The sequence below is a fragment of the Anomaloglossus baeobatrachus genome (assembly GCF_048569485.1).
Source record: "Anomaloglossus baeobatrachus isolate aAnoBae1 chromosome 2 unlocalized genomic scaffold, aAnoBae1.hap1 SUPER_2_unloc_1, whole genome shotgun sequence".
Classification (NCBI taxonomy): domain Eukaryota; kingdom Metazoa; phylum Chordata; class Amphibia; order Anura; family Aromobatidae; genus Anomaloglossus; species Anomaloglossus baeobatrachus.
The window spans coordinates 2,208,008-2,496,365 of NW_027441779.1; the positions used below are offsets into that span (position 1 = coordinate 2,208,008).

General features: G+C 45.7%; 2 protein-coding genes across 2 annotated transcripts in view; one reads left to right on the forward strand and one right to left on the reverse strand.

Moving 5' to 3' along the window:
* The first annotated feature begins 48,129 nt into the window (after window positions 1-48,129).
* CPAP (centrosome assembly and centriole elongation protein) lies at window positions 48,130-175,756 on the forward strand. The gene is made up of 17 exons (XM_075331314.1): window positions 48,130-48,214; window positions 61,830-62,299; window positions 69,836-69,959; window positions 80,730-80,975; window positions 87,167-87,257; window positions 92,622-92,727; window positions 94,569-96,030; window positions 97,311-97,440; window positions 108,804-108,969; window positions 110,425-110,670; window positions 111,274-111,364; window positions 111,463-111,566; window positions 132,128-132,226; window positions 158,593-158,733; window positions 158,812-158,896; window positions 163,295-163,415; window positions 175,406-175,756. Exons 2-17 carry the CDS (start codon window positions 61,895-61,897, stop codon window positions 175,596-175,598), a joined length of 3,810 nt encoding a protein of 1,269 aa, XP_075187429.1. The 5' UTR covers window positions 48,130-48,214; window positions 61,830-61,894; the 3' UTR covers window positions 175,599-175,756.
* A 59,775-nt stretch (window positions 175,757-235,531) lies between these two features.
* RNF17 (ring finger protein 17) overlaps window positions 235,532-288,358 on the reverse strand; it is a 733,334-nt gene continuing 680,507 nt past the window's right edge. Inside the window, exons 34-38 of the mRNA XM_075331310.1 lie at window positions 274,741-274,852; window positions 274,519-274,654; window positions 262,073-262,262; window positions 244,053-244,161; window positions 235,532-237,512 (exon numbers count right to left, since the gene is read on the reverse strand). Coding sequence (XP_075187425.1) covers window positions 244,063-244,161; window positions 262,073-262,262; window positions 274,519-274,654; window positions 274,741-274,852 — 537 coding nt within the window. The 3' untranslated portion in view covers window positions 235,532-237,512; window positions 244,053-244,062. The remainder of the gene's footprint in view (window positions 237,513-244,052; window positions 244,162-262,072; window positions 262,263-274,518; window positions 274,655-274,740; window positions 274,853-288,358) is intronic.

Below are 288,358 nucleotides of genomic sequence, written 5' to 3' on the forward strand. Positions count from 1 at the left end.
TTTTTAACAGGACAATGACCCCAAATACACCTCCAGGCTGTGTAAGGGCTATTTGACTAAGAAGGAGAGTGATGGGATGCTACGCCAGATGACCTGATCTCCACAGTCACCAGACCTGAACCCAATCGAGATGGTTTGGGGTGAGCTAGTCCGCAGAGTGAAGGCAAAAGGGCCAACAAGTGCTAAGCATCTCTGGGAACTCCTTCAAGACTGTTGGAAAACCATTTCCGGTGACTACCTCTTGAAGCTCATCAAGAGAATGCCAAGAGTGTGCAAAGCAGTAATCAAATCAAAAGGTGGCTACTTTGAAGAACTTAGAATATAAGACATTTTCAGTTGTTTCACACTTTTTTAGGTATTTCATTCCACATGTATTAATTCATAGTTTTGATGCCTTTAATGTGAATCTACAATTTTCAGAGTCCTGAAAATAAAGAAAACTCTTTGAATGAGGTGAGTCCAAACGTTTGGTCTGTACTGTGTGTGTGCGTGTGTGTGCGTGTGTGTGTATATATATATATTTTTGTTCTGTTTTAAGACACTTACACATTGTGAGGTAAATAATAAAAGACAGAAGCAGCACCAGTAAAAAGAAGGTGCCCAGCCTCTCAGGCAAGAACCAAACTCCCCAAATACAAAACCAATAATGGAGGCACACATCAATTGAAAAAAAATATCAGAAATGCAGACTGTTATGTGATAGCTAACTGTGCCAAACTTCATACTGTTAAACTTTCTCAACCAGTATATGTGCACTTCCCTTTATAAAAAATACAGTATTGCAATTTTTTTGTAAATTTCAATAAAAGTTATTTTATCCATATTGCTATGTTTTTGGTAACCATTTTACTTTAAACATGTTAAAACACCATGAACACATGTAAGAAACAAAACTTTTATTTTAACAAATAATTTTTCTAAAAACTGACTTTTTAAAAACAAAATTTTGTATAAATCTTTGATTTTTTCAACATAAACAATTTGCCGAAAAATACCTGTTAAATTAAGCCACTCTCACATTTCATTATAACCTACGTTCCCTGGTCCAGTTGGAGCTTCTCCCAAACCCAACCGCAAAACTGGTTTCAGACGCATGCCCAATGGAGCCATAGACTATAATAGATCAGACGGAGTCAGCGTGTGCTCTGTCTTGCATCATTTTTTGGCATATACTCTCTACAATGGTGAAACAGAGAGCACACGCTGATTCCGTCAGCTCCATTATCGGCGCTTGTATTCAAAACCGTTTTATGGGTGAGGGGGGTTGCGGACGGAAGCTCTGACGGGACCAGTTAGCGTCGGTAATAGGCCTTAAACATTATAACATTTTCTATAACAAAAACCAGTCCAGCTCACCTCTGCCTGACATTCAAGTGTTGAGCACAGAAACTGGTCCTGCCACGGCAGTTGTAAACATCCAAAAAAGGAAATATATTCTGTCTCCAAACAATGGATACATTTTATTTTTCTTTTGAAGTGTAATACAGAGTGTAATACAGACACAAAGGCAGTAATACTAGTGATGTCATAACATCTTGTATGGACTGACTATTTTTATAAAATGGATGAAATGGCAGGTAATTCGGACGTCACTGTCTCCTTCCGGAGTTCTTGTGGGTAGTGAAGATGCGGGCACATTCTTCTCTGAATGTAACAAGAGATTATATGGAAATTATGGGTACAAAATCACTGGAATTTAAATTGACTTTGCCAACAGAGAAAGAGATCCGCCTGTTTTGGACTATAAAATGCATGGCCTCCTATTATGATTGTAAATGTACCAAGGGGTCTAAAGGCCCAGTCACACTAAACAACTTACCAGCGATCCCAACAACGATCCAACCTGATAGGGATCGCTGGTAAGTTGCTAGGAGGTTGCTGGTGAGATGTCACACTGCGACGCTCCAGCGATCCCACCAGCAACCTGACCTGGCAGGGATCGCTGGAGCGTGGCTACACGAGTTGCTGGTGAGCTCACCTGCAACCAGTGACCAGCCCCCAGCCAGCAGCGCCGCGTGGAAGCGATGCTGCGCTTGGTAACTAAGGTAAATATCGGGTAACCAACCCGATATTTACCTTGGTTACCAGCGCACACCACTTAGCGCTGGGTCCCTGCTCTCCTAGCTACAGTACACATGGGGTTAATTACCCAATGTGTACTGCAGCTACATGTGCAGAGAGCAGGGAGCCGCGCACACTGCTTAGCGCTGGCTCCCTGCTCTCCTAGCTACAGTACACATGGGGTTAATTACCCGATGTGTACTGCAGCTACATGTGCACAGAGCAGGAGCCAGCACTGACAGCGAGAGCGGCGGAGGCTGGTAACGAAGGTAAATATCGGGTAACCAAGGTAAGGGCTTCTTGGTTACCCGATGTTTACTGTGGTTACCAGAGTCCGCAGAAGCCGGCTCCTGCTGCCTGTACATTTAGTTGTTGCTCTGTCGCTGTCACACACAGCGATGTGTGCTTCACAGTGGGAGAGCAACAGCTAAAAAATGGCCCAGGACATTCAGCAACAACCAACGACCTCACAGCAGGGGCCGGGTTGTTGCTGGATGTCACACACAGCAACATCACTAGCAACATCGCTGTTACGTCACAAAAGTTGTTTGTTAGCAGCGATGTTGCTAGCGATGTTGTTTAGTGTGACTGGGCCTTAAGTGTAATGAAGGACATTTCTTATCAGCATGATGGTGATTTTGTTTGTGAATGGGAACAGGTGCACCACGAATGTTCTTTACAGGTGTTACAACTAATAGTGAAACATAATAATACCGATTATGAGGCTGTTTATGTACAACTAGAAAAGGCACCAGCTGAATTGAAATCACAGCTATCAGAGACTCATAGGTTGCATTTCCAAAAGAAACTGGATAAAAATATTGATCCCGGTTCAGAATGAAATAAAACAGATTAAAAATTTATTAGAAACAGAAAATCTTCTGAATTGTTTAATTGAAATAAAGTGCAGAGCTTGAATAGTAAAAAAAGATCTTGTCTAAAACGTTAAAAAAAAAGCAATATTAAAAAAGACTATTGGACGACTGACTGACTCTAGCCTCTCAGATGACCTGGCTGGAAAGGACTCTGCTAATCCTGATGCGAGGATTGTGAATTCCCTATCTCAGCTGGCCTCTTTAGAAGACGCATCAGGAGAGGGGCTAGGCGTAAGAGACGTGCACAAGGGAGTAAAGAGGAAACAAGTGTCTTGGAGGAAGTAAATTGTCTTTAGTCTAACAATAACAAGAGTTATTAATTTAACAGGACATATCACTGACGCAATGTATTCCTTGCTATCTAAAGTCTTGAATTTTTGTGTCCCTAAAGGTTTTGATTTTGCATACTTTAGGGTCAACCTTTTCATGGCGATCTGTAATATTCACCTGTTTAAATCTTTATGCACAGGCAATGCAGGAGAAAAAGAGAAATTCTGCTTGTCCCTTGCTGGGGATTTTGGATGCGGACCATGTGAGATACCTCTGACTTAGAAAGTGGTGAGCTGGACTTCTTTTGTTTTGGAATAACTCTATTTAGTTAGCACCGTGCTCAACACAATGTTACGGATTATTATTTCCACAGATTATTATGTCAGAGTATTTCTTATTATAAGATGGAAAATCATGCTAGCTGGAGGGGATTGTTTGATGCAATATTCAATCACAATGCGGTTGCAGTCAGTAATAATGGCACAGAACAAAGGACTGACAATATTAACTCCTTGTGAAAACAATTGGAGATTTTACCTACTAAAGAGTTAAAATTATGGTGGAATCATAAATTATGGTGGAATCATACGTCCTTATAGTCATATAGACAAAAATATGATACCCAGAGTATTGTGGATTGATAAAGTGGCAACCATACATTATCCCGAAATATTCTCTTCTGAATGGAGTGAAATTTTGTCTATGTGCTCGGTTAAGCTTATGCAGCTCCTGGTTAAATATGATAAATTGGAAATTGATAAAATCAATAAGGATATACAGGATATAAAAAATAAAATAGATCATCTGGACAAGCCGACTGATTTTTCTAAAATTACATAAAAAATGGATATTAATTTGAAAAAATTAGAAGTAAAAATTGCTTATATTAACAGGAGAAAATTCGATCAGGACATTAAAGATTATGCAATGGATAGAGTATACTCTTGGAAACCTTTTTGTATTAAAAAGTCTATTTTGAGATTTCCTTGTAATAATAATTATGGAGACAAAAGAGTTAGTTTCTCTGAACAATCCTCTATTACATCAGGGCAGTTTACAGATAACATCATGGATAATCGAGATGAATCTTATGAGAGACATTATCCACCACTTTCCTCCGGACGGAGATCAAAAAACGCTGAGGGAGGAAACATAGACAGAAGAAGAATGTCACCGAGGACCAAGAAAAAGAATTAAGTTGCCCGGTTATTAATTTGTCTAGCCAGATTTTGAGAACTGATCGGCTCACAGTGATGTCTAGGGGTTTGGGTTTCTCGCCAACAAATAAATTTGATATATTTCATACGTTATTAGATGTTAATAAATTGGCGATAAACTTCACCTTTAGATGTCACTTTGACTCAGATATTGAGGAGAGTGAAAGTCTAAATGATAATTCTAATTGTTCTCAGGATTTTGTTTTTGGAGATAATGTTAATACCTATAACTAGAATTATTACGTTTATCAGTTTTGAGACAATTAAAGTCGGAGACTCTGCAATCAGATGTAGTATTGAACAAATGTTTTCTAAAATCTAACCCATATTATTATCCCCTAAAATCTAGACCGAGTGTGTTAGACCAATTTGAGGAATTGGTGGAGAAGGAATTAATTGCGTTAGATCAAACACCCACAGAATCATATAAGAACACAAGTAAACAAGAAATCACTGCATTGAATATTTTAAAAAAATGAGGATATTATGGTGAGACCAGCGGACAAAGGGGGTGGGATTGTAGTGTTAGATACAGGATTGTACTATCAGTGCAATCATGATATGCTTAATAACAGTGAAATCTTTAGTGAAACAAAAAACGATCCCACCCTTGTTTAAGATAGTACTTAGAAGGTTATTAGATGAAGGTGTCCATATTGGTGCTATTGATGAGTTGAAAAAAGTTTTTGTGGGTTGAACATCCTATTATACTTATATACCATACTATGCCCAAAATACATAAAGAGATGTTCAATCCCCCTTTAGGCCAATAATTGCAGGGATTGGCTCTCTAGTGAAAATTTGGGATCATGGGTGGACTTTTAATTACAACCTTTAGTATTTTTCTTGCCAGGTTACATACGAGATACAAAGTCCATCATTAGAGCCATATATGGGTTAAATTGGAAAAAGGAATATCAATGGGTTAGTTGTGATATAGAAACTTTATATCTCTCCATTCCACACAATATCATCATTGATAGTCTTATTTATGTTTTCGATATATACAATCACATACTCTAATTCCATAAAGACATTTTTTATTTTGGCAGTACAGTTTTTGTTGACACACAATTTTACTTTTGACAAAAACATTTTTTTGCAGATAAAAACAGACAGTATGGGGGAAATTCTCCCTTTCATTAGCTAACATTACAGTAGCAGTTTGGGAGGAACAATATATTTTGAACGAATCTAATCCTTTTTGTGAAAATATTTTATTTTACGGACATTATCTCAATATGATATTTGTGTGGAAGGGAGATGATTTTTCATATTATTCCTTTGTCCAGTGTTTAAATAACTCATTTAAAATTCAATAATAATTTGAAGAAATGTAACATTCATTTTTTGGATGTCACACTCATGGGGGATGTTAATGGAGGAAGGGTGGAGGTTAAATCTTAAAGAAAACCCACAGATAATAGTTCAGTGCTACATACATGATCATATCCTAGACATGTTATAAAAAAAATGCCTACAGGGGAACTAGTAAGGACCAAAAGAAATTGTAGCACCGATGAAAATTATGCTAAAGAAAGGGAGCAAGTATGCGAGAGGCTGTTAGTCAGAGATTACCCTAGATGGTCTCATGAAAAAGCTAAAAGTCATGTTAATAAACTAGATAGGGAAATTTTTATGGAAAATAAAAAATCTAAAAAATATTATAGGAACAATGAGAGTAGCACATGTATTACCTTTTCAACTAGCTTTAGTCAGCAGTTTAACACTATCGTTTTAATTATTAATAAATATTTACCCATAATCAGAACGCAACTTTAGCTAGAGCTTTAAAAAACAACCCTATTTGTTTTGTTTCTTAACTTGTTACTATACTAGGCAATATCTTGTTACCTAGTTTCCATGGACAAAAACAAAAGAAAACATCTAACATGGTTAACATATAAAGGTTTTCTTAGATGTGATCATTTTCCATGTAAAGCATGTTCACACGTTGTTAAAGGAGACACTTTTTTCTCCTTTTCTACAAGTTTAAAAGATCAAATTAACCGACATCTTAATTGTAGTAGTGAAGGAGTTATTTATCTAATTGACTGTACTATTTGTTCCATTCAGTATGTTGGATGTACGACGGGACTGCTAAAGAACCGCATTAGGAGGCATATCTTGGATTCTACTAAAACTAACCTATGCAGTAATTCAGCGGTTTCTAGACATTTTCCTCTAATACAGGGGTGGGGAACCTTTTTTCTGCCGGGGGCCATTTGGAAATTTCTACCAACCTTCGGGGGCCGCACAAAATTATCAACTTGAAAATTACCCTAATATATTTGGTCAAACAATTAACTCACTGACGGCTGGAGCTTCTACTCTTTTGTGCAGCTGTAATATTAGGTGATGTTGATCTTGTTGCTTTTCCAGGTTTGAGTTGTCTGGGACTGCTGTATATACATCACAGGGGAGGGTTGGGAGGAATATAGAACACTGGGGAGGCTGGGGGCATAGACATCATTGGGGGGTACATACATCATTGATGGGGAGCACAGACATAGCTGGGGGGGCATAAACATTGCTGGGGAGGGCTGGGAGGAATATACATCACAAGGGAAGCAGCAGGGCATAGACGTCACTGGGGGTACATACATCACTGGGGGTATATACACATCACTGGGTTTCACAGACAAGACTGGGGGGCATAAACATTGCTGGGGTTATATACATAGCCGGGGGCAGACAGCCCTGGGGGATGCCGGGGGGACACAGACAGCCCTAGGGGCACAGAGAATGATGGGAGAGGCTGAAGGCACAGACAGACCTGGGAGAGGCTCGGGGCACAAAGATCACTGGGGAGACTGGGGGGGCACAGAGATCACTGGGGAGACTGGGGGTGGCACAGAGATCACTGGGGAGACTGGGGGTGACACAGAGATCAATGGGGAGACTGGGTGTGGCACAGAGATCACTGGGGAGACTGGGGGGGGGGGCACAGATCACTGGGGAGGGGACACAGAGATCACTGGGGAGACTAAGGGGGGCACAAAGATCACTGGGGAGACTGGGGGGGCACAGAGATCACTGGGGAGACTGGGGGGGCACAGAGATCACTGGGGAGACTGGGGGTGACACAGAGATCAATGGGGAGACTGGGGGTGGCATAGAGATCACTGGGGAGACTGGGGGGGGCACAGATCACTGGGGAGGGGGGACAGAGATCACTGGGGAGACTAAGGGGGGCACAAAGATCACTGGGGAGACTGGGGGGGGCACAGAGATCACTGGGGAGACTGGGGGGGCACAGAGATCACTGGGGAGACTGGGGGGGCACAGAGATCACTGGGGAGACTGGGGGGGCACGGAGATCACTGGGGGGGGCACAGAGATCACTGGAGAGACTGGGGGGCACAGAGATCACTGGGGAGACTAAGGGGGGCACAACGATCACTGGGGGGGGCACAGAGATCACTGGGTAGACTGGTGGGGGCACAGAGATCACTGGGGAGACTGGGGGGGCACAGAGATCACTGGGGAGACTGGGGGGGCACAGAGATCACTGGGGAGGGCACAGCGATCACTGGGGAGACTGGGGGGGCACAGATCACTGGGGGGGCACAGAGATCACTGGGGAGATTGGGGGGGGGCACAGAGATCACTGGGGAGATTGGGGGGGGGCACAGAGATCACTGGGGAGACTGGGGGGGCACAGAGATCACTGGGGAGACTGGGGGGCACAGAGATCACTGGGGAGACTGGGGGGGGGCACAGAGATCACTTCGGAGACTGGGGGGGCACAGAGATCACTGGGGAGACAGCACAGATCACTGGGGATGGGGAGATAAGGTATGCACACCAGTGACTATGGAAGGGGAATACATGGAATAGCAGAAACTGCTGTGTGAATACTGACATGAAAAATTCAATAGCTATTTGTAAGAATGAAATGTGAAAAATGGAACCTGCATTACTGCCATGAATATATGAATAAAGAGAAATTTAGCTACTGAATTGATCAATGCAGAAGAGCCCCAACACTACGCCAAAGTATTTTTAACTGCATGAGAGGACACACACAAGCTAGGGACCCCAACGTAGAGAAATACTTTGGCGTAGTGTTGGGGCTCTTCTGCATTGATCAATTCAGTAGCTAAATTTCTCTTTATTCATATATTCATGTCAGTATTCACACAGCAGTTTCTGCTATTCCATGTATTCCCCTTCCATAGTCACTGGTGTGCATACCTTATCTCCCCATAGTGATGTTTTTTAGGTTCTTTGCACCCAGTTCAGACATAGAATGGAGTTCCAAACGTTATTCCTTAATGTTAGTAGTTTTTCGTTTGTGAACCCTCCCCATACACACCTATTGCCAATCCACATTATACGCATATATAGCCTGGGTCTCAGCGTCCCATACACGGTAAGTTTTTTAACTGCATGAGAGGACACACACAAGCTAGGGACCCCAACGTAGAGAAATACTTTGGCGTAGTGTTGGGGCTCTTCTGCATTGATCAATTCAGTAGCTAAATTTCTCTTTATTCATATATTCATGGCAGTAATGCAGGTTCCATTTTTCACATTTCATTCTTACAAATAGCTATTGAATTTTTCATGTCAGTATTCACACAGCAGTTTCTGCTATTCCATGTATTCCCCTTCCATAGTCACTGGTGTGCATACCTTATCTCCCCATAGTGATGTTTTTTAGGTTTTTTGCACCCAGTTCAGACATAGAATGGAGTTCCAAACGTTATTCCTTAATGTTAGTAGTTTTTCGTTTGTGAACCCTCCCCATACACACCTATTGCCAATCCACATTATACGCATATATAGCCTGGGTCTCAGCGTCCCATACACGGTAAGTTTTTTAACTGCATGAGAGGACACACACAAGCTAGGGACCCCAACGTAGAGAAATACTTTGGCGTAGTGTTGGGGCTCTTCTGCATTGATCAATTCAGTAGCTAAATTTCTCTTTATTCATATATTCATGGCAGTAATGCAGGTTCCATTTTTCACATTTCATTCTTACAAATAGCTATTGAATTTTTCATGTCAGTATTCACACAGCAGTTTCTGCTATTCCATGTATTCCCCTTCCATAGTCACTGGTGTGCATACCTTATCTCCCCATAGTGATGTTTTTTAGGTTTTTTGCACCCAGTTCAGACATAGAATGGAGTTCCAAACGTTATTCCTTAATGTTAGTAGTTTTTCGTTTGTGAACCCTCCCCATACACACCTATTGCCAATCCACATTATACGCATATATAGCCTGGGTCTCAGCGTCCCATACACGGTAAGTTTTTTAACTGCATGAGAGGACACACACAAGCTAGGGACCCCAACGTAGAGAAATACTTTGGCGTAGTGTTGGGGCTCTTCTGCATTGATCAATTCAGTAGCTAAATTTCTCTTTATTCATATATTCATGGCAGTAATGCAGGTTCCATTTTTCACATTTCATTCTTACAAATAGCTATTGAATTTTTCATGTCAGTATTCACACAGCAGTTTCTGCTATTCCATGTATTCCCCTTCCATAGTCACTGGTGTGCATACCTTATCTCCCCATAGTGATGTTTTTTAGGTTTTTTGCACCCAGTTCAGACATAGAATGGAGTTCCAAACGTTATTCCTTAATGTTAGTAGTTTTTCGTTTGTGAACCCTCCCCATACACACCTATTGCCAATCCACATTATACGCATATATAGCCTGGGTCTCAGCGTCCCATACACGGTAAGTTTTTTAACTGCATGAGAGGACACACACAAGCTAGGGACCCCAACGTAGAGAAATACTTTGGCGTAGTGTTGGGGCTCTTCTGCATTGATCAATTCAGTAGCTAAATTTCTCTTTATTCATATATTCATGGCAGTAATGCAGGTTCCATTTTTCACATTTCATTCTTACAAATAGCTATTGAATTTTTCATGTCAGTATTCACACAGCAGTTTCTGCTATTCCATGTATTCCCCTTCCATAGTCACTGGTGTGCATACCTTATCTCCCCATAGTGATGTTTTTTAGGTTTTTTGCACCCAGTTCAGACATAGAATGGAGTTCCAAACGTTATTCCTTAATGTTAGTAGTTTTTCGTTTGTGAACCCTCCCCATACACACCTATTGCCAATCCACATTATACGCATATATAGCCTGGGTCTCAGCGTCCCATACACGGTAAGTTTTTTAACTGCATGAGAGGACACACACAAGCTAGGGACCCCAACGTAGAGAAATACTTTGGCGTAGTGTTGGGGCTCTTCTGCATTGATCAATTCAGTAGCTAAATTTCTCTTTATTCATATATTCATGGCAGTAATGCAGGTTCCATTTTTCACATTTCATTCTTACAAATAGCTATTGAATTTTTCATGTCAGTATTCACACAGCAGTTTCTGCTATTCCATGTATTCCCCTTCCATAGTCACTGGTGTGCATACCTTATCTCCCCATAGTGATGTTTTTTAGGTTTTTTGCACCCAGTTCAGACATAGAATGGAGTTCCAAACGTTATTCCTTAATGTTAGTAGTTTTTCGTTTGTGAACCCTCCCCATACACACCTATTGCCAATCCACATTATACGCATATATAGCCTGGGTCTCAGCGTCCCATACACGGTAAGTTTTTTAACTGCATGAGAGGACACACACAAGCTAGGGACCCCAACGTAGAGAAATACTTTGGCGTAGTGTTGGGGCTCTTCTGCATTGATCAATTCAGTAGCTAAATTTCTCTTTATTCATATATATTCATGGCAGTAATGCAGGTTCCATTTTTCACATTTCATTCTTACAAATAGCTATTGAATTTTTCATGTCAGTATTCACACAGCAGTTTCTGCTATTCCATGTATTCCCCTTCCATAGTCACTGGTGTGCATACCTTATCTCCCCATAGTGATGTTTTTTAGGTTTTTTGCACCCAGTTCAGACATAGAATGGAGTTCCAAACGTTATTCCTTAATGTCAGATCACTGGGGAGACTGGGGAGACGGCACAGATCACTGGGGAGACTGGGGAGACGGCACAGATCACTGGGGAGACTGGGGGGGCACAGATCACTGGGGAGAAAGGAGGGGAGCAGAACGCTGGGGAGAAAGGAGGGGAGCAGAGTGCTTGGAGGCAGTTAGAGAACTGGGGGAGGCCTGGATCACTGAGTGCTGGAGGTGGCTGCGGGCATGGAGAGTGCTGCCGGCGCACAAAGAGGAGCAGCTGCCGCCGGGCACAGGTAGCCGCCGCTGGGTACAGGGAGCCGCCGCCAGGCACAGGTAGCCACCACCGCCGCCGGGAACAGGGAGCCGCCGCCGCCGGGAACAGGGAGCCGCCACCGCCGCTGCCGGGAACAGGGAGCCGCCACCGCCGCCGCAGGGAACAGGGAGCCACCGCCGGGAACAGGGAGCTGCCACCGCCGCGAACAGGGAGCCGCCACCGCCGGGAACAGACCTGGGGGATGATTGGCAGTTAATCCTCTCCTATTTGATTTAGCGCTTCTCACGCCGACCCCACCTACAAAGTACGTCCTCACGTAGGCAGTGCCAGCGTGGGGACGTAGTCTTTCAGGTATAGGAAATGCAGCGTTCAGCATTGAACGCGCTGTGTGGGGTTTTAAAGGGCCAGCAGCCAGCAAGATGCGGCTGCCGCTCCAGCACTGCACTCCCCGGGAATCAGCTCGGGGGCCGCAGGAAAAGTCGTCGCAAGCCGCATACGGCCCGCGGGCCGGAGGTTCCCCACCCCTGCTCTAATACATGGAGGAGATGTATCCACTTTGAAATTTAGAGCAATAGAAAAAGTGGTAAGATCAGATAGGGGAGGTGATTTTCAAAGAAAGATCTTCAATCGGGAATCTTATTGGATTTAAATATCCACCAAGATCTCATTACACAATATAATTAAAGAGGTTTGTAATGATATTTCTCTTATGAATATTACTCTTATCTTTATTGAATTCTTTACATATGTATTGATTTTATATATATTTCTGTATTATCTATGAAGTTAGTCTGAGTGTGTTCAGTGTCATGCACAGGTGCAATTAACAGGTGTTTTTCACTTTAATAATTTGCAGTCATGTTGCATGATGGGACATCTCTGGACTCTTTTAAGGAGTTCTATGTCGGGTTTATAGTATCCATGAATAAGATGCAGCGACTTTTATTGTCGAAATGCATTGGTTTGCGATATTTCCTTTTGTCTGTCCAAGCCTGTACTGTGGACTTTTTAACTTTTTTCAATCAATGGAATTTTTTTAAATATCCCAGACTGCAGTCCGCTTGATTATATTTATATTGGATGGTGAAACAGTGATTGGTTCACTGAGTTTCGACTGCACTATTTATATGCTATCTAAAATGGAGGACGATGAGGATTTTTTGAGCCTTTGTAACGGGTCCCCGGTATTAAATGTCACTGATACTGCTGATATGGTAACACCTTTTTGGGGGGATTTAAGTCAAGTTTTTGTCCTGCTCTCACACCAGGGAATGCTATAGATCTATTCCATGACCAAGTGATTAGGGACATACAAGCAATAATATGCCCCAAACCATTAACTAATTTGGCTGTAAAAGAAAAAAGTGGTTTGTCTGGGATAAAAATCTGGGATGACATTGCTGTCCAAGAAGCAGCCAAGAGATGAAATATTGTGTTGCTCTCTAGAGCATATACATACAAGAGTCTATGAGACAGCTTACAGATACAGCCACATATTCCCCCTTAGTCTACATCCCACTTTAAAGAATAAAGAAAAATAGAGGGTTTTCTTGAGAAAATATGCTGATTTAGGTATAATGTCAAATAAAATTCAGAAAAAAGTTTTCCTCAGCACCCTTTTAAGGTACATTTGTATTTGTTGCCGAAGGTGCATAAGCCTATGATTACGTCGCCTGGCTATCCTAGAGTGTCTGGAGTGGGCTCACTGAGCCCTTCTCCAGATGTTTGGACTGGCTTATTTGCACCTTGCTGTAGAGCATTCCAAGGTTTGTCAAAGATACAGAAGACTTCTTAAAGTATCTTGATATGATTGAATGGCAAGACAACTATACTTTAACCTTCATTGACATCGAAAGTCTAACCTCATAAATGCTAAAAAAAAAAAAAGTGAAGTTTTTGTCAATTTTATCTTTGAGGGTTTAGATTTTGTGCTTTCACATAATGCGTTTAAAATTCTTGACAAATAGTTCCTGCAATTCATTGTGCGTTAGCGAATATCTTTATAGGTGTTTTGGAAAGCAATATGATTTTTTCAGTTTCAAACCCTTTTTTGAAGCACATTAAGCACTTTAATAGATATGTAAATGACATCTTTATGGTTTGGGAAGGTACCGAAGAAGAATTTTTTCACTTTGTTGCGTACCTCAACACTCAAAATACCATGAACATGGCATTTACCGCAGTATTGAAAATTGAACATAGTGGGGGGCATTATTGAGACCCAGATGTTTAGAAAGTCAACGTCTACTAATTTGTTGCTACATTTCAAAAGTGCTCATCCAGTCCAGACTAAAAAGTCTCTTCTATTCAGCCATATCATACGCTTAAACAAAATTAATAGCTATGACGCAACTTTTTTTTTAGAATAGGCTGAGGAGCTAAAAAAGAGTAAGTGTTAGGGGGTACCCAAAAACTTTGATTGACAATGCTTTCATTAAAACGTAATCCTAAACACGTGCTTCTCTTTTAAAGGGTTCTTCTAAGAAGAAAAAAGGTTATAAGAATATTGAAGATAAATAAGAAAATAGGTTGATCTTTAATTTTAAATTTTCCCCATTAGACAATGTTATGAATTCTAATATTGAAAAATTGGCATCTCCTGGAAAATGAAAAAGATTTGGCACAGGTTGTTTCGCCTAAACTACTGGTTACTTATAGAAAATGTCATAACCGTAAAGATTTATTAGTGCAAAATTGTTAAAAACCATTAAAAAACTGGATAGAAAATAAAGGCCCAGTAGGAAATTTTAGATGTGGGAATTGTGGGTTTTGTCGTTTTCATAAAATAGATAATCGTATAAAGATAGGCCCTTAAATTCAATACAAAGCAGTTTGTGTCTTGTAAAGCACGATTTGTTGTTTATATTATTTCTGTCCCTGTGGCCGATTATAAACTATCAGACCAATGTATGTACGCTTCAGAAAACGTGAAATCTATAATTTCAGGAAAGGGCTCCCCATTAAGCATATTCAGGAAAACATGTAACCGATGCAGAGGTTTTGACTTTTGTAGGCTTAGAGAGAGTGACCCTCCCTTCACAGGGAGGTGATTTTCATAAAATGCTCCTGAAAAAAGAAAGCTGAATGGATTATATTTTTTTGAAGCTCAAGGATGTTTGAGTCTGAACGAAAAAAATGATTTGTTTGTATTTCTATAGGACACTATCTTTTTATAGTCTTGCTATGTGTACCCTTATTTTTAATTTCTGCACAAGTTTTGTTTATCTCACCTGCTGTTTGGTGTATGAGCATGTCTTCTTGAAAGAAAGCGATGCTACGTCAATCAGAACAGGACCTGTTGAAGAGCCGTGCGCGCGTGAAACAACCGTCGTCCGTCTGTATGCTGCACCTACGCTCACGCTTGTCTATGTGAAGATAATGAAAATAAAAGTGCTGCATTTTACAGGTGAGTGCCATTCCTTCATTTTTGCTTTTTTGGACTGTAACTGTGGAGGGAGCGCTGGAGCTGAACCTGCTCCATATACATCAGATGTTAGTTGTTTTATACAGCCAGAATTTATTTTTAACAGCAGTTACTTCTGATCACCAATGTTTATTTACATGCTGCTGACAGTCACTGATAGCAGTATTTAAATGGAGTGATCGGTTATCCAGGGCATCACTGCATTGTTGTTATTCATGTGAAGCCCAGCCCCAGCCATACTGGGCTTCATTTGATATCACTAGATAATATAATGCTGTGCTCAGCTGCCCTGATACTTCTAAAGGTGCTACTGACATGAGTTTCTCACCAGATGTCGATAACAACCCATCCAATCCACAAAGGCAAAGGAATCAAACTGTAGATGTCCATAAATTACTGCAAGTGATGTGTAATAAAGGGAAATGAAAGTGAAAGTGTTGAACACAAAGAAAGAGAGGTGCAAAAAGTCATGGAAAGTCATGACACCAGCTGAAATCTATCAGTAGTTAGAAAGCAATGCTACCACTTACTGAAAAATATTATCAGCCGATTCAACTGATGGCCTATAAAAAGGTGTCTTATTACCAAGGTGCCACAGAAGAAACGTCTCAAGGTATGTAAAACCAGTGCACATTTCTCAAGACCTTTGCAACCTTATTATTGCAAAACATACTGATGGCATTGGTTACAGAAGAATTTCTAAACTACTAAAAGTTCCAATGAGTACTGTTAGGGCCATAATCCATAAGTGGATAAAAACATAATTTCACCATAAAGCAGTCACGACCAGTTGCTCCCAGGAAGATTTTTGACAGAGGAGTGAAATTAATCAGAAAAGTTGTATAAGTGCCAAAACCACCTGTGGACAGCTCCAGAAAGATTTGAAATCTGCAAGTACAAGTGTTTCAAAGAAAACAATAACTAATGCACTCACCCTCCATGAACTGTATGCATGCTCACTATGCAAGACTCCATTGCTGAACAAAAAGCAGGTTCATCTGCTTTTATGCTCAACAAAATTTATACAAGCCTGTTAACTACTGGGAGTCCAAACTTTAACTCTTTGCATATCATAATGCACACTATGTTTGAAGGTCAAAGTTCACTTCATATCACCCCAAAACCAGCATACCAACAGTGAAGTTTGGAGGTGGGAACATCATGGTGTGAGGCTGTGTTTCAGCATACGACACTGGCAAACTTCATATAATTGATAGAAGGATGAATGGACAAATAAACAGAGACATTTGATAAAAATCTGCTGTCATCTACCAGGATGATGAAGATAAAGGGTGGATATTTTAGCAAGACAATTACCCCAAAAACACAGCTAAGGAAACACTTAAGTGGTTTCAGAAAAGAAAATAAAGCTGCTAGAATGAAAAAGCCGATCATCTGACCTGAATCCAATGGAAAATTTATGGAAAGAACTAAAGCACAGAGTTCATAGAAGGAGCCAATTGAACCTTCAGAGAGTTTGTGTCGAAGAATGCCCCAAAATCTCACCTGAGCAATGCAGGCAACTAGTTTCTCTATATAAAACATGTATTGAAGATGTGATCACCAACAAAAGCTTTTGTACGAAGTATTAAATAAATTTTAGTAAGCGTGTTCAATAATTTTTACTTGTGTCATTTCTCATTACACAAATCATGGACATCTATGATTCAATTTCTTAACCTGTGTAGAATTGATAGATTGATACTGACATCTGGAGAGAAATTCATGTCAATAGCACCTTTAAAAGTGTATTTACTACAAAATCACACAAGCTGCCAAAGTAAACTTTAACACTCAAAACCCTCTAAAATATTTGCAAAAAGACTTAAAAGAATTAAAACTAGAATCCTACAAACATGCAAACACCCTAAAGGACGTATCTATTATGTATTCTATATGTATTATGTATTCTATTATTAAGAACTTTACAACCTAAAAAGAGATCCAAACACCCTCCAACCTACAACTGAGCTATTAACAAATTCCTTAGTTCTATCCAACTCCACTATCTGGACCATAACGACTTAGCTAGATTAAATTCCCCCTACGCAGAAGAGGAAATAACATCAACCATACACTCCTTAAAAAACTAGAAATCCCTAGGACCTGACAGCGTCCACAATGAATATTACCATACCTTTGCTCAAATTTGAACTCCATATCTAACAAAACTATCCCAACAAGTACCATTAGACGGCTTTATCTCAAATGATATGCTAGACGTCACTATAACTGTACTGTCAAAGGGGAAACAATATGGGTGAAAAGAGAGATCCGGGTTTGATGCTGCACTAGAAACCACAACAATCCAAGGGTGTATAATGAAATCCTTTTTCTTTATTTCTGCAGGTCAACGCGTTTCAAAGACATATCCATCTTCTTCATCAGAACAAAAATCAAAAAGAACAATATAGCAACGACCACAAAATAGGAGTTTTATATACAAGCCTAGGATGTGCCACGTTTACAAATGTGAGTAAGCAAACCCATGACTCAGAGCCACGTGGGATGTGGAAACAGAAAAAGAGAGAAAAAAGGAGAGGAAACGAAGAAAAAATGGGAGAAAAGAGAGAAAAATTCTATAATTGCGATTTGTTTGTGTTAACAGCCGAGATATAAAGGCAAAATAAATGTTTTGACACCTTATTTGTGAAATCCCATACAGGGTAAGACCCTATGTGCGCTTTTCTCTTCCACAGATAAATAATTTTCTCAAAGAGGAAGGGAGACTCTCAAAATATTTCTAAACTCACTGCTAAACACACAGTAAAATCAGAGCAAAAATCATAGCCACAAACATGCTTCCCCAGGTTGATCCAGAATAACTAGGTGGGATTCATAACAGGAAATATACAGTTGATGCGACTAGGAAAGTCCTAAACCTTATCTCACACATGGAGAAAAATAGAACGCCATCCATATTACTAGCACTAGATGCCGAGAAGGCATTCAAGAGGGTTCACTGGGATTTTTTTTTCCACCTTACAGAAATTTGGTCTCCAAGGCCAAATATACAACTCCATATCTGCTTTATACTCCTCCCCAACAGCAAATATGTTTGTAAACAATTTCATGTCCAACAGATATGTCCTGTCTAATGGCACTAGATAGGGACACTCCCTTTCACCAATTATCTTTGCCTTATTTTCTGAGACTCTAGCAGAAAGTAGAAGAATGAATGGGGACTTAAAGGGAATATTTCTCAATCTTTTTGCTGTCTACATCTTCCTCACTCTCTCCAATCCATTAAACCTAGAACGCATACCTGGGGCCTCGTAGGCCTGCTAGGTTACTTGTTTTCTATGGTAGATTTCTATGGTTGCGCATTCTATGGTTAAACTCCATTAGACATCAATTCAAAATTCTAAATAACTTTTCTTTGATAATAACTATAGAGACCTAGAGTTTTAAGACACTATTAAAAATGAATACTCATTTAAATGGAAAAATGAAAAAAATCTCATATTTGGCAATTTAAAGAGACTCTTGTCAAATATCCTACAAATAAGTTAGATTCTATATACAAATCTATCCAACAAAACCTTTTAAATTTTGCAAACGTTTACCTTTTCTGGGTGGGTAGGATTATGTAAAAAAAAAAAAAAAGATGTCAATACTTCCAAAACAAATATACATATTCTGCTCAATACCTTTGACCATTCCCAAATCATGGCTACAAAAACTCCAACACCAGCTAGATAAATATATGTGGAATAACAATAAACCACCTAGTGTCGGACTATTAAACCTCCTTAACATATCCATCCAACTATTACTCAGGTAGTAGCACTAAGCATAGCTAAAAGTGGTTGCAAGATGAAGACATCTCTTTGCATGGGTCATGAGTGAATGTTTTCAGTTCCATACAAGCTTTATTCTGTTCTTGTTTGTTTTGGTATAAGGTGTATGTGGTAAGTTTGTATAAAAAAAAATGTTTATGAAAATAATCTGATATAAAAAATAATAAACCCCTACTCGCCCTAAAACTTGCACATCTAATGGACCAATCAAGACCCTCATCTTAGAGTCCACTTTATAAGTCACCTTATTAATGCTTGGAAAAGCCTGCACAACACTGCCCACAAGAATAAAACAAACTTTATTCCACAATTTATACAACCTAGAAACTCTAGAATTTATTATCCCAAAAATAAACCTAACAATTTGGAAAAAACCTAGATATTGAAAATGTGTGTTACGGTTGCTGCGAGCACTGGAGACTAAGTCCAGATTTCTTGCTACTGCACATGTGCGAGCGCTGGAGACTAAGTCCAGATTTCTTGCTACTGCACATGTGCGAGCGCCGGAGACTAAGTCCTATCTTGGAGCCATTGCACATGTGCGGGTGACATCATCGCTGACACGAGGTCACATGTCTCTGACACCTTCTATGCCGATTGGTCGCTTGTCATGTGCTTGTGATGCCTTGCTCGGTGATAGGCCAGCATGATGTCACTCCTGTCGTTCTGGCAGCGGATTTGGTCTGGTGTCCTCCATCTTGGATGAGGCACAGAGTCTATATAAGACCCTGACACACGCCGCATGGCGCTCAGTCCTCTTGGTTCATGCATAAGAGTAGACGCTCTGTGCGCGTTCCTCTAGGCATTCCTCTGTCTATGCTAGGTGAGCGCTACCGACAGGGTAGCATTCTTATACCTTACAGCTTCGGCTGCTGTCCGTATCCTTACCTCTTAGGGGAGCGGACATAGGCAGGTGCCTGAGGCACATGGTATGGCTGGGCCTTGTGGTTCGACTCGTAGGTGGACGTTGCCGCTAGGGTAACGTTCCTTATACTGCGACTAGCAGTTGTTCGTATCCTCGCACACTAGGGGAGCGAAAAGAGGTAGGAGCTTTGTGCGGCTTACGCTGCTGTTCGTCTCTTTTGCACCACTAGAAGAGCGGACCTAGGCAGGTGCCATATCTAGTGGTTCGTGTCCTCGCACACTAGTGGAGCGAACGCAGGTAGGAGCTTTGTGCGGCTTACGCTGCTGTTCGTCTCTTTTGCACCACTAGAAGAGCGGACCTAGGTAGGTGACATTTCGCACACATTGCCTTTGTCTCTGTGATTATTAACAGAGATCATTCCACACACCCTCCAAGTAAGGGAGGAATTGCTTTACTTTCTTATTATATCCTTCTGTGAGTTAACAGAGGTATTGCACTCTACCATAGTCTGCAGCAGAGTCTTTGCACGGTGGACCCTGACTGTCTGATACTCCTTTAGGTTATTATCAGACAGCCCCCCGTAACATTAGGACTGAGCCAAGGGTCTGGCAGTTATGGCAGAATATCAGCAGTTACACCGTTACATACAAGTACTTGAGTCACGGCTCAAGAGTATAGAGGATAAACCTCAGACCATGGTGACATCTGCACATGATCCTCGACTTGCTCTGCCAAACAGATATTCTGGCGATGCCAGATCATGTCGTGGCTTCATTAGTCAGTGTCAGATACACCTAGAGGTCAACTCTTCTCGCTTCTCTACGGAGAGGTCCAGAGTAGGCTTTATCATCTCCTTACTTCAGGACAAAGCCTTAGAATGGGCGACTCCCCTATGGGAGCGCTCTGATGTGGTTTCTCTGAGACATCAAGACTTTCTTGATGCTCTTAAGGCGGTATTCATGGGTCCGCAGGTTACCCATGATGCGGCTCTGAGACTGTTAGATCTATCTCAGGGTTCGTTATCCACTAGTTCTTATGCCATTGCTTTTAGAACTCTGGTGGCAGAACTAGATTGGCCAGAGAAGGTGTTGATTCCTATCTTCTGGAGAGGTTTGGCAGGCTATGTCAAGGATGCTCTTGCTACTCGTGAGGTCCCTGCTTCTCTGGAGGACTTGATCACTGTAGCAACGAGGATCGATGTACGCCATAAGGAATGTAGACTCGAGGTCTCTTCCTCATGCCCTAAGCATCGGGCTATTCCAGTTGTTGAGGGTCCACTACCATCTTCCTCAGCATCTGAAACATCTCCCACTCCTATGGAGTTAGGTCATACGTCTTCCAGACTACGCAAGTCTGGTCCTCCTATATGTTACGTATGTCGTCAGGCTGGGCACTATGCCAACAAGTGTCCTAGTCGTCAGGGAAACTCCCTGGCCTAGTAACCATTAGAGGGGGGTTACTAGAGACGTCTTCTGCACCCTCTAAGTGTTGTATCCCAGGTCAGCTCTCGTTATCTGAGAATACATGGCCTATTATGGCTTTTGTGGATTCCGGAGCTGACGGGACTTTTGTGTCCTCAGGATTTGTAAAGGGACACAATATTCCCTCTATCATGTTAGAGGCGCCTATTCCTGTCCGTGTTGTTAATGGAACTATGTTGTCTGACTCCATTACATTGAGGACAGTTCCCTTGCGCCTTTCCCTGTCTCAGGGTCACATAGAGGAGATTTCTTTTCTTGTTTTGCCTGATGGTATAGACGACGTTCTTCTGGGTCTCCCATGGCTTCGGACTCATGCTCCTCACATTGACTGGGAGTCTGACAGCATTATTAGTTGGGGTTCGAAATGTCAGTCCCGATGTCTTCCCTTACCACCTAAGGTCATTGCGGTTGCATCTACTGATCTCTCTCCCATACCTACACCCTATCTGGATTTCGCTGACGTGTTCTCCAAACAGGGTGCTGAGGTTCTTCCACCCCATAGGCCGTATGACTGTGCCATAGACCTTATCCCAGGTTCGGTTCCACCTAAAGGCAGGGTTTACCCCCTGTCGATACCTGAGTCGGAGGCCATGTCGACCTATATAAGAGAGAGTTTAGAGAAGGGGTTCATTCGTAAGTCTGTCTCTCCCGCGGGAGCTGGGTTTTTCTTTGTTCGGAAGAAAGAGGGTGATTTGCGTCCCTGCATAGATTACAGGGGTCTCAACGCAATCACAATAAAGAACAAATACCCATTACCTTTAATTTCGGAGCTCTTTGACAGACTGAGAGGAGCTCAAGTTTTTACGAAGTTGGATCTGCGGGGTGCGTATAACTTGGTACGAATTCGAAAGGGTGACGAATGGAAGACCGCTTTTAACACCCGAGACGGTCACTATGAATACCTCGTCATGCCTTTTGGGTTATGTAATGCACCCGCAGTATTTCAGGACTTCGTAAACGATGTGTTCAGGGATTTACTGTTATCCTCAGTAGTGGTGTATCTGGACGACATCCTGATTTTTTCTCCTGATCTGGAGACTCATCGTCAGGATGTCGTTCTTGTCCTTTCCCGTTTAAGGGAGCACTCATTGTTTGCTAAACTCGAGAAATGTGTATTCGAGCAGTCCTCATTGCCTTTTTTGGGTTACATTATCTCACAAGAGGGCCTGGCTATGGATCCTGCGAAGCTCTCTGCTGTCCTGCAATGGTCCGAACCTCATTCCTTGAAGGCGGTGCAACGCTTCTTAGGATTCATAAATTATTACAGGCAGTTCATACCCCATTTTTCTACTTTGGTGGCCCCTTTGGTGGCCTTGACTAAGAAAGGTGCTAATCCCAAAGCCTGGTCTACTGAGACATCTCAGGCTTTTGAGGCAGTAAAAAGACACTTTTCAACTGCTCCCGTTCTTCAAAGACCCGATGAGAATAAGCCCTTCCTCTTAGAGGTTGATGCCTCTTCAGTGGGTGCTGGTGCGGTCTTGTATCAAAAGAACGGTGCAGGTAGAAAAAGGCCGTGTTTCTTCTTTGCGAAAACCTTTTCACCGGCAGAGAGAAACTATACCATTGGGGATAGGGAACTGCTCGCCTTGAGATTAGCCTTGGAGGAGTGGCGTCACTTGCTGGAAGGAGCGAAACATCCTTTCCAGGTCTATACAGACCATAAGAATCTGACGTACTTACAAACCGCTCAGCGTCTGAATCCTCGCCAAGCCCGCTGGTCCTTGTTTTTCTTCTGCTTTCACTTCTCCATCAACTATCTGTCTGGGAGTAAGAATAACAAGGCAGACGCCCTGTCTCGCTCTATGCTTTCTACCCAGGAAGAGATTGATGAACCTCGTCTTATCCTTCCCTCCAGGGTTTTTCATACGCTCTCCCCTGTGACGTTAGACCAAATCCCACCGGGCAAGACCTTTGTTCCGCCTGATCGACAGAATGATATACTGTCATGGGCCCACACCTCAAAGGTGGGTGGGCATTTTGGTATTAGGCGGACACGAGAGTTACTGGAGAGGTGGTATTGGTGGCCACACTTAGCCAGCCACGTCAAGAGATATGTCGGTTCCTGCTACTCGTGTGCTCGCAACCGTCCATCACGGCAGAGACCGGCTGGGCTCTTGCATCCTTTACCTGTGCCAGATAGACCATGGGAGGTGGTAGGCATGGACTTTGTGGGTGATCTTCCATGTTCACAGGGACATAGATTTGTGTGGGTCATTACGGACCATTTCTCCCGGATGGTTCATCTCGTACCGTTATCGAGAATCCCATCTTCCAGGGTACTAGCCAAACTATTCCTCAAGCATGTCTTTAGGCTTCACGGGATGCCAGATCGTATCATTTGTGATAGAGGCCCGCAATTTACTTCCCGTTTCTGGCGAGATCTTTGTAGCCTTCTGCAAATTGAGTTGAATCTCTCTTCGGCATACCATCCGGAGACCAATGGTTTGGTTGAGCGTACCAATCAATCTATGATTATATACCTTCGACACTTTGTTGCTGAGAACCACGATAACTGGTCCTCCCTCCTACCCTGGGCAGAATTTGCCCTTAACAATTCGCTGGCTGAGGCCACTGGGCAGACACCGTTCGTACTCAATAATGGGCAACACCCTAGGGTACCGGTACCGTTTCCCGCTGCTGCACCTCCTCCTCTTGTGGCCGACTGGGCAACTAATGCCAGAGAGGTTTGGGATCGGACTCAAGAGTCGATCCAAGCAGCTAAAGACCGTATGAAGACGGTGTCCGATCGGTTTCGTCGCCTGGCTCCTGTCTTTTCTCCAGGGGACTTTGTGTGGCTCTCTGCAAAACACGTGAGACTTAGAGTGAGCTCTGTCAAATTTGCTCCTCGCTTCCTGGGTCCTTATGAGGTTCTTCGACAGGTAAATCCTGTAGTCTACCAATTGAAGTTACCCGTCCATCTTAGGATTCATGACAAATTCCAAGTCTCACTGCTAAAGCCGGCTATTTTACCTCACGCTCGTGAAGTGCACTCTCCTGCCTCTGATTCCTCTCGCTCTAGCTATGAGGTACGAGCCATAGTTGGTTCTAAGATGGTTAGAGGGCGCAGGTTCTTCTTGATAGATTGGGAGGGTTACGGCCCGGAACATCGCTCTTGGGAGCCTGAGGAGGCTGTCCATGCTCCCGACTTAGTTGCCAATTACCTGCGTCGCCGGGAGGGGGGCCCTTGAGGGGGAGGTACTGTTACGGTTGCTGCGAGCACTGGAGACTAAGTCCAGATTTCCTGCTACTGCACATGTGCGAGCGCTGGAGACTAAGTCCAGATTTCTTGCTACTGCACATGTGCGAGCGCTGGAGACTAAGTCCAGATTTCTTGCTACTGCACATGTGCGAGCGCCGGAGACTAAGTCCTATCTTGGAGCCATTGCACATGTGCGGGTGACATCATCGCTGACACAAGGTCACATGTCTCTGACACCTTCTATGCCGATTGGTCGCTGGTCATGTGCTTGTGATGCCTTGCTCGGTGATAGGCCAGCATGATGTCACTCCTGTCATTCTGGCAGCGGATTGGCTCTGGTGTCCTCCATCTTGGATGAGGCACAGAGTCTATATAAGACCCTGACACACGCCGCATGGCGCTCAGTCCTCTTGGTTCATGCATAAGAGTAGACGCTCTGTGCGCGTTCCTCTAGGCATTCCTCTGTCTATGCTAGGTGAGCGCTACCGGCAGGGTAGCGTTCTTATACCTTACAGCTTCGGCTGCTGTCCGTATCCTTACCTCTTAGGGGAGCGGACATAGGCAGGTGCCTGAGGCACATGGTCTGGCTGGGCCTTGTGGTTCGACTCGTAGGTGGACGTTGCCGCTAGGGTAACGTTCCTTATACTGCGACTAGCAGTTGTTTGTATCCTCGCACACTAGGGGAGCGAACAGAGGTAGGAGCTTTGTGCGGCTTACGCTGCTGTTCGTCTCTTTTGCACCACTAGAAGAGCGGACCTAGGCAGGTGCCATATCTAGTGGTTCGTGTCCTCGCACACTAGTGGAGCGAACGCAGGTAGGAGCTTTGTGCGGCTTGCGCTGCTGTTCGTCTCTTTTGCACCACTAGAAGAGCGGACCTAGGTAGGTGCCATTTCGCACACATTGCCTTTGTCTCTGTGATTATTAACAGAGATCATTCTACACACCCTCCAAATAAGGGAGGAATTGCTTTACTTTCTTATTATATCCTTCTGTGAGTTAACAGAGGTATTGCACTCTACCATAGTCTGCAGCAGAGTCTTTGCACGGTGGACCCTGACTGTCTGATACTCCTTTAGGTTATTATCAGACAGCCCCCCGTAACAATGTGTTAGATTGAGGAGCAGCACTTCTGAGAGAATTTGTCTGAGGAGATTCAGAAGGAGAGATATAACCAATTAAAAACGGCTGTTTGAGGAGATAAAGAGATGTTGTGGGACAAATAAATGTAAGTACTAAACATAGAAAATCACCTAAACATTGGTCATTCTCTAAAAAAAAAACAACACATTTTAGTCAAATATCTCTCAGGGAAATTTGACACCTGAGTGAAGAGGTCTATGTGCCGTTTCCATGACAACTCCTCAGTGAATTTCTGTCAGCTCAGCATAAGGCTCATTTACAAGTATTTACTAAAACAGGAGTTGAAGTTAATAAAGACATAGACAAGAGTAGCGGACTTAAGCTCTCACAAAAGCCACATTTATTGACTTAATCTATAAAATATAACCTAATACTGAGCGTCTAGTTCCAAGTTCAGTGGAGTCGTGCAGACTGTGTTGAAACTATTTTTGCTAAGCAAGTATTGACAGTTTAATACGTGGCCAGTGACAAAAGTGAAATACATCTGGTGTGTATTGGTGGTTTTTGAGTAAATTGGGAGCAAGAATTAAAAGCTGTCAAAGTTTCATTGGACCCAGTTGCAAGTGTTTCAATAGTAAATCTAATCTGCCCACATTTGCTGGAATAGATATACAGATATACGTAGAAGATAGACAGTAGCCGAGTGAAATCACAAAACAAAATGAGCGACAAATCCTTAAAACAAAGTAATGTCGGTAAACCTCAAAAAATTCATACTAAGTGTTTAGGTTCCTCAACTTCACAAGTTGTAGAAACAAAAGGAACACATGTTAAAAAGGATGCAACAACTAATTCTTCCAATAATTTTGGAAAAACAAGTTATACAAAACCTACTGAACATACTCTTCTGATATCCAAAAATTCACAGGATTGTAAAGTCTCCACTATGGATACTACTCCAGCTGGTACCAATGCAAAAAGGAAAGGGCCAGCTAGCGATTCTGACTCACAAGAGTCTTCTATTCATAGTCCAGATAAGACTCGACCTAGAATTGATAATTCTGGAAACATGGATGAAACAAAACATTCTAATTCACCAAATACAGAAATTACAAGGATCAATTGCTCAGACCCTTACTTCAATGAAATGTAATCATGTACATGTAATCGATGAAGTAGTTAAAAGGTCTGGGGATGATTACAGGTGTGTGGTTTTGCATTTGGAAGCTGTTGCTGTGACCAGACAACATGCGGTCTAAGGAACTCTCAATTGAGGTGAAGCAGAACATCCTGAGGCTGAAAAAAAAGAAAAAATCCATCAGAGAGATAGCAGACATGCTTGGAGTCGCAAAATCAACAGTCGGGTACATTCTGAGAAAAAAGGAATTGACTGGTGAGCTTGGGAACTCAAAAAGGCCTGGGCGTCCACGGATGACAACAGTGGTGGATGATCGCCGCATACTTTCTTTGGTGAAGAAGAACCCGTTCACAACATCAACTGAAGTCCAGAACACTCTCAGTGAAGTAGGTGTATCTGTCTCTAAGTCAACAGTAAAGAGAAGACTCCATGAAAGTAAATACAAAGGGTTCACATCTAGATGCAAACCATTCATCAATTCCAAAAATAGACAGGCCAGAGTTAAATTTGCTGAAAAACACCTCCTGAAGCCAGCTCAGTTCTGGAAAAGTATTCTATGGACAGATGAGACAAAGATCAACCTGTACCAGAATGATGGGAAGAAAAAAGTTTGGAGAAGAAAGGGAACGGCACATGATCCAAGGCACACCACATCCTCTGTAAAACATGGTGGAGGCAACGTGATGGCATGGGCATGCATGGCTTTCAATGGCACTGGGTCACTTGTGTTTATTGATGACATAACAGCAGACAAGAGTAGCCGGATGAATTCTGAAGTGTACCGGGATATACTTTCAGCCCAGATTCAGCCAAATGCCGCAAAGTTGATCGGACGGCGCTTCATAGTACAGATGGACAATGACCCCAAGCATACAGCCAAAGCTACCCAGGAGTTCATGAGTGCAAAAAAGTGGAACATTCTGCAATGGCCAAGTCAATCACCAGATCTTAACCCAATTGAGCATGCATTTCACTTGCTCAAATCCAGACTTAAGACGGAAAGACCCACAAACAAGCAAGACCTGAAGGCTGCGGCTGTAAAGGCCTGGCAAAGCATTAAGAAGGAGGAAACCCAGCGTTTGGTGATGTCCATGGGTTTCAGACTTAAGGCAATGATTGCCTCCAAAGGATTCGCAACAAAATATTGAAAATAAACATATTTTGTTTGGGTTTGGTTTATTTGTCCAATTACTTTTGACCTCCTAAAATGTGGAGTGTTTGTAAAGAAATGTGTACAATTCCTTCAATTTCTATCAGATATTTTTGTTCAAACCTTCAAATTAAACGTTACAATCTGCACTTGAATTCTGTTGTAGAGGTTTCATTTCAAATCCAATGTGGTGGCATGCAGAGCCCAACTCGCGAAAATTGTGTCACTGTCCAAATATTTCTGGACCTAACTGTACATATTTCGCTTGATACCTTTGATCATTGCACAATCATGGCTACATAAATTCCAACACCAGCTAGTTAAATACTGTATATTTGGAATAACAATAAACCTAGTGTCGGAGTATTAACCCTCCCAAACATATCATGCTATTACTCAGCTAGCATTACTAAGCTTAACTAAAAGTGGTTGTAAAAAGGAGACATCTCTACATGGGTCATGATTAAAAAAAAATGTAAATAATAATAAAACTCTACCATACAACCTAGTATTAAGTACGTGAATGTTTTTAGTTCCATACAAGCTTTGTTCTGTTCTTGTTTATTTTAGTATAAGGTGTATGTGTTAAGTTTCTATGCAAAAAAATATTTTATGGAAATAATCTAATATAAAAAATAATAAACCCCTACTCGCCCTAATACTTGCACATCTAATGGACTAATCAAGACCCTCATCCAAGAGTCCACTTTATAAGTCACCTATTAATGCTTGGAAAAGCCTGCACAACACTGCCCACAAAAATAAAACAAACATTACGCCACAATTTATACCTCTAGAAACTCTAGAATTTATTATCTCCCAAATAAACCTAACAATTTTGAAAATCCTTAGGTATTCAAAATCTGATACATATAATCATAGACAACATCCCGATCACCTTTGGTGAAATCAAATCTAAATTTAACTTTGGTAACTGGCATCAACCAACATTTCCTAACAAAAGAAGTCAAACTTAAATTTCCACATGTCACTGTCAACCTATTGAACAATCCTTCAACCTCACTAATATGGAAAACTAATAACAAAAGGTATTCAATGACGACTCAGGACTTTGTAAAGGGCCCAATATAACAGCCTGGGAAAAACAACTGGAATTAAAAATTGAGGAGGAACAATTCCTGAAAACAATAGATACCATATACACAAACTCGCCCTGCGCAACCCTCCAAGAATCATTGTAAAAGGTATTATTCAGATGGTACTTTACACTGCAAAAATGAAGAATGATATATCCGGAATAATCACATCTCTGCTGGATAGATTGCGGAAAAATAGGTAGGTTATTTCGGACCAAATAATATTGTCATATCATTGCCTTTATAGTGAATTAGTTAGGTCCATATACATTTGGGTACTGACAAAAATTTAGTATTTTTATTTACCTGTTTACTGAAACATATTTAAGTTAATAGAATCCTAAATACTCTGTAATGTTTTTATTCAACAGGTCCAGCCAAAGCCATATCCGCCAAGCCGTGAAGGGAATAAGTAAGTCTTATTTAACTCTCTTAAAGATGTTGTCTACTACTAAGAAAACCCCTTTGTAATACTGTATTCTCCATTCTGAAATAGAAACACCGTGTATTCACTTTCCACCAAGTGAGCGCTGCAGCCGATCAGCTGCTGCTATTGGTTGCACCACTTCAGATGTCCACACTTCGTTTGTAGGAAGTAAAAGCACAGCAGATTGATTGCGGCCACTGATTGACAATCTCCTGCGAGCCTCTGGAGATATGGTGTCGGGACAGGGGATAAGTATACAGAGCTCTCACCTGGGCAAAGCCAATATTTTCTGCTGTATGTTCCTGGATTTTATTGAACTTATTGGAATAAAGAAGAAAACTTTTCATCTAATATGGGACTGCGCTGGATTTCTGCTTTTTTATATACTTGGTAATTCTAAACCTCCCATGCGCTTGACCCTCAACTACGGGACTGCAGCATGTCGGTGAGCTGATATACTTTATACCTCTCCTCTAGGTTAGTGCACGTGCTGAGGAGAAAACAAAATAAGCTATTTGTTCTCACTCTAACTCCCGGGCTTCAGGGGTGAGGACTGTGTCGGCAGCAAGGAGATAAGGAAAAAGCAGATGCATCCAGCATGTGTTTCTGGATACATCTGCATTTGCTCAGGCTGTGTGTCACTCATGTGTTGTATACATCAGGCTTCATCATCAGGCTCCATGTGCTCCCACCAATGCTGTATATATGCCTACCAATGATATATATATACCCTCCTATGCTGTCTCAGTCCCCCAGTGCTATATATGGCCCAGGCTTCCTCCTGTAGTATATATGCTTCTGTCCCTCCTGTGATTATGTGCCCTAGCGTCTTTTGATAACACCGTATGTCCCCCAGTGCTGTATATGCCACCATGTCTCCAGTGATGTTTAATCAGCAGTCCCAGTGTATCCTATGTGATGTATATACAGCAGTCTCAAGCATCTGCTGTGTGATGTATATGATTTACAAAAATTATCAGAGTTGACTGCGCTTCAGATCGACTCAAACCTGGAAAAGCAGCTGTGAGAAGCAATATTACATTAAAATAGGTTCAGCCGTTTTGTGAAAACCTCTATATGAGTCTTAGCGGTTTATTGCTTTTAATAATTTAGTTTTGCCACCAGCATTTTTTTTTTCATTGCAATAATTAATTAATCCTATTCTGTTAAAATATCCACATTCTGTTAAAAATCGCGTTATGATTACTAAAACAAACATTTTTTTCTTTACAGGTAGGTAACTGATCTGAAACATAGCTGCATCTAAAAAGAAATGTCGACAGTATAGTGTTGATTATTTGAAAATAGAAGAAAGAAGGAACATCCAGCTCTTCAGGCGAGGAAAGCCATGGTCTTTATTTTAGCATGCAGACAACGGATAACATGAACAGCACCGCACTACGCGTTTCAGGTGAAACAATCACCCTTAATCATGAACAACCCTTCTTTTTTCTATTTGCAATATCGGGCTGTGGCAGTGCCTGTCCGTGCTCCAGGGAGAGGCAAGGACTGAGCTTGTACACGGTGAGCTGATATACATAAATTTGATTATTTGAACTTTGGTTTTCTTCCAAAGGCAGACAAACGATTGCCCATATGCCTTTTATGCAACAAAGTTTTGAGCAATGACTCTATGAAACCATCGAAGCTCGAAGATCATCAATGAAGGTGTCATCCTTATAAAATAGGTAAAGATTTGAAATATTTTTAAACATTGAAGGAAAAATATGAAAAGAGACCCATTGTGCACAGTATGTTCGCTTCAACGTCTCAAAGTAACGATGATGGCTTGTGGGCATCTTACAATATCTCATTGCTTATAGCGAAACCTGGAAAACCGCACACCATCGGAGAAAAGTTAATTTTACCCGCTGTTAATGATTTTAAAAACTGTTCTGGAGCGGGGCGTGGCCTGGCGATGGTGCCGGAGAGCTGTGAATTCTAAAGCTCCTGAGACTCCCGACTTTCCTCGGCCTGGGAGACAGCTCCAGTACAAAACTGCAGCACCTACTACATCCCCTCACCTCTCTGCACATCGAGGAGCTTTTATTACTGTTATCAGGGACCGGCCAGTACTCAGAACAGCAAAGTTGCAGTAAGTGAAAAGAAGCATTGAATTCTCAATATGGCTGACGCTGAGTGAAAGAGACTGAGCAGCAGATGCAAGCACTGGGAGAGGTGGGTGAGAGCCATCCTGGCGGGGACCTCTTGTTTCTTAACTCGGGGAAAGATTGAGGGATTTACTATGTGGAAATTAATTAGTTAATATCAACACTGGAGCTACTGATAAGACTGAGCTGCAGGTAAAGGGGAGGGGTGCGGGGTCCTGTGTGACAGGGACTCAGCAGGACAGTGATAATCACTAAAGTAAACAGTTCATCACCTCTCCTGCTGCCAGTGCACCTCTGGTGAAAGCCTGCAAATTAAAAGACACTAAAATCCAGTTGATGTCAACCAGACAAACTAGTGCCTGTTTGTAATAACACAATAAACTGTGCCAATACACCTTAATGCTCAATTCACAAACACTGATCTAGATTGCAGCACTTGCTGAGCACAAGAATAAAGAACTTAACCCAAACAATTACCTTTTATATCTCTGCCCGGTGAATAAGCTGTGTGTGGCAGCTGCAGGATCTCGGGCCTCACATGCTGACTGGGTTCTGACACCCCTGTGTGCACCTGGCTGCAAAGGGACTAAGTTACTGATAAGGCATTACTGGGCATTTTAGAGCTCCCTCCCTGCCGGAGACCCTGCGTCCTGACCAGTGTCTCTGTCATAGAAATCTCTTGTTTTCCTGGACTCTTGGAGCCCTCCTCTTTCTAGTGTGCCCTGTTATGCTCGCATAGAAGCAATATGGCTCCTAAAAAAGCCCCAGCCCCCCCAATTGCTGGGATTAGTGCACCCAAATCACTTAACTTACATTCTTATAACTTACATTCAAGAAATAACTGCGATAACCAATGTCATTCGCTTACCGACAGTTATGGAATATTTTGAACTATTTCCTCCCAAACATCTGTAGTAATAGGGCTCACTTCACTCTGACATTTTTCTCTAAGGCAAGAAGTCACCAGCCTGCTTTTGGCTGCTTGGAAGTACATATAGAACCAAGAGATTATCCTCGTTGTATCTCCACCCGCCACCGAGATAAAAGTAACGTTTGTGAGATGCAGTCTTGATCTATGAGCTTGTTGCCAGTGGGGTGCGATCCACTGGCAACAAGCTCATAGATCAAGACTGCATCTCACAAACGTGTTTAAGTTGCAAGTACTGGAAGAACCTGCTGTTTGGAAAATAGATGGCTAAATTCTCACTTAAGCACTTTAAACGTCTTGATTCCCCTCAGCAAATAATTTTATCTTAAGTCCCTTCCGCTACCACAGGTCAAACCCTTGCACTTTATTAGGCTCAGGGAGATTCATGCCTGACTTTAATGCTATCCATGGTATAAATGTGGAGGTGGAAGATTTTTGAACAGTTATTTTTTTAAATTTGTGACAGATAGGTTGCTAGAGCATTGTCCTGTAAACAAACTTATATGCTTCCGAATTTATCACTCAGAATCCGCAATCATATTATGCTAATTCAAATTTATGGAAGTCAACTAATCTTCCAGAAATGAGAAAATTCTTAGTGCTTACAAATGCCTTGGGACTTGTTAAAAAGCCAAGGATTTGGTCCTACTGGTCCAACCGCTCTGGTCATGCCTCCCCTATGTTTTCCGCCGTTCTTCCTAGGACTCACTATGAAATGGTCATGAGATTTTGGCACTTAAATGACAATAATCCATGCCTGCCCAGAAATGCCCCAGAACATGACCGCCTATATAAAATCAGACCCATCATCAAAGAATTGACATAAATCTTCTTAAGGCTCTACACTCCAACACAAATCATTTCAAAAGATGAGCTCATCTAAGAATTCAAGTCTTAGAATAAAACATCAGCTTTTCTCATTTATGAGGTGAAAGACAGCCAAATAAACCCACAAGGATGCCCTACTTATCTGGGGACATCTGGAAAAATCGTCTGGGAGCTGATAACTATTTTTTTTTACAAAAAGACTTTAATCTGTATTTGGACAATTACTACACAACAGCATAGCCCTATTTAAAAACCTGGTTGAACTCAACATAGGGGCTTGTGGGACCATTCGTAATAACCATCAGGGGTTTTCCCAATCATTGGTCAACAAAGTTCCAAAAGGGGCAGTCAGGAGCTGTTTGCACTGGAAAGCTACTTGCCAAAAGTATAAGGATAAAAAAGATATTTTTATCCTCACCTCAATCCACACAGATACCACAACGGCTATTGAAGAACTAGGGTCCACTACTCTAACACTAAAGCCCGTGTCAATCATTGATTACAACAAATACATGGGGAGTGTGGACCTTGCAAACCAGGTTCTACAGCTATACCAGATATCAAGAAAATCATAGACCTGCTACAAAAAGTTAATTATTTACTTGTTTCAAGTGGCCACATACAATTATTCTGTTTTACAAAAAAGCAGGAAATTAATATACTTTCATTGATTATCAAGAAAAGGTAATAAAAAAATTATTTTTGAAAATTTTGGCCCAGCTTATCCGTTATAATTTGAAAATGTCAAAAGACTCACTGAATAATACTGTATTGCACTTATTTCAGCAACAGAACCAAGAAAGAACTGCCAAAGATGATGCCCATTATTACCAGCCTCATGCCTTACTGACTGCTTTAAAATCTTCCACACGAAATCATGTTTTTAAACTATATAAATGTATACCATTTTATCATTCAAGCATACGGTTTAAATAGTAAATGACTTGAAGTGAGTTTGCTTAACAATTTTTGGTGGTGGAAGTCTCCAGAGATGTAAACTGGGCACTATATATTGGGCACTACTATAGCATATTTGCAATTTTTGCCCTAAAATATACACTGTGCTTGTTTTTGGAAATGATCGATGGAGCAAAAAACGTCATTAAACCTATATATTAATTTCCAGAGGGGTGTCATTTCCAAAAAGGGGTCACATCAAGAGGGTTTCTGCTGATCTTGCAATTAGCAGCTCTGCAAATGGAGCCCCCATACTATTCTAGGAAAATGTGTGCACCAATAGTCAAATAGTGTTCCTTCCCTCCTGAGCCCTGCGCCCCAAGTCATTTTCCACTATTCCACCAAATATCGTGAATCGTTGTAATCAGAAGAAATTGCACAACAAATTATATGGTCCATTTTCTCCTGTTACCCTTTTAAAACTTACAAATTTGTGGCTAAAGCGTCATTTTTGTGGAAAAATTTCATTTTCATGGTTCAGCGTTATAAAATTCTGTGAAGCACCTGTAGGTTCAAGGTGCTCATCACACAACTAAATAAATTCCTCTAGGGGTCTAGTTTCCAAAATGCGGTGACTTGTGGGGGAGCATCGGGGTCTTTCCAAACACAACATTGTGTCCGCTAACTATTCCAGACAATTTTGCACTCCAAAAGTTAAATGGCACTCCTTGCCTTCTAAGCCCTGCAATGCGTCCAGAGTAGTTTTCCACCACATATAGGGTATCGGTGTACTCATGGGAAATTACACAACAAACTATATGGTGCATTTTCTCCTGTTACCCATGTAAAAAAATTAAGAAATTGTGGTTAAAGCAACATTTTTGTTGGAAAAAGTAAAATTTTCATTTTTTTCTTCGACATTGTTTTAGTTTATGTGAAGCACGTGAAGCATTAATAAACTTATTGAATGTGGTTTTGAGAGCTTTGAGGGGTACAGTTTTTAGAATAGTGTCACTTTTTGGTTATTTTGTGTCACCTAGGCCTTTTAGTCACTTCAAATGTGATGTGACTGCTAAAAAAATAGTTTTGTAAATTTTCTTGGAAAAATTTGAAATTGCTGATAATCTTTCTACCTTGGTAACATCCTAACAAAAAAAATTGTTTCAAAAATTGCACTGATGTAAAGTAGACATGTGGGATGTTATTTAACTATTTTGTGCAACATAACTCTAGTTTAAGGGTATAAAAATTCAAAGGTAGAAAATTGTGAAATTTTCAACATTTTTTCAAATTTCCATTTTTTCCCCACAAATAAATGCAAAAAAATATCCTAAATTTATCACTTACATTAAGTACAATATGTACAATATGTCACAAAAAAAATCTCAGAATCACTGGGATCCGTGGAAGCGTTTCAGAGTTAAAACCTCAAAGTCACACTGGCCATAAATGAAGGCAAAAATAGGCTCTGGCCCAAAAAGGTTAAAATGTGTTTTATCTTTTAACATCTTTTTTTAAAAGGATTCCTTTAATCCCTGTCACTAATAACTGTGCTGTGATGTCCTTCTTATGTTGTGTTGAACTTAGTAAAGGGCCTCCTGCATGCATTCTTTTGCGCTTTACAACACTCACCTTTGGCTATCATCTCTCATAACCATGGCTTACGTGTATTGTTAACACACACACAAGAAAAAAATGCATCCATGTCCAAGCCATTTTACTTTACTATTTAAATTTCAGCTATCCAACTTTGGAATTGTGTTTCATATTCTTGCTTGCCTTTGGTTGGTTGTCCTTCCAAACCGACAGCAAGTTGTTTGTTACATCCCCTGCAAATATTAATTTGGTGACCCCAGTACAGTTTCAACACCAAAATTGCATTAAGTCAAACCCTTTGTAGTCTTCCACATCTTTTCTTTCAATCTGTAGTAAAAAAAATGTTATGTGTTCTCTTTTTATATTCCTCACAACAGGGTTGTGCTGCATTGCACGTATAATTTCTCCTGGTCAAATTGACAATATCCCAAATTGTACAACACACCTGGACCAAAATATGAGAGCGTCTCCAGGAGACGCTGATGCCGGACCCCACAACAACTGACAGGCTGAAAATTTCTAAAAGAATTTATCATCTGTGCCAGTTTCCCAAGTATTTGGGAGCCATCAACAAGAAGCATATCCGGGTCAAGAAGCTATTGAACTCAGGGTCACAATTCTATAGTTATAAACAGTTTTGTTCTGTGGGTCTGTTAGGACTGGTAGACAGTAACTATCTGTTTAGAATTGTACACATTGGGGCTTATGGAAGAACAGGAGGTTCACGTATTTTCAATAGAACATGCTTGTAGTGTCTGATCCAGCCATCATTATGATCAATAAACATTTTCAAATTAAGCTGCATGATCTGGCCATCAGACAGTAACTGTTTAAATGCACATCCATAGTATTTTTTTGTACGGAGGATGTGAGGCCAGATGAATAGGAGATAAAAGGTTATGATTAACATTTAGAAGGCAAGAACAGGGGATAGTTAGTCTAGTGAGTTGAGATGATAAGCTTTTCTAAAGAGATGTATTTTTAATGCAATCTTAAAAACATGGGAGCTAGATATTAGTCGCATCGATTGGAGTAGCGCATTCTAGAAAACTGGTGCAGAACAAGAAAAGTCCTGGAGACGGAGGTGTAAGATTCAGATTATGAAGGATGTTAGTCTAAGATCAGAACAAATGGCAATGGCAATAGAGATGAGGGATGAGACATAGGGTGGTGCAACACTGTGGAGAGTTTTGTGAGTGAGAGATATAAGTTTGTATTGTATTCTGTAGCTGATGGGCTGCCAGTGTAATGACTGGCACAAGATAAAGGCGGTGAAGTGGCTGGACAGAAATACAACCCTGGCTACAGAATTCAGAACAGATTGGAGAGAAGAAGGTTTGGTTAGAGGGAGACTGATCAGTAAAGATTTACAGTAGTCCAGACAAAAATGAATAAAAGGTGAGAAATGGTCATAATTCTGGAGAGCTTTTTAAACTGCAGGTGACATGCGCGAGTGATTGTAAATAGGGAATAAAGGAAAGTTCTGTGTGAAATACCATCAAAGGTTACTGAGATTTTGGGTATGGGTAGGTTAGCAGAGGGAGGAAACACAAGAAATTCAGTTTGGGAGAGACTCTTGTTTCAGATAGAGAGAGGACATGGTGTAAGAGACAGCGGACAGACAAACCCTGGTATTTTGTATTAAGGCACGCTTGATGGCAGAAGAGATGTATAATTGGGTGTCATCAGCTGTTAATACTGGAAACCAAATCTGCTGATAGTTTGTCCAATAGGGACAGAGAAGAGGAGGGGACCTAAAAATGAGCCTTGAGGAACCTTGAAGGTGAGGGGAAGAGTAGAGGAGTAAGAGCCCGCAAAGCATAATGTGAAGGAGGGGTCAGAGAGATAGGAGGAAAACCAAGAGAGAGCAGTGTCCTTGAGGTCAATAGAGTGGAGCATGGTGAAAAGTAGTTGGTGATTCACAGTGTGAAAAGCAGCAGAGAGATCCAGGAGAAACAGCAGGGAGTACCGGTCTTTGGATTTTGTAGTTAATTAAAAGGTCATTATAGACATTAGTAACCAGATTGTAAAGAAGAGAATTATCAGAGATAGTGTATTAGCCAAGAGTAGACTCAAAAATTAAATTTCAGAGATAAAGGGATATAGGGAAGATTAGAGACAGGTCTGTAGTTAGCCGCACATTTCTGGTTGAGGGATGTATTTTTTAAATGGAGGGGTTATGACGGCATGTTGGAATGATGAGGGAAAGATACCAGATGAAAAAAAAAAGGTTAAATATTTTAGTTAGTTAGGTCGTAACAGTAAGGAGAGAGACTGAAGGAGATGTGAGGGAATAGGTCACTGGTGCAGGTTGCAGAGCGAGAAGAAGCAAGGAGCCTGGTCACTTCTGTGACAGACTTGAAGATGGAAAAGTGAGCTTAAAGTATGTGAGGGAAGGGAATCCAGGCTCTGAGGGCATTGTGCAAAAATGTCCTGATGGACTTGGTTGTTTTTTTGTAAGGAAGAAATTGGCCAGATCATCAGCGCTGAGGTTGATGACAAAGGCCTGTATTTTAGAGCTCAGAAGGAAGTGGAAGGTTTTGAACAGTCGTTTTGGATTGGATTATTGGCAAGTCATGTGATGAGAGTGGTATAGTAGACTTGCATGGCCAGATGGAGAGCAGAGTTATAGGTTTTGAGCATGAACTTATAATGAATTTAACCTTCTGCTGAAAGTGATTTTCTCCACAGAAGATCGGCACACTTTGAACAGCACAGGAGGACACATGCTTGCAGAGTGTGCCAGGGTTGCTATTGTCTGTATTGGGTCTTTCTGCGTGTAGCTGGTACAGCTTCATGAAGGGCTCTATGCAATATATTATGATACTGTGAAAATGCTGAATCTGGACAGGAGAGGGAAGATGACCCATAGCTTTCTATATGTGGGATAGGTGAAGGTTTCCTGGGTATGGAGACAGTACTTGACAGAAAAGGAAAGAAGGTAGTGGTCAGAGAGCGGGAGAGAATTATTAAAGTCTTGCACTCAGCAGAGCCTGGAGAATATTAGACCCAGTGTATTCCCGTCTTCATGTATAGGAGAGTTAAGCTGTAGAAGGCCAAAAGCTGAGGTTAGAGAAAGAAAATGGGTGGCAGACAGGGAGAGGGGGTTATCAATGGGAATGTTAAAGTACCTCATGATGAGAGTGGGAATATGTCACAGGAATGAAAGTGTGGAAGCCAGGTGTCAAAGTGATCCAGAAACTGACGGGAGGAGCCGGGAGGGCGATACATAACCGCCACTCACATGGAGAACTGTTTGAAGAATCTAATGACGTGGACTTCAAAGCTTCAAAGTAAGGAAACATAAGTGAGGGGACTGATGGGATAACTTGGAAAGCACCTTGTGATGAAAGGAGCAGGCCAATACCTCAACCTTGTCTGTTCTCAGGCCTGGGGGTATGTGAAAATTGTAGCCCACTATATGGAAAAGCAGATTGCAGGATCCAGGTTTCTTTAAGAACTACAAGGTTAAGGGGAATGAGAGAAAGAAATCTTGAACTTAAAGGAGTTTCTTGGATGCTGACCATGAGTTACAGAGTGCACATTTAAGAGTAAGAAACAGAAGAAGGTGATCACTGAATGTTTATAAGATTGGCAGGGTTTCTACATGCTGCAGGATGAATGTTATAAACAGTATATTAGTAAGAGGAGGGCCAAAGTTGGTAGAGATATTGCCAACGACTAGGAGAAGGGAAAAAAACAGAACAAGTAGGTGGTTCAATGATTTGTTAGTGTTTTGTGCGCTTTGTGGTACTAGAGGATGTGGTGTTTGGGAAATGTCTTATTTCTAATTACTAACTAACAATACCTCGCCACATATCTTGTGGTAATAGTGGAGCAAGTGTTTTTTTTAGCAACACCCATTATAGTGTATTTCATTATACATCACCACTTCCAAGTTAATAACTATGCCGCTCCACAATTACAGTTGGTAACAGTATTATCACTCTTTATATATTGGGCGGCACGGTGGCTCAGTGGTTAGCACTGCAGTCTTGCAGCGTTGAGGTCCTGGGTTCAATTCCCACCAAGGACACCATCTGCAAGGAGTTTGTATGTTCTCCCCATTTTTGCGTGGGTGGAATTTAGATTGTGAGCGCCAATGGGGACAGTGTTCCCAATGTATGTAAAGCGCTATGGAATTAATAGCGCTATATAATTGAATAAATTATTATTATTTACACTACTCCTTAATTCTATTGAAACACTGCTTTCTTTGCAGAAATATTTTAGTCTACAGGCCCTCCTGAGCTGTCACATATAATCCAGTTCTATACCTGTGGGTTATTTGCGTCATCACTCACTTCTATTTAACTTGCATTTTAAATAGTCATTTTATTTTTACAGGTGTTAAAATTATCATTTAATTATTTACGGTTTTATGGCACATCTATTTCTTCTGGTCCCTTTCCTCTGGAAAATGTGTAGTATGTGATATACTGTATATTGATGCCATTAAATTAATTTTAAGGGTCTTGTTTTTGCAGATGAGATGTGTAACTCTCGATGGACTGCATGAATGGGCTTGTGGATAATTTTGTAACGAGAACAGACCTCCACTTCGACTCAAACACAAGCAAGGTGGAGGTGGAACACTGCTATTGGCTAGTATTATTAACACGAACTACTGAGGTAGTCATTTTGACTACTTTGCAATATGTATTTCTATATAGGTGTCACGAGTCCAGTAGTTCTAGTGTTAAAGATGAGCTAGTTGAAGGACTTAAAATTAGCTCCCAAACCTACTGCCACTTTCTTCATGCAGTGGTACAGGAAAAAGTTTCCATCTTTCAAGAAAATCATGATTTTTATCCAGGAAAATGCATAGCATATTTTGAAGTCTCCACTGCTTGGCTGCTGGTAATGGCGTTTTAAAGAGTATAGAATAATGACATTACCCCATCCTCACCTAATCTAAAATGTACTGAGTACATGTGGGCCCATCTTACACAGAAGATTTACAATGAAGGAAAACACTCTTTTCTTTGAATAGTGTCTCGGAGACTGTGCTTGGTGCTGCCCAAAACGTTGATCAACAGGACAACCGCTTTTGTCACAAAGCCAAAACTGAAACGTATCCCTTATTGTGGATTATTTCAACATGGAGAATTTCAACATATCCCTAATATTTTGAGACTGTTTGTTTATGAGAAATTAGGTTATATTTTGGATTTCTTTAGAAAATATCAGATTTTTTTCAATAAATTGAGCAATTTTAAACTTTGATTGTTTATAACTTAAATCCAGATAGTCATAAAACACAAAAAGACCATGGAAGCCTGGGCCAGACAGTTGGGGGATGTGGAAGCAGGGAACAAGATAGTTCAAGGTTGGATGCACATGAGAAAGGTGGTAATTAATGAAGGGTGGAGGGATACACAATTCCAGCTGATACATAGGCCCATATATGGATTCAATGTACCTGCTAGACAATGCATAAAAACACTGCAGCACTGCTCAAGCGCAAAATGACAAAAACAGATGTTTCATGGGATATGGTTATATGCGAAAGTCAAAAATTGTGGAGGAAGATACAGGGACTGGTAGCGAATACCTGGGGGCTGAACTGGAGCTGGACCCGATGCTGTGGCTTTTTCATTACAAGGAAGCAGGAGAAGAGGGGAAAGGGGGTCAAGTGGGGTTACCGTGCCAAAATTATTTAACAGTATAGCCATAGTAAGCAAGAGGAGCTTACTGCGCAAATGCTTAGAAGGGTATTTTCTATCTTTGGAGAAGATAAAGGGACAAATTAAGTTTCTGCTCAAGATAGAAAAACTGGAGGCAGAGAAAAAAAATAAACTGAGAAGTTCTTTAAGAAGTGGGGTTTATACAGAAACAATATACAGAATCGGGTATAAAGGCCATAGTTTTGTCCACATACACAGATGGGTACCATCTTGAGGATATTCAGGGTACCCTGGGGAAATTAAAAGTTCTTACATAGGAGGTGAACGCAAAGGTACTGCTATGCATGGGAGCCTCGCGAGAGCGGCAAATGAAGTAGAATGAGTGTTATAGTGGTAAACTTTACAGTTTATACAATAAAGGTTGATGTAAAGTATAGTAATGCAGTTTAAAGAGGTTGAAAACCCTCATAAGCAGGGAATGTATGATGTATGTGTTGTTCATACTTTCCATATTGGGCACTGCCTGTGTGTGTATTTTCAAAATTGAAATAAAGTTTGTGTTTAAAAAATAAAAAAAACACAAAATAGTTCATAAATAACATTTTCCATATGTCTACCTTACATCAACACCATTTGTCAAATGTCCTTTTATTTTGTTAGGACTTTAGAAAGCATAAAAAGTTAACAAATTTGCAGCAACTATTAATTTTTGCACCGTCACCGTACTTAATTCCTGCAGTACTCAGGGTATATGCCATCCAGGACTGGGGATTTGTCTGTTTTAGTGATTTTGAGGTGCTGCTGTGCGTCTTGCTGGGTTAAGAAAGTGACATTATATTCCTGATCATGTCATCTGTAAAGAAATTTTCTTGTGTAAATACTGTAGTGGGGAAAAAGGTGTTTAATAAATTTGACTTTCCCTCATTCTCTTCCATCATTTCACCTGGATTATGATTGAGGGTGCCAACACTACAATTTTTTAATTTCTTACAATTTACATAGCTGAAGAATATTTTGGGATTATTTTCACTTTCTTCGGAAATGAGTGTCTCAGTCTTTGCGGTCTTGCTTTTTATTTTATACACAATTTATTTTTCTGAATATAATTATGTAATGCCTCCTCACTACCCTCTTGCTTTCATTCTCTAAACGCTTTCTTATTGTCATATACTGCGCCCCTTACAGCTCTATTTAGCCATAGTAGTTTTCTCCTATTTCTAGCTTGTTTATTCCCATAGTGTATACCGTATATTGGATACAGGTCATTTTCAAAGTGCTTAAAAAAATTTCCCATTTTCTTTTTTTTTTTCCAAGGACAGTTTAGTTTATGGTACTCGGATCATGTTTTAGCTACTGAAAATTTGCCTTTCTGATGTTTAATGTCATTGTAGCAATTCTACTATGCATCCTATTAAAGGATATGTGAAAACTTATTTTTATGTTATCATTATTACCCAAGTGACACCCCCAACCGGTAGATATGTTAAAATTAAGTCTAGAATTGCTCCCTCCCTCCCAGATGAGTCATGCAAGTGTTGTGAAAGATCATTTTTTTTTTATATTGTCTTTTTTCCTATGCTGGACCTAAATGTTTCTGCCTCCAAATTTATATCAGGGTGGTTGAATTACCCCATAATAATTACTTCTCGAAAGTTCGCTGCCTCATTTATTTGCTTTATGAGGATATTTTCTGCTGCTTCCATTATACTTGGAGTATTATAGCAAACCCTGTATTTTATTTCTCCACCACTCCTTTAACTCCACTGATAAGTACATTTTTATTTGCCTCACATACATTATCATACAGGATGGGTTTTATCGCCAACAAGACAATATATTGTTTGACGATTCCATTTTTTTCTTTTGTGGCAGACAGCCCTGTCTGTTACCAAAATAATTGAACTCTCTAATACCAGCTCCCATACCGGAGCCGACGCTCCCCAGTTATTCAGACATCGTGTCTTGCTGTGGCAGTGCTTCCCCTGTACTGTACTGCCACCCCCTTATCTGTAAACTTATAGGGGTGTGCCAGGTCAGGACTCTCGTCCTTGACACTAGTGCCTCTACCGCACTTTTGCCACTCAGCTTGATGCTTCATTGCCCTGAACTTCCATGCTGCCATCCTCTCCCACAGCCACCCTTTCACCATGTATAAGAGCTCTATGTGACACTGTATATAAGGCTCTGTGTATGAGATATCGGACTTTGTATATAGGGGTCTGTATTGTGTATAGCTTTGCAACACTGTATATACGGGTCTCTATTGTGTATAGGAGCTACGTGATGCTGTATACAGGGGGTCTGTATTCTGTATAGATGTATATAGGGGTCTCTATCATGTATAGGAGCTCTGCAACACTATATAGAGCTCTCTCCATGTCGTACAGAATACATGAGGTCAGACTCTGTATATAATGTCCTCTGTCCACAGTGAAGAGCTCTGTCACTGTACTGCTCTGTGTAGAAGAGCGCTATGTGACTGCGCGAAGAGGCCTCACTTTTGGTGTAAGTGCACTAGGATATAGGGGGTCTACAAGTGCACTTGATGACTATACAGGGGGCTCTCGGTGCACTTGCTGACTGTATACAGGGCTCTCGGTGCACTTGGTGACTGTATACAGGGCTCTCAGTGCACTTGGTGACTGTATACAGGGGGCTCTCAGTGCACTTGGTGACTCTACTGGGGGCTCTCAGTGCGATTGGTGACTGTATAAAGGGGGCTCAGTGCACTTGGTGACTATATACAGGGGGCTCAGTGCACTTGGTGAATGTCTCCTGTGGGCTCTCGATGCACTTGGTGACTGTATACAGGAGGCTCTCGGTGCACTTGGTGACTGTATACAGGAGGCTCTCAGTGCACTTGGTGACTGTATACAGGGGGCTCTCAGTGCACTTGGTGACTGTATACAGGAGGCTCTCAGTGCACTTGGTGACTGTACAGGAGGCTCTCAGTGCACTTGGTGACTGTATACAGGAGGTTCTCGGTGCACTTGGTGACTGTATACAGGAGGCTCTTGGTGCACTTGGTGACTGTATACAGGAGGCTCTCAGTGCACTTGGTGACTGTATACAGGGGGCTCTCAGTGCACTTGGTGACTGTATACAGGGGGCTCTCAGTGCACTTGGTGACTGTACAGGAGGCTCTCAGTGCACTTGGTGACTGTATACAGGAGGCTCTCAGTGCACTTGGTGACTGTATACAGGAGGCTCTCAGTGCACTTGGTGACTGTATACAGGGGGCTCTCAGTGCACTTGCTGACTGTATACAGGGGGCTCTCGGTGCACTTGCTGACTGTATACAGGGCTCTCAGTGCACTTGGTGACTGTATACAGGGGGCTCTCAGTGCACTTGGTGACTCTACTGGGGGCTCTCAGTGCGATTGGTGACTGTATAAAGGGGGCTCAGTGCACTTGGTGACTATATACAGGGGGCTCAGTGCACTTGGTGAATGTCTCCTGTGGGCTCTCGATGCACTTGGTGACTGTATACAGGAGGCTCTCGGTGCACTTGGTGACTGTATACAGGAGGCTCTCAGTGCACTTGGTGACTGTATACAGGGGGCTCTCAGTGCACTTGGTGACTGTATACAGGGGGCTCTCAGTGCACTTGGTGACTGTATACAGGGGGCTCTCAGTGCACTTGGTGACTGTATACAGGGGGCTCTCAGTGCACTTGGTGACTATACAGGGGGCTCTCAGTGCACTTGGTGACTGTATACAGGAGGCTCTCAGTGCACTTGGTGACTGTATACAGGGGGCTCTCAGTGCACTTGGTGACTATACAGGGGGCTCTCAGTGCACTTGGTGACTGTATACAGGGGGCTCGCAGTGCACTTGGTGACTATACAGGAGGCTCGCAGTGCACTTGGTGACTGTATACAGGAGGCTCTCAGTGCACTTGGTGATTGTAAACAGGAGGCTCTCAGTGCACTTGGTGACTGTATACAGGAGGCTCTTAGTGCACTTGGTGACTGTATACAGGAGGCTCTTAGTGCACTTGGTGGTTGTATACAGGGGGCTCTCAGTGCACTTAATGACTGTATACAGGAGGCTCTTAGTTCACTTGGTGACTGTATACAGGGGGCTCTCAGTGCACTTGGTGACTGTATACAGGAGGCTCTTAGTTCACTTGGTGACTGTATACAGGAGGCGTGACTGTATACAGGGGGCTCTCAGTGCACTTGGTGACTGTATACAGGGGGCTCTCAGTGCACTTGGTGACTATACAGGGGGCTCTCGGTGCACTTGGTGACTGTATACAGGGGGCTCTCAGTGCACTTGGTGACTGTATACAGGGGGCTCTCAGTGCACTTGGTGACTATACAGGGGGCTCTCAGTGCACTTGGTGACTGTATACAGGGGGCTCGCAGTGCACTTGGTGACTATACAGGAGGCTCGCAGTGCACTTGGTGACTGTAAACAGGAGGCTCTCAGTGCACTTGGTGATTGTAAACAGGAGGCTCTCAGTGCACTTGGTGACTGTATACAGGAGGCTCTTAGTGCACTTGGTGACTGTATACAGGAGGCTCTTAGTGCACTTGGTGGTTGTATACAGGGGGCTCTCAGTGCACTTAATGACTGTATACAGGAGGCTCTTAGTTCACTTGGTGACTGTATACAGGGGGCTCTCAGTGCACTTGGTGACTGTATACAGGAGGCTCTTAGTTCACTTGGTGACTGTATACAGGAGGCTCTCAGTGCACTTGGTGACTGTATACAGGGGGCTCTCAGTGCACTTGGTGACTGTATACAGGGGGCTCTCAGTGCACTTGGTGACTGTATACAGGGGGCTCTCAGTGCACTTGGTGACTGTATACAGGGGGCTCTCAGTGCACTTGGTGACTGTATACAGGGGGCTCGCAGTGCACTTGGTGACTATACAGGAGGCTCGCAGTGCACTTGGTGACTGTATACAGGAGGCTCTTGGTGCACTTGGTGACTGTATACAGGAGGCTCTCGGTGCACTTGGTGACTGTATACAGGGGGCTCTCAGTGCACTTGGTGACTGTATACAGGAGGCTCTTAGTGCACTTGGTGACTGTATACAGGGGGCTCTCAGTGCACTTGGTGACTGTATACAGGGGGCTCTCAGTTCACTTGGTGACTGTATACAGGGGGCTCTCAGTTCACTTGGTGACTGTATACAGGGGGCTCTCAGTGCACTTGGTGACTGTATACAGGGGGCTCTCAGTGCACTTGGTGACTGTATACAGGAGGCTCTCAGTGCACTTGGTGGCTGAATACAGGGGGCTCTCAGTGCACTTGGTGACTGTATACAGCGGGCTCTCAGTGCACTTGGTGACAGTATACAGGAGGCTCTCAGTGCACTTGGTGGCTGAATACAGGGGGCTCTCAGTGCACTTGGTGACTGTATACAGGGGGCTCTCAGTGCACTTGGTGACTGTACACAGGGGGCTTTCAGTGCACTTGGTGACTATACAGGGGGCTCTCAGTGCACTTGGTGGCTGTATACAGGAGGCTCTCAGTGCACTTGGTGACTGTATACAGGGGGCTCTCAGTTCACTTGGTGACTGTATACAGGGGGCTCTCAGTGCACTTGGTGACTGTATACAGGGGGGCTCTCAGTGCACTTGGTGACTGTATACAGGGGGGCTCTCAGTGCACTTGGTGACTGTATACAGGAGGCTCTCAGTGCACTTGGTGACTGTATACAGGAGGCTCGCAGTGCACTTGGTGACTGTATACAGGAGGTTCTCGGTGCACTTGGTGACTGTATACAGGGAGCTCTCGGTGCACTTGGTGACTGTATACAGGAGGTTCTCGGTGCACTTGCTGACTGTATACAGGAGGCTCTCGGTGCACTTGGTGACTGTATACAGGAGGCTCTCGGTGCACTTGGTGACTGTATACAGGAGGCTCTCGGTGCACTTGGTGACTGTATACAGGAGGCTCTCAGTGCACTTGGTGACTGTATACAGGAGGCTCTCAGTGCACTTGGTGACTGTATACAGGGGGCTCGCAGTGCACTTGGTGACTATACAGGAGGCTCGCAGTGCACTTGGTGACTGTATACAGGAGGCTCTCAGTGCACTTGGTGACTGTATACAGGGGGCTCTCAGTTCACTTGGTGACTGTATACAGGGGGCTCTCAGTGCACTTGGTGACTGTATACAGGGGGCTCTCAGTGCACTTGGTGACTGTATACAGGAGGCTCGCAGTGCACTTGGTGACTGTATACAGGAGGCTCGCAGTGCACTTGGTGACTGTATACAGGGGGCTCTCAGGGCACTTGGTGACTGTATACAGGAAACTCTTAGTGCACTTGGTGACTGTATACAGGGGCCTCTCAGTGCACTTGGTGACTGTATACAGGGGGCTCTCAGGCTGGCACGCTAGATACGACTCCCTCTGTATAAGCGTTCCATGTGACTCCCTATATAAGGTTTTCTCCTTGTATAAGGCGCAGTACGCTTTCTGTGGCGCATCTCTGACAGGAATGCTTTAAAACTGCCCCCCTGACTTTATATCTCCGCTCTGAATGTGCCGCCATCTGTAACAGACGACGTCCTGTACACGGCTAGGCCGGCTGCACCCACACAACCGTTCTGAGGTAAAACCCGCCCTGCTCCGGTCTCCTAGCACCAGCCCGCGCCTGTTTACTCGTCCCCATCCGGTCTACAACGCCCGGGGTGACAGTGTTTGCCCTCACACAGCCCTGACATCAGGAGCCCTGTGCGCCACAGCTTCCCCTGCTCCCGCCGCTAACTACTCCCGAAAGCCTTTGCGGCGGTCAACGTACTATGCGAGAGGGTTGATGGGAGGTGTAGTCTCTTCCCGTTTTTGTCAATGAGCAAACTAGAAAGGCAGAACTACGTTTCCCGTCGTCCTCTGCGCTCTGGTGGCCGGGTTAGCTTTGTTTGCGGAGGACTTGGCAGGAGGACAGGGCAGCCGGGGATTTAACATTTGTTTGAGTCGTTTGGCTCCTGGGTGACTGCAGCGCTGGATGTGCAGGTAATGGCGCATTGCAAAACTGTGCGACTTTTTATGTCTTTGGCTATCTGTTGTCAACTTTGTTACTGAAAGTTTTAACTTTTTGCTTCACTGTAAAGTTGTGATGTTGTCGCTTTGTGGGGCTGATCCTGGCATTACACTGCGAGTCCTGCCATGTGTCCCAGATTATATTAGGAGAAATTGTCGCATCAGTGAGACATTTCCATAAATGTGTGATAACCCTGTGGAGAGTGTGGGCACAAAGCTGTCACCTGTCACTGCAGCTCCAGGGGCACAGATGAGGGCTCTTCAACAGATCCTCTGCAATCTCAGGAGGGACCCCCATATATGCTCCACAGGGGGGGGAGCAGAAATGTCTGTGAACATGTCCCCCAATCTGGGTACTGTCCCCTTAAAGACAACTGTCGCTTATCCCAAATATGTCACTAATGTGACCACCGCTGTTCTCCTGAATCCGCTGTTCTCCTGAATCCGCTGTTCTTCTGAATCCGCTGTTCTTCTTTTGTTCCTGCATCTCCCCGATCTTAAGATATGACCATCTTATCCCTGTGTATAATTCTTGTCTTTTATGCCAACTGGGCGTGGTCTTCATGAAGACATCTATAAAGAAGACTTGAGACTCCACCCACATGGTAACAAGACTAGATTTACATACAGCAACGTGGAGGACGTATCTCTGGATCGGAGAGGAGTAGGAACAAAGGAAGAGCGACGACGGGTTCTGGAGAACAGCGGCGGGTCCAGGAGCGCGACGGTGGGTCCATAAGAGCGACAGCGGGCTCTGGAGTAAAGCGGCGGGTCAGGAGAGCGACGGCGGGCTCTGGAGAACAGCGGCAGGTTCAGGAGAGAGACGGTGGGCTCTGGAGAACAGCGGCAGGTTCAGGAGAGCGACGGCGGGCTCTGAAGAACAGCGGCAGGTTCAGGAGAGCGACGGCGGGCTCTGGAGAACAAAGGCAGGTTCAGGAGAGCGACGGCGGGCTCTAGAGAACAACGGCGGGTCCAGGAGAGCGACGGTGGGCTCTGGAGAACAGCGGTGAGTCCAGGAGAGCGACTTCGGGCTCTGGAGAACAACGGCGGGTCCAGGAGAGCGACGGCGGGCTCTGGAAAACAGCAGCAGGTTCAGGAGAGCGACAGTGGGCTCTGGAGAACAACGGTGGGTCCAGGAGAGCGACGGGGGGCTCTGGAGAACAACGGCGGGTCCAGGAGAGCGACACTGGGCTCTGGAGAACAACGGCGGGTCCAGGAGAGCGACGTCAGTCTCTGGAGAACAGCGGCGGGTCCAGGACAGCGACGGCGGGCTCTGGAGAACAACGGCAGGTCCAGGAGAGCGGCTCATTTACACCAGATATGCGGTACATATATTTATAACAAGTGACATATTCTCTTTCAACTTAATTATTTGTTTTTTTCTATAGTACCAAAATGATTGGTTCTGCCCCGCACCTCTGTACATGAGTATTAGGATGGTTTATAGCTCCTAGTAATGACCTTTTGAGGGCACTCAGCTGACATGCTGAGTTTTTGATGTAAAGATGCCGGCAGTGCGTCTTTTTTGTCCTCCGTGGTGTTTTTTGCGTTGGCTTTGCTTCTGTTTCCAATTCTACCTGTGAGTGGCGCTATCGCTGTCCGCTCATCCCTATCACGCGACCCGTGCTGCAGTGATCTCTGATGTTCGGTGATGTCAAGTTCCAGAATTGGGAGTTGACCCAAAATCACTGAGGCAGGACCCAGTCTTCCTGAGTGACTTGGCTGTGGTTGGAGTGTCGCATGAGCCCAGCATCGTGCGTGCTTGTGGTGCTCTGTTATAGGAAAATCCTGCTGGTTGGTTCCCTTTATCAGGTAAAGGCAGTGCCACACTGGCAGTAAGATGCTGATTGCAGGCGTAGCTGTTATAGGAAGATGTGATGCTTGATTGCTGAAATATCTTGAACAAAATTTGCAGAAATGCACTGCCCTTTGATTGACGTGTGCAGCGGTGCAGGCCTTTGTGGGTCGGGTCCTCGGCATATATTCCTCTTCCTGCGTCCTTCTTTGGCATGCCCCTTTTCTTTATTTAAATATTGTGTCGCCATTGTTCCTGTTGGCAGCGCATGCGCATTGCCACAGTGATGTCTTCATTAAAATGGTGCCAGAGTCCGCGCATGCCTATACCATGATCTCTCACGCCATTTTATTGAAGATATTGGGGAGAAGACAACTGCATCTTCGTGGGTGCAGGTTTTTATTTCTTTTTACATGTGCGCATGCGTCCTGCCGCTCATAGTCTTTTGCACTGGCTTTACTTTATATAGCAAAACCCTGGTAGTTGGTTCCTTTTAATAAAAGCGGGTGGGTGCGCGCGATGCTGGGCTGTGATGTGCAGGGAAACTTCGCCCACAGCCGATCACTCAAGGAGACTGGAGCCGGCCTCAGTGATTCCAGGTCAACTTCTAAGGGCTGCTTCTCACTTGCGAGTTTCTTGCAGTAGAGCAATGCGAGAAAAACTCGCATAGGAATCGGACACATGTTAGTGAATGATTCTGCTCGCATTTGCGTTTTTTTTTTTTTTTTTTCTCAGTCCAAATCGGACTGAGAAAAAAATCGCAGCATGCTGCTTTTTTGCGAGTTTCTACTGCGAGTCTCTCCAATGCAAGTCTATGGGAGCGTGTAAAAAATCGGAAGTCACGGGACGGCACTCACACCATCCTAGTGACATCCGATTTTCTAAATACATTTCTCGCATCTTTCCTAAAACACTGGAAACGAGTGATGTCTCACAATGTCTGTCAATCACTATTATCTGTCAGTCAGTCTCTCCCTCTCGGTCTCTATTCTCTCTCTGTCGGTCGGTCACTATCTCTGTCCCTCTCACAGTCTGTCGGTCATTATCCCCTCCTCTCTCATACTCACCATTCCCCGATCCCCGGCGCGGCGCTGCACGGCATTCACACTGCTGCGGCGGCTTTTACTATTTTGAAAAAGCCGGCCGCTCATTAAACAATGTCTATTCCCTGCTTTACCCGCCCACAGGCGCCTATGATTGGTTGCAGTGAGACACGCCCCCACGCTGAGTGACAGGTGTCTCACTGCACCCAATCACAGCAGCCGGTGGGCGGGTCTATACTGTGCAGTGAAATAAATAATTAAATAATTTTAAAAAACGGCGTGCGGTCCCCCCAATTTTAATACCAGCCAGATAAAGCCATACGGCTGAAGGCTGGTATTCTCAGGATGGGGAGCTCCACGTTATGGGGAGCCCCCCAGCCTAACAATATCAGTCAGCAGCCGCCCAGAATTGCCGCATACATTAGATGCGACAGTTCTGGGACTGTACCCGGCTCTTCCCGATTTGCCCTGGTGCGTTGGCAAATCGGGGTAATAAGGAGTTATTGGCAGCCCATAGCTGCCAATAACTCCTAGATTAATCATGTCAGGCGTCTATGAGATACCTTCCATGATTAATCTCTAAATTACAGTAAATAAACACACACACACAAACACACGAAAAAATCCTTTATTAGAAATAAAAAACACTAACAAATTCCCTGGTTCAACAATTTTATAAACCCCAAAAAGCCCTCCATATCTGGCGTAATCCAGGATGGTCCAGCGTCGCTTCCAGTTCTGCTGCATGAAGGTGGCAGGAGCTGCAGCAGACACCGCCGCTCCTGTCAGCTCCATGCAGCAACTGAGGTAAGTATCGCGATCAGCTGAGCTGTCACTGAGGTTACCAGCGGCCACCGCTGGATCCTCCAACAGTGACAGCGGGTAACCTCAGTGACAGCTCAGCTGATCGCGATACTCACCTTAGTTGCTGCGTGGAGCTGACAGGAGCGGCTGTGTTTTCTGTAGCTCCGGTCACCTCCATGCAGCAGAGCTGGAAGCGACGCTGGACCATCCTGGATTAGCTTGGATATGGAGGGCTTTTTGGGGTTTATAAAATTGTTGAACCAGGGAATTTGTTAGTGTTTTTTATTTCTAATAAAGGATTTTTCAGGTGTGTGTGTGTGTTTATTTACTGTAACTTACAGATTAATCATGGAAGGTATCTCGTGGAGACGCCTGACATGATTAATCTAGGATTTAGTGGCAGCTATGGGCTGCCATTAACTCCTTATTACCCCGATTTCCCAACGCACCAGGGCAAATCGGGAAGAGCCGGGTACAGTCCCAGAACTGTCGCATCTAATGTATGTGGCAATTCTGGGCGGCTGCTGGCTGATATTGTTAGTGTGGGGGGCTCACCATAACGTGGAGCTCCCCATCCTGAGAATACCAGCCTTCAGCCGTATGGCTTTATCTGGCTAATATTAAAATTGGGGGGACCGCACGTCAAGCAGTCAAAAAATTAAAATTTTTAGTGTAGGACTGCTTCAAATGAGATTTGCCGTGACGTGGCGAAGCAGCTCAAGAAATTGCAATTTTTTGCCAAAAATCTCAAAAAATTTTTTATAATAAGTACAGTTTGGAATGTTTAGTGCTGTAGTGCACATTTGGTGCTGGCTTTTTGTTTTTTCTTCATTGAATTGGTCGGTGGTTGACCTCCACCTTGCTATGCACCCCAATTTGGGATGTATTCCATCTGTCTGGATTTTGGCGGTTGGTGACTGTTCACATTAAGTCATCAGGCTTTGTCCACAGGCTATTTACTTCATGCAGCATTTGCTTGGACCTGTCCCGCCCACAGCCATGACTCAGTCATGGGTACGGGATTGAAATAGACCAGGTGAGTGCTGCTAAGAGCAGTTCTACTATTCATATGTGAGGCCGTATGGCACATTTTATAAAAATATTTTAGTGTAGGACTGCTTCAAATGAGATTTGCCGTGACGTGGCGAAGCAGCTCAAGAAATTGCAATTTTTTGCCAAAAATCTCAAAATTTTTTTTATAATAAGTACAGTTTGGAATGTTTAGTGCTGTAGTGCACATTTGGTGCTGGCTTTTTGTTTTTTCTACATGGCTGTCTGTGTCTGCAGTCAGCGGCCATGTAGCAGAGCTGAATGGCAGATGAAACAGTAAAAAATACGCATTACACACGCTAGTAAAATCATTAATTTATTCAGAAAAAGCATCGCACTTGCGTTGCACTCGGACATAACGTGAACTAAAATCAGCCAAGTTTTTTTCAGCCAACTCGGACCGATTATACTCGCATAGATGTGTTTCCAGCCTTATTCTGGAAATTGATGTGACATCACCGGAAATCGGAGGTCACTGCAGCCCGGAGTCAGGTGATAGGGCCGCTTACAGGCATAATTGGAAACAGAAGATATTTGGAAAAAGTGTGTTTTTTTGTTTTCCTGCTTTTAAATTGATGTGGCCATTTTGCTTTGTAGTACGCCACCTCTGTAAAGTGATTTCTACCTTAAATAAGTAACAGATCACTTTTTCCCCCCCTTGGTCCGGTTTTCAAAACTTCATACTTTTTTTTTTCTTTTTTTTTACATTTTTTTTTAATGAGAGTATGAGAAATGTAGAAAAAAACCCTCTCAAGTTTGAGCAGATGAGCATCCACAATGGAGAGGATTTTCCATTATAAATTAGTAAGAGTATTTAAAGCTTATTTGAAGTGGGGTTTTTTATGTAGATCCCCTCCAAATGCTTCACAAAAAACTGAACTTACCCTTAGATCTTGTTCACTTGACCGTATTTTCGGTCCGAGTGCTGTCTGTGAAAAAAACGGACAGCGCAGATCAATGTCATGCAGATGAGCGATTTTATTTCTTTATTTTTTAAAGGGAACCGGTCACCACTTTGGTTTAAAAAAAAAAAAAAAATCAGTTTTTATTAAAGATTTCCATAAAAGAAACAGATTAAACATAACAAGCATACAGAGAAAAAAATAAGAGAATATTAGCCACTTCAAGTTCCGTAGGTGGGCCGCTACCCTTGGTGTTTATATAATCTACATAATACATTACTGACAAAAATATACTTCCACCCGTGTTTTTATAGGTTCGGTCACCACTTTTTTGGCGTATAAGCTGCAGCCACCACCACCGGGCTGTTATATACAGCATTCTAACATGCTCCTCCTTCTTCTCTAGCCATGGTGCATGACTGGTCCGACGTCATCCACACTTGCCGGCATTCACATCCTGTGCAGGGCAGATCAAAGTATTGTAGTGCGCCTGCGCAGCACCGGTGAGTGTGTATGACGTAGACGCGTCACGCACCCAGGCTTCAGAAAGAGGACGAAGATGGCCGAAAGAGGAGGCACTGGCACCGGACAACGGAGACACCCATATGGCCAACCGCGCGACTGTTAGGTAAGTATTATAAAGTGTTTTTTATGTTCTCACAGCGGCCTTAGCTCTTATATGCAGCATGTTAGAAAACTGTATACAAGAGCCCGGTGGTGGTGGATGCATCTTATACACTAAAAAAGTGGTGACAGGTTCCCTTTAACCAAATTTATATGGAAAAAATTGCACAGTGCACTGGTTTCTTCTGTAATCGGATGAGGTTGTTTCTTCCCCCAAAAAATTGGCTTCCACATTATAGGTTCCATTTTTTTATGGATACATGGCAATTTTGTAAGATAGGAACCTGTAAACATTTTTACTGCTGCGAATTGGAAACTGATGACAAGTAAGAAAAAAAAAAATGATCTTTCGAGTTTTCTGGATGAAACTTTGAATAATTTTTTTATACTCTCATGAGAACCTGAATCTAAAGAACTCTGTGTGTCACATCGTGTGCTCCTCTAAGGCTGTAAACTCCATTGATCACGAGTGCCGCCTTTTTTGTATTGCTACCATTTATTGGTCATCAGTTTCCAGAACTCCCTTAGGGTATGTGCGCACGTTGCTTTTTACCTGCTTTTTACCTGCTTTTCTTTGTCGCTCCTAATTGGGAGACCCAGACAATTGGGTGTATAGCTACTGCCTCCGGAGGCCACACAAAGCATTAAAAGTGTAAGGCCCCTCCCCTTCTGCCTATACACCCCCTGTGGGATCACGGGTTCCTCAGTTTTCAAGCTTTGTGCGAAGGAGGCTGACATCCACGCATAGCTCCACTGTTTAGTCAGCAGCAGCTGCTGACTATGTCGGATGGAAGAAAAGAGGGCCCATACTAGGGCCCCCAGCATGCTCCCTTCTCACCCCACTCTTTGTCGGTGGTGTTTGTTAAGGTTGAGGTACCCATTGCGGGTACGGAGGCTGGAGCCCACATGCTGCATCCTTCCCCATCCCCCTTAGGGCTCTGGGTGAAGTGGGATTTTACCGGTCTCCATGCACTGAGACCGTGCTCCATCCACAGCCCCTGGGATCTGCTGGACATGGAGCTGAGTATCGTCAGGGACATGGCCCTGCTACATTAAGGTACTCTGTGTCCCCGTGCAAATCGCGCACACACACACCAGCATTGCTGGGTGTGTTAGTGCGCCCGGGACAATAGCGCTGTGCGCGTGTGCCACACTATCTTCAGCTAGCTGAAGGAGTTAATGGTTTGGAAACGGTCGCGCCGGCCGCTGTTGTCAGTTTTAACTGCGGCGCGGCTGGGACTTGTGGTTCGCCGGGGACTTCCGCGCTCACCGTGCATATTTGACGGCCGCGCTTACTACTACAGTCCCCGGCTTTTTCCGGCCTAGTTCGTTTCGTTCCCGCCCCCAGGCCTGCCAGTCAGAGTGGGGGCGGGACGCTGTGCAGAACGTCAGCGCCGAGGGCTGGAGTTTACTTTACATACTCCAGCCCTCACACTGAACACAGTGAGACGCTGGTTTCCCGCTCTTCGTCTGAGGCACGCCCACGGTCCGCCCCTCTTCACTGAACGCCGGCAGCCATTCCTGACGTGCTGTTTGAGCTGGAGAAGGGGAGACAAGTTATGGGAGACCCAGGCACGGGATTCTAGCGACCACACACCCGCTTTCAGCGGGCGGTAAGCGACACCTCTGGTGCCTACCCCACTTGTGCTGCAGTGTTCATTTGTATTTTTATGCTATACATTGCACTGTACTGGCGCTGGTAATTCTTCACTATATACCCTCTTGGATTGCTCTGAGACAACAGCATGTCGTCCGCAAAACCAAGGGTGCCAAGGCACAGGCTTTCTATGCTGCCTGTACCGCATGTGGGGCTACTCTACCGGCAGGTTCCACTGACCCCCATTGTGTGCAGTGCTCAGCCCCTGTGGCACTTGTTCGGCCGGGGCCTCTGCTAGAGGTGACCCAGGGAGAACCACCTGTGAATACTGTCCAGGTGACGGGGACAGAGTTTGCAGCTTTGCTGATGGATTATCCGTGACTATGACTAAAATCCTAGAAACTTTGCAGTCTAGACCAGTAACGCAGACCATGGGCACGGTTGAATCACTGTCCCCTGGTCCCCCTCCTTTGGAACAGCTCCGGGCTCCGGAGGTGTCCCATGCATTCCAGGGTGACGGCTCTGACACGGACGACAGTCCCAGACAGCCTAAGAGAGCTCGCTATGAGCGGCCCCCTACATCATATCACTGGTCAGGCTCTCAGCAGGAGGATTCTCTGTGTGATGAGCCGGAAATAGCTGATCAGGATTCTGATCCCGAGATACTCCTGATGGTGACGCCATAGTGAACAATCTTATCGCGTCCATCAATAAAATGTTGGATATTTCTCCCCCAGCTCCTCAAGTGGAGGAGTCAGCTTCACAGGAGAAATTCCATTTCAGATTTCCCAAGCGGAAATTAAGTATTTTTCTGGACCATTCTGTCTTTAGAGAGTCAGTCCAGAAACACCACGCTTATCCAGATAAGCGTTTCTCCAAACGGCTTAAGGATACACGTTATCCCTTTCCTCCTGATGTGGTCAAGAGCTGGACCCAGTGTCCCAAGGTGGATCCCCCTATCTCCAGGCTTGCGGCTAGATCCATAGTTGCAGTGGAGGATGGGGCTGCACTTAAAGATGCCACTGACAGACAGATGGAGCTCTGGTTGAAATCCATCTATGAGGCTATCGGCGCGTCGTTTGCTCCTGCATTCGCAGCCGTATGGGCACTCCAAGCTATTTCAGCTGGTCTTGCACAGATTGACACGGTCACACGTACATCTGTTCCGCAGGTGGCATCCTTAACCTCTCAAATGTCTGCATTGGCGTCTTACGCGATTAATGCTGTCCTGGACTCTACGAGCCGTACGGCAGTGGCATCTGCTAACTCCGTGGTTTTACGCAAAGGGAATGGAAAGCAGATTCTGCTTCCAAAAAATGTTTAACCAGTTTGCCATTTTCTGGTGACCGGCTGTTTGGTGAGCGCTTGGATGAAATCATAAAACAGTCCAAGGGTAAGGATTCATCCTTACCTCAGCCCAGACAAGACAAACCCCAACAGAGGATGGGACAGTCGGGGTTTCGGTCCTTTCGAGGTTCGGGCAGGTCCCAATTATCCTCGTCCAAAAGGACTCAAAAGGATCAGAGGAGTTCAGATTCTTGGCGGGCTCAGTCACGCCCAAAAAAGACAGCCGGAAGAACCGTTACCAAGACGGCTTCCTCATGACTTTCAGCCTCCTCTCTCCGCATCCTCGGTCGGTGGCAGGCTCTCCCGCTTTGGCGACATTTGGCTGCCACAGGTCCAAGACCGTTGGGTGCGAGACATTCTGTCTCACGGGTACAGGATAGAGTTCAGTTCTCGTCCTCCACCTCGATTCTTCAGAACGTCTCCGCCTCCCGACCGAGCCGATGCTCTCCTGCAGGCGGTGTGCACTCTAAAGGCGGAAGGAGTGGTGATCCCTGTTCCTCTTCAAAAGCAAGGTCACGGTTTTTACTCCAATTTGTTTGTGGTACCAAAAAAGGACGGGTCTTTCCGTCCCGTTCGGGACCTAATGCTTCTCAACAACCACGTGGGAACCAGACGGTTCCGGATGGAATCCCTCCGATCCGTCATCGCCGCAATGTCTCAAGGAGATTTTCTAGCATCGATAGACAGCAAGGATGCTTATCTCCACGTACCGATTGCTCCAGAGCATCAGCGTTTTCTACGCTTCGTTATAGGAGACGAACACCTTCAGTTCGTAGCCCTGCCTTTTGGTCTGGCGACAGCCCCACGGGTCTTCACCAAAGTCATGGCAGCTGTAGTTGCAGTCCTACACTCTCAGGGACACTCCATGATCCCTTACTTAGACGATCTGCTGGTCGAGGCGCCTTCTCAAGAGGCATGCCAACACAGCCTGAACGTGGCGCTGGAGGCCCTCCAGGGTTTCGGGGGGATCATCAACTTTTCCAAGTCGAATCTAACCCTGACCCAGTCGATAACATATCTTGGCATGGAGTTTCATACTCTCTCAGCGGTAGTGAAGCTTCCGCTTGTCAAATAGCGTTCATTGCAGACAGGGGTGCAATCTCTCCTTTACGGTCAGTCACACCCCTTGAGACGCCTCATGCACTTCCTAGGGAAGATGGTGGCAGCAATAGGGGCACTCCCTTTCGCGCAGTTTCATCTGCGTCCACTACAATGGGACATTCTCCGCCAATGGGACGGGAGGTCGAGGTCCCTCGACAGCAACGTCTCTCTCTCTCAGGCGGCCAAGGATTCTCTTCGATGGTGGCTGCTTCCCACCTCATTGTCGAAAGGGAAATCCTTCCTACCCCCCTCCTGGGCGGTAGTGACGACAGATGCGAATCTGTCAGGGTGGGGAGCAGTCTTTCTCCACCACAGGGCTCAAGGTATGTGGACTCAGCAAGAGTCCACTCTTCAGATCAACGTTCTGGAGATCAGAGCACTGTATCTTGCTCTACAAGCCTTCCAGCAGTGGCTGGAAGGCAAGCAGATCCGTATTCAGTCGAACAACTCCACAGCGGTGGCATACATCAACCACCAAGGAGGAATTCGCAGTCGGCAAGCCTTCCAGGAAGTCCGGCGGATTCTGACGTGGTGGAAGACACGGCTTCCACCATATCCGCAGTTCACATCCCAGGCGTGGATAACTGGGAAGCAGACTTCCTCAGTCGCCAGGGTATGGACGCAGGGGAATGGTCTCTTCACCCGGACGTGTTTCAAGAGATCTGTCGCCGCTGGGGGATGCCGGACGTCCACCTAATGGCGTCTCGGCACAACAACAAGGTCCCAGTTTTCATGGCATGGTCTCACGATCACCGAGCTCTGGCGGCAGACGCCTTAGTTCAAGATTGGTCGCAGTTCCGGCTTCCTTATATGTTTCCACCTCTGGCTCTGTTGCCCAGAGTGCTGCGCAAGATCAGGTCCGACTGCCGCCGCGCCATCCTCGTCGCACCAGACTGGCCAAGGAGGTCGTGGTACCCGGATCTGTGGCACCTCGCGGTAGGCCAACCGTGGGCACTACCAGACCGACCAGACTTGCTGTCTCAAGGGCCATTTTTCCATCAGAATTCTGCGGCCCTGAACCTGACTGTGTGGCCATTGAGTCCTGGATCCTACCGGGTTCAGGATTGTCTCAAGAGGTCATTGCCACCATGAGACAGGCCAGACAACCTACCTCCACCAAGATATACCACAGGACGTGGAAAATATTCTTGTCTTGGTGCTCTGCTCAGGGAGTCTCTCCCTGGCCATTTAGTTTGCCTACTTTTCTTTCCTTCCTGCAATCCGGGTTGGAAAAAGGTTTGTCGCTCAGCTCCCTCAAGGGGCAAGTCTCAGCGCTATCTGTATTTTTTCAGAAGCGCCTAGCACGACTTCCTCAGGGACGCACGTTCCTGCAAGGGGTCTGTCATATCGTCCCTCCTTACAAGCGGCCGTTAGAGCCCTGGGATCGGAACAGGGTTCTAATTGTTCTTCAGAAGCCGCCTTTCGAGCCTATGAGGGATGTTTCCCTTTCTCGCCTTTCACAGAAAGTGGCCTTTCTAGTAGCGGTCACGTCTCTCCGGAGAGTGTCCGAGCTAGCAGCGCTGTCATGCAAATCTCCCTTCCTGGTGATTCACCAGGACAAGGTGGTCTTGCGACCTATTCCGGAGTTTCTCCCTAAGGTGGTATCCCCGTTTCATCTTAATCAGGATATCTCCTTGCCTTCCTTGTGCCCTCATCCAGTTCATCAATGTGAAAAGGATTTGCATTGTTGGATCTCGTGAGAGCGCTCAGGATCTACATTTCCCGCACGGCGCCCCTGCACCGCTCGGATGCACTCTTTGTCCTTGTCCTGGTCAGCGCAAAGGGTCGCAAGCTTCCAAATCCACCCTAGCTCGGTGGATCAAGGAACCAATTCTTGAAGCCTACCGTTCTGCTCGGCTTCCGGTTCCCTCAGGGCTGAAGGCCCATTCTACCAGAGCCGTGGGTGCGTCCTAGGCATTACGACACCAGGCTACGGCTCAGCAGGTGTGCCAGGCGACTACCTGGTCGAGTCTGCACACTTTTACCAAACACTATCAAGTGCATACCTACGCTTCGGCGGACGCCAGCCTAGGTAGACAAGTCCTTCAGGCGGCGACGGCCCACCTGTAGGGTAGGGCTGTTTTTACGGTCCTATCACGAGGGGTTATTATACCCACCCAGGGACTGCTTTTGGACGTCCCAATTGTCTGGGTCTCCCAATTAGGAGCGACAAAGAAGAAGGGAATTTTGTTTACTTACCGTAAATTCCTTTTCTTCTAGCTCCAATTGGGAGACCCAGCACCCGCCCTGTTTGCTTAGGGATTTTTGTTGGTTCGGGTACACATGTTGTTCATGTTGACTGGTTTCGGTTCTCCGATGTTCCTTCGGATTGAATTTGTTCTTAAACCGGTTATTGGCTTTCCTCCTTCTTGCTTTGGCACTAAAACTGAGGAACCCGTGATCCCACGGGGGGTGTATAGGCAGAAGGGGAGGGGCCTTACACTTTTAAGTGTAATGCTTTGTGTGGCCTCCGGAGGCAGTAGCTATACACCCAATTGTCTGGGTCTCCCAATTGGAGCTAGAAGAAAAGGAATTTACGGTAAGTAAACAAAATTCCCTTCTTTTTGCTGCTTTTTCTTCTGCGCTGTTTAATGCCAAAATGGATGTGTTCTTCTATTCAAGCAAAGTCTATGGGAATTTGGGTTTCTTGTTCACACTATGTTGTTCAAAATGCTGCCTTTTTGTGGCAGAACTTTGGTCAAAAACTCAGCTTTGCAGTGCAAAACCCAAATGGCAAAAACAATTGACATGTTGCTTCTTTGAAAAGCTGAGTTTTTGACCAAAGTTCTGCCACAAAAAGGCAGCATTTTGAACAACATAGTGTGAACAAGAAACCCAAATTCCCATAGACTTTGCTTGAATAGAAGAACGCATCCATTTTGGCATTAAACAGCGCAGAAGAAAAAGCAGCAAAAAAGCAGGTAAAAACCAGGTAAAAAGCAACGTGCGCACATACCCTTAGAGTAGAGAAAGTTTCCTCTTGGATTTGCCCCTTCAATGCAATACAGCTGGATCGGCAAGGAACCTGACAGCGACAGATTTCTGTGTGAGAGCCCATCCGCCAGCATCATTTGCAAACTGTAGTTGTTGAGTGCGTTTTGGGTTGGTTTTTTTTTTGGACATTTCCTTTATAGAACTGCAACTAGGGCTTATTTTTGGAGTAGGACCAACAAAAACCCAAAAATCTTACTAGGTCGTATTTTAGAGAAAATGTTTTAGGGGAAACAGGGTATTTCAAGTTGCACAGAACTTTTTTTTTTATTTATTGATATGTTATACTCCACAGCTCTTCTCCAAATTTAACTTGTTCTCATTTTTATTTTAGTGATCCACCATATCGGTATGGAATTAACCCCGCAGTTCCTATAGAGCTCCAAAAACCAGAAGAATATGCCAGAAATGATTTCCTCTCCAGATTTCAGCAGTGAACCGAATTTTATGTCACAGTACATGCCAAACATTGCACGTGCTGGAGTCATAGTAAACTCTGCTTTCCCCAACCTGGAGCCGGGTGGAGATGTGCAGACCCTGAGGCCTCCCAGTGCCCTCTCGGGAGCGCGCGTTCACACGCCTTTCTCCGGCAGCAGTAGCCTGTTGAGTGAAGACTCTTTTGAACACCAAAATCCGGTCCATAAACCCCTGCACCATAAGCTGGACTATACAGGACACTTGTCAGGACATAAAGACCCTGATTGGGAAGGTAGCAGAAGTCGACCACACAGCAGGGTGATGTTCAGAGAGGAAGACGTTTTAAGAGAAGAACTCAATGATCCACTATTAAAAAAACTTGAACAGGTAAAGCTGATTCCAATTTATCATCGGTTTGTTGACTTCTACTTTACACATTACTGTTTTATTGGATTGTCTCGGATTAAAACAAAAAGATCTGCTTTTCTCCCAAAAACAATACCACACTTGTCCATGGGCAGTACATGCTATAGCTGCTATATGGCTTTAAGCTGCAGCACTATATAGTTGACTTTTTTTTTTTTTTTTATATTTTGGACATCTTTATCTTCCATGTCTTCACTGCTCATTGTGCAATCATGTAAACTAGAAGGTGGTGTGTTCAAGAGGTCGTGCGTGGCAGAACTTATTGCTTATTGACCCATTGCATCATATTGATTGTTTTATTCTTCTGGCACTTGTATAATGACGTGTTATTTCTACCTTGAAGTGTCTCTCAGCTAAACTTACCATTATGTTGATGCGACAGCTGCCCTGGGTGATAGTCTTTGTTTTTGTTTTTGAGGAGCGCTAAACCTCAAATGCTAGTTTGTGAAGCTAAACCTCATAAATAAGCTCATATTAACAAATGTGCACAGACAGTCTGGGGGTTTGAAGAGGACTAAAATTAAGACATATGGTAAAAAAAACCCTTTAATTTGTTAAGTCCTTATTATTTCTGTAGTTTCTATTGGTTCAGTAGCAATGATATTCACTTGACCTCTACAGCCAATCACTGGTCTTGGCGGGGATACTTATATGGTTTGAAACCTTTGAGGCCTGTGATTGGCTGCAGTGTTTACAAGAATGATAGATGTGACACCAACACTGCAGTAATGGCAGGGACCATTGAAGCAGTGGAACATTTATGAAGTGAGTAATCCTTAATTTTCTTTAAAAACAATAATCTTCTTAGCTATGTGTTTTGTTTTTAATCCCAAACACCTTTTAAAATGTTATTTCTGCAATTACATTATTTTTCACAATGCCCTGTATCAACAGACTTCCTTTTTTAAACTCCTTCTGCCTCTGTACATCCAGCTTGAGAGAGCTGAATGGGCAGTCTTCTTGTTATCCGCTAAAACTACATTTCCCATCAGCGCTCTGCTCCTCCTCAGTGCTGCAGGCCCCACCCTCTGTTCTCCTGTTTTCTCTGTATTTCCTGTACTCTATAAACAAAGAGAATCCCAGAACACAGACATAACGTTAATCCCAACCTGTTTGCAGTTGGCCTTTGTGTCCTAGAATAACATGGCGTACCTTGTGGAAAGATTATCCGCAACAAGTAATTCTCAGCTTTTCAACCATGCCTTTGTTTAGTATGTACAGTGGGTACTGAAAGTATTCAGACTCCTTTACATTTTTCACTGTGTTTCATTGCAGTCATTTGGTAAATTCAAAAAAGTCAATTTTTTTCCTCATTAATGTACACTCTGCACCCCATCTTGACAGAAAAAAAAACAGAAATGTAGAAATTTTTGCCATTTTATTAAACTAGAAAAATTGAAATATCATATTGTCATAAGTATTCACACCCTTTGCTCAATATTGAGTAGAAGCGCCCTTTTGAGCTAGTACAGCCATGAGTCTTCTTGGGAATGATGCAAGTTTTTCACCCCTGTATTTGGGGATCCTCGGCCATTCTTCCTTGCAGATCCTCTCCAGTTCCGTTAGGTTCGATGGTGAACGTTGGTGGACAGTCATTCCAGGTCTCCAGAGATGCTCAATTGGGTTTAGGGCAGTGCTCTGGCTGGACCAGTCAAGAATGGTCACAGAGTTGTTCTGAAGCCATTCCTATGTTATTTTAGCTGTGTTCTTAGGGTCATTGTCTTGTTGAAAGGTGAACCGTCGGCCAAGTCTGAGGTCCAGAGCACTCTGGAAGAGGTTTTCTTCCAGGATATCTCTGTACTTGGCCACATTCATCCTTCCTTCAATTGTAACCAGTCGTCCTGTCCCTGCAGCTGAAAATCATCCCCATAGCATGATGCTGCCACCACCATGTGTCACTGTTGGGATTGTATTGGGCAGGTGATGAGCAGTGCCTGGTTTTCTCCACACATACCGCTTAGAATTATCATCAAAAAATTCTATCTTTGTCTCAGCAGACCAGAGAATCTTATTTCTTATAGTCTGGGAGTCCTTCATGTGTTTTTTTGCAAACTCTGTGTGGGCCTTCATATGTCTTATCATGTGTCAGAGTCCAAAGAGATATTCTCTATGGCCAATATATTCACTAAATCGGGGTCCTGGGCAAACACCTCAAATGTTCATTTAGAAAAAAAAATGTATTGAAAATTTTAAACACTAAACACTTTAACATTCCCATCAAAATATAATCTTATTCTTTCATCCAGTACGCAGACTGGAATAACATAGCTTGTAAATACAATAGATTTATGATAACCATTGTTGGAAACTCTTTCATCAGCAATTGGGAAGATGAAAAGTGCAGTGAGGTTAAGGGGTACTTTGCACGCTGCAACATCGCTAGCCGATGCTAGCGATGCCGAGCGCAATACTACCTGCCCCTGTCGCACATGCGATATCTTGTGATAGCTGCCGTAGCGAACATTATCGCTACGGCAGCTTCACATGCACTCACCTGCCCTGCGACGCCGCTCTGGCCGGCGTCCCTCCTCCTTCCTAAGGGGGTGGGTCGTGCAGGCAGCCAATAGAAGCGGAGGGGCGGAGATGAGCGGGACGTAAACATCCTGCCCACCTCCTTCTTTCCGCATTGCAGGCGGGACGCAGGTAAGGAGATGTTCCTCGCTCCTGCGGCTTCATACACAGCGATGTGTGCTGCCGCAGGAACGAGGAACAACATCGTACCTGTCGCTGCAGCGAAATTATGGAAATGACCGACACTACACAGATCACCGATTTTCGACGCTTTTGCGATCGTTTATCAGTGCTTCTAGGCTTTTACACGTTGCAACGTCGTTACCGGCGCCGGATGTGCGTCACTTTCGATTTGACCCCGACGAGATCGCAGTAGCGATGTCGCAACGTGCAAAGTACACCCTAAGAACGTACAAACAATATATTAAGTCAAACAAACATAACCGTCATCTCAGTTAAAAGAGGACAAAATAAAAAGGGGAGGGGTTGATTTTTCATTTCATCACTTAGTCACTCTTTCACAGTTTAGCTACCTATTAGGAGTTGACCTAGGTTATTTTTTAGGTCTTACATAATGTAACATGCAGTCGAGGTTAAAGGTTGCACCTTTTTTTTTTTCTTTTTTTTTTCCTTTCATTCCATTGCACAGAAATGTAGATGTTCGAAAATTATAATTTTGGTAATTGTTTAAAGTGCCACTACAACATGTTTTATTTTTGTTTTGTTTTTTAGCGTTGTATTGGTGCTTTAAATTTATGTCCCCTCCCCGGATATCTATTCTCACCCTCCAGCGTTTGCACCCTTTTTTGTTGTTCTGGTCTCTTGTCGCCATTTTCTGCCCTTGTCTTCTGACTGGCCGGATGTCAGAAGCTATGTCACAAGATCCCAATGCAAGTCTGAGTCAGAAGAACGAGGCTCTCATAGATAGGTATTAAGTTGTGTCCTTAAAAAACTGCACCCAAAACTGCATGGCCTTATAAATATCACATGTATAATATATTATATATGTGACTTTTTTTTTTTTTATTATAAACTGATTGTTTTACATATACATAGTTTATAATAAAAAAAAAAATCACATTTAACCCCTTCAGCCCCCGGGCACTTTCCATTTTTGCGTTTTTGTTTTTTGCTCCTTTTCTTCCGAGAGCCGTAACTTTTTTATTCTTCTGTCAATCTTGCCATATGAGGGCTTGTTTTTGCGGGACGAGTTGTACTTTTAAATGAAACCATAGGTTTTACCATATATTGTACTGGAAAACAGCAAAAAAATTCCAAGTGTGGAAAAACTGCAAAAAAAGTGTGATCACACCAATAGTTTTTGGGATGTTTTATTCACAGTGTTCACTATATGATCAAACTGATGTATCTATGTGATGCCTCAGGTCGGTGCGAGTTTGTAGACACAAAACATGTATAGGTTTACTTGTATCTAAGGGGTTAAAAAAAATTCACAAGTTTGTCCAATAAAAGTGGCGCACGTTTTGCGCCATTTTCCGAAACACGTAGCGTTCTTATTTTTTGTGATCTGAGGCTCAGTGATGGCTTATTTTTTGCGTCTCGAGCTGACGTTTATAATGGTACCATTTTTGCGCAGATGCTACGTTTTGATCGCCTGTTATTGCATTTTGCGTAAAACTTGCGGCGACCAAAAAACGCAATTTTTGAGTTTGGAATTTTTTTGCCACTACGCCGTTTACCAATCAGATTAATTGATTTTATATTTTGATAGATCGGGCATTTCTGAACGCGGCGATACCAAATATGTGTATATTTATTTATTTTTTAACCCTTTAATTTTCAATGGGGGGAAAGGGGGGTGATTTGAACTTTTAGGTTTTTTTTTTTTTTTTTATTTTTTAAAACTTTTTTTTTTTTACTTTTTTTTTTTTTTTTTATTTTACTAGTCCCCCTAGGGGGCTATAGCAATCCGATCGCTGATCGCTATCTGCTGATCACAGCAATACAGCTGTAATCAGCAGATTCAGTCACTTTGGTTTTCCCTCTGCTCTCGGCCGAGGGAAAATGAAAGTGAAACATCATAGCAGCAGGCGTCATCACATGACCCTGTGCTACGATGGCAACCACCGATAGTCACGTGATAACACACGTGACTTCCGGTGGGGGCGGCGGTAAGTAACAAACATGGCCGCGCGCATTTAAATCTTGCTGCCAGACTTTGGCAGCAAGATTTAAGGGGTTAATGGCCGCGGGTGGAAGCGATTCCACCCGCGGCTAGCAGGCACACATGTCAGCTGTTGAAAACAGCTGATATGTGTGCCGATCCACGCCGCCTGGGGCGGGGCTTAACGGGACACGATCCTGGACGGATAGATCCGTCCAAGGTCGTGAAGGGGTTAATATATAAGTAAAGCAAGCGGTTTAGGCCCTGTGCGCACTGTGGTATTGTTCGCGGTATTGCCGCGGTTTTGCCGCGTGCGGGTTGGTACATGTGCTTTAATGCATTCAATGCAATAAAGCACATTGAAAAAAAAAAAAGAAAAGTAATTTCCTTCTGAGATAGATAGTAGATAGAGGAATAGATAGAGGGATAGATAGAGTCCCTGTGAGCACACGCTGCATTTCTCCCGAGCGGTAATGTGTTGTTCACATTACCGGCCGTGGGAAATGACCAGTAATTACTTCTCTGCTGTCTCGTTGCGAGTCTGCATTCAGCAGTGTGGGGCTCCCTCCACATACTGACAAATCACCATGCCGCTTTAAGTATTAAGTACTGCTCTCACCTTTATCCCAGTACTTATAGTACCACTGATGTCACCTTGGCAACTTATTTACCATACCACGTATGATCAGTAATTTTATTACACATATGACAGTGTCTCATTGCAATCATTTTCTACCCCATACCTTCTGTGTGAGTCCCTTCACACTGTATGCTAGCCTTTTACTGGCGCTCCCTTGTTTACTTCACATGTAGCAACGATAACTTCTTACCGAAGTATTCTTTATGCTGACTCCTAAATCTCCCTTCCTGTTTTCAGGCCCTGATGCACCTATGAGATTTCTTATTATAACCATTTACCTCGGTACTCTGGGCCCCTGGTGAAGGCTTCTGTGCGAGCCGAAACGTAGGGCGGGCAGTACCGTTTTTTTGTGAAAAATAAAAAAACCTTGTTCAATCATACCATACCTGGAATTGTCCTATTTTTCTTGCACTGTTTGCCGGGTCTACCTTTTCGAATTACTATAAGTTTTCTCCCGAGCCCCAGGACTATAGCAGCTGAGCATAACTTATCCCTCTCTGTATTCAGCAGTGTGTCAGTTGCAGCTGGATGCAAGCATCGGAGGACGTGGATTATGCCAGAGCTGTGTGTTTCGGGGGGGGGGTTAATAAAGAGGTGAACCAGGGGCTTTTTTGTGTATTATTTAAAATAAAGGATTTTTCGGTGTGTGTTTTTTCACTTTACTTCCGGGTTGATCATGTTAGCTGTCTAATAGACGCTGCCATGATCAAGCCTGGACTTAGTGACGGCGATCCGCCGCCATTAACTCCTTATATTACCCTGCTTGCCACCGCATGACGGCAACAGGAGGAGCCGGGGACACTCCGAGACTGACGCATAATGGATGCGACAATTTCGGGGCAGCTGCGGGCTGATATTATCGGCTGCAGGAGGGGGGGGCATTAACCCTGCCCCTTGCCCTCCCCAGCCTGAGAATACCGGGCCGCCGCTATGTGCTCACCTCGGCTGGACGGTAAAAATACGGCGGAGCACACGTGTTTTTTTTTTTTTTTTTTTCTATATGTCCGTTTACTTTCTATGTGTATTCTATATGTCTGTGTGTGAGCGTGTTGTGTGTGTATTGTGTGTCTGTGTCTGTGGTGTGTGTGTGTGTTTATGCTCTGCTCCGCTTCCTCTTCCTGTCATAATGACATCACTTCCCTGCAAAACGCAGGGCAGCGATGAACATTACGGCAGGTAAACCACAAAATACCGGAGGGAATAACGCAGGAAAACGCAATGAACCGCACAAAATTTGCTGCCTGCGTTATTCCCTGCGGGATTTCACGATTACATGGCAGTCAATGGAATGAAATGCCGCAGCGACGTGCGGAAAAGAAGTGACATGCAATTATTTTTGCTGCGGGAATCCCGCAGAAAAACGTGCAGCTGTCAAAATCCGCATACTGCGCACAGCATTTTTTTTCCCTTAGGTTCTGCTGGTGAATCACTGCAGAGATTTTATGAACATAACATGCAGCAAAACTGCAGGAAATCCGCGGCAGAAACCAGCAAGTGCGCACAGGGCCTTATAATAGAAGTCAAATTTAGTATATAAGTAAAACAACCGGTTTATAATAAAAATCACATTTAACCCTTGCTTTAAACTTTAATAATTATAGGTTCAGTTTAAATGGAATGTATCAGTTGATTCTAGTTGTCTGAAGGACGTGCAGCATGAATAAAAGACTGATTACCACATTTCAGGCTTAGTTGAAAGCAGACTCGGAGATGAAGTGACAGGTCCAAAACGGATATCACCGGCTTTTAACCGCCCACTCAATGAAACTGAAAATCAATCAGGCAGCACTCAGTCCGGCATTTTATTAATCAACCCATAGACTTTAATTTCCAAATTTTATCTGACCCTCGGATCAACGTCAGAAATGTCTCCGCAATATTGCATGGACCTTTTGTCAGGAAAAAAATTCACTCATGTGAACAGCACCATAGAATTTCATGATGAGAAACACTGCACTCGTATGTTAAAAACTGAAGTGTGAATGAGCCCTGAAACATAAATGTTTGTAATGCAGGAGCCGATCTCTGATTCCTGGTCCTCTTGGTTCGGGCAGCATGAATCATCTGATGGGTTTCTTTAAGAGAACACACACACTTGTTTGTATGTAAGCTGTGCCACTTTTTTTTTTTTTTTTATTTGCCGCCATCTTTTCAGCAGTCTAGATTACCCAGCACATTAATGAACCTGACATTAATATTACATTGTATGTTTCACTTATAGCTTAAAGAAATACAACAGCAGAAACAAGAGCAGTTAAAGCAGCAGCAAATGGAGCAGCTACATAAACTGATGGAGGAGCAGAAAATGCTGCTGAATTTAGTGTCTCGGCAACCACCGTACTCCGGTATGTACCACCCCTTGATTATCCATGTGAAAAGGCTTCAGTTATTGCTACTGTTTGTAGATAGTTGTCCGGCCAGTCATGTCTGAAAATTGTTGATGTAAATGGCTCCAAAATGCTGCTCTTGTTTGAGTAGTGGACGGGTCACTGCAGCAGCTGCCTGCTATGATATTTACACGTACCCGAGCTGCCACAGAAATACGTGACAGGAGACGAAATAAATCCTCTCCTCGGCTGACTGAGGCTGGGGAAAAAATCCTTTGTGCTCAGTCAGCAAGGAGATTTATTTCTTACCTTGTACAGCTCACTGTTACGTGTGCTCATTATAAAGCTCTACACAGGTCTTTGGAGATGTATTTCTTCAAGCAGTGGCCGTTTTATAACAATCTTGGAGGACCCCCTTTAGGGACCCAGCACATCTTGCATTACAGGGACCATCAGTTGACTTTAATAGCCACAGTGCAAAGTGAGGCAATTGTATACTCAGCCATACTGTTATGAGACCAGTCTTTTTCTTTGATAGCAAGAATAGGGATCATGTGACAAAATTATATATAATGTAGGGAGTTGTCCAGGCTCAGAACAAGTCTGGAGTCTGTCGAATTGTGACAGCGCAAGGTGCACACACTGTCAAGATTGTCCAGTATTCTATGTGCTGGTAGTAGGTTACGTGTTTACACTAGTGATGAGTGAGCACAAAAGTGCTTGATACTCGAATCGAGCATGTCGGACACTCAGAAATGCTTGACTCGTTTACCAAGCACAATGGAAGTCAACAGGTAACTCGAGCATATTTTTACCCAGTCCCCATTCTCTTACCTTCCCTGACACAGCCCCTAGCCACCACAGTCCCCATCATCCGCAGTCAGCAGACATCACCCAGCAACCTCCATTCCGTCTTCCTAGCCACCACGGTCCTTATACTTCATGTGCAGCTGACATTACCTGGCAACTTCTGTTCAGTGTGCACCTTCCAAGTGTTCTCCCCCTGTCAAAGTACAGTGCCTTGCGAAAGTATTCAGCCCCCTTGAATTTTTCAACCTTTTCCCACATTTCAGGCTTCAAACATAAAGATAAACATTTTAATGTTATGGTGAAGAATCAACAAGTGGGACACAATTGTGAAGTTGAACGAAATTTATTGCTTATTTTAAACCTTTGTACAAAAGAATAAACTGAAAATTGGGGCGTGCAATATTATTCAGCCCCTTTTCAGCGCAGCAAACTCACTCCATAAGTTCATTGAGGATCTCTGAATGATCCAATGTTGTCCTAAATGACTGTTGATGATAAATATAAGCCACCTGTGTGTAATCTAGACTCCGTATAAATGCACCTGGTCTGTGATAGTCTCAGTGTTCTGTTTACGGCACAGAGAGCATCATGAAGACCAAGGAACACAACAGGCAGGCCCGTGATACTGTTGTGGAGAAGTTTAAAGCCGGATTTGGTTACAAAAAAATTTCTTTAAACTTTAAACATCCCAAGAAGCAGTGTGCAAGCGATCATATTGAAATGGAAGGAGTATCATACCACTGCAAATCTACCAAGACCCGGCCGTCCCTCAAAAATTTCATCTCAAACAAGAAGTCTGATCAGAGATGCAGCCAAGAGGCTCATGATCACTCTGGATGAACTGCAGAGATCTACAGCTAAGGTGGGAGAGTCTGTCCATAGGACAACAATCAGTCATACACTGCACAAATCAGGCCTTTATGGAAGAGTGGCAAGAAGAAAGCCATTTCTCAAAGATGTCCATAAAAAGTGTTGTTTAAAGTTTGCCACAAGCCACCTGGTAGACACCAAACATGTGGAAGAAGTGGTCTGGTCAGATGAAACCAAAATCAAATTTTTTGGTCACAATGCCAAACGATATGTTTGGCGTAAAAGCCACACAGCCATCACCCTGAACACACCATCCCCACTGTCAAACATGGTGGTGGTGGCAGCATCATGGTTTGGGCCTGCTTTTCTTCAGGGCTAGAGAAGATGTTTAAAATTGATGGTAAGAGGGATGGAGCCAAATACAGGACTATTCTTGAAGAAAACCTGTTGGAGTCTGCCAAAGACCTGAGACTGGGACGGAGATTTGTCTTTCAACAAGACAATGATCCCAGACATAAAGCAAAATCTACAATGGAATGGTTCACAAATAAACGTATCCAGGTGTTAGAATGGCCAAGTCAAATTCCAGACCTGAATCCAATCGAGAATCTGTGGAAAGAGCTGAAAACTGCTGTTCACAAACACTCTCCATCCAACCTCACTCAGCTCAAGCTGTTTGCAAAGGAAGAATGGGCAAGAATTTCAGTCTCTCGATGTGCAAAACTGATAGACACATACCCCAAGAGACTGCAGCTGTAATCGCAGCAAAAGGTGGCGCTACAAAGTATTACCTTTAAAGGGGACGAATAATATTGCACGCCCCAATTTTTTTTTATAAAAGTTTAAAATGAGCAATAAATTTCGTTCAACTTCACAATTGTGTCCCACTTGTTGTTGATTCTTCACCATAACATTAAAATTTTTATCTTTGAAATGTGGGAATAGGTTGAAAAATTCAAAGGGGCCGAATACTTTCGCAAGGCACTGTATCTGTATCTGCACGGTGGCTCAGTGGTTAGCACTGCAGTCTTGCAGTGCTGGGGTCCTGTGTTCAAATCCCACCAAGGACACTATCTGCAAAGGAGTTTGTATGTTCTCCCCGTGTTTGCGTGGGTTTCCTCCGGGTACTCCGGTTTCCTCCCACACTCCAAAGACATACAGATAGGGAAGGGACTCTAGATTGTGAGCCCCAATGGGGACAATGTTGCCAATGTATGTAAAGCGCTGTGGAATTAATAGCGCTATATAAATGAATAAAATTATTATTATTCTCTGTTCAGTAAGTTCTGCTCGAGTCCCCGTTCCAGAAAAGAGAGAGATTTATTTTCCTGAATTGGGACTCGATCAGATCTAACCGCACAGTTACTTTGGCAGAGGGGGGAGGCATTTGGACAGTGCACACATAACGGAAGTTGCTGGGCAATGGCAGCTGCATCTGGATGGTAGGGACTGTGGCCAGGAAGACAGAATGGAGGTTGCCGGACGATGTGCGCTGCCTGTAAATAATGAGGACTGTGGTAACCGGGGGCTGTGTCAGGGCAAGTAAGAGAATGGGAAGTCGAGCATATAGCTCCAGCACCCGCAGTACTTGATCAAGCATGGTCTTTCATCACTAGTCTACACGTCTGCAATTACATACTTGACCATTAGACTCAGCCGGCTCATCTCATTACTCTTCTATTCAGAGAAATTGAATATGTCTAGTCGTCAGGGAATACGAGTGAATAGCGATAATGTGCGTACCACAAGCTGCCATGATTTGACATTCTACAGTGTAGACTGTCGGCAGACTCTTGTAATGAGATTCCACACCTGTTAGATAAAATGTGGCACTCACCACTGATGTCTCAATCCCAGTGAATCGGAAGGGGCCATATAACCTCTCTTCTAACAGATTGAACGTCAGTGTGAGTGCCACATTTTCTATATCTAATGGGACAGGAATCTTGTATGTATTGCAGAGCAACAACAATCCTCAGATCACCTGCTGGGGCTAATCTCTTCATGTAGGCATAGCGGCAGTGCCAGCGTGCGATTTATGTGATGGATTGGACCTTTGTTCTGACAACCACTTTAATAAGACATTGTTTTATTTTGCAAACGTTGGGCAAGAAATTGAACCACATTTTAATTTCGAGCCGGTATGATGTTGGTGCATTCTTCATGGCCTGGAAATGACAAGGGGCCTACAATAGACATAATCTAACTCCCAGCTTCTTGTGTAGACATTTTAATTCCTCTTGTACTGCTTGATGATTTACACAACTCTGGCAATAAGCGAACAGCGGCCTGGGGCCTGCAATGAATGGCTGGTGGTTTTTACTGGAGATTGACAGACTAAGCTCCTGTGGCGTGTACGGCTTGTGTGTAGTATAGCCGGATAGACCAGAGTGACCACAACTCTATATGGGGGTTGTTATAGCAATGTGTATATAGCAGAAAACATCCAGATAATAGGAAGCAGAGATGTCACTGGATATTGTATAATGGTAATATGTAATATTGTAAAAATTCATTACATTACTTGCGATCTCATTTTAGTACGGTATGTTGTTTTCTTTATCGTTCCTATGGGAGACCCAGACATTGGGTGTATAGCTTCTGCCTCCGGAGGACACACAAAGTACTACACTCAAAAGTGTAGCTCCTCCCTCTGAGCTTATACACCCCCTGGAGAACCAGATCTAGCCAGTTTATCGCTTTGTGTTCAGGAGGCATACATCCACACATGCATTCTCATCTGATTTTTCATTTTTGGAAAGAGTGTGAAGAAAAGCAGGTCCAAGCCTGGACCCCCGGCATGTCCCTTCTCACCCCACTGTGTCGGCGGTGCTGTTAAGGTTGATTCCAAGGCTGGAGCCTTACATGCCGTGCTCCTTCACCATCCCTCCTGGGCTCTGGCTTGAAGTGGGAGCCAGCACAGTTCTCCATGCTTGGCAAGAGATCGGTCTCCATCCGCAGCCCTTCAGGATCCTGCTGGACCGGAGCACTCGCCCCCAGGGACTTGGAACCCTGCGTCTCAGCAAGCTAAGTACCTGAGACGTTTATATATGGGGGTCACTTGTACTTTATTGTTGTGGGAGAGTGTGCTGAGTCATTTTTGTGACATTTCCGGCGGGTTCTCTGGCTGTCGCCTGAGAACCGCGCCGATGGTGCCTGCGCGCCGGCCGCACCGCTCAAATTTAGGCCCCGGCTTCGCCGGAGGCCTACTTTCGGTTTCACTGCCCTCGCATGTCATTCATGCAGAGGGACAGTGCGGCTCCGCCCAGCGGCCGTTCTACACAGGGGAGAGACACTCCTCACCGAGTTCATGTCTCCTCCCCTGTAGGTCTCTATGGCCCTCCAGATCCCGCTCTCAGAGTGAGTCCCGCCCCCTCTCTTCGCTCCGGCGCCATTTTCTCAGCGCTCTTCCCTGCGATCAGCACTGGCTGCAGCATCCCTGCTGAGGTGCTTGGGGGTCCGGGCTTTGGGAGCTGGAGGGCACACAAACCGCTCCTGCGGTCTGGTAAGCCACAACCTCCGGTTGTGGACCTTCTGTATATACTCTCTGGGGGTCATTCTGGCAGAGCCCCCACTTCAGCAGCATGTCTCACACGAGGAGCAAGGCTCCAAAGCTGTATTCAGTATGCACTGCATGTAAGCTCCTACTGCCTGAACCGAGCACCTATCCACATTGTGATGCCTGCTCTAACCTGACGATGCCTCAGCCTGGAATCGCCCCCCCAGTGGTCTCTCCGGCTGCTCCGGCTCCTGTGGCTGAACCCCCGGCTTGGGTAGAATCGTTTTCTAGGTCTATCTCCCGGTCTTTTGCCGACTCCATGGGACAGCTGTCCAGGACTTTGCTGAACATGCATCAGCCCCCTTCACAGGGTGCCTCTGCTGCTAGGGCTCTCTCAGCGGAGCTCACAGAGGATTCATCATCTGGTCCCAGACCCCGTCCTCCTAAAAGAAGACGCAGGGCTCCCTCTCCTTCCTCGTCCCGCGGCTCTGTTTCAGACGCTGACTCGCGAGACGAGGAGGATGCCTTTACAGGGGGCTCGGAGGCTAACTCCATGTGCCCCATTGATCTGTCCGAAAGTGACTCAGATGTTAGTGATTTGATTGTGTCCATTAATTCTGTACTGGATCTCAATCCGCCAGTATCAGAGGAGCAACCCTCTCTGGCAGAAAAGCACCAGTTTACCTCGCCTAAGAGGGCAAAGAGTGTGTTCTTTAACCACTCCAGTTTTCAGGCCGCTGTGTCCAAGCCTAGGGCCTGTCCTGACAAACGCTTCCCAAAGCGTGGTTCTGATGACCGGTTTCCATTTCCAAATGAGGTGGTCAAGGAGTGGGCTCATTCACCAAAGGTAGACCCTCCGGTGTCTAGACTCTCAGCCCGGACCGTTGTATCAGTGGCTGATGGCACCTCTCTTAAGGATTCCACTGACCGCCAGGTCGACCTTCTGGCCAAATCTGTATATGAGGCGGCAGGGGCCTCGTTCTCCCCGACTTTTGCAGCAGTGTGGGCTCTCAAAGCCATCTCTGCTTCTCTGGAGGAGATGCATTCCCTCGCCAGGGAATCTATGCCCGAAATGGTTGCTTTAACTTCCCAAGCTTCAGCTTTTTCATCCTATGCCATGTCTGCCATGCTGGAGGCTTCTCACCGCACTGCGGTGGCTTCGGCTAATTCCCTCGCTATCCGCAGGATCCTGTGGCTTCGAGAGTGGAAGGCAGATGCTTCCTCGAAGAAGTTCCTTGCTGGACTCCCTTTTGCTGGGTCCAGGCTGTTCGGTGAACAGCTGGATGAAATTATTAAGGAGGCTACTGGCGGGAAGAGTACTTCCATGCCACAAACCAAAACCAGGAAACCTGTCCAGGGTAGGAATCAGTCGAGGTTTCGTTCCTTTCGTTCCTCTTAACTGGTCGTCCTCTAAGCCCTCGGCCTCGTCCACTAACTCAGCCAAGGACCAAAAATCCAGCTGGCGCACAAAAGCGCGTCCACAGAAGACCGCAGGAGCTGCTGCCACTAAGGCAGTTTCCTCTTGACTATCTGTCCGCGCCAGCAACGTCCTTAGTCGGTGGCAGGCTCTCCCACTTTGGTGACGTGTGGTTTCAACACGTCTCCGATCAGTGGGTGCGGGATATCATCTCCCACGGCTACAGGATAGAATTCTCTTCCAGCCCGCCAAACAGATTTTTTCTGTCAACTCCCCCCTGCTCCAAAGCCGCCGCCTTCTCTCAGGCCGTGGCATCCTTGCAGGCCAACGGAGTAATTGTACCGGTTCCCGCCCGGGAACGGTTCAGAGGTTTCTACTCAAATCTCTTCCTAGTCCCCAAAAAGGACGGTTCCTTCCGGCCCATCCTGGATCTCAAACTTCTCAACAAGCATGTTCAGGTGCGGCATTTTCGCATGGAGTCTCTGCGGTCAGTCATTGCCTCAATGACCCAAGGGGATTTCCTGGCATCCATCGACATCAGAGATGCCTATCTGCATGTGCCAATTGCAGTTTCACACCAGCGTTGGCTACGTTTTGCAATCAGAGAGGAACATTTCCAATTCGTGGCTCTCCCCTTTGGGTTAGCCACGGCCCCTCGGGTATTCACCAAGGTCATGGCAGCAGTGGTTGCGGTTCTGCACCTCCAGGGGTTGGCAGTGATTCCTTACCTGGACGACCTTCTAGTCAAGGCTTCATCCAGCGCAGACTGTCTGCGGAGTGTCTCGCTCACTCTCGCCACTCTAGCCCAATTCGGGTGGCTTGTCAATCTGCCCAAATCCACTCTGACTCCGACCCAGAGGCTCACGTACCTAGGGATGCAGTCCGAGACTCTTCCGGCACTTGTGAAGCTGCCCTTGGTCAAACAGCAGTCCCTCCAACTGGCGGTGCGCTCTCTGCTGAGGCCCCGCCGTTATTCCATCAGGCACCTGATGCAGGTGCTGGGTCAGATGGTGGCGTCAATGGAGGCTGTTCCCTTTGCCCAGTTCCATCTGCGTCCTCTGCAGCTGGACATTCTCCGCTGTTGGGACAAGCGGCCTTCCTCCTTGCACAGGTTAGTGGCTCTGTCGCCACAGACCAGGAGCTCTCTTCAGTGGTGGCTTCGGCCCCTCTCTCTGTCTCAGGGGCGCTCCTTCCTGGCCCCGTCCTGGGTGATCCTCACCACGGATGCCAGTCTGTCCAGCTGGGGAGCGGTATGTCTCCACCACCGAGCGCAGGGCACTTGGACTCCGTCCGAGTCAGCCCTCTCGATCAATGTGCTGGAGACCAGAGCCGTGCTTCTAGCTCTCCTAGCCTTTCACCACCCTTGGCGGGCAAGCACATCCGAGTCCAGTCAGACAACGCGACAGCGGTTGCCTACATCAATCACCAAGGCGGGACACACAGCCGCCTGGCAATGTTGGAGGTTCAACGCATCCTTCAATGGACGGAGGACTCCAAGTCCACCATATCCGCAGTCCACATCCCAGGCGTGGAAAACTGGGAAGCCGATTATCTCAGCCGTCAAACCGTGGACAGTGGCGAGTGGTCCCTGCATCATGCAGTGTTTCAGTCAATCTGACGCAAGTGGGGCACTCCGGAAGTGGACCTAATGCATCCCGTCACAACAACAAGGTTCCGGTTTACGTGGCTCGCTCCCACGATCCTCAGGCCTTTGCAGCGGACGCTCTGGTTCAAGACTGGTCCCAGGTTCGTCTGTCCTACGTGTTTCCCCCTCTAGCTCTCTTGCCCAGAGTTCTGCGCAAGATCAGAATGGAGGGCCGTCGAGTCATCCTCATTGCTCCGGACTGGCCCAGGCGAGCTTGGTACCCAGACCTGCTCTATCTGTCCGTAGAGGTGCCGTGGCATCTTCCGGACCGTCCAGACCTTCTCTCACAAGGTCCGTTTTTCCGCCAGAATTCTGCGGCTCTCAGATTGACAGCGTGGCTCTTGAGTCCTGGATCTTGACGGCTTCTGGTATCCCCCCTGAAGTCATCTCCACTATGACTCGGTCCCGTAAGTCTTCCTCTGCCAAGATCTATCACAGGACTTGGAAGATTTTCCTGTCCTGGTGTCGCTCTTCCGGCCATTCTCCTTGGCCATTCTCCTTGCCGACCCTTCTGTCTTTTCTACAGTCCGGTCTGCAGCTAGGACTGTCCCTCAACTCTCTCAAGGGACAAGTCTCAGCTTTGTCAGTTCTGTTCCAGCGGCGTATCGCCCGGCTGGCTCAGGTCCGCACCTTCATGCAAGGTGCGTCTCACATCATCCCGCCTTACCGGCGGCCCTTGGATCCCTGGGACCTCAATTTGGTTCTCACGGTTTTGCAGAAACCCCCCTTTGAGCCTCTTAGGGAGGTTTCTTTGTTTCGTCTTTCACAGAAGGTGGTCTTTCTAGTGGCCATAACTTCCCTCAGGAGAGTCTCTGATTTAGCTGCGCTCTCTTCGGAGTCACCTTTTTTGGTTTTTCATCAAGACAAGGTGGTTCTCCGTCCGACTCCGGACTTTCTCCCTAAGGTGGTTTCTCCTTTCCACCTTAACCAGGACATTACCCTACCTTCCTTTTGTCCGGCTCCTGTTCATCGCTTTGAAAAAGCGTTGCATACTCTGGATCTGGTGCGGGCGCTCCGGATCTATGTGTCTCGCACCGCTGCGCTTAGGCGCTGCACCTTTCTTTTTGTGCTAACCACAGGTCGGCGTAAGGGCCTCTCTGCTTCTAAGCCGACCTTAGCCAGTTGGATTAGGTCAACCATTTTGGATGCCTTACAGTGTTCTCAGGTGCCTCTCCCGCCGGGGATCAAGGCACACTCGACCAGAGCTGTCGGTGCCTCTTGGGCTTTCAGGCACCAGGCTACGGCTCAGCAAGTCTGTCAGGCTGCCACTTGGACTAGCCTGCATACTTTTTCAAAGCACTACCAAGTGCATGCTCATGCTTCGGCAGATGCGAGCTTGGGCAGACGCATCCTTCAGGCGGCTGTCGCCCACTTGTGAAGTTAGGCTCCGCCTACTTCTCAGTTTTTCTGTTTATTTCCCACCCATGGACTGCTTTGAGACGTCCCAATGTCTGGGTCTCCCATAGGAACGATAAAGAAAAAGAGAATTTTGTTTACTTACCGTAAATTCTTTTTCTTATAGTTCCGTATTGGGAGACCCAGCACCCTCCCTGTTGCCTGTTGGCAGTTTCTTGTCCCGCGTGTTATCACCGGCTGTTGTCGTAGACAGAGGCTCCGGTTGTTCCGGTTCTTGCTCTGTTTTTACTTGTGGGTGGCTATTCTCCTTCAGCTTTTGCACTAAACTGGCTAGATCTGGTTCTCCAGGGGGTGTATAAGCTCAGAGGGAGGAGCTACACTTTTGAGTGTAGTACTTTGTGTGTCCTCCGGAGGCAGAAGCTATACACCCAATGTCTGGGTCTCCCAATACGGAACTATAAGAAAAAGAATTTACGGTAAGTAAACAAAATTCTCTTTTTTTCATTCATTGATATTTTTTTCATTCTCAGCAGCATAAAAAAGGTATTCAATAATATTCTGATGTAAGTAGTCATTATTATAACTCCAGCGCCTCTTATAAATATAAAATCCATCACTTAAGCCTTGTATGTTATCTGGCCAATTGGCGGGAATCCGCTTTTCTAGGATCGTTTGTTTCCTGATAACCTTGCAACAAAATTCAAAAAAATTGCATTTCCAAATAGAACATAGCAAGTGTGAACAGGTGCCATCTGCTATAACTACACTAAATACCAACAAAAGAATACAGCAGCTCCGTAAGTGCTAATGTACAGCTCTGGCAAAAATTAAGAGACCACGTCCAAATTTTCAGTTTTTCTGATATTTATCTTTTATAGGTATATCTTTTAGTAAATTATTCTTTCATTCTATAAACTACTGACAACATGTCTCCGAATTTCCAAGCAAAAAATGTTTGTACTTATTTTCTGAAAATGAGAAATGGTCAAAATAACAAAAAAAATGCAGTGCTTTTCAGACCGATCAGTGGCCTTTTTACAGCTGCCATCGGCCAGGGTAAATGCACCCTAAGAAATGTTACAATACATTATGACGGTGCCCTTGCATGTCCAGCACTCTCTTCTAATGGGGGATAATGGACACTTTCTCATGGGTGTCGAGACCCTCAACTGATCAGACACTTATTACCTATCCTTTACGCCCCCTACTTATAGAAGAGAGTACCATAACTCAGACCTTTTTCTGTTACAGAACACGAGCAGCAGAACCTCCCATCGGGACGACTTGGCGGCTCAATGTCACAAAAACATCTTTCATGCCTGATGTCCCCAGTCAGTGGAAACATCCCCAGAGATTCTGCTCAGGTGTGGCAGGAACTGCTCACGAAGGACAGAAGTCCAACTCGTCCGCCTTCTGTATCTGTTCGAGAACTTAGTCCTAAAAAATCGAAAACACTGGAAGAGTTGTTAAATGAGGAGAACACTGAAGATTACTCTGGTAAGTAAAATTAAGCCTTGTTGTGTCTTGGCATTCACTAAATATCTGTGAAGGGTATATGTGTCTAGATACTCTATATTCTGCTAGAACAATACGGCATGTTTTGAGGATCAGAGATTTTGCGGAAGCCTTGGAGTGGGGTAATGTCCTCAATTTTAATCCTTCGTGTGGAACCATTGGCGTTGGAGGAATTCATAAAATATGCTTCAAGGCCAAAGCAACAATGAGAATAATGGTATACTCAAGCTAGTCACCCATATGGAATCATTCTATCTTACACAGGATTTGATAAACTATAAAAGGCTTTAGGGACTGGCAAAATATAGGACTGGATTTCACATCTGATTCTTGATGGACAGTTTAGAGCTTGGGAAATAGCACAGTGAATAATAGAAGACCTAAAATATAACTTTTAATATAATTATTAGTAAAAATCCATATAGGACCTAAAAAGTCAAAATAAAACTGCCAATGTACTCAACACCTGCAGAGGCAGAAATTGGCCAGTTAGATAATGTGGAATTTATCATTCATGTAACCAGTTACTGTACATAACCGGAAAAATCCGCAGCATTATTGATAGAGTGAGTGCTGCATATTATACCGCCACATAGTCACCTGCCATAACTGGATGGTAGTGAAACAATTGGTAGAGAGTAAAAAGGGAACGGTCTTACCAAATCTGCCGTATACACCTTTCCCTACTTATAAAGGCACTGGATACTGGATAGTCTTGGTAACCACCATAACAGAGAGAACACCTGGTCCTTTATCTGGATGACTCAGGATCCCCACTGGTTCCAAACATGCGTCCAGCCGTTGTGCATAATTCTCCCAACGCGTTTCTTATATCATCAGGGGAGCATAAACATCCTAAATTCCGGTCACAAATGACCTACACAATATGGCATAAGTTACTGTTGAAAAATATACATAAACCACGTCAATCAAAGATCCGAGCATAATAACAAAAGCAGACGGTCCGTGTAACAAAGCGGGTATAACTTACATCCATCACATCCAGGAGTTTCCTGGGCAGATCGCGTCTATCGTACATTGCCGCCTGGTTTAAATAAACCGCTCATTAGGAGTAGCGTGTGACGTCACATCCGCGTGTAGCGGTGAGCTCACTTCCGGGTCACCTGATCGCGACCGCGGTCTGAACGTCATAGAAGGGGCGTATAATTTAGTCATGTGCTCCTATGCCTCAAGGTAGTATGACTACAACAAAATGGCCACGATTAGTCTCGCAAATCAGCGGTAATGATACGGCCAATATATTGACAATGGCCCATCCAAAATGACAGATGGGCCATACGAGCAGCTGTAACGCCTGTTACAGGCACCCAGATAGGTAGATGGCTCTACAAAAATTGCAAACGGGCAGAAAAAAGATTTAAAAACCAGGACGAATCCATAGGAAGAATTATCAAAGAAGGCAGAAACACTAAGAAAATTTTTTTTTTTTTTTTTTTTTTTTTTGATCCCCAGGATAGCATTTTGCTATGGTGTCGCTTCATAGACGACGTATTCGTTCTATGGAGGGGTACTGAAGATGAGATAATCGGAACGGTTCCTGCATTGAATAATAACTCCTTGGGCCTGTTTTTCACTTGTGAGTTTGACAGATGGAGGTTGCCCTTTTTAGATGTGCTGGTTGAAAGAGACTCTATGGGTAACATCCATACTAGTACATATAGAAAACCGACGGCTACCAATTCGCTCCTACGATGGGAGAGTAGCCACCCGAATGGTCTGAAAAGAGGTATTCCGAAGGGCCAATTTTACAGATTAAAACGAAACTGCTCGGATGAGCAGAGATTCCGCCAACAGGCCCTTGATTTAAGTTCCAGATTTCATCACAGAGGATATCCGGACCATGTGATTAAGAAGGCTTTTTTTGAGACACAGCAGAAAACCAGGAACGACCTTCTACATGGATCAGGGAGACCAACATCAGATGAGGAATTCATCCGCTTCATCACCACCTTTAATAATGGATCAGGGGAGGTTAGAAGGATTCTTGAGAGACATTGGTCCATTCTCAAAATGGATGATGATATCGGTAAATTCATTCCCAACGCCCCTGCAGTGACCTACAGGAAGGCCCGCTCTATAAAAGAGAGACTGGTGCACAGCCATTTCTCATGTCATAATGGGACATGGCTGACTAATCCAGTTAAAGGTTGCTACAGGTGCAGTGGGTGCATTGCATGTAGTCACCTCAACCCAGGAAAATTTTTCTTTTCCCACGTTTTGGAAAAACGCTATGACATCCGCTCTTTCATTAACTGCAGAACTAAGGGCGTTATTTATAAAGCCACCTGTAGTTGTCACAAAGAATATGTGGGCAAGACCAAAAGGGAATTTAGGAGGAGAATAGGGGAGCATATCCGGGATATTCGCCTGGGTAATGATACTCCCGTGGCCCGTCACATCATGGAACATCATGCAGGGGATGTCAAAGCAATCAGTTTCCAGGGCATTGATGTAGTGCCCCCCCCTCTTAGAGGCGGTAATTGGGACAACAAAATTCTCAAACAAGAAACCAAGTGGATTTTTTGGCTTAAAACTAGCAAACCATTGGGCCTTAATGAAGCTCTCTCCTTCGCACCCTTTGTGGTAGACTAGATTAGATAGAATTTAGGAGGGATAGTCGCCGCCCGAGTGGGGGCACCAATCACCGTGCCTTTTTAGGGTGCCGACCTCCACAAATAGGTAGGGTCAGTCTTTACCTTAGGGCCCCTAGGATGATGTAGATTGGTGGTGGTTTTTCCTTTTTCCTCTTGCCCATTTAAGGAGGTCTGCTGTCCTAATAACATTTTTTGTGATCTAATACTCCTGGTCCACCCTGGCCTTTCCTGATCCATTGTTATGTGGTCTATTTTTAACAACTACTAATATACACATAAAAAAAATTTTCTTAGTGTTTCTGCCTTCTTTGATAATTCTTCCTATGGATTCGTCCTGGTTTTTAAATCTTTTTTCTGCCCGTTTGCAATTTTTGTAGAGCCATCTACCTATCTGGGTGCCTGTAACAGGCGTTACAGCTGCTCGTATGGCCCATCTGTCATTTTGGATGGGCCATTGTCAATATATTGGCCATATCATTACCGCTGATTTGCGAGACTAATCGTGGCCATTTTGTTGTAGTCATACTACCTTGAGGCATAGGAGCACATGACTAAATTATACGCCCCTTCTATGACGTTCAGACCGCGGTCGCGATCAGGTGACCCGGAAGTGAGCTCACCGCTACACGCGGATGTGACGTCACACGCTACTCCTAATGAGCGGTTTATTTAAACCAGGCGGCAATGTACGATAGACGCGATCTGCCCAGGAAACTCCTGGATGTGATGGATGTAAGTTATACCCGCTTTGTTACACGGACCGTCTGCTTTTGTTATTATGCTCGGATCTTTGATTGACGTGGTTTATGTATATTTTTCAACAGTAACTTATGCCATATTGTGTAGGTCATTTGTGACCGGAATTTAGGATGTTTATGCTCCCCTGATGATATAAGAAACGCGTTGGGAGAATTATGCACAACGGCTGGACGCATGTTTGGAACCAGTGGGGATCCTGAGTCATCCAGATAAAGGACCAGGTGTTCTCTCTGTTATGGTGGTTACCAAGACTATCCAGTATCCAGTGCCTTTATAAGTAGGGAAAGGTGTATACGGCAGATTTGGTAAGACCGTTCCCTTTTTACTCTCTACCAATTGTTTCACTACCATCCAGTTATGGCAGGTGACTATGTGGCGGTATAATATGCAGCACTCACTCTATCAATAATGCTGCGGATTTTTCCGGTTATGTACAGTAACTGGTTACATGAATGATAAATTCCACATTATCTAACTGGCCAATTTCTGCCTCTGCAGGTGTTGAGTACATTGGCAGTTTTATTTTGACTTTTTAGGTCCTATATGGATTTTTACTAATAATTATATTAAAAGTTATAGTTTAGGTCTTCTATTATTCACTGTGCTATTTCCTGACCATTATTGTGAATTGATACCCAGTAGCTAATTCATTACACAGTTTAGAGCTTTCAAATAATTTGTGGAAGAGCTGAGCATCTCTTTGAGTAAGAGATTTTACCAGTATCTACAATTGAGACATGCTTTCACACTGCAGAACAGTCAGAATAATTTATTACAGGTAGAGGGACTGCGTTGTTAGTTAATAAAGTCAGAGAGGGTTTGAAGAGATGTATCATTTTGCTTCATTGTGTGTCTGAGGACGCACGTCCTCTAGAAATAGGGGCTCTATGTGCTACCCCCACGCCAGCAGCCGTCGCTGCTCGGGTCCAGATTTCACGGTGCGGCTCGAGGGGCTCTCCAGACCCGGGGGTCACGCAGTCACTCCGAATAAAATGGGGACGTTTTTGTACGGGGTTGGTTGTAGGTTGTCTGTGACGCCAACCACGGTGTGTGGTGAGGTATGGCACCACCACTGCAGTTATGGGAGACCCGGGGAGATCTGATGGCAGCTGGATGTTAACCCCTCCGTGGGTAGGGATGGATGCCCCGGGTCTCAGTGTCTCTGTGCTGAGGATTGGGGATGCAGGGACTGGCACGCCCGGCCAGGCCGGGGATGTACTCACGATAGAAGAAAGCACACAAGTCCTGTGGTAAACCAAGGTGATGGTGGCCGGCTGCCGCAGACGGGTGTATCTGGTCCCACACCCGGGTGTGGTAGTCAAAGTCTCTCTCCTCTGCACTGTTTCTGTAGATGGGACTGCCTGGTGTGTAACACAGGAGTCCGCTCCCGGTCCTTTTGTTGGGAGACGTGCCCGTCTGACGCTGACCCGTGAGATCTATGGGCCCTGGCGGTTGCCCTAGCCCTCTCGGTAGGTGGTTGTCTACTTTTCGGGACTTAGGTTGGGACCTATAATCATGCCCTCAATTGGTTAATTAGCTAGGCCGTAGGTGCCGGTCCTGGCTTCAGGGTCCAAGTACCCCCTCTGTGCGTACAGTTTCCGGTCGGTTCTCCGCTGGCTGCACTGGCGGGCTCCAACCCTGTCCCGGTCCACGCTGGATCACCTGGCTGTCTTCCCGCCTCCTGCAGACTCTGGCTACCGTCTGCCACCTAGCCAAAGTGTCAGGGCTCCGATCCTGGCACCTGTCAGATGCACCTCCACTCCGCACTTGAACTCCAAACTAATCTGCCTGTTTTCCCGCCCCGGGCTGTCTAGACCCCTAGGTGGGCGTTTCCTAACTGCCTGGTCCTGCCCAGTGGTGTGTCTGTCTTACCCTGAGGGGGGTGACTAGGGTTTCAGGTTGGCTGCTGTAACACTTTCGGGACAGGTGTTATATGGGGGCTTAAATGTACCTGTACCTGGTTCTCCAGGGCGCTACATGTACCCTTAAAATCAAGTGGGAAGAGGATGTAGGTCCAATTAGTGATGATATATAGGATGCTGTCCTTCAAATGGTCCTCAAGGTATCAATGAGTGAAGCAAAGCTGCTTTTACAATATTACTTGATTCACAGAGTGTATAATACCCGGTGCTACATAATAGGAGCAATAAGGCAGAGTCGTTGTGTTTATAGGTGTAAGGCTCCTAATTCCAACTTATGTCATGTAATGTGGAATTGCCCTAAACTTAACCAATTGTCGATGACCATGTTGCATCTTATTTCTAATATGTTTGGATCTACAGTCCCATTGGACTCCATTGTTTGCTTGTTGGGGTACGTTGGTGACTTACCAGTTGAGACACGTCAACTATCCATTCTAAGTTTCAGGCCAGAAAGTTAATTGCTTTTCATTAGGAGGATGCAGATCCCCCTACTGTAGAAGAATACATTCTCAAAATTGTCTATTGCTCCTTGACAGATTGTGTTTCTAAAGTGATGAACCCCACTTCAATTTAAAAAACTATGGGCTCTGTGGTTAGACTCCCTGAATTTGACCCTTCTAACATTAAGGTGGCCAAGAATATTAGTGGTCACGTCTAGTAATTAATTGGCTTGCAATACTAATTGTTTGTATTGTTTTTCTTTTCGGAAAATGTTTAATAAAAATGATCTGATTTAAAACAAAAAAAAATGTGTAGACACCATGTGGTGCAAATTTTCTACTGAAACCCAATTGTAAAAATGATATTTATTACATACATTTAAAAAATATATTTATATAATATGCAAAGCCCCTTTAATGATATATTATTATTATAGGTGATGAGTTTGAATCTGAAGATTCTTCACGGGCAGAGGATTCCGCCAGGGTGCTGCGAGAATTGCACAATAAGAACAATGCAGAGGACAGGTGAGTGATTTATCCCCTAAGGAGGGGGATAAGCCAAGATAATTAGCATGGTGTATCTGCCATTTTCTTTAGTGTTCATGGTGGTTAGGGTCCCACCTGTCTTGCAATCTGCACAGATGGTGCTTGGCACAAGGTGGGGGTCAAAGCTCAATCATTACACATTTCTGTACAAGGTTTTTCTTCGAGAGGATGGCGGCTATGATTAATATGATGGTATATATAAACACCTGTTAGGCTGGTTTCACACTACGTCTTTTTAACATCCGTCCTTAACGTTATTTTAGCGGACAAGCGGATCCAGTGCAAATGCGTTTTCATTTCAATGCATTTGCAATGGACTCGCGTTAACATCCGTTCACCTGCGTTTGCCTGCGTTATAGTGAGGATCCAGTGACTTGCAGTTTTTTAACATGTTTCAAAAACGCTACTTGTAGCGTTTTTGAGCTCCGTCCAAATACTGCAAATTGCTGGATCCTGACTATAACGCACGCAAACGCAGGTGAACGCTGGCGTGCTGATAGACAGGATCCTGCTTTTGTACTGAGCATGCCCAGAAAGTACTGAGCATGCCCAGAACCAGTCTCGAGTGATCTGTCTATCTCTCTACTCCCTCCCTCACCCCCTCTCTCTCTATCTATGTCTTTCCCCCTTCCTCTCTCTCCCACCTGAGAGCTGCGGACACTCGTAACCAAGGTAAATATCGCGTAACCACTTCTCTTAGTTACCCGATGTTTACGTTGGTTACGCGTGCAGGCAGCCCTGCTCCTAGCAGCTGCAGACGCTCGTAACCAAGATAAATATCGGGTATCCAAGGCCGATGTTTACCTTGGTTACCAGCGTCTGCAGCTGTCAGAAGCCTCCTCCCAGTCTAGTTCCCCTCACTCCCGATCACATGACTCCAATGCCCGCCCCTAAACATCCAGTCCAGGATCCTGCAAAATAACATATGCGTTTGCATACGTTATTTGCTGTAAAAGCAGGATCCGTACTTCCGCTAAAAAAACGTTTTCAGCGGATGTTAAAAAGACGTAGTGTGAAACTAGCCTAACTTGAGACTGGCGTGCTCTTGAACCTTCCATCTACGAGATTGAGGATTAGTACAATTAGTTATCACTATAGGAGCCATTTTTTCACACTGAGTATTTTAGAGAATCATGGAGGAAACTAGACTGTTTGTTGTTTTCAGTTTGACAAGAGACTATTCAGGAGTTTAGAAAATAAGGGTTGGGTTTTTTTTTGTAAAACGAAAAGTACTACAGTAATCTAATATATGTTGTCTGTATTTCTCATTGTCTTCAAGATCTCCACTTACAGGAACTTAAATTGCAGCTGCTTATCTCCCCAGAAAACAAAAAAAAAAGATCGGCCGGTGGTTTTCGACCTGCTCAATCCTTCTCTTCCCTGACTCTGACTGTCGGATGTCAGTCTGTAGGCCCCATACACACCACATAGTCAGCTGGTCAGGTTCAGCCCACTTTTATCAGATGTATGGTGGCCTTTAGACTTAGAATAAAGTTAGCTGTAGTATTGGATTATTAGTGTATTTACTTGTTTAAAACAAATTTAAAAAGTTAAAGGGAACCTGTCAGGTCTATGCACCTAGGACCACGAGCAGTTCTGGGTGTATATTGCTAATCCCTGCCTAACTGTCCCTGTATACACTAGCATAGATAAAGAGATCTTTAGAAAAAGTAATGCTAAAGATCTTATATCGTATGCTAACAAGCGAGGGGACTAGTCCCCTGGTCATTAGTTCCCTTGCTAATCTCCTCATTAGCATGTTATTACGCCCCTGTGGGTATGCTAACATGCTAATGATTACGCAGTGTTACAGGATGATATCACTCACCTCTCCGCTGCCATTGCGTCCGACTGAGGATTTTGGCTCAGTGCGCATGACCCCGGAGTTTGGGTCATGTGCACTACTTCAGTTTGAAGCCAGGACGTGTACACCCGGCTTCATAGTGCGCAAACTGGATCTGACAGGTACCCTTTATTTGTATTTTATTAATTTTATTTATAGTCAGTTATTTGCAGCATTCCTGTGTATCCATCAAAGAGAGAAATTTTATTGAATGACTGCAAGCAGAGATAGTGAAAATGTAGATCAAAAAAATCTCCACTGGGTATATTGGAGAATTGTATAACTTTCATTGCATAATAGATAACTTTCCTGGTCATTCTGCCCCTTCAAGGCAATTACATGAAGGGCACTAGTGTGCAATGAGCTGACCTAACATGGTTTAGTGTCTGATAATAAATTGTGTGACAGTAGTGATCCCTGTGTCATTCAAATGGGTGAAAGAATGTGTTTGTTTTTTTCCTCTGCACTCTGGTTATATGACAATGGATTATATCTGTGGACACGATGAACAATTGTTATGAGTTTTAGATTTCAAAAGTTCTTGCAAGTTACTTTACTGACTTCACTTCGCCGCTTAGTAATAAGTGTAGGGCTTGTTGATGTTTGATTTCTAATTAAACGGTGTATTTAAATTACTGATATTGATAGCATAGCCCCACATATCTCCTATAGACCTGATGAAGAATGAGAGAGCTGTGCACCGGGCCACCTTGCCTGGCGGCAGGGCACCGGGCCACCTTGCCTGGCGGCAGGGCACCAGGCCACCTTGCCTGGCGGCAGGGCACCAGGCCACCTTGCCTGGCGGCAGGTCTCCGGGCCACCTTGCCTGGCGGCAGGTCTCCGGGCCACCTTGCCTGGCGGCAGGTCTCCGGGCCACCTTTCCTGGCGGCAGGGCTCTTGGCCACCTTGCCCTGGCGGCAGGGCTCCTGGCCATCTTGCCCTGGCGGCAGGCCACCGGCCAACCTTGCCTGGCGGCGGGCCACCTTGCTCTGGCGGCAGGCCACCGGGCCACCTTGCCTGGCGGTGGGCCACCTTGCCCTAGCGGCAGGCCACTGGGCCACCTTGCCTGGCGGCACGGTACCAGGCCACCTTGCCTGGCGGCACGGCACTGAGCCACCTTGCCTGGTGGCACGCATCGGGGACACCTCTTGAATCCACACTAATGAAGTTACACAGACTTATTATTATTGTGAATGAGGTCCTTGGAACACTCGTTTTACAATAACCGTGCAGTCCACACAAGCTGACAATCACCTGACAAATAAGCAAATCTCTCGTTCGTCTGGTGAAATTATTTTTTGGTTTGCCCAAAAGATTATTCATATCAACATCGTATCATCCTGTGTTATCAAGACATACACTACCGAGAACAGTGGCAGCCTATGTGCACTGAGAAATCAGGCACAATCCGGCAAAACATGAAAAAAAATTCTGTTTTTTCAAACAGTCTGTTGCCGCCAGATCCATTTTTTTCCCCCATAGACTTTCATTAGCGCCGGATTGTGCCGGATGGCCTTGCGTTTCATCCGTTTTTTTGCCGGCAAAATTTACTTGTCCGGCGGCCGGATGAAACGTTGAAGTGAATGTTTTTGTGTCCGGCAAAAAAAATCGGATCCAGCGCCGTACGTCTTGTTTTATAATGGAAGCCTATGAATGCCGGATCCGGCGTAATGCGGCAAAAAATGGATCCGGCCGCCGGATCCATTTTTTTGAACTGAGCATGCTCAGAATCACACCGGATCTGTCAAACTGAAGGAACTGATGGAAAAAACTGATTCAAATGATCCATTATTTTTTCGACGGATCCGTCGCATCAGTTTTTTCGCCGGATCGTGCCTGATGCCAAAAAACTGATGTGTGAAAGTAGCCTTAGGCTATGTGCCCACGTTGCGTTGTGTCCCTGCAGAAATTTCTGCTGCGATTTGAACAGCACACGTGCGCTTCAAATCGCTGCAGAAACAGTCCGTAATGAAAAGCCGTTTTTATGCGCTCTGGATGCAGCCCCTCCCATAGACAGAGCGGGGGCTGCATGCAGAGCGCACGAAAGAAGGGACATGTCACTTCTTAGAATGCAGCGCTTCGGCAGTAGCCGAATCGCTGCGTTCTAATATGTGGGCATGGATTAGGCACAATTTTCATAGATTGTGCAGGGGATGCAGGACGCATGCAGTTACGCTGTAGTGCAGAACGCAGCGTAACTGCATGAAAATACGCTACGTGGGCACATAGCCTTACTGATTATTCTGTGAGTATCTGCTATTCAATCACCAAGTTGCTAGTTGTGATCATTTTAATGTTGTGCATTGTCCTATATAAATGGACCTTAAGATATGTGACATATTTGATAGATATCCCATTAATTTCTAAGATGGTTGAACACAATTCTACAATACTCGATTTACTCGACACAGTCAATATTAAATGTATGATTATTGTGAGCTGAGGCCACAGCAATCACAGGAGTCACTTCAAGCAGCTGATTGCGTGGTTTCAGAGGGTCAGACCCAAACTGATCTTTAAAACTGATATCCTTAACAATTAGAGATAGACCCTTAATACCAGAAGTTTAAGGGTACCTTCACACTTTAGCGATGCAGCAGCGATCCGACCAGCGATCTGACCTGGTCAGGATCGCTGCTGCATCGCTACATGGTCGCTGGTGAGCTGTCAAACAGGCAGATCTCACCAGCGACCAGTGACCAGCCCCCAGCCAGCAGCGACGTGCAAGCGACGCTGCGCTTGCATGGAGCCGGCGTCTGGAAGCTGCGGACACTGGTAACTAAGGTAAACATCGGGTATGGTTACCCGATGTTTACATTAGTTACCAGCGCACACCGCTTAGCTGTGTGTGCAGGGAGCAGGGGGCCGCGCACACTGAGCGCTGGCTCCTTGCTCTCCTAGCTACAGTACACATCGGGTTAATTAACCCGATGTGTAATGCAGCTACATGTGCAGAGAGCAGGGAGCCGCGCACACTGCTTAGCGCTGGTTCCTTGCTCTCCTAGCTACAGTACACATCGGGTTAATTAACCCGATGTGTACAGCAGCTACATGTGCAGAGAGCCGGAGCCGGCAGCACAGGCAGCGTGAGAGCGGCGGAGGCTGGTAACTAAGGTAAATATCGGGTAACCACCTTGGTTACCCGATGTTTATCTTGGTTACAGCTTACCGCAGCTGCCAGACGCCGGCTCCTGCTCCCTGCTCGCTTCATTTGTCGCTCTCTCGCTGTCACACACAGCGATCTGTGTGTCACAGTGGGAGAGCGCCTTTGAAGAAAACGAACCAGGGCTGTGTGTAACGAGCAGCGATCTCGCAGCAGGGGCCAGATCGCTGCTCAGTGTCACACACAGCGAGATCGCTAATGAGGTCACTGCTGCGTCACAAAAAGCGTGACTCAGCAGCGATCTCGGCAGCGAGCTCGCTGTGTGTGAAGCACCCCTAAAACCAAAGATATATTCAATGTTCCATTATTTGGTTGCAACTATCTGTGTTTTCTATAGGCCAATTGAGTCCGGTATCAAAGAAAGAAAGAAATCCTTTGAAGAGTTCTTGGAGGAGCAGATGAGGATTGAGGAACAAAGACTGAAACATACTGACCTGCAGCAGGTAACTTTCATTTGGCTATTTTATCCTAAACTAGTGTCCACTTTGTCTCCTTGGGAGTTGACGTGCCTGATCTTTTGTTCTCCTCTGAGATAAGGTGCTATTAGAGGTGTTTGGCAGAAGCAGCTTATTTCTATCTTCCCTTTGAAAAAGCTTGGACAATTGTTCAAGGAAGAGATGGGAAAATTAGCTGTCAACCAATAACTGCTGAATGTGTATGGATTCCCAACGTTTAGACATATGGAGCGAGGTCATTCCCAGTAAATCATGGGCTACACAGATGAGGCTTGATTTTTGCCTAGATCCTGAAATATAGTTTTTGATTTGTGGAGGGATTCTTTGGTTTGTTTGTTTATGAGCGTGTTACCCAAGCAGTCTTTGTTGCAACGTGCCTCCTAAAAATAAATTGTAAAAATATATACCGTATATAAACTGTATATTTCTGGCTTATGTCTATATACACTTATCTTCAAATATTCTCTAGAACTGATGACATATATAGTTCTGCAGCAGCTTGCTGAATTGTGCTTGTGGGCAATTAAAGGGAATATGTCAGCAGGTTTTTGCTCCGTCCTCAGAGCGGCATGATGTAGGCAACGAGATCCTGAGTCCAACAATCTATCACTTAGATCAATTTTGATTGTCCCCATTATAGTTATTTGCACAGTTAGTTTGTCATGTACTGAACAGAAACACACAAATTCTTTCTGACTAGAAAGAGGTCTGATTATGTGAAAAAAAACGTTCCTGTATCTTCCCTGGAGTTACTGATGGTTACACAAGAGAAGATAGTTTGATGTCTATTTATTGCCGGTTACATAAGCAAGGATGGTTGACCTTAGGGAGATCAACATCCAACACCGTGGAGACACCATCAAGTGTTTCTCAACGCAGTGATTCTAGAGCAATGCCCCCTGGGAAATATTCAAAACAAGAAAGCCTGCGGAGACACCATCACATGTTTCTCAATGCTGGCAGGAAACTAGCCAGGTCTTTCACCGGGAAGGAACAACCACGGGAAGGGCAGTCGCCAGTCAAGGAGACCACCTATGCCAAACATGGTATCCATCCAGAGTACCCCGAAACAGCTGTCTGCGGATGGATACCATGTTTGGCATAGGTGGTCTCCTTGACTGGAGACTGCCCTTCCCGTGGGTGTTCCTTCCCGGTGAAAGACCTGGCTAGTTTCCTGCCAGCGTTGAGAAACATGTGATGGTGTCTCCACAGGCTTTCTTGTTTTGTTTATTTATTGCCGGTTGACACATTGCATGCATCATGACATTAAAGGGAATCTGTCAGCAGGTTTTTGCTACCTCATTTCAGAGCAGCATGATGTAAACAAAGAGATCCTGAATCCAATGATGTATCACTTACATTACTTTGTTCAGCCGGTCTGACAGAATCAGAATTTTTAGATTACACCATGTAGCAGAGCTGTGAAAGCTGTCCCCGCCCACACCAGGTTCTCTATAGAGACTAACACCTCACTGTTAATGTAGAATCAGAGGAGGGGGTATGCCGTACTGCCTTTTGCGTGACATTGTAGTGCGAGTAATAAGTCCATCTTGTGTCCTGCTGCTTAAACAAACATTCCAGGAAAACAACAGATTAGACCTTTACAAAATAGGCATCCCTAAATTCTCTGTTTCAACCCTTGCAGCATGATGTCTTTAACTTACATAGCAAAAACCTGCTGTCAGATTTCCTTTTAAGTACATCCTTGACAGTGAGCAGTTTAAGTTTTTATTTTTTGTTTTACTGTCTGTGTCATGTTCATCCATTAGTTTATTATTATTAAGTTTTATCTGAGAACCTATATTATTTTGCTTTCTCTTCTGCTTAAGGCCATTGATGAACAATCAAAGAGTAAGCCTGCTATTAAAAGACCCTTCCTTCGAAGAGGCGAGGGGATTGCTAGATTTAAAAATGCACCTAAAAAACAAATCAAACCTAAAGAAAAAGCAAATCTTCAGAAGGTCTCAGAAGTCACCGTTCCTCAGAAAGTGGAGAAAGTTCATGCTCAAAGGAAAATTGCTTCATTGAGCAAAGATCAGACAACTTTAACTTCAGGAGAGAAGAATAATGCAATACAGAAAAAAGCCATCCTTAAAAACCATAACATAAAGCATAGTGTGCCCTCGGTTATAGCACAAGGTCAGTCGGGAGAGAAAACTACTTTAAGTGGGAGGCGTTCTGTTACTTTAGAAAGAAAGGGTATGCTAGAACTTGATAAAGAAAATGTGGATAGCACAAAGTCAACTGAAGCAAGCAAACCGGGCAATAAGTTACATGATAGTGACACAAAAAAGGTCGACACTGCAGAGATGTCCTTCGAAACATCCTTCCAGAAACGTGGGGTAAATTGGGAGAAAGAGAAGCAGAAGGAACATTATGAATTAGGTGAGTTTTTGCTTCTCGAGCAAGCTGCAGAGGATCTCTCCTTTTCCAGCAACTCTTCCTTTGTCCAAAAACTACTTGATCAGAATTTTCAAACTGACAGCCGCAGGTTATCATCTACTCCAGTTAAATCTGCAGAAAAGGCAGGAAATTCTGTAAGGACTACAAGTGGTGAAAAGATGTATCAAAAAATGGAGGTGCAAGGGTCATTGTCAAAAAATGCTCCTAATGTACTTCCCGATCGGACTGGAAAAAACTCTTCCGCGTTACAAAGGACTGGTAATGAAATGAAAAAATCTCACACTTCTGACCCGGTTTCAAGTGAAGGAGACTACGCATCTTCAGGGGATGAACATAATAACTCTCTTTCCAGTGAAAATGAAGATGTAGACAGTGAAGGCAGCATGAAGGATGAGGGCCCTAATATTGACCAACTTGAGGGTCCTTCTAAAAAGCTTCATAGAGACAGTAAGGGCAGGGATTTCGATCTAGACTTGTCAGATGGAGAAGGTAATGGCAGTAAGGAGAAAACCCTACTGGCAGAAGACAGTAAAGGTGATGATGATTCTTCATCCTCTGACTCAAGTCAAATAGTGTTTGATGATGAACGGACTTGGGATGACCTTGGAAATGTGCAAAGTTTGGAGGGTGTGTATGAAAGTAATTTTACTACTAAGCAGTTTATCCCATCTGAATACACTAGTAACGTTCATACAGATGTCCTGGACAAAGCCATCACAAGGAAAGTGGCATCAAAAAATGGGGACCAACTTAAAGCTGGAACTATTAGTACACCAGACACTCCGCCGGCTTCAGAATTCATGATGAAGCTGTTTCCTGCTCTAAAGCCCAAAGGAAAACCTGATGGACCAAGTGTAGTCAAACCTGAATCAACTCAAGAAGGTCAAGGTAAGAACGTGTGATCTAATTTTAGTATTACTATATATTGAAGGTGACAGGTTTCTTATGAAGTTTGTAAATTTAAAGGGGATTTCCAGGACTAAAATATTAAGACATACTGATGATAGGTCATCAGTATCCGAGTGCTGAGGATCTGATACCTGCTACCCCCACTAATCGGTCACTATCTGCTTCGGCTGTGAATGGATGTAAAAAATATATAATTTCGGAACTGCAGTTTGCTGCTCCTGAAGCAGAGAATGGCTGATTGTTCGGGTGATGGGTGCCAAACTGCCATCTTCCTGATATTGATGACCTGGCCTCTGGATCATTAGTTAGTATATCAGTCTTCAACAGGTCCTATAAGAGAAAATAATATCCTAATATCCGTTTATGGAAAATTTTGCACCATTCCCGAGCTATTCATATCCAAGGCGGTTTCTACACTGAACAAAAATATAAATGCAACACTTCTTAACTCAAAACGCACGCCAGTACAGTATGATACAGTACAGTGGCAGCACTGCAACTTCCGGGTCACATGCTGCGGTCACATGACAGCATGTGACCGGCGCTTGTTGCGCTGCCAGTGTACTGTATACAGTGTACTAATGTGCGCCGCATCGGCCAAATCGGCGAAAAGCCGGCTGTGTGAAATCGGCCTTAGTGAGCACGTCTCCTTTGCTGAGATAAGCCATCCACCTCACAGGTGCAGCATGTCAAGATACTGATTAGACAGCACAGGTGCGCCTTAGACTGGCCAGAATAAAAGGCCACTCTAAAACGTGCAGTTTTATCACACAGCACAGTGCCACAGATGTTGCATGTGTAGATAGAAGTGCATTATTGAATGAAGGAAAGCAGGACAAAATATTTGAATATTGGGGAGGCCAAGTAAAGTTTTAACATTGAGGAGTATTTTCTCAACTAATTGTCATTAAAATGATTGTTTTCATTATTTAACATCTAAGAAATGACTAGACTGGCTGTTATGGGAAATATTCTTGATGCTTTTCATTAAATTCCTTATTTTCAATTCTGATCTCCATCATTGTATTGTCAGCTTAGGTTTCATTCCTTACAATTAATAGAATTCTGCTTTGTCTTACAACTTTTATATATGATTTGTCCTAAGAAAGAAGCTATAAGGCTTGAAACGCTTAGAAAAATAAAATCATTCCTTTTACATGGATCCTCCTTTCTACGGCAGCACGGTCTATTAACCCTTTTCTCTCCATATTTGCGCTACATGTCTGAAAACGTATAATATACTTATTATTTTCCATTAGACGCTGTACGATCTCAACTTTTAAAGGAAAAGCTTGTTGAATTAGAAACGGAAATTGAAAGGTTTAAGATGGAAAATGCTTCCCTAGCAAGACTTCGTGAAGACAAAGAAAAAACTCTAGAAACTCTTAGGTTTGTTACTGCATCATGATTCATTGCACTGTCCAAACAAATTTTATTTACAGGGGCTGTCCACTTCTCATTACCAATCTGAAAAACTTGGCCCTTAACCATGACTAAGCATGATTTAACCCCTTCACCCCCGGCCACTAAAACACCCTAATGACCGGGCCATTTTTTGCAATTCTGACCAGTGTCACTTTGACAGGTTATAACTCTGGAACGCTTCAACGGATCCTGGCGATTCTGAGATTGTTTTTTCGTGACATATTGTGCTTCATGTCAGTGGTAAATTTAGGCCGATATTTTTTGCGTTTATTTGTGAAAATTTAGGAAATTTGGCGAAAATTTTGAAAATTTCGCAAATTTCAAACTTTGAAAATTTATGCCCATAAATCTGAGAGATATGTCACACAAAATAGTTACTAAATAACATTTCCCACTTGTCTACTTTACATCAGCGCAATTTTCGAAACAAATTTTTTTTCCGTTAGGAAGTTAGAAGGGGTCAAAGGTCATCAGCAAATTCTCATTTTTCCAACAAAATTTACAAAATAATTTTTTTAGGGACCACATCACATTTGAAGTGACTTTGAGAGGCCGAGGTGACAGAAAATACCCAAAAGTGACCCCATTCTAAAAACTACACCCCTCACACTGCTCAAAACCACATCCAATAAGATTATTAACCCTTTAGGTGCTTCACAGGAACCAAAGCAATGTGGAAGGAAAAAATGAAAATTTTACTTTTTAACACAAAAATGTTACTTTAGCCATAAAATTTTCATTTTTACAAGGGAGAAAAGAGAAAGTGCACCCTACAATTTATTGTGCATGTTCTCCTGAGTACGCTGATACCCCATATGTGGTAAAAATCAATTGTTTGGGCGCACGGCAGAGCTCGGAAGGGAAGGAGCGCCATTTGAATTTTTGAACGCAAAATTAGCTGCACTCATTAGCGGACGCCATGTCGGGTTTGAAGACCCCCTGAGGTGCCTAAACAATGGAGCTCCCCCACAAGTGACCCCATTTTGGAAACTAGAGGCCTCAAATAATTTTTCTAGATGTTTGGTGAGCACTTTGAACCTCCAGGTGCTTCACAAAAGTTTATAGCGTTGAGCCGTGAAAAGAAAAAAATTTTTTTTTACCACAAAACGGTTGCTTCAACTAGGTAGCTTTTTTTTTTCACAAGGGTAACAGGAAAAAATGCACCATAAAATGTATTGTGCATTTTCTCCTGAGTACGCAGATACCTCATATGTGGTGGAAATCAAATGTTTGGACACACAGCAGTGCTCGGAAGGCAAGGAGCGCCATTTGAATTTTTGAGTGCAAAATTAGCTGCACCTGTTAGCGGACGCCATGTCGGGTTTGAAGACCCCCTGAGGTGCCTAAACAATGGAGCTCCCCCACAAGTGACCCCATTTTGGAAACTAGAGGCCTCAAATAATTTTTCTAGATGTTTGGTGAGCACTTTGAACCTCCAGGTGCTTCACAAAAGTTTATAGCGTTGAGCCGTGAAAAGAAAAAAATTTTTTTTTACCACAAAACGGTTGCTTCAACTAGGTAGCTTTTTTTTTTCACAAGGGTAACAGGAAAAAATGCACCATAAAATGTATTGTGCATTTTCTCCTGAGTACGCAGATACCTCATATGTGGTGGAAAGTAATTGTTTGGGCGCATGGCGGGGCTCAGAAGAGAAGGAGCGCCATTTGACAGCAAAATTGGTTGGAATCATTAGCGGACACCATGTCACGTTTGGAGACCCCCTATGGTGCCTAAACAGTGGAGCTCCCCCACAAGTGACACCATTTTGGAAACTAGAGCCCTCAAATAATTTTTCTAGATGTTTGGTGAGCACTTTGAACACCTGGGGGCTTCACAGAAGTTTATAGCGTTGAGCCGTGAAAAGAAAAAAAATTTTTTTTACCACAAAACGGTTGCTTCAACTAGGTAGCTTTTTTTTTCACAAGGCTATCAGGAAAAAATGCACCATAAAATGTATTGTGCATTTTCTCCTGAGTACGCAGATACCTCATATGTGGTGGAAAGTAATTGTTTGGGCGCATGGCGGGGCTCAGAAGAGAAGGAGCGCCATTTGACAGCAAAATTGGTTGGAATCATTAGCGGACACCATGTCACGTTTGGAGACCCCCTATGGTGCCTAAACAGTGGAGCTCCCCCACAAGTGACACCATTTTGGAAACTAGAGCCCTCAAATAATTTTTCTAGATGTTTGGTGAGCACTTTGAACACCTGGGGGCTTCACAGAAGTTTATAGCGTTGAGCCGTGAAAAGAAAAAAAATTTTTTTTACCACAAAACGGTTGCTTCAACTAGGTAGCTTTTTTTTTCACAAGGCTATCAGGAAAAAATGCACCATAAAATGTATTGTGCATTTTCTCCTGAGTACGCAGATACCTCATATGTGGTGGAAAGTAATTGTTTGGGCGCATGGCGGGGCTAAGAAGAGAAGGAGCGCCATTTGACAGCAAAATTGGTTGGAATCATTAGCGGACGCCATGTCACGTTTGGAGACCCCCTATGGTGCCTAAACAGTGGAGCTCCCCCACAAGTGACACCATTTTGGAAACTAGAGCCCTCAAATATTTTTTCTAGATGTTTGGTGAGCACTTTGAACACCTGGGGGCTTCACAGAAGTTTATAGCGTTGAGCCGTGAAAAGAATTTTTTTTTTTTATACCACAAAACGGTTGCTTCAACTAGGTAGCTTTTTTTTCTTTATCGTTCCTTTATGGGAGACCCAGACCATGGGGTGTATAGCTAGCGACCTCCGGAGGACACACAAAGCACTACACTCAAACGTGTAGCTCCTCCCTCCGGGCTATATACACCCCCTGGATGACAATCTACCCAGTTCAACGCTTTGTGTTTCAGGAGGATACACACACTTTTATTTCCTCATATTTTTTTCAATTTTATTTTAATTTTTTTAAAGATTTGGAAGAAAAGCGGGTCCAGTCTGGACTCCCGGCATGTCCCTTCACGCTCCACTCTGCGGGGTGCTGTTAAGGTTGATCTTCATAAGGCTGGAGCCTTCACATGCCGTGCTCCTTCGCATCCTCTGTCGAGGCTCTGTTTGAAGTGGGAGCCTCCACGGTCCTCTCTGCTTGCAGGAGGCCGGCTCCATCCGCAGCCCTGTCTGGTCCCTGCTGGAAGGAGCGTTAACCCCACTCAGGGACATGGCCCTGCGTCTCAAAGCTAAGTATTGAGACGTTTTTTCAGGGGTCCCGGGTGCTTTTATTATGGGGGCAGTATGTGCTTTAGCGTTACTGTTAATTTCGGCCGGTTCTGGGAATTTCCCATGAGAACCGCGCCGACGGTGCCTGCTCGTCGGCCGCACTTTAAAATCTAGGCCCCGGCTTCAGTTTGGGCCTAGTTTCGTTTTTGGCTTCTGCTGTATGTTTTGCATACAGCGCCGCCCACCGCCCGGCCAGCAGAGGGGAGGGCACTCCTCTCTAAGGAGATGTCCCCTCCCCTGTCTACCCCCCTGTATCTCTGTGCTTCTGTTTTCCCGCTCCTGGGCTTATACACGCCCCCCCTCCTTCTCCCAGCGCCATTTTATCAGCGTTTTTATCACTGAGAAGCGCTGGATGCTGCAGCTGCATACTTTTTGGAAGGCTGTCACTTTACAGGGGAGCGGTGAAATCCGGAGGACACAGAGAGCAGGGCTGGTAAGCCACAACCTATGGTTGTGGATTTTTATACACTCAGGCTTTCTACAGGAGTGTGTTTTGGCTGCAGAGCTTCCTCCACAGCAGCATGTCTGTCACTAGGAGCAAGGCTGCAAACATGTATGCTATATGCACTGCTTGCAAGCTAATTCTGCCAGAGCCTAGCACGTACCCACATTGTGATAACTGTGCTAATATGGTTGTGTCTCAGCCTGGAGCCTCCTCAGGGGTCCCTCAGGCTGCTTCGGTCCCGGTGGCTGAACCCCCGGCTTGGGTAGCATCCTTTTCACAGGCTCTTTCCAAGTCGTTTGCCGATTCCATGGGGCAGCTGTCCCAGACGCTGCTGTCTATGCATCAGCCTCCCTCTCAGGGTGTCTCTGCGGCTCCGAGCTCTGCAGAGCCCTCAGAGCATGTCCTAGGACCCCGTCCCCCTAAACGGAGACGCACGGACCCTTCTCCTTCCTCGTCCCACGGCTCTGATTCACAAGCCGAGGTGCAGGGCGAGGAGGATTCCTTTACTGTGGGCTCAGACGCTGCCTCTATGTACCCCATTGATTTGTCTGAGGGTGATGCGGACGTTAGTGACTTGATTGCGTCCATTAACTCCGTACTGAACCTCAACCCACAGGAGTCAGAGGATCAACCCTCTCTGGTAGAGGTACACCAGTTTACCTCTCCTAAGAAACCTAGGAGTATGTTTTTTAACCACTCCAGCTTTCAGACCACTGTTAACAAGCCTAGGGCCTGTCCTGACAAACGTTTTCCGAAACGTAGTTCAGATGACCGTTTCCCGTTTCCACCGGAGGTGGTTAAGGACTGGGCCCAGTCCCCAAAGGTGGACCCTCCAGTGTCCAGAATCTCAGCCCGCACAGTAGTTGCGGTGGCCGACGGCACTTCTCTTAAGGATCCCACTGACCGCCAGGTTGACCTTCTGGCCAAGTCTGTATTTGAGGCGGCAGGAGCCTCCTTCTCTCCGTCTTTTGCGGCGGTGTGGGCTCTTAAGGCTATCTCTGCCTCTCTGGCGGAGATTCATTCCCTTTCCAGGGACTCTATTCCTGAGATGGATGCCTTAACTTCCCGAGCTTCGGCTTTTGCATCCTACGCCATGTCTGCCGTCCTGGAGGCTTCTCACCGCACGGCAGTGGCTTCCGCTAACTCCCTCGCGATCCGCAGGATCTTGTGGCTTCGAGAGTGGAAAGCGGACGCTTCCTCTAAGAAGTACCTTGCGAGTCTCCCTTTTACCGGGTCACGGCTGTTTGGGGAACAGCTGGATGACATAATTAAGGAAGCTACTGGCGGGAAGAGTACTTCCTTGCCACAAGCTAAAGCCAAGAAACCTACCCAGGGCAGGAACCAATCGAGGTTTCGTTCCTTTCGTTCCTCTAACTGGTCATCCTCTAAGCCCACAGTCTCGTCCACTACCGCCAAGGATCGCAAATCCAACTGGCGCGCAAAGCCGCGTCCTCAAAAGACCGGAGGAGCCGCTGCCACCAAGGCAGCCTCCTCGTGACTATCTGGCCGCGCCAGCAACGTCCTTGGTCGGGGGCAGGCTCTCCCACTTTGGCGACGTGTGGTTGCAACACGTCTCCGATCAGTGGGTGCGGGATATCATCACCCACGGCTACAGGATACCTTTTTCCTCCAGCCCGCCAAACAGATTTTTTCTGTCCACCCCCCCCTGCTCCAAAGCCGCCGCCTTCTCTCAGGCCGTGGCATCCCTGCAGACCAACGGTGTAATTGTTCCGGTCCCAGCCCGGGAACGGTTCAGAGGTTTCTACTCAAACCTCTTTCTAGTTCCCAAAAAGGACGGTTCCTCCCGGCCCATCCTGGACCTCAAGCTTCTCAACAAGCATGTTCAGGTGCGGCACTTTCGCATGGAATCTCTAAGATCGGTCATTGCCTCAATGACCCAGGGAGATTTTCTGGCATCCATCGACATCAGAGATGCCTTTCTGCATGTGCCTATTGCGGTTTCACACCAGCGCTGGCTACGCTTTGCGATCGGAGAGGAACATTTCCAGTTCGTGGCTCTTCCCTTTGGCTTAGCCACGGCCCCCCGAGTGTTCACCAAGGTCATGGCAGCAGTGGTTGCGGTCCTGCACCTCCAGGGGTTGGCAGTGATTCCTTACCTGGACGACCTTCTAGTCAAGGCCTCATCCAGTGTAGACTGTCAGCGGAGTGTCTCGCTCACTCTCGCCACTCTAGTCCAATTCGGGTGGCTTGTCAACCTCCCCAAGTCGACTCTGACCCCGACCCAGGTACTTTTGTACCTAGGGATGCAATTCGAGACTCTGCCGGCACTTGTCAAGTTGCCCTTAGTCAAACAGCAGTCCCTTCGTGTGGCAGTGCGCTCTCTGCTGAGGCACCGCCGTCATTCCATCAGACACCTCATGCAGGTGCTGGGTCAGATGGTGGCGTCCATGGAAGCGGTTCCCTTTGCCCAGTTCCATCTGCGTCCCTTGCAGCTGGACATTCTCCGCTGTTGGGACAAGCGGATCTCTTCTTTGGACAGGCTGGTGGCTCTGTCATCACAGGCCAGGAACTCCCTTCAGTGGTGGCTTCAGCCCCTCTCCCTTTCACAGGGACGGTCCTTCCTGACTCCGTCCTGGGTGATCCTCACCACGGATGCCAGTCTCTCCGGCTGGGGAGCGGTGTTTCTCCATCACCGAGCACAGGGCACTTGGACTCCGTCCGAATCAGCCCTCCCGATCAATGTGCTGGAGATCAGAGCCGTGTTTCTAGCTCTCCTAGACTTTCACCACCTATTGGCGGGCAAGCACATTCGGGTTCAGTCGGACAACGCGACAGCGGTTGCCTACATCAATCACCAGGGCGGAACTCACAGCCGTCTGGCGATGTTGGAGGTCCAGCGAATCCTCCAGTGGACGGAGGACTCAAAGTCCACCATATCCGCAGTCCACATCCCAGGCGTGGAAAACTGGGAGGCCGATTATCTCAGCCGTCAAACCGTGGACGGCGGCGAGTGGGCACTGCATCCGTCAGTGTTCAGGTCAATTTGCCGCTAGTGGGGCACTCCGGAAGTAGATCTAATGGCTTCCCGGCACAACAAGAAGGTTCCGGTTTACGTGGCTCGCTCCCACGATCCTCAAGCCTTCGCAGCAGACGCACTGGTTCAGGATTGGTCTCAGTTCAGTCTGGCCTATGTGTTTCCCCCTCTAGCGCTATTGCCCAGGGTTCTGCGCAAGATCCGAATGGAGGGCCGTCGAGTAATACTCATTGCTCCGGACTGGCCCAGGCGAGCCTGGTACCCAGACCTGCTCCGCCTGTCCGTAGGGGTGCCGTGGCATCTTCCGGACCGCCCAGACCTTCTCTCTCAAGGTCCGTTCTTCCGCCAGAATTCTGCGGCTCTCAGATTGACGGCGTGGCTCTTGAGTCCTGGATCCTGACGGCTTCAGGCATTCCCTCTGAGGTCATCTCCACCATGACTCAGGCTCGGAAGTCTTCCTCGGCTAAGATTTACCACAGGACTTGGAAAATTTTCCTGTCCTGGTGTCGCTCTTCCGGCCATGCTCCTTGGCCGTTCACCTTGCCGACCATCCTGTCTTTTCTACAGTCGGGTCTACAGTTGGGTCTGTCCCTCAATTCCCTTAAGGGACAGGTGTCGGCTTTGTCGGTATTGTTCCAGCGGCGTATCGCCCGACTGGCTCAGGTGCGCACCTTCATGCAGGGCGCATCTCACATCATTCCTCCTTACCGACGACCCTTGGATCCCTGGGACCTTAATTTGGTCCTCACGGCCTTACAGAAACCCCCTTTTGAGCCTCTCAGGGAGGTTCCTTTGTCTAGACTTTCACAGAAAGTTGTCTTTCTAGTAGCCATAACTTCTCTCAGGAGAGTTTCTGATTTGGCTGCGCTTTCTTCGGAATCCCCCTTTTTGGTGTTTCACCAAGACAAGGTGGTTCTTCGTCCGACTCCGGACTTTCTCCCTAAGGTGGTGTCTTCCTTCCACCTTAACCAGGACATTTCATTGCCCTCTTTTTGTCCGGCCCCTGTGCATCGCTTTGAGAAGGCGTTGCACACCTTAGATTTGGTGCGGGCGCTCCGAATCTATGTGTCTCGCACCGCCGTTTTTCGGCGGTGCACCTCACTTTTTGTGCTAACCACGGGTCAGCGCAAGGGCCTTTCGGCGTCTAAACCGACCTTGGCTCGTTGGGTTAGGTCGGCTATCGCCGATGCCTACCAATCTTCTCAGGTGCCTCCCCCGTCGGGGATTAAGGCGCACTCGACCAGAGCTGTCGGTGCCTCCTGGGCTTTCAGGCACCAGGCTACGGCTCAGCAAGTGTGTCAGGCTGCCACTTGGTCCAGTCTGCACACTTTTTCTAAGCACTACCAAGTGCATGCTCATGCTTCGGCAGATGCGAGCTTGGGCAGACGCATTCTTCAGGCGGCTGTCGCCCATTTGTGAAGTTAGGTTTTGCCTACTTCTCCGTTTCGTTTATTTCCCACCCATGGACTGCTTTGGAACGTCCCATGGTCTGGGTCTCCCATAAAGGAACGATAAAGAAAAAGAGAATTTTGTTTACTTACCGTAAATTCTTTTTCTTATAGTTCCGACATGGGAGACCCAGCTCCCTCCCTGTTGCCTGTTGGCAGTTTTTTTGTTCCGTGTGCTTCACGGCTGTTGTTAGTAGACAGAGTGCTGGTTTTGCCGAGTTTTACTCTATCTCTACTTATGGGTGGATGTCCTCCTTCAGCTTTTGCACTGAACTGGGTAGATTGTCATCCAGGGGGTGTATATAGCCCGGAGGGAGGAGCTACACGTTTGAGTGTAGTGCTTTGTGTGTCCTCCGGAGGTTGCTAGCTATACACCCCATGGTCTGGGTCTCCCATGTCGGAACTATAAGAAAAAGAATTTACGGTAAGTAAACAAAATTCTCTTTTTTCACAAGGGTAACAGGAAAAAATGCACCATAAAACGTATTGTGCATTTTCTCCTGAGTACGCAGATACCTCACATGTGGTGGAAAGTAATTGTTTGAGCGCATGGCGGGGCTCAGAAGAGAAGGAGCGCCATTTGACTTTTCAAACGCACAGACGCAGTGCACTGATCGGCCGCTGCAGGACGCACGGTCGGATGCGATAAAAAAAAGCGTCGGGGATACGTAAAAAAAAAAGTCACGCCAAAAATTGACCATGGATGCAGATACGTTATGTGCATCCCTGATCAGCGCTTGGCGGGACGCACGGACGGATGCGATACAAAAAGCGTCGCAAATACGGAAAAGTCACGCCAAAAATTGAGCAGGGATGCCGATCCGTTATCTGCATCCCTAATCAGCGCTCGGCGGGACGCACGGACGGATGCGATACAAAAAGCGTCGTGAATACGGAAAAAAGTCACGCCAAAAATTGAGCAGGGATGCCGATCCGTTATCTGCATCCCTAATCAGCGCTTGGCGGGACGCACGGACGGATGCGATACAAAAAGCGTCGGGGATACGGAAAAAAAAGTCACGCCAAAAATTGAGCAGGGATGCCGATCCGTTATCTGCATCCCTGATCAGCGCTTGGCGGGACGCACGGACGGATGCGATACAAAAAGCGTCGGGGATACGGAAAAAAAAGTCACGCCAAAAATTGAGCAGGGATGCAGATCCGTTATCTGCATCCCTGATCAGCGCTTGGCGGGACGCACGGACGGATGAGGTGTAAAAATGGACAGGGGATACGGAAAAAAAAAAAAAAAGTTATACTCACAGTACCCACAGGACTAGCAGGAGGATCACTGACCAGAAGAGCTGCAGAGGAACAGATGGCAGAGAGATGGACAGCTTTACAGGAGCAGCAGGCAGATCAGCAGAATGCCCAGGAAGGACCCAGCGATGGACGCAGATGTGATCAGGCCGGTGAAGACAGGTAAGAGGACGTCGGGGGAGAGCAGAGGGGGGCAGGGGGGCTGAGAGCAGAGGGGGGGCTGAGAGCAGAGGGGGGCTGAGAGCAGAGGGGGGGCTGAGAGCAGAGGGGGGGCTGAGAGCAGAGGGGGGGCTGAGAGCAGAGGGGGGAGGGGGTAGAGCAGAGGGGGAGACCGGAGAGGGAGCTGCAGAAGCAGAACAGAGATAATGGGGGAGGCAGTCAGAAAGCGGGGGGAGCAGATCGGGATGGGGGGGGGGTGGGGGGAGCAGATCGCGGGGGGGGCACGGCAGGGGCTATCACGGCAGCGCGCAGGGGCACCACGGGAGCGCGCACGGGCTGCAAAGTGAGCACAGTACTCACTTTGCAGCAGCAGCGGTGGTAGCAGATCGGGATGCCGGGGGGGGGCAGATCGGGGCGTAGGGGGGCAGATCGGGGGGGGCACGGGCAGGGGCCTTCACGGGAGCGCGCAGGGGCCTTCACGGGAGCGCGCAGGGGCCTTCACGGGAGCGCGCAGGGAGCGGAATACTTACCATTAGAGCTGCAGCGGCGGAGACATCAGAGGCGGCGGCGGCAGCAGCAGCGGTGGCGTGGTACCAAAAGTACCAGCCACTCCACGCTGCAGACATGTTGGGGGAGGGCTCACAGGCCAGCACAGGCCTGGGGAGGGCGGCCACCGGCAGATCAGACCGCCCCACTGCACACTGATTGGAGCGATTGCGCGTCATAGCACGATCGCTCCAATCAGTGCTGCAGGGGCTGGGGGCGGCATGTTTGAGGTCCACCTATGATATGCTGCTGCAGCTGCGGCATCTCATAGCTGGATCTCACAGGATCGCACTAATTCGGGCATTATTTTTGCCGAAATTAGTGCGATCGATGTGGTTGGCGGTTCAGATTTGAACAGCCAATCACATCGATCGTCGATAGGGGGTGGCGATGCCGCCCCCCCTGGGGTCAAGCAAAGGTCCCCTGCTGTAAGAAACAGCAGGGGACATCATTTGAAAGCCGTTGCTATGGCCACGGCAATCAAATGAAGTTTAGGCCGTAAAATTACGTCCCTGGTCGTTAAGTCACGTTAAAATAGGACGGAATTTTACGGCCCGCGGTCGTGAAGGGGTTAAGGGACAGGTTTTTAGGGCCTGAAACGCGTAGACGTAGTCTACATTTTAAAATTGCACTATGTTTTTATATACTCAGTTTTTGCAATAAAGAAGGTTTTTTGGATCTCCTGAGTAGCTGCTGTTTTTTTCCACTCCTCCCTTTAAGACAGTTTGACAAATTTTTTTAACTTGTTTTTGCAAAAACCCATCCACAAATATAGAAATTTGTCGGAAAACAAAATTCACACCAGAAACAATAGGTCTGCCGGGCAGGGGAATCAATAATTCTCATATGTACCTTAAGTATTAAATATTATAACGGATCTCTAGGGTTATCATTTGTCAGCAGGTTCCTTATATTAATATTGGTCACACCTACATCAGCTCCTTCCTGTAAGATTTCTAATCCCCACCCACACCACCGCTTTCTCTGTGTACAATGTATATTGACAGAAAGACTGCTAATCAATGGTGGGGATGTGGTTGGACTATGCGGCACGTGGCAGCTTGTCCCATACTGAAAATTGCCTGCTGATAAAACACTAATTTTATTGAAACAGTAAAACAGCCCAATAAGTGATATCTTGCAAGAATCGGGGTTTGAGCCACTACATTATGATGGTCTGAGATCGCATAGCAAAAACCTGAATCGTTAGAGATATATATATTTTTTTAATTTGTATCAACTTTTGTGATTTATTTTAACAGGAAAGAAGTTGCAGATTTTGAACAGCAAAAGGCAAAAGAACTGTCCAGGATTGAAGAATACAAAAAAGAAGAAATAAAAAAACTACAAAAAGAGCGCAAAGTGTTTGAGAAGCACGCAAGTGCCGCACGAGCGATACCAGACAAGAAAGAACGTGAAGAAATCCAGGTTAGGGCAGAACAGTTCTCATTTTATTCATATGACTTTTAAGTCTTTTTATTACAATTCATAATGATAACTATAAGGGTCTGTGCGCACTGGGTATATTAGTTTCTTAAGCAAAATCTGCTCCCTCTGGCAGAATTCCGCACCTGCAGCAAAAAGAGAGCACCCAAAATCCACATGTGGTTTTGCGGCGGATTTTCCCCGGTTTTGTCCCTGCAGTTTTTAACCATTATCAATGGCAAACCCGCAGGTACCTGAGGAAAAAAAGGGACATGCTGGAGTATGCACACATAGCCTAAAGCGGACTTTACACGCTACGAAATCACTAGCAATTGCTAGCGATATCGAGCGTGTAAGCGCCTGCCCCCGTCGTGTGTGCGATATCGTGTGATCGCTGCCGCAGCGAACATTATTGCTGCGGCAGCGTCACACGCACTTACCTGGTCGTCGTCGTCGCTGTGACCGCCGAACAATCCCTCCCTCAAGGGGGAGGGACGTTCGGCATCACAGCGACGTCACCGCGACGTCACTAAGCGGCCGGCCAATCAAAGCAGAGGGGCGGAGATGAGCGGGACGTAACATCCCTTCCTCCTTCCGCATTGTGGCCGGCGGCAGGTAAGGAGACGTTCCTCGCTCCTGCGGTGTCACACACAGCGATGTGTGCTGCCGCAGGAGCGACGGACCACATCGATAATCAACCATTACTGATTTTTGGTTTAGGGATGACCTCTCCATGGTGAACGATTTTCACCATTTTTGAGGACGCTTAAGGTCGCTGGTAAGTGTCACATGCTACGATACCGTTAATGACGCCGGATGTGCATCACTAACAACGTGACCCCGACGATAAAACATGAACGATATCGTAGCGTGTAAAGCACCCTTAAGTCTGTTTTTTAAATCTGATCTTGATGGAATCCGCTCCAAACTAGATACTGCCCAATCAAAAGTCTAAAAATAAATTTCTTCTGGAACAAATTTTTTCAAAATCTCTTCAAGAAAAACTTGTAAAAAAAGAATTGTATTTAAAAAAAATATCAAAAACAGGGTTTTTTTTCTATCACTTCATTGGGGGACACAGGAAACCATGGGTGTATGCTGCTGCCTGTAGGACACAGCATACACCCATGGTTTCCTGTGTCCCCCAATAAAGGCTCCAAGTAAGAGATTTTACAGTGAGTACCCAAAATCCTTTCCTGAAGCAATTTCCACTTGAAAAATTTTGTTCTGCGGACCACCTGAAAAATACGCTATCACCAGCGCAAAAGGAAGCTGTCATCAAAGGAAAAGCTGCAAGTAGCATCTTATTTTCACTTCTGGAGAAATGCAGGATTTCATGGCACCCTTTCAAATATATAGCCAAATATTTAATACATATTTTAACTTGTTAATTTTCTACCAGAATTTCACTGTGCTACTTTCAGATATAAAATGTGTATTTTTAATATATCTCTCAAGACTTTAAAGCAACAGGTCAAAGACTTACAAGAGGAGTTGAAGAAAAAGGAGACAAAATGGTTAACTACCCACGTACGTCTCCGAAACCAGATAGAAACCGTAGTAAAGGAAAATGGGGAACTGAGAGAAGAAATCAAGTTTATGGAAAAAGTACGGGTAGAGACTTGGAAGAAAGCCGAGACAGTGGAAAGCCGAAAGAAGATAAGTGAAGCGCCTACATCTCAAGTGAAGAGATCAGAATCTGTAGTAAGTAACTTTTAAAAAGCCGCAATTCTCAGACCACTAGTTAAAAGTAGTAGAAACCGAAGAAATCTCTCTAGAACGAAATGTTATATTTATAGGGATTGTCTGCTACTTGAACAACCTCTTCTCAATCACAATGTTTTCTCCCAGGAAAATAAGAACTCATGTACTTGCCTCCAATGTTGACGCTGTTCCAGTGATGTCATTGCTGCCTCTCCCGAGGATCTCGTGACATAACAATCAGCGCTGGCTTCACTGTCTTCTCCTTTGGAGAAATCAGATGCCCGGAGGAAGTGAGAGTTGCGACTGCTCACACTTTTATTATTTTACTAGGAACATCATTGTAATTGAGAAGGGGTTGTAGGGACAAACCCTTTAAAAAAGCACCAAATTATTCAAACATTGTGCTATATTTTGATAAATCTAGCACAAATAATGGAAATGCAGTTAAAATCTAAACTAACCTTTTAATAAATGACCATCATGATAAATTTCCCTTATTATTTCTTGAATACTGGCAGCAGCTCCGTATTTTACCATCTGAGGCTATATGAACTTGTGTATGGTTCCTTTGGTAACCTTATATCCTTTTTTCTAAATTTTCAGAGTCCCTTACACATGTTAAAACAGAGACGAACATCAGCTCCTGAACCGGAAAAGAACACAAAGATTCTCCGAAGCCATTCGCCAATTAAAAGTATGCTGACATAGAGATTAGTGTATATAATTTATCCGGTTTTACAGACTAAAACAAACTCCTCTATTAGTGTCATTATATCATGTCCTGGTTTTTAGGTTTATCCTCCAAAAGTTTCAGACAGATGTCTCTCAGCGACTCCAGTAATTCTGAAGCATCGAAAGTCAAAGCAACAGAGCCTGCAACCAGCATTACTCCGCAGGTACATAAATTTATGATATATCCCACCTGAATATGGGCACATCATTATCCATTCCCCATGTAGAATGTAATAGTATGTCTCACATTGGGACACCCTGAGAACGAAGCGGGCTCAAGAGCTGCACATTTAATAGCTCTACAGGGATCTAGACTGCTGAATCAGGGTAATCTCTGCCGCCTAGAGGCAGTTCCTTCCCCAGCATCTCTACATCTGACCCTCCCCAGAGAACGCGCCATCCTGAGTGGGCCATGTCTCTCCCAGTCAGGCGTTGACCTAACCAACGTATCCTAGGCTTTTGGTTCGGTCATGAAATAGCTGACTAATCTTGCAACTGCCACGGGGACTCCACTCACTTCCCAGAGCAAGTTGAAGTGACCACTTTCTCAAATCTGACTTGGCAGACCACGTAAGAGATCCAAGAAGTGAGCTCACACTAATTCTTCATCCAGATCCTCCATTTCTTCGGCATCCTTCAGGAGAACAGACTTTCTTTATCGTTCCTATGGGAGACCCAGACAATGGGGTGTATAGCTTCTGCCTCCGGAGGACACACAAAGTACTACACTCAAAAGTGTAGCTCCTCCCTCTGAGCTTATACACCCCCTGGAGAACCAGATCTAGCCAGTTTATCGCTTTGTGTTCAGGAGGCATACATCCACACATGCATTCTCATCTGATTTTTGATTTTTGGAAAGAGTTTGAAGAAAAGCGGGTCCAAGTCTGGACCCCCGGCATGTCCCTTCTCACCCCACTGTGTCGGCGGTGCTGTTAAGGTTGATTTCCAAGGCTGGAGCCTTACATGCCGTGCTCCTTCACCATCCCTCCTGGGCTCTGGCTTGAAGTGGGAGCCAGCACGGTTCTCCATGCTTGGCAGGAGACCGGTCTCCATCTGCAGGCCTTCAGGATTCTGCTGGACCCGGAGCACTTATCCCCAGGGACTTGGAACCCTGCGTCTCAGCAAGCTAAGTACCTGAGACGTTTATATATTGGGGGTCCCTGTACTTTATTGTTGTGGGAGAGTGTGCTGAGTGTGTTTTATGACATTTCCAGCTGTCGCCTGAGAACTGCGCCGATGGTGCCTGCGCGCCGGCCGCACCGCTCAAATTTAGGCCCCGGCTTCGCCGGAGGCCTAGTTTCGGTTTCACTGCCCTCGCATGTCATTCATGCAGAGGGACAGCGCGGCTCCGCCCAGCGGCCGTTCTGCACAGAGGAGGGACACTCCTCACTGAGTACATGTCTCCTCCCCTGTAAGTCTCTATGGCCCTCCAGATCCCGCTCCCAGAGTAAGTCCCGCCCCCTATCTTCGCTCCGGCGGCCATTTTCTCAGCGTTTTCCCTGCGATCAGCACTGGTCTGCAGCATCCCTGCTGAGGTGCTTGGGGGTCCGGGCTTCGGGATCTGGAGGGCACACAACACCGCTCCAGCGGTCTGGTAAGCCACAACCTCTGGTTGTGGACCTCTGTATATACTCTCTGGGGGTCATTCTGGCAGAGCCCCCACTCCAGCAGCATGTCTCACACGAGGAGCAAGGCTCCAAAGCTGTATTCAGTTTGCGCTGCATGTAAGCTCCTACTGCCTGAACCGAGCACCTATCCACATTGTGATGCCTGCTCTAACCTGACGATGCCTCAGCCTGGAATCGCATCCCCAGTGGTCTCTCAGGCTGCTCCGGCTCCTGTGGCTGAACCCCCGGGTTGGGTAGAATCCTTTTCTAGGTCTATCTCCCAGTCTTTTGCCGACTCCTTGGGACTTCTGTCCAGGACTTTGCTGAACATGCATCAGCCCCCTTCACACGGTGCCTCTGCTGCTAGGGCTCTCTCAGGACCGGAGCTCACAGAGAATTCATCATCTGGTCCCAGACTCCGTCCTTCTAACAGGAGACGCAGGGCTCACTCTCCTTCCTCGTCCCGCGGCTCTGTGTCAGAAGCTGACTCTCAGGACGAGGAGGATGCCTTTACAGGGGGCTCGGAGGCTAACTCCATGTGCCCCATTGATCTGTCCGAAAGTGACTCAGATGTTAGTGATTTGATTGCGTCCATTAATTCTGTACTGGATCTCAAACCGCCAGTATCAGAGGAACAACCTTCTCTGGCAGAAAAGCACCAGTTTACCTCGCCTAAGAGGATAAAGAGTGTTCTTTAACCACTCCAGTTTTCAGGCCGCTGTGACCAAGCCTAGGGCCTGTCCTGACAAACGCTTCCCAAAGCGTGGTTCTGATGACCGTTTTCCCTTTCCACCTGAGGTGGTCAAGGAGTGGGCTCATTCACCAAAGGTAGACCCCCCGGTGTCTAGACTCTAAGCCCGGACCGTTGTATCAGTGGCTGATGGCACCTCTCTTAAGGATTCCACTGACCGCCAGGTTGACCTTCTGGCCAAATCTGTATATGAGGCGGCAGGGGCCTCGTTCTCCCCGACTTTTGCAGCAGTGTGGGCTCTCAAAGCCATCTCTGCTTCTCTGGAGGGGATGCATTCCCTCGCCAGGGAATCTATGCCCGAAATGGTTACCTTAACTTCCCAAGCTTCAGTTTTTTTCATCCTATGCCATGTCTGCCATGCTGGAGGCTTCTCACTGCACTGCGGTGGCTTCGGCTAATTCCCTCGCTATCCGCAGGATCTTGTGGCTTCGAGAGTGGAAGGCAGAGGCTTCTTCAAAGAAGTACCTTGCTGGACTCCCTTTTGCTGGGTCAGGCTGTTCGGTGAACAGCTGGATGAAATTATTAAGGAAGCTACTGGCGGGAAGAGTACTTCCATGCCACAAACCAAAATCAGGAAACCTGTCCAGGGTAGGAATCAGTCGAGGTTTCGTTCCTTTCGTTCCTCCAACTGGTCGTCCTCTAAGCCCTCGGCCTCGTCCACTAACTCAGCCAAGGACCAAAAATCCAACTGGCGCACAAAAGCGCGTCCACAGAAGACCGCAGGTGCTGCTGCCACTAAGGCAGCCTCCTCTTGACTATCTGTCCGTGCCAGCAACGTCCTTAGTCGGTGGCAGGCTCTCCCACTTTGGCGACGTGTGTTTTCAACACGTCTCCGATCAGTGGGTGCGGGATATCATCTCCCACGGCTACAGGATAGATTTCTCTTCCAGCCCGCCAAACAGATTTTTTCTGTCAACTCCCCCCTGCTCCAAGGCCGCCGCCTTCTCTCAGGCCGTGGCATCCTTGCAGGCCAATGGAGTAATTGTACCGGTTCCCGCCCGGGAACGGTTCAGAGGTTTCTACTCAAATCTCTTCCTAGTCCCCAAAAAGGACGGTTCCTTTCGGCCCATCCTGGATCTCAAGCTTCTCAACAAGCATGTTCAGGTGCGGCATTTTCGCATGGAGTCTCTGCGGTCAGTCATTGCCTCAATGACCCAAGGGGATTTCCTGGCAGCCATCGACATCAGAGATGCCTATCTGCATGTGCCAATTGCAGTTTTACACCAGCGTTGGCTACGTTTTGCAATCGCAGAGGAACATTTCCAATTCGTGGCTCTCCCCTTCGGGTTAGCCACGGCCCCTCGGGTATTCACCAAGGTCATGGCAGCAGTGGTTGCGGTTCTGCACCTCCAGGGGTTGGCAGTGGTTCCTTACCTGGACGACCTTCTAGTCAAGGCCTCATCCAGCGCAGACTGTCAGCGGAGTGTCTCGCTCACTCTCGCCACTCTAGCCCAATTCGGGTGGCTTGTCAATCTGCCCAAATCCACTCTGACTCCGACCCAGAGGCTCATGTACCTAGGGATGCAGTTCGAGACTCTGCCGGCACTTGTGAAGTTGCCCTTAATCAAACAGCAGTCCCTCCAACTGGCGGTGCGCTCTCTGCTGAGGCCCCGCCGTTATTCCATCAGGCACCTGATGCAGGTGCTGGGTCAGATGGTGGCGTCAATGGAGGCTGTTCCCTTTGCCCAGTTCCATCTGCGTCCACTGCAGCTGGACATTCTCCGCTGTTGGAACAAGCGGCCTTCCTCCTTGCACAGGTTAGTGGCTCTGTCGCCACAGTCCAGGAGCTCTCTTCAGTGGTGGCTTCAGCCCCTCTCTCTGTCTCAGGGGCGCTCCTTCCTGGCCCCGTCCTGGGTGATCCTCACCACGGATGCCAGTCTATCCGGCTGGGGAGCGGTATGTCTCCACCACCGAGCGCAGGGCACTTGGACTCCGTCCGAGTCAGCCCTCTCGATCAATGTGCTGGAAACCAGAGCCGAGCCCATCCGAGTCCAGTCAGACAACGCGACAGCGGTTGCCTACATCAATCACCAAGGCGGGACACGCAGCCGCCTGGCAATGTTGGAGGTACAACGCATCCTTCAATGGGCGGAGGACTCCAAGTCCACCATATCCGCAGTCCACATCCCAGGCGTGGAAAACTGGGAGGCAGATTATCTCAGCCGTCAAACCGTGGACAGTGGCGAGTGGTCCCTGCATCCGGCAGTGTTTCAGTCAATCTGCCGCAAGTGGGGCACTCCGGATGTGGACCTAATGGCATCCCGTCACAACAACAAGGTTCCGGTTTACGTGGCTCGCTCCCACGATCCTCAGGCATTCGCCGCAGACGCTCTGGTTCAAGACTGGTCCCAGTTTCGTCTGTCCTACGTGTTTCCCCCTCTAGCTCTCTTGCCCAGAGTTCTGCGCAAGATCAGAATGGAGGGCCGTCGAGTCATCCTCATTGCGCCAGACTGGCCCAGGCGAGCTTAGTACCCAGACCTGCTCCATCTGTCCGTAGAGGTGCCGTGGCATCTTCCGGACCGTCCAGACCTTCTCTCACAAGGTCAGTTTTTCCGCCAGAATTCTGCGGCTCTCAGATTGACGGTGTGGCTCTTGAGTCCTGGATCTTGACGGCTTCTGGTATCCCCCCTGAGGTCATCTCCACTATGACTCGGGCCCGTAAGTCTTCCTCTGCCAAGATCTATCACAGGACTTGGAAAATTTTCCTCTCCTGGTGTCGCTCTTCTGGCCATTCTCCTTGGCCTTTTTCCTTGCAGACCCTTCTGTCCTTTCTACAGTCCGGTCTGCAGCTGGGACTGTCCCTCAACTCTCTCAAGGGACAAGTCTCGGCTCTGTCAGTGCTGTTCCAGCGGCGTATCGCCCGGCTGGTTCAGGTCCGCACCTTCTTGCAGGGCGCGTCTCACATCATTCCGCCTTACCGGCGGCCCTTGGATCCCTGGGACCTCAATTTGGTTCTCACGGTTTTGCAGAAACCCCCTTTTGAGCCTCTTAGGGAGGTTTCTTTGTTTCGTCTTTCACAGAAAGTGGTCTTTCTAGTGGCCATAACTTCCCTCAGGGGAGTCTCTGATTTGGCTGCGCTCTCTTCGGAGTCACCTTTTTTGTTTTTTTATCAAGACAAGGTGGTTCTCCGTCCGACTCCGGACTTTCTTCCTAAGGTGGTCTCTCCTTTCCACCTTAACCAGGACATTACCCTACCTTCCTTTTGTCCGGCTCCTGTTCATCGCTTTGAAAAAGCGTTGCATACTCTGGATCTGGTGCGTGCTCTCCGGATCTATGTGTCTCGCACCGCTGCTCTTAGGCGGTGCACCTCTCTTTTTGTGCTAACCACAGGTCGGCGTAAGGCCCTCTCTGCTTCTAAGCCGACCTTAGCCCGTTGGATTAGTTCGACCATTTCGGATGCCTACCAGTGTTCTCAGGTGCCTCCCCCGCCAGAGATCAAGGCACACTCCACCAGAGCTGTCGGTGCCTCTTGGGCTTTCAGGCACCAGGCTACGGCTCAGCAAGTCTGTCAGGCTGCCACTTGGACTAGCCTACATACCTTTTTAAAGCACTACTAAGTGCATGCTCATGCTTCGGCAGATGCGAGCTTGGGCAGACGCATCCTTCAGGCGGCTGTCGCCCATTTGTGAAGTTAGGCTCCGCCTACGTCTTAGTTTTTCTGTTTATTCCCACCCATGGACTGCTTTGAGACGTCCCATTGTCTGTGTCTCCCATAGGAACGATAAAGAAAAAGAGAATTTTGTTACTTACCGTAAATTCTTTTTCTTATAGTTCCGTATTGGGAGACCCAGCACGCTCCCTGTTGCCTGTTGGCAATTTCTTGTTCCGCGTGTTATCACCGGCTGTTGTCGTGGACAGAGTCTCCGGTTGTTCCGGTTCTTGCTCTGTTTTTACTTGTAGGTGGCTATTCTCCTTCAGCTTTTGCACTAAACTGGCTAGATCTGGTTCTCCAGGGGGTGTATAAGCTCAGAGGGAGGAGCTACACTTTTGAGTGTAGTACTTTGTGTGTCCTCCGGAGGCAGAAGCTATACACCCCATTGTCTGGGTCTCCCAATACGGAACTATAAGAAAAAGAATTTACGGTAAGTAACAAAATTCTCTTTTTTTCTCATTCTCCTTCCTCTGACACTCCAGTGGCTCAGGAGTTGGACCCCCCGATCCGATTCTGATCTGAACTCTAAACAGATTTCTATTCTTTGAAATATGATAGTCTGATTTTATCTGTTAATCAGACCCTCAATGTTAATGGTCAGTAATCGAAATCAGCTCACTCTGATCACTCCATACCTTTCAAGAAGTTAAAGCAACCTCCTTGAGTTTTCGCTAACCGTGAAGAATTCAACAAAATTTTCGTCAGGGAATCGGAGCATCCTGATAAACGTTTCAAAAAATGTAAACCTGTAGAAGTTATATACACATTTGCATCCAATTGTCTTCAAATTTGAGCAGTCTTCTTCAGTGGATCCTGCAGTCTCCCACCTCACCAGCAACACTATTCTCTCTCTGTCAGATGGAGCCTCTCACAAGTATCCATTCGACAGGCAAACTGAGACTTTAGCAAAATTTCCCTCTTCGGGGCTGTGGGATTGGCTCTCTGTCCCTTCTTCACCTCCGCATGGGTTTCCAAGTCATTTTATGGCTTGGCCATACTCCTTCGCCACGTCATCCTGTCTGGGGTTCCCACCTCTGAACTGACAGACCTAGCGGACCAGATTGCCCATGCAGGAAAATATCTCCTAACGGCTTCACTAGATGCTGCCGCTTGCATAGCCCTTTTGGCTAGCAATATTGTCACAATCCGCAGAATCTTATGGTTGAAGACATGGAATGTGAATCCAAACTTTTCAGAGAAAAACTGGACAAGATCATCTCGAACACCACTGGGGTTAAAAGTACCTCTCTTCCACAATATAAACCAAGATGCTTACTCCCACCCCTTCCCCCAATCAAGTGATGATTGTTTGTTTTTCGTTAATTTTTCCAATTTTCATCCAGAAACAACAATCGCCAGGACAAGTCTCCTATCCGCCGAGAATAAATAAGGCCATCCTTCAAGCCTGCTTCCTCTTGATGTCCTCATAGGCACCAGGCCAAGCCATCCAGATCCAACATATTCTCTTCAGCATGACGGAGCATCCCTACCTGGGAACCGTTTCAGGGTGGGTAGTCATCTCGTTCTATTCCAGGGCGAGGGCTATCCATAGCCCTTGGGTTGGGTATGTTATTTCCTACAGCTACAAAATAGTTTTCCAACCTGTGTCACCCTTGCTTCCTCATATCTCGTCCTCCCAAAAGATTGTTTCCTTATCCCAGGTTTCTTCATAGCCATCGATTCTTTCCTCTGGTCCAGTTTCATTTAATTTACCTCTCAGGAACGTTTCTTCGATTTCTATTTAAACCTTTTGTGGTCCCTAACAAGGGCAGATCTCTCTGTCCCATCTTGGACCTCAAGTTACTGAACTGACGCATCTGTCTCCGCTACTTCACAGGATGGAGTACCAGATGATTCAATGATGGCCTTCATGGGGCTCGAAGAGTTTCTTTGTTCATTGGACATCCAAGACGTGTATCTGCACATACTTATCTTTCAATTCCACCAGAGATTCCTGCGTTTCATAGTTACATAGGCTGAAAAAGACCTAGGTCCATCTAGTTCAAAAGTACTCCACCAATTATACATTTTTGTTACTAAATCATCTATAGTCAAAAATGTTATGTTTGAGTAAATCATTCAGCCCTTTTTTCAAAGCAGTTATAGTGTCTGCCATTACTACCTCTTGTGGTAGGGCATTCCACAGTCTGACTGCTCTAACTGTAAAGAACCCTTTCTTATTTAGCTGCTTCAAATGCTGTACTTCATCCCACAGTGAGTGTCCCCTGATCTTTTAGAATTGTCTTCGGAAGGAATAAGTCACACATCTCATTTATATGTATAAATACATCTGTGATCTGCTCTGAGTCTTTTTTTCTAAGCTAAACAAGCCCACCTTTTCCAACCTCTCATCATATGGGAGGCCTTCCACTCCTTCTAATAATCAAGTTGCACGCCTTTGAACTGACTCTAACTTCTAAATACATTTTTTTAAAATGTGGAGCCCAAAACTGGATCCCATATTTTAAATGCGGCCTTACAAGTGATTTATAGAAGGGTAACAACCATGGGATCTAATCTCTTTTTATACACCCTAAAATCTTGTTTGCTTCTGCAGCTCCTGCCTGACATTGAGTACTGCTGCATAGCTTACTTGTAATCAGAATACCCAAGTCCTTCTCCTGTTCTGTAGTCCCGAGTTTACTATATATATATATATTGTGAGACTGTGACCGGGGTTATCTATGACGGCCGGTATGTCTCGCCCCGGTTGTGCTCACTCCATGATAGAAAGTAGATCCACTCCAAGGTTATTGCTGTTTCCCTACAGGCTGAAGGAAGGGTTAAATGGAAACAGGAACGAGGGCAGGTGTGCCGGGTGTGAGGGAGTGAACAGAACTCCCTGAGTTTTCTGCTGGAGAGGCACATGTATTTTGTTGTGGACTTTTGTTTGGACATTAAACCGTGTGCTGTGAACCTTAATGCCTGGATCCCGTGTCTTCTGCTGCGCAGCCGACCGTGCTACCTCACATATGGTGGAGAATCGGCGGGCATGACAGCCGGTGAGGTGTAGCATCCATCCCTGGTGAACCAGTAGCACATGTCCTGGATTCGAGCGGCTATACTACAGCCCAAACCCGGTGACGCTATGGAGGACATACTAAAGCAGCTGGCTCAGGCTAATGCACAGCAACAACAGGGTAATGCACAGCAGCAACAGACCAATGCACACCTGCTCCGGGCGTTGGAATGTCAGCAGCAATCCTTTCAAGGGCAGGAAAAAAGGCACCAAGAACAGATGGTTCTCCTGGCCAAGTCGATCCGTGCCGGACCGGCAGCAACAACTCCGGGACCGGGTGACGACGGCAGCGTCCGGAAAGCGGTGAGACAAGCGTTGCAAAAGATGACCCCGGGGGATGATGTGGAAGCGTTCCTGGCGGTGTTTGAGCGGGTGGCCGAGCGGGAAAAGCTGCCGACCCCCCCCAGTGGGCTGAGGTATTGTCGCCCTATCTGACGGGGGAACCCCAAAAAGCGTACCTGGACCTCTGTACCGAGGACGCCATTGACTATGTGACCCTGAAAGCCGAAATACTGGCTCGGTTGGGGGTGAATACATATGTACGGGCTCAGCGGGTAAATCAGTGGTTCTATGAGGAAGCCAAACCCGTACGCTCCCAGGCCTATGACTTATTGCATCTTGTAAAAAAGTGGTTGCTGCCTGACACTCTGAGCCCGGCGCAAATGGTGGAAAGGGTAGTAGTGGATCGTTTTGTGCACACTTTACCCGTCACCGTTCAACGGTGGGTAGGACAGGGTGACCCGAGTACCCTGGACCAATTAGTGTCCCTGGTAGAGCGGCATGTGGCTACGCAGGACTTGATACGGGACACTGAGACTTTGCGTACCGCCCGTCGGTCCCGCCCCTCCAAGCCTAGGGCCAAGGACCCACCGCTGACAACGGTGCAGGAGTCCCCTACCGTCCCGTCTGAGTCCGCGGCCGCCATTCCTGAGGTCCGGAAGGTTCTGTACCCTAAACGACAACCCGTCAAGGGGTTTCCGTCCCCATTAGATGTTGGCGGTGCCAGCGGGTGGGACATATGGAAGCCCAGTGTCCACTCACCACGGAGCCCATGGATTGAGGGGTTACCCGGCGGGGTTCAATGTATGCTCAGGTGGTGTGTACCGCTGACCTGGTCCCCCCAGAGACGGAGCCCCACTTGTGCCAAATACAGGTGAATGGATGTCCGGTTACAGGATTGTTGGATTCCGGAAGCTTAGTGACCCTTGTGCGATCCACCTTGAGGGCTAAAGTAAAGGCCACAGGACGTACCGTGGGGGTGGTTTGCATACATGGGGACCGCCGCGACTATCCCACGGGGATTGTCACCATCACAGCACCTTGCGGTCAGGTGCAGCATGAGGTGGGACTTCTTAACACTCTTCCTTATGACGTGATCCTAGGAAGGGATCTGCCCTATTTTTGGACTTTATGGAGGGGACCCCCTAAGTCCCCTCAGATATCGGTCAGTCCGGGACCTGAGCCCTACAATCCTGAATCCGGGACGCCTGCCGTAGGGGTCACCATGATAGGGACAGAGTGTGAACCCGATAGGTCACCCCTAGAGGTATTGGCAGGAGAGGCTGAGATGGTTGAGCCCATCCCGGAGTTGGAGGTGTCCCCGGATACGTTTGGGACAGCCCAACTCCAGGACCCTACGTTAATACATGCCCGGAGTCGGGTGACAGTAGTTGACGGGGTGGCACAGCTGCCCGGTGCCCAGGTAAGGTACCCCCATTTCGCTCTTAAGCAAGATTTACTTTACCGGGTAGATGAAATACGGGGCGTGGGGGTAGAACAGTTGGTGGTGCCCCAGCCGTATCGCCGGCGGGTCCTCGACTTGGCTCATAAACACCTGATGAGTGGCCACCTAGGGGTCAAGAAAAGGCAGGAGCGAATATTACAAAGGTTCTATTGGCCCGGGGTCTTTGGGGAGGTAAAACTGTTCTGCGAAACCTGCCCGGAGTGTCAGCTTACCGCACCCCTGACCCATTTTCGCAGTCCGTTGGTACCGTTACCCATTATAGAAGTCCCTTTTGAACGGATAGGGATGGATCTGGTGGGGCCCCTCGTAAAGTCCGCTCGAGGGCACCAACACATCCTAGTGATCGTTGACTATGCCACCCGGTATCCCGAGGCGATACCTCTCAGACATACTGCAGCAAAGCTTATAGCTCGGGAGTTGTTTGCTGTGTTCTGCCGGGCGGGATTACCCATGGAGATCCTTACGGATCAGGGGACCCCATTCATGTCTAAAGTGACCAAAGAGCTATGCCGGCTACTCCAGATCAAGCAGTTGCGTATGTCTGTGTATCATCCTCAAACGGATGGGTTAGTCGAGCGTTTCAATAAAACCCTGAAAACCATGCTCAAAAGGGTGATTTCAAAAGACGGGAAAGACTGGGATATGATGCTTCCCTATTTGATGTTTGCCATACGAGAGGTGCCACAGGCATCCACAGGGTTTTCGCCTTTTGAATTGTTATACGGGCGACATCCCCGGGGATTGTTGGACCTGGCAAAGGAAACATGGGAGCAAGAGCCCACCCCCCATAAAAGTGTGATTGAACACATTTTGGGTATGCAGAACCGCATAAGCGCGGTCATGCCAATTGTGAAGGAGCATTTACAGGAGGCTCAGGCCGCGCAAAGCGGCCGCTACAATAGACAAGCCACTGTGCGGACCTTTAAACCCGGGGATCGGGTGTTGGTATTAATCCCCACGGCGGAGAGTAAATTCCTGGCTCCGTGGCAAGGCCCCTACGAGATAAAGGAAAGAGTCGGGGTGGTTAACTATAAAGTATTGCAGCCCGGTAGGCGGAAACCTGAACAAATATACCATGTCAACCTATTAAAACCTTGGCAGGAACGGGAAAGCCTGATGGCTGTTTTTTCCCCACCTCCCTCCTCTTCGGGTCGTTCACATCCGGCTCCAGCGACCTCCGGAGAGGACGAACCGGAAGTAAGGATTGGAGAAGCCCTCACCAAGACTCAGAGGCGAGAGGCCAGACGGTTGGTTCAGCAGAACCCCGATGTCTCCGAGCTGCCCGGTAGGACCAGTCTGATACGACATGATATTGTCACCGAGCCCCACCTGAAGGTACGCCTGAAGTCATACCGGGTACCGGAGGCTCGACGACAAGCCATATCGGAAGAAGTAAAGACAATGTTACGCCTGGGGGTCATCGAAAAATCCCAGAGTGAATGGGCTAGTCCGATTGTCCTAATACCAAAACCCGATGGCTCCTTAAGGTTCTGCAATGACTTTAGGAGATTGAACGAAATATCCAAGTTCGATCTCTACCCCATGCCCCGGGTGGATGAGCTGATTGATAGGCTGGGACAGGTGCGATATTTTACCACGCTCGACCTGACCAAGGGGTACTGGCAGGTGCCACTGACGGAGTCTGCCAAGGAGAAAACCGCTTTTGTTACGCCAGAGGGTCTCTTCCACTATGTTGTCTTGCCTTTTGGGTTACATGGCGCTCCGGCCACGTTCCAGAGGTTGATGGACTTAGTGCTGGAACCCCACCAGGCGTATGCATCAGCGTACCTTGATGACATCATTATTTACAGCTCCGATTGGCAGACCCACTTGGAACAGGTACAAGCGGTGGTGGACGCGCTTCGAACAGCCGGATTGACAGCCAATCCCAAGAAATATGCGTTGGGACTCACGGAAGCCCGCTACTTGGGCTACGTGATAGGCCAAGGAGTGATTAAGCCCCAAATTGACAAGGTTGAGGCGATCCAGAAGTGGCCTAGACCCCTGACCACGAAGCAGGTTAGGGCCTTCCTGGGTATCGTGGGGTACTACAGGAGGTTTGTAAAGGATTTTGCGGGATTATCAGCCCCCTTGACGGACCTTCTCAAAGGCAAGAAGTCTGTCATGGTGCGCTGGACTCCGCAGGCCGAGGACTCCTTCCGGGCCCTGAAGGGGGTCCTGTGCGGACAGCCCGTTCTTGTACACCCTGATTTCCGGAAGGAGTTCATAGTACAGACTGACGCCTCGGAGGTCGGCCTGGGTGCAGTGCTGTCTCAGGTGGTTCAGGGGGAGGAACACCCCGTCACCTTCTTAAGTAGGAAGCTCACCCCTCCCGAGCGGAATTATAGCGTAGTGGAGAAGGAGTGCCTGGCGATTAAGTGGGCCTTGGAGTCCCTACGCTATTACCTGCTGGGACGTCAGTTTCGCTTGGTGACGGATCACTCTCCACTGGTCTGGATGAGGTCCGCCAGGGAACGGAATGCCCGGGTTACCCGGTGGTTCCTTTCTCTGCAGAACTTCCGGTTTACGGTTGAACACCGGGCCGGTAGGTTGCAGGGCAACGCCGATGCCTTGTCCCGCGGCCCGTGTTTGATGGCAGAAGTTCAACCCCGCACGCTTGAACTGAGGGGGGGGGGTATGTGAGACTGTGACCGGGGTTATCTATGACGGCCGGTATGTCTCGCCCCGATTGTGCTCACTCCATGATAGAAAGTAGATCCACTCCAGGGTTATTGGTGTTTCCCTACAGGCTGAAGGAAGGGTTAAATGGAAACAGGAACGAGGGCAGGTGTGCCGGGTGTGAGGGAGTGAACAGAACTCCCTGAGCTTTCTGCTGGAGAGGCACATGTATTTTGTTGTGGACTTTTGTTTGGACATTAAACCGTGTGCTGTGAACCTTAATGCCTGGATCCCGTGTCTTCTGCTGCGCAGCCGACCGTGCTACCTCACTATATATATATATATATATATATATATATATATATATATATATATATATATATATATATATATATATATATATATATATATATATATATATATATATATATATATATATAATATAATATGCATCAATAGGATTACTCCATTACTCCGTCCTAGATGCATTACCTTACATTCATCAATCTCATTTGCCAAGTTTTCCCATTCAGACAGCTTATCCAGATAATTTTGTAATATTGTACTATCAAGTTCAGCTTTTAATATCCTTCATAGTTTAACAGCAAAGACGTTTCTCTTAATACCATCAAAAAGGTAATTGATAAAGAGATTAAAAATAATCTGCTCTAGCACAGGTCCCTCCGATCCCCACTGTTGACTATAGCACATTTAGAGAATGTACCATTTACAATGACTTTGTTTCTTATGTTTTAGCCAATTTCTTACTCATCTGCATACAGTTTCCCCTAGTCCTTGATTCTGGAGCTTCATTATAATGCTGTTATGTGGTACGGTATCAATTGCCTTTACAAAGTCCAGATAATTCACATCAGCCACATTGCCAGCATCCAGATTTAAACTTGCCTCCTCATAGAAACCCAGCATGTTCGCAATTCAGGATTCCCGCTTTCAATTCACAGTTCTGCCTGTCCACAGTGCCAGGGTCTTCATGAAGGTGATGGCAGCCGTAATGGCTATTCTTCGGACCAGAGGCATTCTCGCTTTCCTTTACCTGAATGATATCCTGATCAAAGCACCTTCTCCCTTACTTTGTCATGAGGGTTAGCAGATCATGCTGGACACTCTCTCATCTCGGCTGGATCATCAACAAGGCAAACTTGTCTCTGATCCCGGCCCAACGCATTATTTTCCTGCTGTTCAACACCACACGCGCAAGATTCTTCTTGCCCAAAGACAAGTACTCTGCCCTTCTAAGAGCAATTAGGTCTCTCAGACGTCCCTCTCCATTCTCAATCCAATTCTGCATGAGCGTACTGGACAAGATAGTAGCTGCAATAGAAGCAGTCCCATTTTGCTCAGTTCCACACTCACTCCCTTCAGCTTTTGCTCTTATCCAGACTGGACAAGTCCACTCACTCCCTTGACCGGCCAGATGTACTTCCTCTCCTGATCAAGAAGTCTTATTTATGGTGACGACTATCTCCCCCTGTTTTCATGGAAGATCGTTCCTGCCTATTCAATGGAAGATCGTAACAGCCTCTCAATGGTCGAATGGTTCCTGAGCCCATCAGTCTTCAACCAGATTTCCCTCAGATGGGGGATGCCCAATGGCCTACAGATTAAACTACAAAGTTCCTCACTTCGTGTCCAGATCTCGCAATCTCCCTAGAGATCGACTCCGATACTCTGTCGATTTCCTGCTTCCAATTTTCCCTTCCATACTTGTTTCCTCTTCCCAACCCCACTCACCAGGGTGGTCAAAAAGATCAATGGGTGCCGTTCACACTCGTGCATAGAGTGCACCCACTCTAGGTCATGGCTCACTCCACTCGCACAGTGCAGACTCCTAGGCTGTCCATCACCAGGCTTCTGTCTTGCAGTTATACAAGGCTGCTACCTGGTCTTCCATTCATACCTTCACAAGATTCTTCAGGGTTCACACTAACTTTTCTTCGGATGCAAGTCTTGGTATGGTCCTACAGGCCGCTGTGGTCTGAGCTCAGATTTGAGGGTGCTATATTGTGCCCACCCTTAGGGACTGCTTTAGAATGTCCCATAGTCTCCTGTGTTCCCCAATGAAGCAGTAAGGAAAAGAAGACTTTGGGTACTCGCCATAAAATCCTTTTCTTTTAGCCTTTGTTGAAGGATACAGCATCCGCCCTTGTATTTAAATGTTATGCCGTTTAACTTTGTTACTTCAATATGTTCTTACCTTACTGTTGCTTCCCTACTGCTTTCTCCCTAGTTGATAATTTCCGTGCCATTTGGTGGGTGTATTTTACTGGGGAGGAGCTAACCCTTTTGCATAGTGTAAGCCTCATAGTGGCAGCAGCTTACACCCATGGTATCTTGTGTCCCCCCCAATGAACTCCAAGAAAAAGATATTTTATGTTGAATATTCAAAATCTTATCTATCCCACAATGGTATCCATAAATATGTTGTCTTCCCCACAAAAAAATTAGAGGTCACAGCTTCATTGAATAAAAAATGAAGTGTTACTGGTCTCAAGAAATGGCGACATTATTTTTTCTTTCTACTAATAATAAAAGAACTGTTCAAATTTAGTATTGTTGTAATTGTATTGATGGGGAGAATCATACCAAGAATTACACTACAGTTCAAAAGTTTGTGGTCACCCAGACAATTTTGTCTTTTTCATGAATAATGATACTTTTATTTATCAAATGAGCATAATGAATAGAAAATATAGTCCAGAAATTGACTAGGTTAGAAATACTGATTTTTACTTGAAATAATACATTTCTCCTTCAAACTTTGCTTTCGGCACAGAATGCTCCTTTGCAGCAATTACAGCTCTGCAGACCTTTGGCATTCTGGCTGTTAATTTGCTGAGTTAATCTGGAGATATTTCACCCCATGCTTCCAGAAGCCCCTCACAAGTTGGATTGGCTTGATGGGAACTTTTTGCGTACCATACGGTCAAGCTGCTCCCACAACAGCTCTATAGTGTTGAGATCTGGTGACGGACTGGCCACTCCATTACAGATAGAATACCAGCTGCCTGCTTCTTCCCTAAAAAGTTCATGCATAATTTGGAGGTGTGGTTTTGGTCATTGTCCTGTTGTAGGATGAAATTGGCTCCAATCAAGCGCTGTCCAAAGGGTATGGCATGGCGTTGCAAAATGGAGTGATAGCCTTCCTTATTCAAAATCCATTTTACAAATCTCCCACCTTACCACCACCAAAGCAACCCCAGACCATCACATTACCTCCATCATGCTTGACAGAGGGCACTCTTCCAGCATCTTTTCAGTAGACCTGCATCTCACAAATGTTCTTCTGTGTGATCCAAAAACCTCAAACTTCGATTCGTCTGTCCATAACACTTTTTTTTCCAATCTTCCTCTGTCCAATGTCTGTGTTCTTTTGCCCATATTAATCGTTTTCCTTTTATTAGCCAGTCTCTGATATGGCTTTTTCTTTGCCACTCTGCCCTGAAGGCCAGCATCCTGGAGTCACCTCTTCACTGTAGATGTTGACACTGGCGTTTTGCGGATACTATTTAATGAAGCTGCCAGTTGAGGACCTGCGAGGTATCGATTTCTCGAACTAGAGACTCTAATGTACTTGTCTTGTTGTTCAGTTGTGCAGGAGGGCCTCCCACTTCTCTTTCTACTCTGGTTAGAGCCTGTTTGTGCTCTCCTCTGAAGGGAGTAGTACACAGCATTGTAGGAAATCTTCAGTTTCTTGGCAATTTTTCGCATGGAATATGCTACATTTCTAAGATCAGGAATAGACTGTCGAGTTTCACATGAAAGTTCTCTTTTTCTGGCCATTTTGAGAGTTTAATGGAACCAAAAAATGTAATGCTCCAGATTCTCAACTAGCTCAAAGGAAGATCAGTTTCATAGCTTCTCTAATCAGCAAAACTTTTCTCAGCTGTGCTAACATACTTGCTCAAGGGTTTTCAAGGGATTTCTAAACATCCATTAGCCTTCTAACACACTTAGCAAACACAATGTACCATTAGAACACTGGAGTGGTGGTTGTTTGAAATGGGCCTCTATACACCTATGTAGATATTGCATTCAAAACCAGACGTTTGCCGCTAGAATAGTCATTTAACACATTAAGAATGTATAGAGTGTATTTCTGTTTAATTTAATGTTAGCTTCATTGAAAAAAATGTGTTTTTCTTTCAAAAATAAGGAAATATCTAAGTGACCCTAAACTTTTGAACTGTAGTGTATTTTCCCATTTTTCAGTACTTTATGTGGTAAAATGAAATGCGTTAAAAGTACAAATTTGTCCCGAAAAAATACATAAATAATTATACATCTATGTGGATAGAAAAATAAAGTTATGACTTTTGAGAGAAAAGGAGGAAAAACAGAAATTCCCAGCAGCGGCAATAGGTTGAAGAGGGCTGGGTCGCCATTTGCACTTTCATAACCCTCCTACCTGTGAAACAATTACAGGGTTCTGATGGGTTACTACTGAAGCAATTTTAGACGGCACTACCTCCAGGATTAAATAATACCATAATAAATGGATAAGGGATCACCCCAACAGGGTTCTGATGGGTTATCATGGCTGTTGAGGACATGCTCAAAACCACCATCATGCTGTCTTGGTCTTGTGAAACCAAATCTATGGGCTTCATCGGAGACAGTCATTTTCTCTATATACTGCAATACTGTAATATTGGCCTTATATACAACAAACATGCAGGTTTATACTCCTTAAGGCTATGTGCCCACGCTGCAGATTTACCGCGGATTTTGCCGCGGATTTGCCGCGGATTTACTGCGGATTTCCCGAAAATCTGCAGCAGCGGCACTTCCAAGCCATTTCAATGGCATTTTGGAAATACTGTGTCCATGCTGCGGATTTTTCCGCTGCGGATTTGCCGCGGATTTTGATGCGGAAAAATCTGCAGCATGTCAATTATTTGTTGCGGATTTTGGGTATAGAATGGGGAAAAAAAAAAGAAATCCGCTGCAAATCCGCGTTTGCGGATTTGCCGCGAAAGTCGCGGATTTTCATGCAGAAAAATCTGCAGGTACATTCTACCGTGGACACATAGCCTAAGGGGACTAAAAAAAATCAAGAAAAATGTTTTTCATAAATTTTAAATCACCCACTTTTCTCAATATAAAAAATAGTAAAGTATATTTGGTATCACTGTATCTGTTTAAGTCCAATCTATCAAAATATTAAATTACTTAATCTGTAGGGGTAAACACCTTAAAGAGAAAAGAAAATCAACACTCCAAAATGTATATTTATTTTAAATCGCTTTACCTTCAAAAAAAGAAAATGCAATCAAAACAATGCATGTAGCAAGTGTTCTTAAAGCACCACTCCATTGTTTTGGGGGTTTTTTCAGAGCTTTAGTGGGGTTTTAAATGTAAAACCCTACCCCTGTTTTTAGACTCACACACTCCGTGAGCTCTTCATCCTTTGTCATTGCCACTCCGCTCCCATGGCTCCATCTTGTGCCTGTAACTTCTGAGTGGCCGAAAGTCAGAAGTTACATCACAAGCTCCCAGTGTAACTCTATGAAAGCCAGAAAGAGACTCTCATAGACATATATTGATTTGTGACCTCCAGCACTCCATGAAACACTAAAACTGGCGGCAGGTCACAAATCACGAGACGGACCGAATCGACGCTAGAAAAAGATGAAGACGCTGGAAGGTGAGTATAAGAACGGGTGCAGGGAACTTACATTCAAAGCACCACTCCAGCACTGAAAAACAAAAGAAGTCGCTGAAGTGGTGCCTTAGGTTGTGTGCACACGCAGCTTTTTTTTTCACAGTTTTTGATACGTTTTTTTTTTCTTACAGATTATAATTAATCTGCAAGGGAAACTGAATACCAGCAAAGTCTACAAGAATCCTGAAGTACTCTGCGCACGTTACAGAATTTTTCCTTGCAGATTTTGGTGAAGAAAAAAATCTGTACCAAACAATTGACATGTCAATTGTTTTTCCTTATTTTTTTTACAGCGTTTTTTCTATCACAATGCATAAAAGCAAAACACACAACCTTGGCAAAAACGTGCATTTTTTCCTGCCAAGCAATGCAGTTTTTGGTGCAGAAAATCTTCATCTAAATCTGCAACGTGGGAACATAGCCTTAAGATCCATCAATGAAGATAGAAAAATACTGGGTTTATAAACCGTTTAAAAAATATATATTTTTTTTTTCACCACTTATAAACAAAAAAAATGATACAAGTTTGATATCGTTGCAATCGTGGTGACCTGGGGAATCATATAACATGGTCATTTATACCACACAATGAATACCATAAAAACAAAAAATAGTGGTGGAATTCCATGTTATTTCACTGCACCTAGGACTTTTTTTTTTTTTTAATCCATTTTTCTGATTTCTAATATATTGTATGTATCAAAAATAGCAAGGACTAAAACATAACTTTTAATATAGATATTAAAAAATTAAATGGGTAATAAAGTGCAAAATACAAAAGACATAAGGTACAATAATCAAAAACAGGGTCAATCTCACCCGATCCTTCTCCATGGATGAATTCGGCACCAATCACAAGAGCAGAAATGCACAGGTGTAAGACACCAGACAGATCCTGGGTTAAATGGTATAGCTTTTACCCCTGTTGTGCCCCATGTGTAAACTTCCGCCCTGACAAGGGCAGCACCCAAGTGCTGTCTGCCCCACAACCTCATAAATAATCCTCCCGACGCATTTCCCTCTCTGTCACAAGCGTTCATCGGGAGAAAAACACAAAGAAAACCTGTAGTGGCAGGGATTGGTACAAGGTGCACGAAATGGTGTATGTGCAAAATGGATGGTGGTATTTTGCACTTTATTACCCATTTAAGTTTTTAATATTAAAAGTTAAGTTTTAGTCCCTGTTATTTTTGATAGATATACAGTAGAGGACTTTTTGGGCTGTTATTGACTCTGCTTTGCAGAATTGGCTTTAATATAATATATTGTATGGTAAAGGTGTCATTAAAATGACAACTCTTCCCACAAGTGACAAGCCGTCAGATGGCTATACTATTGGAAAAAGTTAAAACTCTTGGAAGAAAGGGGAGAAAATCAAAAACAGAGAATCGAAAGCTAGCTGCAATAAGAAGCAACTAACTAGATCTACTTTGGCCTTGTACATGTGTCTGTAAATCTTAGTCTGTTTTCAAAACCTGTAAACATGAATGTAGATGCTAAATTTGTCCGGTTTTAGCTTTTCTTCTTCTCATTGTAAATCCTCATTGATTTCATTATTTCCTCTTTGCCCCTACGCCCTTCTTGTAAACATACTTTAAGATCGACCTTGTGCACATTTTATTCTTTACTTACCACTATATTTCTCTGCAGGTTCCTGACAAGGTGCTGTCTACAGAACCAAAAATTGACGCCTCCCTTGTGAAAGACAATGATGATGTGCAGGGAGAAATTACATATCCAGATGGAAAGGTGAAATGACAATTATTATTATACTAGAAGGTGGCCCTATTCTAACGTATCGGGTAGTCTAGAATGTGTATGTAGGATAGCAGATTGAATAATAAGGTAATGAATGGACTGGATGGGTTCGGTTTAATTTAGTATTTTCTTATAATTGTTTATTGGCTTTAAAATGACAAACAGAAGGAACAGTTTTAATAGATAAGTCTAATGTTTAATGCTGTCCATGGCTTGTAATGAAAGAAGGCCATGAATAGTGTAAAGTGAAGTAAAAATATGATGATGCTGTGATGTGGCCCAATGCTGGTATGTGTCCCCATCGTGGTGCAGCCACCATCCTGACATGTGCCCCCATCCTGCGGGTTAATGTGTGCGGGGGGCGGGGTGGGTGGAGCCGAGCGGGGCCATGGCGCTGAGGACGTCAGTGCTGGGGACTGCATGGTTGGGGACAGGTAACTATCCAGGTGTGTGTGTGTGTGTGTGTGTGTTCGGGCACTTTCACACTTACGTTCAGCGCAATCTGCCGCTATGGAGAATAGCGCAGTCCGTTAACGCACTGCACTATTCTCCATAGACTTGTATTGACAACGCACTGTAACGCAAGTGTCTGCGTTGCATCCGCTGGACGATTCTGCGTCGTTAATTTGACGCAGCGTCGGGCAGAGGGAACGCTGCATGTAGCGCTTTTTGGGTCGTTAAAATATCGCACCTTGACAGATTCCGTTAGAATCCACCAAGGTGTCTAATGATTGTCTATGGGGGCGGATTCCGCCGCAATGCACTAAGCGCCAGAAACCGCTGACGGATCATGTCGCGTTCTACTGTGCATGCTCAGCATGTCCAGCAGAACGATCTAAATCGTTTAAAATCACTCCTGGTCTCTCTCCCACCCTCTCTCATACTCACTGATCACGGGCGCGGCGCTGCACGGCTGTCACAAAGCTCCGGCGGCTTTTCCTCTTTTGAAAATGCCGGCCGCTCATTGTTCAATCTCGTATTCCCTGCGTCCCCCGCCTACCGGCACCTATGATTGGTTGCAGTCAGACCCGCCCCCACACTGGGTGACAGCTGTCTCACTGCAACCAATTACAGCCGCCGATGGGCGGGTCTATATCGTGCAGTAAAATAAATAAATTTAAAAAAAAACAATGTGAGGTTCCCCCCCCCCCCAATTTTGATTCCAGCCAAGATAAAGCCACATGGCTGAAAACTGGTATTCTCAGGATGGGGAGCCCCACGTTATGGGGAGCCCCCCAGCCTAAAAATATCAGCCAGCAGCCGCCCGGAATTGCCGCATCCTTTAGATGCGACAGTCCCGTGACTCTACCCAGCTCATCCCAAATTGCCCTGGTGCGGTGGCAATCGAGGTAATAAGGAGTTGATGGCAGCAGTCCATAAGCTGCCACTAAGTCCTAGGTTAATCATGGCAGGCGTCTCCCCGAGATATCTTCCATGATTAACCTGTAAGTTAAAGAAAATAAACACATACACCCAAAAAAATCCTTTATTTGGAATAAAAGACAAAAAAAAAACCCTCTTTCACCACTTTTTTTTAAACCCCCAAATACCCTTCCAGGTCCGACGTAATCCACAGAGGTCCCACAACGCTTTCAGCTCTGCTACATGAAGCTGACAGGAGCGGCCGTAGAACACGACCGCTCTCTATCAGCTCCACGCAGCAACTGCAGTGAGTCGCATGATCAGCTGTGCCCTCATTCAGGTGACCCGCGGACACAGCTCTCGGGTGGAGGACTGCAGCTATGGCCGCGGGTCACCTGAGTGACGGCACAGCTGATCGCGCATCTCAGGGGATTTGCGGTTATCTCTCTCTCTCTCGCTCTCTCTATCGATCTCGCTCTCTCTGTCTCTCGATCTTTCTCGATCTCTCTCTCGACCGCAAATCTCCTTTTCCCGGCGAAACATTAAAAAAAAAAGTGTATAAATGCGGAGTGAGGGGGGGGCAGAGCCAAGCGGGGAAGTGTCGGGCGTCGTCCTGTCGTTTCGGCTGTTCAGTTAGGGCTGCTTCTCACTTGCGAGTTTCTCGCAGTAGAGCAATGCGAGAAAATCTCGCATTGGAATCGGACACATGTTAGTGAATGATTCAGCTCTCATCTGCGATTTTTTTTTTTCTCAATCCAAATCGGACTGAGAAAAAAATCGCAGCATGCTGCTTTTTTGCGAGTTTCTACTGCGAGTCTCTCCAATGCAAGTCTATGGGAGCGTGTAAATAATCGGATGTCACGGGACGGCACTCACACCATCCTAGTGACATGCGATTTTCTAAATACATTTCTCGCATGTTTCCTAAAACACTGGAAACGAGTGATGTCTCACAATGTCTGTCAATCACTATTCTCTGTCAGTCGGTCTCTCCCTCTCGGTCTCTATTCTCTCTCTGTCGGTCCGTCACTATCTCTGTCCCTCTCTCACAGTCTGTCGGTCATTTTCCCCTCCTCTCTCATACTCACCGATCCCCGGCGCGGCGCTGCACGGCTTTCTCACTGCTGCGGCGGCTTTTACTATTGTGAAAAAGCCGGCCGCTCATTAAACAATCTCGTATTCCCTGCTTTCCCCGCCCACAGGCGCCTATGATTGGTTGCAGTGAGACACGCCCCCACGCTGAGTGACAGGTGTCTCACTGCACCCAATCACAGCAGCCGGTGGGCGGGTCTATACTGTGCAGTGAAATAAATAATTAAATAATAAAAAAAAACGGCGTGCGGTCCTCCCCCCCCAATTTTAATACCAGCCAGATACAGCCATACGGCTGAAGGCTGGTATTCTCAGGATGGGAAGCTCCACGTTATGGGGAGCCCCCCAGCCTAACAATATCAATCAGCAGCCGCCCAGAATTGCCGCATACATTATATGCGACAGTTCTGGGACTGTACCCGGCTCTTCCCGATTTGCCCTGGTGCGTTGGCAAATCGGGGTAACAAGGAGTTAATGGCAGCCCATAGCTGCCACTAAATCCTAGATTAATCATGTCAGGCGTCTCCCCGAGATACCTTCCATGATTAATCTGTAAATTACAGTAAATAAACACACACAACTGAAAAATCCTTTATTAGAAATAAAAAACACTAACAAATTCCCTCATTACCAATTTAATAAGCCCCAAAAAGCCCTCCATGTCCGGCGTAATCCACGGACCTCCAGCGTCGCTTCCAGCTTTGCTGCATGGAGGTGACCGGAGCTGCAGCAGACACCGCCGCTCCTGTCACCTCCACGCAGCAACTGAGGTGAGTAGCGCGATCTGCTGAGGTGTCACTGAGGTTAATCGCGGCCACCGCTGGATCCAGTGACAGCGGGTAACCTCAGTGACAGCTCAGCTGATCGCGATACTCACCTCAGTTGCTGCGTGGAGTTGACAGGAGCGGCGGTGTCTGCTGCTGCTCCTGTCACCTTCATGCTCGAAGCAACGCTGGAGGTCCGTGGATTACGCTGCAGTGTGAACGCCGCGCCGGAGATCTGGGATCGGTGAGTATGAGAGAGGGCTGCTAACTTCAGTCACTCAGGAGATTAGCGGTCACCGGTGAGTCCTTCACGGGTGACCGCTAATCAGGACGCGGCACAGACAGAGCCGCAGCATGACAATGAAGTCGGGTGAAGTTCACCCGAGTTCATTCTGATTGTGCGGCTCTGTCTGTGTCTGCTGTCATCTGCCATTCAGCTCTGCTACATGGCTGTCTGTGTCTGCTGTCAGCGGCCATGTAGCAGCGCTGAATGGCAGATGACATAGTAAAAAAATACGCATTACACACGCATTACACACGCTAGTAAAATCATTAATTTATTCAGAAAAAGCATCGCACTTGCGTTGCACTCGGACCTAACGTGAACTAAAATCAGCCGAGTTTTTTCTTTGTCGCTCTATTGGGAGACCCAGACAATCGGGTGTATAGGCTATGCCTCCGGAGGCCGCACAAAGTATTACACTCAAAAGTGTTAAGCCCCTCCCCTTCTGCCTACACACCCCCCGTGCTCCCACGGGCTCCTCAGTTTTTTGCTTTGTGCGAAGGAGGTCAGACACGCACAGCACAGCTCCACAGATTTAGTCAGCAGCAGCTGCTGACTATGTCGGTTGGAAGAAAAGTGGGGCCATATAGGGCCCCCAGCATGCTCCCTTCTCACCCCACTCTTGTCGGCGGTGTTGTTAAGGTTGAGGTATCCATTGCGGGTACAGAGGCTGGAGCCCACATGCTGCTTTCCTTCCCCATCCCCCTCAGGGCTCTGGGTGAAGTGGGATCCTATCGGTCTCCAGGCACTGAGACCGTGCTTCATCCACAACTCCTGTGGAGCCTGCTGGATAGGAGCCGGGTACAGTTCAGGGACATGGCCCTGCTACGTGAAGGTACTCTGTATCCCTGTGGGGACCGCGCACGGCAACACCTCAGCTTTGCTGGGTGTGCTAGTGCACCGGGGACCGCGGCGCTGACCGGGTTAAACTGTGCCATTACACACGCTGAGTGTGTTTATATGTAGGGGCTACCGCGCTAACCGCCGCTGCCATGGGAAACTGCGGCGCGGCTGGGACTTGTAGTTCGCCGGGGACTTCGGCGTCGGCCGCGCTTTTACGGCGGCCACGCGTATACTCGAGTCCCCGGCTTGCTTGCGGCCTAGTTTCCCTTTCTCCCGCCCTCAGCCCTGACAGGCAGGGGAAGGGCGGGACGCTGCACGGAACGAGCAGCACTGAGGGCTGGAGTATGATTTCCATTCTCCAATTCCCTCACTGTGCACAGTGTGAGCACCTCGGCCACGCCCACGGCTCCCTCCTCTCGTCAGGACGCCGCAGCCATTTCTGTCAGCTCCTCCGACGCTGCAGAGAGGAACAAACCCTGGGAGACCCAGACACGGTCTCTGGTGGCCTCATAACCGCTTTAGGCGGATGGTAAGCAGCACCTGTGGTGCTAGCCCCATGGTGCTGTAGTGTATTGATACATTATTTGTTTATAGTATATATTTACACTGTATGAGCACAGTTCATTCTGGCTATATACCCTAGTGTGTTACTCAGGGAAAACAATAGCATGGCGCCCACAAAAGGCAGGGGTGCCAAAACACAGACTTATTATGCTGCCTGCGTCGCTTGTACGACCCAGCTGCCGGCAGGTTCCATTGACCCTCATTGTGGCAATGTTCGGCCCCTGTGACACTTCTTCAGCCAGGGCCTCTGCTAAGAGGGGCCCAGGGGGAGCCACCTGTTGACACTGTCCTAGTGATGGGGACGGAGTTTGCAAAACTCTCTGAGACTATGACTAGGATACTAGAAGCCTTGCAGTCCAGGCCGGTATCTCAGCAAAGGGACTCTGTTGAATCATTGTTCCCTGGCCCCCCTCAGTTGGACCATCAATGTCCTCCCGGGGTATCTCATACATCCCAGGCTGAGGGATCTGACTTGGACCCCAGCCCCAGACCGACTAAGCGGGCTCGCTTAGAATTTCCCTCGACATCATATTGTTCAGGGTCTCAGCGGGGGGAATCTCTGGTTGATGATGCGGAGACAGCTGATCAGGATTCTGATCCTGAGGCCGCTCTCAACCTTAATACTCCAGACGGGGACGCCATAGTGAACGTTCTTATTGCGTCCATCGATCAAATGCTGGATATTTCTCCCTCAGCTCCTCCGGCGGAGGAGTCAGCTTCTCTTACACCGAGTATGTTTCTGGACCACTCTGATTTCAGAGAGGCAGTCCAGATTCATCATGCTTGTCCAGATAAGCGGTTTTCTAAGCGCCTTAAGGATACACGTTACCCTTTTCCCCCTGACGTGGTTAAAGGTTGGACTCAGTGTCCCAAAGTGGATCCTCCAATCTCCAGACTGGCGGCTAGATCCATACTTGCAGTGGAAGAGGGGGCCTCGCTCAAGGATGCCACTGACAGGCAGATGGAGCTCTGGTTGAAATCCATCTATGAAGCTATCGGAGCTTCTTTTGCCCCAGCATTCGCAGCCGTATGGGCGCTACAAGCTATCTCAGCAGGTCAAGCGCAAATTGAAGCAGCCACATGCACGGCCGCGCCACAAGTGGCATCCATTACCACCCAGACCTCGGCAATTGCGTCTTACGCTATTCTTGCTGTCCTGGACTCTGCGAGCCGTACGGCGGTCGCGGCCGCCAATTCGGTGGTACTCCGCAGGACCTTGTGGCTACGGGAATGGAAGGCAGATTCTGCTTCCAAAAAAGCGCTTAACCAGTTTGCCAATTTCTGGCGACAGGCTGTTTGGCGAGCGTCTGGATGAAATCATCACACAATCCAAGGGAAAGGATACATCCTTACCCCAGTCCAAACAGGACATACCCCAACAGAGGAGAGGGCAGTCGAGGTTTCGGTCCTTTCAGGGCGGGGCAGGTCCCAATTCTCCTCGTCCAAAAGGTCTCAGAAAGAACAAAGGAACTCTGATGCATGGCGGTCTAAGTCACGTCCTTAAAAGGCCACCGGAGGCGCCGCTAACAAAGCGGCTTCCTCATGACTTTCGACCTCCTCTAGTAGCATCCTCGGTCGGTGGCAGGCTCTCACGCTTTTGCGACACCTGGCTGCCACAAATAAAAGACCGCTGGGTGAGAGACATTCTGTCTCACGGTTACAAGATTGAGTTCACCTCTCGTCCCCCGACTCGATTCTTCAGGTCACTCCCGCCTCCCTAGCGAGCCGAGGCTCTTCTGCAGGCGCTGTGCACTCTGAAGGCAGAAGGAGTGGTGATCCCGGTTCCTCTTCAGCAACTGAGCCACGGTTTTTACTCCATCTTGTTTGTGGTCCCAAAGGAGGACGGGTCTTTCCGCCCGGTCCTGGACCTGAAACTGCTCAACAAACATGTAAAACCAGACGGTTCAGGATGGAATCCCTCCGCTCCGTCATCGCCTCAATGTCCCAAGGAGATTTCCTTGCATCGATCGATATCAAAGATGCTTATCTCCACGTACCGATTGCTCCAGAGCCCAGCGCTTCTTGCGCTTCGCCATAGGAAACGAACACCTGCAATTCGTGGCACTGCCGTTCGGCCTGGCAACAGCCCCACGGGTTTTTACCAAGGTTATGGCTACTGTAGTAGCGCTCCTACACTCGCAGGGTCACTCGGTGATCCCGTACTTGGATGCTGATCAAGGCACCCTCTCAAGAGGCATGCCAACGCAGCCTCGACGCTTCCTTGGAGACTCTCCAGGGTGTCGGGTGGATCATCAATTTTCCAAAGTCAAATCTGACACCGGCCCAATCGCTGACATATCTTGGCATGGAGTTTCATACCCTCTCAGCGATAGTGAAGCTTCCGCTGTTCAAGCAGTAGGCACTACAGAAAGGGGTACAATCTCTCCTTCAAGGCCAGTCACACCCCTTGAGGCGCCTCATGCACTTCCTGGGGAAGATGGTGGCAGCAATGGAGGCAGTCCCTTTCGCGCAGTTTCACCTGCGTCCCCTTCAATGGGACATCCTACGCAAATGGGACAGGAAGCCGACGTCCCTCGACAGGACCGTCTCCCTCTCTCAGGCGACCAAAGCTTCCCTTCGGTGGTGGCTTCTTCCCACTTCGTTATCGAAGAGGAAATCCTTCCTACCCCCATCCTGGGAAGTAGTCACGACGGACGCGAGTCTGTCAGGGTGGGGAGCGGTTTTTTCCCCACCACAGGGCTCAGGGTACGTGGACCCAGCAAGAGTCCTCGCTTCAGATCAACGTTCTGGAAATACGGGCAGTGTATCTTGCCCAGAAAGCGTTCCAGCAGTGGCTGGAGGGCAAGCAGATCCGAATTCAGTCGGACAATTCCACAGCGGTGGCATACATCAACCACCAAGGCGGCACACGCAGCCGGCAAGCCTTCCAGGAAGTCCGGCGGATTTTGATGTGGGTGGAAGCCACGGCATCCACCATATCCGCAGTTCACATCCCAGGCGTGGAAAACTGGGAAGCAGATTATCTCAGTTGCCAGGGCATGGACGCAGGGGAATGGTCCCTTCACACGGACGTGTTTCAGGAGATCCGTTGCTGCTGGGGGGTGCCGGACGTCGACCTCATGGCGTCCCGGCACAACAACAAGGTACCAATGTTCATGGCACGGTCTCAAGATCCCAGAGCTCTGGCGGCAGACGCCTTAGTTCAGGATGGTCGCAGTTTCAGCTCCCTTATGTGTTTCCTCCGCTGGCACTGTTGCCCAGAGTGTTACGCAAGATCAGGACCGACTGCCGCCGCGCCATCCTCGTCGCTCCAGGCTGGCCAAGGAGGTCGTGGTACCCGGATCTGTGGCATCTCACGGTCGGCCAACCGTGGACACTACCAGACCGAACAGACTTGCTATCTCGAGGGCCGTTTTTTCCATCTGAATTCTGCGGCCCTCAACCTGACTGTGTGGCTATTGAGTCCTGGACCCTAGCGTCTTCAGGGTTATCTCAAGACGTCATTGCCACTATGAGACAGGCTAGGAAACCAACGTCCGCCAAGATCTACCACAGGACGTGGAAAATTTTCCTGTCGTGGTGCTCTGCTCAGGGTTTTTCTCCCTGGCCTTTTGCCTTGCCCACTTTTCTGTCCTTCCTTCAATCTGGACTGGAAAAGGGTTTGTCACTCGGCTCCCTTAAGGGACAAGTCTCAGCGCTCTCTGTGTTTTTCCAGAAGCGCCTAGCCAGGCTTCCACAGGTACGCACGTTCCTGCAGGGGGTTTGTCACATCGCTCCTCCTTACAAGCGGCCGTTAGAACCCTGGGATCTAAACAGGGTTCTGATGGTTATTCAGAAACCACCATTTGAGCCAATGAGAGATATTTCCCTCTCACGACTTTCGCAGAAAGTGGTTTTTCTAGTAGCAGTCACTTCTCTTCGGAGAGTGTCTGAGCTAGCAGCATTGTCGTGCAAAGCCCCTTTCCTGGTGTTTCACCAGGACAAGGTGGTTCTACGTCCGGTTCCGGATTTTCTCCCTAAGGTGGTATCCTCCTTTCATCTTAATCAGGATATCTCCTTACCTTCTTTTTATCCTCATCCAGTTCACCAATGTGAAAAGGATTGGCACTTGTTAGATTTGGTGAGAGCACTCAGACTCTACATTTCTCGTACGGCGCCCCTGCGCCGCTCGGATGCACTCTTTGTCCTTGTCGCTGGCCAGCGTAAAGGGTCACAGGCTTCCAAATCAACCCTGGCTCGGTGGATCAAGGAGCCAATTATCGAAGCCTACCGTTCTGCTGGGCTTCCGGTTCCCTCAGGGCTGAAGGCCCATTCTACCAGAGCCGTGGGCGTGTCCTGGGCTTTGAGGCACCAGGCTACGGCTCAGCAGGTGTGTCAGGCGGCTACCTGGTCGAGCCTGCACACTTTCACGAAGCACTATCAGGTGCATACCTATGCTTCGGCGGATGCCAGCCTAGGTAGACGAGTCCTTCAGGCGGCGGTTGCCCACCTGTAGGAAAGGGCCGTTTTACGGCTCTCTTACGAGGTATTATTTTACCCACCCAGGGACTGCTTTTAGATGTCCCAATTGTCTGGGTCTCCCAATAGAGCGACAAAGAAGAAGGGAATTTTGTTTACTTACCGTAAATTCCTTTTCTTCTAGCTCTAATTGGGAGACCCAGCGCCCGCCCCTGTTTTTTTGTGTTCACATGTTGTTCATGTTGAATGGTTTCAGTTCTCCGATATTCCTTCGGATTGAAGTTACTTTTAACCAGTTTATAATTCTTTTTCCTCCTTCTTGCTTTTGCACCAAAACTGAGGAGCCCGTGGGAGCACGGGGGGTGTATAGGCAGAAGGGGAGGGGCTTAACACTTTTGAGTGTAATACTTTGTGCGGCCTCCGGAGGCATAGCCTATACACCCGATTGTCTGGGTCTCCCAATTAGAGCTAGAAGAAAAGGAATTTACGGTAAGTAAACAAAATTCCCTTCTTTCAGCCTAGTCGGACCGATTTTACTCGCATAGATGTGTTTCCACCCTAAGGCTCCTTGCACACGTAGCCAGGGTAAATATCGGGTAACTAAGTAAAGCGCTTTGCTTAGTAACCCGATGTGTACCCTGGTTACGTGTGCAGGGAGCATTAGCTGAGCCATTGGTCGCAGGCTCTTTAGCGCACGCGCTGTGGCGACGGTTGTCACTGTAATGACGTCATTTTGGAGCAAGACAGAATAAGGCAATTATATATATACTAGAAGGTGGCCCGATTCTACGCATCGGGTATTCTAGAATTTACGTATTGTGTAGTTCATGTATGATTTTTGTTATATATATATATATATATATATATACAGTTAGGTCCAGAAATATTTGGACGGTGACACAAGTTTTGTTATTTTAGCTGTTTACAAAAACATGTTAAGAAATACAATTATATATATAATATGGGCTGAAAGTGCACACTCCCAGCTGCAATATGAGAGTTTTCACATCCAAATCGGAGAAAGGGTTTAGGAATCATAGCTCTGTAATGCATAGCCTCCTCTTTTTCAAGGGACCAAAAGTAATTGGACAAGGGACTCTAAGGGCTGCAATTAACTAATTAACTCTGAAGGCGTCTCCCTCGTTAACCTGTAATCAATGAAGTAGTTAAAAGGTCTGGGGTTGATTACAGGTGTGTGGTTTTGCATTTGGAAGCTGTTTCTGTGACCAGACAACATGCGGTCTAAGGAACTCTCAATTGAGGTGAGGCAGAACATCCTGAGGCTGAAAAAAAAGAAAAAATCCATCAGAGAGATAGCAGACATGCTTGGAGTAGCAAAATCAACAGTCGGGTACATTCTGAGAAAAACGGAATTGACTGGTGAGCTTGGGAACTCAAAAAGGCCTGGGCGTCCACGGATGACAACAGTGGTGGATGATCGCCGCATACTTTCTTTGGTGAAGAAGAACCCATTCACAACATCAACTGAAGTCCAGAACACTCTCAGTGAAGTAGGTGTATCTGTCTCTAAGTCAACAGTAAAGAGAAGACTTCATGAAAGTAAATACAAAGGGTTCACATCTAGATGCAAACCATTCATCAATTCCAAAAATAGACAGGCCAGAGTTAAATTTGCTGAAAAACACCTCATGAAGCCAGCTCAGTTCTGGAAAAGTATTCTATGGACAGATGAGACAAAGATCAACCTGTACCAGAATGATGGGAATAAAAAAGTTTGGAGAAGAAAGGGAACGGCACATGATCCAAGGCACACCACATCCTCTGTAAAACATGGTGGAGGCAACGTGATGGCATGGACATGCATGGCTTTCAATGGCACTGGGTCACTTGTGTTTATTGATGACATAACAGCAGACAAGAGTAGCCGGATGAATTCTGAAGTGTACCGGGATATACTTTCAGCCCAGATTCAGCCAAATGCCGCAAAGTTGATCGAACGGCGCTTCATAGTATAGATGGACAATGATCCCAAGCATACAGCCAAAGCTACCCAGGAGTTCATGAGTGCAAAAAAGTGGAACCTTCTGCAATGGCCAAGTCAATCACCAGATCTTAACCCAATTGAGCATGCATTTCACTTGCTCAAATCCAAACTTAAGACGGAAAGACCCACAAACAAGCAAGACCTGAAGGCTGCGGCTGTAAAGGCCTGGCAAAGCATTAAGAAGGAGGAAACTCAGCGTTTGGTGATGTCCATGGGTTCCAGACTTAAGGCAGTGATTGCCTCCAAAGGATTCGCAACAAAATATTGAAAATAAAAATATTTTGTTTGGGTTTGGTTTATTTGTCCAATTACTTTTGACCTCCTAAAATGTGGAGTGTTTGTAAAGAAATGTGTACAATTCCTACAATTTCTATCAGATATTTTTGTTCAAACCTTCAAATTAAACGTTACAATCTGCACTTGAATTCTGTTGTAGAGGTTTCATTTCAAATCCAATGTGGTGGCATGCAGAGCCCAACTCGCGAAAATTGTGTCACTGTCCAAATATTTCTGGACCTAACTGTATATATAGATGTTGTTGTTGTGTGTAGTTACCAAGTGTTTGTGTAGGGCGCTGTACATGTTCTGGGTGTTGTCTGGGTGTGGCGGGGGTTGAGAGCGGTGTTGTATGTGTGTTGCGTGTGTTGCGTTGTTTGTGGAGCGCTGTGTGTCTGTAGCGTTGTGTGTGTGTGTGTGTTGCGCGGTTTGTGTGGGTGTGGTGTGTTTTGGGGGGAGGTATGTTTTGTGCAATGTGTGTGTTGTGCGGTATGTGCGTATATTTGTGTGTGCCGCGGTGTTTGTGTGTTGGGTGTTGTGTGTGTGCAGCGTTGTCTGTGTGTGTGGGTGTCTGTGTAGGGCAGTTGTTTGTGGTTCCTAGTGTGTGTGTGTGGTGTGTTGTGCAGTGCGCGCGCATGTGTGTGTGTTGGGAGGAGGTGTGCACTTCCCATCGTGCTCCATCCCCCATGCAGCGCACTCCCCATCATGCTCCATCCCCCATGCAGCGCACTCCCGATCGTGCTCCATCCCCTATGCTGCGCACCCCCCATCGTGCTCCATCTCCCATGCTGCGCACTCCCAAACGTGCTCCATCCACCATGCTGCGCACTCCCAAACGTGCTCCATCCACCATGCTGCGCACTCCCAAACGTGCTCCATCCGCCATGCTGCGCACTCCCAAACGTGCTCCATCCGCCATACTCCGCACTCCCCATCGTGCTCCATCCCCCATGCAGCGCACTCCCCATCGTGCTCCATCCGCCATGCTGCGCACTCCCAAACGTGCTCCATCCGCCATGCTGCGCACTCCCAAACGTGCTCCATCCGCCATGCTGCGCACTCCCAAACGTGCTCCATCCGCCATGCTGCACACTCCCAAACGTGCTCCATCCGCCATACTCCGCACTCCCCATCGTGCTCCATCCCCCATGCTGCGCACTCCCAAACGTGCTCCATCCGCCATGCTGCGCACTCCCAAACGTGGTCCATCCGCCATGCTGCGCACTCCCAAACGTGCTCCATCCGCCATACTCTGCACTCCCAAACGTGCTCCATCCGCCATGCTGCGCACTCCCAAACGTGCTCCATCCGCCATGCTGCGCACTCCCAAACGTGGTCCATCCGCCATGCTGCGCACTCCCAAACGTGCTCCATCCGCCATGCTGCGCACTCCCAAACGCACCCCCGATCGTGCTCCATCCCCCATGCTGCACCAGCCTGTCTACCCGCAGCATCAGCTTCTCTGCCCGCAGCATCAGCCTCTCTCCTCCCAGCATCAGCCTCTCTCCTCCCAGCATCAGCCTCTCTCCTCCCAGCATCAGCCTCTCTCCTCCCAGCATCAGCCTCTCTACCCGCAGCATCAGCCTCTCTCCTCCCAGCATCAGCCTCTCTGTCCCCAGCATCAGCCTCTCTCATCCCAGCATCAGCCTCTCTCCTCCCAGCATCAGCCTTTTCTGTCCCCAGCATCAGCCTCTCTCCTCCCAGCATCAGCTTTTTCTGTCCCTAGCATCAGCCTCTCTCCTCCCAGCATCAGCCTCTCTCCTCCCAGCATCAGCCTCTCTCCTCCCAGCATCAGCCTCTCTACCCGCAGCATCAGCCTCTCCCCTCCCAGCATCAGCCTCTCCCCTCCCAGCATCAGCCTCTCCCCTCCCAGCATCAGCCTCTCTCCTGCCAGCATCAGCCTCTCTCCTTCCAGCATCAGCCTCTCTCCTCCCAGCATCAGCCTTTTCTGTCCCCAGCATCAGCCTCTCTCCTCCCAGCCTACCCCAGCCTCAGCCTCCCCCAGCATCAGCCTCTCTCCTCCCAGCCTACCCCAGCCTCAGCCTCCCCCAGCATCAGCCTCTCTCCCCCCAGCATCAGCCTCTCTCCTCCCAGCATCAGCCTCTCTCCTCCCAGCCTACCCCAGCCTCAGCCTCTCTCCTTCCAGCATTAGCCTCTCTCCTCCCAGCCTCCCCCAGCATCAGCCTCTCTCCTCCCAGCATCAGCCTCCTCCCAGCATCAGCCTCTCCCAGCATCAGCCTCTCTTCTCCCAGCCTCTCCCAGCATCAGCCTCTCTCCTCCCAGCATCAGCCTCTCTCCTCCCAGCATCAGCCTCTCTCCTCCCAGCCTCCCCCAGCATCAGCCTCTCTCCTCCCAGCATCAGCCTCTCTCCTCCCAGCATCAGCCTCTCCCAGCATCAGCCTTTTCTGTCCCCAGCATCAGCCTCTCTCCTCCCAGCCTACCCCAGCCTCAGCCTCCCCCAGCATCAGCCTCTCTCCTCCCAGCATCAGCCTCTCCCAGCATCAGCCTCTCTTCTCCCAGCCTCTCCCAGCATCAGCCTCTCTCCTCCCAGCCTCAGCCTCTCTCCTCCCAGCATCAGCCTCTCTCCTCCCAGCCTCCCCCAGCATCAGCCTCTCTCCTCCCAGCATCAGCCTCTCTCCTCCCAGCATCAGCCTCTCCCAGCATCAGCCTTTTCTGTCCCCAGCATCAGCCTCTCTCCTCCCAGCCTACCCCAGCCTCAGCCTCCCCCAGCATCAGCCTCTCTCCTCCCAGCATCAGCCTTTTCGGTCCCCAGCATCAGCCTCTCTCCTCCCAGCCTACCCCAGCCTCAGCCTCCCCCAGCATCAGCCTCTCTTCTCTCAGCCTCCCCATCCCAGCCTTCCCCAGGATCAGCCTCTCTCCTCCCAGCCTCCTCCAGCACGCCTTGCTCCTCTGCCGACACTCACAGATCCGATCGCATACACTCACACACACACACACACACACACACACACACCACCCGATCGCATACACTCACACACACCCGATCGCATAAACTCACACACACCCGATCGCATAAACTCACACACACCCGATCGCATACACTCACACACACCCGATCGCATACACTCACGCATTGAAGATATTGCACATACGCGCTCACACTCACAACATCCGGAGATACCACATGCTTCTGGCCATGTGATCCTCCGGCAGGTCCTGGAAGCTCACAGCACAGTATCGCCGCCGAGAAGCAAGCGATATCCCAGGATGTTGTGAGTGTGTGGATGCGATGTGATGTGTGTGTGAGGTGTGTGTGATCTGATGTGTGTGTGTGTATGTGTGTGTGTGTGTGTGCTGTTATGTGTGTGCGTGTATTTTCCGCCGCTGCAGGACCTTGATGCGCTGGTAACTATGCTACCATGGTTACCAGCGTATCTCGTCCCCCACTCACACGGGAGCCCACACCAGCATACGCCGGCCAGCCCCAGCAATGCGAGGGTATGTGTCGGCTGGTTTGGCGGCGTACGCTGATGTGGGCTCCCGGGGGTACAGTACTCACCTTGGAATCGTGGCTCCGTGACCGTGTCGGTTCGGGGAATGCGTGGGGGGGCGGGGCCAGAGCTAGCGTGCATTGCGTGAGGGGGGCGGGGCGTGGCCGAGTTGCCAATGCCTGCAGGGTGCCGGGGCGAGAGGCCAATCTGTGGGGGGTGGAGCCTGGGCAAGCGGCCAATCCGTGCGGGGTGGCGGGGCCATGGCGAGCCCAGCGGCCAATCAGCTTTGTGTCACCGTAAGGACATAATTTTGGAGCAAGACAGACAGACAGAATAAGGCAATTATATAGATATATATATATATATATATTATATAATATATATATATATTACTTATACAGGGCTCCGTTGCCGCAGTTCTGTGGGAGGTCCAGGTACTGCAGATATGAGTCTCAAACTTTACTTTTCTGCTTATTAAAATGGCTTCTGTTTTCACAGTTTGCAACATAAATTTGTTGGGAACTTTAGAAGAGAACTGTACTTGCAACAAACTTTTCTTAAATCAATAGAAAAGGCGCACATAAGAAACTTTGTACTATATCTTATTAGAGAAATCGGCTCCACCTATCATCCCCTCCCCCGATCACTATCCGCTGGCAGCTGTTTTACCTATAAATTACTCCCTAAATAAAAATAAATATTGAACAATGCATGTATTACTATATATCCAATTTTTAGTAATATTAAATCTAAATAAATATTATATATCTATACACAATTACTTAAAGAAAAAGGATAAAACACCTCATAAAACCAAGAAAGCAGGGGTAGTGTGGTCAATGGTGAATTACATAATGGCTCAGTGTAAACAATGTTATAGCGAATGAATCAGAAGTAAGGGGTATGAGGCAAACATATGAGCATGAAGAAATCTGTAATACAGAAACAAATGCCATGATTACAACAATAAATAACATGAATATAAGAAAAAAAAAACAAAGATTTGAGAATGGCTCCACAAAGGGAGATCTTAACTACATGTAGCTGTGCCAAAGCGCCATTACTCACCATACGCTACCTCATAATTATAAGACTAGAGCCAGACCACACGCCTAGTGCCCTGACTCATTTTTTGCGCATTTCGCAAGCAGCTTTGGCAGGGGGCGCTGGGACAGTGCCCCCATTCACCTTTTATAATGCACATTCTCACCAATGGCATTCCGGTGTGGAGTAGGCACATGTCTGCCACTCATCAGCGCTTCATTGCCACGCCTGGCGTTCCGGAAATGATACTGCGCATGTCAGTGCTGCGCATGATCAGAGTGGACGCTAGGCAGGGGGATGGAGGTGGTGATGTCACAGCAAACACATGTGAACAGGGAAAAGTAAAAAGACTCAACATGACAGTATTACATTAATAAAAAAAAATATTTTCTATCATATTTCTTTTTTTTTATTGACTAATTGACTATTTTTGTTTTTTAGTTTTATATTTAGTATTATTTAATTTTTTTTTTTTTTTTTTAACTATTTTCCATATTGTTTTCCCTCTTTCGAATGGTAAGGAAATAGGGATATATTCTGATCTATTAAGCTATATTCCTATAGCCGCCTTCTTGTCAAGGTATGACCATGGTATCTCATTGTGAGGGCCTTGAGGCCTAAGGAGGCTTCAATCAGTATGCTAATTAACTTGAGGAAATTAGATGAGCTAATTAGGCCTGAGAACAGTAAGGGAAGACCCAGCAAATGTAAAACTCAAGGTGTCAAAATCCAATTAGCACACCCCCTGCGGAGTGAATTGTCCTACACAGGAGGTGGGAGGGAAGCTCCAGGTTTATAACCTAACTTCAAAGGTCTCGTCTCCTCCAGACAATTCAGAACCATCAGTAGAGTTTGGATATTGGGGGGTACATCGCCCCACAAACAAGACAGGCATATGTTCATATTCCTGAGGGCCAGATGCACGTAACACATATTTCGGCAAAACTGTATGATGTGCGTAGCCCTGCGTAATTAATAACTGGCCACAGGAAGCCCGCAGGACCCTCATATTTCCAATCAAAACGGAGATCATGTGAGTAGCTCAGGGGAGGAGTTATGCTGGGAAATATAACGTTAGATTATTCTCAGCCAGCAGCAGGGGGAGGGAATTCACAGCCAGGATGATGTCACGAGGGAGGGCCATATGAGCCCGAGACAGAACATATAAAAGTAGGTGCAGGGATCTGGACATTGTCTTTACTCGGGGGTCATGTGTACGATACACATGTGAGGAAGTCCATGAAACCCTGGTCAAACGGCGCCCCCCTGTAGCCAGACGCATAAGGTAACTGCTTGATCTGACTGTCTGTAACCACGTCTTATTTGTAACTGTATTCTGACATAGATCTATATATTCTGTAAATTCCTTAGTCTATATATTGTAGTCTCTAGTGTGCCCTTACGGCTATTAAAACATATATAATTTAATGTTGGGCTGTTCTGTTATCTCGATCCTGAATTCCACGTCTTTGTGCTCGGCATAATAGTTATCGTAATCGATTGGTGGCAGCGAGTTTATGCCAAGGATCATTGTGGGGCGGCCCGTGAGATCAGGGGCGGATTAGATATATTCTGCCGCAGGAGTCGGGGGAATATATACCTTACTCTCACCGGGAACCCTTCAATCATCGGCATAGTAGAATAGCGGCCTCCTTGCTTATTGTCGGGCAATTCCATAATTGGCCTGACTATAAGAGGGGCGCTAGAGAGCCAGTCACGTGCTTGCTTGGTCTGTCTGGTGGAAAGGGGGGGCTGTTCCTCTTCCTCCCCCCCCTTTTCGTGACACGTATATTTTAGCAAAGGTTATATCTCAGTTATTAATAAATGTAATCTTTTTTTAGCTATTATATTGCCCTTTGACCACTAGATGGCAAAGACATACCTTTAAGACGATCTGGGAAGTATATCGGTTTAACCTCATTTGTATTCTTTATCCCACTAATATTTTCATTTAATTCCATCCATTTTCTTTTGTATTAATTTAATACCATCATATTGGGCCTTATAATCTTCCCCTCTTCACTTCCCATTTCAAAGATGGCACATGGAGCTTCCAGACTGCAAACTTATTAGCTGTGCCATCTCTGCCTCCCCTCCCACTGCCTTGCATCCTTTTGGATCTAGTGCTGTACTGACATGCGCAGTGTGACTTCTGAGATACCAGGCATGGCGAGTAATGAGGTGACAGGCTCCTAGTCCACACTGGAATGCCATTGGTGTGCATTATAAAGGTGACTGAGGGCACTGCCCAGGTACCCCCTGACAAAGCTATATGCGAAACTCATGTCCAGGTAGTGGGCATGTGTTCACTGGGTCTGGTGTTATAATAACAGTGTATCAGATGGGGACTAATGGCGCTTTGACACTGCTACATATTGTTATGAACTCCCTTTCTCAAGCCATTCTCAAATCTTTGATATATATTTTTCATTATATTCATCATGTTATTTATTGTAATCATGGATTTTTCTCCTATATTATAGATTTCTTCATCTTTATATATTTGCACCATACCCCTACTTATGATAGATACTATATAATATTGTTTACATTGAGTCATTGTGTAATTCACCATTGAGCACACCGCACCCTTCTTTCTGGGGTTTGGTTTTTTTTTCCAAACAATTTTTATTGATTTTACAAAATTTTATACAAAACCATAGCAAAAGAAGTATGATTGCAAAAAAACCCCCAAAAAAACGTGCATTCATTGCCAGAATATTTCAAAGAAAAGGATAACACCCCAACATGGTATTCCAAACCATTTTTCGATTTGCAATGACATACAATGGTTCAGTATTAGAAAATCCAAACGTAACACATATAAAACAAACCCCTGAACCCCTTTGTCATCCTGTAATATTTCCAATATCAATGTTGAGCCTTGTTGTTGCCGTGACGTCTCTCCTTCGCCCTTCCCTCTAGTCCCCGCTAGTTGAACTTTAATTTTCCCAAACTACCCTGGATGTGATTTAGAAGGTACCACTCCGAATGCCTGAAAGGTGTCATCAACTTATTTATTTCTTCCCGTGTGAAATGAGACTCTATAAAGGTTTTCCATCTCCCAAAGAACTTGGTAGTCTTATTGTCTTTGTCCCTTTCTGCTTCTAGTTTCTCCAACCTCAGAAGATTATGTAGTTCGCCAATGACTTCCCTTGTGGATGGGGCCTCCTACTTTATCCAATGTCTTAGGATGCACCTTTTAGCTATCATGGCTATGTCATGTATGATTGCAAATGTCTTTTTATCTTGAGTGTTCAGTCCCCATCTAACTCCACCCTCAAAGACGTGAAAAATCACACCATTAATTCTGGTTTGCAGTAAATTTTCCATGTTGTCTGAACCAATGTTCTGACTTGATTCCAGAACCTCTTTATTGCCCTACATTCCCACAAACCATGTAGCATGTCTGTTTTTTCCTTGTGGCATTTAGGACACCGTGCATTTTTACCCGGTATGTTGAAACCCAACACCGCCCTGTGCAATATCCTAAATTGGGTGTCTCTCCAGCTCTCATTGGTGACCTGCCTCCGCATCTGCACCCATCCTTTCAGTATGTCACCCACTACTTCTCGTCCTTTCAGTTGCTTCTCCCACGCTAAGTGTACGACTGTCTTCCCGGGATATTAACAAACCTCTGAATGTTTGGTATATTTGAGAGACATTCACACTTGTTACATCGCACTCCATTAGCTCGTCAATCATGCTCTTGTTCAGTTCCCTTCCAATCTTTCCAAGATCCCTCATTACTCCATGCTTCAATTGTTCATATTGAATAATGTGGAACCTGTTGAGGTCATATTTATCCAGCACTTCCCGTCCTGTCAGCCACCTTCTCTCTTCCACACTCATAACATATTTCATCTTTCTAATGCCCTTCTCTTTCCATCTAAGGAACAGTTTATTCTCCCGCCCCTGGGGGAAGTTTGGCGATGGCCAAGGATTTAGATATTTTGATACCTTCCATGAAAGTTCCAATTTCCGTCTTACCAACCTCCAGGGCAGCATGGTGTCTCGGAATATAATTGAATTTCTTATGTGACCTTCGACCTTGGACAGTGGGGAGTGTAGAATTGACGTCAGGTCCCATGGCTCCGCATACTTGTGTTCCATGCCATGATCTGAGTGTCTGCTCGTTCCTCTCAGCCAGTCAATCACATGTCTCATGATGCACACAATGTTGTACCCCCTGACGTCTGAGAAGTTTATTCCTCCCTCCTCCACTGACTTCATCAGCGTACGCAGCTTTATTCTAGGTTTCCTTCCCCTCCAAATAAAATCTGCATACGCTGAGTTGAGTCTATTGACATCCTTTAGTGTTATCAGTAACGGAATCGTTTGGAAGGGGTACATCAACCTGGGAAAGCTCATCATTTTTATGAGATGGCATCTTGCCAATAGTGGTAGGGGTAATCCCTTCCAGCCTCTCAGTTGGTTTATAATTTTCCTAATCAGTGGACCATAGTTCAATTTGTAAATTGATTCCACCATCCTCCCTATATACACTCCCAGGTATTTAACTGATGATTGTGCTATAGGGATCCCATTCACATGACCCTCGCTTAAGTTTCTCCCAGTTGGCCCTTGACCTCCCTTCAAAAATAGAATTTTGCATTTCTTTTTGTTCAACTTAAAACCTGAGAAAGATCCAAATTTTTCAATCATGTCAAGTGTCCGGTGCAGGTCCGCGCCTGGATCCCCCATAAGTAAAATCACGTCGTTGGCAAAAAGTGCTATCTTCATTTCTGCTCCCCTTATGTTTATCCTTTTGAAACTATTGTGACCCTGCAGCACCCTTGATAACGGCTCAATTGCCAGATTAAATAGTAGGGGGGATAACGGGCATCCCTGTCTCGTCCCTTTCATCAGAGGAAACACTTCCGACAGGAAGCCCGGGGTGTGTATCCTTGCTCCCGAGCTAGAATATAGGTTTTTGATGTAGAGTCTCATTTTACCTATAAGCCCCGCAGCTTCCATCACCTTGTCCAACCAGCCCCAATTAACTTTATCAAACGCTTTCTCCGCGTCAAGTGTGACTAAAGCAGGCCTTGCCCTTCCCTCAGTACGCCCCAGTCGAACCGCATCAACCACTAAAATCGTCTTCCTAATGTTGGTCTCCCTTTAATAAACCCTACCTGATGTTCTGAAATTAACCCGGGTAGAATCATGGCCAATCTGTCAGCCATGATTTTGGACATTATTTTTAAGTCCTGGTTGATGAGCGAGATGGGCCTGTAGCTCGAGGGGTCATCCAGAGCTTTAGTTCCCTTAGGTATCAATTTAATGTATGCTATGTTGGCGTTTCTAGGGATTTCTGTTCCTCCCAGGATTGCATTAAAAACTAAGGTTAGATCTGGTGAAATCAGATCCTTAAGTGCTTTATAAAATTCGCTATTGAAACCATGAGGTCCTGGTGCCTTATTAGTGTTGAGTTCCCCTATTGTTCTTGAAACCTCTTCCTCTGTAATGTCCGCGTTTAGGGCTTCTATTTCCTCTTCCGTTAAGCTAGGCAATTGGGCTCGTCGTAGCCACTCTGACACGTCAGTCATGTCGCTATGTCCTGACCCATATAACTTCCTATAATAGTCTCCCAGCACCCTGTTAATTTCCTTGGGATCCGAAGTCGCCCCACCCCTTGTTTTCAATTTAAAGATTACTGTCATTTTTCTATTACCTCTTGCTAAATTTGCCAACATCCTCCCCGCCTTATTGCCAAATTTGTGAAGATCAGCTTCCTTGTAAGACCAAAAAAGCTGTTCTCTTTTTGCCCACTCATCAAAATCTCTCTTAGCCACCAACCACCTATCTTTTGCCGTACTAGACCTGTCCGTCAAATATTTAGTATATGCTATCCACACTGTCTCGCTGTGGGAGTTGTAACTCTCATTCGTCTTCCATTTAATCATGGCCGCATATCCCACCAAACGCCCTCTCAAGACCGCTTTCGCCGTTTCCCAGAATAGTACTGGGGTCACCCTGTGTTCCTTGTTATCTTCTGAAAACTCTTCCCACCACTCTTTAATTATCTTGTGAAAATTGTCCTGTCTGAGGAGAAATGACGGGAATCTCTAAATAATGTCTGATCCCCTCTTGAATTTCTCTCTGAGGTCCACTCTCACCGGACTGTGATCAGAGATCACCATATTCTCAATCATACAGTTTTGTGATCCATTCACAAGTTCCATAGACATCCAAATCTGATCTATACGTGACCAACTGCCGTGTGGGTGAGAGAAGTGCGTATATTCTCTGTCATGCGGGTGAGTTAATCTCCATACGTCTTTCAGACCTACATCTTCTAATGAAACGTCTTTGTGAGCTAAACCTTTGTACCCGGATCTCAACTCTCCCTCTCCCCTCCTTCTATCCTCCACTGAGTCTGGCACTGTATTGAAGTCTCCCACCACTATAATGCTAGATTCCTTGTCAGCTAAAATTAGGGCTTTTAGGGTGTCATGAAACTTGCTTTGGTGCGTGTTTGGACCATAAACATTATACAGTATATGCTGAGTGTTCCCGCTGGACTAGTAATTGTTAAATGCTGCCATCTTCCTTGGTCGTCCTCTTCACGAGCCACCACTTCATGACTGAGCTGTTTGTTTATCAGGATCAGTGTGCCCGCCTTCCTACCTTGTGCTGCTGCCCCATACACTGAACCTACCCAGTATTTCCTCATACGGAAAAAATCCTCCCTCCCCAAGTGAGTTTCTTGTAATAGAGCAATATCCGTTTTTAGCCTTTTCAAGTGTCTTAATATCATTGCTCGCTTATTAGGTGATCTGAGGCCCTTAACGTTCCACGTTGTTAAATGCACCATGCTTGTCTAGGTAATCTGCTCTTGTCAATGCTACCCCTCAGGACCCCTACTTCAGGAAAGACATGGCTACCCACATTGTTCTCGCAACTGACTCCACCAGGATGACATTTCTTTTCCCCATCTTGTAAATAAAACCTTAGATAACGCATGAAAAATAAAAAATCTGCAACTATAAAACATGTTTTCCCTTTCAAGGGACTTTCGGCTTTCCTCGCCATGTGAGTGACTTCCCCTTTTCCTGGCCAGAATATGAGGCTTCCTAGTCACCCCCCTGATAAACAAGTTCTGTGCTCTATCCCCCTGGTAAAACACAATGACCTTAAATATTATGTAAGGATTAAAGCATTATGTTATATATTATAAAACCTTAACGAGAGTTTGTCAGCTGGGCTAGTCCTGGATTTGTAAGGCCTTTCTGTCAAACAGATCGGGTCCATCGTGCTTGGATCTAAAAAGCAATCCAGAGAGCAAGAGAGGAAGAATAGAGAGAAAAAAAAAATCCCTTTTTCTTTCCTATTTTTCACTCTTTAACACCGAGAGTGGGAAGATCAATCAGTTCTCTCTCTATCCTCTTCACGATGGCTCGCCCCTCTCTACGTGGCATCTTTCCTTGAACAAGGGGAGCAAATAATATCCAGTAGAAGTCGATTCAAGGATCATCAGATGTCTCGATGCCTCCCAGAGCGCTGTTCACTGGGACCAGACCCAGGACTAGGCTGCTGAACTGGACTTCTGCTCCTTGCTCCGCTGATCTCAGTCCGTGCTTATCTGTTTGATTGTCCCCCCTCTCCTCCCGGGCCTGTAGGGGAACCTTTTCTGTGATATCCTCCTCCATTGGAACTTTTCTCCTGTTCATCTGGCCGGTTTTTGTCGTGTTGTGACAGGAGGACGTTTTCCGCTTCCTTGTGATCTTTGTAATACGAGAGAGAGCCGTTGGAGTTCCTGACCTTTAGTATAGCCGGGTAGAGTAATTGGCATCTTACTCTTTTGTTGTACAGGAATGTGCATATTTTGCTGAATTCCTTCCTCCGTTTAGATACATCAGCAGAGTAATCCCCAAAGATCAGCAGTCTATTGCCTTGGTATTGTAAGGGCCGTTTTCGGTCTCTGAAGCCTTCAGGATTTCCTCTTTGTGCTTGTAGTCAAGGTACTTGACTATCACTTGTCTGGCTCTTGGCGGGGGTTTATTACTTGAATTTTGACCTTCACCTTTGTTCCCCTCCTGCGGCCTTAATGGTCCCACTCTGTGGGCTCTTTCTACTCTAAAGTCCGCTTTTATGCCCAGCGCCCGTGGTAGCTCCACCTCACAGATATTGTCTAGCTGGCTCATCGATACTGATTCTGGCAGCCCTACAATGCGAAGATTGTTTCGCCTCGACCTGTTTTCTAGATCTTCTGCCTTATCTTTCAGGTATTCATTGGATTTTACTAAAGTTGCTATTTGTTCTTGCATGCTCTGAATTACCTCCTCAGAGTTAGATATTCTATGTTCTGTTTCTGCCAATCTATTGGAGTGGTCATTCAGTTGTTTTTGCATGGCGGCTAATGAAGATTGGATAGCTGTCTCAATGGCCACTTTAATTTCTTTAGACAGGTGAGATGTCACTTCTATTGCCAGTCTTTTATAATCCACATTAAACTCTTGTGGTTGCTTGTTTTGGCCAGCAGATGGCGCTGTTGTCTTGGGTTTTTTTTTTATCTGTAGTGAGTTTCTGCCTCCCTTCCCTGATGTCTTGCAGGAATGTGATGTCAGTGGGTCTTGTTTTATGTTTCCTTTGCCAGGGGTGTGTAGTGTTATACTTTTTTCTTTGGTGGGGTTGTCTCACTCTCCTCTTCCTGCTCTGCTGCCTTGCTGAATCCTCCCTCCTTCCTATTTCTCCATGCTCCCCCTCCTCCATGCATCCATCTTCATCCTCTCTTGTTTCTCCCTCCATGACCCCCTCATCCTCCCACTGTGATCCACCCTCTTCTGACCCCTGCATCCACCTGTCTCCAGCTCCGTTGTAATCTGTCTGCTCAGCCGCGTCCTCCGTTGCTCTCCTGCTCCCACACAGATCCATCGCGTCTTTCTCCTGCACTTCAGGCTCCGCCCCCAGCAGACTCTCCGGCGCCATGTTCAGCTCCTCTGCTCTTCTCATATCTTCAGCGTCGCCGCTCCTCCCGGGTCCCTCGCCGCCACTGGCACTCCTCAAAAGGTATCTGTCCATTGCTCTCTTCCTCCTCTTCCCCGCTGGATCACTCACGCTCCGGTCTCTGAAGCAGGGGGGCTTTTTTCTGTCTGAATCTTCAGGGGGTGGCAGGAGCTTCCCCTTTACACCTCCACCTCAGCTAGGACCGGATCCGTAAGTCCCTTTTTGGGTTTTATGTGGTGTTTTTAACCTGTATCTTTAAGTAATTAAGTATATATTTATATGTATTTATTATTAATAAAAATTGCATATATTGTCATGCATGGGTTGTTGTATCTTTTTTAAGGGAATAATTCATGGGTAAATCTTGTTTTTGGTGTTCCTTAAATGTTTATCTATTTTTTGTAATTGATAGTATGTTGTTTTGTTGTTTTTTTTTTTTCTTTTGTTCCGACTTGTTTGCCAACATCCTTTCTTCTATTATATGCTATGGAAAGGGGCGGAGCAGAGGCAGAAAACAAGCAGAGGGAGAAACAGAGCGAGCTTTCTAACAAGTCTTTTACCTTTCACCAGAGATGGATTTACATATACTCTGCTCAGTAGTTAGGAAAATACTATTCCCTTGCAGATGTATGGTTAATCTGTAGGTAGATCACACTACAATGCTACCTGACCGACTTACTGTAAGGGCGGCTATCGGGAGAAAATGAACTTGTTTCCTCCTGGGAGTTGCTAGCTTTCAGTTATGGGGACGTTACAGAGTGACTACAGTCACTGCTCTTTATGCTGTGTGCAGCTGCTGTAATCATACCCTGCTTACAACTGCTAACAGTATAGTGAGCGATGCCGTGAGCAGTGCAGGCCTCTGTTACTGAAAGCCTGAAGCTCTCGGGAGGAAACAAGTTAATTTTCTCCCACTGGCCGCATTTTGAGTAAGGTGGCTAAGCAGCATAATGCTATTTACTTGCAGAATAAACCTATATCTGCAGGAGGTGTTTTTCGAAGTGACCGGTTTCTTTTAACTAAGGGATGAAGAGCAGGAATCCCACTGTGTACTGGGCATTGTTTGAGAGACATCATAACAGCTATTCTGCCCCCACCAGCTAGCTCAGAGTCTAGAAGAAAACTGGTAAAAATGTAGGCTAAATCTCATAATTTGCAATTGACTCTAAGTCATGTAATAGCCAAAAATAGTGTTGTACGAAATGTACACACTGGACAGATTCTTGGATTATTACTTGGAAGTATAGTTGCTCTTCAATTTTTTTGTGGTTCCTTATGACAACTTCATTTGTTTTTTTCTGTAGGTGGAGCGGATTTTAAGAAATGGCTGTCATGTTATTTTATTTCCAAATGGGACACGTAAGGAAGTAAGCCCGGATGGAAAGTCTACCACGGTGACCTTCTTCAACGGGGATGTTAAACAAGTGATGGCAGATCAGAGAGTGGTAGGTGTCTGATTTAAGTCTTCATGGTTATTATATCTTTAGTGATCATTTGCAAAATTTGTCTAATTCTCGTTTTAGATTTATTACTACGCTGATGCCCAAACTACACACACGACCTACCCCGATGGGCTTGAAATACTCCAGTTTTCCAATGGACAAATAGGTTGGTGGTCAGTTTTTAAGGAAAATGCCCGTGCTGCTCGATGAGTTTTGAGAGTTCAGTGTTGAATGATGCAACAAAAAGTGATGAAAATGTAATATGTACCCCAAAATCATATAGAAAATAAAAACAAAGCTCCATGCAGAAAAAAAGCAAGTCTTAAACAGCTTCTGTTCTGCCTTCTTTCACGTAACGCTGTGAATATCTCGCATACAGCTAATCCCTCGTTCACATTTCCAAAAAACAGACAATAGGAGTTCAGTAGTCTTGATTTATTAGCTGGTAATATGAACTTGATAGAAGTATATGGAATACACGGTGAATACGGAATACAGGTAAAAACTATAACAAAAATCATAGTATCATAGTATCATAGTTTTTAAGGTTGAAGGGAGACTCTAAGTCCATCTAGTTCAACCTGTAGCCTAACATGTTGATCCAGAGGAAGGCAAAAAAAACCCCAATGTGGCAAACAAGTTCCAATGAGGAAAAAATTTCCTTCCTGACTCCACATCCGGCAATCAGACTAGTTCCCTGGATCAATACCCTGTCATAAAATCTAATATACATAACTGGTAATATTACAATGATCACAGTTAGTACAGAGTAAAGTACAGTGATAACATAGCATAACAGTACATAAGATGCAGTTATAATGAGAATCTGGGGCAAAGGTTGCCTACTGCTGCACACCATACAGTATCTTATCTACATAGGCAGAGCAGGGAAAGCACTCAGGTGTAGAATTACATTGTACAATGCATTCAATACACCGTCTCCTACTTAAGATTCTAACACAACAATATACCGTATTTTTCGCTTTATAAGATGCACTTTTGTTCCCCCAAATTTTGGGGGAAAGTAAGGGGTGCGTCTTATAATCCGAATATACGGAGGGGGTGTATATATATATATATATATATATATACACATATATACACACACACACACTACAGAGTCCAGGGGAGGTGGTGGCAGCTCTTGAGCGGTGCTGGGGGCAGGTGACAGCTGCGAGCGGCAGCGTTTGATCTCCTGCTCCCGCTCATATAATATGCACAGCCGCTGTCCATCACCATGGTGCTGAAAGCGCACCGCGGCGATGGGCTGGGGCAGCGCACATATTATATCTGCTTGCGCCCTCCTTTGATCGCACATGGTCCCCCTATGTTAGCTATGGCCCCCATACTGCTGCCCATAGTAAAATAAAACACTTTAATCACCTCCTCCAGCGCTGATCTCCGGTCTCCTGCTGCTGCCGCTGTGATCATGCAAGCAGAGATGATATCACGCTGCCGTGCCGATCACATAACCGGCAGCAAGAACCAGGAAATGCAGGCAGGAGGCCGGAGCTCAACCCCGAGGAGGGAGTCACGAGACAGGATAGTGCTGGAGAAGGTAAGGAAAGCAGCCACAGGGGGGCCGTGTGTGCAGCCACAGGGGGGGGGCCCATGTGTGCAGCCACAGGGGGGGGGGCATGTGTGCAGCCACAGGGGGGGGGCATGTGTGCAGCCACAGGGGGGGGGGCATGTGTGCAGCCACAGGGGGGGGCATGTGTGCAGCCACAGGGGGGGGCATGTGTGCAGCCACTAGGGGGGCCGTGTGTGCAGCCACTAGGGGGGCCGTGTGTGCAGCCACTAGGGGGGGCCATGTGTGCAGCCACAGGGGGGGCCGTGTGTGCAGCCACAGGGGGGCCGTGTGTGCAGCCCCAGGGGGGGCCGTGTGTGCAGCCCCAGGGGGGGCCGTGTGTGCAGCCCCAGGGGGGCCGTGTGTGCAGCCCCAGGGGGGTGAGCAGTGTGTGCAGCCACAGGGGGGGGGGGCCGTGTGTGCAGCCACAGGGGGGGGGGCCGTGTGTGCAGCCACAGGGGGGGGGACGTGTGTGCAGCCACAAGGGGGGGGGGCGTGTGTGCAGCCACAGGGGGGGGCGTGTGTGCAGCCACAGGGGGGGGCGTGTGTGCAGCCACGGGGGGGGGGGGGCGTGTGTGCAGCCACAGGGGGGGCCGTGTGTGCAGCCACAGGGGGGTGAGCAGTGTGTGCAGCCACAGGGGGGGGCCGTGTGTGTAGCCACAGGGGGGGGGTGTGTGTGCAGCCACAAGGGGGGCCGTGTGTGCAGCCACAGGGGGGGGGGCGTGTGTGCAGCCACAGGGGGGGCGTGTGTGCAGCCACGGGGGGGGGGGCGTGTGTGCAGCCACGGGGGGGGGGCGTGTGTGCAGCCACGGGGGGGACCGTGTGTGCAGCCACGGGGGGGACCGTGTGTGCAGCCACGGGGGGGACCGTGTGTGGAGCCACAGTGGGCCGTGTGCCAGCCATAGGGGACATGTGGCACCACTGGGGGACGTGTGCCAACACAAGGGGGCTATATTCAATATAAGGTGGCCATATCCAGATTAAGGGGGCTAATTTTAGGATGGGGGGCTATGAGGGACATATACCCTATATGATTTGTTAGACGGACACTGGCATTATAAGACGGACCCAATTTATTAAAAAATTCTCTATTCCTTCACCAAATTTGGGAGTGCGTCTTATAATCAGGTGCGTCTTATAAAGCGAAAAATACGGTATGTGATTTGCCTCTGATTCACCGGATTACACAAGGCAGGAGGAGAGTATAAAGATAGGAGAAACAAGGCAGCAGGTCTGTCCCTCACAAGTTCAGGAAGAAAATGGCTGCAGACTTTCTCCTCATAGAACAAGAAGGTGTTTCTTACCCAAGAATATACTTCACTTAAAGAGAAGAACTCAACAGAATAAAGGGTAACAATGACCTCTAGGAGTTGTAACAAAAATTACAATGAATGGAATTATCTAGCTGCCATACATGGCAGAACAGCTTTAGTAACAACAAAAAAATAAAAAAGAGACAAATTTTATTGTATTTATTAATTTTTTATTTTTTTTTTTTTTACAAAAGTCTGAATTTTTTTCATCACTAAAATAAAAAAAAACGTTAAGTTTAACATCACTGTAATTGTGTTGACATATTTACAGTTAGAGCAGTCAGACTATGTAGGATGTCTAAAAGAGGCTGTTTCTATACCCACATTTAAAAAGGAGCTTTTCTCATAACAAATGACTGTGCGGGTTACAAAAAAATAAAATTTTATAATATCCAAGTGATTGAGAAATGTTGAACTTGATGGAACTGTTTTGGGGGTTTTTTTCACCCCGTTTAACTAAGTAAAAATAATTGTAAGTTATAGCACAAATCTACGCCGGCTTATAGCTGCCATACACTTCAGATTCTGGAGCACAACTAAACTAAAGGTGGTATGCGCCTCCTACTAACTTGGGCACACCTTACCAGAGTGCTTTTGATCAAAATTGACATATGAAAGTGGTTTTGATGAATTTCCCCCATTATTGCTCATACTTTCTTTATATATGTTATACTACAGTGGTTATACTACAATGTTGTGCCTTTCATTGTGCAAGATACCAGCAGCTAAGGCTGTAAAGATTCTGCCTCCCTTCTCCAGTGACCAGTAACAGAGAGTGCTGTCTTGTACCTACAGTCCTGAAATATTCATTTTTTATTTTTGCCTTAAAGGGAACTGGTCACCAGATTTAAGGACTATAAACATCGGCCACCACGAGTGAGCTCTTATACAGAATACTGTATATAAGAGCCCAAGCAGCTCTGTAGAAAGTAAAAAAAACACCTTTATAATACTCACCTAGGGGGCGTTCCGGTCCGATGGGTGTCGCTGCTCTTCGGTCCAGCACCTCCTGTCTGCGGTGATTGGCCTCCTCCTTCTACCCAGCCCAGCGTGGATGACGCGTCCTACATCATCCAAACAAGCTGGCATTGCGGTCCTGCGCTGGCACTCTTTGATTTACCCTACTCGAGGCAGATCAAAATACTGTGATCCGCAGATGCGAGGAAAGTTAAAAGACCACTCACGCATGAGCACTACAGTACTTTGATCTGCATTGAGCAGGGCAGATCAGAATGCGCCTGCGCGGCACTGCAATACCGGCCTGTGTGGATGACCATAGGACACATCATCCATACTAGGTTGGGTGGAAGGAGCATGCGATCACCGAAGAGAGGAGGCAGCGAACCGGAGAGCAGCGACACCCATCGGACCAGACCCCTCTGCAGGTGAGTATAATAAAAGATGTTTTTTATGTTATACAGAGCGGCCTGGGCTCTTATATACAGTATTCTGGAATGCTTTATATAAGAGCTCACCGGTTGGTTATAGTTGCCAAATCTGGTGATATGTTCACTTTAAAAAGGATCTGTTTCCCGCACATAGGTCATGTTTGGTTTTGCACATATTTCATTGGCCCATGGACAAGGTTTATGGAGAAAAAAAACATTCTTGAAATGGTCTGTAAAGTCAAAATTTTATCAAGTCGTTGATTCTTTTTCAACATTATATTGTTTTATCAATTTAGAAAAACACTTCCCTGATGGAAAGAAAGAGATAACATTTCCTGATCAAACCATAAAAAATCTTTACCGTGATGGAAAAGAAGAGAGCATCTTCCCCGATGGAACAATAATAACCACTCACCCGTAAGATGTCCTATTTTTTATTTCTTGTGTATGTGATCTCTGTGCTGGCCACCACTCGTGCCTTCCTATATATCTAAAACTATACTAAATTATTGTCACAGTAAAAATTTTATTGTATCTGGATTGATTTGTGTGGGTTGGGCTGTATTTAGCGGTTTCTCTGTCCTGAATACACATAGCAATGATTCCTTAGCGTAAAGAGCATAAGACTTTATCAACATGTTTTAGTTATTAAAAATTGGAAGGAATCTCCCTTCACTCACTCAGGTGTCCTATCTATTTTAATAAGCACCTTCACCACTTCCACCATAGGGCAATTGCCTGCAGGTATAGTTGAAAGCAATGATGGAGCAGAGAGCAATCTGCTCCCTCCTCCATCAGTCATTGTGCACCTGAATTCTGACATCTCAACGCAGTGGGTGAGATGACGTCACTACATCACTGCTGTTGTGCAAACCTTCAGATCACAGGCTGCAGAGACTGGGGAAGCAAGGGAACAGGGAGGGGTATTTTTAAATCAGTGAGTACATTGTTTATGTTTGTCTATTATGTGTGGAGGATTTTGTAGGAGGGGGTGGCATTATATTGTTTGGAGGGCTATGTGAGTGGCCCCTTAGGCTATGTGCGCACGTCGCGTAAAAACATGCAGTTACGCTGCGCTTTGTAGCGCAGCGTAACTGCATGCGTCCTGCGTCCCCTGCACAGTCTATGGAGATTGTGCAGGGGCCGTGCGCACGTGGCGTTTAAGAGCGCAGCGCTTCGGCTACTGCCGAAGCGCTGCGCAAAAAGAAGTGACATGTCACTTCTTTCCTGCGCTTTGCCGGCAGCTCCTGCTCTGTCTATGGCAGGAGCTGCAGGCAGAGCGCATGGAATCGGCGCTCACTACGGACATTTCTGCAGCGATCTAAAGCGCACATGTGCTCTTCAGATCGCTGCAGAAATTTCTGCAGGGCTTGTACGCAACGTGCGCACATAGCCTTATACTGTTTGGAGGGCCTATTATACCGTTTTAAAGGGTTATGTAGGGTGCCATTAAACTGTTTGGAGAGTTGTTTTGGGTCCATCATACTGTGTGGTGGAGGTCATTGTACTGTGTGGGGGCCATCATGTTATGTTAAATGCTGGGAGAGGGGCATCATACTGTGTTGTGGTGACTGTCGGAGCATCATACTGTGTTGGGGTCACTAAGGGTATCATACTTTGTGATGGAGGTTGTATTGTAGGGTCATCATACTACGCATGTTTAGCAATTCACTATGATGGTAACATTCTGTTTGTTGGACACTTTTTTAGCATTATACTTTATGGGGCAATGCAAGAGGTATCTCAGTGCTTGAGAACACTGAGGTGCTTCAATAGGAGAAAAATGACTTTGCGATGGCTGCAAAGTTGTGAGATATGCTCTCCGTTGACCCTGCCAAATGTGAATTTAGTTTTTGGAGGATGGTGGTAGGGCCCCATGATTTCAGTGTATCCCGCTAGTGAGAAGACAGCAGATGTAAAGTGTGAAATCACTGGATTGCAATGCCTAAATCATACTATGTATTAGCTAAGAGGTACTCTGGGAAGACAAAAATAATAATAAAAAAAACTATAAAAAGGTTTCTATGCCATGTAATGTGATTTTACAACAGCACAGATGCTCCTAGTTGCTCCTTCTACCTTCTGGGATTCACAGATCATATGGTCATGGCTTCTTTCTTGTTCCTTATGGAAGCCAGCCACATGATCAAGCTTGTCTGTGTGTCTACCCTCTCTCTCTTTGGTTTTGTGGCTTTATGTCACGAAAATGTTATGAAGGAGCACAGAACAAGTATGTGTATTGTTATGGCTCATTCTACATTGTCCCTGTTTTTTACAGCTATTAAGTGACACTTCATGCCTCCTTCCCATTCTTCTTCATACCGTACATGCTCCTTCAAAGATTGTTTGTGATATGTTAATGAGTATGTCCAGGTTAAGTGGGGAGGGAAAGTTGAGTTGTCATGTAAAAGAATTAAGTAGTGGAAACCACAGAATGAGCCATGAAAGTAAACATACTCCTTCACACTGAGAGATCATGGAAGGTGAGCTCTGTGATGTGGGATCACAGTGAGTACTTGTAAAATTATATAAAACAGCATCTAACAGTAAAAAAAATATAAATATTTCTTCGGCGCTCCATTGGGAGACCCAGACGATTGGGTGTATAGCTACTGCCTCCGGAGGCCACACAAAGTATTACACTAAAAAGTGTAAGGCCCCTCCCCTTCTGCATATACACCCCCCGTGGATCACGGGCTGCTTCAGTTTTCATGCTTTGTGCGAAGGAGGTCAGACATCCACGCATAGCTCCACTGTTTTTAGTCAGCAGCAGCTGCTGACTATGTCGGATGGAAGAAAAGAGGGCCCATACTAGGGCCCCCAGCATGCTCCCTTCTCACCCCACTTTTGTCGGGTGTTTGTTAAGGTTGAGGTACCCATTGCGGGTACGGAGGCTGGAGCCCACATGCTGTTTTCCTTCCCCATCCCCCCTCGGGGCTCTGGGTGAAGTGGGATCTTACCGGTCTCCAGGCACTGAGACCGGGCTCCATCCACAGACCCGGAGATCCTGCTGGATATGGAGCTGGGTATCGTCAGGGACAGGGCCCTGCTACATTAAGGTACTCTGTGTCCCCGTACACATCGCGCACACACACACCAGCATTGCTGGGAGTGCTAGTGCGCCGGGGACAACAGCGCGGAGCGCTTGTGGTATTATTCACTGCAGCTTAGCTGAGTGAATTTATGTGTTAGAAACTGCCGCGCCGGCCGCTGCGGGGTGTTTTACACTGTGGCGCGGCTGGGACTTGTGGTGCGCCGGGGACTTCCGCGCTGGCCGTGCACATAGGACGGCCGTGCTTATTACTCGAGTCCCCGGCTTTGCGGCCTAGTTTTCGCTTCGTTCCCGCCCCCAGCCCTGCCAGTCAGGGGAGGGGCGGGACGCTGTACAGAAAGTCAACGCCGAGAGCTGGAGTCTGCTTTGCATTCTCCAGCCCCCTTCACTGGACACAGTGGGACGCCAGTTTCCCGCTCTTGTCTGGGGCACGCCCACGGCCCGCCCCTCTTCACAAGACGCCGGCAGCCATTCCTGCACGCAGTCTGGGCTGGAGAAGGGAGACAAGCTCTGGGCAACCAGTCACAGGATTCGGGCGACCACACACCCGCCTTTGGGCGGGCGGTAAGCAGCACCTGAAGTGCTGACCCCACTAATACCATTTGTACTTTATGCCTAGATGGCTAGACTACAGCAGCAAAAAGCAAGGGTGCTAAGGCACAGGCTTTCTAGGCTGCTTGTATTGCATGTGCTGAAGTGTTCATTTGTACTTTATGCTGGTATGCTATACACTGCACTGTACGGTCGCTATTCTTGGCTATATACTCCTAGATGGCTGGACAACAGCAGCAAAAAAGCAAGGGTGCTAAGGCACAGGCTTTCTATGCTGCTTGTACTGCATGTGCTGAAGTGTTCATTTGTACTTTCTGCTTGTATGCTATACATTGCACTGTACGGTCGCTATTCTTGGCTATATGCTTCTAGATGGCTAGACAACAGCAGCAAAAAAAAAAAAAAGAAAGGGTGCCAAGGCACAGGCTTTCTATGCTGCTTGTACTGCACGTGATACTGTTCCACACGCCAGGTTCCACTGTCCCCATTGTGTGCAATGCTCCCCTGTAGCACTTGGTCAGCCGGGGTCTCTGCTAGAGGTGGCTAAAGGAACCACCTGTGAACCCTGTCCAGGGACAGGGACGGAGTTGCAGTTTCGGCTGATAGGTCTGTGACTGTGACTAACATCTTAGAGACTTTGCAGTCCAGACGGACCATGGGCAATGTTGATACGCCCTCATTTGGAACAAATCAGTGCTCCGGGGGGGTCCCATGCATCCCAGGGCGCAGGCTCTGACACGGACGACAGTCCCAGACAGTCTAAGCGAGCTCGCTGGGAGCGGCACTCGGCTTCATCACTGGTTAGGGTCCCAGCGGGACTCTCTGTATCATGAGGCAGACGTAGCTGATCAGGACTCTGATCCTGAGACCGCTCTCAATCCGGATACTCCGGATGGTGACGCCATAGTGAATGATCTTCTAGCGTCCATCAAGGGAATGTTGGATATTTCTCCCTCAGCTCCTCCGGTGGAGGAGTCAGCTTCACAGCAGGAGAAATCCCTTTTCAGTATCTCAAGCGTATATTGAGTACTTTTCTGGCCACTCTGACTTCAGAGAAGCAATCCGGAAACACCACACTTATCCAGATAAGCGTTCTCCAATCGTATTAAGGATACACGTTATCCTTTTTTCTCCCTGACGTGGTCAAGCGCTGGACCCAGTGTCCAAAGGTGGATTCCCCTATCTCCAGGCTTGCGGCTAGATCCATAGTTGCAGTGGAAGATGGGACTTCACTTAAAGATGCCATTGACAGACAGATGGTCCTCTGGTTGAATTCTGTCTATGAAGCTATCGGCGTGTCGGTTGCTCCGGCATTCGCAGCCGTATGGGCATTCCAAGCTTTTTCAGCTGGTCTTGCGCACGTGGACACTGTCACATGTACATCTGTGCCGCAGATGGCGTCCTTAACCTCGCAATGTCTGCATTGCGACTTACGCTATTAATGCTGTCCTGCACTCTACGAGCCGTACGTCAGTGGCGTCCGCCAACTCCGTGGTTTTACGCAGAGCCTTGTGGTTGAGGGAATGGAAAGCAGATTCTGCTTCCAAAAAAGTGCTTAACCAGTTTGCCGTTATCTGGTGACAGACTGTTTGGTGAGCGATTGGATGAAATCATTAAACAGTCCAAGGGTAAGGACTCTTCCTTACACCAGCCCAGATCAAACAACACCCAACAGAGGAAGGGACAGTCGAGGTTTCGGTCCTTCCCAGGCTCGGGCAGGTCCCAATTGTCCTCGTCCAAAAGGACTCAAAAAGCTCAGAGAGGCGCAGATTCCTGGCAGGCTCAATCACGCCCAAGGAAGGCAGCCGGAGGAACCGCTACCAAGGCGGTTTCCTCATGACGTTCAGCTCTCTCTCTCCGCATCCGCGGTCGGTGGCAGACTCTCCCGCTTTGGCGACATTTAGCTGCCACAGGTCAAAGACCGGTGGGTGAGAGACATTTTGTCTCACGTGTACAGGATAGAGTTCTGTTCTCGTCCTCCGACTAGATTTTCAGAACTTCCTCACCTCCCGACCGAGCCGATGCTCTTCTGCAGGCAGAAGGAGTGGTAATCCCTGTTCCTCCTCAGGAACAAGATACGGTTTTTACTCCAATCTGGTTGTGGTACCAAAAAACGACGGCTCTTCCGTTCCGTTTTGGACCTAAACCTGCTCAACAAGCACGTGAAAACCAGGCGGTTCCGGATGGAATCCCTCCGCTCCGTCATTGCCTCCATATCTCAAGGAGATTTCCTAGCGTCAATAGACATCAGGATGCTTATCTCCACGTGCCGATTGCTCCAGAGCACCGGTGTTGGCTACGATTCGTTATTGAAGACGAGCATCTTCAGTTCGTAGCCCTGCCCTTCGGTCTGGCGACAGCCCCACGGCTTTTCACAAGTTCATGGCAGCAGTGGGAGTAGTCCTGCACTCTCAGGGTCACTCTGTGATTCCTTACTTGGACGATCTACTTGTCAAGGCACCCTCTCAAGAGGCATGCCAACACAGCCTGAACGTGGCGCTGGAGACTCTCCAGAGTTTCGGGTGGATCATAAACTTTTCAAAGTTAAATCTGACACCGACCCAATCGCTGACATATCTTGGCATGGAGCTTCACACTCTCTCAGCGATAGTGCAGCTCCCGCTGGACATACAGCGTTCACTACAGACGGGGGTGCAGTCTCTCCTTCAAGGCCAGTCACACCCCTTAAGACGCCTCATGCAGAGGCAGTCCTTTTCGCGCAGTTTCATCTGCGTCCACTTCTATAGGACATTCTTCGCCAATGGGATGGGAAGTCAACGTCCCTAGACAGGAACGTACCCCTTTCTCAGACGGGCAAGGACTCTCTTCAGAGGAGTCCACCCTTCAGATCAATGTTCTGGAAATCTGGGCAGGGTATCTTGCCCTGCAAGCCTTCCAGCAGAGGCTGGAAGGCAAACAGATCCGAATTCAGTCGGACAACTTCGCAGCGGTGGCATACATCAACCACCAAGGCGGAACACGCAGTCGGCAAGCCTCCCAGGAAGTCCGGCGGATTCTGATGTGGGTGGAAGACAGAGCATACACCATATCCGCAGTTCACATCCCGGGCGTAGAAAACTGGGAAGCAGACTTCCTCAGTCGCCAGGGCATGGACGCAGGGGAATGGTCTCTGCACCCGGACGGGTCTCAAGAAATCTGTAGCCGCTGGGGGAGGCCGGACGTCGACCTAATGGCGTCTCGGCACAACAACAAGGGCCCGATTTTCATGGCGCGGTCTCACGATCAAAGAGCTCTGGCGGCAGGCGCCTTAGTTCAGGATTGGTCGCAGTTCCAGCTACCCTATGTGTTTCCCCCTCTGACACTGTTGCCCAGAGGGCTACGCAAGATCAGCTCCGATTGCCGCCGCGCCATCCTCGTCGCCCCAGACTGGCCGAGGAGGTCGTGGTACCTGCATCTGTGGCATCTCACGGTCGGCCAACCGTGGGCACTACCAGACCGGCCAGACTTACTGTCCCAAAGGCCGTTTTTTTCCATCTGTATTCTACAGCCCTGAACCTGACTGGTGGCCATTGAGTCCTGGATCCTAGCGTCTTCAGGATTATCTCAAGACGTCATTGTCACCATGAGACGGGCTAGGAAGCCGACGTCTGCCGAGATCCACCACAAGACGTGGAAGATATTCTTATCTTAGTGCTCTGCTCAGGGAGTGTCTCCCTGGACATTTGCATTGCCTACTTTTCCTTCCTTCCTGCAATCTGGTTTGGGAAAAGGTTTGTCGCTCGGCTCCCTTAATGGACGAGTCCCAGCGCTGTCTGTATTCTTTCAGAAGCGCATAGGGCGACTTCCTCAGGTACGCACGTTCCTGCAGGGGGTTTGTCACATTGTCCCTCCGTACAAGAGGCCGTTAGACCCATGGGATCTGAACAGGGTACTAATTGCTCTCCAGGAGCCGCCCTTTGAGCCTCTGAGGGATGTTTCACTTTCTCGACTTTCACAGAAAGTGGCCTTTTTGGTAGCGGTCACGTCTCTTCAGAGAGTGTCCGAGCTCGCAGCGCGGTCATCCAAAGCTCCCTTCTTGGTGTTTCACCAAGATAAGGTAGTGCTGCGCCTGATTCCGGGGTTTCTCCCTAAGGTGGTATCCCCCTTTTCATCTCAGTCAGGATATCTCCTTACCTTCCTTTTGTCCTCATCCAGTTCATCGATATGAATTGGATTTGTATTTGTTGGATCTGATGAGAGCGCTCAGAATCTACATTTCCCGCACGGCGCCCCTGCGCCGCTCGGATGCACCCTTTGTACTTGTCGCTGGTCAGCGCAAAGGGTCGCAGGCTTCCAAATCCACCCTGGCTCGATGGATCAAGGAACCAATTCTTGAAGCCTACCGTTCTGCTGGGCTTCCGGTTCCATCAGGGCTGAAGGCCCATTCTACCAGAGCCGTGGGTGCGTCCTGGACATTACGGCACCAGGCTACGGCTCAGCAGGTGTGCCAGGCGGCTACCTGGGCGAGTCTGCACACCTTCACCAAGCGTTATCGGGTGCATGCCTACGCTTAGGCGGATGCCAGCCTAAGTAGAAGAGTCCTGCAGGCGGCGGTTGCCTCCATGTAGGGAAGGGCTGTTTTTACAGTCCAAACTTGAGGTATTAATTTACCCACCCAGGGACTGCTTTTGGACGTCCCAATCGTCTGGGTCTCCCAATGGAGCGCCGAAGAAGAAGGGAATTTTGTTACTTACCGTAAATTCCTTTTCTTCTAGCTCCAATTGGGAGACCCAGCACCCGCCCCTGTTCCTTCGGGATCTTTTTGGTTGTTCGGGTACACATGTTGTTCATGTTGAATGGTTTCAGTTCTCCGATGTTCCTTCGGATTGAATTGTTTAACCAGTTATTGGCTTTCCTCCTTCTTGCTTTTGCACTAAAACTGAAGCAGCCCGTGATCCACGGGGGTTGTATATGCAGAAGGGGAGGGGCCTTACACTTTTTAGTGTAATACTTTGTGTGGCCTCCGGAGGCAGTAGCTATACACCCAATCGTCTGGGTCTCCCAATTGGAGCTAGAAGAAAAGGAATTTACGGTAAGTAACAAAATTCCCTTCTTTTTGACAATGTGGATTTAAGTAAAGTTGACGTCTCCAGAGTGCCCCTTTTAATTTTATATTCTTTCTGGATATTTACTAGAATACATTCTGAACACCACAGGCTTTTGACTGTGGATTAATTTCCTCTTCTAGTTAATCTGGGTACAAGAAGTATTATATAGTGAGCCGCTACTTGTACCCCTATTACTTTTCTTTTGTGAGGCTGTTAGAAAGCACTTTTGTTGATATGAAGTGCCATTCCTTTGTTATATAGACTTAAAAAATTATGACACTTACAGTCATATGAAAAAGTTTGGGCACCCCTATTAATGTTAACCTTTTTTCTTTTTAACAATTTGGGTTTTTGCAACAGCTATTTCAGTTTCATATATCTAATAACTGATGGACTGAGTAATATTTCTGAATTGAAATGAGGTTTATTGTACTAACAGAAAATGTGCAATCCGCATTTAAACAAAATTTGACCGGTGCATAAGTATGGGCACCCTTATCAATTTATTGTTTTGAACACTCCTAACTACTTTTTACTGACTTACTAAAGCACTAAATTGGTTTTGTAACCTCATTGAGCTTTGAACTTCATAGGCAGGTGTATCCAATCATGAGAAAAGGTATTTAAGGTGGCCACTTGCAAGTTGTTCTCCTATTTGAATCTCCCATGAAGAGTGGCATCATGGGCTACTCAAAACAATTCTCAAGTGATCTAAAAACAAAGATTATTCAACATAGTTGTTCAGGGGAAGGATACAAAAAGTTGTCTCAGAGATTTAAACTGTCAGTTTCCACTGTGAGGAACATAGTATGGAAATGGAAGAACACCGGTACAGTTCTTGTTAAGCCCAGAAGTGTCAGGCCAAGAAAAATATCAGAAAGGCAGAGAAGAAGAATGGTGCGAATAGTCAAGGACAATCCACAGACCACCTCCAAAGACCTGCAGCATCATCTTGCTGCAGATGGTGTCAATGTGCATCGGTCAACAATACAGCGCACGTTGCACAAGGAGAAGCTGTATGGGAGAGTAATGCGAAAGAAGCAGTTTCTGCAAGCACGGCACAAACAAAGTCGCCTGAGGTATGCAAAAGCACATTTGGACAAGCCAGTTACATTTTGGAAGAAGGTCCTGTGGACTGATGAAACAAAGATTGAGTTGTTTGGTCATACAAAAAGGCGTTATGCATGGAGGCAAAAAAAACACGTCATTCCAAGAAAAGCACTTGCTACCCACAGTAAAATTTGGAGGTTCCATCATGCTTTGGGACTGTGTGGCCAATGCCAGCACCGGGAATTTTGTTAAAGTTGAGGGTCGCATGGATTTAACTCAGTATCAGCAGATTCTTGACAATAATGTGCAAGAATCAGTGACGAAGTTGAAGTTACGCAGGGGATGGATATTTCAATAAGACAATGATCCAAAACACCGCTCCAAATCTACTCAGGCATTCATGCAGAGGAACAATTACAATGTTCTGGAATGGCCATCCCAGTCCCCAGACCTGAATATCATTGAAAATCTGTGTGATGATTTGAAGCGTGCTGTCCATGCTCGGCGACCATCAAACTTAACTGAACTGGAATTGTTTTGTAAACAGGAATGGTCAAATATACCTTCATCCAGGATCCAGGAACTCATTAAAAGCTACAGTAAGCGACTAGATGCTGTTATTTTTGCAAAAGGATGGTCTACAAAATATTAATGTCACTTTTATGTTGAGGTGCCCATACTTATGCACCTGTCAAATTTTGTTTAAATGCAGATTGCACATTTTCTGTTAGTACAATAAACCTCATTTCAATCCAGAAATATTACTCAGTCCATCAGTTATTAGATATATGAAACTGAAATAGCTGTTGCAAAAACCCAAATTGTTATAAAGAAAAAGGTTAACATTAATAGGGGTGCCCTAACTTTTTCATATGACTGTATCTCTGTATATAATGGCATCTGGCCCAGACCATCTTTACCCCCAGCTGTCACTGTGGTTTGGGCTGTCCATTCAGGTACAGTTGGAAGCCATATTTTTTCCAGTTTTGTACAAATCAAGTTTATTCACTATATAATCTGGTCCTGTAATTTTCTCCTACAGTAAGAGCGAGATCATAGCCAATATGGAGTTGTTGACCATACCAGCCAATTTTATTCTACCTTTTATTATATGTAATGATCTAAGTCGGGGTGGAGAACCTTTTTGGCTAAGAGAGCCATGAACAGTACATATTTTAAAATCTAAAAAGAACCATACTCTCAAGGGGGAAGCGGCGGTGGTGGAGCGGCTCAGAAGGTCCCAGGAGGCAGAGTAGGTGATGCTGCAGGAACAGAGGAGGTGGTGTCGCGACTCAGGAAGGTCAGTGTGCGGGGGGTCGGCGATACTGCTACAGGCTCGAGGGGTGTAACGGCGGTGAGCGCCATTGATCTGCCGGCATGCTGCTTTGAGTCTCCTGCAGTTGACGAGATCGACTTCAAGAAAATGGCCGTGGCGTGTGCGCAGATCGACGAGATGGACGTCAAGAAACTGGACTTGGAGTGCATCTGCGCACACGCCGCCTCAGCGGCCATTTTCTTGAAGTAGATCTCATCAACTGTAGGAGAGTTAAAGCACCCTGCAGTCCGTCGGCTACTGTGGTCTTGCCGCCATGACACCTCACGAGCCTGCAGTATTGCCGACACTGCGCCACCACTGCCGCCCCGGTAAGCCATATGTGTTTTCTTAAGACACACGCCCATTTTTCCTCCAGTTTTGGGGAAAATAAAGTGCGTCTTACAAACCGGAAATTTGTCTGCACGCCGGATGCGGCCATCAAAAGAACCACATCTGCCTTGCGAGCTATAGGTTCCCAACCCCTGACCTAATTGGCTACAGTGGGTTACAGTTTTCATAAAGTTCTTACTTTTTTATTTTCATTATGGTCAGGAACTCTGTTTGCTGTTGCCAAATGTGATCACACTTGAGGGCCATATACACGCTGCGACATCGCTAACGATATATCATCGGGTCACGGTGGTTGTGACGTACATCCGGCACCGTTAGCGACATCGCAGTGTGTGACACCAATGAGCGACATTCAACGATCGCAAAAACGTCAATTGTTGATCACTGACACGTTGCTCTTTTACGAAATATCGGTGGTGGTGCATGCCGCTGGTTGTTCGTCGCTCCTGCAGCACCGCACATCGCTGTGTGTGATACCGCAGGAGCGACGAACATCTCCTTACCTGCGTCCACCAGCAATGAGGAAGGAAGGAGGTGTGTGGCATGTTCCGGCTACTCATCTCCGCCCCTCCTCTGCTATTGGGTGGCCGCTGACTGACGCCGCTGTGACGCCGAACGCACCTCCCCCTTGAAGGAGGGATTGTTCGGCGGTCACAGCGACGTCGCTGAACAGGTATGTGCGTGTGACGCTGCCGTAGCAATAATGTTCGCTACGGCAGCGATCACCACATCTTGCATCTACGAAGGGGGCGGGTGCAATCGCGCTTGACATCGCTAGCGATGTCGCAGCGTGTAAAGCACCCTTTATAGGCAGAGGCACAGACCATTAGATTATATCTATTTAGTGGTGGTGGGATTGTACCAGTCCCATTGATGCCAGTTACATGTGGTGTCTGTTAATTTTATTTTCATTTTTTTACATCAACACTTACATTTTACAAATGAGGTATGTAGCAAAGGGAAAATGGTCAGCTGCAATATATTATCTGTATTCAGTATTTACTTCTTTATATATTTGTATTTTCTCATCTTCTTCTAGAGATGGGACCAAAGTAATAGAATTTGACAATGGCCAGCGAGAATTCCACACGGCTCAGTTTAAAAGGAGGGAATACCCGGATGGTACAGTGAAAACAGTGTACACCAATGGCCAACAGGAAACCAAATATGCTTCAGGAAGAGTCAGGGTTAAAGACAAAGACGGCAACGTGATCATGGACACGAAAATGTGAAGGATTTTTACATGATTTATGTCATTATTTATGTTTGTGCTAACCGTGTATATATGTTTTGTAAAAGCAGATGTCATACGATGTACTTACTGTATATAAGAGCTGTACATAGGCCTTTTTATTATTTTTTTTTAATGAATATGTATGTAAAATACATTTTTAAATAATATAATAAAAAGAAGACCTGAAATGTGACTATTCCTTATAGGAGTATGGATGGATTTTATTTTTTATGAATGAAAAAGCTCCCAAGATGTCCTTATGAATTGTAAATTTGATGATTCCAGCATCTGCAGTTTAAAAAAAAAAAATGAAAATATATAAAAATATTTGGTCACTGTAAAATTTCAAGGGGAAATATAAAATTAAAATACTTAGTTCTATGAATAAGATCTCTGCATGGGCTTGAAACACATAGGCAAAGTTTCTCAATTTTTATTGTCCTTGACATTTTACAATGACCAAATATTTAGTTTACCGTATTTTTCAGACTATAAGACGCACTTTATGTGTCTTATAGTCTGAATGTAGGGCTGCGGGGAATGAGGGTGCTGCGGTGGAGCAGGTCATCGGTGGCACGAGCAGGCTGTAGCAACGCCTGCCGTGACCACGTGGGCCCGCTCATTTCATATGCACACCCATCCTCCCGCCCATCATCTCTCAACGCTGAAGCCGGCGCTGACAGATGGGCGGGGGAGCCGGCCCGCGTGATCACCACTGGCAACTACAGCCTGGAGTGATCATGTGCGGCTATTTTCACTACCCCCTGCGCATCATCATCAGCGCTGGGGGCAGTGAAGAAGTACGGTATACTCACCGGTCACTGTTCCCTACAGCATTGCGATGTCCTCCTGTCTCCCGGCTCGCTGATGTGTGTAGAGAACGGTGAGCATAGGGATGACGTCATCACTGTGCGCACTCTCCACACACATCAGCGTGCAGGCAGACAGGAAGACATTGCAATACTGCAGGGATCGGTGACCGGCTCCACACAGGTCAGCGGCGCTGCTGCTGACACACAGGGGGAGGAGTGATGCTGCTGGAGTGAGAAAGGTGAGAATAAACCTTTATTTCTTTTCTGTGTCATAGGATACAGGCCATATAGCAGGATGGGGGTATATTGTGAGCAGGATGGGGGTATACCAGGATGGGGGTATTTATCAGGATTGGGGTCTATACCAGGATGAGGGACATATATACAAGGATGGGGATCATATGCAAGGCAGGAGGATCATTACCAGGATGGGGTACCTTAGTAGAGAATTTGGGGACATTACCCCCATAACAGTGTCAGCAGCAGATCCTCGCTCCATAACAGTGTGTCATGACCACATTTTTTGATTAAAATTTTATTTTCCTCCTCTAAAACCAGCGTGTATCTTATGGTCTGGTGCGTCTTATAGTCCGAAAAATACGGTAATTTTATTGCGGATGTTGACATGATCCAGTTAACCTCACATCCTGAGAATCGGCCCACACCTTTTGCCTGCACCACCCCCAACAAGCTACTATTGTCACCTTTTAAGTGATGAACTAATTAATTTTGTTTCTATATTGCCCCATGAATGGTGGTTTACAAACGTCAGAATTGCCAATGGTCGCAGATCCCTGGTGGTGGAATATGAATCACAATCTACTTGAGTCTTTTTTTTTTTTTTTTTTTTAAATCAGATCTTTTTTTATTAAATCATTAGGGATCAATACGGAGAGTATTTCACTTTTCATATAACTGATAACAATAAACAGATAAACACATGTGATTTATAAATCAGGTTCTTTCTCTGCATGTATGTAAATATAATAATAGAGTTCTCAAATCATAATTATATTATATAGCTTGAGCCTACAAACCTCGTGGCTCTACAAATAAACAAAACTTAAATTATGCAATAATGCCTCAGACTAACAGGAACACCTCCTCCATCAGCCGTGTCGCTCCACATCATATTGCTATACTCTCCCGCCCCTCCCTCTCCGTGCAGTCATCCATGAAACCGTTCCAGTCCTCTCTCACCTCTTCATTCAAAGTCCACTTCGTCACAGAAAAAACTAGTTTTAATTCCCTTCCTCACACATGCCATCACTGCAGGCACAACATTAACCGGTCCAGCATTGCATCCAGAACCAGTGCACTAGAGGGTAGGCCCGGCAACTCCATCCATGGCCGCCAAATGCTGTAAAACTTTTTCAATGTTTTTCTTTTTAAATAAACTCCCCTTTCCAATCTTATGACGTTATTTAATTTGTTTTTGAGCTCTGGTAATGTTGGTGGTAGAGGGTCTAACCAGTGATATGCAAGTAGCTTTCTTGCTTGGTACAAGATACGGGCTATTCCCAGAGCTGTTGGAGAATCCGGATCCACTTCTCCTTCCCACAGACTCAACAGGCACAGGCGGGGCGACGGTTGTATTGTGATCTGATATATTTGATCTATAAGTCCCAGGGTTTGGTTCCAGAAATCACCAATGTGTCCACACTCCCACATAACATGCATCAAATGGGCATCATCCTGTCCACACCTAACACACTGTGTGTTTGGTCTGAGTCCCATCTTAAATAGTAGACTGGGAGTTTTATATACCCTGTGGATGAGATATATTTGAGACAGCTTTTGGCACTCCGATACCGCCAGTTTAGGAACTTGTTCCAATATATCAGACCACTGGCCTTCCGTCAGGGGACCGACGTCTCGTTCCCATTTGCTTTTAACAATCAATGGATGTGTTTCCAGATGGGCAGGTAGTAATTTTTTATATAGTTCCGAAATAAGACCCTTAGAGGACTCAGATGTAAGCAGCCTATGTAATGTTTGATTATGTGTCACTGTTACCGGGTTTGTCCTCCCCTGTCTTTCCAGTGCGTGTCTCAGCTGCAAATACTGATAAAAGAAGACATGCGGAAGGTGAAACTCCGTTCTCAGTTGTTCAAAGCTTTTAAGAGTATTATTTTGTAGTACTTGTGACACTAAATGGATCCCTTTATCCTCCCATCCTCTGAACCCTACTAATTTTTTAATTTCTGGCAAGTCGGGGTTCTGCCACAGTGGCCAGAGCTCTGCAGGTCTGCTTATCCCCAAAAGAGACTTACCCCTGTCCCACACCCGGAATATCATAGCCAGTGTGGGATATCGTGCCCCATTTATCTGTCTTTGTCCCACATCCAACTGGCAACCTGGGTACTTCCATACTGATCCCTCTCTCCCTATATCACCACTGGTATCATACCCTCCTTCTTTGCCCCAACCCCTCAGATGTTGCATCTGGGAGGCTATATAGTATATATATGGGTTTGGTACCGCCAGTCCTCCCTCCTCCTTTCCCCGCTGTAGCACTTCCAGTCGAATCCTAGCTTGCTTTTTCTTCCAAATAAGTTCCCGGAATATTGTATTAATTTTTACAAAAAATTCCCTACATATCCACACTGGAGAATTATGTATAAGGTATAGTAATTGTGGCATCATTACCATTTTAATTAAATTGGATCTGCCGATATTTGATAGCGGCAAACGGCACCAGGTATGCACTTTTGCTCTGAATCGCTGTAACAGGGGTTCCAGATTTAGGGCCTGGAAATCCTTCGGGATTGGGCTGACAATTACTCCCAGATATTTAAACTCCTGGACCACAGGAACTGGAATCTGTAAGTCCGAAAAGTCCCCCGGAAGGGGGTCCAACGGTATTAAAGCCGACTTGGACCAGTTGATTCGTAGACCAGACCTCTGTCCAAATTCCTGAATGATATTCATTGCCGGCAAAATCGAGGAACGTACCCTGTCTAAATATAAGAGTAGATCGTCTGCGTATAATGATATCTTTTGTTCCACGGCTCCACACCGAAATCCCTCTACCTCCCTGGATTTCCGTATTGCCACTGCCAACGGCTCCACTGCAGTCGCGAATAGCAAGGGTGAAAGCGGGCACCCCTGTCTAGTACCTCTTCCAAGAGGAAAAGACTCGGAGACCCTGCCATTAACCCTAACCTTCGCCACCGGTGAGTCATATAGCAGTTTTACCCAATTTATGAATCTATGTCCAAAGCCCAGTTTACGAAGTACAGCCCACATATATTCCCAATCAAGGCTATCGAACGCCTTAGCGGCGTCTAAAGACAAAATTGCCCTTTCCCCCGGTACCTCAGAACTATGTTGAATTCCCAAATATAATTTCCTGAGATTCATAGATGTGGCTCTGCATGGAATGAATCCTGTCTGATCACTCTGCACTATAGATGAGATGACTCGGGACATCCTATTGGCGAGCACCTTGGCCAGCAATTTAATGTCTGTTTGTAGGAGAGAAATTGGGCGATACGAATCCGGGATCTCTGGATCTTTTCCGGGTTTTAATATTAAGACTATTAAGGCTTCCCTCATAGAGGGCGGGAGGACCCTCTGCCTTTCAGATTCTTCAAATACCTTAAGTAGTTTGGGTAGCAGTAAGGGTGCATACGTTTTATAAAACTCTCCAGGCAGGACATCTGTTCCCGGAGCTTTTTCATTTTGTGTCTGGCCAAGCGCTTCCTCCAGTTCTTCCAATGAGATGTCCCGGTCCAGCAATTCCCTGTTTACATCACTCAGTGAAGGAAGAGAGAGAGCATCCAAATACTGCTCAATCTCAGTCTCCGTGAGGTCACAGTCTGATGTGTATAGCCACATATAATACCTCTTTATTTCTCTTATTATATCCTCGCTTGCTGTTACAAAGTCACCTGATTCCGTCTTTAACCTATTTATATAAGAAGATCCTTCCTGTGCTCTAATGACTGTGGCCAGTAGGTGCCCCACGCCCTCCCCCGCCATAAAATAATTTTGTTTAAGGAAATAGCGTTTATTTTCTGCCACCGACATGAGATTTTCTTTGAGTGACATCTGTGCCTTCTCTAGAGTGTTTTTAGTTTCTACTGTCGGGTTGAGCACCACCGCAGCCTCCGCATCAGATACCTTCTGAATCAGACTCTGGGTGTAACCTTTGGTTTGATTTTTGCGTATGCATATTTCTCTAATATATATGCCCCTTACCACAGCTTTCATAGAGTCCCAAACTATGTGTGGCGGTGCAGAGCACTCATTAAGATGAAAGTATTCCAGAATGTTATCATATAAAGGTCCCCCAATAAGCTGGATCCAGAAGGGATTAAGTTTCCAGATAGGCCTGGGCAGAGTGAGGGGGTTTCCCCATGCAAGCGTAACATGTAATGGTGAGTGATCAGATACACTTCTAGGTAGGTAGGCCACCTTTTGTGTATATGAGGCCATAAGTGCGTTTCCAATAGCCAGGTCTATCCGTGACATGGTGTGGTGGGAGCTAGAGTAACAGGAGAATTGTTTGGTTGTGGGGTGTTGGGCACGCCAAAGATCTACAAAACCCAGCTCCGTTAGCATTCTAGCAAATGAAGTCGGGGCGGCGTTCTCCGATATGTTTCCCGAGTGTAATTTATCTAGATAGGGGATTTTAATAATTACTTACATCCCTATCAAAAGCGTCGGCATAGATGGAAGGGAATCTAAAATAGACAATATCCTTTTTACCGGTTCGACTGAATATGGTGGAGGGATATATATCGCAACCAGAATAAATTGTTTACCATACAGTGTGCAAAGCAAGCAGACAAATCTGCCCCCCGGGTCAATCACTGATTTGGTACATGAGAACGGGATGGATTTGTGCACCAACACACTCACACCCCGTGCATGGGTCGAGTATGTGGAATGATATTCATGCGCGATCCATCCCTTCCTCAGCCAATGAACATTATCCCTGACCATGTGGGTCTCGGAGAGACATAAAATAGCCGGTAAAAGTTTCTGTAGGTGACTAAATATAGCACATCTTTTGTTCGCATCTCCGAGCCCTCGAACATTCCACGTTACAATATTTAAAGATGTCGCCATAAGCGTAGACTAAGATATGATCCGGACGGATACTTCATACCTGGAGGAGAGAGGCGTTCTCCACCGATTCTCAAAAACATTAGGTTGAGCGACACGACTGAGGCACACCACGCTTCCCAAACAGATTGCATCATACAATAAACAAGAAAAACAAGGAGAGAGATAGGGCTCCGCACACCAGTGCGCAGTGCCCCTGCCCTCAAAATCAAGTGTATCTTACACATTTCTCCCAAATAGAGAGAATCAGGACTAAAAATATGCCCCAAGTCCATGCAGGGAGGGGGGTCCACAACTCACTAGTGCAGTGTGTGTCCACAATGAACCGGCCGTCTCCCAACCTGGATCCTAGATGAATTTAACTGTAATGAGCTCACCAGCATAGCGTCCCAAACAAAAACAACGCCTGGCGGCAGAAAGGAAAATCTCAGGTATTCTTCCTCCTCAGGGATCTCTCATTGATATCCAGCCAAGACAATGCCGCCCCAGCCGTATCAAAAAAATGAGTCTCTCCGTTTGCAGCAATCCGCAGCTTAGCAGGGTACATCATGGAATATGGCACTTGTAGGTTGCGCAATCGTTTTTTAATCACCATAAATTGCGCTCTTTTACGTTGCACTTCCATGGAGAAATCAGGAAATATTGATATCTTCCTCCCATCAATTGCAAGTTCTTTGATATCTCTGGCTCTGTGCAGGATAGTGTCCCTATCTTTATAGTGCAGTAGTTTAATCAGAATAGGACGTGGGGGTGCTCCCGGCTGTGGGGCACGCGCAGGGACCCTGTGTGCCCTTTCAATTGTGAAGAAAGAGGATAGTATGTCTTTTCCCATGGTGTCTTTAAGCCATTTTTCAAAGAAATTCAATGGGTCATTGCCCTCCATCCTCTCTGGGACCCCCACCAGTCTCAAATTACTTCTGCGGGAGCGGTTCTCTAAATCATCCACCTTGTTTAGCAGTGTGGAGATATTTTGCGTGGCCTTTCCCAGCTCTCGTGACATTGGTGGTAATTTATCCTCTGTTGTACTCACTCTTTCCTCCAGCCCCCCCATTCTGACAGTCACCCCTTGCAGCTCACGTTTAATACAGGCCATATCTGAGGTGACAGTTCCCATCTGGCTGCTTAGAGTGGTCAATGTGGTATTGCAAGAGTTAATTGCTGCCAGAATGTCTCTCAGTATGGCCTCAGTGAAAACAGGTGTTGTTTGCTCCACATCTCCCCCTCCTCCCTCTGCCAGCGCAGGCCTCTGTGTCTGCATATCTTGTGCTGCTGAACATGCAGGGCCCAGGGTACTCACAGTCTCACCGTCGGGTATGTTTTCTCCCTGCTCCAGGGCCCGTTCAGCGCTGCCATCGGGTGCCTCGTTGTAGGTAGGCTCTGTGCCAGGGGCCACTCTGGCAAACCGCTCCAACCTGCTTGCTACTCCCACTGCTCCAGCTCGGGATGGTGTGGATGCCGGCGGTGCCATATTGGATTCTTCAGAGGCACGCTCCTGCGCATCTGTCCCTTTTATTGCTGCTGCGGGTCGGCATATCCTGGCTGTGCTCGCTTCCCCGGGTGTTATAAGTAGTGTTGCAGCCCTCCAGGGTCGGTAGTGCCTGTCAGCAAGGCCGGTGTGCAGGATGATTCAGGATCCAGGCAGGAGCTCACCCACGCTGCTTCCTCTCTACATGAGGTCCAGGCCACGCCCCTACTTGAGTCTTTTAAAGGTCTCAAGTTGTATGTATATATATATATATACAGTGTGTGTGTGTATATGTATATATTTATATGTATATATATATGTATATATATATATATAAATATATATATATATATATATATATATAATATTATTATTATTATTATTTTATTTTTTTTTTTACCCAAAAACTGAAAATTCAGATTTTTGTATAGGGCCCCGATGCTCATGTTACAAGTAGCACTCCTTGTAATCGTCAGGTAGAAATCTCTTTAAAAGTTTAATCCAAACATTGTGTTGTTTCGGTCTATATTAGACAATCATACGAATTATAGTAGCTAACTCGATAGATGGTAAAGTGTTATATGGTGAGCGCAGCATGTGTTGCTGGTGAAAATGCGCTAAGCTTACTTGCCGTCTGAAGGTCTAATGTGGACTGAAACGTCACCATATTTCTTTTGCATTGCACTATTAACATCTTTACCCCCCTTGTGATTTTTCATTTTATATTTTTTCTTCCAAGAGCCATAACTTTTTTTATTTTTCCGTCAATATAGCCATATGAGGGCTTGTTTTTTGCGTCACGAGTTGCACTTTTGAACAACATCGTTCATTCTGCCCCATATTGTAGTGGAAAACTGGAAAAAAAATCCAAGTGCGGTGAAATTGCAAATTCCACTATTGATTTTTGGGGGTTTTATTCATTATGTTCACTATATGGTAAAACTGACCTGGCAATATGATTCTCCAGGTCAGTATCAGTTGGCAGTTACCAAATATGTATACTTTTGTTTTTTAGTTAAGATGTGAAAAAGCCCCCAGAAATTTGGCAAAATAATTGCGCTTTTGTCAGTTCTCATTTTCAGACACCCATAGCGGTCTCCTTTTTTTTTGGGGATTTGGGGCTATGTGAGGGCTTATTTTTTGCATCCTGAGCATATTTTTAATTATACAATTTTATGTAAATTAGATGTTTTGATTGCCTCTTATTGCAATGTTGCGGCAACCAAAAAACTGTAATGCTGCCGTTTTGATCTTTTTTTTTTTCTAGTTACGCCTTTTACCTATCAAATTCACTTATTTTATATTTTATAAATTGGGCATTTGTGAACACCGCAATACCTAACGTGTTTTTTGTTTCTTTTTTTTTGTTTTGTTTTGTTTTTTTATTTTCAGTGAAGCAAAAGAGGGGGGGTGACTTGAACTTTGTTGTTTTTTATTTTTTCATTTTCTTTCAAAGTTTTGTTTTTGGGTTTTTTTTATACACTTTTTCTTGTTTTTAGTAGTGACTTGAAACTGGCACTGTCCGATCACTTCTGCTGGTCAGAGCAATGCTTCAGCACCTCGTGACCAACTTCTTCTCAGATTCAACCCTGAGAGGACACTGAGCCCAAGATAAGATTCATCTCAACCTTCAATCATCAATGGTACCATATCAGACAGATCCTTGGTAGACAAACTGAACCATGTCTAAAAAATATGCTGCCCTCTCAACCCTTATTGACAGCACGACGTGGTAGGAGCCTGCGTGACATACAGGTGCATAGTCGCTATACTCCACGGGTTGGACTACCCTTTTACACGGGGCATCCAAAATGGGGTTGCTACCTATGCGGCTCCTGCATTACATGCCGTTATAACATCATAAGGGCCACTACGTTTAGTTCCTCTGACGGATTCAAAACTTACGAAATTAGACATTATAAATCAATGCAGCAGCACTGGTGTGATTTTTTTTTTTTTTACGCCACGTGTGGCTGGGGTCTAATAGATGTTGGTCTCACAAGTTGTGAGCTTCGGATCCGTAACAGGGAACATGTGAGAGATATTACTGCAGCTAAGATGGTCAAGATTGAGGAAATCTGGTCCCTAAAAACCATCCCCTGTCATTTCAGGGGTAAACACGACTCAGACCCTTCTAGCCTGAGGGTTAGAGGGATTGACTGCGTCCATCTTGGATTGAGAGGGGGGATATTCATAAGGCATTAGCACGTGCTGAGTGCTGTTGGATTTTCCTATTATGTACTACGGTACCTGATGGTCTCAATGAAAGGCAATCTTTTGCCTCTTTTTTTGTGACCGCCGGGTATACCATGTACCTCTTGTCCTTGCTATCTGTTTTGTAGTGACAGTCTCCACTCCCGATTTGTATAGACCCGTTTTAGGGTATTTGTTTCCCCATTTCTTGTACTTATCTAACCACCATTAGCCTTTATTATGCTGTGATAGTGTTCTCTTGGGTTCTTTTTTCGCTGGTTTTAATTTTATTTTAATATTATTCTTCTTTATGTGCTTTTGTGACCCCTGTGGTGCTCCAGGTGATGCACATTTGGTTTGATCTGATCAACCCAGCACCCTGCAACCCTGCACTTTATGTCCACGGTCCCCCAAAGAAGCGGTAACATGCGAAACTTGTGTAGGGACTTTCTTTCCCCACACCTACCCTGTCCTTTTAGTAACCACTAGGTAAGCTCTAGAATGTATGTATTGCCTTTATAATCTGATGCACTAGGACACTGGATGTTCCCCCAGTTTGGTCTCTATCTAATTATTAGTAACGTCCCTGTTGGGAGGCACTGTAGGGTTACCTAATGGGTGAATATCTTTTGGCGCTAACATACCTGAGCTTTATTTGGCTGTATTAATTGGATAGATGTGTGGAAATTTCACTCTCATCTGTCGTTTGTCCGATCTATTTTACTATATGTATTATATGTATTTTCCATCTCCTTGCACCTTTTGTGATATTTGTTAAAATATACTCTCTTTGTACTTTGATATTGGTGCTTGTTTGAGTCAATATCACATCTCCAGATCAAAATTATTTGGGCAAATTTAAAGACTTTTTTTGTTCTTTGTTTGCATGGTATCATTATACTTACATGGTATCATCACAACAGTATACTTATATGTAAAATACCATAAACTTGTTATCTCTTCCAAAAGATTATTTTTTTCATGCAAAGAAATCAACACAACGCACCCCCAATAACAATTGATAATGTTTTTAACTTCAGTAGGTTAGGGACTGTCTCAGATGGGTACACCGTGACGAGGTGAGACAGCTTTTTACCTTTTTGCAAAAATGTATACACTAAGTACCCTGTTATTAAGCACTTGCAATTTATTTATTTATATTCAGGGTATTTTTCATACAATTTTTCTCCTTGGTTTTTTCTAGTCTTAAGGCTGCAATTCACATGCTTAATGTTGCATGTTTACTGAACATTGTTTCAGCTCAGGTTTTTGTGTTTTTTGTATGTTTTCTTGCTTGGTTGCAAGTTGGGGGCGCAGCCCTCCTAGTACTGAGACTGAACAGCTGATTGCGTCTCACTTTGCTGTGTATTTTATCTGGGACACAGCTAACCACTTGCCACCATCCATATTGGAGTTCTGACATGACACAAGTCAGGTATTGATAATGTTTTTAACTTCAGTAGGTTAGGGACTGTCTCAGATGGGTACACCGTGACGAGGTGAGACAGCTTTTTACCTTTTTGCAAAAATGTATACACTAAGTACCCTGTTATTAAGCACTTGCAATTTATTTATTTATATTCAGGGTATTTTTCATACAATTTTTCTCCTTGGTTTTTTCTAGTCTTAAGGCTGCAATTCACATGCTTAATGTTGCATGTTTACTGAACATTGTTTCAGCTCAGGTTTTTGTGTTTTTTGTATGTTTTCTTGCTTGGTTGCAAGTTGGGGGCGCAGCCCTCCTAGTACTGAGACTGAACAGCTGATTGCGTCTCACTTTGCTGTGTATTTTATCTGGGACACAGCTAACCACTTGCCACCATCCATATTGGAGTTCTGACATGACACAAGTCAGGTATTGATAATGTTTTTAACTTCAGTAGGTTAGGGACTGTCTCAGATGGGTACACTGTGACGAGGTGAGACAGCTTTTTACCTTTTTGCAAAAATGTATACACTAAGTACCCTGTTATTAAGCACTTGCAATTTATTTATTTATATTCAGGGTATTTTTCATACAATTTTTCTCCTTGGTTTTTTCTAGTCTTAAGGCTGCAATTCACATGCTTAATGTTGCATGTTTACTGAACATTGTTTCAGCTCAGGTTTTTGTGTTTTTTGTATGTTTTCTTGCTTGGTTGCAAGTTGGGGGCGCAGCCCTCCTAGTACTGAGACTGAACAGCTGATTGCGTCTCACTTTGCTGTGTATTTTATCTGGGACACAGCTAACCACTTGCCACCATCCATATTGGAGTTCTGACATGACACAAGTCAGGTATTGATAATGTTTTTAACTTCAGTAGGTTAGGGACTGTCTCAGATGGGTACACCGTGACGAGGTGAGACAGCTTTTTACCTTTTTGCAAAAATGTATACACTAAGTACCCTGTTATTAAGCACTTGCAATTTATTTATTTATATTCAGGGTATTTTTCATACAATTTTTCTCCTTGGTTTTTTCTAGTCTTAAGGCTGCAATTCACATGCTTAATGTTGCATGTTTACTGAACATTGTTTCAGCTCAGGTTTTTGTGTTTTTTGTATGTTTTCTTGCTTGGTTGCAAGTTGGGGGCGCAGCCCTCCTAGTACTGAGACTGAACAGCTGATTGCGTCTCACTTTGCTGTGTATTTTATCTGGGACACAGCTAACCACTTGCCACCATCCATATTGGAGTTCTGACATGACACAAGTCAGGTATTGATAATGTTTTTAACTTCAGTAGGTTAGGGACTGTCTCAGATGGGTACACTGTGACGAGGTGAGACAGCTTTTTACCTTTTTGCAAAAATGTATACACTAAGTACCCTGTTATTAAGCACTTGCAATTTATTTATTTATATTCAGGGTATTTTTCATACAATTTTTCTCCTTGGTTTTTTCTAGTCTTAAGGCTGCAATTCACATGCTTAATGTTGCATGTTTACTGAACATTGTTTCAGCTCAGGTTTTTGTGTTTTTTGTATGTTTTCTTGCTTGGTTGCAAGTTGGGGGCGCAGCCCTCCTAGTACTGAGACTGAACAGCTGATTGCGTCTCACTTTGCTGTGTATTTTATCTGGGACACAGCTAACCACTTGCCACCATCCATATTGGAGTTCTGACATGACACAAGTCAGGTATTGATAATGTTTTTAACTTCAGTAGGTTAGGGACTGTCTCAGATGGGTACACCGTGACGAGGTGAGACAGCTTTTTACCTTTTTGCAAAAATGTATACACTAAGTACCCTGTTATTAAGCACTTGCAATTTATTTATTTATATTCAGGGTATTTTTCATACAATTTTTCTCCTTGGTTTTTTCTAGTCTTAAGGCTGCAATTCACATGCTTAATGTTGCATGTTTACTGAACATTGTTTCAGCTCAGGTTTTTGTGTTTTTTGTATGTTTTCTTGCTTGGTTGCAAGTTGGGGGCGCAGCCCTCCTAGTACTGAGACTGAACAGCTGATTGCGTCTCACTTTGCTGTGTATTTTATCTGGGACACAGCTAACCACTTGCCACCATCCATATTGGAGTTCTGACATGACACAAGTCAGGTATTGATAATGTTTTTAACTTCAGTAGGTTAGGGACTGTCTCAGATGGGTACACCGTGACGAGGTGAGACAGCTTTTTACCTTTTTGCAAAAATGTATACACTAAGTACCCTGTTATTAAGCACTTGCAATTTATTTATTTATATTCAGGGTATTTTTCATACAATTTTTCTCCTTGGTTTTTTCTAGTCTTAAGGCTGCAATTCACATGCTTAATGTTGCATGTTTACTGAACATTGTTTCAGCTCAGGTTTTTGTGTTTTTTGTATGTTTTCTTGCTTGGTTGCAAGTTGGGGGCGCAGCCCTCCTAGTACTGAGACTGAACAGCTGATTGCGTCTCACTTTGCTGTGTATTTTATCTGGGACACAGCTAACCACTTGCCACCATCCATATTGGAGTTCTGACATGACACAAGTCAGGTATTGATAATGTTTTTAACTTCAGTAGGTTAGGGACTGTCTCAGATGGGTACACTGTGACGAGGTGAGACAGCTTTTTACCTTTTTGCAAAAATGTATACACTAAGTACCCTGTTATTAAGCACTTGCAATTTATTTATTTATATTCAGGGTATTTTTCATACAATTTTTCTCCTTGGTTTTTTCTAGTCTTAAGGCTGCAATTCACATGCTTAATGTTGCATGTTTACTGAACATTGTTTCAGCTCAGGTTTTTGTGTTTTTTGTATGTTTTCTTGCTTGGTTGCAAGTTGGGGGCGCAGCCCTCCTAGTACTGAGACTGAACAGCTGATTGCGTCTCACTTTGCTGTGTATTTTATCTGGGACACAGCTAACCACTTGCCACCATCCATATTGGAGTTCTGACATGACACAAGTCAGGTATTGATAATGTTTTTAACTTCAGTAGGTTAGGGACTGTCTCAGATGGGTACACCGTGACGAGGTGAGACAGCTTTTTACCTTTTTGCAAAAATGTATACACTAAGTACCCTGTTATTAAGCACTTGCAATTTATTTATTTATATTCAGGGTATTTTTCATACAATTTTTCTCCTTGGTTTTTTCTAGTCTTAAGGCTGCAATTCACATGCTTAATGTTGCATGTTTACTGAACATTGTTTCAGCTCAGGTTTTTGTGTTTTTTGTATGTTTTCTTGCTTGGTTGCAAGTTGGGGGCGCAGCCCTCCTAGTACTGAGACTGAACAGCTGATTGCGTCTCACTTTGCTGTGTATTTTATCTGGGACACAGCTAACCACTTGCCACCATCCATATTGGAGTTCTGACATGACACAAGTCAGGTATTGATAATGTTTTTAACTTCAGTAGGTTAGGGACTGTCTCAGATGGGTACACTGTGACGAGGTGAGACAGCTTTTTACCTTTTTGCAAAAATGTATACACTAAGTACCCTGTTATTAAGCACTTGCAATTTATTTATTTATATTCAGGGTATTTTTCATACAATTTTTCTCCTTGGTTTTTTCTAGTCTTAAGGCTGCAATTCACATGCTTAATGTTGCATGTTTACTGAACATTGTTTCAGCTCAGGTTTTTGTGTTTTTTGTATGTTTTCTTGCTTGGTTGCAAGTTGGGGGCGCAGCCCTCCTAGTACTGAGACTGAACAGCTGATTGCGTCTCACTTTGCTGTGTATTTTATCTGGGACACAGCTAACCACTTGCCACCATCCATATTGGAGTTCTGACATGACACAAGTCAGGTATTGATAATGTTTTTAACTTCAGTAGGTTAGGGACTGTCTCAGATGGGTACACCGTGACGAGGTGAGACAGCTTTTTACCTTTTTGCAAAAATGTATACACTAAGTACCCTGTTATTAAGCACTTGCAATTTATTTATTTATATTCAGGGTATTTTTCATACAATTTTTCTCCTTGGTTTTTTCTAGTCTTAAGGCTGCAATTCACATGCTTAATGTTGCATGTTTACTGAACATTGTTTCAGCTCAGGTTTTTGTGTTTTTTGTATGTTTTCTTGCTTGGTTGCAAGTTGGGGGCGCAGCCCTCCTAGTACTGAGACTGAACAGCTGATTGCGTCTCACTTTGCTGTGTATTTTATCTGGGACACAGCTAACCACTTGCCACCATCCATATTGGAGTTCTGACATGACACAAGTCAGGTATTGATAATGTTTTTAACTTCAGTAGGTTAGGGACTGTCTCAGATGGGTACACCGTGACGAGGTGAGACAGCTTTTTACCTTTTTGCAAAAATGTATACACTAAGTACCCTGTTATTAAGCACTTGCAATTTATTTATTTATATTCAGGGTATTTTTCATACAATTTTTCTCCTTGGTTTTTTCTAGTCTTAAGGCTGCAATTCACATGCTTAATGTTGCATGTTTACTGAACATTGTTTCAGCTCAGGTTTTTGTGTTTTTTGTATGTTTTCTTGCTTGGTTGCAAGTTGGGGGCGCAGCCCTCCTAGTACTGAGACTGAACAGCTGATTGCGTCTCACTTTGCTGTGTATTTTATCTGGGACACAGCTAACCACTTGCCACCATCCATATTGGAGTTCTGACATGACACAAGTCAGGTATTGATAATGTTTTTAACTTCAGTAGGTTAGGGACTGTCTCAGATGGGTACACCGTGACGAGGTGAGACAGCTTTTTACCTTTTTGCAAAAATGTATACACTAAGTACCCTGTTATTAAGCACTTGCAATTTATTTATTTATATTCAGGGTATTTTTCATACAATTTTTCTCCTTGGTTTTTTCTTGCCTTTATAATCTGATGCACTAGGACACTGGATGTTCCCCCAGTTTGGTCTCTATCTAATTATTAGTAACGTCCCTGTTGGGAGGCACTGTAGGGTTACCTAATGGGTGAATATCTTTTGGCACTAACATACCTGAGCTTTATTTGGCTGTATTAATTGGATAGATGTGTGGAAATTTCACTCTCATCTGTCGTTTGTCCGATCTATTTTACTATATGTATTATATGTATTTTCCATCTCCTTGCACCTTTTGTGATATTTGTTAAAATATACTCTCTTTGTACTTTGATATTGGTGCTTGTTTGAGTCAATATCACATCTCCAGATCAAAATTATTTGGGCAAATTTAAAGACTTTTTTTGTTCTTTGTTTGCATGGTATCATTATACTTACATGGTATCATCACAACAGTATACTTATATGTAAAATACCATAAACTTGTTATCTCTTCCAAAAGATTTTTTTTTTCATGCAAAGAAATCAACACAACGCACCCCCAATAACATTCCAGAAAACATCTGTATTCATACCTCTTATGACATATACAGTGTCTTGCGAAAGTATTTGCACCCCCCCCTTGAATTTTTCAACCTTTTCCCAACATAAAAATAAAAATTTTAATGTTATGGTGAAGAATCAACAAGTGGGACACAATTGTGAAGTTGAACGAAATGTATTGCTTATTTTAAACTTTTGTAAAAAAAAAACAAAAACCCCTGAAATTGGGGACTGCAAAATTATTTGGCCCCTCTACTTTCAGTGCAGCAAACTCACTCCAAAAATTCATTGAGGATCTCTGAATGATCCAATGTTGTCCTAAATGACTGATGATGATAAATATAAGCCACCTGTGTGTAATCAAGTCTCTGTATAAATGCACCTGCTCTGTGATAGTGTTAGTGTTCAGTTTAAACTAACAGTGAACAATAGAAGAAAAAAGGGTTTTTATGAGCCGCGCCAATGATCACTTCTCAGGTACTCAGATTAATGGATCTTTATTTTGCACAGGTCTACGCGTTTCTGGAGTCTCAGCTCCCTTCCTCAGGACCATTAGGCATAAGAACACATCAACTCAAATATGATTTGATGTGTTCTTATGCGTGATGGTCCTGAGGAAGGGAGCTGAGACTGCAGAAATGCGTAGACCTGTGCAAAATAAAGATCCATTGGCAAGTGATCATTGGCACGGGTCATAAAAACCCTATTTTCTTCTATTGTTCTCTGCCGTTCGAGTTGCTGCTGCCATGATCCTAGTTTTCCATGGCTATATGGTAGTTGTGACTTTCACAACGTCATTTGGTGAGTATTACTGCTCCCTGTCTTTACCCCGTGTGTTATTGGGGTAAAACCCTATTGCGCTTCTTCTCCACAGTTCTCTACTCTTCTGTTTAAACTACAGAGAGTATCATGAAGACCAAGGAACACAACAGGCAGATCCGTGATACTGTTGTGGTGAAGTTTAAAGCCGGATTTGGTTACAAAAATATTTCCAATACTTTAAACATCCCAAGGAGCACTGTGCAAGTGATCATACTGAAATGGAAGGAGTATCATACCACTACCAAGACTATTATTATTTATTATTATAGCGCCATCAATTCCATGGCGCTTTACATGTGAAAGGGGTATACATAATAGGGCAAGTGCAATAATCATAAACAATACAAGACACAGACAGGTACAGGAGGATAGAGGTCCCTGCCCGCGAGGGCTCACAGTCTACAAGGGATAGGTGAGGATACAGTAGGTGAGGGTAGAGCTGATAGTCTGATGCAGCGCCGCACAGAGGGTTACGACAGGTTGTCGGCTTGTCGGAAGAGGTGGGTCTTCAGGTTCCAACCCGACCGTCCCTCAAAAATGCAATCTCAAACAAGGAGAAGACTGATCAAAGATGCAGCCAAGAGGCCCATGATCACTCTCTATGAACTGCAGAGATCTACAGCTGAGGTTGGAGTGTCTGTCCATAGGACAACAATCAGTCGTACACTGCACAAATCTGGCCTTTATGGAAGAGTGGCAAGTAGAAAGCCATTTTTCAAAGATAGCCATAAAAAGTGTTGTTTAAAGTTTGCCACAAGCCACCTGGGAGACACACCAAACATGTGAAAGAAAGTGCTCTGGTCAGATGAAACCAAAATCAAACTTTTTGGGCACAATGCCAAACGATATGTTTGGCGTAAAAGGAAAACAGCTCATCACTCTGAACACACCATTCCCACTGTCAAACATGGTGGTGGCAGCATCATGGTTTGGGCCTGCTTTGCTTCAGTAGGGACAGGGAAGATGGTTAAAATTGATGGGAAGATGGATGGAGCCAAATACAGGACCATTCTTGAAGAAAACCTGTTGGAGTCTGCAAAAGACCAGAGACTGGGATTTACATTTGTCTTTCAACAAGACAATGATCCTAAACATAAAGCAAAATCTACAATGGAATGGTTCACAAATAAACGTATCCAGGTGTTAGAATGGCCAATTCAAAGTCCAGACCTGAAAACAATCGAGAATCTGTACAAAGAGCTGAAAACTGCTGTTCACAAACGCTCTCCATCCAACCTCACTCAGCTCCAGCTGATTGCAAAGGAAGAATGGGCAAGAATTTCAGTCTCGAGATGTGCAAAACTGATAGACACATACCCCAAGCGACTTGCAGCTGTAATCGCAGCAAAAGGTGGCGCTACAAAGTATTAACTTAAAGGGGATGAATAATATTCCACGCCCCAATTTCCAGTGATTTATTTTTTAAAAAAGTTTAAAATAAGCAATAAATTTCGTTCAACTTCACAATTGTGTCCCACTTGTTGTTGATTCTTCACCATAACATTAACATTTTTATCTTTGTTTGAATTTTTCAACGTTTAACCACATTTCAGGCTACAAAGGGGCCGAATACTTTCGAAAGGCACTGTATATATTGAAATATAATCTATTCAGTTCTAATAGTTTGTATGTGTAATAACCATACTTCCATAATTTAGCCTGGAATGATATACCACCAATGTTCATGAAGTCATAAAGTGCCATATGCTATCTTTCTGGAGTGCTCCAGATGGAAGCCTGGAACATTCAACCAGTGACTCCAGATGATGTCAAGTTTCTTGATTGAGTTCCCCTTTCTATACCCCTTTTTCCAACCAAATAGTGTTTAGTTTTATTTATTAACTCATTTACTGTCTGTAGTTGAGTGTTCAACCAGTGTTGTGCAGTAAGTTTGCGTGCCTGATAAATTATTGTTAGAGAGATTCCTAACTTAAGAAGGCACAGTGGACCACATCAATGCATTAACAAAAAGCACTGCTGTAAAATTACACGCAATGGTACATAAGATTTGTTATTTATTAAGTTACTCAAGTCCAAATCTGACCAGCTGAAATCTTGGTTTAACAGAGGGATTTTCATGATAGATATTGTCATTGATATGTAAAAGATCTAAACATACATCTAGAACAGACCTGGGCAAACTGTGGCATGCTGGCCAAATTCAGACTTTGAACGATCTGATCTGATCTGCAAAGCACAACAGCCAAAGAGCTGGAAATAGTGGCATACACATCGGGCAGGACCGGCGTCTGCACCCGGCACACCAGGGCAAATGGGGCCCTAGACCGCTGGGGGGCCCACTCGGCAGTGGCGGTGATGTATCCCACGGCCCCTGGGCTGAGTTCTGGTGACCGCAGTGGTCGGGTGGCAGCCGCACTTTCCTGCACGCAGCGTGTCACTGCTGAGCATTCTATACAGGGGCATTTGTGGGCGGAGCTAGGGCACAGTGTGCTGAACTCCCGTCCACAGATGAAGAGAAGGTACCTGGAAGGAGCCCATACACTCTAGCATCTACCATGAAGAGAGGAGCCGCAGCACCAACATCCCACCGAGCTGAATGTCCCCTCCAGAACTGTCCCCTGACCCTAGTGCTGTATACCCTCCAGAACTGTCCCCTCACCCCACTATAGTGCTGTATACCGTCCAGACCTGTGTGTCCCCTGACGCTAGTGCTGTATACCCACCCAGAGCTGTTTGCCCCCCATCACAGTGCTGTATACATCGCACAACTGTATGTTCGCCCACCCCAGTACTGAATACCCCTCTGAACTGTGTGTCTCCCCACCCAAGTGTGGTATACCCCCCAGAAGTGTGTGTCCCCCAACCCAGTGCTGTATACCCCCCTAGAGCTGTTTGTCCTCCCACTCCAGTGCTCTATACCACCCTCTGGAGCTATATGTCCCTCAAAATACTTTTTCAAGGCACTGTACCGATCATGCAACACTAACAGGGAGATTGGCTCCAAATTCTTTCTGCAGCCGGAGAATAACCCCAAATATAGCCAATGTCATCAAGAACTATCTTCAGTTTACAGGGAACCTGTCATCAGAAATTTGGCTTTCAACCTAATTGTTTCCCCCTCTGCAGCTCCTGGGCTGCATTCTAGTAAGGTTTCTATACGTTTTGTGCCCCCTTTTAAACCAAAAAAAAATACTTTATAAAGTTATACCATTTGGTATGAAAAGCTTGTAAATTCTCCATGGGGGCGGGCCGTCTGGTGTCCGTTGCTGTCCCTCCTGCAGATTGACGCCGTCCCCCATTGCTCCATTTCATATCCCAGGACGCCGCCCACTGCGCCCGAGGTCCTGTGCACGCCAGGACACCTGGTGACGTGGTCGCAGGCACGAGAGTATGGGCGGCGCTGTGATTGCATCGCAAGTGCCCGCCCATACTCCCGTGCCCGCCCTTTCCCCTCTGCCTCCAGCGTTCTGCGCCGGCCAAATGACCAGACGTCACCTCCTTCCCATCGTACCCTGCAGCAGGAAATAGATGGGAGGAGCAGAGCAGCACAGCACAGGAGAAGCGGAGAGGATCTGAACGACGTACAGAGGGGAGAGCGCGGCCACGAGAGTATGAGCGGGCACTTGCGATGCAATCACAGCGCCGCCCACCATACTCTCGTGCCTACGACCACGTCACCAGGTGTCCTGGCGTGCACGGGACCTCGGGCACAGTGGGCGGCGTCCTGAGGGATGATTTGGAGCGTGGGGGGACGGCGTAAGGGACAGCAACGGACACCAGACGGCCCGCCCCTATGGAGAATTTACAAGATTTTCATACCAAAAGGTATAACTTTATAAAGTATTTATTTTGGTTTAAAAGGGGGCACAAAAAGTATAGAAACCTTACTAGAATGCAGGCCAGGAGCTGCAGAAGGGGAAACATTTAGGTTGAAAGCCAAATTTCTGATGACAGGTTCCCTTTAAAGAGTAACCGGGAGTCCTAGAAATGACGATATAGCCTAACAACCCTGCATTTAAGATCATGGAGTAAAATGTATTTGTTGCATGAAATATGTATTTGATATAATAGAAAAACAGAATTTCGGTTTCTGCAACAAATATTTTGTTAGCAATTACAGAGGTCAGATATTTCCTGTTGTTCTTGATCAAGTTTGCACACACTGCAGCAGGGATTTTTGCCAGTCCTCCAGACAGATCTTCTCCAGATCTGTCCGGTTTTGTGGCTGTTACTGGGCAACATTGAGTTTCAATTCCCTCCAAAATGTTCTATTAGGTTCAAGTCTGGAGGCTGGCTAGGCCACTCCAGAACATTGAAGTGCTTCTTACGGAGCCATTCCTTAGTTGCCTTGGCTGTGTGTTTCATTGTCAGGCTAGAAGACTCAGCTATGACCTATCTTCAATGCTCAAAATCTCACGATACAAGACCACATGTATCCTCGTTTTTATATGATGCAGTTGTTCTATCCCCTTTGCAGAAAAGCACACCCAAAGTATGAGGTTTCCACCCACATGCTTTATGGTTGAGACAATGTTCTTGGGGTTGTCCTCATCCTTCTTCATCCTCTAAACATGTCGAGTGGAGTTGATACCAAAAAGTTTTATTTTAGTCTCATCTGAGTACATGACCTTCTCCCATGCCTCCTCTGGATCATCCAGATGGTCAATGGTGAACTTCAAACAGCCTGAACATGTGCTGGTGTGAACAGAAGGACCTTGCATGACCTGCTGGATTTTAATCTATGACAGCGTAGTGTGTTACTAACGGATATCTTTCAGACTGTGGTCATAGCTCTCTTCAGGTCACTGACCAGATCCCCCCATGGAGATCTGGGATGATTCCTGACTTTTCTCAGAATCATCCTTACCCCACAAGGCAAGAGCTTGCTTGGAGCCCCAGACTTTTTTTTTTTTTTTACTCCAATCAATTTTTATTGTAGGAAGTTACATTACAAAAAGGAGAAATTCAGGTATCATTGGCAATAATACACAAAGAAAACAATGCTGTAACATGTGGTAGTATCACCTTTGATTATGATTCACATTTCCTGTCACACCACCACCAATCATGTCTGATGCAAGTTGCAACTTTTTTTAGGTTAATCAATACCCATCACGTATAGAGTCAACCTACCAATTTACTCTTTAATCCTCAAAACGAGGGATCCAAACAACCAGAACCAGAGAGTAAGAAAGGAAGTTAAGAAAAGGGAGGGGAGAGAGAGGTGGGGGAGAGGGGGAGAACCTTGGATATTAAAGAACAATAAATAAATATCATTTCTTCGGCGCTCCATTGGGAGACCCAGACGATTGGGTGTATAGCTACTGCCTCCGGAGGCCACACAAAGCATTACACTAAAAAGTGTAAGGCCCCTCCCCTTCTGGCTATACACCCCCCGTGGGATCACGGCTGCTCAGTTTTCAAGCTTTGTGCGAAGGAGGTCAGACATCCACGCATAGCTCCACTGTTTAGTCAGCAGTAGCTGCTGACTATATCGGATGGAAGAAAAGAGGGCCCATACTAAAGGGCCCCCAGCATGCTCCCTTCTCACCCCACTTTTGTTGGCGGTGTTTGTTAAGGTTGAGGTACCCATTGCGGGTACGGAGGCTGGAGCCCACATGCTGTTTTCCTTCTCCATCCCCCTGAGGGCTCTGGTGAAGTGGGATCTTACCGGCCTCCAGACTCTGAGGCCGGGCTCCATCCACAGACCCGGAGATCCTGCTGGATACGGAGCTGGGTACCATCAGGGACAAGGCCCTGCAACATTCAGGTACTCTGTGTCCCCGTGCAGACAGGCACAGACACACTCCAGCGTTGCTGGGTGTTCTAGTGCGCCGGGGACAGTAGCGCTGCGCGCCTGGGTTTTACTCACTGCAGCTTAGCTGAGTGAGTTTATGTGGGGAACTACCGCGCCGGCCGCCATGGAGACAGCGGCGCGGCTGAGGCTTGTGGTGCGCCGGGGACTTCGCGCCGACCGTGCTTTTACGACGGCAGCGCTGATAAATCTAGTCCCCGGCTTCTGCGGCCTGGTTACGTTCGTTCCCGCCCCCAGCCCTGTCAGTCAGGGCAGGGGAGAGACGCTGTACAGTAGTCAGCGCCGAGGGCTGGAGTCTTATTTACATACTCCAGCCCTCTCACTGGGCACAGTGGGACGCCAGTTCCCGCTCTTTGTCTGCAGCACGCCCACGGCCCACCCCTCTTCACAGGACGCCGGCAGCCATTCCTGCACGAGTCTGAGCTGGAGAACGGACATAGCCCTGGGAGACCCAGACAGGGGATTCTGGCGACCACACAACCGCTATTAAGCGGGCGGTAAGCAGCACCTAAGTGCTGACCCCACTAGTGCCACAGTGTTGTTTTGTGTACTTTTGTTGGTACATATATATATATATATTGCACTGTACGGTCGCTTCTTGGCTTATACCCCTATATTGCTCTGAGGAGACAACAGCATGTCATCCGCAAAAAGCAAGGGTGCCAAGGCACGGGCTTCATATGCTGCCTGTACCGCGTGTGGGGCTGATCTACCGGCAGGTTCCACTGACCCCCATTGTGTTCAATGTTCGGTCCCTGTGCCACTTCGTCAGCCGGAGTCTATGCTAGTAGTGGCCCAGGCAGAGACGCCTGTGAACCCTGCCCCGGTGACGGGGACAGAGTTTGCAGTTTTTGCTGATAAGATGTCTGTGACTATGACAAAAATTCTAGAAACCTTGCAGTCCAGGCCGGTCACTCAGACCATGGGCACTGCTGATTCAATGTTCCCCGGTCCCCCTCAGTTGGAACTAATCCGTGCTCCAAGGGGGTCCCAGGCATCACAGGCTGAAGGCTCTGACTCGGACGACAGTCCCAGGCAGCCTAAGCGAGCTCGCTGGGAGAGACACTCGGCGTCATCACGCTGGTCAGGGTCTCAGCGAGAAGATTCTCTGTATGATGAGACAGAACTAGGTGATCAGGAGTCTAATCCTGAGACTGCTCTCAACCTGGATACCCCTGATGGTGACGCCATGGTGAATGATCTTATAGCGGCCATCAATAGACTGCTGGACATTTCTCCTCCAGCGGAGGATGCAGCAGCACAGCAGGAGAAATTCCATTTTAGGTATCCCAAACGTAAATTGAGCTCTTTTCTGGACCACGCGGACTTCAGAGAAGCAGTCCAGAAACACCATGCTTCTCCAGATAAGCGTTTCTCCAAACGTCTTAAGGATACACGTTATCCCTTTCCCCCTGACGTGGTCAAACGTTGGACCCAGTGTCCAAAGGTGGACCCCCCAATCTCCAGACTTGCGGCTAGATCCATAGTTGCAGTGGAAGATGGGGCTTCACTTAAAGATGCCAATGACAGACAGATGGACCTTTGGTTGAAATCTGTCTATGAAGCTATCGGTGCGTCGTTTGCTCCAGCATTCGCAGCCGTGTGGGCACTCCAAGCTATTTCAGCTGGTCTAGCGCAGGTGGACTCGATCATACGTCCATCAGTGCCGCGAGTGGCGTCCTTGACCTCGCAAATGTCTGCGTTTGCGACTTACGCTATCAATGCGGTCTTGGACTCTACCAGCCGTACGTCAATGGCGTCCGCCAACTCGGTGGTTTTACGCAGAGCCTTATGGTTAAAAGAATGGAAAGCAGATTCTGCTTCCAAAAAATGCTTAACCAGTTTGCCATTATCTCAAGACAGGCTGTTTGGTGAGCAATTGGCGGAAATCATTAAACAGTCCAAGGGTAAGGACTCTTCCTTGCCCCAGCCCAGATCAAACAAACCTCAGCAGTGGAAGGGACAGTCGAGGTTTCGGTCCTTTCGAGGTTCGGGCAGGACCCAATTCTCCTCGTCCAAAAGGACTCAGAAGGAGCAGAGGAGCTCAGATTCCTGGCGGACTCACTCACGTCCAAAGAAAGCAGCCGGAGGCACCGCTTCCAAGCCGGCTGCCTCATGACTTTCGGCCTCCTCTCTCCGCATCCTCGGTCGGTGGCAGGCTCTCCCGCTTTTGCGGCATTTGGCTACCACAGGTCAAAGACCGGTGGGTAACAGACATTTTGTCTCACGGGTACCGGATAGAGTTCAGTTCTCGTCCTCCGCCTCGGTTCTTCAGAACTGCCCCACATCCCGACCGAGCCGATGCTCTTCTGCAAGCGGTGTGCTCTCTAAGTGCAGAGGGAGTGGTGATCCCTGTTCCTCTTCTGGAAAGAGGTCAGGGTTTTTACTCCAATCTATTTGTGGTGCCAAAAAAGGACGGCTCTTTCCGTCCTGTTCTGGACCTAAAACTGCTCAACAAGCACGTGAAAACCAGGCGGTTCCGGATGGAATCCCTCCGCTCCGTCATTGCCTCGATGTCTCAAGGAGATTTCCTAGCATCAATAGACATCAAAGATGCTTATCTCCACGTGCCGATTGCCCCAGAGCACCAGCGTTTTCTACGCTTCGTTATAGGAGACGAACACTTTCAGTTCATAGCCCTGCCGTTTGGTCTGGCGACAGCCCCACGGGTTTTCACCAAGGTCATGGCAGCAGTGGTAGCAGTCTTGCACTCTCAGGGACACTCGGTGATCCCTTACTTGGACGATCTACTTCTCAAGGCACCCTCTCAAGAGGCATGCCAACACAGCCTGAACGTTGCGCTGGAGACTCTCCAGACTTTCGGGTGGATCATCAACTTTTCAAAGTCAAATCTGTCACCGACCCAATCACTAACATATCTTGGCATGGAGTTTCATACTCTCTCAGCGACAGTGAAGCTTCCGATGGACAAGCAGCGTTCACTACAGACAGGGGTGCACTCTCTCCTTCAGGGCCAGTCGCATCCCTTAAGACGCCTCATGCACTTCCTGGGGAAGATGGTGGCAGCAATGGAGGCAGTTCCGTTTGCGCAGTTTCATCTGCGCCCACTTCAATGGGACATTCTCCGCCAATGGGACGGGAAGTCGACGTCCTTGGACAGGAAAGTCTCCCTCTCTCAGACGGCCAAGGACTCTCTTCAATGGTGGCTTCTTCCCACCTCATTATCACAGGGAAGGTCCTTCCTACCCCCATCCTGGGCGGTGGTCACGACAGACGCGAGTCTGTCAGGGTGGGGAGCAGTTTTTCTCCACCACAGGGCTCAGGGTACGTGGACTCAGCAGGAGTCCACCCTTCAGATCAATGTTCTGGAAATCAGGGCAGTGTATCTTGCCCTACAAGCCTTCCAGCAGTGGCTGGAAGGAAAGCAGATCCGAATTCAGTCGGACAACTCCACAGCGGTGGCATACATCAACCACCAAGGCGGGACACGCAGTCGGCAAGCCTTCCAGGAAGTCCGGCGGATTCTGATGTGGGTGGAAGCCACGGCCTCCACCATATCCGCAGTTCACATTCCCGGCGTAGAAAACTGGGAAGCGGACTTCCTCAGTCGCCAGGGTATGGACGCAGGGGAATGGTCCCTTCACCCGGACGTGTTTCAGGAAATCTGTCGCCGCTGGGGAAGGCCGGACGTCGATCTAATGGCGTCCCGGCACAACAACAAGGTCCCAACTTTCATGGCACGGTCTCGCGATCACAGAGCTCTGGCGGCAGACGCCTTAGTGCAAGATTGGTCGCAGTTCCAACTGCCCTATGTGTTTCCCCCTCTGGCACTCTTGCCTAGAGTGCTACGCAAGATCAGGTCCGATTGCCGCCGCGCCCTGCTCGTCGCCCCAGACTGGCCGAGAAGGTCGTGGTATCCGGATCTGTGGCATCTCACGGTCGGCCAACCGTGGGCGCTACCAGACCGGCCAGACTTACTGTCACAAGGGCTGTTTTTCCATCTGAATTCTGCGGCCCTGAACCTGACTGTGTGGCCATTGAGTCCTGGATACTAGCATCTTCAGGATTATCTCAAGGGGTCGTGGCCACCATGAGACAGGCTAGGAAGCCCACGTCTGCTAAGATCTACCACAGAACGTGGAAGATTTTCTTATCCTGGTGCTCGGCACAGGGAGTGTCCCCCTGGCCATTTGCATTGCCTATTTTTCTTTCCTTCCTGCAATCTGGTTTGGAAAAAGGCTTATCGCTCGGCTCCCTTAAAGGGCAAGTCTCAGCGCTATCGGTATTTTTTCAAAAGCGTCTAGCACGACTTCCTCAGGTACGCACGTTCCTGCAGGGGGTTTGTCACATCGGCCCTCCGTACAAACGGCCGTTAGATCCATGGGATCTGAACAGGGTACTAGTTACTCTCCAGAAGCCGCCCTTCGAGCCTCTGAAAGATGTTTCACTTTCCCGGCTCTCACAGAAAGTGGCCTTTCTGGTAGCGGTCACGTCTCTTCGGAGGGTATCCGAGCTGGCAGCACTGTCATCCAAAGCTCCCTTCCTGGTTTTTCACCAGGACAAGGTAGTGCTGCGCCCAATTCAGGAGTTTCTCCCTAAGGTGGTATCCTCTTTTCATCTCAATCAGGATATCTCCTTGCCTTCCTTTTGTCCTCATCCAGTTCATAGGTATGAAAAGGATTTGCATTTGTTGGATCTCGTGAGAGCGCTCAGAATCTACATTTCCCGCACGGCGCCCCTGCGCCGCTCGGATGCACTCTTTGTCCTTGTCGCTGGTAAGCGCAAAGGATCGCAGGCTTCCAAATCCACCCTGGCTCGATGGATCAAGGAACCAATCCTTGAAGCCTACCGTTCTGCTGGGCTTCCGGTTCCATCAGGGCTGAAGGCCCATTCTACCAGAGCCGTGGGTGCGTCCTGGGCATTACGACACCAGGCTACGGCTCAACAGGTGTGCCAGGCAGCTACCTGGTCGAGTCTGCACACTTTCACCAAACATTATCAGGTGCATACCTACGCTTCGGCGGACGCCAGCCTAGGTAGAAGAGTCCTGCAGGCGGCGGTTGCCTCCTCGTAGGAGAGGGCTGTTTTACAGCTCTAACTTGAGGTATTACTTTACCCACCCAGGGACTGCTTTTGGACGTCCCAATCGTCTGGGTCTCCCAATGGAGCGCCGAAGAAGAAGGGAATTTTGTTACTTACCGTAAATTCCTTTTCTTCTAGCTCCAATTGGGAGACCCAGCACCCGCCCTGTTTCCTTCGGGATTTTTGGTTTTTTCGGGTACACATGTTGTTCATGTTGAACGGTTTCAGTTCTCCGACGTTACTTCGGATTGAATTTGTTTAAACCAGTTATTGGCTTTCCTCCTTCTTGCTTTAGCACTAAAACTGAGCAGCCGTGATCCCACGGGGGGTGTATAGCCAGAAGGGGAGGGGCCTTACACTTTTTAGTGTAATGCTTTGTGTGGCCTCCGGAGGCAGTAGCTATACACCCAATCGTCTGGGTCTCCCAATTGGAGCTAGAAGAAAAGGAATTTACGGTAAGTAACAAAATTCCCTTCATTAAAAGAACAATAAAAGGTAAAAATTGTGTGTACATACATATATTCATAGAATATATGTATGTAGGTATATGTACATATATGTGTATTTATGTATTCGAGTGCGCATTTGATCATATGTCATCTTTTTTTATATCACTACTAAAAATTGTTTTTACCTTTTAATATACTCTTTTTTGCCGGTTATATCTATATATATATACATTTTTATTCTCATTTCCTTTTTTATATATATGTTTGTATAAGCATACATATTGGGGATTTTATATATCCTTACACACAATTTTTACCTTTTATTGTTCTTTTAATATGATATGTGCTACTATGTGTTTGTCCCCATAGAGCTGTTAATATGTATGTAAGTCTCCACGGCTTTTTCAACGCGTCTCATGTAATTGATCTTGTCATGTTCTGTTATGACTATTTGTAACACAACATTTTTCTCTACAAACTCGTAGACATTTACTCCCTCCCCCCCCCCCTTTTTTCATTTGGATATGGGCATACGAGACATTATATATAATTTTTTTTCCCCCTTACTACCAGAACTAGTATTATTTTTCTGCATATCTGCTCCTAAATACCCCTTTTACATTTCCATCCATAGATCCCCTTTTCTTTTGAAATTCTTTTATCTATCCGTTCTGACACTGTACAACTGTTCTCTATATTATTCCTTGATATTTTTCAAGTGCATGCGCTTTGATCTTTTCCCACGCTCTGAACCCATTTCACCCCTGTGAGCGGGTTCCCCTGAACAGCGGAGTCTGCTTGACATCTTTTAAGCGCATGCGCTTTGATTTTTTTCTCACGCTCTGAACCCATTTCACCCCTGTGAGTAGGTTCTCCTGAATAGCGGAGACTGCTCGCGTTTGCGCAGTACACATCTCCTCACGGCTTCAAACTTTTGATTCACTGTCACCAACACAGTAATGTTCTACGACAGAGTTAAATACGGCCTTTTTGCCCCTAATATACAAGTTTTTTTCATTTGGCTCCTTTTCCCTAAATATTTAAACACTTTGTAGGACACATATATTGTTTCATAAGATTTTATTATTTTTATTAAATTTCATCAATTATGCTTCCTTTTTGCTTTTTATGTTCACAGTAAAATTAAATTTAATTTTTTTTTTGCACATCTCCACATTTTCAAATTAACACTATGAATTTATACCCCTTTTTTGTATATCTTTAGGGTTTTCATTAGTCTTTAACCAGTTACACCCCACATTTTTTTCTTGTATTTCTCTCCCTTTTTTTTCTGCCTGCTCCACGTGGCGATTAGTCACTGGATTGCTGACGTCATTTTTGAAACGTGGCTACTCCTTCCACTGTTATATATGTATTGCATGGCAGCAGCATATGTTATTCTGTTTCTTTCTTTGTCCTGATGAAGAAGGCGGAGATGCCTTTGAAACGCGTTGACCTGTGTTAATAAAGGAAAGAATTCATTATATCTCCTGGATTTGTGGTTTCTAGCGCAGCATTCAACCCAACTTTCTCTACCCACCCTGCGTTTTGAGTGCCAGTTTGAAGGAGAGGTAGAGACACTCAACTCCACGTCCCATTTATTCATATAAGGAGATTTTTGCTCTTCGGGGGGGTTATTGAGCCATTTGTATGTCGAGGAGATTCCTTTGGATTTAATTATCTTTTTAAATACCAAAGCCTTTGTTGTAGGTAACAGAGGATTCGACTTTGGAGGAAATTTAGAGGCCAGAAAATGACTAATTTGGATGTGTTGATAGAAACAGCCCTTTAAAGAGGGGTGTTCCCGTACTATTTCATTAAAGGGGTTAACACCCAAATCAGAGTATAGATCCGCCAGCACTGTAATGCCCGATCCCTCCCACCTGGCCAGATTCAAAAAGGGGATTTGAGATTCCAACGACTTGAGGGAAATCTCTGAAAGAGGAATCTGAATCTTATGAATCAAGTCATTTCGCCAGACCTCCAGGGAGGCTGACATGGTGGGAACACACGGGGAGAACCGTGAACGGCTCAAATATTCTGCTTCCATCATTCTTCTGACCGAGCCCTGGCGGGACAGGAAATTTTCAATCTGAGCCCATCTATGTGAATTACCTGGACGCCACCATTCCTTTAGTGATTCAATTAGTAAGGCTTTATAATATGCCGATATGTTTGGGGTGCCCAATCCCCCTAAGTCATATGGGGGGTATAACACTTTACCTGCGACCCTAGCCCTTTTATTACCCCAGACAAATTTGTTAGTCAACGATTGAAGTTTCATCAGGGTTTTGTGAGAAATTTTGATGGGAAGGCATCTGAGCACATACAATATTTTGGGTAAGAAAACCATTTTAAAAGGACTGTATCCTGGCCATCCAGGACAATGATATTTTTTCATACCTTCCCAATTCCTTTTCTAAATTTTGGATCAGAGGTTCCAAATTTTCTTTAATTAACATCTGCGATGGTGTCAGCTTAATACCCAAATAAGGTATCCCCCTGTCGCACCATTTGAATTGAAAGGCCCCCTCCAGCGCACTCCTGGCCTCCACCGGTACATTAAACGGCAGTATCAAAGACTTTGCTGCATTAGGCTTATAATACGACACTTTAGAAAAGTTCAATAATGTGTTCACCACTGCTGGAATCGACACTGCAAGGTTAGAACAGGAAATTATCACATCGTCTGCGTATAAACCAAGTTTATGTTCAAATTCCCCAACTCTTATACCAGAAATGGCTATGTTTTTTCGTATAGCTTCCGCCAGAGGTTCTACCACTAAAGCAAAAATAGCGGGAGACAATGGACACCCCTGGCGGGTGCCATTACTTATTTGAAATTTAGATGACAGAAACCCCGATGCCAACACTGACGCATTTGGGTAAGAGTAGAGGGCTAGAATGGATGACTTGATTTTCCCCAAGAACCAGAATTTTGTTAGAACTCTCTCCAGGTATCCCCAGTGCACCCTGTCAAAGGCTTTTTCAGCATCAAGAGACAGGAATGCACTGGGTTCACCCGATATCTCCACCAGTCCAATCAAGTCAAGCATCCGTCTGGTGCCATCCTTAGATTGCCTCCCTGTCACAAACCCAACTTGGTCTGGAGCCACTAAGGTCGGGATCACTTTGAAGTCTATCTGCCACTAGTTTGGCATAAATTTTAACATCACAATTTAGGAGTGAAATGGGCCTAAAATTACCCGGGGTGTCTGCAGGTTTCCCTGGCTTGGGTAGCGTGATAATAATCGCTTCTAAGTTGTCTGGGGAAATTGACCCTTTATTTTGCCAAAAATTGAAGGTTTTTGACATAAAGGGGGACAGAGTGGATGTAAATTGTTTGTAATATTCGTATGGCAGCCCATCGGGGCCTGGGGCAGAGTTAGACTTAGTCATTTTGATGGCACCTAGGATTTCATGTGTAGTAAAGGGAAGATTAAGTTCCTCTAATTGCTCATCTGAGACCCGGGGAAGATCCAGGGTGTCTAGGAAACCCTGTATATCCACTTGAGTCGGCTGTGACGTATTGGAATCATATTTTAGATTATACAGGGCCTCAGTATTTCGCAAATGCTTCTGCTATTTCAATGGGATGTCTAGTGATTGTTCCGTTTGGGTCCCTCAGGAATTCTATTTTAGATTGGATCTCACGTTTTTTCGTCCTTCTTGCCAATAAGGACCCCGCTCTATCCCCCATAGCATAAAATGTTGATCTATTTTTTTTAAGATTATGTTCGTATTTTTGCAGGAGTAGGGATCTTAGTTGGAATCTATGGGTTACAATTTCTTTAGTCAAGTTAGGGGATGCTTTGGCTTTATTCAGGGATTCAAGGTGATGAATACGGGTTAATATATATTTAATATCTGCGTCTTTTTTCCTTTTTTGGATGGAGGCTATTTTTATGAGCTGCCCTCTGACTACTGCTTTATGAGCAGCCCACAGGGTCTCGTCAGAAATTTCCCCATTATTATTAAGTTTAAAATATTCTGTTAACACTGACTCTACTTCATCATGTACCTTCTGCCTAACAAGCAAACTGGTATTCAGTCTCCACCTAGGGGAATTTTGAACATTAAAGCTACCCTGAACAGACAAAGAGATCGGCGCATGATCTGTCCAAGTAATTAAACCAATATCAGCTGCCACACAATTACTTATAGATTTGCTGTCGACCAAAAAAAAATCAATTCTACTGTATGAGCGATGCCTGGAAGAGAAGAATGTATAGTCTCTTTCTGATGCGTGCAAATATCTCCAGATGTCATGAAAATGGAATTCATTGATGAGATGCTTAAGTTCCTTAGCATGTGGGATGCTGGTGTTGGAGCAATCCATGGAGCGTATAACAGGTATACTAAAGTCTCCACAGATGATTTCCGCCCCTGTGGCAGTATCTTTGAATGCTTGGAAAAATTTCCTAGCAAAGGTCAATTGTGATGAATTTGGGGAGTAGACCGTTGCCAAGGTATAAGGGACGCTGTTGATATAACAAGACAAAATAATATATCTTCCATCCGCTCCATAACTGACATTTATCAATTTAAAGGCCACTGAGTTCTTAATTAAAATGGCCACTCCTCCTCTTTTTTTTGAGTCATTTGCTGGGGAGTTGAGTCCGTTCACATTAATAGACAATATCTTAATTCTCATATTGGAGCCGCAGGGGGGTTTGAATTCCTAGGAACGCCATCAGGGATGAGAGGGGCTAGACCAGCAAGGAATTGAGAGAAATTTCCAGAAAAAATTAAGGAACATTTGTGAGAAGAGGAACAAAAACCAAAAAATTCCAACAACACCGGTTTGCCCCGAGTAAGGTGCCCGGTGTATAACCGCTCGCCATAGGTGAGAACATCAGGGGGGCTACGTGACATCCCGTGTCACAGGAGCAGGGACAGCAGGTGCCATAAGCAGGAAGGAGTCCCAGCTAAGCTACTGACCATTCAGGGTTAATCCTGTCTGGAGGGCCTCTATGATTCTCCTGCCCACCAGGGTTTGGTGGGTGGGCTATTTCCCAGTCATCCAGCAATTTGCCCAGCTGAGAAGGAGTATGACATATGTGAGTGCCTCCATCTTTGAAAATTATCATCTTCACCGGAAAACCCCACTTGTACTTGATGTCTTGATCTCTAAGGAGTTTAGAAAGGTGGGCAAATTCTCTTCTTTTATTAAGAGTTGCAGCAGAAAGATCTGGGAAGATTTTTAGTCCCATGAAAGTGTCTGGCAGGGCTGGATGGAGGGCCTCAGTGTGTGCAGCACAGCTTCTTTTGTTTTATAGAAATGAAGTCTAGCCAGGACATCTTTAGGCAGAGCTGGATCTATGCCTTTGGATTTAGGGACTCTATGAATCCTGTCCACTATCAGGTCTCTGGTGTCCCATCCAGGGAGTATAAGCTGCAGAAACTTGTGGAAGTATTCCTGGAGGTCTTTATCTGCTACTGATGAGGGAATCCCTCTGATTTTTAGGTTATTTCTTCAGGATCTGTCCTCTATATCACTGATTTTAAGTTTTAGTGCCTCCACCTCCTTTTCCAAAGCTGTGTTAGCATCTATCAGATTGTTATGTGATGTTGCAAGTTCAGCCATTTTAGTTTCTACATGCTCTGTGCGATCACCTAGAGACCTGATCTCTTCCTTCAGCTCTCTTACTATTTCTCTGAGATCAGCCTGCAGGGAAGCCCTCAGCGTTTTCAGCAGAGCTTGCATTGTTTCCTCTGTCAGATGCAGCCTCTCAAGCAGCCTGTATCTCCTTGTGAGGAGTGGGAAGAAGCTGAGTGGGAAGCCAGCGCCATCTTGCTTGGTGAGGAGAGATCCCTATCCTGGGGGTAGAAGTCTGTCAGTTTGGCTGGAGTGCCAGTTTTTTTAGGTCTCCCCTTAGGCATAGCTGGGGGCTGGGGTTACTCACACCTCCTGTAGCTGGTAATCCTGTTATCTGTGAGCTGATAAGCGCCGATTTATCCTGCTATCAGCACAGAGCTCCCCTTCAAGCAGCCGTCGCCATCAGCGTGCAGGCCACGGCCCGGAGCCCCAGACTAACATTGACAGTCATCTTGTCTTTCTTCCATTTTCTAACACTTGCACATACAGTTGTTGCCTTTTCATCAAGCTTCTTGCCTATTGTCCTGTAGCCCATCCCATAGGCTTCTTAGGGTATGTCCGCACTTTGCGTCGTCGTAGTTGCAGTTCAAAACGCATCCTCTAGCAGAAATTGCTTTTGCCAAAGTTGCTTTTGACCACAGAAACGCGATAAATACGCTTGCGTATTTACCGCGTTTTAGCCGCGTTTTTAGCGCTTTTTACATGCTTTTCCAATGCTTAAAGTCAGATGCGTTTTGATTACAAAGACACTACTAAATAAAGTTTTAACATACAAACACTATGAAAAAAGGGAAAAAAATGAAAACAAATAATGTATTAAATCATAACGAAAAAAGTTATATTTAATATAATTATAGCGGTTTTATACTATATATGGCTAAAATATCAATAAATTAATATTTTTCAATAATTTAATTGTCAGACTATGTATGTGTGTAAAGGGACATATTCCATTATTTTGATGTCATAAACGCATGCGTTTTGGTCTTCCAAAACGCATGTTTTCTGCAGCTAAAAAGCATGTAAAACGCTGGAATTTTGATGTTGCTTGCTTTGGCAACTTCTCATTGACTTCAATGTTAGCAAAACGCAGCCCAAATGGCAAAAACAATTGACATGCTACTTCTTTGAACGCAGAGTTTTTGCCACATATTATGCAAATTAAACGCAGTGTTTTGAACTGCAAACTGCGCACAAGAATTCCGTGTTTCCCATAGACTTTGCTGGAAAATCAAAACACATGCCTTTTGGCATGAAAACGCTGTAGTTCAAAACACAGCTGAAAAGCAGCTGAAACGCTGGTGAAACCGCAAAGTGCGCACATAGCCTTAAAGAAAAAAATAAAAGGCTGTGAGAGCCAGAATTCTTGTTGGTTGGTAGGTGATCAAATACTTATTTGATGCAATAAAACGCAAGTTAATTATTTCAAAATCATACAATGTGATTTTCTGGATTTTTTTTTTCTTTTTGGGGTGGGGATTCTGTCTGTCAAAGTTAAAGTATACCTACAATAAAAATTAAATAAGTCTATTATTTGTAAGTGGGGAAACTTGCAAAATTGGCAGTGTACCAAATACTTACTTTTCCCTTTGTATTTGTTTATGTATGTGTTATGTTTTATACAATGATAATCCCTCCAAGCCTTTTTTTATTCTTTATTTAACAGCAAACATGGACACAGTCCAAATCAACAGCTTACATATTAAAACCGATATAAAACAAAATGACATCTTCTAAGCAGTTGCATACTGAAAAAAACAACGCTATGGCCCCTCTATATTAACCCATGGAGAGACACCATCACATCCTCCATATACATCAGGTCATTCACCCTACTCACCCACGTGGACAAACTCAGGGGAACAAATGACCTCCACCCCAGTGGGATACACACCCTGGATGCCATCACCAGAAAACTCAACAGAGACCCTTTCTACGCACGGACAGAGGACTCAAGAAGTTGGAGCATAAACAGCTCAGGGACCAAGGTCTGCGCAGATCCAGCGACCCGCCTGGTGACATCCCTCACTCCCTCCCAAAACCGCTGTAACACTGGACATGTCCAGAAAATATGTGGGAAGTCTCCCTCCTCCACTCCGCACCTCCAACACTTGGGATCCACCGCAGGGTACATTTTCTGGAGTTTTGTTAGGACCCTATACCATTGTGAGAGATATTTGTAGTTAGCTTCTTGTAATTATGAACTGATCGACGTCTTGTGAGCAAGAGAAAGCACCTTACCCCTCTGTTCGGCAGAAAGCGAAAGGCCCAGATCCGTCTCCCACAGCAGGAGGTATCCAGGGGCAGGCGAGTCGGCAGAGTTAATTAACATAGAGTGTGAAATGGCCAATGAGTGTCTAAGCGTCCAACCCTCCATGCACAACTTATCAAACTCGGTTAGAGGTTTGGAAAATCGACTACAGTTGGGTAAAGAGCAAAGGAAATGCCACAATTGCATTGGAGTGCCACATGCCCAAAGGGCAGGGGACCAAACAGTTCTGAAGATCCTCCATCGTAGGCCAGTCCCCTACAACCTCAATTTGGTGAGCTCTAAATCTACTGGAAATCCACAAAAGGAATATCGGGTTAGAGAGACCTAGGGGAAAATCTGGAGAGCTAATGATTGGGGATAGGGGGGAAGGTATGGGGATCAAGGACTTCCGAACCTCTGTGTGGGAGCAGCAAAATAGTGTAGCGCTAGATGTAGGATGAGTCTTAAGATCTGTGCCAGAGGGGAGGAGCACCCAAGGGAGCACGGCCAGTGGGGTGTCCGAAAAACTCTGTTCCACCAACACCCAAGGTTTGGTAACAGAGTGCCTGCACCAGTCCACTACTCTAGCCAGATGAGTGGCCACGTAATATGACTTATGATCCAGGAGGCCCAGACCCCCTCGAGCCCTTGGCCTACAAAACAATGACCGGGCCAATCTCACCAACTTGCCTGCCCATAAAAAACGAATTTGCATGGAGGAGACTTCCCTAAAAAAGGAAGCTGAAATTTTAATGAGCAGTGTCTGGAGGAGGAACAGCAACCACAGAAAGATGTTCATCTTAAGGATTGCGCACCTTCCAAACCACGTGAACGTGTTTTTCAACCATATTTTCCAGTCCTCTTTGATTTTCTGAAGAGGGATATAGTTCAGCTTGAATAAGGAGCCGACGTCAGCAGTCAGCTTAAGGCCCAGGTATCGCAGCGAGTGCGCAGCCCAGTGAAATTCAAAAGAGCCTCGCAACTGCTAGACCACGCCTAAGGGAAGATTGATGCTCAATGCCTCCGACTTAGACAAATTAAAACTTAACTTAACATTGGACACCATGGAATAACGTTTGAGTTCCGACATTAGACAGGGGAGGGAAACCAGTGAGTCGGTAATGAAAAATAGTAAACCATCTGCAAAGGCTTCTATTTTGTGGGCCGTATTGCCGCTCTTGATGCCTCTGATACCAGGGTTTAGCTGCACGTGCCTCAGCAGGGGCTCCAATGTGAGAATAAAGATTAATGGGGAGTGTGGACAGCTCTGTCCCTTGCCCTTTGCAATGGGAAAACTTTCTGATAGCATCCCATTTACCCTCAAGCTCGCCGACGGAGAGCTATAGAAAGAACCTATCCATTTGAGCATATTACTACCCAGCCCCAAAGAAGCCAGGATCCTGTCCAGAAACAGCCAAATGACCCGGTCGAACGCATTTTCAGCGTCTGTGGACAACAAATTAAGAGGCCTGCCATCCGTCCTGGCCCTATGGACAAGATTTATGGCCCTCGTAGTGTTGGTTCTCGCCTCCCTGCCCAACGTGAAGCTAGCGTGGTCCGGATAAATTATCCCCGCAAGCAGGGGGGATAGACGGTTGGCTAAGATCTTAGAAAACAATTTTAGATCCATGTTGAGCAGGGAAGTCAGACGATAGCTGGCGCAGCTGGCGGGGTCCTTGCCCTCCTTGTGTATGACCACAATATTGGCCGCTAAAGAGTCTCTGGGTAACGGAGGAGTCACACATGTGCAAATATTGTTAAAGGCCGCAAGGAAGTTTGGAGTCAGGAGAGATCCCAATTTCTTGTAGTAGAGGAGGGGAAGACCGTCAGGGCCAGTGGCCTTGCCTGTGGGGGAATTCTTGAGATCCGTGGGAAATTCCACTTCAGAAATATGTTCCTACAGGGACTCTAAGTCCTCAGGCTTGAGACTCGGGAGACCCGAAGATCTAGCGTATTCCTGGATTTGTTCTCTGGCCATCTTCCTAGCGTCATCAGATAGGGTACTGTCGATTGAGTACAGGGCAGTGTAAAAATCACGTAATGCTGAGGCAATGTCCCCCAGAAGTACGGCCCTCCCGCTCGTCGACTTCCGTATAGAGGGCATTTATCCTTTTGAACGTTGAGCTATTTTTGTTTCCAAAATCATCAAAATACCTCCGACATCTTGCAGCGAGGCCTTAGCTTTATTAGACATCAAGGATCTTAGCTGCTCTCTTTTTTGGAGAAGGGTTTTAGAGCTGCTGTCTAATTTATCCTTATGAAGAGTCTCCAAGGCGTGGATGTCAACTAACAGGGCGTCTATCTCGGAGTTCCTCTCCATTTTCTGATGGGCCCCATGTTTGATGACTAACCACCTCACTGGGCATTTATGTACGTTATAATAGGAGAGGTATCTCCACCCGAGCGGAGGTCAAAATATTCCGCTACCACCGTCTGGACTTCCTGCATGGTCAACTGATCACTTAGAAGCGAAGTATTCAAGATTATTATAAGTATTCAAGCCTAGTGAGGGCTTTCAGTCATTGAATGGGGGCGTTACAACCCTAGGACGTCATACTCTCCATTGCCAGGTAGGGAGAGACACTTTAGGGCCAATCGGGGCCAGTGTTTTTCCATTATTTACCTCCCACCCGGTTACTATCAGTATATACCCTATATTATTATTATTACTATTATTAATTATTATAGCGCCATTTATTCCATGGCGCTTTACAGTGAAAGAGGGTATACATACAACAATCATTAACAGTACAAAACAGACTGGTATAGGAGAGAGGACCCTATCCGCGAGGGCTCACAGTCTATACGGAATGGGTGATGGTACAATAGGTAAGGACAGAGCTGGTTGCACAGTGGTGTACTGGACTGAGGGTTATTGTAGGTTGTAGGCTTGTTGGAAGAGATGGGTCTTGAGGTTCCTCTTGAAGCTTTCCACGGTAGGGGAGAGTCTGATATGCTGTGGTAGAGCGTTCCAGAGTATGGGGGAAGCACGGGAGAAATCTTGTACGCGATTGTGGGAAGAGGAGATAAGAGAGGAGTAGAGAAGGAGATCTTGTAAGGATCTGAGGTTGCGTGCGGGTAGGTACCGGGAGACTAGGTCACAGATGTAAGGAGGAGACAGGTTGTGGATGGCTTTGTATGTCATGGTTAATGTTTTGAACTGGAGTCGTTGGGCGATGGGAAGCCAGTGAAGGGACTGGCAGAGTGGCGAGGCTCGGGAATAGGTGGATTAAGCGGGCCGCAGAGTTTAGGATAGATTGGAGGGGTGCAAGAGTGTTGGAAGGGAGGCCAGAGAGCAGGAGGTTGCAGTAGTCGAGGCGGGAGATGATGAGGGCATGCACTAATGTTTTTGCTGATTCTTGGTTAAGGAAAGCACGGATCCGGGAGATATTTTTGAGTTGTAGTCTGCATGAGGTGAAGAGGGCTTGGATGTGTGGCTTGAAGGATAGAGCAGAGTCAATCGTTACTCCAAGGCAACGAGCTTGTGAGACTGGGGAGAGTGAGCAACCATCAAGTTTGATGGAAAGGCTTCTTGGAGGGGATGAGTGAGGAGGAGGAAAGACAATGAATTCTGGTTTGTCCATGTTAACCTTTAGGAATTGCGCAGAGAAGGATGAAATAGCAGACAGACATTGTGGAATTTTGGTTAGTAGAGAGGTAATGTCAGGTCCAGAGAGGTAGATCTGCGTATCATCAGCGTAGAGATGATACTGAAATCCGTGGGACTCAATGAGCTGTCCCAGGCTGAAGGTGTAGATGGAGAACAGCAGGGGTCCAAGAACTGAGCCTTGGGGGACACCGACAGATAGGGGGCGAGATGAGGAAGTGGTGTGAGAATGGGAGACGCTGAAAGTTCGGTCGGTTAGGTATGAGGAGATCCAAGTTAGGGCCAAGTCTGTGATGCCCTGAGATGAGAGAATCTGTAGTAGGAGGGAATGGTCTACTGTGTCGAAGGCAGAGGACAGGTCCAGGAGGAGGAGGACAGAGTAGTGTCGCTTGGCTTTGGCGGTTAGTAGATCATTTGTGACTTTGGTTAGGGCAGTTTCAGTAGAGTGATGAGGTCGGAAGCCAGATTGTAGCCGGTCAAAGAGGGAGCAGGAGGAGAGGTATGAGGACAATTCAAGATGGACATGCTGTTCCAGTAGTTTTGAGGCATAGGGGAGAAGGGATATGGGGCGATCGTTTGACACAGAGGATGGGTCAAGGGAGGGCTTTTTGAGGATGGGTGTAATGGAGGCATATTTAAAGCATGAGGGGAATACACCACTTGTTAGTGATAGGTTGAAGAAATGGGTTAGGGCTGGGATGAGGACTGCGGTGATGTTGGGGATGATGACTTGCGATGGGAGTGGGTCAAGTGCACAGGTGGTTAGATGTGATCTTGAGAGTAGAGTGGAAAGATTGTTTTCTGTCATGGTGGAGAAGCTGGATTTGGAGGACGAGGGCTGAGTAGCGATGATGAGGGGCTGTGGTGATTGTGGGCTAAAGCTGGCTCTGATGTTGTCAATCTTCTGCTTTAAGAAAGAGGCAAAGTTTTCAGCTGAGATGAGAGGAGAGGGAGGTGGTGCTGGAGGACGGAGGAGAGAATTGAAAGTGTTGAATAGCTGTTTAGGGTTGTGAGAGAGAGAGGATATGAGGGATGAGAAGTAGGTTTGTTTTACAGAAGTGAGTGTGGACCTGAAGGTGGTGAGGGACTCTTTATATGCAATGAAGTGCTCAGTGGAATGAGACTTCTTCCATCTGCGCTCAGCAATTCTGGAAGCCCGTCTCAGTTGTTTAGTCTGACTCGTGTGCCAGGGTTGCCTGTTGATTGTGCGGGTTTTGGTGTGAGGGGGGCAGCTGATTCGAGAGCTGCAGAGATTGTAGTGTTGTATAAAGTTGCAGCAGCATCTGCATCGTGTAAAAAAGCAATGTCTGTGAGAGGGAGAAGGGACTGTGAAAGTACGTGTAAATCAAGGTGTTTGATATTTCTGCGAGGGTGTAAAAGTTTGTGGAGGGGGGGTTGCGTACTTGGAGAAGAGAGGGAAGAGAATGTGAGTAGGTTGTGGTCAGACAGGGGAAGAGGTGAGTTAGAGAGGTTAGATAGGGAACAGAGGCGAGTGAACATGAGGTCCAGCGTGTGGCCATCTTTGTGAGTAGCTTCAGAAGACCATTGGGTGACGCCGAAGGAGGAAGCAAGTGTTAGAAGTTTGGAGACAGATGAGTGGGAAGTGTCAATGGGGATATTGAAATCACCCATAATGATGGTGGGGATGTCAGTGGAAAGGAAGTGTAGTAGCTAGGTGGTGAAATGGTCAAAAATCTTACCATTTTTTCTTGTGTGTTTTTTGGTCACTTGACCTTTTAATGATATTATTAAAAGTTAAATTTTAACGAGGTACTCCCCTTATGGTTTTTCAAACAATAGTATTAATATTTTTTTTTTATAATTCTGACATGTTTAATGTTATTCCCTATTCATTCATCTATGCTGTGGAAATACAACTGATTAAATCTAACAGTCTATGGTAATACCAATATTTGTTCAGGAAAAATAAACAGCTATTTAAGTGTTATTATTATCATACGCGATCGAGCATCGGGTTACTCCGACGCAACTTGAGTACAGAGTATAATTGAAGACAACAGGAAAGTGGTACATTTTCAAAGTCAGATGCTCGAGGCTCGATTGAGTCATGATTAGGAGTACGATTCTATTATGGTATGATTAGGAGTACGATTCTATTATGGTAATAGACTGGGGGAGTATTGCACTTAATAAGAACACTTTCATAATATGTTTCATAGTAGCCCCCCCTTTTTCATGAAAACTGATCTAATCGATTGAGTCATGAGCATGCTTACCCCTCCCTAGTTATATCATACAGCAAGACAGAATGACCTAAAAAGTTAGATTTTTATAATAAATTTTTGCCGTTATCTATGTAGATTTTGTATTTAGTTTCTTTGGCTGCATATTCGCATTGAATTGCATTTATTATTGGTCTGTATATACATTTTGTAGGCTTTCCACTTCCTGATAGCAGCTGCTCTTTCTGTCCGGCTGTCTGTTCCTCCCTACTAGGTTATTCCCCACTGGGGAATGCACACCCAAGCCCGCTCTCGTCAGCGTGCTTATAAACAGGAGAACTGGGGTCCTCAATGTGTCACACATATATCAAAGTTTATTCATTAAAAAAACAGTGGTAAACAAGTTAAAAAGACAAATGTGATGTAAAAACATGCATGAAAGGGACTATTATGTATATTCAGATTGCAAAATACACCAATATATAGGACCAAGCATTAAGCAACAGAGAACACTTGGAAAAAGATGAATATCATAAAAAAAAGAAAAAGTTCCAATCAAAGAATCCATGAATGTTGCAGTTGCACCCCCTTTTTTTTATTACATATCTATTAAACCTGATGAATACATCTGTATAGGGGTAACATTTAGCATAAATACCTCAAACCAAATTGGTACATGATAATAAATAGGAACTGTATCATATCAGGTGCCCAACAGGGGTACCTGAGTCTCAAAAGATCATGAATGCATAAAGGATAGTAACCAGGTCAGAGTGTATAACCAAAAGCTCTCTAGTACACACCAATATAAAGTGCCCTGTACAAACATTGCAGAAGTAATTTTGAATGACTAATATGTCCCCAGGAGGAAAACCCCCCAATGCCTTTCTTTTACTGCATGGGCAGTTACACTGGATGAATAAGTGGCTGAACTTACCAATGTGTCCCATACCTTGGACACCATCATGGAGAGTCTGCCTATGTCCTCTACTACCTGTGCTAATCTCACTACTATCCAAAAGTAAATTTGATCCCCCAGCTAGTCAGCATCAACATGGCAGGTCGCATCACAGGTCCAAGCAACTTCCAGCAAGTTCATACTCTGTCTCCCCTCTAGGTGTCTCCCAGACTGCACTCACTATCTCGTGTCACCTCTCCCTCTCGTGACTCATCCACCACATGATTTGGACCATCTTTCAGACTGTGATCTGAAACGTGGTTGACAGTCTTGCTGGAGCTATGAACCAGGCCCTGAATATACAGTGTGTCCACCCATATCCTGTTTACCGTCATTAACTTGAGAACGGCGGCAGCTATAGGCATAGGAATGGTGTCTAGGAATAGTAAAGTAGCCACGCACTATGCAATGAAACCACCTATAGCGCCAACTGGTGGAAAACAACGGAGTTAGCATTTTTAGCTCAAAAACGGAACGAGATAAAAAAGTGAATTACAAAGCTGTAGGGCATCATCAATTCAATACGAATCGACACCTTGCATACAGAAATGCTATGATTAGAACGTGTAAAACTCACAAAGCTGCGGACTTGAAGCGATACCTCATGGAGACCTTCCTACAAGTCATTGGGTATGGTGGCTGCGTGGAGTGGGCTCCAAGCTCACCTGACCTGACCCCATTGGACTTCTTTCTGTGAGGTCACATCAAACAGCAGCAACCCCTCCACCAACATTTTAAATATAGGGTTCCCCATACAGCAGTATAAATAGTTACACTGGGCATAGCTTAGCCCAAGTTGGTAAGTAAGACCATTGCACAGACTCAAATAAACATGTTAGAATAAGAGTCATATAATGCCAAAAAAGTGGGTATAAATTTATTATTATAATTTTTATGTGCAACCAGCAAAAAAGAAGAATAAAAACATAAGGGATGTGAAACACATAAACAGGACAGCCAGACAAATAGTATTTGGAAGTGACCAATTACATAGGCATAGCAAGCACCAAGATTGCAGGACCTACGACGACGTATCACAGATGCTTGTGCAAACGTGTCACCTACCATATTGCACAACGTGCAGCAAGATACAGTATGCTGTCCAGAGTCAAGGTATGCATTGCAGCTGACGGTGGCCACTTTGAGCATCAAAGTTAAATGAGCGCCATATGCGTGACCAGCATTCAATATTTTGGGGGGTCATGGGTTTCATATCATAGCATTTCTGTATGAAAGGTGTCGATTCGTACTGAATTGATGATGCTCTACAATTTAATTCCTTATTTTTGTCTATTTGGTTCCGTTTTCGAGATAAAAATGCTAATTCCGTTGTTTTCCACCAGATGGCGCTATAGGTGGTTTCACTGCGTAGCGCATGGCTACTTTACTATACCTAGACACCACTTCTATGCTTATAGCTGCTGCTGTTCTCAAGTTAATTGCGGTGCATAGGATATGGGCGGACACACTGTATATATAAAAATATATCCCTCTACCCCTGCGGATACGTGTCCTTCAGGTGAGTTAGGCATACCACCAAAGAGTTATGTGTCAGATAAGAAGTGGGTGCATCCACAGAGATTCCACATACATACAGTAAGACACATGGAAATTTCATAACCTTTTCCAGTGGATCACATCACAACCTGATCTTGCTTGGTGGACCACCTGGTCTCTTGGCTATCCAGGACCCCCTCCAATCTTTAACGTGGCTTCTCTCAAGGATCCCACAGGCATGTAGAATCCTTGATCAAGTTTGTACTTGAAGATGCAGGCTGGGTCTTTTGCCCAGTTTTGTCTGTGACCTGGCCAAATCAGCTACTGCCATGGTCAAACACCAGTGCCAATGCATCTTTTACAGGGCTGAAACAACAGAATTTTCAGACCTCGAAGATCAGAGTACCCACATTGGTATCTTTGGTCATCCTCTCTTGAAGCTGCCATCTGTTTTGCTCAGATTTTATGTAACATCATGGTGATACGTCACATACTTGGCTCAAGTCATGGAAAGCTACTTCTGCATTGAAAAAGCCCCTTAAAGGGTTCTCTCTCTAGTTCTAAAACTACCATCCCTTGTCAAATTAGTTCTGCCATTCTGGAAGGATACTTAGCAGAGGGCAGAGTGCCCCTGCTCGGGGGTTTTACCTCACCCCATCTGGGTTTTGGTGGCTTAATGGGCTGGTCACCATCAGTCTTCGGTTTTGCAGCTCTGCAAGACTGCTACTTGGTCCTCCGTTCACACTTTCTAACTTTTTTTTTACAGCGTTCACATCTTCACAGATCTACCAGTGAGCCTGGGTAGACAAATTCTTCAAGAGGCAGACACTCAGGTGATGGCCTGAGGTAGGGTCGCCGCCACCAGGGGGGGACAAACAGGACTCTAGTCCGGGGCCCCAACAGAAGCGGGGGCCCCTTCACGCTTCATTTATTGGCTTGTGTGTAAGGTGTGGAGGAGGAGCAGGAATGGAGGAAGAGCAGGGGTGGAGTCTCAAAGGGGCTTCAAAATTATGCTAGTCAGGGGCCCTTAAATTCCTAGTGGCCGCCCTGCCTGAGGGAATTTTCTTATTGTTTACCATTTTGTAGGACCAGTGCTCTTCTGGGGTTTTTTTTCTCTCCACCCCTTGAGTTTCCACGTGTTTCCTATGTCCCACAATCAAGCACACAAGAAAGAGGATTTTTCGTACTCCTAGTAAAAAAAAAAAAAATGTACTCTTCATTGGGGAGCACAGCACTTGCCCCTTTTTGCCTTATTTGGGTGCATAATGTGTTTTTTTTTTCTTGCTGCTTCTATCGCATTTTCATAGAGTAGCTTAGTCACAGTAGGTGGGTGTAGCCTGCTGCTGAGAAGCTAACTTTTTCCTTTACCCCTTCACTCCCAAGAGATTTTCTTTGTTCTCCTCATCTTATTCCAGGAGAGGGGCATTGCAGCTATAAGTCCCCTTACCTGGCAGCCAGACTGGCTTGCAAAGTCTCCTTAAGGAGAATAGTGTTCCCCCGTGGTCCAGGAGCCATGACGTTTTTACTTTTCCATCCACATAGCCATATGAGGGTTGGTTTCTTTTATGGGACAAGTTGTACTTTTGAATGACACAATTTAATTAATCATGTGATGCACTGTTAAGCAGGAAAAAGATTCTTAGACAAGTAATTTCAGTTTTTGGGATATATAGTTGTTTGAGGGCATCTTTTGTGTACACTGAGATGTTGTTTTTTTACTAATACCAATTTTAGGTAGATAGGTTTTGCTTGCTTCTTCTTATTACATTACAATGTTGCGGTTGCCCCAAAGAACTGTAATTCTGGTGTTTAGAATTTTCTCGTTAAGCGGTTTACGGATCATAATAATATAATGTATATTGACAGAGCAGACGCATCGATACCATGTAATGTTTTTTTAAAGATCTTTTTAAATGAAGGCAATTTAAACGTTAATGTTTTCATATTTTTAAAAACAATAACTTTGTATATAATAGTCCCCTTGGGGAACTTGAAGCTGCAATAGTCTGTGCGAAACATACTCTTCTATGCATTTCAAACTCAAAATTAATAAGATTTGTTATACGAGCGCTCGGGAAATCAATACAGCACAGCCTTGTATAGTGTACCCAGAATTTCTGCTTTATTAGCACATGCAGCCACCTTTAAATAAGGGCATAAAGGAAAAGTTCCCTACAAACTATGAGCCAATAGGAACTTTAAAAGCGTAACTAGAAATGTGAAACTTCCCCTTCCATCAGTGTTATTTGATCACCAGGACATCAGAAGTTATAGGACAAGATGGATACCATAGAAACAAAATAGTTTATGTTCCCTCACATTCCCTTTTGTGACTAATTTTGAGTATATCAGAGGATACAGTATATAGGACAGCACTATCTGGATATTTAGGACTTTCCTGTGTGATTCACCTCAGTTCCCTACCTGTACACCTATAATTGTATCACACCAATAAATCTCTTGGTTTTGTCAAGTCTATAATATACAAAAGGGTTCTTTGACAAAGTTCCCTTTACACATGGACCCAATTATGTTGGGAATAACATAGAATAGCACTTTTATCGCTTATATACCAACAAGCAAAGCAATACCATTTGCATAAAGGTCAGTGTTACCCATGAAAATCACCCGTTTACACCCTTGAACTCATAGGCTGGGTTCAGGAGAGAGCGTTTCTCCCGCAGTGAGTCTTTGTGTCGTGTTCCTGTAATCATTTGACCTTTACCTCGTTTGTCTTTTCCTGTATGTAAGCTAAAACCTGGGGATTTCCCATATGGTCAAAATAGTGTCAAAATATATGATACAGAGATTGTCTAGACCAGGGTTGTTAAACCTATTTTTACTGAGAGCCACATCAGACTTATGGTTGCCTTAAAAGGGCCACTTTAAAGGGGTTATCCGGCTTCTTTGACTTTTTTTTTATTTCCCTATTGGGCTACATTGGGGCAGGTAACCAAAAAAAAGAAAAGAGGCGATCAACGGTTCAATACTTATTTTATTAATATTCATAGAACATGTGGACAAGTGAAGGGAGGAAAAAACGGTGTACATCACCGCAACCAGTATAGGTATAGATAATAATGTGCCAATTATATCCCAAATTCATGATATAGGGTCGTATCCAGAGAGGGTGAGAGTCCCATAATTTGGAGAAAGGACCACATCAGGCCGACACATCAAAGCAATTCCTGCTAGATAGATACAATATATGATAGAAAATTATATATCTATATATAAATATGTAAGTAGGAGCAGGAAAGGATGAGACAAGACCTTTCAATGTGGAAAAGACTCCTTAGTCATTATATAGTCTATGTCATGTAAATTGCATCATACTAGTACACATCCATATGCTTACACATCACATGAAGAAACACATAGGTATTCATCCACAGGAACATATTTTCCATGCTAGCTCTGCTGTAGAAGCCACAGCATGCAGACCCCATATATGACCAGTGAGAGACCAAGCAATGATTTATATATATATAGAATTAATTTCACACAAAGTCAATATATATGGAAGTAACAACAACAAGAGCAGCAGTATGGGGATACCTCACAGAATAATTGTAAGCATGCATCTGCACATACACACATTTAGTCCCACATAGAGGTCAATAAATTAATCCCACATGGAAGTCAATGTGTGTATCACATAGCATGAGAAAAGGAAATTGATAGTGTATGCATGTACACATGGACGTATTATAAACGAAGCTGCAGCAAGAGGACACACACAGGCTACACCATCATGGCATCGTGAGAGCAATAATACAAAACGCATACATATAACCTCACAACGGTGGCCAATCGTGTGTTCCCCCTGCGGCAGTAGCGGCAATCACCAAACCACAGCACGTGCAGGTGTCAGTGTAAAGTAAGACATATAGCACCACGGGGTAGTAAAACCAATAATACCACCGGGTAACAAAGACTATAACACCGACACTCCACACACGCTACCGGCCGGCGACCGCCACCGTACTAGCACAGCAAGATAGAAGCATATGGGGAAAAAATCCCACAATGGGGGACATCAGAACACTTTCTGGACCAACCAGGGGCACGCCCCCTGACGAAGGTACACTCCGAAATGCGCATCGGGCGCATTCCCTCCGCAAACCGCATATTCTAGGTAATGCCTTATCCACATTTTGGTTGAACCAGAAAGTGTTCTGATGTCCCCCATTGTGGGATTTTTTCCCCATATGCTTCTATCTTGCTGTGCTAGTACGGTGGCGGTCGCCGGCCGGTAGCGTGTGTGGAGTGTCGGTGTTATAGTCTTTGTTACCCAGTGGTATTATTGGTTTTACTACCGCTATATATGATAAATATGTATGTACATGTGCATTGCTATATTTGAACTAACGATATGCAGATGTTTATGCCAATTTCTATTGGGGCAGGTAAGTAGATAGAGACCACTTACCTGCCCTGCTGTCAGCCCCTCTCCCCCGGCTCAGAGCGGTCATGTGACCGCTCCTGCCGCGATTTTGCTGCTTCCGGTCATTTCATGTCAACATGGGCAGGACCATGTTGACATGCAAATGTGGAACAGCATGTCGCCTCCTTGCTGGGCTGTACAGTGCGATGAGCCCCACCCCCTTCCCTGCACCCTCCCACACATTCCCCCGCACCTCTGTTACTCTCCAGTAACCTCCCCCTGCACTGCTGTGGGGTCCGTGCCCTGGGGGCGGGGCCTGGCGGCGGCTGCCGTGGTGTCAGCTTCAGCACCAGGCCCCCTGCTCAGGATCACACATTCAAATGTACCGGCATCACAGATCACCGATGCCGGTACATTTGAAAGTGCTGATGAGAAGCACTGTCCCTCCCGCTGTCTGTGCTCTCTTCAGCACAGTGACGTCACTACTGTGCTGATATGTCCAGAGCACAGACAGCGCGCGAACGTGCAGGAGTGGCGGGGACCGAGGAAGGGTGAGTATTCCCTACATGTGTTCCCTATGGGGGGGGGGGGGAGATGTGCAGAGCCATGTGTGTGCGTGTTGTGCAGAGCCATGTGTGTGCCTGTTGTGCAGAGCCATGTGTGTGCGTGTTGTGCAGAGCCATGTGTGTGCGTGTTGTGCAGAGCCATGTGTGTGCCTGTTGTGCAGAGCCATGTGTGTGCGTGTTGTGCAGAGCCATATGTGTGCGTGTGCGGTACAGAGCCATATGTGTGCGTGTTGTGCAGAGCCATGTGTGCGTGTTGTGCAGAGCCATATGTGTGCGTGTTGTGCAGAGCCATATGTGTGCGTGTTGTGCAGAGCCATATGTGTGCGTGGTGTGCAGAGCCATATGTGTGCGTGGTGTGCAGAGCCATATGTGTGCGTGTGCAGAGCCATATGTGTGCATGTGCAGAGCCATATGTGTGCGTGTGTGGTACAGAGCCATGTGTGTGCGGTGCAGAGCCATATGTGTGCGTGTGCAGAGCCATATGTGTGCGTGTGCGGTACAGAGCCATATGTGTGCGTGTGCAGAGCCATATGTGTGCGTGTTGTGCAGAGCCATATGTGTGCGTGTTGTGCAGCGCCATATGTGTGCAGTCATATGTGTGCAGAGCCATATGTGTGCGTGTGCGATACAGAGCCATATGTGTGCGGTGCAGAGCATACGTGTGCGGTGCAGAGCCATATGTGTACGTGTGCGATGCAGAGCCCGATGTGGGGCTGTTATTTGCAATGCTGTAGTGATACCAGGTCAGTGCTGGGGAAGAATACTGACATGGAATATGTGTGCAGGGGGCGGGCAGGGGGCGAGGCTGGACACTGGGGTGGGGCTGGACACTGGGGTGGGTGGTGACAGCTCTGACTGGGAGGCTTTGCACAGGAAGTGGTCATGTTTGCTGGATCTGAATGTAAACAAGAAGCTGCAGAGAATAAAAGGGTGAATTCAAGAGGAACAAAAGTTAGAAAACAAAAAATAACAATGTAGGGGTGATTTATATGACAATACAGCACAGATAAACTCAAAAATTTTTGTTAAGCTAATGTCGGACAACTCCTTTAACTTTAAAAGCTCATGCAGATCTCCATGGAACACAGTATGAGCATGGAATGCAATGCACAAACTGGCCAGGGGCTATACAAGAGCTGTCGTTGGCTTGTACGTCTTTATGTCCCCTGGATAGATCTAAGGGTGATGTCCCTGGGTTGTAAATCCTACTATAAGCTTCACTCCTAGCATTGAACACACCCCATAACACAACAGACATTCACACAGCATTATATACCCCCAAAATACCACCACAGGGCTGGGCTGTCTCTGCTGTATCCCGATATAACAATGGTCTGCACTCAGTTTAAAGAGGATGGCGGTGCATGTGAAAAAAGGGCGATGCCCTGAAGTCATATGATAATGAATTCACTGCACTCAATTTGTAAATTTGCAAGAAGGTGAAAAATCATTTATTTTAAACAAGTGATCAAGCAACATCCAACGACGTTTCGACCCGCCTGGGTCTTAGTCAAGTCGCTGTATAGTAGGTGACTGAAGGGTGAAGGATGATGTGCACTGAAGTATATGGAAAAGGTGCCTTGGGGATATATATGATTTGCAAGCACAGCAGCGCTGTTGCTATTTGAATCTCGTGTCAGGACACGAGATTCAAATAGCAACAGCGCTGCTGCGCTTGCAAATCATATATATCCCCAAGGCACCTTTTCCATATACTTCAGTGCTTCAGTGCACATCATCCTTCACCCTTCAGTCACCTACTATACAGCGACTTGACTAAGACCCAGGCGGGTCGAAACGTCGTTGGATGTTGCTTGATCACTTGTTTAGAATAAATGATTTTTCACCTTCTTGCAAATTTACAAATTGAGTGCAGTGAATTCATTATCATATATCTGCTGTATCCCTGCCGCTCAGCTGATTAGGTAATTGTCCTTGTGGTCTTTATTTTCATATTGTACTTTTTGTATTGCTTTCAACCAGTAATTTCTGGTTGTTTGGCGCTATCTTGCAACATCATATGCTTGTGCTATTGCACGGGCCTCAGGTTATTATCTCTCTCACCATGTAGTTTTTGTTGATTATACACCTGATCATGCTCTGAGACGGTATACTATGAACATACTTCACTGCCTTTTACCAGTCTAAATGAGCTGTTGTATTGGTCATATTTTTAGCATTATTGACTGTTTTTTTTGGCTGGATACTTAGCAGTTTATAGTACATTTTTTGCTTGCCACTAGCTATTTTTGTACCACCAATCCTTGCTCTGAGTATTTATATATTGAATAAAAATCTTCTGCTTTACATCTTTTGGACTGTGTTCGCCTTTTTTCTCTCCTTTTTGTCTGCTTTTCAGCGAATGTCCTTAATTATATTTATAGGTGATCCATATATTATGGTATATGTAATATTATGAATTTTCCACTGCATTTACTCTAATCTCTGAAATGGGTAGTGCAGGCAAGGGCTGTGTTTCTGCAGGTCTTTACATCGTTCCTAAATTGTGTCCCGTACATATTAATTCAGGATTGGGTGTACCTTGCCACCTGGGTACTGAACCCGGGCACCACCCATATCTTGTTCCCTGAAGAACATGCAGTTCACAAATGTGCTAATCACGATATACCTGACCATCAATAAGTAGAATGCTTGTGGCAGACAAAGCTTGACACCCCTTACCCACAAAACTACCTCAGTCAGCTAGGCTCTCTATGTCTCCCAACTCATTATGTAAGGATTCAAGATGATCAGCAGTGTTGAGTGACAGAGATCCTGGTCTGCATTTGTACTAAACTCAACTCTAGAGCTCTTTGCTACATCCTTGTTGGCTGCTTATGCATAACCATTTCCTCTGGCTTCATGGGTGTCATCTCAGGTGTGAGCTTTTATCTTCTCTAGGCCAAGATTAGTCCATAACAGTAGAATTTCTATCAAGGACTTTATGCTCTCTGCAGTTGTCAAAGGTTTTTCATGAGACGTTGCGAAAGATCTACTGTCTGCATACACATTTGACTATCGTACCCTTTGCAGCTCTACACGCCTCAGTGAGAGGCTTTAGCTCGGCCTCCTGTGCCAACAGGCTAGGAGCGACTGGTTCATGTGGTTTATGTATGCCTGCTGTGTCCTGTTAGATAATATACTGTATATATATATATATATATATATATATATATTTTTTTTTTTTTTTTTATTTTTTTTTTTTAAAGTAGTGACTTTCCTCCTCTTTCCCTCTTTTTTAATCCAGTGACCAAAGTGCAGGTAGGTTCAAAACTGTATATCACTTGAGTTCTATATTTGGAGTACAAGGAAGGCACATTGTGTCTATATTGTACTTGATTAAGAACACCATAACTATTGTGTTAAATGTAACTTTGGAATCAAGAACTTTCTGTGACTTTTCCAACTATTACTTGAGGTACCAAAGTGGCTGTTAAAAGAGATGCACCCCTAGTGATGGAGTCAAGTCTGGCTGATTAATAAGCCACAGGTCTCTGCTGTAGACTATATTTTTGGTACAATTTAAGCTACTGTATTGTAACCTTCCTTTGCTCTGGGAAATGTTTGGTGACTTCTGACAGGCAGTGTAGACTACCTTCTGCTGACATACCGAATTTTTTTGCACTTTTCCTCACAAAAATTTGTGAGGAAAATGAGGGTGCATCTTAAAATCTGAATATAACTTACTGGGAGCTGCAGAATTTGTGGGGGGCTGTGTGTGTTGCTCTCTGTGCGGGCGGCCGGGTGCCTGTCGGTGCGTGTGGGCAGCAGGCTGGCTGGACTGCGGTGGCTATGCAGTAGGTGTCCCAGTTGGTTTGTCGGCGGTCTGGTCCTCAAATGATGGCGCCCGGAGTAAACGCATGCGAAGATGGAGCTCTTGGATGAGTGCTCCATCGGCGTACGAACCGCTCCAGGAGCCATTTCTTTGAAGCACGGACTGCCGACAGAGCATCTGAGACACTTGCCTCACCAGCCTGCTCCACCATACAACCACCGCAGCTTCCACTGACAGCACAGACCCACCGCCGCTGCCAGCACAGCCTCAGCATCCTGTGACCCCGCTCCATCACCGCTGCCGCCCCCTCCGGTAAAACAACACCAGAGTATAATACAAACCCCTTTTTTTTTTTTCTTGATTCTAAATTTGGGGTGCGTCTTATAAAACGAAAAATATGGTAACTGTAGTTGTTCTTGGAGATCTTATATCCATGTTTTGCTAGGAAACACAATGGGAAGATAGACACAAATATGAAGTTGTCCATTTTTGGAAAATTGAGGAGTATATATTATTGCAGCAGTATATATTATCAGTGCATTTTAGGCACCATAGGACTTATGGCTCAGAAACAAAAAATACTGGCAGTCTGCATACAAAGGCAATGACAACACATCAAATCACCATAAAATATGAATCCAAACCCCAAAAAAAATCCCCAAACACTATTTGCATGCATAAGAGACTTCCCTGCCCCAGTATTTATTAAGAAATGTAAACGTCTGTCCAGTTAATTGAATCATTGGGACAGGAGCAGTAAAATTAATAACTATTGCTATTTTGTTCCAATGTCCTTAACTGAGGAAGAATCATTCATAGTTAAAGGCTGAATGTAGGGAAGCTGCTTAAGAGATGCTTTGCAATATCTTTATGTGCTGTCTGTAGTTGTATCAAACAGGACTAGTGATGGGCGAACACCCCGATGTTCGTGTTTGGGATAATCGACCGAACCTTTTGTAAAGTTAGAGTTCAGGTTCTGAACTTGCGTCTGATCCCCGAACTTGGACTTTACAGTTATGGGATGGGATGGGGAAGGGGGTGGGGGGGTGTCTGTAAAATAAAGAATATAGCTAATAAACATTGTCATTATACTTACCGCTCCTGCGAAGCATCCTGCAGATTCAGTCTCCCGACCGCTTCTGCTTCCGGGTCCGATCTTAACTTCCGGGGGTATTCACTGCACTGCTCGTTACTCTTCGGCTGTTTTTGGCCATGTTCGCGGTGACGGCAGGGTTCACCTGAGTACATGAGCCATGGACTTTTGACCTTTGATTGTCACTGTGTGCGTCTAGCATCGGTATCATCCGGCACGGCGCATACTCTCCTTGCAGGAGTGGGTTGACTACATGTACAGTATTTCCTTGCAGCTGACGCGTTCCTGTCAGGAGAGTTTGTGCCGTGCTAGATGATACCCAATGCGAGACTCGCAGGAGTCATAGACAAGTAGAATCATACGTTCAGTGTCAACCTGCTTCTCACTCTGTAGAGACGCTTGTCTATACAGAGCGATGAAGCAGAGCTGACATTGCTCTATCTATGGACTACATCGAACAAAGGATTTTTTTATAATAAAGATGGAGTCTCCAAAATACAGGGAAGCCCATTAATTTTTTAATTGCCAGCCAAGGTAAAGTCAGGCAGATGGGGGTGGCAGCCTGTAGCAGTCTGCTTTAGCTGCACGGAGAATGAAAAATACTGCAGAGCGCTACGTCTTTTTTTTTATTATTTATGTTTTGACTACTATAACTAGATGCTATAATCTATGGGCTAGTTTCACGTTACTTCACCATCCAATCACAAAAAAATGTTTAAAAGAACTGAAGTCCTCAGTGGTTGATACCTTTTAATGGCTAACTGAAAAGATGGTAATAATAGCAAGTTTTCGAGACTACTCAGGTCTCTTCATCAGGCATGGTATAACTCAAAATCTGAAGAGTCATATATTTATACACAACAGGACATAGAATAGTGCAGTAAGAAAAACAAAACAAAAAACAAGTTATATGAAACAGAACTCTCACTATGGCGAGGGGGGGGGAGGCAAACTGTTGTGGCCATAAATATTGCTGCAGTTCAGTGTGAAAGTTTTATTGTCCTCTGATTAGGGTCTGGTCCAGGGCTGTGATGCGCTCGGACTTTCACACTGAACTGGCACAGCGCACACTCTCCTGACGAGCACCTCAGAGGCATAGAAATACATGCAGCTGACACGCTCCTGTAAGGAGAGTGTGCACCGTGCCGGGTGATACTGATGCGAGACTTGCACAGTGACAGTCAAAGTTCGAGTCTATGGCTCATGGACTCAGGTGAACCTTGACGTCACAGCGAACATGGCCAAAAAAAGCCGAAAACTGCCTAGTGAAGAGCAGTGCAGGGAATACCATCAGAAGTTAATGATCGGACCCGGAAGCAGAAGCGGCTGGGAGACCAGGGCTGTGGAGTCGGAGCTCATTTTGATGGAGTCGGTATAAAATGCACCGACTCAGTCTCCTAAAATATATAATAAATTGGGTACAGGAGTGCAATGCAGCATGTGCTGAATATTTTTTCATAGGAATTTGGGAAAGTTATGAAATGTCCTATAAATGGCTGTTCTATTCCTGATCTAAGAGGCTACATTTACACACAGCGTTTTTGCTGCGTATTTTGAGGATACCTTTGTCAGCTGCAAAAGCAGATCAGCTTTTTAAGAAACCGCATCACCTGAAAGGTTGTTGAGCTCATAAATAATGCTTTCAATAGCAAAAAGGAGATTAGAAAATCACCACAAACTGACATGCTCATTCTCGGTCAGGATCCTCACAAAACGATGTATCTGAATGTCCTATCTTGAAACTCATTGCCTTTGCTGGGTGCCCAGAGTCACTGCAGTTCACTGAATTATTTTGCCATCGATATTCGATGTGTTTGTGACCAAGAAATTGTTAGCAAGACACTGGCAGTAAAAGATACTAAAGGCCCCGTCACACACACAGATAGATCTGTGGCAGATCTGTGGTTGCAGTGAAATTGTGGACAATCAGTGCCAGGTTTGTGGCTGTGTACAAATGGAACAATATAGGCAGCTTTACATGCAACGACATCGCTAATGAGAGGTCATTGGAGTCACGGAATTTGTGACGCACATCCAGCCTCGTTAGCGACGTCGTTGCGTGTGACACGTACGACCGACAACAAACGAAAATACTCACCTTATCATTGATCGGTGACACACTGTCCAGTTCCCAAATATCATTGCTTTTGCAGGACGCAGGTTGTTCATCGTTCCTGCGGCAGCACACATCGGGGGAGATTCACAAGGAGTGGACTGCTGCTGGTGTCCGTGCTTCAAGAGCCACCACACACAGACGTGTCCAGGACATGGGCTACAAGTGTCGCATTCCTTGTGTCAAGCCACTCGTGGCCAATAGATAACGCCAGGAGCGTCTTACCTGGGCCAAGGAGAAAATCAACTGGACTGTTGCTCAATGGTCCAAGGAGTTGTTTTCAGATGAAAGTAAATATTGCATTTCATTTAGGAAATCAAGGTCCCAGAGTATGGAGGAAGAGTGGAGAGGCCACAATTAATGTTGAGCGAGTAGTTAAACATTTGTAAGCGTTTAGCTGTTAGCGAGTACTGTCCACTACTCGCATATTTGTTACGAGTAGCGTGTGCAATTTAAGTCAAAGGGAAATACTCGTTAAATAGCGAGTAATCCGAAAGCCATACTTTTTGTGCGAGTAGCGAAATGTACGGCTTTCAGGTTACTCTCTATTTAGTGAGTATTTCCCATTGACTTACATTGTGCCTGCTACTCGGAACAAATATGCAAGTAGCAGACAGTACTCGCTAACAGCTTAGCGATTATGAATGTTCAACTACTCGCTCAACACTAGCCACAATCCAAGCTGCTTGAGGTCTAGTGTGAAGTTTCCACAATCAGTGATTGTTTGGGGAGCCATGTCATCTGCTGGTGTAGGTCCACTGTGTTTTATCAAGACCAAAGCCAGCGCAACCGTTTACAAGGAAATTTTAGAGCACTTCATGCTTCCCTCTGGAACAAGCTTTTTAGAGATGGAAATTTTATTTTCCAGCAGAACTTGGCACCTGTCCACACTGCCAAAAGTACCAATACCTGGTTTAATAACCACAGTATCACTGTGCTTGATTGACCCACAAATTTGCCTGACCTAAACCCCATAGAGAATCTATGGGGTATAAAAGAGACACTAGACCCAACAATGCAGACGAGCTGAAGGCTGCTATCAAAGCAACCTGGGCTCCATAACACCTCAGCAGTGCCACAGGCTGATCACCTCAATGCCACGCCGCACGGATGCAGTAATTCATGCAAAAAGATCCCCGACGAAGTATTGAGGCATTTACTGTACAGACTTTTCAGTAGGCACCAAGATTTGAGTTTAAAATCATTTCTTTCAGTTGGTCTTATATAATATTCTAATTTTCTGAGATAATGACTTTTGGGTTTTCATTGGCTGTAAGCCATAATCATCAACATATACAAATAAACACTTGAAATAGATCCCTCTGTGTGTAATGACTCTATATAATATATAGGAATAGATCCCTCTGTGTGTAATGACTCTATAATGTGTTTCCTTTTTTATATTGAATTACTGAAATAAATTATGATACTCTATTGAGATGCACTTGTATAACTCTCAGGTGGATATATAGTAGATTATCTCAGGTCCACAAAAGAATAAATAGTAGAATTGAATATTCATGCGAAGTTTCTTTATTGTATAATAACAGAGCAACCAAACTTGAATAAGACCCACATTTCAGCCTTGCGGCCTCTCAAGGTCTCTATATACAAAGAAAAATAGAAATTAATGAATTCATATAATAGCTGTATACAAAAGAAACATAAAAAAACAGTATTATTGTATACAACTGGTAATCATAATAAAGCCAAAACTTGAACAATGTGTATTATACATCTCAGATTCACATCATAAAGTCACATCTATAATAAGGCGCTCAGTTACAAATAATTACAAACAAGACTGACAGACAACAAGTATAACAGAAATTAATAACAAACAGTAATTGTAGAAAATGAAAATCATGTCAGGACTTTCTCAACAATACACCTATGTAGAGGTTGCTTGGGGTACAGTATCAGGCTGAAACAGCTTGCAGGTTCCAAAGCTGAATATACAAAAAGGCCGAAAACATGGGTCTTATTCAAGTTTGGTTGCTCTGTTATTATACAATAAAGAAACTTCGCATGAATATTCAATTCTACTATTAATTCTTTTGTGGACCTGAGATAACATACTATATACAAGAATTTTTTTTCCTCAAGGACACTACATTCATCTGGCGATATATTCAGGGATATTCTTTAATATAACTCTCCGGTAGGTAATAATCTAAATTTCTGTTTCTTTTCATGTCAATCTTGACATCTTAGGCTATGTTCACAGAGGGCATCTTTTATTGCGTTTTTGAGGTCACAAAACTGCACCAAAATGCATGCATTTCCTTCCCCCAGCAAAGTCCATGAGATTTCAATTTTGCTGTCTACACTGTGCATCTTTGTCTGCATCTTGGCTGCGTTTTTGAAGATGCAGCATGTCAATTCTTTTTGCGTTTTTTCCAGCGTTTTTGAACCCTTCTAGTCAATAGATTTGACTTAAACACATTGGGCAAAAATGGTTAAAAACGAGGCAAAAACGCATCAAAAACACATACGTGTTTGCCACGGGTGCGGTTTTTGGGGCCAAAAACGCTGCATCTTTGTGGTTAGCAAAGATGCATTGTGTGAGCATAGCCTTATATGGGTTAGAAAAGAACTTGCAAAAGAAAAATTAAAGAAAAATTATTTTTTCCCTCCTCTTTACTTGAGTGCAACTGTTAATTTGGAAAATGTATGTTATGTTCAGTTTGCACCAGTTCAGAACTTCAGTTTAGGAAGTGTCGGCAATCCTTCTATTTTGTATTATGGAGTCACGTCCTTTGTCTGTGCACTCCTCACAGTGACCTCAGGTGTTTTAATTTTTCTTTTGCAGGTTCTTTTCTAGCCCTTATATAGAGGTCAGAAATGACACGAAAAGAGGCAAAACTTTAGATTAGGACCCAGTTGAGAATTATACCTTGGTGTGGTAACTGGGCTCAAGTAAATTTGGCCAATTTTATTTGCAAAATAACTCATTTTTTCATGTTTTCTCGGCAGTTATGCATATTCTCATTTTAATATTCACTATTTACATCCTTCAATTATTTTTTTCCCTCCCCTTTACTTGAGTGAAACTGTTAATTTGGAAAATGCATGTTATGTTCAGTTTGCACCAGTTCAGACTTTCAGTTTGGGAAGTGCTGGCAATTCTTATATTTTGCCTTGTGGGCAAAGTCACCGTGTCGCACCAGCCTAATGTATGAGAAAGATATAAACAACTTGCCAGCCAGATGTACTCCTAGCTGCTTGGCAGTAAGAAAAATAAATACATCCAGTATTATAACTAGAGTCATGACATTTTTTAAAAAGTTCCGTAACCAGCAACAGTCTATGGGCCATATGTGGTAAGACAACTCAGTTTTATCTCAGTGACTGAGCTGCGAACACACCCACTACCAAAGAGTGGCAAAGTTAAAGAACAATAATTAGTCAACATCTGGACAAAACCTTTAAATATAAAGAGTATTATTGAGTAGAATACAGTGTTGTTAATTGGAGACTCAGAACCAATGATATGTAGAGCTAGAGCATTTCTCTTTAATGGTCAGTAACAATTACAAAATAAGCACAAATATATAACACAAACAACCACCTTCATTAATTGTCATCAACATACTGATATATGGGGGAAAATACAAAACAAAAACCGCTCATTTAAGAAAAACACTCATATATTTTTTTTTTTTATTAAATGTGTGTATATGTGCATGTAATATAGTGTGAGTATTAATACTCACCTACCGCTGCTCAGTCCAGTGTTGAGCGCAGCTCCTCTCTGTGACGTGACCCCTCCTGCAAAGTGACCTGGAAGTGGCTTTTACAATTTAAGTCTATGGTGCATTAGACCAAGGCTCATCAAAATTTCTATGTAAAAGAAATTTACATCTCGTGCCCAGAGTGAGCCAGCTAATCACGATTGCGGAACGGCAATAGACACCGGAGAAAGCAGCGGTGAGTAGATTAATACTCTCACACTGCAAGCACATATACAGAAAACACATTTAATAAAAAAAATTATATATATATATATACATATATATATATATACATACATACATATATGTATGTATATATATATATATAATAAATGCACATACATATATATATATATGCACACATACACCTAGGAATGGTTCTTAATAGGAATCTAGCGGGAGGATTGACCCTCCTTAGCCATCTAAGCCATCTATATAGAAATGTAAGGTCATAGGAAGCTGAATAAAATGATACCTTGATATATGTGATCTAATGTCTTATTCCAGAGAAATTAATGTTTTTCTTAAATGTAAATTAGCAGTTCAAATTTATGGGCCAGACACAAATGTCCCCGAGAATCTCCCTCCTGAGCGGATTGTAAATGAAAGTGGGCATTACTAGTGTGACACATGCAAGTAAAAGTACAGCAAAACTGAACTTGTCTCCTTACAATCACATTTGCTGCAGCTCTCACAGCTTTGCTCTATTCAGTGCCTGGGAGATAAAAGCTGGTGCGCTATGAGAGGACACTTGCAGATGTGTTTAATGCTGTACCATGTTGTGTTACTTATCACCCACAGTTTTAGGGTGCGCTCACACGAGCGTATGACTTGCACGAGTATCGGATCGCATCACCTGGCACGGCCACACGCTTTCCTGACAGGAGCGGGTCGGCTGCACCATGTCAGGTGATGCGATCCGATACTCGTGCAAGTCATACGGCTTGTGTGAGCGCACCCTGACACTGAGATCAGGAGCAGCCACCATACATCCCAATGGTAATGACTCCTTTTATTTAAAATAAGCATTGGAAGCAGATTCTCAGAGATCTCAACAGCTCATTTAGATGTTAAGTAAATGTGGGTTTCTTTAGAAGAAAACATTGGATTACATAACATGTTATTTAGCTTCCCATGACCTGTATCTATCTGTATGCCCATATACAAGGCTTAGGGAGGTAATCCTAATGACAGATACTCTTTAAATGGCTTGTCTGCTCCTTGGACACCCCCTTCTTAAATGCTGTAGTCACTCCTGAGTAAAATAAGAATAATAATAAAAAAAAAAAAGTTAAACTCACCCGTCCAATGACGTCAGTGCCCAATCTGGCACTGGCATGGCTTTGCCACAAGAGTGCTCCAGCCAATCAGCTGCCTCTAATGAGTTACAGCGCTCACACCTCTCTCAGATGTCCGAGGCGACACTGAGCGCTGCAGTCCAATAGTATCCAGGAGACCTGGAGCGGACATTGCTGAAATTTGAACACGCCCCAATGAGGGAGAAGAGCTTAAGGTTTTGTTGTTACTTGGGGGTCTACAGCATTTAATAAGTCGGTGTCCAAATAGAGTACATCCGCTAACTTATTATAATACTTCCTAAAAATAATTGCATGACAAAAAGAAAAAACACAAACCGCTACATTTATTTGTACAGGCAGCTAAAAACAAATCTCTACTGCCAAACTTCAGTAGCTTAAACAACATAGAACAAATGACTTATTTATTCAGAAATAAACCAAGGAACCTTCTTGTCAGGGAAGATGACAACTTGTTATCTGTAGGGGAAAAAAAAGAAAAAGTAAACATCCATAAAGGCATACAAAACAGACAAATATTCAGTTGGATCTAACCCCATAGAAGCATTTATATGTTTGAATTATAACTACCGTTTTAATTTATAAATACAATGCATTAAATTTACTATTACTTTATAAAATATAAACAAGCAACTTTGTAATATATCTTACAAGAGAAATACTCTTCTTTCTTCTCTTGGATTGAGATTTCACTTTCCATTCATGTGTAAAATCTATGAAGACAGATTTTCACATTTCCGAGATGGGAGATGGCAGTTAGGGACGAAGAAGGAGATAAAGGTAGAGATAGACATTCCGCTGCAAGGTCTTCTGAAACTTAAGTTACAGTTCTCCATAGAACTGTATGAGAACCAGCTGTCCTCTTTCTTAGTAATGGAAAGTCTGTATTCACTGAAGACAGATTTTACCCATGAATTTAGAATTTTCAGAACGAGAGCTCAATCCAACAGGAGAAAAAAGCAGATTTAATTAATAAAGATATATAACAAAGTTACTTATTTTCCCATGTACTTCTGATTTATCAGAAAATGTTAAAAAGATGGTTGCAGTTTGGACAGAAACACAACAGTGCTTAAGTTTAATACTGGGATATAATATGGAGCTGGGCCCCGAAAAAGCTCTGTTGTCTATAGGCTTGGAAGACATGGATTACAATGATGTAATAATAACCGTACAATTTCTGACAGTGGTAAGAATGTGTATTGCGAGTAAATGGAAAACACCGCAGGTTCCGACTGCTCAAGAAATAAAGGCCAAGATGCAACACAATTGTAGCATGGAGCAGATGATTGCAATTAAAAATAATAGAGGGTTCAAGTTCGAAGTAACGAGGGGGAAGTGGCTAGATTACTCCGATTCCAGGTGAGAATAGGAGAAGGGGAATGCTGGTGCTCACGTCCATCTGGTGCTGAAGTGGCGTTATAATCATTGGGGTTTGATATTATATGATGACAGTTCAATTGTTAGCAACAAATGACTGGGAATGGATAATCTTTACTATTAAGGATAACCGACTGGACAAAATAACTCATTACATGTATGTTCAATTTTTATTGTTAAAAATCAATAAAATTTATGGTTCGAAAAAGATGGTTGCATTTTGAAGGGCGAACACAGATAGACATCATCACAGTCCCCATGGGGACTCACAATCTAAATTCCCTATCAGTGTGTCTTTGGAGTACGTCAGGAAACCAGAGAACCAGGAGGAAACCCACGCAAAACACAGGGGAGAACATACAAACTCCATGCAGAGGTCCTTGGCGGGATTTGAACCCAAGACCCCAGCGTGGCAAAGCAACAGTGCTACCCCCATGAGCAACCGTATTTATGAATGTAATATACCAAGGGGTCTGGAACCTGTGGCACTCCATGTGTCTAGAAACTACAATGCCCAACACACCTTGAGAGCAGCCCGAGCGTGCCAGGTCATGCTCACAATGGTAGATTTACAACAGATGGAGTAATGTAAATTGCTTACCCATATAATATTTAATTGTGTAGATAAACATGGTCATGGCCCTGGAACCCCACCTTTACAAAATATTGTGTACACTGCTGCTAGATGTACCCAACCATACACATTATACAGCTCTCTCCACCTGCCCCATACACAACTGGTTTGCAGAGTGAATATTAATGTGTTTTAATGGCACATGGGGAGTAACCTGCTGCCCTACACCCAACATCTGTAAGAGTCAGTCATTGGAAATCATTATGTACTTCTTCTAGTCAAGCTGCATGCCACACACCAACTTTTCAGTTCTAGGTGGAGTTCTCAAGACCTGAACTCCAATGATTTTCAGGCCACGTTAACATCTAATTATCATTTTCCACGTTTTTATATACAGTGGAACCTTGCTTAATGAGAACAATCCGTTCTGGGAGTGTGCTTGTTAACCAAGTTACTCGTTAGGCAAAGCAAGATTTCCCATAGGAAATCATTGCAATGCAAACGATTCGTTCCACAACGTGTTAAATTTCCCATCCTGGTCCACTATTCTGCCATTCCACACACGTGCAAACACACACAAATACGTAGAAACACACACAAACACACATGCACGCACGCACATATTATATGCTCACCTTACCTTCCGTTCCATCACCGGTCTCCTGGGACTTGCTGTTCTCTGGTACAGGGCCGGGCTGTGTATCGTGTTACCATAACGACGAGGGAGGAACTTCCCGGCCAGAGCGCTGACGTCAAAGGCAGAGCCGCTTGCCTCTGATTGGCAAGCGCACTGCATTTCAGTAGCGGCGACAGGAAGTTCCTCCCTCGTTGCTATGGATGCCGATACACAGCGTGGACTGGAGTGCAGCGGCGAACTACAGGACCCAGGAGGCCGGCGATGAAACGAAAGGTGCACACATTATGTTATATTATATGCTCATCTTACCTTCCGTTCCATCGCAGGCCTCCTGGGTCTTGTAGTTCGCCGCGAGGACGTCGCGATGTACCCGGGAACTACAAGAACTATGAGGCCAGCGGTGGAACGGAAGGTAAGGTGAGCATAATACTGTATGTGTGTGTGTTTGTGTGTGCGCGTACATGTGTGTGTGTTTATGTGGACTGCAAGTGCGGGTCAGAGTGCGGTGGATGTATGGAACCGGAATTGTGTGCTGTGAGGATTTCGCTCGTACAGCAAAGCTTTCTCGTAAAGCGGGTTACAAATCTACAGAAAGCTTTGCTTGTTAAGCGAAATTCTCGTTAAGTGGGTTATTCGTTAAGCGAGGTGCCACTGTATTACAGGTGAGCCATAGTGGTGCTAATCATAATGATGTGTCCAGAGACTCCCACCAATCGCTTTAAACACGTCTGAAGTCCGCAGCTCTTGCATAATCTGTGCCCATGGTAGTGTATGGGATCAGCAGTAAGTATATGAATCCTACAGGAGCTCAGAGCACAGGTTCATAAGTAAACCTATAGGTCCATAGAGTAAAGGCGTCACACGCTATGATATATCGGGCGATATGTCGTCGGGGTCACGGATTCCCTGACGTACATCCGGCATCATTCGAGATATTGTAGCGTGTGACAGCTACGAACAACTGTGAACGAGCAAAAATACTCACCTTATCGTTGCTCGTTGACACGTCGTTCATTTTCATAATCTCGTTCTTCCTTCTGCGCGCCGGTTGTTAGTCGTTCCTGCAGCAGCACACATCGATCTGTGTGACACCCCGGGAACGACGAACACAGCTTACCTGCATCCTGCCGGCAATGTGGAAGGAAGGAGGTGGGCGGGATATTATGTCCCGCTAATCTCCGCCCCTCCGCTTTGATTGGCCGGCCACTGTGTGACGTCGCTGTAACGCCGAACGTCCCTCCCCCTTCAGGAAGAGGATGTTCGCCGCCCACAGCGAGGTCGTCCGGGAGGTAAGTACGTGTGACAGGGGGTTAACGACTTTGTGCACCACAGGCAACAAATTGCCCGTGACGCACAAACGACGGGGGAGGGTGCGGTCGATTGCACAACATATCGACGCGTGTGACGGGGCCTTTACTCTCACAGGTGTGTACAGATCTATATACTTACTAGAATCATAGACTGATAGAATTAGAAAGGCCATCAGGCCCTACCCCCTGCGAGTGCAGGTTTTCCGAAATCATCCCAACTATATGTTTATCCAGTTTCCGCTTGACAATTTCCATTGATGGAGAGCTCACTACCTACCATAAGTCTGTTCCACTCTCTGTCTTCACTGTCAGAAAGTTTTCCTAATGTCTAATCTGTACAAAGAAGGAAATTATTTGATCCCTTGCTGATTTTGCATATTTGCCCACTGACATGAACAGTCTAGAATTTTATACGTAGGTTAATTTTAACAGTGAGAGATAGAATATTCAAAATAAAATCCAGAAAATCACATTGTATAAATTATACAATTTTATTTTTGCATTTTGCAGAGAGAAATAAGTATTTGATCCCTCTGGCAAACAAGACTTAATACTTGATGGCAAAACCATTGTTGGCAAACACAGGAGTCAGACAATTTTTTGTAGTTGATGATGAGGTTTGCGCACATGTTAGGAGGAATATTGCTCCACTCCTCTTTGCAGATCATCTCTAAATCAAGATTTTGAGGTGGTCGCTTGGCAACTTGTAGCTTCAGCTCCCTCCATAAGTTTTCTATGGGATTAAGTTCTGGAGACTGGCTAGGCCACTCCATGACCTTAATGTGCTTCTTTTTGAGCCACTCCTTTGTTGCCTTGGCTGTATGTTTTGGTTCACTGTGCTGGAAGACCCGGCCACGACACATTTTTAATGTCCTGGCGGAGGGAAGGAGGTTGTCACTCAGGATTTTATGGTGCATGGCTCCATCCATTGTCCCATTGACACGGTAAAGTAGTCCTGTGCCCTTAGGAGAGAAACACCCCCAAAGTACAATATTTCCACCGCCGTGCTTGACAGTGGGGACTTTGTTCTTTGGGTCATAGGCAGCATTTCTTTTCTTTCAAACACGGCTAGTTGAATTAATGCCAAAAAGCTCAATTTTTGTCTAATCTGACCACAGCACCTTCTCCCAATCACTCTCAGAATCATCTAGGTGTTCAAATTCAAACAGGCCGGTTGCACATGGGTCTTCTTGAACAGTGGAACTTTGCGGGTACTGCAGGATTTGAATCCATTACAGCGTAATGTGTTACCAATGGTTTTCTTGGTGACCGTGGTCCCAGCTGCCTTGAGATCATTAACAATTTCCCCCCGTGTAGTTTTAGGTTGATCTCTCAACTTCTTCATGATCCTGGATACCCCACGAGGTGATATTTTGTATGGAGCCCCAGATCAATGTTGATTGACACTCATGTTGTATTTCTTACATTACCCAGCGTCTTACTTATGGATTTGTAGCCCATTCCAGCCTTGTGCAGGTCTATGATCTTGTCCCTGACATCCTAAGGCTACTTTCACACATCCGGTTTGAGCCCTGCGGCTCAATCCGGCTGTGAAAACTATGCAACGGATGCGGTGAAAACACCGCATCCTTTGCATACGTTTTTACATGCGGCCGGTCCGGTTTTTTCCGGTTGCGGCATGCTACTGAGCATGCGCAGTGGAAAATACCGCATGCGGCGACCGGATGCGGTTTTTTCCGCATCGCGCCGCATCCGGCCTCCATAGGGATGCATTGAAAAATGCGCCGCAGCGGCCGGATGCGGCGCGATGCGGTGTTTTTTGCCGGAGCAAAAAACGTTGCAGGGTACGTTCGATCCGGCCGCCGCATCGGCTAAATCTGCCGCATGCGGCAAAAACCGGACCGAACGCAAGCCCCTACGGCACAATGCGGCACTAATGTAAGTCAATGCAAAATAAACCGCAATCGGCGTTACAAAAGCCGGTTGCGGTTTTTCTGCAGAACGCCGTATTGTGCCGCAGAGCAAAAATCCGGATGTGTGAAAGTACCCTTAGAAAGCTCTTTGGTCGCATATGTTGTAAAGGTTAGCGTCTGATTAATTGACTCTGTGGACAGGAGTCTTTTATATAGGTGACAATTTAAGACAGCTGTTTCTAATGTAGGTGATGAGTTGATTAGGAGTGTATCTGGTCTGTAGGAGCCACAATTCTTAATGGTTGGTAGGGGATTTAAATACTTATTTCTGGCTTCAAAATGCAAATATATGTATATAATTTAGAAATTTTAATTTTCTGGATTTTATTGTTGATATTCTCTTTCTCACTGTTAAAATTAACCTACCCTTAAAATTATAGACTGTTCATGCCTTTGTCAGGCTGCTTTCACACCTCCGGTTTTTGCTATGCGGCACAATGCGGCACTTTGCAGGAAAATCACAACCGTTTTTTTTTTGCTGCCGGTTGCGATTTTCCTGCATAGACTTTAATTAGTGCCGCATTGTGCCGCATGGCCTTGCATTCCGTCCGGTTTTTGCCGCATGCGGCAGATTTAGCCGATGCGGCGGTCGGATGGAACGTTGCCTGGCACGTTTTTTCGTGCGGCAAAAAAAACCGCATCGCGCCGCATTCGGCCGATGCGGCGCATTTTTCAATGCATGCCTATGGCGGCCGGATGCGGCAATAACCGCATCCGGATGCCGCATGCGGTTTTTGCCACTGCGCATGCTCAGTAGCATGCCGCAAGCGGCAAAAACCGGACTGGCCGCAAAGGAAAAACTTATGCAAAGGATGCGGTGTGTTCACCGCATCCGTTGCATAGCTTGCACAGCCGGATTGAGCCGCAGAGCTCAAGCCGGATGTGTGAAAGCAGCCTCAGTGGGCAAAATAAGCAAGGGATCAAAAAATTATTACTATCACGATCACTTTTTCCTTTTCGTTTCTTCTAACAGAATATACTTGTACAATTATAGGTTTTTCCTTTTCTTCGAATTGAAGCTTCACTAAAAGTAGGAAAGAGCTAAACACATAGTAGCTGTAAATAAATTTGTGGTAGTATTACTGATTTATAAAGGGTAGACTCTCGAAAAGAAGTCAAAGGACAGAAGATACATAATACTATCACAATATATACAATGTTTACCTTCACATATTCACATCTCCTCTATTTCTGCCAGTTTCTTCTCAATCAGTGGTTTGTGCACCAGCTGCTGACTGTCATCATACAAGAACACAGAATTTTCTGATCCAGCCTTAGAAAAGAAAAAACAACATTGATCCAAGTCAGGTAAGATTTGTCACATCTGGCCTTTGACCTTACAAGATGTTTTCTAGGCATGGGAATCAAGTCTGCAGCCACCCTACATGACTGCAGACTTGTAAATCCTCACAGTGCACAGTTTGTGGTGGTAGATTTATTCGGTACCAGCACCAAAAGGCGGCAATGTGATTTGCACACCTCCAGACACATTGTGACTACATGTGTGTGGCCTCCCTCGTTTATGAAATAAAAAAAATAAAATAAAAAATGACAGGGCAAAAAGTATTGAACACATGAAAAAAAACACAAATAGCCATGAAAAGTAATGACACCAGATGAAATCTATCAGAATTACACTGAAGAAAAATACAAATGTGACACTTGTTTTTCCTCCCATTTTTCACGAGTTGAACTCAAAGATCTAAGACTTTTTCTCGCTACACAAAAGGCCTTTTTCTGTCAAATATTGGTCAAAAATTATCTAACACTGTGTTAATGTGTAGAGATGAGCGAACCCAAGGATTGTTTTTCAAACTGAACACCAACTTAAAAAAACAGGGCCCGTGATCGGAGTTTGAATGCTTTACATGCGAACTTAGCACAGAGCGTACCTGAGCACAGCGTTGCTTGCGTGAGCAGTGTTTAAACGGATCGCTCTGGGGATAGCAATGACAACTCTCCCTGGAAGTGATCTACATATGGTTGGCTGTATGTGGGTGGAGACTCAAATTGCCAATCAGTTACTCCGAACCTCCGAGGGCCAAGTTTGGAACAGTGGAGGCAGTTCTTTTGTAGCCAGTGAACCAAACCTCTAAAAAGTTCGCTCATCTCTATTAGTGAGCATTTATTTGTGGATATAATCCATTTACCTCACAAGAGTGGGATATCAAGATGTTGATTAGACAGGATGATTATTGCACAGGTGTGCCTTAGGCTGGCCACAATAAAAGGCCTCTCTAAAATGAGCAGTGTAACAGTATTAGGAAACCAGTATGTGGGTTAGGCTAGTTTCACACATCCGGCTTTTTGCTGGATTGGCAGATCTGGCGCACTCCAGTACAGTATGATACAGTACAATGGCAACTTCCGGGTCACATGCTCCGGTCACATGACAGCATGTGACCGGTGCTTGTCGCGCTTTCATTGTACTGTATACACTGTACTGAAGTGTGTCGGATGTGTGAAACTAGACTTAGGCAGGCAGGCAGTCAGTAAACCAGTCAGTATTTGGTGTGACCATCATTTGCGTCACGCAGGGCAACACATCCCCTTCACATAGAGTCGATCAGATTTGTTAATTGTGGCTTGTGGGATGTTAATCCGCTCCTCTTCAATGGCTGTGAAGTTGCTGGATATTGCAGGAACTTGAACACGCTGTCGTATACGCCGATATAGAGCATGCTCAATGGGTGACCTGTCCGGTGAATATGCGGCCATGCAAAAATTGGGATGTTTTCAGTTTCCCGGAATTATGCACAGATCCTTGTAACATAGGGAGATGCATTATCATACTGCAATACGAGGTGATGGTTGTGGATAAATGGCACAACAACGAGCCTCAGGATCTCATCACGATATCTCTGTGCATAAAAAAATGGCACCAATAAAATGTTCATTGTCCATGACATACCCCTGCAAATATCATAACTCGACCACCATGGGCTACTCAATTCAGAAAGTTTATATTGAACCGCTCACCAACAACACCATACACGCAGTCTGCCATTCTTAAAGGGAACCTGTCAGGTGCAATATGCACCCAGAACCACGAGCAGTTCTGGGTGTATATTGCTAATCCCTGCCTAACTGTCCCTGTATCTAGTAGCATAGATAAAGAGATCTTTAGAAAAAGTATTTCTAAAGATCGTTGCTTATATGCTAATGAGGCCAGGGACTAGTCGCAAGGGCATGAGTTCCCTTGGCTAGTCTGCTCACTTAGCATGTTAACAGAAAGCGAAGGAGAGAAGGTGTTCACTTGCCGCGCCAACGGATCACTTAGACAGATGTTCAGATCAATGTCACTTTATTGTCATATAGGTCGACGCGTTTCCGGAGCATCTGCCCCCTTCATCAGGACCATCAGGAACCAAATAACATCAAATCATGAGATTTGATGTTATTTGGCTCCTGATGGTCCTGATGAAGGGGGCAGATGCTCCGGAAACGAGTCGACCTATATGACAATAAAGTGACATTGATCTGAACATCTGTCTAAGTGATCCGTTGGCGCGGCAAGTGAACACCTTCTCTCCTTCGCTTTCTGTTATCTGCTGTTTGGTGGCTGCAGCCGTGGATCGACATCACATGCGGTTATAGTAGTTGTGACTTTCACAACTGCATCTGGTGAGTGTTACTCCCCCCTCCCTACCCTATACATATTGGGTAAGACCCTATTTGCGCTTTTTTTCCCCACAGTCCTTCTTCACTTAGTACAACCACAGGGGCGTGCTAACATGCTAACATGCTAATGAACACTGAAGCCGGAAAGCTTAAACCCAGCATCAATTCAGTGCGCATGATTGGAAGTCCAGGGGAAATCCATCCTCCGCCAGCCGTCATGAAGAGTGAGGTATGTGTGGCAAAGCTGTGCATTCATTAGCATGGTAGTATGCCCACAAGGGCGTGCTAACATGCTAAGGAGGCCGATTAGCCAAGGGAACTCAAGCCATTGCGACTAGTCCCTGGCCTCATTAGCATATAAGAAACGATCTTTAGAAATACATTTTCTAAAGATCTGTTTATGTTTGCTAGTGTATACAAGGACAGTTAGGCAGGGATTAGCAATATGCACCCAGACCTGCTCGTGCCCTTTAAGAATGAACCTGCAGACTTTGTTTCTTTGTGGGCAGAGACCTCTTTCTTCCTGTACCAGTCTGTGCCTTGTATTGTTCATGCTTACTGTACTTGTCCACATATGCCTCTTTTCACATGTAAAGCAACATGGAGTAATTGGCACTATAATAATAATAATCCTAAAATGCACTTTAAATTTTTTAGGTGAACTTAATTTAATTTTCGTTAATCTTTTGAATGCACACGTTCACCTGTTCAATGTTCCAGTATTTTTTGCACAACTTGCTGTTCTCTAAAAAGGAGCTTAATAGCAAAATTTCCCAATAAGTGCTTGACACATGAATCACTTCATGAATTTCGAGGTTGAAATAGAATTAGTATTTTAACAGTCCTCATTATGCTGTGTTCACATTTTGACAAGATAACATTTAACAATTGATCAGCAGTACTGCACCAAGGTAAGGCCTCATTGAGCTTAGACTGTCACCAGTAGATTTCAACAGAGATGCATAGAGACTGGAAGAGTCACAGAAAGGAAGAGAAGTGCACATCCTTTGGCTACATCCCACACTGATGACCGCTTCATTGTGAACAATGCCCTTTGGAACTGGATGATCAATGCCACATAACTCCAGGTAGTTTTAAGCAAAATGAGAGACAACCAAATGTCACATCATACTATTAGAACAACTGCAAGGGTATCTGATCACACCACCAGGCACAGGCATCACCTTGCTGGATGAGGGACCAGTGGGCCTCATTGCGGTTCACTGATGAAGGGGGGGGGCATACTCACCACTATTGTTGGCTTTCGTTTCAATAATTTTTTTGAGATGAGGAAATCATTACATGCTTCTACTGAAATACCTTGCCTTCATGATAAAATATAATGGTAGCGTGAACTTTTGATATTTTCCACAAATTCCACCTGAAAGCCAAATATCCCTAACCTTTTGTGAGTAGCATGGGTGAAGGTTATAGGGACTCCTTAAACTTTGCACATAACCTTACAGTTCATGATAGGCAAGGATGAAAAAAAATAAAAAAAAATGGCTGCATCTCCAAAGAGGTATATAAAAAAAATCCTTCTCTTAAATGCTATTTAATTTATTATTTGTCCAAATGTGCCCAAAGTTCTTTACTCTTCTACTTCTAAATATACTTTTCGTGAGCCACAAATCTAAAACCCCCACATAGACAAAGTTACATGATTAGGTACTGGCTTCCTGGAGTTGCCAATAGAGAATCAGACCTCATGTCGGCTATAGTAAAACAGAACGCTGTAATCTGTTTCTAAGGCTAGGTGCGCACTTTGCTTTTTCACCTGCTTTTCCACTGCTTTTTCAACTGCGTTTTCATGCCAAAATGCTTGCGTTATACTTTTCAAGCAAAGTCAATGGGACATTGCGCTTTCTTGTGCGCACTTTGCTGTTCAAAAAAAATTTGCATAAATGTGGACAAAAACTCAGCGCTTAAAAAAGCAGCATGTCAATTGTTTTTGCCATTTTGGCTGCGTCTCCCATCCATTCAATTTAATACAAAACTGCAGCATTTCTAAAAGCACCGGAAAAGCACTAAAAACTCATGAAAACTGCAAGGTGCGCATAGGCTACTTTCTTTGCGTTTTACATGCATTTTTAAAGCCAAAAGCATTGTACGAGGGGCGATCCAAAAGTAATGATAATCAGTTATTTCTATTGCACACAGAAATTAAAATAAAATGTTTTCTTCTCTCTTGGGTACCCACTAGTCCAGAAAAAAAACCCCAAAAAACACAAATAGGCCACGATTCCCGGGAGCCACATTCATTTGAATATAAATTGCCGAGGAGTGAACATCAAAATGGAAAAAAACGAGCTCAGAGCTGTCATCAAATACCTCTGCTTGAAAAAAATGACTACCAAAGACATACACAGCGACTTGGTGGAAACATTGGGGGACTCTTCTCCTCCATATTCCACAGTTGTACGCTGGACCAAGGAATTTAAGCTGGGAAGAACATCGACGGAAGATGAACATCGTGAAGGATGCCCATCCACATCCCTCAATGAAGAAAACGTGAAAAGAAGTTGAAGAAGTTGTATTGGCAGATCGAAGAGTGACTATCAGGCATGTAGCTGAGGTCACAGGGATCTCATATGGCAGTATTCAAAGAATCCTTGCAAAAGAATTGCATATTAGAAAGGTCTCTGCGCGTTGGGTGCCAAAAATGTTAACCGACGAGCAAAAGAAGAAACGAGTTGACATTTCAATAGCAAATCTCGAAAAGTTCCAAGCAGACAAGGATAATTTTTTTTGTCACGTTTTTTGACCATGGACGACACCTGGATCCACCACTTTGATCCCGAAACTAAACAACAATCGATGACATGGAAACGAGCAGACGAACCGACGCCGAAGAAATTCAAAGTGTCAAGCTCAGCAGGGAAGGTTATGGCGTCCGTTTTTTGGGACACTGAAGGAATTATTATGGTGGACTATTTGGAAAAGGGAGCCACTATTACGGGTGCCTACTACGCAGAACAAATAAGAAGATTGCAGGAGGCTATCAAGGAGAAAAGGCGCGGCAAACTGCGGGCTGGAGTGCTGTTTCCCCAAGATAACGCGCCGGCTCACAAAGCTGCAGTTGCCATGGCAACCATTCAAGAAGCGGGCTTTGAACTGGTGGAACACCCCCCTTATTCGCCAGATCTAGCCCCCAGTGACGATTTTCTCTTTCCTCGCCTCAAGGAACACCTCCGGAGCAAGAAATTTGACAATAGCAACGTGATAACCGCTGTTGGGGATTTTTTTGAGGGTCGAGATCAAGAATTTCTTTCGAAGGAAATTCTAAGTTTAGAAAAGAGATGGACTAAATGTATAGACTTGTTGAGACTATGTAGAAAAATATTTTTTTTTTTTAATATATTCATTGTGTTAATTATTGATTATCATTACTTTTGGATCGCCCCTCGTACTTTCTGCCAGAGGATGCTTTTTGAACTGCAACTACCTCGACGCAATGTGCGCACATAGCCTAAGGCAGTCAACCAGAATCTTCACATTTTATGTCCCTGCAATTGAAAACAAGTGTAGCTAAGATGTGAAAAAGCGCTTACTTTTGACGAGACTAGTGTACCTACTTGGTAATCCATGTCAGAATAACTATAATTTTTTATGAAAATTTACCTCAATCACGCCTTATCTAATCTGATTGAGGAAACCAACTGTGAAGAGAGAAGCGCATAATAAAACCCTAATGCAAGAGGCGGTATAAACAATAGTTTTGCTCACATTATGGGGTTGTTAGGGGACAACACCACTATAAAATAGCCAGGAGTCACTGCCCCATGGCTGGGAGACAAATGGGCTGCTCTGTTAAAAATAAATAGTCTCCTTCTGCGGTATTCTTTTAAGGGTCTTTATTATCCACTATGTGTTTCAATGACATACTGGAATCACTCAATTATAATAAAAAAAACCAATGGCTTAACACTGATACATGGAGATACTGTAAGAAGAGTCAAAAATGGGAGTCAAGAAGTCTAGGATAAAAGCCACCCAATCCAAGCTGTATGAGGTCTAGTGTGAAGTTTCCACAATCAGTGATGGTTTGGGGAGCCATGTCATCTGCTGATGTAGGTCCACTGTGTTATCAAGACCAAAGTCAGCGCAGTCGTCTACCAGGAAATTTTAGAGCACTTCATGTTTCCCTCTGCCGACAAGCTTTTTGTAGATTTTTGGAGATGGAAATGTCATTTTCCAGGACTTGGCACCTGTCCACACTGCCAAAAGTACCAATACTTGGTTTATAACAGGGTGGATAAAAATGTTTTTTTATTTAAATCGGATTTTTTTTATTTAAAAATCGGATTTTTTTTCAATAAACTGCTTTTTGAGGAAAATATTTTACCATCGAAAGGTTCTTCCATCATGGGATAAAGCTGAGTTGTTTAACTCAGTAGAATAAAGGCTGTATATGTGTAACATTCACAATGCCATGCTCTTCCAGAGGTTTCTGTAGGATTAGTGGGCAGTTTCTCTCCTATATTATCACAGACGCTCGCTTTACTTACGCAGTTCTCAAAACTGAATTTGACTCCGCAGAGGTCGCAGCCTCTTCTTCACGGCAAAAATATTACAACATGAACAGAGTTGAGAAAAAGACCTTAATCCTATTGTTCTACAAACCTATGAATACAGAATCAACCCCTTCAGTGCCAAGTCCAAGAAGTTAGACAATATGTTTCTGATTGTTTGGAGTGGAATAGATCTGCACAACACAAGAAGAATGTGAATCTAAGTGTGAGGAGGAGGAAGGGCAAGCAGACAAGAAAATGAAAGTGAAATCAAAGCACAATACTGCAGCATAGCCACAGACAGACAAAATTCTGGATCTGTTTGTGTGTACGATCTGAGGTTTATTACATTCTTTCCTTATAATGGCAGCAGGCCGTAAAAGAGACCCAGTTTGGGAATATTTTAATGAAGCTCCTTCGCCTATCGGTAAGGCAGGCATGCGTGCAAAATGCAAACGATGCAACAAAGAGATGCAAGGCCTGGTGGCGCGAATGAGGCAACATCATGAGAAGTGCGGTGATTAAGATGACCAAAGAAACACTTCTGAACAGGCAGGATCTTCAGGTTGGTAAACATTTTTATTGAATCCTATTTCTAAAGATTGAACTGTCATGTGTGAGAAAAATTATATTTCTTATTATTACTGCATGTTACTGTCATTTGGTACAGTTATGAAGAAAAACAAATATTCCTTTTGGGGCAGGGGCAGTGATGTGTTGTGTACAATAAGCAGAAATTGTATAATAAACAATAAAATAACAGCATTGACTTTTTTTGTTTAGGGGAATTCATGGATTCTGGAAACTATCCACCTCCAAGATCACCATCATCCTGTTCTACAGTTTCAGAGTTATCCATCCAGGATAGTGCTTCATTAGCAGCAGCATCATCATCAGACACCCACAGCCACATATCACCATCACCCAAAAGGAAGAAAAAACCTTTACCTCCTGGAACCACCATAGATAGGTTTGTGATAAGAACTAGCAGATTAGAAAAAGAGTTGATTGCATAAATAAACTGGGCATTTTTTTCATCAATGAACTCTTCTTTCCGTCTGACTGAGAACCCACATTTCATTAATATGGTTCAGTTACTGAGACCAGGATACAGTCCACCCAGCAGAGCTGATGTTGCAGGGAAACTGCTGGATCAAGTGTATGACAGAGAAATGGAGCAATGTGCAACAGCTCTGGAGGGTAAAATTGTTAACCTAAGTATTGATGGGTGGAGTAATGGCCACAATGATCCTATTGTATGTGCTTGTATAACAACAGAAGAAGGTAAAGTCTTCCTTGCACAAACAACTGATACGTCAGGAAATGCACACACAGCAGAATACTTACAAGAAGTGGCAGTAAAAGCTGTAACGACATGTGAACAAAAATTCAAATGTCTAGTACGCAGTTTGGTCACTGACAATGCTGCAAACGTATCCAAGATGAGAAGAGATTTAGAAGAGCAGGGAGGGAATACAAAGCTGCTAATAACATATGGTTGCAGTGCTCATTTGCTGCACCTCTTAGCCAAAGACTTAAGTGTTCCAGAAATAAAGGCTAATGTTGTTGAAATTGCTAAATACTTCCGTAATAATCATTTTGCTGCAGCAGCTCTGAAAAGGATGGGTGGAACCATGCTAACGCTCCCACAAAATGTTAGATGGAACGCTGTGGTGGACTGTTTTGAGCAGTATATCAAAAACTGGCCTATTCTGATGACACTTTGTGAAGAAAATCGAGATAAAATAGATGGCACTGTCACGGCCAAAATCCTCAACATTGGGCTTAAGAGAAATGTTGAACATATGCTGAGCTTCCTGAAACCCATCTCTCAAGCTTTAAACAAAATACAGAAAAATAGCTGTTTTATTGCGGATGCTGTTGAAATTTGGAAGGAACTGAGTGAACAATTAAAAACAGAACTATACATGGACAGAATTAAATTACAAGCAGTAAACAAACGAATGGGACAAGCACTGACTCCAGATAATTTTTTGGCAAATATTGTCAATATCCAATATCAGGGTCAAAACCTAAGTGCTGAGGAAGAGGAGTTAGCCATGACATGGGTATCCAGCAATCATCCATCTTTAATGCCAACTATAATAAACTTCAGAGCTAAGGGGGAACCATTCAAGAAATATATGTTTGCTGAAGATATTTTAAGGAAGGTCACACCAGTCAACTGGTGGAAGTCACTTAAGCGCTTGGATTTAGAGACTGCTCAAGTAATGATTTCACTTTAAACAGCAGTAGCTTCTTCTGCAGGCGTTGAAAGAATATTCTCTTCCTTTGGACTCATTCATTCTAAATTGAGAAATCGGTTGGGACCCAATAAAGCAGGAAAGCTTGTTTTTCTTTTCCAGATTATGAATAGGAACAAAGAAGAAGATGATGATGAAGATGACGACAAGTGAGCTACAGAGGACAGCAGGGACAGTAGTATTTAAGTTTTTCATGTGTCGGCTGGGCTGACAGTCTAAGTTTCTTAAAATATATATATATATATATATATTTTGTTTAGCCAAATTAGTTAAACATGGATGTTTGTTTAAGCAAATAACTTATGCTGTAATGTTGTTATTGTTTCAGTTGAATAAATCTTTTTAAAAATTGTTATTAAGGTCAGGATTATTTTTCTCCTTCCTAAGTACAACAGAACAGTGGTGTCCAAATATGAATGATTAACCCATTAAACTGGGGAGAAAAAAGAAGGGAATTTTGTTACTTACCGTAAATTCCTTTTCTTCTAGCTCCTATTGGGAGACCCAGACGATTGGGGTGTATAGTACTGCCTCCGGAGGCCACACAAAGCATTACACTAAAAAGTGTAAGGCCCCTCCCCTTCTGGCTATACACCCCCAGTGGGATCACTGGCTCACCAGTTTTAGTGCAAAAGCAAGAAGGAGGAAAGCCAATAACTGGTTTAAACAAATTCACTCCGAAGTAACATCGGAGAACTGAAAACCATTCAACATGAACAACATGTGTACCCGAAAAACAACCAAAGATCCCAAAGGACAACAGGGCGGGTGCTGGGTCTCCCAATAGGAGCTAGAAGAAAAGGAATTTACGGTAAGTAACAAAATTCCCTTCTTCTTCGGCGCTCCATTGGGAGACCCAGACGATTGGGACGTCCAAAAGCTGTCCCTGGGTGGGTAAAGAAATACCTCATGTTAGAGCTGTAAAACAGCCCTTCCCTACAAGGAGGCAACCGCCGCCTGCAGGACTCTTCTACCTAAGCTGGCATCCGCCTAAGCGTAGGTATGCACCTGACGATGCTTGGTGAAAGTGTGCGGACTCGACCAGGTAGCTGTCTGGCACACCTGCTGAGCCGTAGCCTGGTGCCGTAATGCCTAGGGCGCACCCACGGCTCTGGTAAAATGGGCTTTCAGCCCTGATGGAACCGGAAGCCCAGCAGAACAGTAGGCTTCAAGAATTGGTTCCTTGATCCATCGAGCCAGGGTGGATTGGGAAGCCTGTGACTCTTTACGCTGAGTAGCGACAAGCACAGAGAGTGCATCCGAGCGGCGCAGAGGCGCCGTGCGGGAAATGTAGATTCTGAGTGCTCTCACCAGATCCAACAAATGCAAATCCATTTCATATCGATGAAATGGATGAGGCAAAAGGAAGGTAAGGAGATATCCGGATTGAGATGAAAGGGGGATACCACCTTAGGGAGAACTCCGGAATCGGGCGCAGCACTGCCTTGCCTTGGTGAAAACACCAGGAAGGAAGCTTTTGGATGACAGCGCTGCTAGCTCGGACACTCTCCTAAGAGACGTGACCGCTACCAGAAAGGCCTCTTTCTGGGAAAGTCGAGAGAGTGAAACATCTCTCAGAGGCTCGAAGGGCGGCTTCTGGAGAGCAATTAGTACCCTGTTCAGATCCCATGGGTCCAACGGCCGTTTGTACAGAGGGACAATGTGACAAACCTCCTGCAGGAACGTGTGTACCTGAGGAAGTGGTGCTAGGCGCTTCTGAAGAATACAGATAGCGCTGAGACTTGTCCTTTGAGGGAGCCGAGTGACAACCTTTTTCCAAACCAGATTGCAGGAAGGAAGGAAAAGTAGGGAATGCAAATGGGCAGGGAGACACTCCCTGAGCAGAGCATTAAGAGAAGAATATCCTCCACATCCTGTGGTAGATCTTGGCAGACGTCGGTTTTCTAGTCTGTCTCATGGTGGCAATGACGTCCTGAGATAATCCTGAAGACGCTAGGATTCAGGACTCAAAGGCCATACCGTCCGGTTCAGGGCCGTAGAATTCAGATGGAAAAAACGGCCCTTGGGACAGCAAGTCTGGCCGGGCTGGTAGTGCCCACGGTTGGCAGACCGTGAGATGCCACAGATCCGGGGACTACGACCTCCTCGGACAGTCTGTGGCGATGAGGATGGCGCGGCGGCAAACGGACCTGATGTTGCGTAGCCCTCTGGGCAGCAGTGTCAGAGGGGGAAACACATAGGTAGCTGGAACTGCGACCAAACCTGAACTAAGGCGTCTGCCGCCAGAGCTCTTTGATCGTGATACCGCGCCATGAAAATCGGAACCTTGTTGTTGTGCCGAGACGCTATTAGGTCGACGTTCAGCATCCCCCAGCGTTGACAGATTTCCTGAAAACCGTCCGGGTGAAGATACCCTTCCCCTGCGTCCATACCCTGGCAACTGAGGAAGTCTGCTTCCCAGTTTTCTGCGCCCGGGATGTGAACTGCGGATATGGTGGATGCTCTGTCTTCCACCCCCATCAGACTCCGCCGGACTTCCTGGGAGGCTTGCCGACTGCGTGTTCCGCCTTGGTGGTAGATGTACGCCACCGCTGTGGAGTTGTCCGACTGAATTCGGATGTGTGTGCTTTCCAGCCACGGCTGGAAGGCTTGTAGGGCAAGATACACTGCCCAGATTTCCAGCACATTGATTTGAAGGATGGACCCCTCTGAAGAGAGTCCTTGACCGTCTGAGAAGGGGGACGTTCCTTCTAGGGACGTCGACTTCCCATCCCATTGGCAAAGAATGCCACATTGGAGTGGACGCAGATGAAACTGCGCGAAAGTGACTGCCTCTGCATGAGTCGTGTTAAGGGGTGTGACTGGCCACGAAGGAGAGACTGCACCCCCGTCTGTAGTGAACGTGTCCAGCGGAAGCTTCACTATCGCTGAGGGAGCGTGACACTCCATGCCCAGATATGTCAGCGATTGGGTCGGTGTCAGATTTAACCTTGAGAAGATGATGATCCACCCGAAACTCTGGAGAGTCTCCAGCGCTACGCTCAGGCTGTGTTGGCATGCCTCTTGAGAGGGTGCCTGACCAGTCGACCGTCCAAGGAAGGATCACCGAGTGACCCTGAGAGTGCAGGACTGCTCCCACTGCTGCCCTGAACTTGGTGAAAACCCGTAGGGCTGTCGCCAGACCGAAGGGCAGGGTTACGAACTGAAGATGCTCGTCTTCAATAACGAAACGTAGCAAACGTTGGTGCTCTGGAGCAATCGGCACGTGGAGATAAGCATCCTGTGTCTATTGATGCTAGGAAATCTCCTTGAGACATTGAGGCAATGACGGAGCGGAGGGATGCCATCCGGAACCGCCTGGCCTTCACGTGCTTGTTGAGCAGTTTTAGGTCCCCCACAATCAGATTGGAGGAAAAAACGTGTCTTGTTCCTGAAGAGGAACAGGAATTACCACTCCTTCTGCCTGCAGAAGAGCATCGGCTCGGTGGGTAGGTGGGGAAGTTCTGAAGAATCGAGCCGGAGGCCGAGAACAGAACTCTATCCTGTACACGTGAGACATAATGTCTCTCACCCACCGGTCTGTGACCTGTGGCAGCTAAATGTCGCCAAGGCGAGAGAGTCTGCCACCAACCGCGGATGCGGAGAGAGAGAGCTTAAAGTCATGAGGAGACCGCCTTGGAAGCGGTTCCTCTGGCTGCCTTCCTTGGGCGTGATTGAGCCCGCCTGGAATCTGAGCCCCTCTGAGCCTTTTGAGCCCTTTTGGACTAGGACAATTTGGACCTGCCCGAGCCTGGGAAGGACCGAAACCTCGACTGTCTCTCTCGGACAGCATTAATAGGGTAAGTCGCAATGCAGACATTGCGAGGATAAGGCCGCTACCTGCGGCACAGATGTACCTGTGCTCAAGACCAGCTGCGCAAGACCAGCTGACATAGCTTAGAGTGCCCATACGGCTGCGAATGCCGGAGCAACCGACACGCCGATAGCTTCATAGACAGATTTCAACCAGAGGTCCATCTGTCTGTCAATGGCATCTTTAAGTGAAGTCCCATCTCCACTGCAACTATGGATTTAGGCGCAAGCCTGGAGATTGGGGGATCCACCTTTGGACCCTGGGTCCAGCGCCTGACCACGTCAGGGGGAAAGGGATAACATGTATCCTTAATACATTTGGAGAAACGCTTATCTGGTAAGCGTGGTGATTCCGCACTGCTTCTCTGAAGTCAGCGTGGCCAGAAAAGTACTCAATGTACGCTTGAGATACTGAAATGGGATTTCTCCTGCTGGGAAGCTGACTCCTCCACTGAAGGAGCTGGGGGGAGAGATATCCAACATGCCATTGCTGGACGCTATAAGATCAGTCACCATGGCGTCACCATCCGGTGTATCCGGATTGAGAGCGGTGTCAGGATCAAAGTCCTGATCAGCTACGTCTGCCTCATCATACAGAGAGTCCTCTGCTGTGACCCTGACTAGTGATGAGGCCGAGTGCCGCTCCCAGCGAGCTCGCTTAGGCTGTCTGGGACTGTCGTCCGTGTCAGAGCCTTCACCCTGGAATGCCTGGGACCCCCCCGGAGCACTGATTTTGTTCCAAATGAGGGTGGCCAGGGAGCAATGATCAAGATTGCCCATGGCCTGTCTGGACTGCAAGTCACTATCCCATGACAATCTATCAGCCGAAACTGCAACACCTTCCCTGTCCATGGACAGGGTTCACAGGTGGTTCCTTTGGCCACCTCTAGTAGAGACCCCGGCTGACCAAGTGCTACAGGGGAGCATTGCACACAACGGGGGTCAGTGGAACCTGCCGGTGGAACAGTATCACATGCAGTAAAAGCAGCATAGAAAGCCTGTGTTGCTTTTTTGCTGCTGTAGTCTAGCCATCTAGGAGCATATAGCCGAGAATAGCGACCGCACAGTGCAATGTATAGCATACAAGCATAAAGTACAAATGAGCACTTCAGCACATGCAATATGAGCAGCTTAGAAAGCCTGTGCCTTGGCACCCTTGCTTTTTTGCTGCTGTAGACTAGCCATCTAGGAGAATATCGCCAAGAATAGCGACCGTACAGTGCAATGTATAGCATACAAGCATAAGTACAAATGAACACTTCAGCACATGCAATACAAGCAGCATAGAAAGCCTGTGCCTTAGCACCTTTGCTTTTTTGCTGCTGTAGTCTAGCCATCTAGGAGCATATAGCCAAGAATAGCGACCGTACAGTGCAATGTATAGCATACAAGCATAAAGTACAAATGAGCACTTCAGCACATGCAATATGAGCAGCTTAGAAAGCCTGTGCCTTGGCACCCTTGCTTTTTTGCTGCTGTAGACTAGCCATCTAGGAGAATATCGCCAAGAATAGCGACCGTACAGTGCAATGTATAGCATACAAGCATAAGTACAAATGAACACTTCAGCACATGCAATACAAGCAGCACAGAAAGCCTGTGCTTTAGCACCCTTGCTTTTTTGCTGCTGTTGTCTCGCCATCTAAGAGGGCATATAGCCAAAAATAGCGACCTACAGTGCAGTGTAAGCATAAAATACAAATGGACACAACGGTATTTAGTGGGGTCAGCACTTCAGGTGCTGCTTACCGCCCGCCTATAGGCGGGTGTGTGGTCGCCAGAGTCCTGTGACTGGCTGCCAGCTCGGACTGCAGGAATGGCTGCCGGCGTCCTTCTCCAGCTCGTGTGACGAGGGGCGGGCCGTGGGCGTGCCCCAGGCAAGAGCGGGAAACCGGCGTCCCACTGTGTCCAGTGAAGGGGGCTGGAGAATGCAAAGCAGACTCCAGCCCTCGGCGCTGACTTTCTGTACAGCGTCCCGCCTCTCCCCTGACTGGCAGGGCTGGGGGCGGGAACGAAACGAAAACTAGGCCGCAAAGCCGGGGACTCGAGTAATAAGCGCGGCCGTCCTATGTGCACGGCCAGCGCGGAGTCCCCGGCGCACCACAAGTCCCAGCCGCGCCACAGTGTAAAAACACCTAGCAGCGGCCTGGCGCGGCAGTTCCCAATACATAAATTCACACAGCAAAGCTGCCGTGAATAATAGCACGAGCGCTCCGCGCTGTTGTCCCCGGCGCACTAGCACTCCCAGCAATGCTGGTGTGTGTGTGCGCGATGTGTACGGGGACACAGAGTACCTTAATGTAGCAGGGCCCTGTCACTGACGATACTCAGCTCCATATCCAGCAGGTTCTCTGGGTCTGTGGATGGAGCCCGGTCTCAGTGCCTGGAGACCTGTAAGATCCCACTTCCTCAGAGCCCCTCAGGGGGATGGGGAAGGAAAACAGCATGTGGGCTCCAGCCTCCGTACCCGCAATGGGTACCTCAACCTTAACAAACACCCGACAAAAGTGGGGTGAGAAGGGAGCATGCTGGAGGCCCCATATGGGCCCACTTTTCTTCCATCCGACATAGTCAGCAGCTGCTGCTGACTAAAAACAGTGGAGCTATGCGTGGATGTCTGACCTCCTTCGCACAAAGCAGAAAACTGGTGAGCCAGTGATCCCACTGGGGGTGTATAGCCAGAAGGGGAGGGGCCTTACACTTTTTAGTGTAATGCTTTGTGTGGCCTCCGGAGGCAGTACTATACACCCCAATCGTCTGGGTCTCCCAATGGAGCGCCGAAGAAAGTAATATAAAAAGTGATTCTAAAAATCTTCATCTACTTGCATGTTAAAGTAGCAAGAACTAGTTTAGGTAGAAACTTTGATTTAAATCACTGATTTAAATCAAGCCTTACTGACTAGTGATTTAAATCGTGATTTAAATCAGTTAGATTTAAATCAAATCCACCCTGGTTTATAATAACCACAGTATCACTGTACTTGATTGGCCAGCAAACTCGCCTGACCTAAACCCCATATATAATTTATGGTGTATGGTCTAGAGAAAGATGAGACACACCAGACCAAACAATGCAGGCGAGCTGAAGGCTGCTATCAAAACAACCTGGGCTTCCATAACCCCTCAGCAGTGCCACAGGCTGATCGCCTCCATGCCACATTGATGCAGTAATTCATGCAAAAGGACCCTCACCAAGTATTGAGGCATTTACTGTACAGACTTTTCAGTAGGCGCCAACATTTCTGAGTTTAAAATCATTTTTTCAGTTGGTCTTATATACGGTAACATTCTAATTTTCTGAGATAATGAGTTTTGGGTTTTCATTGGCTGTAAGCCATAATCATCAACATTAACAGAAATAAACACTAAAAATAGATCCCTGTGTGTAATGACTCTATATAATATATAATAATAGATCCCTCTGTGTGTAATGACTCTATATAATATATTGTTGAGGATAAAGAATTGAGTATCCAAAAATACTTAATTCAGCCATTTCATAGACTCAGTTATATAGTTCAGTAGATGTGAACTAACACACATATTTGTGAATGCTTTTGTTTCTTACTAACATGTATATATGTATATTGCATATTCAGTGTATTTTCCTTAGACTCAGTATATACTAGGATATATATATATATATATATGTATAGCTTGAAGATGGCTGCTATTTCCTGTTCTACACCCAAGACAGATGGACAAAGGAAAATTCCTGGAGTCTGGACTGACCAATCCAAGAAGGATGTGTAGATCTCTCTACGTCATGAAGCCCTGCCCTGCGATACTTGATTGGACTAAAACTTTTGTTTACACCCCCTTACTGCTCGGTCTAGAGTTTCTTTAAAACAATAAAAAACACACTTGGTCAAGAGCCAGTCATGGAGATAGATATAACTGACTTGCTGTGCAGTTATTTATTCTCGTGTGCACACATGACATTTTTAATTAGGAACAGCAGCCGGATATCGAGAGATCCTTTGAGTCTCATCATCATCGTCATTCTGACCTTGACAATATAGGCATACTGTAGATCCCTCTGTGTGTAATGACTATACAATTTATAGGAATAGATCCCTCTGTGTGTAATGACTATATAATATATAGGAATAAATCCCTCTGTGTGTAATGTCTCTATATAATATATAGGAATAGATCCCTCTGTGTGTAATGACTATACAATTTATAGGAATAGATCCCTCTGTGTGTAATGACTATATAATATATAGGAATAAATCCCTCTGTGTGTAATGTCTCTATATAATATATAGGAATAGATCCCTCTGTGTGTAATGACTATACAATTTATAGGAATAGATCCCTCTGTGTGTAATGACTATATAATATATAGGAATAAATCCCTCTGTGTGTAATGTCTCTATATAATATATAGGAATAGAGCCCTCTCTGTGTGTAATGACTATATAATATATGAGTTTCCTATTTGTATTGAATAACTGAATTCAAATAACTTTTTTGATGATATTCTACTTTATTGAGATGCACTTGTATTTAGTCTTGTGAAATATTGGTGCCATATCTGCTAAAGAAGAAGTTAATCAGCACAGAATATAACCAAAAATGTACTCAATGTTGGAGGTTCACTTAATAGAAAGTTATAACTTATGGTAAACTTAAGTGTAAAAGAAAATAGGACACTGACACTGCTCCTGGCAATTGTTTTATCTAACACCAGGGCTGAATTTACCTCAGAGCAGTTCCTCCTTCCCCTACCAATTTCTATGGTCAGCCGGTAAACAGATCAGTCAGTGAAGCTGAGGGCAGTTGGGATGGAGTAATTAGCTGTCAGACATTAATCATTATAGAATTTTGTACCAAAAAAGTTTTTTGTTTTTTTTTTTAAAAAAAGGGGGTGGAATTACACATTTTTACCTAGATCACTTAATAACATATGCAAAAATTTGACATAGAATAATAATGAAAGAAAATACAATGAAATCTTAAATACTCTTACAATGTATGTGGCAAAAAGTGTCTTTCCCTGCACCAAGTCCATCATTTGGTACAATGCTTCCAAGCTCCAATCTGGGCAGTATGGAAGTCTCAACTTTTCTGAATCTTCTTTAGCAGGCCTAAATCCAGCCAGTTTCACTTTAATTGCTTTTGCTGGATACTCAATAAGTGAAGGTGGAAGCTGAAATAGACTAGAAAAAAAAAAATCTAAAATGTAAAATGACTGCAGGTCCAAGGTGGTCACAAAACTCATGTTTGTTCATGTACCACAAATTCACATTACAAGCAGGCAATGCTTCACAAAAATTATTTATTTAGATGTAAAGAGGTTGGACAACCCTTTCTCAATCCCTAGTGTTACCCCCCCAGTAATATGGTAACACCTATACCCACCTGCGATGCAGACATCGTTATCTCATGCGATCCCTGCGACCACTCGGTACTGGCTTTACTCTTCTCCTTCAAGCACCAGGAGGCAGTGAGCTGCTCCAGAGTAGAGTATAGCCATTATTTTGTTTTACTGGGGAAAAATAATAAGGGGTTGTCCAAGTAGTAGACAACCCATTTAATGTCTTCAAATGGGCAATCTGGATGTCGTGGTGCAGACCTCAACCAAGAGATACGGCTACGTTCCGAGGATGGCACGAGCAGAGGAGTTGTGCATTTGTCATCTGCATTGGGAGGTGGCTGTTATACATAGCAAGTTCCTGCTGTGACTGCTGGTACCGGACTTCACTACAAAACCAGCACTTTAACCCCTCAGATGTCCCAGTAAATAGTGACAGCAACATGTGCGTAGTTTGACAGAGGGAGAGTGCTCCATCAGTTCAACGCCCCCGAAGAATTAACAGTGGCCTCCGTATCTGGCATATACAGCAGCCCATCAGATCTGCCTGAGGTGATGTCTGATAGGATACCTGTCAGTCTAAAACTTTCAGGATTAGGTGATACTCCTCCTCACATTCATTGACCCCTTCACCGCAGAGCCTGTTTTCACTTTCCTGACCAGACCATTCTTTTGCAATTCTGACCAGTATCCCTGACAAGTTATAACTCTAACTCATGGGTCGGGAACCTATGGTTCGCAAGCCAGATATGGCTCTTTTGATGGCAGCATCTGGCTCACAGACAAATCTTTAATTAAAAAAAAATACTGTATTTTCTTGTTTGTAAGACGCAGTTCTCCCCCCAAAACTGAGGGGAAAAATGGATGTGCATCTTACAAACCACATATGGCTTAACGGGTTGGCGGTAGTGGCGCAGGTTCGTGGAGTGTTGCGGCGGTGAGTCCGCAGTAGCCAGCGGACTGTTTTAAAATGTCCCACAGTTGACGAGATCGACTTCAAGAAAATGGTCGCGGAGACGGCACATGCACAGATAGGACTCCGCAGCCATTTTCTTGAAGTCCATCGCGTCGATCTGCGCACATGCCACTGCCATTTTCTTGAAGTTGATCTCGTCAACTGCAAGAAATTCAAAGCAGTCCGCAGCAGATTAATGGTGCCCGCCACCGTGACACCCCACAAGCCCGCAGCAGTATTGACTATCCTCCGCACACTGACCCTCTTGAACTTCGACACCCCCTCCTCCGTGCCCGCAGCATCACCTATCTTGCCTCCTGGGACTTTATGAGCCACTCCACCACCGCCGCTCCCCCTGCTGAGTATGGCTCTCATGGAATTATATTTTTAAATATGTGGCGTTCATGGCTCTCTCAGCCAAAAAGGCTTCCCACCCCTGCTAACGCTTCAACGGATCTCATTCCTTCTGATACTGTTTCCGTGACATATTATACTTCATGATAGTGGTAGATTTAGGACGATCTTTGTTGTGAAAATTTCAAAATTTTAATTTTTATGTCTTTTAAACCAGAGAGTTATGTCACACAAAATAGTTACTAAATAACGTTTCCCACATGTCTACTTTATATCAGCGCAATTTTTATTTTTTTTTAGGAAGTTAGAAGAATTCAAAGTTTATTAGCAATGTCTCCTTTTTCCAAGACTTTTTTTTTTTTTTACTTTAAGGAACCACATCACATCTGAAGAGAATTTGAGAGGCCTAGGTGACAGGAAATACCTAAAAGTGACACCATTCTAAAAACTGCACAGAAACAAAAAGAATCAGCAATCCAAGATTATTTTTTTTTAGTGACATTCAGTGTTTATATACACACACACGCACATACACATATGTACATACACACTAAACCATAAAATCACTTTTTTATATATTTGAGCTGGAAAGAAATAAAAATGACAGTAGTTTATATGTACCTCTAAAATCATGCAAAAAATTATACAAGTTGTCATATGACGAACAAGAAAAAAGACAATTGCAGCCATGTCATTTTGGCTGCTGACACATGTAGGAGCAAAATCAAACAAATAAGAAAAATGGCTGGTCATTAAGGCTCTCTCTCCTGGTCATTAACAGGTTATCCAGGTCGTCTTTACATGACAGCATTAAGGACCTGTGTGCAGCCTGTATTACCACCATTGTAAATGATGAACAATCCTCCCTTCTGGCACATAAGAGGAGCATGATTCGGGAGGAAGTGCAGGCTTCCATGGTCTCCCTGTCCTCATCCCCCACGGCCCGGGAGTCCCATAAAAGACCCCGATAGGAACTGGACTTATCCTCAGAAGAGGAGGGCTTCCGCTCAGTTTCATCCTCAGAGGACAGCGGTAGCCGTTCTTTGTCCCCAGCAGTGGCCCAAAAAAAATCTTAAAATTACTTAACGGTAATGATCTTTTCCAGAAGCCACGACACCACCACCAGAGAGATAGACCCGCCCATCTTGGGACAGGAAACCACTGAAATGAAAGGGCGGCTCCTCTCTCTTGGCTCAGTTTAGTTACAGAGCACAGAGAGGACCACCAAAAAACAGGTAAACAGAATAACAACAATAACAACATATCTGCATAAAAAGGAACGTCGTGCCACGGAAACCAAGAGACCGATAGGTGCAGAAAATGAAAAGTGGAGGGAAGCAGGTGGCGCTGTCGTGGCTTCTGGAAAAAATCATTACGTGTAAGTAATTTAAGATTTTTCCTTTCACCACGACAGCGCCACCAGAGAGATTCGGAAGACAACAACAATAGGGAGGGACCACAGCCTCAAGTAACCGTCTACAAAAGGTCAAATCCATCGTGGCCGACAAACGATAGTGACGAAAAAAGGTGGTAGGAGAGGACCAGGTTGCAGCCTTACATATCAGATCCAGAGGCACGTCTGCTCGCTCAGCCCAGGAGGTCGCCACAGCCCGGGTGGAATGAGCCGTAACACCCTGCGGGACAGGTCTATCTCGAGCTACACAAGCTGTCTTAATAGCCTCCTTAACCCACCTGGCAATTGTGCCCTTGGACGCTGCAAATCCCTTCCTAGGTCCTTGTAAGTAGAGAAACAAGTTTTGGGACCGCCTCCAAGACTTGGTGACACCAATGTAGTGACTCAGAACCCTGAGAACATCCAAGGTGTGTAACCTTTCTTCCTTGGGGTTAGCAGGTGTGGGGCAGAAGGAAGGAAGGACAATTTCCTGGGAACGATGAAAAGATCTAGCTACCTTAGGTAAATAGGCGGGGTCTGTATGAAGGAGGACCCTATCCTCAAGAAACTGCGTATAAGGGGGAGGGGGGGGGGGGACACCGAAAGGGCCTGGAGATCACTAACCAGTCTAGCTGACGTAAGGGCCACTAGGGTCGCAACTCTTAGAGTCAGGGTCCGTAAGGTACATTCGGACAGGGGTTCAAAGGGGGGTCCCGTCAATGAATATAGAACCAAATTGAGATCCCAGGGAGGGAAACTAAGACGGGGGACCGGCCTTTCCCTCTGACAGGAGGAGATGAACCTACGAACCCATCTATTGCCTGCGAGGTCAGAAACAAAGTGCGGCCAGCGCCGAGACCTGGACCTTCAGGGTACTAATAGATAACCCCAAGTCAACCCCCTTCTGGAGAAAATCCAGAACAACCCCCACCGGGGGCTCCCCCACAGAGCTGACACCGGAGAAGGAGAGAAACTTGTTCCAGACCATTGCGTAGATCCTGGTAGTAGCTGGCTTGCGACTACGCAAGAGGGTGGAAATCACGCCAGAAGTGTACCCGTGACCTGCTAGCAATCGCCTCTCAAATTCCAGGCTGTCAAGTGAAGGCCCGAAACCTGAGAGTGAAGAAGAGGGCCCTGGGAGAGGAAATCCGGCCTTTCCGGGAGGACCCAAGGGTCCGAGACAGACATCCTCTGGAGCCAGAAAAACCACGCCGGGGCCAAAAGGGAGCTATGAAGATCAATCTGGCCTTGTCCTCCCTTGCCTTTTTAAGGACTGCGGGGAGCAATATCAGGGGCGGGAATGCATACAGCAGACCCCCTCCCCACGGAACCTGAAAAGCGTCCACCCCCCAGGGTCTGTCGAGAGGGTTGAGGGAACAGAACCGAGGGACCTGGCGGTTGGACCTGGTGGCAAAGAGTTCGGCTATCGGGCACCCCCACAGACGCACAAGCATGCGAAAGACCTCTTTGTGCAGACACCACTCCCCCTGGTGTACCGGATGCCTGATCAGGAAGTCGGCCGTGACATTGTCCATCCCCCGAATATGTAGTGCCGTAAGGGACGAAAGGTGGCTTTGTGCAAGCGAAAATATGGTGTCCGCTATCCCCATCAGGAAAGACGACCGAGTGCCCCCCTGGCGGTTGATATAGGAGACAGCGACTTTGTTGTCCGAGAAGATCCGGACGTGTGTACCCTCTAGGTGACGAAGAAGGGTTTGTAAAGCCCGCCCGATGGCGCGCAATTACCTGGCGTTTGAGGAGCCCCGACTTTCCAGAGGACTCCAGGTACCCTGCACCGCCCGGCCACGGAGATGGGCCCCCCAACCCTGTGCGCTGGCGTCTGTAGTGCTGACATCCGAAAGCGGAAGTGACCAAGGAACCCCAGCCGACAGATTCTGAACTTGCATCCACCACCGGAGGGACCGAAGAGTGTGGGAAGAAAGGGTGAGACGTCATTCACTGTGGCAGCGCCACAGCCTTTCAGGGTCTCCCATCCTGGGACAGGAAACCAAACTGTGGCGAGAGAGAGGAGCCGCCCTTTTATTTCAGTGGTTTCCTGTCCTAAGATGGGCGGACCTCTCTCTCTGGTGGCGCTGTCGTGGTGAAGGGAAAAAATACGTCTTCAATTCCGGGGATTCCGATACTCTACTTAAAATGGTCAGGCACACTATGCAGGTGGATGAACCTGAAGAAATTGCGTCAGTAAAGAATAAAATGTTTGCGGGACTACGCGCACGTGTTTTCCTGGTCAATTCCCAACTCAAGGACATGATCCTGGAGGAGTGGGAAAACACTGAACGCAGGTCTTTTTATCCCTCGAGACTTTAAGTCCCGTCTTCCTTTCAATCCGGAGGACGTAGCCTTATGGGAGACGGTGCCTAGAATTGATGTACCAATTGTAAAGATGGTCAAGAAAACCTCGATTCCATTCGAGGATTCCTCTGGACTTAAAGACGCCATGGACCGCAAGGCTGACGCGTTGTTGAAAAAGTCCTGGGGAGCGTCGGCCACGACCATTAAGACTAATATTGCTGCCACCTCGGTCGCCAGATCAATGGGCTTCTGGCTCAGTGATCTGGAGGACCATCTTAGGCAGGGTACTCCCTCGGAGAGTCTCCTGGAGACAATGCCACTGTTTAAAAATGCAACTGCTTTCTTGGCTGATGCCTCAGCCGAATCGGTTAGGTTCGCAGCCAAGAACAGCGTTCTAATACAGCCAGGAGATCCATCTGGCTGAGGTCTTGGTCCGGTGACCTTGCGTCTAAACAAAAATGGTGTTCCATCCCCTTCTCGGGCTTACGGGTCTTTGTGCCAGCATTAGATGAGATACTTGAAAAGGCCTCTGACAAGAAAAAGGGATTCAGTGAGGAAAGACGCAGGTTTTTGCCCCATAATAAAACATCCTCTTCCCGTAGGCAGTCCTTGAGGCAGAAAGGGGTTTCCTTCCTGGTCCGACAGAGGTCCACGGGGATCAAAATCCACTCCGGATTACCGGCCCAAGTCCAAACAGTCCTGACGGTTTTCCAGTGGGGGAGTCGGTTATCCCACTGTTTAGACGGATGGAAGGAGATTACCGTCAACCCGTGGGTTCTATCACTGATAGCTCAGGGACACAGGATAGAATAGGACGAAATATTTCAGGGGCATTATTCCAGTCTGTTCTCTGTAAAAAAGCCCTCCGGCGAGTTCCGGACGATTATAAACTTAAAACCCCTAAATCATTGTGTCGTCTACAAGAGGTTTCGTATGGAATCCATCCGTTCCAAGGTTTCTCTGATATCCCCGGGCTCATTGATGTGCACCATAGACTTGCGGGATGCTTACTACCACCTTCCCATTCATCCCGCAAGTCGAGGGTATTTACGGTTTGCCCTTCAGAAAGGAAGGGAAGTGTTCCATTTTCAGTTCTGTTGCCTCTCTTTCGGCCTCTCTTCCGCCCCACGCATCTTTTCGAAGCTCGTGGTGGAAATGGTGGCTTACCTTCGCCTACAACAGGTGGCCCTGGTGCCATCGCCTGCTAGACGATTTTCTCCTGGTAGCAGACTCAGTTCTGACAATGGACCGTCATCTTCAGCTCGTTACGCAGACACTGCACGATCTGGGCTGGGTGATCAATCTAGACAAATCCGCGTTACAACCACGAATGCGACGAGTATTGCTGGGTACAGTCCTGGACTCTACCAGTCAGTGTTCCTTTCTTCCGGCACCAAAAGTGTCCTCCATCAGTCAAGAGATCGGGAGATTCGCCGTTCGTCCCAGGACATCCGTGAGACAGGCCATGCGGGTGCTAGGTCTCATGAATTCCTGCATTCACTGCGTGCAGTGGAGTCAGTTCCATTCCAGGGCGCTGCAGAGAAACATTCTGGCAGTCTCAGTCGGTCACCAGAGGAACTTAGAACTGCGCTTTTCCCTGACGGCAGAAGCCCGGGGGTCTCTGCGCTGGTGGTGCAACGCGGCCAATCTTCTCCGAGGCGTCCGGTGGGACTCGTCGCCATGCGTCCTGATCACCACGGACGCGAGTCAATCGAGTTGGGGTGCCAAAGTGGACCAGTCTTACCTTCAGGGACCATGGCCCCATCACATGCTATTCCGATCCTCGAACTTCCAGGAACTGAGGGCAATCCTGGAAGCTCTCAAGCAATGCCGTCGGTTGATCAGGAAATAACATGTACGCGTCCTTTCCAACAACACTACGGCAGTATCCTTTATTCGCCATCAGGGAGGTGCGCGCCACCTGCCTCTACAACAACTGGCGGACGAAATATTTCGGCTATTGCAAACAACTGTCCTTTCAGTGTCGGCAGTGCACTTGAGGGGTGCGGAGAACACGGAAGCGGATTTTCACAGCCGTCACAATGTTCATCCCTAGGAGTGGTGTCTGAACCCAGCGGTTTTCCAGAGTCTCGTTCGCAAATGCGGACAGCCGACTGTGGATCTGTTTGCTACCCGACGGAATTCGAGACTGCCACATTTGTTCTACCTCAGTCCGGCCGACCGGCCCTTGGCGGTGGACGCTCTTTCCCAGTTTTGGGGGGGATGGTCTGCATTACGCTTTCCCTCCGATTCCTCTCATCCCCAGGGTCTTGCGGAAGATTCAGGTGGATCAGGCGCAGGTGTTGATGGTGGTTCCCTTCTGGCCCAAATGGAATTGGTTCTCTCTTCTGCAGCTCCTGGCCCAAGATGCCCCAGTGGTTCTTCCTCTCCAGAGGGACCTCATCTCCCAAGGTCCTCTGTAGCATCCGAACCTTCAGCAGCTTCAGGTATCGGCATGGATCCTGAATGGCAGGTCTTGCAATCCCGGGGCCTCTCGGATCCTCTCATAGCCACGATGATGCGTAGCAGAAAACCGGTCACGAATGCTATCAGAAGGTTTGGAAGACATTTTGTACCCATCAAAGTACCAGTCTCTTGCCTGGGGGCACCATCAGAATTGCCGGGGTCCTGGAGTTTCTACAAAAGGGATTCAGTAAAGGCTTGAAGCCCAGTACCCTGAAAGTGCAGGTGGCCACCCCTTAGCGTCTACCTGGACACGCGCTTAGCTGTTCATCCCTTGGTCGCTCGTTTTATTAAGGCTACCCAGCGCCTTCGGCCTACACTTCGAGTATCCTCTCCTCCATGGGACCTGAGTCTCGTTCTACAGTTCCTGTGTTCCCCGCCTTTCCAGTTGGGAGCTGCGTTGTCCATCAAAGACCTCACTCACAAGGCGGTGTTTCTTGTCGCCATAACTACGGCAAAGCGGATTGGTGAGATCCAGGCATTATCCAGATTTCCAGATACATCCAGACTGCCTCACTCTGAAGTTGGATCCTGGGTTTTCGAGATTATTCTTCCATCTTCCTGCGCCACTCCTGCCACTCCTAGAGAACAAGAGCTTACTTCCTTGGACGTGCGCAGCGTACTGTTGGCCTATCCTGAGGCAACTAAAGCCAGCTTTACACCTTACAATTAGGTGTGCGATCTCGTATGCGATGTGACACGCCCAGATCGCATATGCGATTTAATGAGATAGCACGTAGGTCGTTCATTTGCTGTCACACGTGCGTTAGTAGTCTATGTTAAATTGATCAATTTTGTGTGCGATCCTTTAGATCATGTGTTCTGTGACATATGCATTGGGCACCCTTTTTTTTTTTTTTTTATTTATTGACTTGCCAAGCGTGTGTAATGTGTAGGGATGCGTTTTTACTATGTCATCTGCCATTCACCTCTGCTACATGGCCGCTAACAGCAGACATAGACAGCCATGTAGCAGAGCTGAATGGCAGATGACAGCAGACACAGAAAGAGCCGCACTGTCAGAATGAACTCGGGTGAACTTCACCCGACTTCATTGTCATGCCGCAGCTCTATCAGTGCCGCGTCCTGATTAGCGGTCACCCGTGAAGGACTCACCGGTGACCGCTAAACTCCTGAGTAACTGAATTGAGCAGCCCTCTCTCATATACTCACCGATCCACGTCGCGGCGCTGCACGCCATTCACACTGCTCTGGCGGCTTTTACTATTTTGAAAAAGCTGGCCGCTCATTAAACAATCTCGTATTCCCTGCTTTCCCCGCCCACCGGCGCCTATGATTGGTTGCAGTGAGACACGCCCTCACGCTGAGTGACAGGTGTCTCACTGCACCCAATCACAGCAGCCGGTGGGCGTGTCTATACTGTGCAGTGAAATAAATAATTAAATAATTTAAAAAAACGGCGTGCGGTCCCCCCAATTTCAACAATATCAGTCAGCAGCCGCCCAGAATTGCCACATACATTAGATGCGCCAGTTCTGGAACTGTACCCGGCTCTTCCCGATTTGCCCTGGTGCGTTGGCAAATCGGGGTAATAAGGAGTTAATGGCAGCCCATAGCTGCCACTAAATCCTAGATTAATCATGTCAGGCGTCTCCCCGAGATACCTTCCATGATTAATCTGTGACAGTAAATAAACACACACACACCCGAAAAAATCCTTTATTAGAAATAAAAAACACAAACATATACCCTCGTTCATCACTTTAATAAGCTCGAAAAAGCCGTCCATGTCCGGCGTAATCCAGGATGGTCCAGCGTCGCTTCCAGCTGTGCTGCATGAAGGTGACCGGAGCAGCAGAAGACACCGCCGCTCCTGACACCTCCATGCAGCAACTGAAGACAGCTGCGCGATCAGCTGAGCTGTCACTGAGGTTACCCGCTGTCACTGGATACAGCGGTGGCCGCGGGTAACCTTAGTGACAGCTCAGCTGATCGCGCTACTCACCTCAGTTGCTGCGTGGAGGTGACAGGAGCGGCGGTGTCTTCTGCAGCTCCGGTCACCTCCATGCAGCAGAGCTGTTAGCGACGCTGGACCATCCTGGATTCCGCCAGACATGGTGGGGTTTTTCGGGCTTATTAAAGTGGTGAACCAGGGTATATGTTTGTGTTTTTTATTTCTAATAAATGATTTTTTCAGGTGTGTGTGTTTATTTACTGTCACTTACAGATTAATCATGGAAGGTATCTCGGGGAGACGCCTGACATGATTAATCTAGGAGTTATTGGCAGCTATGGGCTGCCATTAACTCCTTATTACCCCGATTTGCCAACGTACCAGGGCAAATCGGGAAGAGCCAGGTACAGTCCCATAACTGTCGCATCTAATGTATGTGGCAATTCTGGGTGGCTCCTGGCTGATATTGTTAGTATGGGGGGCTCCCCATAACGTGGAGTTCCCCATCCTGAGAATACCAGCCTTCAGCCGTATGGCTTTATCTGGCTGGTTTTAAAATTGGGGGGGACCGCACGCCGTTTTTTTTTAATTATTTAATTATTTATTTCACTGCACAGTATAGACACGCCCACCGGCTGCTGTGATTGGGTGCAGTGAGACACCTGTCACTCAGCGTGGGGGCGTGTCTCACTGCAACCAATCATATGCGCCGGTGGGCGGGGAAAAGCAGGGAATACGAGATTGTTTAATGAGCGGCCGGCTTTTTCAAAATATTAAAAGCCACCGGAGCAGTGTGAATGCCGTGCAGCGCCGCGCCGGTGATCGGTGAGTATGAGAGAGGGGGTAAGAGGGATAGACTGACATGGACAGAGAGAGGGACAGAGATAGTGCCCGACTGACAAGAGATTAGTGAATGACAGACATTGTGAGGCGCTTCAGAACGCAGCTTTTCAGCTGCGCTCTGAAGCGGACCTTTTTTAAGCTGCGGTGCAGAGCGCACACCTGCGCACATAGCCTCCAACATCAAAATCGTATGAGGGATGTCACACGTTTCAATTAACTAAGTTCGTGCAACAAAACGTCCAATGTATGAGGAATAAACGACGTGTATGCGATCACCGTATTTGCGTTCAATCTTGATCGCACGTAGGTGTCACACGCAAATACGTCACGAACGATGCCGGATGTGCGTCACTTACAACTTGACCCCAACGACGGATTGTGAGATATATTGAAACGTGTAAAGCAGGCTTTAGAGCTGGAGATTGGACAATAGTCTGTTTGTTCAATTCGGGGGTAGATACAGGGGCAAGAAAGCTTCAAAGGCTACACTCGCCAGATGGGTTAAATCCTTAATCTCATCAGCCTATTCCGGGGCGGGGCGGGACCCTCCATCGTCCATTAGGGCTCATTCTACCCGGGCTATGCCGCTTCTTGGGCTACTAAGGCAGGGGCTACCTTAGAACAGGTCTGTGACGCAGCCACTTGGTCAGGGCCCATTACATTCTGTAAACATTACAAGCTGGATTTGTATGCTGACGAACGCTTGGCTTTTGGTAGAAAGGTGCTTCAGGCAGTCGACCCCCCCCCCCCCCCCGAGTCCGATTCCTTTGGTATTCTCCGGTGGTTCTGTCATGTAAGGAAGACCTGGAAAATAAGAATTAGACCTACCGGTAATGATGTTTCCAGGAGTCCGTCATGACTGCACCATTATTTCCCTCCCCTTATACATGCTTGTTTGTACTGGTTTGTGAATGCACGTTTTTGTTATTGTTTGTACAAATAAGTTGTACCCATCCTGAGGTAGTAATTGGAAAGTCACTGAGGAGGTTGGCGATGGGAGGGGCTTTAAACTCTTGCGTGATCCTGTCCCTACAGAGGATAGGGGAGCGTCCTCCGGTGGTGCTGTCATGACGGACTCCTGAAAACATCATTACCGGTAGGTCTAATTCTTATTTTTTTTTTTTCTTTTAAAATAAAAAAAAAAAAAAAAACAAAAAAAAAAACACAAGATGAAAGTGAGATTTTAGGTATTGCTCTGTTAGGGTGAGGAAGTAAAGGGTTAGGCTATGTGCGCACGTTGCGTACAAGCCCTGCAGAAATTTCTGCAGCGATCTGAAGAGCACATGTGCGCTTTAGATCGCTGCAGAAATGTCCGTAGTGAGCGTCGATTCCATGCGCTCTGCCTGCAGCTCCTGCCATAGACAGAGCAGGGGCTGCCGGCAAAGCGCAGGAAAGAAGTGACATGTCACTTCTTTTTGCGCAGCGCTTCGGCAGTAGCCGAAGCGCTGCGCTCTTAAACGCCACGTGCGCACGGCCCCTGCACAGTCTCCATAGACTGTGCAGGGGACGCAGGACGCATGCAGTTACGCTGCGCTACAAAGCGCAGCGTAACTGCATGTTTTTACGCAACGTGCGCACATAGCCTTACAGAATTTCCAGGCTCGTCCTTTTTTCTTGACTGTTGAGTAGAGGGCACATTCATTTTCATAAAGGAATATATTGCCATTCTGACATCGATTGTCAAAACAAGTAAACAAGTTTTGCCATAATGATGTATCTTGCAGTAAAGGATGCCACAAAAATGACCAACTAACAACTCTCAGCCGCCTATACAAAAATCACTCTTTATTTTTTTCTCATATTGACCTATACCCAACATAACCTTCCCGAACAAAAATATTCAATCTTTGCTGTACGTATATTACCTGCTGATATCCAGCACCTTTGGAGTTCCATAATCAACAAATTCCACAAGACAGGTGACCGGATCATAAGATTTAATGGCCTGGAGTTTCGCTCTATGCAACGCACCATCACCATAAAACGCAAGACATGGCATAGCTGAAAATGAAAGCAGAAATGTCAGCAATTAACATGAAAAACACATATAAGCCCTACAGACACTGACGGTTACATCTACTCCGAACCTGTTCTAAAATCTGTCAAGCTTGGCAACATGTAGAAGTCAGAGTTGATATCATGAAGGATGGATTTAAGAGGATCATTGTCTCCGCTGATATTCTTAATACAAATGAAAACCTGAGCAAAAATAAAAAAAAAAAAGAGAAAGTTCAGTGAAGTAATTGCTGAGCAGTAGAGAAGAGTGGACTCGCAAATAACTGGGTCTGGCGGCTCTCGGCTCTTTTGTTTTTTTTCTTTCTTTTTTAAAAATCTGGTTCCAGTCTCCATATAATTATATGGGGACTAGAATCCGGAAATTAAGTGTTGGTAGAAGGGATAGGAGCACGCACGCTGTACTTACGGAGGATCAGTCATTGCGGCACAGTGCTTGCAGGTCTCGCATTCACTTCTGGAGCCGATAACTCATTGAATATTCACTTCTTTTCTCGTCCACCGATGCGTGTAATTGGTTGCAGTCACCCTGAGTGGCAGCATGTCAGATGACTGCAACCAATCGCAGGCGCCAGTATTGTGGTACAAAAATAAATTAAAGGGTCCCCCCATATTATGATGCTCAGCACAGATGAAGCCCACGGCTACAGGCTGTAGCCTCCAGCCCTGTGTTCATCGTGGCTGTGTATCAAAATAAGAGAAACCTGATGCAGCCTTTTTTATTTACCATAAATAAATAACTTAAAAAATAAAATATTATAATATATATATATATATATATATATATATATATATATATATATATATATATATACACACACACACACACATATATACATATATATATATATATATATATATATATATACATACATACATATACATACGTGCGGTCCCTCCCAATTTTTGGTATCCTTGGGGCTAGTATTCTGAGATCCGAGAGGTCCATGCTTATTGGACAACCCTAAGCCTAAATAGCCTGCAGCCACCCAGGATTGTTCCATCCATTACTTGTGACAAGCCCGGTACTTTACCAAACTCTTCTCAATCGCCCTAGTGTGGTGGCAATCGGAGTAATAAGGAGTTAATGGCAGCCCACAGCTGTCTCTAAGTCCTGAATTTGTAATGGCAGGCGTCTATGAGACACCCCCCTCACTAATCTGTAAGTGAAAATAAACACCAAAAAAATAATTTAATTTGGAATAAAAGACAAAAAACACCCGCTTTCATCACATTAACAACCCCCAAAACACCCCTGCAGGTCTGACGTAATCCACATGAGGTCCCACGACGCTTCCACTACTGCTACATATGAACCTCACAAGGCGTGGTTTGGTTTTTTTTGGCAGGAGGAGAAGATTGGGTGCAGAAATATAGTGTAAAAATATCATCACCAAATATGCATCTCTTGCCCCCCCCCCAAAAAAAAACAACGTTTTTTTTTTTTTATCTGCCAGGAGGTACAAATTTGGTGCTGAAATCTGGTGCAGACTTTACAGCACCAAATTTGTACCTCCTAGCAGAAAACTGAATCAAAAGAGGCAAAAAAAACCCATACTTTTTTACCAGGAGGTGCAGATTGGGTGCAGAAATATGGTGCAAAATATTCAGCACCAAATCTACATCTTGGAAAAATTAAAAAAAATAAATAAATAAAAACCCCTGCGGTTTTCTGCCAGGAGATGCAGGTGTCACCTGAGGACTGAGGTCACGTTTACCTGCTGTCACAGGTGGAGGACCGTGAGAATCTCCAGCTGAAACTGCAAATAACCGGAGTGACGTCACCGCTGATTGAGAGAATTACTGAGCCGCACAGTCATGCTCAATGGCCACTCCCTGTGACTCAGATGTAGCAGAGCTGAATCGTCGTGGAATGACATGGCCCATTACATCGGACCTGCAGGGGTGATTTGGGGGTTAAAAATGTGGTAAAAGTGTTTTTTTGGTATTTTATTCCAAATAAAGGATTTGTTTGTGTTTGTATTTACTTTCACATACAGATTAGTGATGCGAATATCTCAGTCACCTGCCATTACTACTCCAGGATTTAGTGGCTGCTGTGGTCTGCCATTAACCACTCATCACCCTGATTGCCACCACACCAGGGCAATCGGCAAGAGCCGGGTAAAGCTCCGGGCTTGTCATATCTAATGTATGCGACAATTCCGGACACAACGGACACCAGACAGCCCGCCCCCATGGACAATTTACAAAATTTACATAGCAAAAGGTACAAGTTTATAAAGTATTTAATTTGGTTTAAAAGGGGCCACAAAAAGTACAGGAACCTTGCTAGAATGCAGCGCATGAGCTGCAGAGGGGGAAACTTTTAGGTTTAAAGCTAAATTTCTGATGACAGGTTCCCTTTAACTTCTTCGCGACACATGACGTACTGGGTACGTCATGAATCGTATGAGGTTAAGCCCCGTAGCCTGCCGTGGGCAGTCCGCGGCGATCCGCGCACAACTCAGCTGATTTCAACAGCTGAGATGTGTGCCTGCCAGGCGCGAATGGAATAACGTTCCACCAGCGCCTATTAACCCCTTACATCTCACTACCAAAATCTGACAGCAAGATGTATAAGCGTACACTGCAAGTATAACTTACCCACCCCCATCAGACGTCATGTGACGTAATCACGTGACTTCTGATGGTTGCCATGGTAGCACAGGGTCATGTGATGAGTCCTGCACAGGCAGAGGGCAGTGTGTGAGTAAAGCCACTTTTGGTGGATGGAGCTCCATCTGTGCACGTGCCGCTCCGGGAGTCCGCGCATACGCAGATGGAGCCCTAGGATGAGAGCTCCATCTGCGCATGCGCAGCTCGATACACCATCAATTGAACCAGGACCGCGCTGTAACACTCACCCGCCGCCGCTACTGCCACGCCTGCCGCCAATGATCCACCGCGCCTGCCAGCACAACCTCTGCCTCCTGTAACCCCGCTTCATCTCCACTGCTGCCCTCCAAGACAACACTGAGTATAAGACGGACCCCTTCTTATTTTTTTTACCTTTTTTATCTCTAAATTTGGGGTGTGTCTTATAATCCGGTGTGCCTTATAAAAGCGAAACAAACGGTATATACAGTACAGACCAAAAGTATGGACACACCTTTTCATTCAAAGAGTTTTCTTTATTTTCATGAGGCATCAAAACTATGAATTAACACATGTGGAATGAAATACTTAAAAAATTGTGAAACAACTAAAGAAGGGAATTTTGTTTACTTACCGTAAATTCCTTTTCTTCTGGCTCCAATTGGGAGACCCAGACAATTGGGTGTATAGCTTCTGCCTCCGGAGGCCACACAAAGTATTACACTTAAAAGTGTAAAGCCCCTCCCCTTCTGCCTATACACCCCCCGTGCATCACGGGCTCCTCAGTTTTGGTGCAAAAGCAGGAAGGAGGAAACTTATAAATTGGTCTAAAGTAAATTCAATCCGAAGGAAGTTCGGAAAACTGAAAACCATTCAACATGAACAACATGTGTACACAAAGAACAACAGCCCGAAGGGAACAGGGGCGGGTGCTGGGTCTCCCAATTGGAGCTAGAAGAAAAGGAATTTACGGTAAGTAAACAAAATTCCCTTCTTCTTTGTCGCTCCATTGGGAGACCCAGACAATTGGGACGTCCAAAAGCAGTCCCTGGGTGGGAAAAATAATACCTCGTAATAGAGCTGTAAAACGGCCCCTTCCTACAGGTGGGCAACCGCCGCCTGAAGGACTCGCCTACCTAGGCTGGCATCTGCCGAAGCATAGGTATGCACCTGATAGTGTTTCGTGAAAGTGTGCAGGCTCGACCAGGTAGCCGCCTGACACACCTGCTGAGCCGTAGCCTGGTGCCGCAAAGCCCAGGACGCACCCACGGCTCTGGTAGAATGGGCCTTCAGCCCTGAGGGAACCGGAAGCCCAGAAGAATGGTAGGCTTCGAGAATTGGTTCCTTGATCCACCGAGCCAGGGTTGATTTGGAAGCCTGTGACCCTTTACGCTGGCCAGCGACAAGGACAAAGAGTGCATCCGAGCGGCGCAGGGGCGCCGTACGAGAAATGTAGAGTCTGAGTGCTCTCACCAAATCTAACAAGTGCCAATCCTTTTCACATTGGTGAACTGGATGAGGACAAAAAGAGGGTAAGGAGATATCCTGATTGAGATGAAAGGGAGATACCACCTTAGGGAGAAATTCCGGAACTGGACGCAGAACCACCTTGTCCTGGTGAAACACCAGGAAAGGGGCTTTGCATGACAGCGCTGCTAGCTCAGACACTCTCCGAAGTGATGTGACTGCTACTAGGAAGACCACTTTCTGCAAAAGGCGTGAAAGAGAAATATCCTTCATTGGCTCGAAAGGTGGTTTCTGAAGAGTCATCAGCACCCTGTTCAGATCCCAGGGTTCTAACGGACGCTTGTAAGGAGGGACGATGTGACAAACCCCCTGCAGGAACGTGCGTACCTGTGGAAGTCTGGCTAGGCGCTTCTGAAAAAACACAGAGCGCTGAGACTTGTCCCTTAAGGGAGCCGAGCGACAAACCCTTTTCCAATCCGGATTGAAGGAAGGAAAGAAAAGTGGGCAAGGCAAATGGCCAGGGAGTAAAACCCTGATCAGAGCACCAGGATAAGAATATCCTCCACGTCCTGTGGTAGATCTTGGCGGACGTTGGTTTCCTAGCCTGTCTCATAGTGGCAATGACCTCCTGAGATAACCCTGAAGACGCTAGGATCCAGGACTCAAGAAAAACGGCCCTTGAGACAGCAAGTCTGGTCGGTCTGGTAGTGCCCATGGTTGGCCCACCGTGAGATGCCACAGATCCGGGTACCACGACCTCCTCGGCCAGTCTGGAGCGACGAGGATGGCGCGGCGGCAGTCGGACCTGATCTTGCGTAACACTCTGGGCAACAGTGCCAGAGGAGGAAACACATAAGGCAGTTGAAACTGCGACCAATCCTGAACTAATGCGTCTGCCGCCAGAGCTCTGTGATCTTGAGACCGTGCCATGAATGCCGGGACCTTGTTGTTGTGCCGGGACGCCATTAGGTCGACGTCCGGCATCCCCCAGCGGCAACAGATCTCTTGAAACACGTCCGGGTGAAGGGACCATTCCCCTGCGTCCATGCCCTGGCGACTGAGAAAGTCTGCTTCCCAGTTTTCTACGCCCGGGATGTGAACTGCGGATATGGTGGAGGCTGTGGCTTCCACCCACAGCAGAATCCGCCGAACTTCCTGGAAGGCTTGCCGACTGCGTGTTCCGCCTTGGTGGTTGATGTATGCCACCGCGGTGGAGTTGTCCGACTGAATTCGGATCTGCTTGCCTTCCAGCCATGGCTGGAACGCCTTTAGGGCAAGATACACTGCCCTTATCTCCAGAACATTGATCTGAAGGGAGGACTCTGGCTGAGTCCAGGTACCCTGAGCCCTGTGGTGGAGAAAGACCGCTCCCCACCCTGATAGACTCGCGTCCGTCGTGACCACCGCCCAGGATGGGGGTAGGAAGGATTTCCCCTTCGACAATGAAGTGGGAAGAAGCCACCACCGAAGGGAGGCTTTGGCTGCCTGAGAAAGGGAGACGTTCCTGTCGAGGGACGTCGACTTCCTGTCCCATTTGCGGAGAATGTCCCATTGAAGTGGACGCAGATGAAACTGCGCAAAAGGAACTGCCTCCATTGCTGCTACCATCTTCCCTAGGAAGTGCATGAGGCGCCTCAAGGGGTGTGACTGGCCTTGAAGGAGAGATTGCACCCCTGTCTGTAGTGAACGCTGTTTGTCCAGCGGAAGTTTCACTATCGCTGAGAGAGTATGAAACTCCATGCCGAGATATGTCAGTGATTGGGCCGGTGACAGATTTGACTTTGGGAAATTGATGATCCACCCGAATCTCTGGAGAGTCTCCAGAGCAATGTTCAGGCTGTGTTGGCATGCCACTCGAGAGGGTGCCTTGACAAGCAGATCGTCTAAGTAAGGGATCACCGAGTGTCCCTGAGAGTGTAGGACTGCTACTACTGTTGCCATGACCTTGGTGAAGACCCGTGGGGCTGTCGCCAGGCCGAAAGGCAGTGCCACGAACTGAAGGTGTTCGTCCCCTATGGCGAAACGCAGGAAGCGCTGATGCTCTGGTGCAATTGGTACGTTGAGATAAGCATCTTTGATGTCGATTGATGCTAGGAAATCTCCTTGGGACATTGAGGCGATGACGGAGCGGAGCGATTCCATCCGGAACCGCCTGGTTTTTAAGTGTTTGTTGAGCAGTTTTAGGTCCAGAACAGGACGGAAAGATCCGTCCTTTTTTGGCACCACAAACAAGTTGGAGTAGAAACCGTGACCCTGTTGCTGAAGAGGAACAGGGATCACCACTCCTTCTGCCTTCAGAGTGCTCACCGCCTGAAGAAGAGCATCGGTTCGCTCGGGGGGCGGAGATGTTCTGAAGAATCGAGTCGGAGGACGAGAGCTGAACTCTATCCTGTAACCGTGAGACAGAATGTCTCTCACCCAACGGTCTTGTACCTGTGGCAGCCAGGCGTCGCAAAAGCGGGAGAGCCTGCCACCGACCGAGGATGCGGTGTGAAGAGGCCGAAAGTCATGAGGAGGCCGCTTTGGGAGCGGTTCCTCCGGCGGTCTTTTTAGGACGTGACTTAGACCGCCATGAATCGGAGTCCCTCTGACCCTTCTGTGGCCTGTTGGACGAGGAGAATTGAGACCTGCCCGCGGGCCGAAAGGACCGAAACCTCGATTGTACCTTCCGTTGTTGAGGTCTGTTTGGTTTGGACTGGGGTAAGGATGAGTCCTTTCCCTTGGATTGTTTAATGATTTCATCCAATCGCCCACCAAACAGGCGGTCGCCAGAAAATGGCAAACCGGTTAAGAACTTTTTGGAAGCAGAGTCTGCCTTCCATTCACGTAGCCACATGGCCCTGCGGACTGCCACCGAATTGGCGGAAGCTACCGCCGTACGGCTCGCAGAGTCCAGGACAGCATTAATGGCGTAGGACGCAAACGCCGACGCCTGAGAGGTTAAGGACACCACCTGCGGAGCAGAGGCACGTGTGACTGCATTAATCTGCGAGTGACAAGCTGAGATAGCTTGGAGTGCCCATACGGCTGCGAATGCCGGAGCAAAGGACGCGCCGATAGCTTCATAGATGGATTTCAGGGGAAGAAAAAAGAGAGGGCGATCCGGCACAAATCCTCCTTAAGTTAAAATATTCAAGTCTTTATTTGGACATATTTAAAAAACACATCGTGAAGACCAAAAAATTCATTCAGATGATGTCAGTACAAATCATGAAGGCTTAACGCGTTTCGGACTAATATAAAAACAAAACAAGTCCTTAATCATAAGTGCTTCATGAAGCCAAAAGAGCTACTAAAATAGGCTAAGCATTTAGGGGGGGGGGGGGGGTATGCTAATAACTCTGGAAAAAACAGAGGAGGGGAAGGGGGGATAGGTGGATGTTCGGATGTTAATTAACTTCCCATGTTTAGAGCTGCGATTAAAATCCGGTAAATAAGGGTTAAAGATTAACCATATATTGTAAGGGTTGATATAGATATATATATATATATATAAACATAAAATTCCGAAGCTCGCTAAAGTGACACCCAATTTCCTTCTCACAGAGTTAAATTTAGCTCAAAGGATTAATATTTGCGGCTATAGAACTGATCTCAGCGAACAAAGGATATATATATACATACACATATATCCATCATGACTGGATGGTAAACAATATGTTAAGTGTCATAAGACCCGTCTCTAGTGCTCCTCAAAAAATCAAAGAAGCTCAGGCGATGTTATTCTTACTGATAGTAATCAAATTAATTAAGTTTTTTTAAAAGTGTTCGGCTACTCTGGGTAGGAGTGGGTGGAAGTAAATATCTCTGTTATAATTAATGTGAATAAAAGAAAAAAGGAAAAAAGAGAAAAGAGAGAAAGGAGAAAAAAGGAAGAAAAAGGGGGGGGGGGAGAAGAGGGAGAAGGAGGGGGAAGACGGCCCATTCGGAAAGTTGTTATGATTAATATTCGATGATATTTTATTCAGATATTTTATATTGTATAATGTACTTTTTATTTATTTATTTGATTGATCTCTAATTGAAAAATAAAAATAAATATAAAAAAGTGAAAAAATAAAAATAAAAAAGTGAAAAAAATTTATAGAAATAAATATGTATAAAGGTAAAAATAAATAAATATAATTTAATTTAATTATGTTGTTATTCCGTTGTTGTTCTTAAACCCGGTTTCATTATCTTATTATTTTCCCCTATGGCCTAGCTATGGATTGTATATATCGAAAAGTGGGTGAAACCCAATTAATTAGAGAACATTAGTAGCGATCACCTTATTTAATGTGGGATTAACATTTCCCAAATATCGGTGTCAGGACAAAATATGGGGCTAAAAAACAGAGCGGTATTTGGATACATTCTAATATATTAAATCCAGTATAAGCTGGAATGGAATGTGTTATTGTATCCAATAGTAAAATAAAACGCCTGTAATTAAATGATAAAGGGGTTCTTATGAATAAATTTATCTTTATAGATGGGATGGGGTGATAGTGGGGATAAAGGAAGACAAAATATATGCATATATATAAACACACACCTGTAAGGGGTGAGTGGAGATAAATAGAGATAAATAACGAATAAGTGAATGTAGAAAATTATTATCAATTAATTTGTTATCAACTCTCTCCTGACAACAGGTTCTATGTCATAGAAAATACAGATAAAAATGAAAATGAAAAAGTATATGATAGTAAAAAATATATGAAGGATGAATAAATGAGAAAGAGAAAATAATGGAAGAGTAGAAGTGAGTATATGTCGCAGCTATTAGGAAGCCTATGTAGTGTTACCTGCAACTGTGGTGTTTAATGTGATTAACCCCTGTTAAATCCTGGTGTATAATTAGAAGATGAAACGCAGATCCGAACGATAATTAAATCCATTCGGATATCTTGAATCTAACTTCAAGATCCATTTGGCTTCGGCTAATAGTAAGGCTTTAAACCAGTCGCCTCCCCGTGGAGGTCTTGGGATAAATTCTAAGCCTGTGATCCTCAGGGTGGAGAAGTCTGCGGCATGACACTCGATGTAGTGCCTGGTTAATCCTGATAGGGAGCGTTTCCTAACTAGTGTAGCGTAACTTAGTGAAGTTTTGTCTTGGGCAGTTATGGGGATGCGAGTATGCTCTGAAATTCTGGTTCTCAGCGCTCGAGAGGTGCAGCCGACGTAATTTTTACAACAGGAGATGCATGTACCAACATAAATTATATGTGTGGAGGAGCAATTAATGAAAGATTTAATTTCAAAACTCTCTCCATTTTTTCCTGAAAGAAATTTGTTGTTCAGCATAAATTTACAAAGATTGCACCTATTAGATCCGCATTTATAGGAGCCCTGTACGCTAAGCCAGTCCTTGCTCGATCTGCCAGATTTCTTAGGGGCATACCTGCTAGGGGCCACTATGTTCCCTATTGTGCAAGCCCTCCTGGCCACTATGTTAACCCCTGATTTGAGGATGTGATTTAAAGTGGTGTCCTGACATAGTAAGGGAACAAAGCGTAAAATGGCTTGTTTAATATGGGGGAAGTCTGAGCTATAAGGTGTAGAAAATGTTACACGTTCTTTACGTCTAGGGGGTGTGGGGCGATCCTCCAATAATGTGAGCCTGGTACGACTATCAGCAATAGAGGAAGCCCTCCTTAGGGTTTGTTCTGAATAACCCCTTCGACTAAGCCTTCCCTTAATGCAGGCTGCCTCTTTATGGTAGGTTTCTTCTGTGGAACATAAACGTTTGGCCCGTAAGAACTCACCCACGGGTAAATTTCTCAGAGTATGGGGGGTGTGGCAGCTAGTAGCATGAAGAGAGGAATTTCCACTGGTGGGTTTCCTATAAAGGGTAGATTTAATGGAACCTGATACTATATCTCCAGATAACATGACGTCCAAGAAGGGGGCAGTCTCTAAGTAAAGATTCATTTTGAATTTCAAATTAAGGGAATTGTCATCAAAGTAGGTGTTAATGGCTTTTCATGTTCTCCTGGGGGGTACTAGATTGATTTTTCTTACAGATTAATATCTGGTCGTCGATGTACCTGGCATACCAGACTATGCTGTTTATAAAGGGATTGCTGTCAATATAGATGTACTGTTCTTCCCAATATGCCATATAAATGTTCGCCAGAGCACAAGAGAAACTTGCTCCCATCGGACATCCTGCCATCTGGAGAAAATAGTCACCATTAAACTCAAAAAAATTATGCAGGTACATGCATCTCCTGTTGTAAAAGAAGGGAATTTTGTTACTTACCGTAAATTCCTTTTCTTCTAGCTCTTATTGGGAGACCCAGACGATTGGGTGTATAGCTACTGCCTCCGGAGGCCACACAAAGCATTACACTAAAAAGTGTAAGGCCCCTCCCCTTCTGGCTATACACCCCCAGTGGGATCACTGGCTCACCAGTTTTAGTGCAAAAGCAAGAAGGAGGAAAGCCAATAACTTGGTTAAACAAATTCACTCCGAGTAACATCGGAGAACTGAAAAACCGTTCAACATGAACAACATGTGTACCCGAAAAAACCCAAAAATCCCGAAGGACAACAGGGCGGGTGCTGGGTCTCCCAATAGGAGCTAGAAGAAAAGGAATTTACGGTAAGTAACAAAATTCCCTTCTTCTTCGGCGCTCCATTGGGAGACCCAGACGATTGGGACGTCCAAAAGCTGTCCCTGGGTGGGTAAAGAAATACCTTATGTTAGAGCTGCGAAGACAGCCCTCCCCTACGGGGAGGCAACTGCCGCCTGCAGGACTCTTCTACCTAGGCTGGCGTCCGCCGAAGCATAGGTATGCACCTGATAATGTTTGGTGAAAGTGTGCAGACTCGACCAGGTAGCTGCCTGGCACACCTGTTGAGCCGTAGCCTGGTGTCGCAATGCCCAGGACGCACCCACGGCTCTGGTAGAATGGGCCTTCAGCCCTGATGGAACCGGAAGCCCAGCAGAACGGTAGGCTTCAAGAATTGGTTCTTTGATCCATCGAGCCAGGGTGGCTTTGGAAGCCTGCGACCCTTTGCGCTTACCAGCGACAAGGACAAAGAGTGCATCGGAGCGGCGCAGGGGCGCCGTGCGGGAAATGTAGATTCTGAGTGCTCTCACCAGATCTAACAAATGTAAATTCTTCTCATACCGATGAACTGCATGAGGACAAAAAGAAGGCAAAGAGATATCCTGATTAAGATGAAAAGAGGATACCACCTTCGGGAGAAACTCCTGAATGGGGCGCAGCACTACCTTGTCCTGGTGGAAGACCAGAAAAGGAGCCTTGGATGACAGCGCTGCTAGCTCAGACACTCTCCGAAGAGATGTGATCGCTACCAGAAAAGCCACTTGCTGTGATAGTCTAGAAAGTGAAACCTCCCTCAGAGGCTCGAAGGGCGGCTTCTGGAGGGCAACTAGTACCCTGTTCAGATCCCATGGATCTAACGGCCGCTTGTACGGGGGGACAATATGACAAACCCCCTGCAGGAACGTGCGCACCTTAGGAAGCCGTGGTAGACGCTTTTGAAAAAAGACGGATAGCGCCGAGACTTGCCCTTTAAGGGAGCCGAGCGACAAACCTTTTTCTAACCCAGATTGCAGGAAAGAAAGAAAGGTAGGCAATGCAAAAGGCCAGGGAGACACTCCCTGAGCAGAGCACCAGGATAAGAATATCCTCCACGTTCTGTGGTAGATCTTAGCGGACGTGGGCTTCCCAGCCTGTCTCATGGTGGCAACGACCCCTTGGGATAATCCTGAAGACCCTAGGATCCAGGACTCAATGGCCACACAGTCAGGTTCAGGGCCGCAGAATTCCGATGGAAAAACGGCCCTTGGGACAGTAAGTCTGGTCGGTCTGGTAGTGCCGACGGTTGGCCGACCGTGAGATGCCACAGATCCGGATACCACGCCCTCCTTGGCCAGTCTGGGGCGACGAGTATGACGCGGCTGCAGTCGGATCTGATCTTGCGTAGCACTCTGGGCAAGAGTGCCAGAGGTGGAAACACATAAGGGAGCCGGAACTGCGACCAATCTTGCACTAAGGCGTCTGCCACCAGAGTTCTGTGATCGCGAGACCGTGCTATGAAGGTTGGGACCTTGTTGTTGTGCCTGGACGCCATTAGGTCGACGTCCGGCCTTCCCCAGCGGCTACAGATTTCCTGAAACACGTCCGGGTGAAGGGACCATTCCCCTGCGTCCATGCCCTGGCGGCTGAGGAAGTCTGCTTCCCAGTTTTCTACGCCGGGGATGTGAACTGCGGATACGGTGGAGGCCGTGGCTTCCACCCACGTCAGAATCCGCCGGACTTCCTGGAAGGCTTGCCGACTGCGTGTCCCTCCTTGGTGATTGATGTATGCCACCGCTGTGGAGTTGTCCGACTGAATTCGGATCTGCTTTCCTTCCAGCCACTGCTGGAAGGCTAGTAGGGCAAGATACACTGCTCTGATTTCCAGAACATGGATCTGAAGGGTGGACTCCTGCTGAGTCCACGTACCCTGAGCCCTGTGGTGGAGAAAAACTGCTCCCCACCCTGACAGACTCGCGTCTGTCGTGACTACCGCCCAAGACGGTGGTAGGAAGGATCTTCCCTGTGATAATGAGGTGGGAAGAAGCCACCATTGCAGAGAGTCCTTCTGTGAACAGGATACTTTCCTGTTCAGGGATGTTGACTTCCCGTCCCATAGGCGGAGAATGTCCCAATAAGAGGACGCAGGTGAAACTGCGCAAACGGAACCGCCTCCATTGCCGCCACCATCTTCCCGAGGAAGTGCATGAGGCGTCTTAAGGAGTGCGACTGACCTTGCCGGAGAGTCTGCACCCCAGTCTGTAGTGACCGCTGCTTGTCCAGCGGAAGCTTCACTAGCGCTGAGAGGGTATGAAACTCCATGCCAAGATACGTTAGTGATTGGGTCGGTGACAGGTTTGACTTTGAGAAGTCGATGAGCCACCCGAACGTCTGGAGAGTCTCCAGCGCAACATTCAGGCTGAGTTGGCATGCCTCTTGAGAGGGTGCCTTGACAAGTAGATCGTCCAAGTAAGGGATCACAGAGTGTCCCTGTGAGTGCAAGACTGCTACCACTGCCGCCATGACCTTGGTGAACACCCGTGGGGTTGTCGCCAGACCGAATGGCAGAGCTACGAACTGAAGATGGTCGTCTCCCATCACGAAACGTAGAAAACATTGGTGCTCTGTAGCAATCGGCACGTGGAGATAAGCATCTTTGATGTCTATTGATGCTAGGAAATATCCTTGAGACATTGAGGCAATGACGGAGCGGAGGGTTTCATCCGGAACCGCCTGGCCTCCACGTGCTTGTTGAGCAGTTTTAGGTCCAGAACGGAACGGAAAGAGCCATCCTTTTTTGGCACCACAACCAGATTGGAGGAAAACCGTGTCTTGTTCCTGAAGAGGAACAGGGATTACCACTCCTTCTGCCTGCAGAAGAGCATCGGCTCGGTGGGGAGGTGGGGACGTTCTGAAGAATCGAGTCGGAGGACGAGAACAGAACTCTGTCCTGTGCACGTGGGCACAATGTCCCTCACCCACCGGTCTGTGACCTGTGGCAGCTAAATGTCGCCAAAGGCGAGCGAGTCTGCCATCAACCGCGGATGCGGAGAGATGAGAGAGCTGAGAGTCATGAGGAGACCGCCTTGGT

Coding starts and splice junctions, on each gene's coding strand:
- CPAP (XM_075331314.1), top strand. CDS start 61,895: ATGCCAGAAATGATTTCCTCTCCAGATTTCAGCAGTGAACCGAATTTT. Junction 111,365..111,462: donor AAGCCATTCGCCAATTAAAA/GTATGCTGACAT, acceptor CCTGGTTTTTAG/GTTTATCCTCCAAAAGTTTC. Junction 163,416..175,405: donor ACAATAATAACCACTCACCC/GTAAGATGTCCT, acceptor ATCTTCTTCTAG/AGATGGGACCAAAGTAATAG.